The sequence below is a fragment of the Microcebus murinus genome, chromosome 1 (assembly GCF_040939455.1).
Source record: "Microcebus murinus isolate Inina chromosome 1, M.murinus_Inina_mat1.0, whole genome shotgun sequence".
Lineage (NCBI taxonomy): Eukaryota > Metazoa > Chordata > Mammalia > Primates > Cheirogaleidae > Microcebus > Microcebus murinus.
This window is the reverse complement of record NC_134104.1, coordinates 154401198-154640230: the sequence shown is the minus strand read 5'-3', so window position 1 is coordinate 154640230 and position 239033 is coordinate 154401198. Positions and strand designations below refer to the sequence as shown.

At 46.7% G+C, this 239033-nt stretch overlaps 11 protein-coding genes and 2 pseudogenes across 32 annotated transcripts; 9 read left to right on the top strand and 4 right to left on the bottom strand.

Annotated features, from left to right (window-relative positions):
- The first annotated feature begins 4171 nt into the window (after positions 1–4171).
- LAMB2 (laminin subunit beta 2) lies at positions 4172–16192 on the top strand. 2 transcript variants are annotated; one of them, XM_012771241.2, is made up of 32 exons: positions 4172–4422; positions 4551–4723; positions 4808–4943; positions 5025–5098; positions 5507–5695; positions 5788–5851; positions 6084–6286; positions 6376–6496; positions 6828–7016; positions 7229–7408; positions 7535–7647; positions 7895–7974; positions 8406–8538; positions 8744–8902; positions 8980–9107; positions 10873–11005; positions 11201–11393; positions 11468–11611; positions 11836–12067; positions 12151–12314; positions 12396–12620; positions 12703–12920; positions 13030–13126; positions 13216–13588; positions 13686–13870; positions 13944–14185; positions 14265–14613; positions 14931–15138; positions 15216–15357; positions 15441–15617; positions 15709–15868; positions 15948–16192. In XM_012771241.2, the coding sequence occupies exons 1-32, from the start codon at positions 4362–4364 to the stop codon at positions 16082–16084; spliced, it is 5382 nt and encodes a 1793-aa protein (XP_012626695.2). In that variant the 5' UTR covers positions 4172–4361; the 3' UTR covers positions 16085–16192. The 2 variants fall into 2 exon arrangements, with proteins under 2 accessions (XP_012626695.2, XP_075863665.1); XM_076007550.1 differs by having other exon boundaries at positions 11818–12067.
- On the top strand, positions 6382–103358 carry IMPDH2 (inosine monophosphate dehydrogenase 2). Of its 2 annotated transcripts, XM_076007639.1 has the most exons (16): positions 6382–6385; positions 98479–98689; positions 99144–99192; positions 99386–99487; positions 99600–99674; positions 100006–100212; positions 100712–100799; positions 100874–101073; positions 101156–101246; positions 101344–101439; positions 101702–101773; positions 102430–102573; positions 102651–102795; positions 102889–103032; positions 103112–103195; positions 103284–103358. In XM_076007639.1, the coding sequence occupies exons 2-16, from the start codon at positions 98592–98594 to the stop codon at positions 103303–103305; spliced, it is 1617 nt and encodes a 538-aa protein (XP_075863754.1). In that variant the 5' UTR covers positions 6382–6385; positions 98479–98591; the 3' UTR covers positions 103306–103358. The 2 variants fall into 2 exon arrangements, with proteins under 2 accessions (XP_075863754.1, XP_012626686.2); XM_012771232.3 differs by lacking the exons at positions 6382–6385; positions 101702–101773 and having other exon boundaries at positions 98473–98689.
- On the top strand, positions 16422–28235 carry USP19 (ubiquitin specific peptidase 19). Of its 8 annotated transcripts, none has more exons than XM_012771240.2 (27): positions 16422–16554; positions 18066–18325; positions 18592–18630; positions 18782–18910; positions 18996–19129; positions 19203–19505; positions 19617–19833; positions 19964–20120; positions 20229–20300; positions 20416–20531; positions 20640–20854; positions 20939–21134; positions 21221–21354; positions 21465–21623; positions 21709–21819; positions 22263–22373; positions 22457–22558; positions 23655–23795; positions 23883–24001; positions 24247–24384; positions 24479–24789; positions 24902–25012; positions 25100–25316; positions 25400–25552; positions 25654–25814; positions 25896–26074; positions 27742–28235. In XM_012771240.2, exons 2-27 carry the CDS (start codon positions 18202–18204, stop codon positions 27856–27858), a joined length of 3966 nt encoding a protein of 1321 aa, XP_012626694.1. In that variant the 5' UTR covers positions 16422–16554; positions 18066–18201; the 3' UTR covers positions 27859–28235. The 8 variants fall into 8 exon arrangements, with proteins under 8 accessions (XP_012626694.1, XP_012626693.1, XP_012626687.1 ...); XM_012771239.2 differs by having other exon boundaries at positions 20634–20854; XM_012771233.2 differs by lacking the exon at positions 27742–28235 and adding an exon at positions 27086–27597 and having other exon boundaries at positions 19617–19839; positions 20634–20854.
- On the top strand, positions 33431–40393 carry QARS1 (glutaminyl-tRNA synthetase 1). The gene is made up of 24 exons (XM_012771230.3): positions 33431–33590; positions 33736–33883; positions 34236–34345; positions 34493–34568; positions 34959–35023; positions 35576–35629; positions 35759–35819; positions 36186–36257; positions 36361–36446; positions 36622–36708; positions 37152–37251; positions 37366–37444; positions 37526–37634; positions 37732–37862; positions 37970–38062; positions 38177–38314; positions 38400–38487; positions 38577–38720; positions 38818–38922; positions 39117–39209; positions 39329–39456; positions 39551–39617; positions 39692–39817; positions 40251–40393. The coding sequence occupies exons 1-24, from the start codon at positions 33474–33476 to the stop codon at positions 40299–40301; spliced, it is 2328 nt and encodes a 775-aa protein (XP_012626684.1). The 5' UTR covers positions 33431–33473; the 3' UTR covers positions 40302–40393.
- Positions 41530–98258, top strand: QRICH1 (glutamine rich 1). 4 transcript variants are annotated; one of them, XM_020280322.2, is made up of 11 exons: positions 41530–41767; positions 43237–43296; positions 54609–54938; positions 68594–69625; positions 80913–81090; positions 81714–81868; positions 85090–85204; positions 94959–95067; positions 95423–95574; positions 95921–96011; positions 97325–98258. In XM_020280322.2, the coding sequence occupies exons 3-11, from the start codon at positions 54630–54632 to the stop codon at positions 97515–97517; spliced, it is 2334 nt and encodes a 777-aa protein (XP_020135911.1). In that variant the 5' UTR covers positions 41530–41767; positions 43237–43296; positions 54609–54629; the 3' UTR covers positions 97518–98258. The 4 variants fall into 4 exon arrangements, with proteins under 4 accessions (XP_020135911.1, XP_020135910.1, XP_020135912.1 ...); XM_020280323.2 differs by lacking the exon at positions 41530–41767 and adding an exon at positions 42105–42434; XM_020280324.2 differs by lacking the exon at positions 41530–41767 and adding an exon at positions 42106–42267.
- On the top strand, positions 53023–54602 carry LOC105875096 (small ribosomal subunit protein uS10-like; annotated as a pseudogene).
- An 899-nt stretch (positions 103359–104257) lies between the features above and the next one.
- On the bottom strand, positions 104258–105941 carry NDUFAF3 (NADH:ubiquinone oxidoreductase complex assembly factor 3). Of its 4 annotated transcripts, XM_076007651.1 has the most exons (6): positions 105775–105833; positions 105349–105557; positions 105038–105230; positions 104804–104870; positions 104592–104692; positions 104258–104508 (listed from the first exon to the last, which is right to left on the bottom strand). In XM_076007651.1, exons 2-6 carry the CDS (start codon positions 105555–105557, stop codon positions 104392–104394), a joined length of 687 nt encoding a protein of 228 aa, XP_075863766.1. In that variant the 5' UTR covers positions 105775–105833; the 3' UTR covers positions 104258–104391. The 4 variants fall into 4 exon arrangements, with proteins under 4 accessions (XP_075863766.1, XP_012626682.1, XP_075863769.1 ...); XM_012771228.3 differs by lacking the exon at positions 105349–105557 and having other exon boundaries at positions 105775–105941; XM_076007654.1 differs by lacking the exon at positions 105349–105557 and having other exon boundaries at positions 105794–105910.
- A 3100-nt stretch (positions 105942–109041) lies between these two features.
- On the top strand, positions 109042–112252 carry DALRD3 (DALR anticodon binding domain containing 3). Of its 2 annotated transcripts, XM_012771219.3 has the most exons (12): positions 109042–109250; positions 109328–109623; positions 109771–110027; positions 110122–110201; positions 110283–110396; positions 110767–110840; positions 110947–111008; positions 111117–111199; positions 111293–111475; positions 111549–111662; positions 111858–111926; positions 112021–112252. In XM_012771219.3, the coding sequence occupies exons 1-12, from the start codon at positions 109086–109088 to the stop codon at positions 112138–112140; spliced, it is 1617 nt and encodes a 538-aa protein (XP_012626673.2). In that variant the 5' UTR covers positions 109042–109085; the 3' UTR covers positions 112141–112252. The 2 variants fall into 2 exon arrangements, with proteins under 2 accessions (XP_012626673.2, XP_075863660.1); XM_076007545.1 differs by lacking the exon at positions 111858–111926.
- WDR6 (WD repeat domain 6) lies at positions 111684–119229 on the bottom strand. The gene is made up of 6 exons (XM_012771216.3): positions 118915–119229; positions 113591–116066; positions 113421–113504; positions 113200–113316; positions 112991–113109; positions 111684–112891 (listed from the first exon to the last, which is right to left on the bottom strand). Exons 1-6 carry the CDS (start codon positions 119012–119014, stop codon positions 112428–112430), a joined length of 3360 nt encoding a protein of 1119 aa, XP_012626670.1. The 5' UTR covers positions 119015–119229; the 3' UTR covers positions 111684–112427.
- LOC142875278 (uncharacterized) lies at positions 111718–111780 on the top strand (annotated as a pseudogene).
- Positions 119230–119333: 104 nt separating the features above from the next.
- P4HTM (prolyl 4-hydroxylase, transmembrane) lies at positions 119334–134881 on the bottom strand. Its single transcript, XM_012771218.3, has 9 exons — positions 134486–134881; positions 134196–134277; positions 125000–125190; positions 124123–124219; positions 122513–122675; positions 121736–121921; positions 120922–121012; positions 120602–120725; positions 119334–119763 (listed from the first exon to the last, which is right to left on the bottom strand). Exons 1-9 carry the CDS (start codon positions 134834–134836, stop codon positions 119543–119545), a joined length of 1506 nt encoding a protein of 501 aa, XP_012626672.3. The 5' UTR covers positions 134837–134881; the 3' UTR covers positions 119334–119542.
- Positions 134882–141287: 6406 nt separating this feature from the next.
- On the bottom strand, positions 141288–197237 carry ARIH2 (ariadne RBR E3 ubiquitin protein ligase 2). 5 transcript variants are annotated; one of them, XM_076007504.1, is made up of 17 exons: positions 197074–197237; positions 194272–194335; positions 192413–192458; positions 190461–190813; positions 160073–160140; positions 156414–156477; positions 154323–154473; positions 153003–153124; positions 151646–151755; positions 150189–150306; positions 149182–149232; positions 149070–149091; positions 147282–147433; positions 146546–146689; positions 145042–145110; positions 142493–142576; positions 141288–142266 (listed from the first exon to the last, which is right to left on the bottom strand). In XM_076007504.1, exons 4-17 carry the CDS (start codon positions 190713–190715, stop codon positions 142195–142197), a joined length of 1482 nt encoding a protein of 493 aa, XP_075863619.1. In that variant the 5' UTR covers positions 190716–190813; positions 192413–192458; positions 194272–194335; positions 197074–197237; the 3' UTR covers positions 141288–142194. The 5 variants fall into 5 exon arrangements, with proteins under 5 accessions (XP_075863619.1, XP_075863612.1, XP_075863625.1 ...); XM_076007497.1 differs by lacking the exon at positions 192413–192458; XM_076007510.1 differs by lacking the exons at positions 190461–190813; positions 192413–192458 and adding an exon at positions 172637–172682.
- Positions 197238–209119: 11882 nt separating this feature from the next.
- Positions 209120–234430, top strand: SLC25A20 (solute carrier family 25 member 20). Of its 2 annotated transcripts, XM_012771215.2 has the most exons (9): positions 209121–209334; positions 212590–212682; positions 219634–219761; positions 222719–222809; positions 230314–230431; positions 231127–231199; positions 231733–231842; positions 233032–233156; positions 233591–234430. In XM_012771215.2, exons 1-9 carry the CDS (start codon positions 209230–209232, stop codon positions 233651–233653), a joined length of 906 nt encoding a protein of 301 aa, XP_012626669.1. In that variant the 5' UTR covers positions 209121–209229; the 3' UTR covers positions 233654–234430. The 2 variants fall into 2 exon arrangements, with proteins under 2 accessions (XP_075863606.1, XP_012626669.1); XM_076007491.1 differs by lacking the exon at positions 212590–212682 and having other exon boundaries at positions 209120–209334.
- The last annotated feature ends 4603 nt before the right edge of the window (positions 234431–239033 follow it).

Below are 239033 nucleotides of genomic sequence, written 5' to 3'. Positions count from 1 at the left end.
CAGGAGACACATTTCACCTCTGACCCACCCTTACCAGCTGCAGCAAATCCAGGCCGCAGTAAGCTCTATGGGAATCCATGCCCAGGAGACATGGCATGATACAAGGGCGCCCTGGGGCATGCTCGTATACAAGCAACCATGCAGATCGTCCAGTGCTTCCTCATGGGAGTGGTATGTGGGTACATATTTGTTTGTTGCATATCTGTTCACAGCTGAGGACAGTGGCAGGTGGGCAGGGGCAGGTGGGCAGGAGTATCATGACAACACTGTCGTGATATTCCCTCCGGAATGAGGAATATTCATAAGGGGAGACCAGTGGTCAGGTTGTAGCACCAGTGTGCTGGTAAATGTTTAACTGGCTGGAAGTCAGGGGGAATTGATTTGTAGCATTTATCAATTTCTGTGGTATAAGTAATTCTACCATGATTGATTTCAGTCTATCATATCATTTAATAATTTATTTGTAAAATTCCTGAAAATTTAACAATTGAGTCTTGTAAGCCTTCAGAACACCACTGGACAGTTGTATCAGAAGCAGGGTCAGTGAGAGGTTAGGGTCAGGGTTCATTGGATCAGGGATCAGGGTTCAGGGTTCAGGGTTCAGGTCCAGGCCGAGCATGGTGGCTCACACCTGTAATCCTAGCACTCTGGGAGGCCAAGGCAGGAGGATCACTGAGGTCAGGAGTTTCAGACCAGCCTGAGCAAGAGCAAGACCCTGTCTCTATTAAAAATAGAAAAAATTAGCTGGACAACTAAAAATAGAAAAAAAATAGCTGGATGTGGTGGTGAATGCTGTAGTGCCAGCTATTCAGGAGGCTGAGGTAGGAGGCTCTCTTGAACCCAGGAATTTGCACTTGCTGTGAGCTAGGCTGATGCCAGGGCACTCTAGCCAAGGTAACAGAGTGAGGCTCTGTCTCAAAAAAAACAAAAAACAAAAACAGACCAGGGACGGTGGCTCAAGCCTGTAATCCTAGCACTCTGGGAGGCTGAAGCGGGAGGATCGCTCCAGACCAGGAGTTTGAAACCAGCCTGAGCAAGAGCAAGACCCGGTTTCTACTACAAATAGAAATAAATTAATTGGCTAACTAATATATAGAAAAAATTAGCCAGACATGGTGGCACATGCCTGTAGTCCCAGCTACTCAGGAGGCTGAGGCAGGAGGATCACCTGAGCCCAGGAGTTTGAGGTTGCTGTGAGCTAGGCTGACGCCATGGCACTCACTCTAGCCTGAGCAACAAAGTGAGACTCTGTCTCAAAAAAAAAAAAAAAGGGTTCAGGTCCAAGATCCCTACCCTCTTCCCCACAGACACAGGTGCTGGTGTCATGGCATAGGCTGGCGGTGCCCCTCCCCCAAGTGGGACAGCAGGCATTACCCTCCTGCTGGGGCAGACCAAAGGTGTCTTTCCTGCACCAGACACCATGAGCCAGAAGTTGCCTAAAGCTGAAGGCCTCTTCCATCAGGCACAGCAGACCAGATAAAGGGCCAGGAGGCTGGAGGTGGAGATCAGAGGGTAGGTACAAAGGGATACCCAACTGAACATCTGTGCCCTTTAGGGAGAGTACAGCCAGGGCCCAGGAACAAGCACTGGATGTTCAGGGGGTGCTGGCTAAGATGGAAACTCATGCAGGGGCTGCAGAGCAAAGGCCGGGGGCAGTGAAGTTGGCACTTGAAGGCTCGGAGTCCACTGTACAAGAAGTGATACCCTCCCATACCCTAGTGCAGTAAAAAAAAAAAAAAAAAAAAAAAAGAAGTGATACCCCACTTGTCCTCCTCAGCTCCCTTGCATCCCTTGTTTAATGACTGCTGTGATTCCCATTTTCCCTAAGATCCTTGAGCCACTATGATACCACAGTGCTGTCAAGTATCCTGATCATGTGAACAATCACCATACTTGCTACTCTGCTGTGTCCTCTCTGTGACCCCCCAACCTTTGCCCTAGGTGGCAAGGCACCTAGCCCAGGTGACACTGGTAGCTGATGTGGCCCCAGTCGTCCTGGGGCATCTGTCCAGTGCAGTGGATGTCCTCAGAACACTTTTGTCCTGAGTCAGCAGTAGGCCCAGGAGGCAGAAAAATGGGCAGCATGGCTGAGGGCATGGCTGGAAGCCTGGGAAAGTTGATATGGGGAAACAGTGGGTGTTAGGGTCTCAGGGACCCCTCTTGGACTGTGGGAAGTGGGGTTTGGACTGGGGCTGGCTACACTGGGCTGAGGCAGGGTCTTGGTTCCAAAACCCTCAGCCCCCAGGAACCTAGGGTAGTGATATATTTGGAGCAGTAGGGTCTAGGTGGAGTGGAGTTTCAGGTCCAGCCCTGCTCTAGGAGTTGCAGGTGGTCCAGTTGGGTGGGGCAGAGGTACAGGAGGGCACATATTGCCTGGTAGCCATGGTGCAGGATGCAGGAGAATGGATGCAGCAGGCATGAGCTGAGGCCCAGGAGCTCCTGAAGAAGATGCGGAGCAGCTGGCGCTGCCTGGAGGGTGTGTGGCTGGGCCCAAGTAGGGCAGCACCAGGAAGGGTTAGGATCAAAATAGTTATGTTGTGGAAGGGTCAGGACTGGGTCCAGATCAGTTCCAGACTCATGTAGAGATTAGGGCTGGGGTCAAAGTTCAGAACAGAGGGTCAACTGTTGGTTAGCATCAGGGTTTATTTAAGGTTAGGGCTAGGGTCAAGGTAGTGACAGAGATTAAGGCCAGGGTCAGAGGGTAGGGTCTGACCCCTGGGTCAGAGCCTGGCTCAAATGACCTGATCCCCAGGTCAGGGGATCACTGAAGCACTGTCTGGCACAGAATGAGCAGGCACTGGGCAAGAAGGCAGCCACCCTGTAGGACCTGGAGCAGTGGGCAGCACAGCTAGCTACTTGAGCACATGAGGTGGGGCACCAACAAGTATGCCACCTGTTGACAGCCATCTATGGATGCCAGCAAGAAGGACTCTGGGATCACCTGGGTGACTCAAAGTGACCCCAGAGTGACCCAAGAATCTCCTGACCTTGAGAGACCAGAGACCCTACTGAGTGGCCACTGACCCTGAGTGACACTCATGTGACCCCATGATATCCCCCAGTGGCCCTCTGTCCCTGAGAAAGCAGAGAGGTCATGTGCCATCTAGTGTCCCTAACCCTGATAAACCTTTATCTGAGTGATCTAAAATTCTGAGTCATCGCTAGTATCCCTGAGACCTCTACTCCAGATGACTAGAATAACTCCCAGTGATGCTGAAAGTCCAGCAGATTGACTGCCCCTGCCCCCCACGATCCTTTGTGAAGCGGGGTGATTCCACTGAGGAACTCCCAGCTTTCTCTCGTGAGCCCGCAGCTCCGGCATTCCCCGCCGGAACAGCTGTGGCGGCAAACATGACCCAGTCATGGAGACCCGCGGACTCCATGGTCCCTCCCCACTCCCTCGTCCCAGGGGCCTGGGTGGGGCGTGCACCCGCCGGCCGCGCGCATTCCAACCCCGGGCTCCGGCGCTCCTGGAAGACCGGAAAGTCCGGAGCGGATTAATAGCCACAAGATCTGGATTTGCTGGATGTTGCTCTGGTCCAGTGTCCACCCCCAGCGCCCGTTTGTGTACTGGGAAACCGAGGCAACACTTCGCGTGCCTACTTGGTGTAATGACTAGGGCAGGCAGAGACTCCTGGAGCTGTGCCTGGGGCTTCAGAGGACTTTCTCCATCTTCCCAACCCCATCCTGTCTTGTCCCTAGGACTGACTAAAAGCTCCCCACACCTCTGAATAGAAGAGTTTGGTGCCTCTGTTTGCACCCTTCTGCTTCCCTGCTGATGCTGGAGCCTTGAGGTCAAATAGTTCAGTTGACAGTGATTTCTATGGTGCCCAGGACACTGGGGAAAAAGACTATAGGCTCCTTGGCCCAGCATTGGATATCCTGAAGAACAAATCCCTCTTACTTGTTCCTGCCATGCCCGCAACTTTGTGGGCTCCCTTCCTTTGGTGGTCTATCTAAAGCACCAAACTCCCTACCTTCCCCTGGCCCCCATATAGATCTGGACTTGGGGGCACAATTATGATTTGTGGGTGAGGTGGCCAGTGGCCAGTTCCTGGGGTGAGGGCCATTTCTGGAGGGCAGGGGTAGGGTGGGGTGGGGTCTCTCTGCCTGGTGTCGCGTTCCTGCCCATATTCTGCTCCGTGCTTTCCTTCCTGCCGTGCTTCCCAACTTTGCTCTAAGTCGCTAGACTCTAAGCTGGTGGAGGGACTGCTGGACAGACCTGGGAACAGACCGAGGGCCTGGAGGGAAACTGGCCAAAGACCCACACAGCAGGGCCAGCCCGGGACCCCGAAAGTGGGCGGAAGGCTCAGGTCCCAGACCTTTCATTTTCCCTCTTCCCTGTTCCCTTCCTCTTTAGGATGGAGCGAGGGAGGAGGCAGCCTTTGCTCTGGGAACTTCGACTGGGCCTACTGCTGAGCGGTGAGGGGGCCTGGTGAGGGCTGGGGTTTGGGATGTGCTGGTAGGGCCCGGTGTAGCTGCCTCTGGGGCACATGGGGTGGGACTACCAGGTGGGAGCTCAGTAGAACGGAATGACCCACTGTCCTCAGTGCTGGCCACCACACTGGCCCAGGCCCTGGCTCCGGATGTCCCTGGCTGTTCGAGGGGAAGCTGCTACCCAGCCACAGGCGACTTGCTGGTGGGCCGTGCTGACAGACTGACTGCCTCATCCACCTGTGGCCTGCACAGCCCCCAGCCCTACTGCATCGTCAGTCACCTGCAGGTGTGGCTGGGGAGAGGGTGGGAAGCTGGGGAGGGTGGGTCTGGCACTGCCCAAGGCCCCGATTCTAATCCTCACCCAACCCAGGACGAAAAGAAGTGTTTCCTGTGTGACTCCCGGCGCCCTTTCTCTGCTCGAGACAACCCGCACAGCCATCGCATCCAGAATGTAGTCACCAGCTTTGCACCACAGCGCCGGGCAGCCTGGTGGCAGTCAGAGAACGGTGAGGCCATGGGTGGGGCATGGAGTGAGCTGGGCTGCCCACAAGTAGCCTCAAGTCTTTGACCTCTGACTCCTGTCACAGGTATCCCTGAGGTCACCATCCAACTGGACCTGGAGGCTGAGTTCCATTTCACGCACCTCATTATGACCTTCAAGGTGCCTGGATGTCTGGCAGCCTACCCAAATCACCCTGCTTGGCTCCCTATTAGCTCTGGACAGAGCCTCAGTTCATTAATCCAGCCTCCCCGAGCTCATATGTTCTGCTCTGGCTGCATGAGAGACTCCTTCATCCCTCCAACCTTCCGTTGCCTTACAATTCCAAGCCTTTACACCTGCTCTTCTGCTGCTCCAATCCCAGGCTGGGTTAGGTGCTGTCTCCTTGGGCCCCATGACCCCTAAGTCTCTTCATTAGAAATGACTTAGAAGTGACCTTGCTGGTCATTGTCTGACTTCTACCAGTCACCCTCATTTGTCTGTGAGCTGTTTGAGGGCAGTCCTGGGTTGAGCTTTTGATGGCCTTGAACTAAGCCTGGTGTCTGCTGATCAGCCATGTCCCCCGCCCAGACATTTCGTCCTGCTGCCATGCTGGTGGAGCGTTCAGCAGACTTTGGCCGCACCTGGCATGTGTACCGATATTTTTCCTATGACTGTGGGGCTGACTTCCCAGGAGTCCCACTAGCCCCCCCTCGACACTGGGATGATGTAGTCTGTGAGTCTCGCTACTCAGAGATCGAGCCATCCACTGAAGGCGAGGTGAGAGCTGGAGTCTGGGTTGGGGGCCAGAAGGAGGGGATAATGGGCCTAAGGCAAGGTCCAGTGTCTCTATGGCCTCCTTTCCCCTGCAGGTCATCTATCGTGTGCTGGATCCTGCCATCCCTATCCCAGATCCCTACAGCTCTCGGATCCAGAGTGAGTGCTCCACCCTTTGAGCTTGGCACAGTTTCAGTGTCCGGCTGGGGACTATTTGAGGCCTCAGTAACTATTTTGGGTGCATCCTAGGGCAGATGCCAAGCCCAGTTTAGCTTGGATAGCAGTAGACAGGAGATCTTTAAAGGTGACCTTGGCCACTGCAGCCCCTGGGTAGGCATGGGGTAACAAGAGCCTGCCTGGCCAGTTGGCTCCAACCCTCCCCTCAACTCAGACCTGTTGAAGATCACCAACCTACGGGTAAACCTGACTCGACTACACACGCTGGGGGACAACCTGCTCGACCCACGGCGGGAGATCCGAGAGAAGTACTATTATGCTCTCTATGAGCTGGTTGTACGTGGCAACTGCTTCTGCTATGGACATGCCTCACAGTGTGCACCTGCCCCAGGGGCACCAGCCTATGCTGAGGGCATGGTAAGGGGCTTCAGATGGCTGGGATAGGGCTAGGGGTAGTGGCAGGCAGGGCTGAGCAATGCTGACAACCTGCCTGCCCACCTTCATAGGTACATGGGGCCTGCATCTGCAAACACAACACTCATGGCCTCAACTGTGAGCAGTGTCAGGATTTCTATCATGACCTGCCTTGGCATCCAGCTGAGGACGGCCACAGTCATGCCTGTAGGAGTAAGTGAGACCTTGTCCCCCCCCCCCCCATAGCTCTAGAACTCTGCAGCCTGGCTGTGTCCTGTGTAGAACCTACAGCTGGGGGTCGAGCCCAGACTGTGTGTCCAAAGGGTTTCCAGGCCTTGATGACCCTGGGTACCCCCTCAGCCCTCCTCTACAATCTTTTCTGGGTAGGGGCCCAGGATAATGCTGAGGCCTTGAAGTCCCTGAGCCCCCACCCACAAATTATGTCCTGTGTCAGGGATCTAAGGTATCACTAGGGCCCCCATACACCTTACCCTCAGGACTTGGTCTCTCAAGTGGTCTTTGCCCTGCCCTTCCTCCCCCACAGAGTGTGAGTGCCATGGGCACACCCACAGCTGCCACTTTGACATGGCCATATACCTGGCTTCTGGGAATGTGAGTGGAGGCGTGTGTGATGGATGTCAGCACAACACAGCTGGGCGCCACTGTGAATTCTGCCGGCCCTTCTTCTACCGGGACCCAACCAAGGACCTGGGGGACCCAGCTGTGTGCCGCTGTGAGGCTGAGATAGGGCAGGGGAGAGGGAAAGCTGGGCCTAGGGCAGGAACTTGGGAGCTAGACTGCAGGAAATTGGGATGGGGGGATTGCAGGAAATTGGGATGAGGGGATTGGGTTGGAGCCAGACCAGGGATACAGGGTGGGGCTTAGGAGAGGACTGGTGCTGGGCTAGTTGGGACAGGGTGACCCTGTACCTCTTTTTGCCCTCAGCCTGTGATTGTGACCCCATGGGCTCCCAAGACGGTGGTCGCTGTGATTCCCATGATGACCCTGCACTGGGGCTGGTCTCGGGCCAGTGTCGCTGCAAAGAACATGTGGTGGGCACTCGCTGCCAGCAGTGCCGTGATGGCTTCTTTGGGCTCAGTGCCAGTGACCCTGTAGGCTGCCAGCGTATGTGCCACTTGCCCTAACTCCTGTGTTGACCTTTAACCCTTGACCTCTTACTCCTGACTCAGCTGAACCTAAGCACACAGCTGCCACAGCTCCCCAAAGTGCTGATGGACTCCTTCCTTGCAGGTTGTCAGTGTAATACACGAGGCACGGTGCCTGGGGGTACCCCTTGTGACCCCAAGAGTGGAACTTGTTTCTGCAAACGTCTAGTGACTGGACACGGCTGCAACCACTGCCTGGTGCGACTAGAGGGGGCTGGGGTTCTGGGGTCAGGACTTGTCCTTATGGCACAGGGCTGGGGGGTGATGTCCATGCCTCATTGGGTGGGTGCTGAGAGCTTAGAGAAGCCTCAGGTCTGGGAGGCCAAGGGTGTGGGGTCCATGTTTTCACCAAAGGATGGCAGAGGGTGAGATTTGTGGTTGGATTCTCTGCTGACTAGCAAGGCGATCTGCTTCTAGCCCCCAGAAACTCTTTCTTTTCCCCCAGCCTGGCCACTGGGGCCTGAGTCACGACTTGCACGGCTGCCGTCCCTGTGACTGCGATGTGGGTGGTGCTTTGGATCCCCAGTGAGTACTGTAGGGGGGACAGGAAAGGGGTGGGGAAATATCCTGGGCAGAAGAGGGCATTCTTCTTGAATAACCACAGTGTCGGGGCGTGGTGGCTCACGCCTGTAATCCTAACACTCTGGGAGGCCGAGGCGGGCAGATTGCTCGAGGTCAGGAGTTTGAAACCAGCCTGAGCAAGAGCGAGACCCCGCCTCTACTATAAATAGAAATAAATTAATTGGCCAACTAATATATATAGAAAATATTAGCCAGGCATGGTGGCGCATGCCTGTAGTCCCAGCTATTCAGGAGGCTGAGACAGCAGGATTGCTTGAGCCCAGGAGTTTGAAGTTGCTGTGAGCTAACCTGATGCAACAGCACTCACTCTAGCCTGGGCAACAAAGCGAGACTCTGTATCAAAAAAATAAAAATAACCACAGTGTCCCCCCCAGGTGCAATGAGGCCACAGGTCAGTGCCGCTGCCGTCAGCACATGGTCGGGCGACGCTGTGAGCAGGTCCAGCCTGGCTACTTCCGGCCCTTCCTGGACCACCTAACTTGGGAGGCTGAGGACACCCGAGGGCAGGTGGGGGGTACAGCAGCAGAGGGCATTTAGTGGGTGGACTATGGCTGCAGAATCAGTGTTATGGGGGTTATGGGCAGTACCTGTGGGGGCTGGGGGTATCTAGCCTTGGGTGAGGACTTGGCAGGAGAAATGGGTTTGGGGCTGGCTGTGGCAGAAGAGGCAGTGCCTCACCTGAGCCTCCATTCCTGCCTGCATTACCTCCCAGGTGCTTGATGTGGTGGAGCGCCTGGTGACCACCCAGGAGACTCCATCGTGGACTGGCTCAGGCTTTGTGCGGCTGCAGGAAGGTCAGGTGCTGGAGTTCCTGGTGGCCTCTGTGCCAAGGGCCATGGACTATGACCTGCTGCTGCGCTTAGAGCCCCAGGTTAGACCCTGTGACATCATACCTGGAGCTGAACCTTTGGATGTGGGAGCATCTCTTCCATTATCCCATTTTCCCAGGTCCCTGAGCAGTGGGCAGAGATGGAACTGACTGTGCAGCGTCCAGGGCCTGTGCCTGCCCACAGCCCATGTGGGCATGTGCTGCCCAAGGATGACCACATCCAAGGGACTCTGCAACCAGATTCCAGGTGAGGGCACTGATGGTAGAAGCCATAACAGTTAGGGGGTGTGGGGCCAGTCTTAAGCTCTCTGTGGGCACCTGGAAGACCCCACAACTCACTCATCTGTTTCTTCCTTCAAATGCCTCCTCCTGAGTGCTGTTTGCCAGGCCTTGTTGGGCATGGCCCTGGTCACAGGAAGGAAGTAGACAGACCAAGGCTTGCTCTCTCAGGGGTCTAAGGTCCCGAGGCCAAGGCAGGAATTAGTGAAAAATCATCCATTGTCACTATAGGGAGGGCCCGTGGTGGTGGTGGTGGGGGGTGGCATCAGAGCACTCTGAGCAGGGATGTGACTGTTCTGATTAATGTTTTATTACATTTTGGATAATATTTATTTTATGTATCTTTTATATCACTTCTTTTTCATTTTTGGTCATGTAAAATATTCGAACATACAGAGAAGCAGAGAGAATAGCATAACGAAACTGGCTGTATCCATTATAGACATTTTACCAACTGTGACTTGTGTTTACCAAAGATTCCTCTAGTTGCTGAGTGAAGAATAGACTTAAAGGGGCCAAGATGGAAGCTGAGAGATCTACTATAGGCTACCGAGTTGGCAGAGTGATAGTGGGTTGGACAGAAATATAGCAGTAGAGATGGTGAGAAGAGAGTATGTTCCAGAGGGCTCTAGCAGCAGAGCTGCTGGCTTAAACATATAGGCAAAGGAGGGAAGACAGGAAGGTGACTCTAGAGTTTTTGGTCTGGGCATCTGGATGAGGGTGAGTTCTTTACTAAGAAGGAGACATAGGGAGGAACAGTTCTTGGATGTTTAGACATGGGGGAGAAGGCCAGTGAGTGTTTGGATTTCTGTGTCTGAAGTTACTAGGAGGAATCAATTGGAGATATAAATTTGGGACTCATTACTTAAGAGTGACCAGAGAAAGGAAAGAGGACCAGAATAAAGTTTGGGGGTGCTCTAGTGTTAGAGGCTAGTGAAGAAGGAAGAACTAGGGTGATGGGGGAAAACTAGGAGCATTTGTGAGGCCCAGAAGCTAAGAGAAAAGAGTATCTGCAGAAGGAAGGCATATGTTTCTAATTACATGCTGCTCAACACTTGATAAGAATAGAGAAGTGGCTTCTGGGTGTAGCTGCATGGAGGTCACTGGTGACCTTGGCACGGGATGGGGCAGAAGTTTCACTGGAGTGGGAGGCTAGAGAGTGGAGGTGCTGACTAGTGGTCTCTTTTGAGAAATGTGTTGGGCAGGAAAGCAAAGATGATGCAGCAGCTAGGGGAAGACTTGAGGGATTGAAGAACAATTTTGGGGAGGGGATGAAAGAACCTGAGTATGGGTTATACCCAAGTATAGGATGATAGGAGTGACTTAGGAAATAGAGAGGGAGAAAGAGAGAGAGAGAGAGAAGTGTGATGAAGTCTTAGTGAAGAGGAGCAGGTTGTAGGTTAAAGTGTGAGTGAAGTGGTTGTTGAGGAAAAGTTGGCAAGTTCTTGTACCACGGAAATGCTGTGGGGTCACCAGGCTTTATGAGTGTTTCCAATGAGATTGGTCTGCACAATTCTATGATTCCAGCAAGCCACATTTATGGGAATCTTCTGTACAGATTCTCTGTTGGGTTTCCCAGCTGTTTGTTGGCCTAGCCCAGCCCAGCCCAGCTGTAGTCTCTGCTTTGGCCAATGGTTTGGCCACTCAGTGCTGTGAGTGAGGTAGGAGAGACCCAGGTGATGAGTACAGGGACCCTGGGTAATCCCCCTATACCTATCCTCACTTCCCCCCAGGTACATGGTGTTTCCCAGTCCTGTCTGTCTTGAGCCTGGCATCTCCTACAAGCTGCATCTGAAGCTACTACGAACAGGGGGAAGTACTCAGCCTGAGACCCCCTACTCGGGACCTGGCCTACTAATTGACTCGGTGAACAATCCCCTCTTGCCCACACCAACCAAGATGGCAGGGCCTGTGGGGTGGGGCTTGGGTGTTGGTGGGTAGGCAGGCAGGACCATTGTGGTGCTGGGGTGGGTAGGCCTGTGGCTGTGCTACGGCAAGTGCTCTGGCTGTGCCAATGTGATCCTGGGTCTGAACTGCACTCCTCTTTGCTCATCCCTTCAGCTAGTGCTGCTGCCCCGTGTCCTGGTGCTAGAGATGTTTAGTGGAGGTGATGCTGCTGCCCTGGAGCGCCATGCCACCTTTGAGCGCTACCGCTGCCACGAGGAGGGTCTAGTGCCCAGAAAGACCCCTCCCTCTGAAGCCTGTGCTCCCCTCCTCGTCAGCCTGTCCACCATGATCTACAATGGTGCCTTGCGTAAGTATCTGTGATGTGGGTTGGTGGGGCAGCGGTGGGGCACAGATTGACTTGGTCCTACTCCCCTCCCACAGCCTGTCAGTGCAACCCTCAAGGCTCACTGAGTTCTGAGTGCAACCCCCATGGTGGTCAGTGCCTATGCAAACCTGGAGTGGTTGGGCGCCGGTGTGATCTCTGTGCCCCTGGCTACTACGGCTTTGGCCCCACAGGCTGTCAAGGTACTTTCTTGTTCCTTGTTTCTTCCTATTTTCTCTCCTTTCCACTACTGTTCTCCCTCCTCCCTCTGGCCCTGCTTCTTCTTTTCTCTAACTTGGCCTTGGACCCCATCCTCTCAACCCTATGTCCCTTGCAGTTCTCTTCCATTCCCTGACCATCCCACTCTGACCTCACCCAGACTCCCTTCAGCCCCAATCCCCTGGCTCAGCCTCTGCCCTACCCCTAGCCTGCCAGTGCAGTCCTGAGGGGGCACTCAGCGGCCTCTGTGAAGGGACCAGTGGACAATGTCCTTGCCGAACTGGTGCCTTTGGGCTTCGCTGTGACCGCTGCCAACGTGGCCAGTGGGGATTTCCTAGCTGCCGGCCATGTGCCTGCAATGGGCGTGCAGATGAGTGTGATACCCACACAGGCGCTTGCCTGGGCTGCCGTGATCACACAGGGGGTGAACACTGTGAAAGGTAAGCCTGGAGCAGCTAGGAGTGGGTTGGTGGGTGGGCAGGCTTCCCAGGGATGACACATCTCTTCCTTCCCCTCCCTGCAGGTGTATTGCTGGCTTCCATGGGGACCCACGACTGCCATATGGGGGCCAATGCCGGCCCTGCCCCTGCCCTGAAGGTCCTGGGAGCCAACGGTACTTTGCTACTTCTTGCCACCGGGATGAGTACTCCCAGCAGATTGTGTGCCACTGCCGGGCAGGCTACACAGGTGAGTGGACAGGGGACAGGCATGGGATCAGGGTGAGGTGCCTAGGCTGAGCGCTCATGGCTTCCCTTTGACTGTGAGCAGGGCTTCGGTGTGAAGCTTGTGCTCCTGGGCATTTTGGAGACCCATCAAGGCCAGGTGGCCGGTGCCAACTGTGTGAGTGCAGTGGGAACATTGACCCTACGGACCCTGATGCCTGTGACCCCCACACGGGGCAATGCCTGCGCTGTTTACACCACACAGAGGGGCCACACTGTGCCCACTGCAAGCCTGGCTTCCATGGGCAGGCTGCCCGACAGAGCTGTCACCGTGAGTGTGGGAAGGGATGGCTAGGGTTGGGGCTCTGCTGCTCGGGCCCCCTTGACTACTGTGCTTATCTTGGCTGGAACAGGCTGCACCTGCAACCTACTGGGCACAAATCCTCAGCAGTGCCCATCTGCTGACCGGTGCCACTGTGACCCAAGCAGTGGGCAGTGCCCATGCCTCCCTAATGTCCAGGGCCCTAGCTGTGACCGTTGTGCCCCCAACTTCTGGAACCTCACCAGTGGCCATGGTTGCCAGCCTTGTGCCTGCCACCTAAGCCGGGCCAGAGGCCCTACCTGCAATGAGGTATGGGACCCTACTGCAGATCCATGGGTAGATGGGGCCAGATGTCTGCCTTGTCTTGAGGGCTCAGCCTCTGATAGAAGCTCTCACTCATGCCCTGTTCCTACTCCAGTTCACAGGGCAGTGCCACTGCCGTGCCGGCTTTGGTGGGCGGACCTGTTCTGAGTGCCAAGAGCTCCACTGGGGAGACCCTGGTTTGCAGTGCCGTGGTGAGGGAGCCAGGGGTCCCAGGGTGGATGGAGGACTTCCCAGGATGCCCCACAGTAGCCCTAACTCTGTGGTCTGCCCTTTCCTGCAGCCTGTGATTGTGACCCTCGTGGAATAGACACACCTCAGTGTCACCGCTCCACAGGTCACTGTAGCTGCCGCCCAGGCGTGTCTGGTGTGCGCTGTGACCAGTGTGCCCGTGGCTTCTCAGGAGTCTTTCCTGCTTGTCACCCCTGCCATGCATGCTTTGGGGATTGGGACCGTGTGGTACAGGACTTGGCTGCCCGTACACGGCGCCTGGAGCAGCGGGCACAGGAGCTGCAGCAGACGGGTGTGCTGGGTGCCTTTGAGAGCAGCTTTCAGTACATGCAGGAGAAACTGGGCACTGTGCAGCGCATTGTGGGTGCCCACAACACCTCAGCTGCCTCCACTGCACAACTTGTGAAGGCCACAGAGGAACTGCGGTGCGGATGGGCCTGAGACTATATGGTGGGATGGGGCAGAGTCCCAATGGACCAGGGCTGAAGCCTCTCTAAACACCTCCCTCCCCCATCAGCGCAGGCGTGAAATTGGGGAGGCCACTGAGCACCTGACTCAGCTGGAGGCAGAGCTCACAGATGTGCAGGACGAGAACTTCAATGCCAACCATGCACTAAGTGGTCTGGAGCGAGATGGGCTTGCACTTAATCTCACACTGCGGCAGCTTGACCAGCATCTTGACCTGCTCAAACATTCAAACTTCCTGGGTGAGTTGTTGGCCAAGTAGGCAGGTAGACGAGGGTCAACATTCAGCTGACTGCCTGCCTCTGCCCAACTTAGGTGCCTATGACAGCATCCGCCATGCTCACAGCCAGTCTGCAGAGGCAGAACGTCGTGCCAACACCTCAGCCCTGGCAGTGCCTAGCCCTGTGAGCAACTCAGCAGGTATCCGGCATCAGACAGAGGTGCTGATGGATGCCCAGAGGGAGGATTTCAACAGCAAACACATGGCCAACCAGCGGGCACTGGGCGAGCTCTCTGCCCGTACCCACACCCTGAGCCTGACAGGCATAAATGAACTGGTGAGGTGCAAGTATGGGGTGGGATGGGTGGGTGTGTATGTTCCTCCTATAGGGGCCTGAATTGTTCTGTGCCTGGCAGGTGTGTGGGGCCCCAGGGGATGCACCCTGTGCTACAAGCCCTTGTGGGGGTGCCGGCTGTCGAGATGAGGATGGGCAGCCTCGCTGTGGGGGCCTCAGCTGCAATGGGGCGGCAGCCACAGCAGACCTAGCACTGGGCCGGGCCCGGCACACACAGGCAGAGCTGCAGCGGGCACTGGCAGAAGGTGGTGGCATCCTCAGCCGAGTGGCTGAGACTCGTCGGCAGGCAGGCGAGGCACAACAGCGGGCCCAGGCAGCCCTGGACAAGGCTAATGCTTCCAGGGGACAGGTGGAGCAGACCAACCAGGAACTTCGAGAACTTATCCAGAGTGTGAAGGACTTCCTCAACCGTGAGCCTCCTACATGGCCAGGCCATGTGGTTGTTTCCCTCGTGTCTGTGTTTCTCTAGGTTCATATTTGAGCCTCAGGGCCTGCACTGGACCTGTGTTTATGACCCCATGTCTGGCCTCTGAGTCCATGCCCATATGTGGTTCCCAGATCCATGTCCCTGAGTCTGAGCCATTTATGTAGTCCCTGCGGTTACATCAATATGCCTATTAGCAAATCTCTATCCCATGTACAGACCCTGAGTCCATATCCCAAGATTGTATCCCCATGCCTATGCTGAAGAATCTATGTCCTTAAGCCCTTGCCTTTGTCCCCATAGAGGAGGGAGCTGATCCTGATAGCATTGAGATGGTAGCCACACGGGTGCTAGAGCTCTCCATCCCAGCCTCACCTGAGCAGATCCAGCACCTGGCAGGTGCAATTGCAGAGCGAGTTCGGAGCCTGGCGGATGTGGACACGATCCTGGCTCGTACTGTGGGAGATGTGCGTCGGGCTGAGCAGCTACTGCAGGATGCACAGCGGGCACGGTCTGACCCCATCCCTGGCCCCTGACCCTAATGCTTGGTCCTGATATCTGCAAGCCCTGATTCACCATTTTCCTCAGGAACTGGGCTGAGGGTGAGAAACAGAAGGCAGCGACAGTACAGGCAGCACTGGAGGAGGCCCAGCGGGCACAGAGTGCTGCCCAGGGTGCCATCCGGGGTGCAGTGGCTGACACACAGGACACAGAGCAGACCCTGCACCAGGTGTGGTCTCCCTAGGACATCAATGGGGCAAGGGTATGGGCATGCACCGTAGATCTGTTTAACCTCTCGTCTACCCATGGCAGGTACAGGAGAGGATGGCGGGTGCAGAGCAGGCACTGAGTTCTGCAGGTGAGCGGGCTCGGCAATTGGATGCTCTCCTGGAGGCTCTCAAACTGAAACGAGCGGGAAATAGCCTGGCAGCCTCTACAGCTGAAGAAACGGCAGGCAGTGCCCAAGGTCGTGCCCGGGAGGCTGAGCAGGTGGACTGAGCCATAGACAGTTGGAGGAGGTAGGGGCGAAGGTTGGCCCTCCACTTGGCTACCATGCCGACCCTGCCTTCTGTATCTGCAGCTGCTGCAGGGCCCACTGGGTGACCAGTACCAGACAGTGAAGGCCCTGGCTGAGCGCAAGGCCCAGGGTGTGCTGGCTGCACAGGCAAGGGCAGAGCAGCTGCGGGATGAGGCTCGGGACCTGTTGCGGGCAGCCCAAGACAAACTGCAGCGGCTACAGGGTGAGGAGTGGGGCAGGTGGGCACCAGACACGTGGGACTGTGGGAGTGGGACCCCTAAGCTGAGACCTTCACATTCTAGAACTGGAGGGCACCTATGAGGAGAATGAACGGGCCCTGGAGGGCAAGGCAGCTCAGCTGGACGGGCTGGAGGCCAGGATGCGCAGTGTGCTTCAAGCTATCAACCTGCAGGTCCAGATCTACAATACTTGCCAGTAACCTCTGCCCATGGCCTATCCTGTTCGCAGCCCGGCCCCACACACGTCTGCTATACATTAAAGAGCTCTTGGCTTGGCAGGGCCCCTAATAAACTAGTGTGAACCCCCACTATGTTGTCTGGACTCTGATTTGGGCGGCAGGGTGTCTGTATAAACATCCAGGCTGCTACCAGCAGGGCCCCGCTAGGCCAAGGCACCGGAGCCCCGCCTTCCTCGGCTTAGGCCCGCCCCGGAGCTGCCCGGAGCTGTGAGCCCGCTCCCGCCGGAAATGCATCACCAGCTCGGCGCTCCGCCTCCCGCGGCTGTAACTAAAAGTCGAAACAAAACAAGCGGCTAAGGCGGTGGCGGTGGCGGTGGCGGCGCCGGGACGGGGGAGGGGCGCGCCGGAACCGGAACCGACCTGACGCCGGAACCGGAACCGAGAACGGGTTGCCAGGGCCCGAAGAGGGCTGGCGGCGGCGGTCTAGCTGGGTGAGTGGGGCGGGCCGTAACTCGCCGCTTTGGCCAGAGCGGTGGAGCTGCGACGCGGGCCCGAAGCGGCCTGTTCAAGGTCACGGGCCGTGCCAGCCCTGACTCCTCGAGTCCTGTGGCGTGTCAGGCCCACCGATGCCGGCGGGGCCGTTACGCTTTGCCTGTGGCCGGCCTCCTGCCTCAGAGAGAGGACTGGCAGGCAGTAAAGGCGGCTTCCTGGAGAAGGTGGTGGCGGGCTCAGGGTTCGGAGGCTGGAGCTGGGTCGCAGCCCGGCCAGGGTGCTGGTCTGTGGTCAGTTAACCCCGCGCAGTCATATCAGGCCGGCTCAGATTCCTAGACAGCCCCTTTCTTGCCTCGACGTCCCCAAAGCATGAGGGACGGGCGAAACCTTAAGCTGGGGCCTGGGTGCAAGGAGGAGGCGGCGGTGGCAGTTGTCCACCCTTTAGCTCTGGATTTGCCGTCGTTAAAGATCCAGCCCACAAGTACCACATCTGACCTGTAGAAGGGTATCCTACCACTCCTTCCCCCTCCCCCATACAGTCAGCAGAACACAGACTAGTCACTCTCGCTACTTACTGGCTCTGGCTGGGCTTGAGGCTGTCAGGGATCCTGATCCTGATTGTTAAGTTCCATGGTTCATCGCCACCCTTGTCTCAGTATTTGGTTTTGAGAACTTCACTTTGGATGGACAAACGGCGCAGAATCTGCTGGCAGGAGTCCGTGGGAACCTGGGTAGCAAGTCCTTGTGGCTCAGAGCTGTTGACTGAAGGAACCTGGGAAGGAAGGTTGTGATGTCTGTTCCAGTCTCAAACTGGGTGCCCATCCTGTCTTAGCACTGGAGCAAGGTTGCTACTGAAGAAGTAGTGTGACATCTAGATACCCTTTGCAGCCCTTCTCTGCTTGGGACAGCAGCTGGGGAGAGGAATCTCTCTTGGGATGAAGAAAGACCAAGCAGTACACAGGAGCAGGTTCATGATGAGAGTAGGAGTTGGCAGGAGGCTGGTGAGGCACTTTTGCTGGGACCTTTTCTGGGCAGTGGCAGCACCTGGGCTAGGCCTGTATCTCCTGCTGCTTGATTGTCTCCTCCTTTCCTACCTTCATTCTCCACCTCCTACTTCTCTAATGGTGACTAAGCAGCCAGTGAGAGTGAAGGAAAAATGAGCACCTTGCTTAGAGTGCCAGCCTTGTGGGCTGAAGCCATGGCTCTTCTCCAGATTAGTGGAGGAGCCTGGTCCCAGGCCATGACTGCCTTGACCTGATACCTCCTTAGTGAGGCTTCCAGCTTTGTGGGTCTGTTTGGTAGGTGTCTAGGAGGTTTTGCCAGAAGTAGTTGCTGCTACTTATAATATTTATTCCCTCTTTAGAATAACCTGACAGTGTCCAGGGTTACTTCTGGCGATGAGGAGATTTTGCTCTATAGCATTAGGAGTGTCCTGGGTTCCCAAGCCCTGGCCGTTGCCAAGGAGCAAGTTGTTGGGCCTTGGCAGTGATCACTGGTTCTTTTTTATCAGGCTGTCGGTTCCTTGCTGGAGAATTTGGCCACAAAGAGTTGCCAAGATAGCTGGGTCAGGAAGAAAGCGCCGCAGCCCTGACCCAGACACTGTTGCCGACCCTGGGGCACTCTGGCTGTCAACCAAGCGGCTCAAGATGTCTGGTGGGGCCAGTGCTACAGGCCCAAGGAGAGGGCCTCCAGGACTGGAGGAGGCCACTTGTAAAAAGAAGCAGAAGGATCGAGCAAACCAGGAGAGCAAGGATGGAGATCCTAGGAAAGGTGGGAGTAGCATTCCCAGAGTGCTCATGGCCTTCTCTTCTTGCCCTCTCACTGGGCATACAGATTGGGGGTTGGAGAGATGACTTTTTTTGCTATTCCTTCTGTTCTGGTCTGATGCAGAGAGAAGGACTCATGGCAGGCTAGGGAGAGCCTCAGCTTTGAAGTCTGGGTAATTGGCTGAGATCCAGAGGATGGTACTTTGTGGGGTGGTAGGGTCCTGGAGGTTGCCTCAATTGTTGTCTCCTCATTCTTTCCTTTGTCATCAGGATCAATGTCTACTCCTCGAGAGGAGCAGACCAAAGAGGGTGAGTAATGAATGGGCCTTTTGGGTGCTAGAGGAGGGCAAGGGTACTGGGAATTTAGCTCCCATCTGGAGTAGTTCCATTAGAACTGGGTCTCTTATTCCCTGCTTATCTCCATCAGGAGCTTTTGATTTCTTTGCCACTTCCTCTACAGAGTTGTTGCTCGACTGGAGGCAGAGTGCAGATGAAGTGATTGTTAAGCTTCGTGTGGGAGCAGGTCCCCTGCGGCTGGAAGAGGTGGATGCTGCTTTTACAGACACAGACTGTGTGGTGCGGCTTCCAGGTGCGTCCATCAGCCCTGCCCACAGTAGTATATTTGAATCCTCTAATGCTTCCCCACCAGCTCACTGACCCCACTCTGTCTCCAGGTGGTCGGCAGTGGGGTGGTGTGTTCTATGCTGAGATTGAAAGTTCTTGCACCAAAGTGCAGGCCCGCAAGGGTGGCCTCCTGCAACTGGCACTGCCCAAGAAGGTGCCTTTGCTCACGTGGCCCTCTCTCCTGGTGAGTTCCAGTACAGGGTAGGGTGGGGATACCCAGTATGGTCAACAGGGCCTGACTGCTGTATCTTTGACAGAAAAAACCTCTAGGGCCCCAGGAGTTGGTGCCAGGACTGCGGTGCCAGGAGAATGGGCAGGAGTTGTCTCACATTGCCCTGGAGCCAGGCCCTGAGCCCCGCCGGGCTAAGCAAGAGGCCCGGAACCAGAAGCGGGCCCAGGGCCGTGGTGAGGTAGGCTCGGGGGCTGGCCCCGGGTCCCAGGCAGGGCCCAGCGCCAAGAGGGCTGTGCATCTCTGCAGAGGGCCAGAGGGGGAAGGGTCCAGGGATGGCCCTGGACCCCAGGGTGATGCTCCACCCTTCCTGGATGACCCGGCCACCCAGGTGAGAGCTAGGTATCTTTTTGGGTGGTAGGAGGTGGGAAGGGTATGGACTAGAGTGGGGGCCACCTGTCAGACTCAGGGCTGATCCTGCCCACAATCTTGCCATGAACAGATTGAGGCTGAGGAACAGCTTCTTGTACCACCGTTGAACGCCCAAACCTGCCTCCTGGGCTCAGAGGAGAATTTAGCCCTTTTGGCAGGAGAGAAGGCAGTGTCCCCCAGGAATGATCCAGTCTCTCCAGTCTTGGTCCGGAGCAAAGACCTTGGGAAAGATGATCGTGGCAAGGAGGAGATGGCAGTGGCAGCAGATGCTGCAACCCTGGTGGATGGTAAAGGTGGGGTTGGGGGTGGGCGGGCAGAGCCCTAGGTTGGGTTGCAAGTTTGGTGGGCAGGTAGGGAGTAGACTAGCTACAGACTGGAACCTGTTCTGGGTGGTGCTGAGCCATGGTCTCAATATAGAGCCTGAGTCTATGGTGAACCTGGCATTTGTCAAGAATGACTCATATGAGAAGGGGCCAGACTCTGTGGTGGTGCACGTGTATGTGAAGGAGATCTGCAGGGACACCTCTCGAGTACTTTTCCGTGAGCAGGACTTCACGCTCATCTTCCAGACAAGGTGAGTGAGTGGGCCGGAAATGTTGGGGCAGATAGTGTGCCTCTGGTGGGACAGCATGTCTCATATTCTTTCTCTTGTCTTTTCTCTTGCCCTGCTCTGCCTCTGCAGGGATGGAAACTTCCTGAGGCTACACCCGGGCTGTGGGCCCCACACCATCTTCCGTTGGCAGGTGAAGCTCAGGTGGGTGGTGCCCGGCTCCACCACTGTACCTGTCCCACCCTGGGCTCCATCTCCCTGGCCCATCTAGCTTGATGCCCACTGCACCTGAGTCCCTGAGTTCAGCCTTTTCCCACAGGAACCTGATTGAGCCAGAGCAGTGCACCTTCTGTTTCACGGCCTCTCGAATCGACATCTGCCTCCGTAAGCGGCAGAGTCAGCGCTGGGGGGGCCTGGAGGCTCCAGCTGCACGAGGTCTGCACACGAGCTCCTTTCATTCCCCAGCCCTACATCAACAGGACCCTATCCCCTGCCACATGCTGCTAACCACCAGCCCTCTCATTCCCCCTTTTTAAGGTGCAGTGGGTGGTGCAAAGGTTGCGGTGCCGACAGGTCCAACCCCTCTGGATCCAACCCCACCAGGAGGTGCCCCCCACGCCCTGACAGGCCAGGAGGAAGCCCGGGCTGTGGAGAAGGACAAACCCAAGGCTCGATCTGAGGACACTGGGCTAGACAGTGTGACAGCTCGCACCCCCATGGAACATGTAGCCCCAAAGCCAGAGCCACACCTGGCTTCAGTGAGAATTTTGGGGTGGGAAGGGCCAAGAATGGAGGCTTGAGAGCCTTGAGGCTGTTTTCTCATGTTCCCTTTGTTTCCATAGCCCAAGCCTACATGTATGGTACCACCCATGCCACACAGCCCAGTGAGTGGAGATAGTGTGGAGGAAGAGGAAGAGGAAGAGAAGAAGGTGTGTCTGCCAGGCTTCACTGGCCTTGTCAATTTAGGCAATACCTGCTTCATGAACAGCGTCATTCAGTCTCTGTCCAACACTCGGGAACTCCGGGACTTCTTCCATGGTGAGGGCAGGGCCTGAAGCCTGGGTGGGGTATGGGCAGAGGTGGTGTCTTTGCTCCTCATACTTCTGCTTGGCTGCTTTTCCTAGATCGTTCCTTTGAGGCTGAGATCAACTACAACAATCCGCTGGGGACTGGCGGGCGTCTGGCTATCGGCTTTGCTGTACTGCTTCGGGCACTATGGAAGGGCACCCACCATGCCTTTCAACCTTCCAAGTTGAAGGTGATCTGTGGCCACTACCACCCTTGGCTGGAGAGGGTAGGGAGGGCCAGCTAGCTGGGTGTGCAGTGGGCGGTAGGGCTTCATGCTCACACCTTGGCTCCTGCATCCAGGCCATTGTAGCAAGCAAGGCCAGCCAGTTCACAGGCTATGCTCAGCACGATGCCCAGGAATTCATGGCTTTCCTGCTGGATGGGCTGCACGAGGACCTGAATCGCATCCAGAACAAGCCCTACACAGAGACCGTGGACTCAGATGGGCGACCTGATGAGGTTAGGGTCAGAGGTAGAGGATGGGCATGTCTCATGTGCATCCCAGCCCCCAGGTCTTCTTGGTTCTCATCACTCTGCTTCTCAGGTGGTAGCTGAAGAAGCATGGCAGCGGCACAAGATGAGGAATGACTCTTTTATCGTGGACCTGTTTCAGGGCCAGTACAAGTCGAAGCTGGTGTGCCCTGTGTGTGCCAAGGTATGATGGACTCCCTACTTTGGCTTAGATAGCCTGGTCAGATTAGTTCAGAGGCATGTGCTGCGGGGCAAGGTTTGGGCAAGGAAGCTGGCAGGTAGGCCTTAGGGTAGGGTTCCTGACTAAGGTAAAAGTGACATTTGGGCTCAGAGATGTGTGGCAAAGGAAGGTGTGACATGGTTATCGGTAAGATTGGAAAGACATGTGAGGTGCAAGTGAGGGACAAATTGGTGGCTAAGCTGACCAGAACCTCAAGTGTCAGAAAGAGGGATTGTTCTCTTCTTGAGGGCCCTCCTGCTCCATCTAGTGTTCTCAAGCCTGAGAGTTTGCTGGTTGGCTGTGAGGGCCCTGAGAGTCATCAGAGGGTCTTGAATGAGCTCTTTGGGAACAAGCATTTTGTCTCCTCCTCTTTGTGCGGCCACCCAGTGCCACCTATGCATCCACAGGTCTCCATCACTTTTGACCCATTTCTTTATCTGCCGGTGCCCTTGCCACAAAAGCAAAAGGTTCTTCCCATCTTTTATTTTGCCCGAGAGCCCCACAGCAAGCCCATCAAGGTGAGGAGTAAGCCCCTACCCCTCTGGGCTGTCCCAGAGAACCTGGCCCACTTCCCTCACTGACTCTACCCTTTTTGCTGTAGTTCCTGGTGAGTGTCAGCAAGGAGAACTCCAGTGCTAGTGAAGTATTGGACTCCCTTTCTCAGAGTGTCCATGTGAAGCCTGAGAACCTGCGTCTGGCTGAGGTATGTTTGTTCTTCCCTGTGCCCTTACATATGCGGACGTGTGTATACTCACAGCACAGACACGTGTACAATCACAGTCATTGGCATCTGCACACATACATGTGAATGTGTACGTTACTGCACAGAAATAGGTGGTATGCTGTTACTCAAGGTGTGGTTGAAATGAGGTATTTAAACTGTGCAACAGGCCGGGCGTGGTGGCTCATGCTTGTAATCCTAGCACTCTGGGAGGCCGAGGTGGGCGGATTACTCAAGGTCAGGAGTTCAAAACCAACATGAGCAAGAGCGAGACCCCATCTCTAGTATAAATAGAAATTAATTGGCTAACTAATATATATAGAAAAAATTAGCCGGGCATGGTGGTGCATGCCTGTAGTCCCAGCTACTTGGGAGGCTGAGGCAGGAGGATTGCTTGAGCCCAGGAGATTGAGGTTGCTGTGAGCTAGGCTGACGCCATGGCACTCACTCTAGCCTGGGCAACAAAGTGAGACCCTGTCTCAAAAAAAAAAAACAAAAAACCCTGTGCAACAGAGTTCAGTTCTAGCCATCATCAGGGTTTACATCTGATGTCCCTTTTTGTTTGTGGACCTCAACTGCTTTTTCCTCTTTAGATAAGGAGTTTGAACTGCAGGACTATCCCTTCATTTGCTATGGTTCTCCATCCTGCTGCTTTTCTTTTTTCCCAGATCTGTGTGGAGGCTCTCCCCAAAGGTTACAGCCTTTACTTTAACAGTGCTGTTTTTCTTAGGGGCTAAGAGTAGGGAGGAGGCTCCTCCAGTGTGAACCGTTCATAATAATATATTGCAGTCTTAGCAGGGCCCTGCTAGTTAGAGCAGGGTAGAGGCCCTCAGTGTGGAGAGCTGTGTGGTTGATACCTGCTCCAGGCCTGGTCTTTCAGGCTCTCTGATGCACCAGGCTCCTTATGGCCTTGGGCACTGAGACTGGTGTTAGCAGAGGCATATACCTCTTTTGGCCTACAAAGCCCACCCTTGTCCACATAGATGCAAGGCAGAGCCAGGCCTTCTCTTTACATCCTGGGATAGGACTAGGAAAAGGGCTTACCCTTATATGGGATCTGTGTGTTCTCTGTCCCCAGGTAATTAAGAATCGCTTCCACCGTGTATTCTTGCCCTCCCACTCTCTGGACACTGTGTCCTCATCAGATATGCTCCTCTGCTTTGAGCTGCTATCCCCAGAGCTGGCTAAGGAGCGGGTAGTGGTGCTAGAGGTGCAGCAGGTGAGTGGGGACCAACTAGATGGCAGAGGGCTCTGGTGGGAGAGTATGTTCCTTCCTAACCTTGCTGAGCCACACAACCCACCCTAGCGCCCCCAGGTTCCCAGCATCCCCATCTCCAAGTGTGCAGCCTGTCAGCGGAAGCAACAGTCGGAGGATGAAAAACTGAAGCGCTGTACCCGGTGCTACCGTGTGGGCTACTGCAACCAGTGAGGAACCCCGTAGTTTCCCCCAACCTTTCCTGTCCACCATCTACTTGCCACCTTGCCTCTCCCCTCCAGACAAAGGCACATATGTTTTAAGCCCTCCACCTGCCACCCTCTACTTTACCATGCCTTGGGGGTAGGGGGGGTAGGGCTGGCATACTTAGTTTCCAGGGCCTAAGACTAGCCCCCGTTATAGAGTCATAGGAGGTGAGGCTAAGTCTCTATCCTTATCTTCACCTTCCTTCCAGGCTCTGCCAGAAAACCCACTGGCCTGACCACAAGGGCCTCTGCCGCCCTGAGAACATCGGCTACCCCTTTCTGGTCAGTGTACCTGCCTCACGCCTCACTTATGCCCGTCTTGCTCAGCTGCTAGAGGGCTATGCCCGGTAAGGACCCAGTGTTTGGACTAGGGTGGGGTGGGGGTGGGAGCAGAGGTGCCAGATGGTCAGGATTCTTACTTGCTTTGCTGTCTGTTGGCAGGTACTCTGTGAGTGTATTCCAACCACCCTTCCAGCCTGGCCGCATGGCCTTGGAGTCCCAGGGCCCTGGCTGTACCACGCTGCTCTCCACTAATTCCCTGGAGGCTGGGGACAGTGAGAGAGACTCCATTCAGCCACCTGAGCTCCAGTTGGTAACCCCTGTGGCTGAGGGGGACACAGGTCCTCGGGTATGGGGAGCCCCTGATCGGGGTCCTGTGCCCAGCACCAGTGGAATTTCTTCTGAAATGCTGGCCAGTGGGCCCATTGAGGTTGGCTCCTTGCCTGCTTGTGAGAGAGTGTCCCGGCCTGAAGGTAAGATCTAATAAAAGGCTCTGAGAGCTGGGGTGGAAGGTATGGGAGTCTGGAGAAAGCTTGTTTAGGCCCTAGTGGGCAGGGAAGCTTTGATTATCATGTTCTCTCACAGCTGCTGTGCCCGGGTACCAACATCCAAGTGAAGCCATGAATGCTCATACACCCCAGTTTTTCATCTATAAAATTGATGCATCCAACCGAGAGCAGCGGCTAGAGGATAAAGGTGTCTGAGGCCATGGGTAGGACCGAGGGGGTAGGTTGAGCTGGCTATTCTCCACAGCTGCATGACCTATCTCCCTCCAATCTCCAGGAGAGACCCCACTGGAGCTGGGTGATGACTGTAGCCTTGCTTTGGTCTGGCGGAACAATGAGCGCCTACAGGAGTTTGTGTTGGTAGCCTCCAAGGAGCTGGAATGTGCTGAGGATCCAGGTTCTGCTGGTGAAGCTGCCCGTGCTGGCCACTTCACCTTGGACCAGTGCCTCAACCTCTTCACACGGCCTGAGGTGCTGGCACCAGAGGAGGCCTGGTGAGAACAGGGCAGCAGACAGGTAATGAGGCAGGGTGGAAGAGAGACTTGCTGGTCCTGACCCCACCTCTGTCCCCTACCAGGTACTGCCCACAGTGCAAACAGCACCGTGAGGCCTCCAAGCAGCTGTTGCTGTGGCGCCTGCCAAATGTGCTCATTGTGCAGCTCAAGCGCTTCTCCTTTCGTAGTTTCATCTGGCGGGACAAGATCAACGACTTGGTGGAATTCCCTGTTCGGTGAGTGATGGATCCGTGGTGACTATGGGCAGGTGTTGGGACTAGGTTAGGCATCCTGAGGATCTGCTGACTCTCACCCCTATCCCTGATTGTGACTGCAGGAACCTGGACCTGAGCAAGTTCTGTATTGGTCAGAAAGAGGAGCAGCTGCCCAGCTATGATCTGTATGCTGTCATCAACCACTATGGAGGCATGATTGGTGGCCACTACACTGCTTGTGCACGCCTGCCCAATGATCGAAGCAGTCAGCGCAGTGACGTGGGTGAGGGCACACACAGCTAGCAAGATAGGTAGTAGGGGTGGTGGTATAGGCTATGTTCACACTCTTCCCACCCTGCTATAGGCTGGCGCTTGTTTGATGACAGCACGGTGACAACGGTAGACGAGAGCCAGGTCGTGACGCGTTATGCCTATGTACTCTTCTATCGCCGGCGGAACTCTCCTGTGGAGAGGCCCCCCAGGGCAGGTCACTCTGAGCACCACCCAGACCTAGGCCCTGCAGCCGAGGCTGTTGTCAGCCAGGTGAGGCATCGGGGAGGCTTTATAAGCTAGTGGGGGATAAATCACAGATTGGGAATAGGCTTGGGGGATACAGCTTCCTATCCTTCAGCCACAGGCCTCCTAACCCTTGGGATTCATTAGAGTTGCAGATAGGATTTCCTTACATCAAAGCTTTATCCAGAGGCATCCTCATGCCCTAGGGACACTCAGAAGGGTGCATGTACATCAACATGCTGCCTCTGGCGTTCACATAGGCACCCACATGACACAGGTCAGACAACTACTCTGATCCTCCCTGGGCCCTGTGCTGTGACCAGACTATACCTGACACTCCCAGATTTCTTCTGCACATTCCCCACATGCCAGCCCACAGACCCTCACTTGTGACCATCACTGTGTTCTGGTGCACACTCAGGACAAGGCCTATCTGGGCTGGCCACATCCTCTGGTGGCTGTCATACTCTCTGAAGTGATCATCTGTCCTGCTGAGCTTTCAGGGTCTCTTTTACCAACATGGTGTGCCACAGGTCCAGTTGGTGGGGCATAGTCACATCTCTTTTCTGAACTGGCTGCCTCCTTTCTGTACCCTCTCTTCCCTTGAGCCCTCTCTGTCAGCCTTAGATAAATCCCTGCAGAAGACTGGTCAGAATCTGGACATGGGGGGGAGGGAACAAGGAGATTGCCCTGGGATTGCCAGCCCTGTTGTCCATGAGCCAGTCCCCTCTGTGGAAGGCCTGAACTAAAAACTGGCCAGATAACTCAAACCAACTCCCTTGGAACTGCGTGTGGATTGGGAAGCTGTCTTGAGGAGGCCCAAGTGCTGTCAAGATTCTCCCACTCTGTAGCTCTCAATGTCAACAACCCTGAGATTGGCTATTTGCCTGCCTCCCTGCTGCTTGATCTGGAACGCAGGGGGTTAGCCTCAGTCACCCCAAGTAGGACTGTCATGGCCAAGGGTCTCAGGGACACTGGGTCCTCCCCACCCCACCCCACCCGACCCCGGGTGCTGATGGCTGTTTCCACATGCCGTAGGCTTCCCGGATTTGGCAGGAGCTGGAGGCTGAGGAGGAACCGGTGCCCGAGGGGCCTGAGCCCCTGGGTCCCTGGGGGCCCCAAGACTGGGTGGGCCCCCCACCACGTGGCCCTACCACACCAGATGAGGGCTGCCTCCGGTACTTTGTCCTGGGCACCGTGGCAGCTTTGGTGGCCCTCGTGCTCAACGTGTTCTATCCTCTGGTATCCCAGACTCGCTGGAGATGAGCTCGCCTGCAGGCAGCTGCTGTGAGCTGGCCTATCTGCCTGCCTGCCAGGCAATGCCTGCCTTTGTCTTGGGGAACACCTCTGGGCTTTGGTCCGAAGTATGTGCAGCTGGTGGGAGAGGGTGGGGACTATGGCCCCTGTAGGGGCAGAGCATCCGAGGGTGGGTATCCATCCAGCTGTCTGTCCATTCCTCTTGCTGCTTTGATCCTTGGCCTGGGGCTTGGCCCTGCCCAAGGTACTTCCTGTATTTAAAACATTAATAAAGCGAGACTATTCAGGCCCGATCTCGTCTCTCTGTCTCAACGCCGCTGCTGTCTGCGCCTGCCTTGGGGCCCTCCCTTGGGTGCCGGGGCTCCAAGCCAGCACCCCCGGGATGCCAGGCAGCATGCTGGGCAGCCCCCAACCCCTGTCCTCATATTCTGTTGCAGGGACTAGGCCCTGGCCAGGCCCCCGAGGTGGCCCCCACGCGGACAGCCCCTGAACGCTTCGCCCCCCCTGTGGATCGCCCAGCCCCCACCTACAGCAACATGGAGGAGGTCGATTAGCAGGTCCCTGACTGATGGGGGGACTGGGTTTGGGGGATCCCTCACAAAGGGCCAGCTCTTTGCTGCTTCTCCTTCTCTAACCCAGAGGATACTGGTTCTGTCAATGGGAAGCTGGGGGGTATGTTTTGGGGGTGGGGACCTCACAGGTTGGGACCTCTTATTGGCTTAGCCCCCTGACCAGTGGACCTTGGCTTCTTCAGCCGCCTCCAGTGCTGCGTGATTTGATTCCCAGTTGTACCAGTTGTACCTTCAATTCTTTCTGACCCGCATATAAAGGTTATAATTTTATTCTAAAAATTGTAATTTTTTTTTTTTTTTGCATTTTGGAAGTGATTGCTGATGTTTAAATATATTTTAAAAATAAATAAGTAGACTTAGTGACTGTGATCTACCACATGCTGGGGCCAACTCCCCTCCCTCCCCATCATTTGGCACGTGTGTGTGAGAGACACTGAAATGCTCTGATATGAGGGTAGATGTTGGGGTCTCTGTGCATGTCCTGTGGGTCATGAAGCCCCTAATGCCAGCAGCTCTCAGGAGCCCCCCTGCTGCTCTTTGACCCCACTGGCTCTGGGTCCCACAGAGAGGCGGCTGTGGTTGATATCATTGTTAAGATCTCAGTACACCACCATGTCAAGATCTCAGTACACCATGAGGTGCTAGAGCTGACAGCACGGGGTAAAAAGTGCAGGTACTGGCCGGGCGCTGTGGCTCACGCCTGTAATCCTAGCTCTTGGGAGGCCGAGGCGGGCGGATTACTCAAGGTCAGGAGTTCAAAACCAGCCTGAGCAAGAGCGAGACCCCGTCTCTACTATAAATAGAAAGAAATTAATTGGCCAACTGATATATATATAAAAAAAAAATTAGCCGGGCATGGTGGCGCATGCCTGTAGTCCCAGCTACTCGGGAGGCTGAGGCAGAAGGATCACTCAAGCCCAGGAGTTTGAGGTTGCTGTGAGCTAGACTGATGCCACGGCACTCACTCTAGCCTGGACAACAAAGTGAGACTCTGTCTCAAAAAAAAAAAAAAAAAAAGTGCAGGTACTGGAGCAGCCTCGAGTTGACAGCCAGGCAGCAGGCAGGGAGGACTTAGTAAGGGACAGAGGAGGTACTAGGGGGATCTTCCTCCTCCTCTCCTGTTCTCAGGTTTTTATTTGCTGTAGTTTGAACACCATATTCATCCCTCAGGGGGGAACAGAGCAGGAGGAAAACTGCTGTGGAATCTGTGGGGAAGATCCTGCTCTGAAGAGGACAGGCAGAGAGGACCAGAGCTAATCCTGCATGACTTCCTACTGGAGGGAACGTGTTGGGACCTGCCAGTTTCTTTCTTTTTTTTTGTTTTTGAGACAGAGTCTCACTTTGTTGCCCAGGCTAGAGTGAGTGCCATGGCGTCAGCCTAGCTCACAGCAACCTCAAACTCCTGGGCTCAAGCAATCCTTCTGCCTCAGCCTCCCGAGTAGCTGGGACTACAGGCATGTGCCACCATGCCCAGCTAATTTTTATATATATATTAGTTAGCCAATTAATTTCTTTCTATTTATAGTAGAGACGGGGGTCGCGTTCTTGCTCAGGCTGGTTTCGAACTCCTGACCTCGAGCAATCTGCCTGCCTCGGCCTCCCAGAGTGCTAGGATTACAATTTCTTCCTTTAAGAGTCCCTGAGAGGCCAGGCGTGGTGGTTCACGCCTGTAATCCTAGCACTCTGGGAGACCAAGGCGGGCAGATTGTTTGAGCTCAGGAGTTTGAGACCAGCCTGAGCAGAGTGAGACCCCGAGTCTACTAAAAAAAAATAGAAATTAGCTGGATAACTAAAAATATATAGAAAAAATTAGCTAGGCATGGTGGCCTAGTCCCAGCTACTCGGGAGGCTGAGGCAGAAGGATTGCTTGAGCCCACGAGTTTGAGGTTGCTGTGAACTAGGCTGACGCCACAGCACTTTAGCTTGGGCAACAGAATGAGACTGTCTCCAAAAAAAAAAAGAGTCCCTGAGACCTTGGTTCCTGGCAACTGCCCTATGCTCTTCCCCCACAGTGGGTCTGCAGGCCTGTCCCAGCTTCAGAAGTTCTGCAACCTTGTACACACATAGCAAGGGCAAATCTTGTGAGAAGCCTTGCCTCCCTTTGTGGATAATGTTGCCCCTTCCTCTCTCCAGTTGCTTGGGGGAGGGTGGGCATCTCTAGCTGGAGGGAGATGGGGATAAAAGGTACTCCTGAAGCAAGTGTTTAAAGAAGCCAGAGAGGGATTCAGAAAGGAAGAGGTAGGCAGGGTCCTGGCAGCCCTGTAGTCCATCTGTGTCCCCAAGCCCATGGGGCCAGTCTCATGATGCTCAGCATTCAGGCCCTTCTAGTAGTCCTCAGCCTGAGTTGGAGGTAGTGAGCTCCTAGAGAAAGCTAGCCCCATGACCAATGCTGGCTTTTTCTGGTGGGCTTCCTGGCTGTGGAGAGGGGTCTGAAGAGCTGGTTGTAGGACCCTGCAGAAATGGTGGAATTGCTGAGCTGTGTGCTGGTGCTGACAGCTCTGATAGTGTTGGAGGGCCTGTTAGGCATGGGCTGCAAACAGTTGTGCTGGGCCTTTACTTTGCAACCCCAAGTACATGGGAGGCTGGTCAGCATTGGGATGTGCTGAATGCACTGATCAAGGAGCTCTATCCACTTTTTTTTTTTTTTTTTAGAGATAGGGTCTTAGCTGGCTGAAGTACAGTGGTGCTATCATAGCTCACAGCAGCCTCAAACTCCTGGACTCAGGTGATCTTCCTGCCTCAGCCTCCTGAGTAGGACTATAAGTGTGTGTACCACCTATAAAAAATAAATTTTTAAAAATTTTTTGTAGATAGGATCTCGCTATGTTGCCCAGGCTGGTCTTGAACTCTTGACCTCAAACGATCCTCCCACCTTGGCCTCCTCAAGTGTTGGGATTATAGGTGTGAGCCACCACACGCAGCCCTTTGTCCATCTCTGACTGCAGCCTTACTGCTGCTGAGCCCACAACACTGTACCCTTCTGTGGCATCTGCATGATGTTGCTGTGGTCACCAGCACTGAGGTCTCTATTATCTCTATGCTCTCAGCTTGTGCCACAAGGGCCTCTTTGTGGGCTTGGCTGCAAGACCCTACCTCTCCCCATTCTGCAGCTGGGTGCTGCCTGGCTTTTCTGCTTGGTCATATTTCTCTTGACTTTCTTGGAAGCAGTGCCAAGGGTACATGCAGGCAGGCTAATCCCCAGACTGGGCGTATACAATTTTACGTCTCCTCTGTGCAAGTCATAGGGCTCCAGAGGACTGGCTCTATATCCACTGGTACCTGGCGTTACCACTTGTGGCATTCTTGTAGCAATGGTGGGACAACTGCTTCATCCTATGACATGGAGCCATAGGGTCCACAGGATGCCATGGACCAGGGAAGGGAGTGCTGGCCTTGATCCCATTGAGAGGGCCATAACCAGACCTGCAGGACTTGGTGATGATGGTGCTGCTGCTGCAATGAATCCTTTGGTGGCCATTGGGTACTGAGGAAATACTTGCAGTGGCAGGCCCCCTGCAGGGCTCTGCTTATCATGGGTACCTTTGTGGTGGGCTGGGCACTTATAGCTGCAGACTTGGCCACAGGGCTGGTGTGGCTGTGGTTCTTTCTTGGTGCCTGTCTATGGCACCACTATGCTGCACCCCCTGGTCATTTCCAGCACCTGGCCTTCCTGGTACAGTGCACTCCAAAGTTGGGCATCAGGCTGTGGCCAAGGGGCCATGAAGAGGTAAGAAGCCCCAGAGGGACCCCAGAGGTAGGAAGCAAAGGATTGGACCAGGATACCGATGCATGTGGCATGGCCCTGGGCAGAATCTGGCATGTGGTCATCATGTGGGACCCAGACCTGGAGCTTGGTCATGAGTGGGATGTAGGCATGAAGATCACAGGACATGGATACAAATTAGTCAGGATCTTGCCCAGTTTTGAAGGTCCTCAAGTATGAGCCACACACCAAGGCTTCCAAGAGCCTGAACTCCAATCCCAAATTTGGGGATTTCCACCATCCTACTATCAATAGCTGGTTCCCCTATATCCCGTAACACACAAAGAACACAGTCTGTATGTTCTGTCTTAGCCAGCAGGTCCTGGAAGTCCAGTGAGACTGTGGGGAGATCCCCAAGCACAACATCCATTATCACGAAGATTTTCATCTCATCTGTCCCAACTTCAATAAAAAATCTTCTCAAAGTTCTGCAGAGGGATTTTAAGGTCTTGCTTGTGGTTTTTCATGACATTTGCATGCTTTGGCAAGGGACTAAGTATGGCACGAAATTTTTTTTTTTTGAGACAGAATCTCACTCTCTTGCCTAGAGTGCCCTGGCGTCAGCTTAGCTCACAGCAACCTCACACTCCTGGGCTCAAGCAATCCTCCTGCCTCAGCCTTCCGGGTAGCTGGGACTACAGGAATGCGCCAACATGCCCAGCTAATTTTTTCTATTTTTAGTTGTTTGGCTAATTTATTTCTATTTATAGTAGAAACGGGGTCTTGCTCTTGCTCAGGCTTGTCTCGAACTCCTGAGCTCAAACAATCCGCCCGCCTAGGTCTCCCGGAGTGCTATGATTACAGGCGTGAGCAAGCCACTGCGCCCAGCCTGGCAACAGATTTTAAACCAAATCTTTTTTTTTTTGAGACAGAGTCTCGCTTTGTTGTCCAGGCTAGAGTGAGTGCCATGGCGTCAGCCTAGCTCACAGCAACCTCAATCTCCTGGGCTCGAGCGATCCTTCTGCCTCAGCCTCCCGAGTAGCTGGGACTACAGGCATGCGCCACCATGCCCGGCTAATTTTTTATATATATATATATCAGTTGGCCAATTAATTTCTTTCTATTTATAGTAGAGACGGGGTCTCGCTCTTGCTCAGGCTGGTTTTGAACTCCTGACCTTGAGCAATCCGCCCGCCTCGGCCTCCCAGAGAGCTAGGATTACAGGCGTGAGCCACCGCGCCCGGCCTTAAACCAAATCTTTACAGAACTTCTACGAGGTTCCTCTTGGCCCAAACCCTTGTCCCTCCCTCTCTTGGCCTGATGTGTCCTGAGTAGATACCTGAAAAGTGCCAGATTTACGGGGACCCTCTACCGGCCATTCTTCATATTCTCAGCCATGGACTCTGGCCCAGGGATTTCCAGGCTTCATTTTGCTCAATTGTTTTCACAACTACAAAGCTCTGGCCTCAGAAACGCGACAGGGACTCACATTTGCGTCCTAAAAATAGTTTCTGTATTGAGATGGAGTTCTCAGGGATGAAGGAGAAAAGTCAAAGAGCAAAAGTCCACATCCAGTATTTCTGCCTCTGTGCTCAAGACCTTCTCTCTAATGCTGCGGCTAACCTCTTCTAAAGCCCCACTGTCCTCCCCACCCCTTCCAGTGGAAGAACCAGTGAGACGGAAGTCCGAGACGGAAGTCAACCGCCTTGAAAGGGCTGCGCGGTTGCTCTCTGTCCCTTAAATGGCGTCAACGACCCTGGAAAGCCCCGCCCCCTCCCTACCAAAGAAGGACACCATTGGATCTCTCCGGAGGCTTCGCTCTCCTATTGGTCACTGGACAAATGCAGACGTGCGGTTAGACCCAAAGTTTCTTTTGGTTTCCGGCGTTCCTGCGATGGCGACTCTGGACTCCCTGACGCTCTTCACCGGCCTCGGCCTGAGCGAGCACAAGGCCCGCGAGACGCTCAAGAACACGGCTCTGAGCGCTCAGCTGCGCGAGGCGGCAACCCAGGTGCGAACCCTTCTGGCCCTAGCCTGGGCTGCCGACTGTTCCGCGAGGCCGCGCGGTCGGGTCCTTTTATCAACATATCCCGCTGGTCCTGCTCTTGCCTCCCTCACTGGGCCTGGGGCTTTTCTCCTGGCATCTCTGATCCCAGGCGCAGCAGACTTTGGGCTCCACCATCGATAAGGCTACTGGGACTCTGCTATATGGCTTGGCCTCCCGACTTAGGGATACCCGGCGTCTCTCTTTCCTTGTGAGCTACATAGCCAGTAAGAAGATCCACACTGATTCCCAGCTGAGTGGTGAGACCCCTATCTGTCTGTCCTGCCAGTTCCACCTCCAATCCCTCCCTTCAGCCAAGACCCCTATCTACCCTTTTTGCCAAGTCCTCTTTCCAGACATCTAGGTCTGCACGGGCACTGAGGTGCGAAGCAGGTGACCTGTGGTGGGACTGACAGGAACTCTCAGGGTCTAAGGGAGAGCCATTCTCAGAACACATGCTTCTTCCTTGTGGCCTCAAAGCTTCTCTAGGGTGGTGCCAGGGCTTAACCTTTCAGGAGGCCAAACTGTACTTGAAATTTCATGGGATTAGAGTTCTGTCTATCCACATCTTGGAGCTGAGATGCCACAAACTTATTGGCTCTTCTTTCTCAGCTGCTCTTGAATATGTGCGGAGTCACCCCCTGGATCCCATCAACACTGTGGACTTTGAGCAGGAATGTGGTGTGGGTGTCATGGTGACCCCAGAACAGATTGAAGAGGCTGTGAGTCTTTCCCTGGGCATTATGTGCCTCCCCAGTCCCGGCTATGGAAAGGAATGGCACCGTTTCTATACCCATGAAGACCCAAAGTGAGAGTGTCAACATCTCTTAAGAGGGCTTTCTTGAACCACATGGTTTGGCTTTCTGCAGGTGGAGGCCACCATAAATAGGCACCGGCCCCAGCTCTTGGTGGAGCGTTACCATTTCAACATGGGGTTGCTGATGGGTGAGCAGGGCCTGGGGCGAGGGCTATGTTCTCTTTGGTTCTACCTTTTGCTTCTGGGCATGAGTTAGAGGAAGGTGGGGGAAGGAGCAGGAGCACCTTAAAAGTGGTCTGGCTGGGCCAGGAGGGGTGGCTCACGCCTGTAATCCTAGCACTCTGGGAGGCTGAGACGGGAGGATCCCTTAGCTCAGGAGTTTAAGGTTGCAGTGAGCTACAATGATACAACTGCATTCTAGCTGGGGCAACAGGGCAAGACTCTCAAAAAAAAAAAAAAAAGTGGCCTTGCTGGGCCCAGGCTCTGGTTCCTGTGGTCAGCCAGGACCCTTCCTTGGGAAGGAGGGTGGGGAGTGCCCTCTTTTGCCTTTCTTTAGCTCCCTGTGCCCATGCTTCTAGGAGAGGCTCGGGCTGTGCTTAAGTGGGCAGATGGCAAAATGATCAAGCACGAAGTGGACATGCAGGTGGGTGTGCCTTCCAGAGTTGAAGCTATTAAAGACCCTGGCATGGACAGGGCCAGGAATCCACTGAGGGATAAAAGGGGGAGGAGACCCCTTTTCTGGTGGTGGATAGTAGAGCCCTATCTGGCAGAAGCAGCTCTTGACTGGATAGTGAAAGACTTGAGCCTCTGGGCTGTACCTAATTTGAGGTGAATCACTTTACTGTGAACCTGTTTCCTTATCCCATAAATAGGGGTGATGTGGCCTTCATTTCAGGATACTGGCATGGAATCACAGAGAGTGATGGCTGAGATAGAATGCTTGCCTTGATGCTGGGCCCATAGTTACTCTCTGTATATGACAGCCCTTGTTACCTGGGCCCAGTATGGACCTTCAGGAGGGAGAGAGCATTTGAGGCAGAAGCACATGAGGAGAAGAGATGGAATGGGGTAGGTAGGTTCTTCCAGGCAGTACTGGTAGACAGGCCAGGAAGCCCTTCGATGGGTGGGTAGAGTCAGTCATGGGCTTCTTGAAAGAAGACACTCCTGTCCCTGCCTGACTCTGGTGTCTGCTCAGGTCCTCCACCTTCTGGGTCCCAAGATGGAGTCTGATCTGGAGAAGAAGCCCAAGGTGAGACTGGGCATGGCCCTGGGTCTCTTAGGGTGAAGTGGGGTAGGGTGAGAATTCAGGCTGGGGAATCCAGTGCTTTCAAGACCCTACCCAGGAGGAACTCTAATGCAGTGTCGGGGCTTTTCTCAGGTGGCAAAGGCTCGGCTACAAGAAACAGACCGGAGGACAGCAAAAGATGTGATGGAGAATGGTGAGAGGCTTGAGGCTCCTGTCACAGCATTCAGCTCCCTGACTTCCAGGCATTTCCCCTGAATGGTCCTTACAACCCAGGCTCCTTGAGCCTTACTCAACACCCTGCCTTCTGCTTGAAGACTGGGATTCCTGGTGTTTCCTTTGTTCTCTTTCCCCAGAGACTGGTCTGAGTGACCTCAGATGTCTGGCTCTATATTTTTTATCTCTGGAATTAGAGGAAGAGGGGCCTGCTCAGTTCTGTTCTGTTTGTAGGATATGGGTAGTAGTGATAGGTACAACCCTGAGCTGGGTATGGTAACTATAACAGAGCTATGGTATGATAACAGAGGACAATTGTTTGTTGATTTCCACCTGCCTCCCATAGGTGAGGCTGCTGGCCAGACACTGTCTCTGATGGAGCAGCTCCGGGGAGAGGCCCTTAAGTTCCACAAGCCTGGTGAGTGGGAATGTTGAAACCCTGGGGAGGGCTGGATTGTGGTAGCAACTCCTGTTGCTAGGCCCCAGGGGTCTGATCCTTAGGCTTATTCTGGTCCTGGCAGGTGAGAACTATAAGACCCCAGGCTATGTGACCACTCCACACACTATGGATCTACTGAAGCAGCACATGGAGATCACTGGAGGGCAGGTGTGTGGGAATATGGCGAGGTGAGCTAGTGCCATCAAACACCTGCCTGAGTCCCTGGGCTGCCCCCAGGCTGCCCTGTCTCATCTATCACCATGGCCTCCCTGATGGTGGGAATCTGTTTTAGGGTAGTCTGAACTGTGACCTCATTCCTCTGTTCCCATCCCCCTTATCTCAGGTTCGTACCCGGTTCCCACCAGAACCCAACGGAATCCTGCACATTGGACATGCCAAAGCCATCAATTTCAACTTTGGCTATGCCAAGGTGAGAATGCATTTAGCGATTTGACAAGCAAGATGATCATTTGTTGGTCCCATGATGGGATACCAGAAAGGTGTCATTGCCTTGCCTTCTGCTCCCAATAATGCACCCAGGTGGGCAGAGGCTACAGAAAGGAACCACATGTGACAGATACCTAGGAATCCATTGGGCTTATTGGGAAAAAAACTATAAGATGAGTCAGTGAGTCCATATTTGGGGGAATTGTCAGGGCAGCCCTTCAGTTTAGGAAGAGGCTATTGCTGTCAGTCTCAGGTTGGTGTAAGAGATGCCTTATCTAGGGCATTTAGATACAGGAAGATGAGAGAAGCTCTTAAAGGCATTTTTAATTCTGACATGGGAGAGCTCTGAGAATGTCCTAGTTTGATGAGCTGGACTGTGGGGCTGGTGGATGATGTGAGAGCTCACAGAAGTTGCAACTTTCCTAGGCTAACAGTGGTATCTGTTTTCTGCGTTTTGATGACACCAACCCTGAGAAGGAGGAAGCAAAGTTCTTCACTTCCATCTATGACATGGTGACCTGGCTGGGTATGGACTGGGCAAGGCCTGGGCAGGTCTGGTAGTCAGTGGGTTTCTCCTTAGGCCATGGCCTGCCATTGGATGTTGCTGGTTGGCTGCTCACACTGTCTAATTCTGTCCCAGGTTACACACCTTACAAGGTGACATATGCCTCTGACTATTTTGACCAGCTTTATGCGTGGGCTGTGGAGCTCATCCGCAGGTAAAGCCAGGGCCATGATGTAGAACCAAGCAGGCTGATCAGGTCATAGCTATGCTGGTCATTCATCCTCCTTCTTCATAGGGGTCAGGCTTATGTATGCCACCAGCGAGGAGAGGAGCTCAAAGGCCACAACGCTATGCCCTCACCCTGGAGGGACCGTCCCATGGAGGAGTCGTTGCTGCTCTTTGAGGTGTGGTCCTGTAGGAGTAGCTGGTTTTGGGTGGGCCAAGATGGTGAGGATGAGATGCCATGTGCTTAGAGGCAACCTGAGCCCTTGCTCCCCCCAGGCAATGCGCAAGGGCAAATTTTCAGAGGGTGAGGCCACGCTTCGGATGAAGCTGGTGATGGAGGATGGCAAGATGGATCCTGTGGCCTATCGAGTCAAGTATACACCACACCACCGTACTGGGGACAGCTGGTGAGTGTGGGCATGGGGTGGGGTAGTAGTGCTGTAGAGCAGGGCAGTGGGGCATGGGGTTGGGCAGAATGTTGCTGAATGGTAAGGCCCCTGCTTATGCTTTGCAGGTGCATTTACCCCACCTATGACTACACACACTGCCTCTGTGACTCCATCGAGCACATCACCCACTCACTCTGCACCAAGGAATTCCAGGCTCGGTGAGGGGGCTAGGCCCACAGGGTGGTAGCATCAGTGGAATTCTAATAGACCCTTCCTGTGGTCTCTCCCTGGTCCCAGAGTTGGCCAGTCCTAACCCTACTCTCCCACCCCAGACGCTCTTCCTACTTCTGGCTGTGCAATGCGCTGGATGTCTATTGCCCTGTGCAGTGGGAATATGGCCGCCTCAACCTGCACTATGCTGTTGTCTCTAAGAGGAAGATCCTCCAGCTTGTGGCAGCTGGTGCTGTGCGGTAGGTGTGGCTGTTTGGCTTGTCACAGGCTAGTGGTACTAGTAACGTGCTGCCAAACACCTTTTCAGCACCTTCTCATCCACAGTGACTGGGACGACCCACGGCTCTTTACACTCACAGCCCTGCGACGGAGGGGCTTCCCCCCTGAGGCCATCAATAACTTCTGTGCTCGGGTATAGGCCAGTGGGTTAGGTGGGCAGATAGGGGCTGAGTACAGCAGATTGTGGTTATGGCTATGACTGATGTTGAACTTTCCTGCCAGGTGGGAGTGACAGTGGCACAGACCACAATGGAGCCACATCTTCTAGAAGCCTGTGTACGTGATGTACTGAATGACACAGCCCCACGGGCCATGGCTGTGCTGGAGTCACTACAGGTCATCATCACCAACTTTCCTGCTGCTAAGGTGGGCCTGCCTCAATGTGTGTGGGGTTGGGGGGTGTCTGCCTGGGCATGGGCATCCTAGTGCCTGGTATGACATAGATATGTGTCTCCTGCTACAGTCCTTAGACATCCAGGTACCAAACTTCCCAGCTGATGAGACCAAGGGCTTCCATCAGGTTCCCTTTGCACCTATTGTCTTCATTGAGAGGACTGACTTCAAGGAGGTAAATGGGGTGTGGGGGGTCTTGTTTGCTGTTGAGTCTGGTCCTAGGATCCTTTGATCTCATTTCCTCTGTCAGTCCATTTACTTCCTGCTTCAGATGAACCAACCCCTGCCAGACATGGAATTGGGGGAGAAGCTTTTCATACTTGTTTGACCCTTGCAACCTCTTGTATCTACCTCATTTCCTACGTCTAGGAGCCAGAGCCAGGCTTTAAGCGCCTGGCTTGGGGCCAGCCTGTGGGCCTGAGGCATACAGGCTACGTCATTGAGCTGCAGCATGTTGTCAAGGTGAGAACCAGCTGCAGCCTTCCTACTGCAGTGCCTGCTAGGGCCAAGATTTGAATGTAGCCTGTGGTCCTGGTAGTGGTTCCCAGGTCTGATTGCTGACCCCTTCCCTCTACTTCCAGGGCCCCAGTGGCTGTGTAAAGAGTCTGGAGGTGACCTGTAGACGAGCAGACGCTGGAGAGAAGCCCAAGGCCTTTATTCACTGGGTGTCACAGCCTCTGACATGCGAAATTCGCCTCTATGAGCGACTGTGAGTGAATAGAGCTGGGGTGAGGAAGGTATAAGATGGGCATTACCTGCGGTGGCTACCCAGCTGGGGGGTCTGACCCTCACTCTGGCTGCAGATTCCAGCACAAGAACCCTGAAGATCCTGTTGAGGTACCTGGTGGATTCTTAAGTGACCTGAACCCGGTAGGTTCATGGAGTTTGGGGTAAGGGTGGTAGGCTTCCCTGGCTGGATGGTTGCCTAAGTTCCCTGCCTATAGGCATCACTACAAGTGGTGGAAGCAGCGTTAGTGGATCGTTCTGTGGCTCTGGCACAACCCTTTGACAAGTTCCAGTTTGAGCGTCTTGGGTACTTCTCCGTGGATCCAGACAGCCGTCAGGAACAGGTGCTTGATTTTACCCAGCTGCCCCTTTCTGCAACAGTGATGGTGGCTACCATTTGCTGTGCCAATTGCTCTACCTACAGTTTTTTAGTTAATCATTACCACCTGAGGGGGGTGGCATTCATGTTCTACTGACAAGGAGACTGACTCTGAGGTTAAGTCCATGTATAAAATCTTGTATGGACCCTGCCTTTCTTACTCCTCAGAGTAGGGGGCAGGCACAGAGGTTGTTATAATCCATATGAAACCCTGGCCTGGAGCCATCCAATCCCTTACTCAGAGTCACAAAGTTATTGAGAACCTGGGTCTCCTGATCCTTGGTGGTCCCTCAGCTCCTCTGGGATGAGGAAGGAGTTAGGGGGAAGTGTCTGGTGAAACCTACCCAGGCCTCCTGGCCTGGTTCTGGGTTAGTGGTCATTCTCCTTCTGCCCTCCAGCTTGTCTTCAACCGAACTGTCACACTTAAGGAAGACCCAGGAAAGGTGTGAAGCATTGTGGACCTACCTCATCCTCCTGGAGGTGGGGGTACCCTCACCTCTCCAAATTCCATGTCAATAAAGAACACCTAAATTCCCCTGGAGTCTGTCTTATATGTCTGCCCTTCTAGCATCTGAGGGCCCTGGAGACATGCTTGTGTGTGTGTGGAGGGGAGTGAAGGCATGTGCTTGTGCATATTTTGTCTGAGAATGGGCTTCTCCAGAATAGAGTGACACTGGCAACTTTAAAACCACTGGTGCACTTCTTGGTGCTCAAGGGCTGGAGCCTGGGTGGATTAACATCCTCCGCACCTGGTCTAAGGGATGTTGCTCCCTAGTTAGGAGCCCTGTGCCAGAGGGATCTAGAAGGTTCATGTCCTCCTGTGTGAAGATGAAGAGAGGCTTGGCTCCCAGTCCGATCACCCAGCAAATAATTATTGAGTGTTTACTATGTGTTGGGCACAGTGAGATGAGGCACACATGCTGTGCTGGCCTTCCAAGTTCACTATCTAAGGGAGGGAATGGGAGACCAAGCACTGTGGGGGAGAGGTCTCCCTGGGGGCTATGCAAGGCTGGAAGAGGTTACTCACCCCGCCTGGGCCTCAGAAAAGACTGCTCTTAGGGAGTGACTTAGAAGAATCCGAAAGACGAGTCTGCCAAAACAAGTGCAAAAGAAGGGAGGTAGTAAGTGTCTACAGCAGGCTGGTCACCCTCTGGAGTAGTGCGGGCTGCTTGTGAGGCCTGCCTGTGTCTGCAGCTTTAATGCCTTCCACATTTTCCCTGTATACAAACACCAGGCTGCCCGAAGCCCGGTTTAAGGTGGACCTGACTGCGGAAGGCTGAACTCAAATGGCAGCAGATGGTGGGGGGGGGGTCCCAGATGCTGTGCCCTCCAGAAGATAAGCGACCAAGGGGCTTCTCAGGCGGGACACCGCTGGGAACGCCAGGCCCAGGTCAGAGATTTGTGGGTGCCACCTTAAGCGGGAGGCCGGGCCGGGCCGGGCCCCGCCCCGCGGAGGGCTGCTCGACCAAAGGAGGTTCAGGCGGGCGACGGAAGGTGGGTCCAGGGAGTGAGCCTGCAGCACCAGCCTACGAAGGCTCCACCGCTAGGCCGAGCCCGGGTCCTGGCTCCGCCCCTCAAAGAGGGGCGTCCGTGGGCGGGGCGCCTGCCCTATACCCTGGTTCTCCACCCGGCTCTAGCAATTCAAGGCGCAGTCTCCCTCCGTGGCTGGCTGAAGCGTTCACTTTAAGTCTGGCCAGGAGGCAGCTCCAGATCTCGCGGGATCCCACGCTCCGATTCTCGCGAGAGGGGCATTCGGCACCCATTGGCTGTGAGGGTTGAATGTAAGATGGCGCCCAGGGAGCTGTGAGGAGAAAATCCTGTCGGTCTTAGAGAGGCGACGGCAGAACCGGGGTCCCAGGTGGTGCGGCGGGGCCAGCGGGTAGAGCGGAGGCGGCGGCGGCGGTGACGTCGCCAGGTGAGGGCTCCGGTAGGGGCGGGGATGCGGCGAGGCTGTGCGCCTGGGACAGCAGGCCCACCCCACACAACGACGGGCGGGGGCGGGTGAGCCGCTGTCGCTGGGCCCAAGGGACCTCGGGGCGGCTCCGGAGCCGAGCATATCCCTGGGCTCGCGTGCCCCCGCCTTGTGGGTGGGGGAGGGGTTGGCCAAGGATTTGGGTGGGCGCGGCGCGCGAGCGCGCGCTAGTGCGGGCGCGCGACCGAACCTGTTTTTACGCGCGGGGGCGCGCGCGCTTTGCTGCCCTCCCGGTGCGCGTGGCCGCTGACGTGCGCGTTCCCGGCCCGGATATCTGGGCTTTTGGAACTGTGGCCCTAGGCAAGAGCGGCTCTCCGGGGCGCGCGCCCGCCACAACCCCCAGTTTTGGGGCGCGCGCCCTGCTGTTGGGTGGTGGTGCCACCTCGAGAGCGCGCAGGACGTCTCTGTTGAGCCGAGGGCTGGCGGCTTGCTGCGCTGAGAAGGTTGCGGGCTGGGCCTTTCCTGCTCTGGTGACGTTCCTGGGCATCTGTGGCCTAGGCTTGGGGAGAAACCAACTTGCTTTGCTATCTGGCTCGTGGCTCCACTGCTCTCGAGGCGGGCGAGATTGCCTGTTCTCGAAGAATGCGGTTACTCGAGGCCCAAGTGTGGGGTGGGTGCTTGGGGAGGGTGCTCTACCCTGCTTCGGAATCCGAGCCCTGTTGGCTTGAGAGGGCCGTGAGCCCCCTCAGGTTTCTTCACCTTGTATTAGTGCTTTGTGCTGAGGAGGGAAGGTTAACATCAGAAGGCCCTTAAGTAGTAGTCTGCTTTCTTTTCATTAAAAACTCATTCTTCCATAAGCGCAGTTCATACACGTCACTTCTGTGCGCTCCGGAAGGGGCTCCTTTGTGGACGTTGTGCAGCTCTCTGAGGTTTAAAATGCCACTTTAAATCCTTAAATGCAGGCTTTTCTTCTGCGTGAGTGGGAGGGGCTTGCTTTAGTCTGTAATATTACTAAGGGCCTGCTGTTTCCTCAGCCAGAAAGTTGCCTAGAACAAAATTGAGCAACCTGAGAGTCAGTGCTTTACTTATTTTTAAATTCCAAAATTCTCCGGCAGAAATTTCTACAATCTGATCCTGTATCACTGTAAAGGTCACTTTTGATTTAGGATTTCAGACCTTTTCAGCTCTTTTTCACCCCAGCACTGTGTTCTGGTGCTAAGAGAATTCTAGGTTTGTCCTAGAGAAGAAATACGCACCTCTTTTTTTTCTAAGACAAAACATCTGCTAGTTTATGTTTTACGGTCTTGCTTCACTAAGTATAAGGAAAAGGAAGCTAAGAGGAAGAAAATTAGCAGTCACATTTAATAATCATGGGTAGTACTATCTAATGTACTGTATTTTTTTTAAGAACAAAGTTAAAACTTAAAAAGGGGCTGAGGATGGAAGGAACTTTTTTGTTCTATCTTCTTCAGAATGTTAGAAGTCTTAAGAACTCAGGACAAGCAGCAGAAATACATGCAGCATGGTGACTGGTGAGTCAAAATCGTTCATATGCTGGAAGTATGTGTGCACAGTTTTTTCTGGTAATATTGAAACCTCACAAATCTTGTCAATCATTCTGGGTCCTGTCTGCCAGAAACTTTTAGGTGGTATAAAACTGAAGATGTGAGAAAACTGTATCTTTGAATCCAGCGACAGTTTGCTGCTTGGACCATTTTCTCCTCTTAAAGTATAAGTCGGTGCAACTTGCATGATAAGGCATCAGCTTTTCAAAGGACCTAAATAATTCAAAGAAAAGAAGTTAAGTTTATCTAGGATACACTTATGATTGTAATATACCTTTTAGGTCTACTCATTCTGATTATCTTTGTTTTTAACTGTTAAGTTTGAGATCTTCCTTTTAAATTAGTGTTTATAAATAATATTTCCCTGTTTATCAACTAAGATTTACCTATTCGATGTCTGAATCCTCTGTCATGAATTGTTTGTGTACCTCTCCATGAACCTCTGCACTTCCACATCCCCTTTCCAGCTTATCTTTTCAAACAAAAGACCAAACAGTGGTTGAATTTTCTTGTAAATTCCAATTGTTCCAGAAAAGTAACCAAAGTCAGGGGCTCTGGGTGTGGCTGACCTTTAGGGCAGCTTCAGAATCATGGATATCTTTCTTTAAGCTTGCATGCTTGCTTTTAATCAGTTGTGATTTGTACTTGATGTGTGTTTGCATCTTTCTTGTCTACTTTTTAAATGGCCACCTTTATATCTGTGAGGATCTTTTATTTCTGAGTTAGCCTCAGGACCAGGTATTATGTGAATACCTGTTTTTTTCTGTTAGTTTGTTTCCCTGAATTTTGTTCCACATGTTTTAAGTGCTCTCCAAGCTTCACTTAAATGCTTCCTTTTTTCCTCTAATTATCACATTGGATTGTAGTTTCTATTATTAAACTCAAGTAGCTGCATGAAGAAATGATTAATCTCTTGCTTTGCTGAAAGGGGGAAAGGAATGCTCCTTTGGTCTCACTCCTTAGGCCAGGGCAAAACTGTGGGTAGAGCTGGTGGACTCTGTCAGAAAGCCGATTTTTTTTTCTTTTTTTTAAATTTGTGAAACATCTGTTTATATAAATATAGGTGATCTTTATACAATTTAATGAAAAGTTATAAAGTGAACTCCAGTGTAACTTCTACTTCTAAAAGAAATAAAACAGTGCCAGCATCCCTGAACCCTGTATAGCTCCCTTCCTACTTACAGCTTCTCAATCCCTAGAGATGACTACTACTGTGACTTCTGTGATAATCACATTCTTTGTTTTTTCTTTTTACGTTAACCACCTTTGTATCCTTCAACAACATAGGTTAGTATTGTTTTGGTTTTTTTAAATTTTATATAAATGGAATTCTGCTATATTATTATTATTATTATTTTTTGAGACAGTGTCTCACTTTGTTGCCTGTGCTAGAGTGCTGTGGTGTCAGCCTAGCTTACAGGAACCTCAAACTCCTAGGCTCAGGTAATCCTTCTGCCTCAGCCTCCCGAATAGCTGGTAAAACACAGGCACGGGCCACCATGTCTGGCTAATTTGTTCTATATATTTTTAGTTGGCCAATTAATTTCTTTCTATTTTTTAAGTAGAGACGTGGTCTCGCTCTTGCTCAGGCTGGTTTCCAGTGAACTCCTGACCTTGAGCGATCCGCCCACCTCGGCCTCCCAGTGTGCTAAGATTACAGGGGTGAGCCACCGTGCCCTCACGCCCGTCCTGGCTTCATGTTTTTTGGAAGTGTTTTAATTAATTTCTTTACTGTTCCTCACTAGGTCTTTGACTTGTAGCTAATTAAGGAGAATCTTTTGTTTATTTTGGGGTTGTGGAGGATAGAATAGTTTCATTAAGTTCCTCTATTTCTCTTTATTACCAAGGCTCAGCCTTTGTGTCTTGTGAGCAGCATCTCAAGTTAACAATCCTCATTATTATGCAGGTTTTTGGTGCTTTATAGTTTAAGTTGTCTTTAAGAGTTTCAGATTTTTTTTTTTTTTTTTTTTTTTTTTGAGACAGAGTCTCGCCTTGTTGTCCAGGCTAGAGTGAGTGCCATGGCGTCAGCCTAGCTCACAGCAACCTCAAACTCCTGGGCTCGAGCGATCCTTCTGCTTCAGCCTCCCGAGTAGCTGGGACTACAGGCATGCGCCACCATGCCCGGCTAATTTTTTGTATATATATATCAGTTGGCCAATTAATTTCTTTCCATTTATAGTAGAGACGGGGTCTCGCTCTTGCTCAGGCTGGTTTTGAACTCCTGACCTTGAGCAATCCGCCCGCCTCGGCCTCCCAGAGAGCTAGGATTACAGGCGTGAGCCACCGCGCCCGGCCAGAGTTTCAGATTTTTAGGGAAAAGCCTACTACCATCAACCATAATCGTCTATTACTACCGTCACTGCAGTATAACTGCTGTGCAGAAAAAGATGACTTTCTAAATATCTTTTTGGTTTAATACGACTTGTGGAAAATACAGGAGAGTTTTATACAGGAAGAAACTTAAATCCTCTGTAATTCCATTATTCAGGCATAACTACTGTTAGCATTCTGGTGCATTTTTGGACTTTTCTTTCCTACTATATATAATTAAACAGTACTGGGACATATAAACACAACTGGGTTGTCTGCCTTTTTACACATAACATGTGTTTGTGTCACTAAATGTTTTTTAAAAACCCAAAACTATGTGTAGGGGTAAGGTAATCTTCTATATGTTAACGTGCTTTTTTAAAGCTACTGTGTTATAGGAAGATAAGTGGAATCACACACAAAAAGCTTAGAAGTAGTCCTTATTTATACGAATTTGGTATATAACAGTGGCATTTCAAGTTGATGAGCAGAGGAATTTCAGTAATTCAATAAGTGATACAGAGACAACTTGTTTGGTTTTAGGAAAAAAGTAAAATCAGACTTTACCTCACACCATGCAAAATAAATTATAAGTGGATCAAAGCATGATATAAAAAATTATACTGAGAACTAAAATATTATAGATGATCTGATCTTATGATAGGGAAGACTTAAATATATTTCTTTTTTAAATCTGCAGGTGAATTAAATATATTTCTGGAGCCTCTTTTTTTCCTTCTAAGCAGCACTATGTATTAGGTCAAATGGTGAACTTTCATTATTGGGATGTGTCAGTCCAGTGGAAACTGCCAGTTAGACAGGTTAAAAGGACAAGAATTGAAGCCATGTGTGTTTTAGTCTGTATAAACAGGCAGATTGTAATGTTCTTTCAAATTGGTCTTTTCTACTAATAATTTTTAAGTTCTGCATTGAATTCATTATTTGTTAATATTTCTTAGCTTTCTCCGATTCAGTGGTTCTCAGATCATTCTGTGGACTTGTATAGAGAAGAACCCTGGGAGCTTATTGAAAGAAAACAGAATTTAAGAAACAGTGGCTTCTGGCCAGGCGCGGTGGCTCACGCCTGTAATCCTAGCACTCTGGGAGGCCGAGGCGGGCAGATTGCTCAAGGTCAGGAGTTCGAAACCACCCTGAACAAGAGCGAGACCCGTCTCTACTATAAATAGAAACAAATTAATTGGCCAACTAATATATAGAGAAAAAATTAGCCAGGCATGGTGGCGCATGCCTGTAGTCCCAGCTACTCGGGAGGCTGAGGCAGGAAGATTGCTTGAGCCCAGGAGTTTGAGGTTGTGAGCTAGGCTGACGCCATGGCACTCACTCTAGCCTGGGCAACAAAGCGAGACTCTGTCTCAAAAAAAAAAAAAAAAAAAAAGGCCGAGCCTGTAATCCTAGCTCTTAGGAGGCCGAGGCGGGCGGATTGCTCAAGGTCAGGAGTTCAAAACCAGCCTGAGCAAGAGCGAGACCCCGTCTCTACTATAAATAGAAAGAAATCAATTGGCCAACTGATATATATATAAAAAATTAGCCGGGCATGGTGGCACATGCCTGTAGTCCCAGCTACCAGGGAGGCTGAGGCAGAAGGATCGCTCGAGCCCAGGAGTTTGAGGTTGCTGTGAGCTAGGCTGACGCCACGGCACTCACTCTAGCCTGGGCAACAAAGCGAGACTCTGTCTCAAAAAAAAAAAAAAAAAAAAAAGAAACAGTGGCTTCTGCTTGAAGCCCCACCTGGCTGGCTCTAAGCTTAGAACACTACAGAGAAGAGTATTATACCCTGGAGTCTAAAACACTTTAAATGCATGGCTAGTGATTAACAAAAAGGTGAAATATTATAAATTATTTCAAATATGTTTACAACAATAGAGAATGTGAAGAACACCTGTGTGTGTACCTTTGTCAATATTTTCTAACAGTTTTATAGAATTTTTCCTACTTCAAGCTTGTTAGCTTTTTCTTTCTTTTTTTTTTTGAGACAGAGTCCCGCTTTGTTGCCCAGGCTAGAGTGAGTGCCCTGGCGTCAGCCTAGCTCACAGCAACCTCAAACTCCTGGCTCAAGCAATCCTCCTGCCTCAGCCTCCCAAGTAGCTGGGACTACAGGCATTCGCCACCATGCCCGGCTAATTTTTTGTATATATTAGTTGGCCAATTAATTTCTTTCTATTTATAGTAGAGACGGGGTCTCGCTCTTGCTCAGGCTGGTTTTGAACTCCTGACCTCGAGCAATCCGCCCGCCTCGGCCTCCCAGAGAGCTAGGATTACAGGCGTGAGCCACCGCGCCCGGCCAGCTTTTTCTTTTTTGATGAAAGCTTAAAGAATAGGAAGTATAGAATGTCCAATTTCCTTAAGTAGTTAGTTTGACAGGTGATATCTCTGAAATTTCACTTTGAAACTTCTGGGGTTTTTTTGTTTGTTCTTTTTTTTTTCTTAATATTCTTTTATTTTTTTTGAGACAGAGTCTCACTTTGTTGCCCAGGCTAGAGTGAGTGCCATGGCGTCAGCCTAGCTCACAGCAACCTCAAACTGCTGGGCTCAAGCAATCCTACTGCCTCAGCCTCCCGAGTAGCTTGGACTAGGGCACCATCATGCCCGGCTAATTTTTTCTATATCTATTAGTTGGCCAATTAATTTCTTTCTATTTATAGTAGAGACGGGGTCTCAGTCTTGCTCAGGCTGGTTTCGAACTTCTGACTTTGAGCAATCTGCCCGCCTCAGCCTCCCAGAGTGCTAGGATTACAGGCGTGAGCCACCGCGCCTGGCCTGTTTTTTGTTTTTAATTGTGAAGGTACATCTTCATTCTTTCAGACACACATTTTGGTTGTGGTTATCTTTCAAACTTATTTTTTAGAGCAATTTTTGTGAAACCACGAATAAGTCAAAAATTTGTGTTATTTTTGAATATGAGTTCTGTCATGGAACCAATGCAGGGCAGACAACTTGAAATAACCAGGTCTTTGGGAAGGATGTGGCTAATGAACGCACAGTACATTGATGGTTTGAGAAGTTCTATTCTGGTGATTTTAATCTTGAAAATGAGCCACATGGGTGACCTGAGACCAAGGTGGATAATGATGAGCTGGAAGCTGTAGTGGAAGCAAATCCATATCAACCTACACATAAATTAGCAGCAAGGTTTGACATTACTATTCCAATAATATTGGACCATTTGAAACAAATCAGCAAGATAAAGCAGTTGGATAGATTGGTAGGTACCGCATGAATTAAACAAGCATCAGAAGAGAAATTGTCTCAAAGCTTGCCTTTCTTTGCTGTCATGACATAAAGGCAAACCATTTCTGTACCATATTGTTATGTGTGATGAAAAATGGGTTCTTTTTGATAATCATAACCATTCAGCATAATGGTTGGATAAAGACGAAGTGCTGAAACACAGTCCAAAACTGAATATTCATCAAAAACAAGCTAATGGTGTGTGTTTGGTGGTCCATTGCTGATATTATCCACTATTGCTTCATGAAACCTGGTCAATAGATTCCAGCAGATGTTTGTTGCAACCATTTGGACAAAATGATGAGGATGCTTGTGATTAAGAAATTAAGATTGGTCACTAGAGACAGGACAATCCTCTTGCAAGACCATATGTCCCATAAAACAATGCTGCTCAAACTACAGAAGCTAGACTTGGAAACTCTGTCATCCACCATATTTGCTAGACCTTTCACCGACTGACTAGCACTTCTTCCAGGCTTTGGACTACTTCTTGCAAGGAAAAATATTCAGTTCTCAACAAGCTGTGGAAAACGCTGTTTGCAATTTCATCGCCATTCACTCTCCAGGTTTCTTCACTGCTGCCATAAACAAGCTACCATTAAGATGGCAAAACTGTTGGCCGGGCATGGTGGCTCATGTCTGTAATCCTAGCACTCTGGGAGGTTGAGGTGGGTGGATTGTTTGAGCTCAGGAGTTCCAGACCAACGTGAGCAAGAGCGAGACCCCGTCTCTACTAAAAAAATAGAAAAGAAGTTAGATAGACAACTAAAAATATATAGAAAAAATTAGCTATCCATGGTGGCCTAGTCCCAGCTACTCTGGAGGCTGAGGCAGAAGGATTGCTTGAGCCCAGGAGTTTGAGGTTGCTATGAGCTAGGCTGAAGCCAGGGTACTCTAGCCCGGACAACAGAGTGAGACTCTGTCTCAAAAAAAAAAAAAAAAAAAGATGGCAAAACTATGGCTAGTTTAGGCGTATACTTTGATTAATTGCACTGCTTTTTGTTTGAGCTATAATAAACTACACTTTTGATTTGAAATTGGACATTTCATAATGACAATATATTTGGACTAGAGTTTCTTGTAGTAACTTTTCATGAAGGTACTGTTCTAGAAAACTGACAGATAGGATTTATTTGAAAATGACTTGGACGGCAGAATGGTTTTTTAATATCTTTGTTCTCATTCTTTTTTTTTTTTTTTTTTTTTTTTTTTTTTTTGAGACAGAGTCTCGCTTTGTTGTCCAGGCTAGAGTGAGTGCCGTGGCGTCAGCCTAGCTCACAGCAACCTCAAACTCCTGGGCTCGAGTGATCCTTCTGCCTCAGCCTCCCGAGTAGCTGGGACTACAGGCATGCGCCACCATGCCCGGCTAATTTTTTTTTTTATATATATATATCAGTTGGCCAATTAATTTCTTTCTATTTATAGTAGAGACGGGGTCTCGCTCTTGCTCAGGCTGGTTTTGAACTCCTGACCTTGAGCAATCCGCCCGCCTCGGCCTCCCAAGAGCTAGGATTACAGGCGTGAGCCACAGCGCCCGGCCTGGTTTTTTAATGTCTTTGGAACCTTGATTTACCAAAAAAAAATGTTGTAGAGTTTGATTTGGTGTGGAATGCTGCATTCTTTTTTTGTTTGCTTGTTTGTTTTTTGGGACAAGGTCTTGCTTTATTGCCTGGGATAGAATGCAGTGGTGTCATCATAGCTGACTGCATCTCAAACTCCTGGGCTCAAGCCATCCTTCGACCTCAGCCTCCCAAGTAGGTGGGACTACAGGTGTGTGCCACCACTCCCTGCTAATTTTATTAAATTTTTTGTAGAGGTGGGGTCGTGCTATGTTGCTCAGGCTGGTCTTGAACTCCTGACCTCCAGCCATCCTCCCCCCTCCGTCTCCCAAAATCCTAGGATTACAGGCATGAGGTACTGCACTGGGCCAGAACTGCTGTATTCTAAAACTAAAATATTAATCGAACAGAAGTTATACACACTTAGCTAAACGCTTGTCAAAAATAGAGTGTATGGGCCAGGTGCAGTGCCTCACGCCTCTAATCCTGGCACTCTGGGAGGCTGAGACGGGCAGACAGTTTGAGCTCAGGAGTTAGAAACCAGCCTGAGCAAGGGCAAGACCCCGTCTCTACCAGAAATAGAAAAAATTAGCCGGGCATGGTGGTGCATGCCTGTAGTCCCAGCTACTTGGGAAGCTGAGGCAGAAGGATCACTTGAGCCCAGGAGTTTGAGGTTGCTTTGAGCTAGGCTGACACCACTACACTGTAGCCTGGGCAACAGAGTGAGACTCTGTCTCCAAAAAAAAAGGGAAGCTTTGATACTTTCTGTGCAAATGGTGCTCCGTGGGTCAGCCACAGCAAGTAACCTCCTCTGAATCTGTAATGAAGGACAGTGTGCTTGGCCTTGATGCTCTCCTTGTATGTGCCATGGTTGTCATTAGTAACATAATTTTTTTATTATATTTATTTTTTTAGAGATAGGGGTCTTGCTTTGTTGTCCAGGCTGTCCTCTTGACTCTTGGGCTTAAGCCATTCTCTAGGCTCAGTCTCTGGAGTATCTGGGACTACAGGTGCATACCACTGCACTCAGGTGATAAATTTTTTTTTTTTGGAGACAGTCTCACTCTGTTGCCCAGTCTAGAGTGCCGTGGTGTCAGCGCAGCTCACAGCAACCTCAAACTCCTGGGCTCAGGTGATCCTCCTGTCTCAGCCTCACGAGTAGCTGGGACTATAGGCATGCACCACCATGCCTGGCTAATTTTTTCTATATATTTTTAGTTGGCCAATTAATTTCTTTCTATTTTTAGTAGAGATGGGTCTTGGTCTTTCTCAGGCTGGTCTCGAACTCCTGACTTTGAGCAATCTGCCCGCCTCCTTCCAGAGTACTAGGATTACAGGCGTGACCCACCACGCCTAGCCTTGATAACTTAATTTTTAAAGTCTTGTAGTAGACCTTCCAGTTTTCTACTCTAAAAGAAGATAACTGAAAGCTCCTGCAGCAGCTAGAAAGGGAGATGAGATGCTTAAGAATGTGGAAAGACGCAAGAATATTAAGTTTCAGAAGACAAGAGGCCAGCAGCAGTAGCTTCACTTGTACACCCTCCACCACCACCCCTTTGACTTGCACTAGCTGTTCACTGCACTCCATTGTGCTTAGGATTTCCTCAGAAGCGGCTCTCCTAAGGGTAGTGGTCTGGAAATTCTTATTTCAGACAAGATAAGGTATATATGGTGTTCTTTCTTTATCGAGAAATACATTCACAATATATCATATGCATTGTTATAATTATGAGATTCATTGTTGGATCTATTCATTTTGAAAGCACCTGAGTATAATTTTACACTATATTTACACAGTGCCCTACAGAAATAGTGCCAATGTCAATAAATTAATAATAGCAATAAGGGCTATATTTTTTTCTTTGGTTTGACTTTTGCCATGGATATGTACATTTTTTCCCCAAAGTGTGTTATTTACCGTTTACTAAGGAAAAGTCATATATATCTGTACTACTAGGTTGTACAATTTATTGTTGTAACAATTTATGGTTGTAAGTTATAGATGTTATAGGAACAGTCAAATTCTTCCTGTTCCACATTGAATTTCAAATGGAACAGATATATAGGAATCCCTTACCATGTGTGAGCTATTTAGAGAAGGCCAGGACACAGTCTTATCTGCCAGTAGTTTAGAGCCAGGTGTGAGAAAAGAGATGGTTACCCACATAGCTTATATCTGTTGCATAAGGCAGAGCATCTAGGCAGTGAAAGAAAGACTAGTATTTCTAACCTGATGGCTCAAGGAAACAAATCACTTTTCTAGACCTTTGAGATTGACTGAGAATCCTTTTTGGCAAAAAGGTTCACTTGATTTGTGATACTCTTTCATCCTGCTGCTGCTTTTATTCTGGAGGAGATGCTGATCGAGGGAGGATGATACAAAGGTAGCAACAGTAGGGCACTCAACAGTCCAGAGATTATACAATTGTTGTCCAGGTAATTGAGAGTTACTGTCCACTTTTGCAGGTTAATTCTTAAGATAAATAGTCTTTTTTTGAGGAAGACGCGGTCACAGCTGCAGCATAGCCGTGTTGTGCCTGCTTCTGCTCCTGACTCACCACTCTTTGCTCTTTAAGATGTGGGAAAAACACCTGTGGAGCCAGAGGTGGCGATTTTCCGAATTAGAATTACCCTAACCAGCCGCAACATAAAGTCCCTGTAGGTGTGTGCTGACTTGATCAGAGCCGCAAAGGAAAAGAACCACAAAGTGAAAGGACCAGTTTGGATACCTACCATGACTTTGAGAATCACTACAAGAAAAACTTGTGGTGAAGGTTCTAAAACTTGGGACTGCTTCCAGATGAGAATCTATAGGCGACTCATTGACTTACATAGTCCTTATGAGATAGTTAAGCAGATTACTTCTATCAGTACTGCGCTTCTGAGTTGAGGTTGAAGTAACCATTGCAGATGCTTAAGTCAGCTGTTTTAGTAAGTTGATTACCAGTTAAAAAAGATAAATACCAGATGAAAAACTTGCAGAATTTGATTTCTGAAGTTTGGTAGTGACCTAGTTATTTAAGGCACTATTCAGTTTTTTCCTCCCAGTTATTTGAATATTTGTTACATTTATTTAGTGCTGTCTACATGTCAGGTACTTTTCTAAATGCTTTACATATATTTAATCCTCTGTGAATTCTGAGGTAAGTACTACTACATCCCAATTTTATAGATAGGAAGACAGGTTAATTGACTTGTCCAGAGTTATATAGCTAAAAAGAGATGGAGTTGGGATTTGAACTCAGGTAGTCTGGCTCCATATTTCATGCTCTTAACCAGTAGGCTATGCTACAAAAGAATGTGAGCAGTACACAACAAAGGGGGATTTAGGGTATTTCTGATGGGAGATGAAGAACATGTCCCCTATCTCTCGAGTTTTGCCACAGGTAGATGGCATACCTGTCTCCACTGTTGCAAATGCTTGGCAGTGGAAATAAAACATGACAATAGGAATCCCTGCTCTCAGCTTCCTCCTCCTTGCTTGGTAGCACTCTCTGTGATGGTCACAGGGCAGTTTTGCATGTGACATTGAATGTCCAATGTTTGGCTCTGCAAAGAAAGTGGGATTGGCCTAGTGCTGGGTGAGAAGTGTGTTTTTAGCCTGTTTCATCTAATGCTGTAAAGCATGCTTTTGGTTTTTGTTTTCAGTGTGGTACAGTTTGATTTAAGAATCATTAATGGGTTGGGCACAGTGGCTCATGCCTGTAATCCTAGCACTCTGGGAGGCTGAGGTCAGGGGGATCGCTTAGCTCAGGAGTTCAAGACCAGCCTGAGGAAGAGCAAGACCCTGTTTCTACTAAAAATAGAAAAATTATTTGGGTGTTGGCACATGCCTGTAGTCCCCGCTACTCAGGAGGCTGAGGCAAGAAGATCGGTTGAGCCCAGGACTTTGAGGTTGCAGTGAGCTACGATGACACCACTGTACTCTAACCCAGGGTAACAGAGCAAGACTCTGTCTCAAAAAAAAAAAAAAGAAGTGTTAATGGAAATAATTTTCAAGCACCATTAACTGAAAAATTAAGGTAGTATAATAAAACCTTTAGATTCTGGATATATACAGCTGCCGTGAATATTTCAATCTAATGCAAGGATGATTGCTTTTATGCATTTCATGATGTAAAAATAATAGTATAATTTTGACTTCTGTGCTTTTATTTCTAGGTACCCTAAGGACTCTGCAATATGAATAATTCTCTGGAGAACACCATCTCCTTTGAAGAGTACATCCGAGTGAAGGCACGATCTGTCCCACAACACAGGATGAAGGAATTTCTGGACTCACTGGCCTCCAAAGGGCCAGAAGCCCTTCAGGAGTTTCAGCAGACAGCCACCACTACCATGGTGTACCAGCAGGGTGGGAACTGCATTTACACAGACAGCACTGAAGTGGCTGGCTCTTTGCTTGAACTTGCCTGTCCAGTCACCACCAGTGTTCAGCCACAAACTCAGCAAGAACAGCAGATCCAGGTTCAGCAGCCACAGCAGGTTCAGGTAAAAGGGAAATATTGAGGTTCAGTCTATCTAATATACTTTATTTGCTGTCAGGGTTTTGGTTAGTAGGAATGTCACACCTATACAGCTACTAGAAGTTATTTTCACTAAGGGGAGTCCTTGAAATTTCTTATTTAACATAAAGGCATTCATCATTAACGTGGACTAATTGGGATTGCATTTAGATGTGACAGCTTCATGTGACTGAGGCTTTCCTTCTATGTTACCTTGCACAGAACATAGGAGGGCCAATCTTTGCTCATTACTGTTAGCAGGACATTTGGAATTTACTTTAAAATGGAAAGGCTAATGTATGTTAGTGATTTTCATTTAGTTGTGTGATTCCATAACTCAGAACACCTGTAGATTTCTCGGTCTACATTTGTTATTTATAAGCCACAAGAAATAGTGCTCATTGATAATAAACTTACTGAAAGAGGAAAAATTAGTGCATTTGCTGAAAAGGTAAAGGTTTTCCTCCTTAGAAATCCTTATGTGAAACAACAGTCTCTCCAGTTACAAATGCAGTTTTCTTGCCACTTGTCTATTATGGTTGAGTTTCATTTTACTCTGGATGCTTTTTACACCAAGAGGACAGGAAAAGGAGTAGAACATGTTGGAGAGGCAAGAATGTGGAGAAATGTATCTAGTGAGGTAGAAAGTTTGGCTGTGGCCCCTTTGCACCTCAGAAATTCAGGTGGATATATTGGAAGGACATGGGCTCTGAAGCTGTATTCCTGGGTTTAAATTTGACTTGACCACTTAGTTGTTGACATGATTAATCTTTTTAGCCCTAGTTTCTTCATCTGTCAAATAGAAATAATACCATTTAGTAAGATTAAATGAAATAATAGACAGGAAAGCATTTGGCACATACAGGGATATATTCATTGTTTATTCTAGTCATTGTAAAGAAGTTAAGATGCAGGAAAGGTAGATACAAGAAAGCTGACTTTTTCGCTCAAATTATTCTGCTGTTTACAGCTTGGACTTCCTCTTTCATAAGATTAATGAGTTTGGGAATTTGGTTTAAGGTGTTCTTTGAGATTTTATGTTCAAGGTAACTGATCGAGGTCACCCATTATCACCTTCTTCCCCTAAACCCCATGTAAATGAAAGAAGAAATGTAAATATAATAATAAATCCATGAGATAGGTTGAATATAGCGGACTTATAAGAACACATTTCCCCCATTCCAAGGGACTGAAAAGATAGTTTAAAAAAGAAAATTCCGGCCAGGCACTGTGGCTCACGCCTGTAATCCTAGCACTCTGGGAGGCCGAGGCGGGCGGATTTCTCGAGGTCAGGAGTTCGAAACCAGCCTGAGCAAGAGCGAGACCCCGTCTCTACTATAAATACAAAGAAATTAATTGGCCAACTAATATATATAGAAAAAATTAGCCGGGCATGGTGGCACATGCCTGTAGTCCCAGCTACTCGGGAGGCTGAGGCAGCAGGATTGCTTGAGCCCAGGAGTTTGAGGTTGCTGTGAGCTAGGCTGATGCCACGGCACTCACTCTAGCCTGGGCAACAAAGTGAGACTCTGTCTCAAAAAAAAAAAAAATTCCTAACAATGCTGGAAAAAGAATATACCATCAAGGAAACACTAAATCTGAGAAATTGCTAAAAGAGAGTAAAAAGCAGGCAGAATTAGGTGGCAGGTACATGTAGGGGAGAACTTTGGGGAAAGTTCTCAGGATAGGAACTTTCCCCAAAGAAAGTTCCTAGAAAGCTAGGAAGTGGAGGATACACAGAATCAAGGGGTGCCTGGGGGCATCCTCAGACCTAAAGGTTGGAAGTTGACCAAAGACTTTTTTCTTTTTTTTGAGACAGACTCTCGCTTTGTTGCCTAGGCTAGAGTGAGTGCCATGGCGTCAGCCTAGCTCATAGTAACCTCAAACTCCTGGCCTCGAGCAATCCTGCCTCAGCCTCCCAAGTAGCTGGGACTACAGGCATGCACCACCATGCCCGGCTAATTTTTTCTATATATATTAGTTGGCCGATTAATTTCTTTCTATTTATAGTAGAGATGGGGGTCTCACTCTTGCTCAGGCTGGTTTTGAACTCCTGACCTCAAGCAGTCCACCCGCCTCGGTCTCCCAGAGAGCTAGGATTACAGGCGTGAGCCACTGTGTCCGGCCGACGAAAGACTTTAAAACACACATGATCATATGATGTGTACTTAGAGCTAATGGAATATTAGTTTGATCAGCAAGTTATATATTAATTCAATAATAATTGTCAGTGTTCTTTTGTGTAAGAATTATATATTTTTTATGGATCTATATTTTGTCCAACTTAATTAATAGGCTGCTCTTTTTGTTTGTTCCCATCCCCACACAGGGTATTAACTCCTAATGCAAGTCATTAGGTAGAGGAAACTTAATTTTTTCCTTTAAAAAAATATTTTCTACTTGAACCTTTTTTGTCTTAATCCTTGATCCCTTCTATATGCCTAAATATACTTACATTAAAAGTATAGAAACTAAAAATAGGAAATGAAGCACAGAGAGTTTTAAGTCATATTCTAAAAGGGGCATTTGCACTCAAGCTGTTTTGACTTGAGCCTTAACTAGTGCTCCTAACTAGTATTTCTAATACACAAATTCTTATAAACTGGAAAAAAACAAAATAGTGGAAAAAAGGACAAAGGATATAAGCAAACAGTTCATGGAAGAAGAAATATATATTGTACTGATAAGCATACCGAATGATGCTTCATACTACTGGTGTACAAAAACAAACTTAAAATGAGATATCATATTTATTAGATGGAAAAACATTTGTAAAGATTTCACCCAGGTAGGCCAGAGTATGAAAGGACAAATTAGTGTAATTCTATTGGAAGTGAATTTGGCAATATTTGTCACTCGTTAAGTGTGTATACCTTTGGCCTTTCATTTGTGTTCACAGATATATGTATATATAGGGATAGTCACTGCTGCATTGCTTGTAGTAGTAACATTGGAAACAAGCCTCTCTTTCAGTAAGAGAAATGGCATATAATGGTACAACTGTAGTGTATTGTCCTGTAGCACCTGAAGAATGAGATAGATCTATGCATATGGACAGAGGAGGATGTTTAACAGATTGTTGAGTGTCAAAACCAATTTAGTATCACACTAATTTTTAACATACGTAGAATGGTAGTGGTCCTTGAACAGTAATAATAAGGCCCAAAATAATAATTGGGCTGGAGAAATGGGGTGCTAAGGGGGAGAGTTTGGATTTTTTTATTAAGTGAACTACATTTGTTTCATTTTATTTTTTAATCAATCTAAGTGTCCATCAATATTTTATTTTATATATTTATTTTTATTTATTTATTTTATTATTATTATTATTTTTTTTTTGAGACAGAGTCTCGCTTTGTTGCCCAGGCTAGAGTGAGTGCCATGGCGTCAGCCTAGCTCACAGCAACCTCAAACTCCTGGGCTCAAGCAATCCTGCCTCAGCCTCCCGAGTAGCTGGGACTACAGACATGCACCACCATGCCCGGCTAATTTTTTCTATATATATTAGTTGGCCAATTAATTTCTTTGTATTTATAGTAGAGATGGGGTCTCGCTCTTGCTCAGGCTGGTTTCGAACTCCTGACCTCAAGCAATCTATCCACCTCAGCCTCCCAGAGTGCTAGGATTACAGGCATGAGCCACCACGCCCGGCCTATTTTATTTTTTTAGAGACAGAGTCTTGCTCTGTTGCCCAGGCTGGAGTACAGTGACCTAGTCATAGCTCACTACAGCCTTGAATTCCTGGGCTCGGGCGATGCTCCCACCTCAGCCTCCCAAGTAGTTGGGACTACAGGCATGTGCTGCCATGCCTGGCTAATTTTTTTAGGTTTTGTAGAGACCGGGGTCTTAATATCTCAGGTGTGGTTTTTTTCTCTATCCATTTATTAGTTACAAATATCGGATACTCTCTCCCCTTTGTTTACTCAGGAAAAATTGACTAAATGATAGTAACTAGTTCAGGGGATTTATGGGAGGGCTAGAGAATAAGCCTGGAAGCCTGCACAGCCAAGAACAGGACTGAGGTCACATTGCTAGGCTGCTTTGGTAGAAATCCTACCTCTAGGCATAGGTCCTCACAGGCATAGGTGCTACAGTCTATCATTGGGATTTATGCCATTGTCTTCCATTTCTGCCACATTCTCCACCAGAAAATGGAGGCTATGGTTCTTGCTGCTTCATGTTGCTCCCTTCTGAGTCCAAATTTCATACAGTGTGTCTAATTTAGGAAGCCTTGGTCACATGCCTGCACTGGAGCTGCAGGAGATGTTGGGAAAAAGTGATTCTGGCTTTCGCCTTTGGGAGGCAGTATTCATAAGAGGGTGTGTTATGCAAACATGGGTTTGAGCTAAAAATAGGGCTTATATCAACTACTTTCTTATTGGCACTTTGTGAACTGATTGGGATCCTTCTGATCATCACTTAGCATTGGTGGACCATTTATTCCTGCCTTTTCTGGCCTTTTGTGTCTAGTCTTTTACCCACGTTTAAATCTCTTCCCTTACCGCGTTTCTAAGTTCATTCGTGTAGTAGGAGTTCAGTAAATGTCTAATATTTCGATAAAGATTTTATCACTTTACGAAGAGCATGGTTTTAGCAATAAAATTTTATCAAGATCCATAAGGCTTTGCTGACTAGTTAAAAGGTACCAGGTGGATTTGGATCCCAGGGGCTATATGATTCCTTACCTTACATTGAGCACTGTTCTCAGCAGTTCCTTGTGAGTGGGACTCAGAATATAAAATAGATGTGTGAGCCACATATATTGTTCCAAATTTTCTGGGAGCCTCTTTTTTAAAAAAGGGAAGAGAAACAGGTGAAATTAATTTTTAAAAACACTTTAGGCCGGGCGCCATGGCTCACACCTGTAATCCTAGCACTCTGGGAGGCCGAGGTGGGCGGATTGCTCGAGGTCAGGAGTTCGAGACCAGCCTAAGCAAGAGCGAGACCCTGTCTCTACCATAAATAGAAAGAAATTAATTGGCCAACTAATATATATAGAAAAAATTAGCTGGGCATGGTGGCGCATGCCTGTAGTCCCAGCTACTTGGGAGGCTGAGGCAGCAGGATTGCTTGAGCCCAGGAGCTTGAGGTTGCTGTGAGCCAGGCTGACGCCACCGCACTCACTCTAACCTGGGCAACAAAGCAAGACTGTGTCTAAAAAAAAAAAACACCACATTTAACGCATTATTTCAACATGTAATCAATATAATATTTATTAATGAGCTGTTTATCGTTTTTTGCACAAATCTTTGAAATCTTAGTGTGTCTTTTGCACTTTCATATTACAATTTGGGCTAGCCACATTTTGAGTATTCGCTAACTATTATACATGTAATTGGTGGGCATCAGACAAGTATAGCTTTAGAGAAATGTGAGAAAAGAGTTGTTCCATTCTTCTCTTGTGGAAATAAGAAGGTAATTTCAAAAAGTCTTGTTTGTTAGGGGGATTTTGGAAATCCAACATACTGAGCCAGCATATTCTTTAAATAAAATACTGGTTTTACACTTAGCCAAAAAAGTAAAACGAAAGAAACAAAAAAATCAAGAAATGGCATTAGGTACACATTATTTTCAGCTTCCAGTGATTATTTGGTAGAAAAGATTCCTGGTAGGGTTAATGCATGTGGTGCTGCGTGGTTTCTCATTGATTGCCTAGTTGGAGTACTTCGTCTTCATGTTGAGCTCTAGATTACTTAGGTTCTTAATGACACTGAGGGAAAAGAAATATAATAGATTATTTGCTACAAACTAGTTAGTTAAGATGCTAGATAAGTAGGGTCCAATAAAAATCTAGACTGATGGTTATCAAACTTAAGGGTGTAGTCTCACCTTGAGGGCTTCTTTTTTTTTTTGAGACAGAGTCTCACTTTGTTGCCCAGGCTAGAGTGAGTGCCGTGGCGTCAGCCTGGCTCACAACAACCTCAATCTCCGTGGCTCACTGATCCTACTGCCTCAGCCTCCCGAGTAGCTGGGACTACAGGCATGCGTGGCATGCCCGGCTAATTTTTTTTTGCATATATATTTTTAGTTGGTCAATTAGTTTATTTCTATTTTTGGTAGAGACGGGGTCTCACTCAGGCTGGTTTCGAACTCCTGATCTTGAGCAATCCGTCCGCCTCGGCCTCCCAAAGTGCTAGGATTACAGGCGTGAGCCACCACGCCCGGCCCCTTGAGGGCTTCTTAACACAGATGGCCAAGCCCTACCGCCAGACTTCTGATTCAGTTAGTAGGTCTGGGGTGGGGTCTGATGGTTTGTGTTTCTGACAAGTTCCCAGGTCAATGCTAATCTGTGGACCACATTCAGGCATAATTTCTCAAGGAGTTACTAAAATATAGTGTGATTTATGAGGGATTGATAGAGGAAAACAAACAGTGCTTTTTGAAGCAGTAAAACCAAACTTGTTCCCCCAGAAATGTCCCCCTTCCCCACTGATGTTTAACTTTCTGTGATACACTAGGCTTAGGGATGATCTTTTCTTTTTTTTTTTTTTTTTTTTTTTTTTTTTTTTGAGACAAAGTCTCACTTTGTTGCCCAGGCTAGAGTGAGTGCCGTGGCGTCAGCCTCGCTCACAGCAACCTCAAACTCCTGGCTCAAGCAATCCTCCTGCCTCAGCCTCCCAAGTAGCTGGGACTACAGGCATGCGCCACCATGCCCGGCTAATTTTTTCTATATATATTAGTTGGCCAATTAATTTGTTTCTATTTATAGTAGAGACGGGGTCTTGCTCTTGCTCAGGCTGGTTTCGAACTCCTGACCTCGAGCAATCCGCCCGCCTCGGCCTCCCAGAGAGCTAGGATTACAGGCGTGAGCCACCGCGCCCGGCCTATCTTTTCTTTTTTATATCTCTTGAGAATCACCTTGAATCTAGACTTAAGTTTCAAACTGTGTTTTAAAATATATATATACATATATATTTATATATACATATTTGTTTAGATATCAGTGTGTCAGTTGGTTTTCTGAGACAATTAACTCAAGTATTATAGCCTGGAAAAATACACTTAAACCCATTAAGAAAAATGGAGTTAATAAAGCATAATATACTAATCTTGGAATGCCTTTCTTAAATTTGTTCTTTTTTTATTTTTAAAGAGGAATCTTTTAGGAGCTTATTGGGAAGAAATATCCACAATTTAACAATTCTTTGGTTTTTTAATCTTTTACAAGCACTGGAAAAAAGCAATTCTTTGTTTACTTCAGTTTTGTTTCCTTTTAAGTTCAAGTAAAACTTAATACTTTTACTTAGTTGTGTTTCCAAATTCTTATTGTGGCCGTGTAATTATCTAACCAGAGAAAAAGTTACGTTTTTATATAAATAATAAAATCTGAAGGATGGTAATGCAAATAACATATTTGATTTCTTACTGACTTCAGCTTCCTGAGGTGTAAAGGTTATAAACATATAACCTTTCTAATCCACTATGTTGACATTAGTAAAGAGATGTCAGAACATACCTTAGCTTTTACTCTTTTTTTTTTTTCTTTTTTTTTTTTTTGTTTGTTTACTTTTCAATTTTCAAAGAGTAGGCTTTTACTCTTAATTCTTTCTTCCCTAACTTTAAATTCTAACTACTTTGGATATAAAATCACATGAAATTATTTGTACTCATTTGTTGTTCAATTGTGGAGTGAGGGACAGAGGCTTCCAGTTCAAACTTGGATTGGAAAGTTCTGACTTTCTAGTATTGCTGCTAACACTAATTAATAGTTATTTGTTTCATTTGGAACCTTGAGTGTTGATAAATGGTTTCTAAGAAAAATCAATTAGAGACACAGTAAACCAACCATGCATGGTGGCTCACGCCTATAATCGCAGCACCTTGGGAGGGTGAGGTGGGAAAGATCACTTGAGGCCAAGAGTTTGAGACCAGCCTGGGCAACATAGCAACACTCCCCCTCACCCCCTGCCAAAAATAAACAAATTAGCCTGGTGTCATGGTGCACACCTGTAGTACCAGTTACTCAGAAGGCTGAAAGAGAAGAATCACTTGAGCCCAGGAGCTTGATGCTGCAGTAAGCTATGATTGTGCCACTGTGCTCTAGCCTGGATGACAGAATGAGATGTTGTCTATAAAAAAAAAAAAAAAGGACAAAAGGAAAAGAGAGATACAGTAAATCATGGAGGATATGAGCTATGATTCAAGGATAATAATCAGATTTTTGAAATTTTGTTTTTAAGCAAGCAGCATTATTGTTGTAAAACATACTGTGTTTAACACAACAGCAGTGGTTCTTAAGTGGTGATGCAGACACTTCTGGTAATCGCCAGGAACTTTCAAGGTTCTTCGAGGTCAAAGCTGTTTTTATCATGATACTAAGATATTATTTGCCTTTTTACTTTAATTCTCTGAAGACTGTATGCTAGAGTTTTGTGGGGGCCATATGTCAGGTGTTACAGCACAACCAATTGAATGTAGAAGCAGATATGAGAATACAGCTATCTTGATCAAGTCAGCTATTAAAGAGATTTGCAAAAATGTAAAACAGTGCAGTTTTATTGTAATTTTTGCTTTGGCTAACAGTTCTTTTTCATAAGAACATGTTACTTATGTTAATATGTGATTGCCTTACATATTTTTTTAAATGAATTAATATTTTAAAATTTCCTGGTTTTAATTTCTAATACAGGTAAATATTAATAGACCCATGTAAACAAAAGTTGTTCGGAATCCTCAATTTTTATTTATTTATTTATTTATTTATTTATTTATTTATTTATTTTTTTGAGACAAAGTCTCGCTTTGTTGTCCAGGCTAGAGTGAGTGCCGTGGCGTCAGTCTAGCTCACAGCAACCTCAAACTCCTGGGCTCGAGCGATCCTTCTGCCTCAGCCTCCCGAGTAGCTGGGACTACAGGCATGAGCCACCATGCCCGGCTAATTTTTTTTTTTATATAAATATATCAGTTGGCCAATTAATTTCTTTCTATTTATAGTAGAGACGGGGTCTCGCTCTTGCTCAGGCTGGTTTTGAACTCCTGACCTTGAGCAATCCGCCCGCCTCGGCCTCCCAAGAGCTAGGATTACAGGCGTGAGCCACCGCGCCCGGCCTATTTATTTGTTTATTTATTTTTTTTGATTGAGACAGCGTCGGTCCAGGTAGAGTGCAGTGGCATTATTATAGCTCACTGCAACCACAAACTCCTGGGCTTAAGCCATCGCAAGTAGCTGAGACTACACGTGAGCACCAGGTTAATTTTTCTATTTTTTTGTAGAGACGGGGTCTCACTCTTGCTCAGGCTAGTTTCCAACTCCTGAGCTCAAGTGATCCTCCTGCCTTGGCCTCCCAGAGTGTTAGCATTAAAAGTGTGAGCCACCACATCTGGCCCTCAGCAATTTTTGACCAAATTCAAGCTTTAACCAAAAAGTTTGAAAACTGCTGTACAAGTATTAATAGTTGGCTTACATAATTTCCTTTACATTATCATTGTAAAGCACTGGTTCTCAAACTTGAGTATGCATTTACACTGGAAGACTTGTTAAAACACAAATTACTGGGCCCACTTCTAGAGTTTCTGATTCAAATGGAGGTGGGACTAGAGAATTATATTTGTTTCGGAGACAGAATCTTGCTCTGTTGCCTAGGCTAGATTGCAGTGGCATCATTATAGCTCACCGCAACACTCATGGGCTCAAGTGATCCTCCTGCCTCAGCTTCTGAAGTAGCTGGAACTTACAGGCGCATGCTACCATGCATGGCACAGGGGTCCCACTATTGGCAAGGCTGGTCTTGAACTCCTGGCCTCAAGCAATCCTTCTGCCTTGGCCTCCCAAGCTGCTAGGATTATAGGTATGAACTACTACACCCGGCCAGAATTTATATTTCTAACAAGTGCCTGGGTAATGCTGATGCTGTGGCCTGGTAACTACATTTTAAGAACCACTAGTGTAAAGAAATACTGTTTTACTCCATGGAAAAAAATGAGGAAGAAAACCTGCCTTTTTGAGCACCTAATACGTGTCATTAAATAATACTTTATGCTCACAACAATTCCGTAGGGAACTAGGTATTCTCCTCCATCTTAGTATACTGAAAAAACTGAAGCTTAGAGGTTAGATAATTTGCTCATGGACTCACAGCCAGGTAGGCACAGTATCAGTTCAAGATCAAGTCTGTGGGCCAGGCATAGTGGTTCATGTGTATAATCCTAACACTCTAGGAGGCTGAGGCAGGAGGATTACTTGAGTTCAGGAGTTCAAGACCAATCTGATAGAGAGTGATACCCTGTCTCTACTAAAAAATAGAAAAATTAGCTGGGCGTCATGCCACTCACCTGTAGTCCCAGCTACTTGGGAAGCTGAGGCAGGAGGATCACTTGAACCCAGGAGTTGGAGGTTGCTGTGAGCCAGGCTGACGCCACTGCACTCTACACAGGGCAACACAGTGAGACTGTCTCAAAAAAAAGATCAACTCTGTGATCTCAAAGCCTGTGCTCTTTACACAACCTCCTTTCTTATCTCTTTTTTTTTTTTTAACTTAGCAAAGACTTTATTGAGATATAGTTCACATATATAATTCACCCATTTAAAGTATGCAATTAAATATGTTTTAATATAGTCAGAGTTGTACAACCGTCATCATATCAGTTTTAGAACATTTTCATCACCCCAAAAAGAAACCCTATATTCATTAGTAGTCACTCCATATTTTCCCCAACCTTCCTCCCCACATCCCTATCTGTAGATAACTACTTTTTTTTCCTTTTTCTTTTAAGTCACATGCAGTACTGAATGAGAAGTGGGGAAAGAGTTGAACAAGGAATTCTATCTGTAACTGACTGTGAACAGTCACTACCTTTGGAGCAACCCCCTAGGCAACTATTAATCTACTTTCTGTTTCTATAGAAAATAGACCTATTTTGGACATTTCATATATATGGAATCATATAATATGTGGTCTTTTGTAACTGATTTCATACCAGTACTTTGCATAATGTTTTCAAAGTTCATCTGTGGGTTTTTTTGTTTTGTTTTGAGACAGGGTGTCACGTTATTACCCAGGCTGGAGTGCAGTGGTATGATCATAGCTCAGTGCATCCTCAAACGTCTAGGCTCAAGTGATCCTCCTGCTTCAACCTCCCGAATAGCTGGGACCACACGCATGCACCATAGTCCCTAGCTAATTTTTTTTTTTTTTAAATTTTTTTTCTAGAGACGAAGTCTTGCTGTGTTTTCCAGGCTGGTCCTGTCTTGACCTCCCAAGGTGCTGGGATTACAGGCATGAGCCTCTGCGCCCCGCTTTGAGGTTCATTTATGTTGTAGCATGTATCAGCAGTTTATTCCTTTTGTTGCCAAATAATAATTCCATTGTATTGATACACCACATTTTATTTATCCATTCATCAATTGATGGGCATTTGGGTTTTTACTATTTACACTTGATGTTATCCCAAAGATTGAGAATTGATAGGGTTTCTACTTTTTAGCAGTTGTGAATAATGATGATTGTATACAAGTTTTTGTGTGGACGTGTTTTCATTTCTCTTGGGTATATACCTAGTAGTGATATTGTTGGGTCATATGGTTTATCATGTTTGTTATATGGTATATTTAACCTTTCCAGGAACTGCCAGGCTATGTTCCAAGGTGACTATACCAATGTTATATTCCTACCAGCAGTGTATTAGTCTTCCAGTTTGTCCACATCCTCACCAATGCTTGTTATTATCTTTTTTATTATATCCATTCTTTTAGGTATGAAGTGGTATCTCATTGTAGTTTTCATTTGCATTTCCTTGATAGCTAGTAATATTGAGCAACTTTTCATATGTTCTTTGAGGAAATGTCTGTTCACATCCTTTTCTATTTTTTGTGTGTAATAAAAGGAAGAGTTCCAAGCTTCATTCTGTTGCATGTGGATATCCAGTTGTCCCAGCACCATCCTTGGTTATCTTTTGTCATGTGTCTTCTGTTGTTAGATAGATACAGACTCATGTCTACCTTATTATCTGTCTTCATGTTTTCTACCTCCCTAATTCCTACCTATGGTTAAGGATAATTTACATATGTGTCTGATGGAAAAACTTTTCTTTTATCATATACTATGTATAGCATCTTTTCATGCTGTTTTGCATGCTGAAATACCAGTAATAAGACAAGAGCTACATTGTTATCATAAATGTGTGATCCAGCTGAGCATAGTGGCTTGCACCTATAGTCCCAGCTCCTTGGGAGGCTGAGGCATGAAGATCTCTTCACGCTGGGAGTTGAAGACAAGCCTGGGCAACATAGTGAGACTCCGTCTCTTAAAAATAAATAAAGGTGTTATCTAGGATATAGTAACATTGCTCAGATTAAATTATTGGGGTTCTGCGTTTTTGTAATGCCTTATTAAAACAAAGATATCCTGGCCAGGCATGGTGGCTCATGCCTGTAATCCTAGCACCCTGGGAGGCCGAGGTGGGCGGATCTGTCAAGGTCAGGAGTTCGAAACCAGCCTGAGCAAGAGCGAGACCTCATCTCTACTATAAATAGAAAGAAATTAATTGGCTAACTAAAATATATATAGAAAAAATTAGCCGGGCATGGTGGTGCATGCCTGTAGTCCCAGCTACCTGGGAGGCTGAGGCAGAAGGATTGCTTAAGCCCAGGAGTTTCAGGTTGCTGTGAGCTAGACTGACGCCACGCAACAAAGTGAGACCCTGTCTCAAAAAAAAAAAAAGATACCTTAAATAAGCACTCTAAAGAATCATGCATCAATGCCTGCATTTTAAGCAGAGTAGTTTGAAGTGACTCCAGACATTTAATGAGATTTGTCTCTACCATGTTTTCTATTCATTCTTCTTCTTCTTCTTTTTTTTTTTTTTTTTTTTGAGACAGTCTTTTGCTTTGTTGCCCAGGCTAGAGTGAGTGCTGTGGCATTAGCCTAGCTCACAGCAACCTCAAACTCCTGGGCTCAAGCAATCCTGCTGCCTCAGCCTCCCAAGTAGCTGGGACTACAGGCACACGCCACCATGCCTGGCTAAATTTTTCTATATATATTAATTGGCCAATTAATTTCTTTCTATTTACAGTAGAGACGGGGTCTTGCTCTTGCTCAAGCTGGTTTCAAACTCCTGACCTGGAGCAATCCGCCTGCCTCGGCCTCCCAGAGTGCTAGGATTATAGGCATGAGCCACCGCGCCTGGCCTGTGTTTTCTATTCATTCTTCATAGTGGGAGATAGTTTTGATCCTCAGTTGGGCAGTTGAAAATTGAATGCCTGTGGAATATACTTGTTTCTCTGATGTTTTGTAACAGTGGTCCCAACACTTTTTATCTCTCACCCTATGGATAAAATAATTCTTTAACATATGCCTTAATATATAAATTGTGTAATTGCACTGGTATATCAGTGTGAAAAAATCAAAGAGTGCCTTTTCAAAGAAGAGTTAAAAATGAACAAAAGTTGTGATATTTTCTTCTTAGACCCTGGTTGGTTGTCTTGCTTGCTTTTTGGGGTAGATATATATCACTGAGAGTGCCGCATGTTGCTGGAGAATTCTGCATTTGGTTTTAGGGTTTGTGGCCTTCTCAGAAACCTTGAATATGGCAGCCCTTCTTCCTCATATTACACAGGGCCCCTGCCTGAGATCTCTTCTTCCCTTGGGGGCTGGATTCTTAATGCTGCCTGGCTTACTTACTGGTGAATCTTGTCCCTTGCAGGTACAGGTGCAGGTACAGCAGTCTCCGCAGCAAGTCTCAGCTCAGCAGCTCTCACCGCAACTCACCGTTCACCAGCCTGCTGAGCAGCCCATCCAGGTCCAGGTGCAGATCCAGGGCCAGGCACCGCAGTCAGCAGCCCCCTCCATCCAGACCCCGTCTCTGCAAAGCCCCAGTCCCTCGCAGCTACAAGCAGCCCAGATCCAGATGCAGCATGTGCAGGCAGCCCAGCAGATCCAGGCTGCAGAAATCCCGGAGGAGCATATCCCACATCAGCAAATCCAGGCTCAGCTGGTGGCTGGCCAGTCTCTTGCTGGGGGTCAGCAGATTCAAATCCAGACCGTGGGTGCCCTTTCCCCACCACCATCCCAACAGGGCTCACCTCGGGAAGGGGAGCGGCGGGTTGGCACGGCAAGTGTCCTCCAGCCAGTGAAGAAGCGCAAAGTGGACATGCCTATCACTGTGTCCTACGCCATCTCAGGGCAGCCAGTGGCCACCGTGCTGGCCATTCCACAGGGCCAACAGCAGAGTTATGTGTCTTTGAGGCCAGACTTATTGACAGTAGACAGTGCCCACCTGTACAGTGCCACTGGGACCATTACTAGCCCTACAGGAGAAACCTGGACCATCCCTGTTTATTCTGCCCAGCCCCGGGGGGACCCTCAGCAGCAGAGCATTACCCACATTGCCATCCCCCAGGAAGCCTACAACGCAGTTCACGTCAGTGGCTCACCCACAGCCCTGGCGGCTGTAAAGCTGGAGGATGACAAGGAGAAGATGGTGGGCACCACGTCTGTAGTGAAAAACTCCCATGAAGAGGTAGTGCAGACCCTTGCAAACTCTCTCTTTCCAGCACAGTTCATGAATGGCAACATCCACATTCCAGTGGCTGTGCAGGCTGTAGCAGGCACATACCAGAATACGGCTCAGACTGTCCATATATGGGACCCACAGCAGCAGCCGCAGCAGCAAACTCCCCAGGAACAGACACCACCACAGCAACAGCAACAGCAGCAGCTCCAGGTTACTTGTTCAGTAAGTGAGACTTATCTGTGGGGCAGCCTGCTCCCTCAGGGCCCAGTGCAACACAGAACTTGCCTGGCAACCTCTGGCTTGTTTACTGCTATGATGTTAGTCTTACAGTGATAAATAAAGCATTTTAGTATTGGGGGGAAGGAGAGAAGCAGCAGGTGAGGCTACTCAACAGTAGAAGGTTTATCCTGGGACCAGGAGATGAATGAAATGACCAGCTTTGGGGTTTTGGAGAGAGTCTTTGAGTTTAACTGCCTGGGGTACTTCTTTGTAATCTTTTCTTAGGAAGAGTAATAAAATTATAGATGAAGACTAATGGAATACCTCAAGTGTTATCCATATCCCAGAAGTTACTCCTGGTATCACAAGTGAATGCATCTATTGGAAACCTGGTAGACTAGCACACAGGTCGTAAACTCATCAAGGTTGAGAAGCTATGAGATTGTTCCTTTTCTATTTTTCATCTTTAGACACATAATAGGTGAATTAGAAGATCTAAAAATATCTCTTAGTAGTAGGCCTGTTAAAAATGATCACCTTTGGGTGCCTTGAATAAGTCACCTATGGAGTGGGACGACCACTGGGGTTTTCGTGTCCCTTTGACAATAGGATAAACTTTGGTCAATTGGGTTTTCTGACATGGCATTGTATGTTGAAAAATTGTTTAACTTTTTGTTTTGAAATATTTTAGATTTGCAGAAAATTTATAAAAATAGAAATATGCCGAAATTTTAATTTTAAAAGTACTTGGATCTTTCTAGTTATTAATCTTAAGAATATTACAGAGGTGTTGGCAGATTAATTTATTAAAAATATTAGTGGCCAGGCACGGTCGCTTACGCCTGTAATCCTAGCATTCTGGGAGGCCGAGGCGGACGGATTGCTCGAGGTCAGGAGTTCGAAACCAGACTGAGCAAGAGCAAGACCCCGTCTCTACTATAAATAGAAAGAAATTAATTGGCCAACTAATATATATAGAAAAAATTAGCCGGGCATGGTGGTGTGTGCCTGTAGTCTCAGCTACTTGGGAGGCTGAGGCAGTAGGATTGCTTGAGCCCAGGAGTTTGAGGTTGCTATGAGCTAGGCTGACACCATGGCACTCACTCTAGCCTGAGCAACAAAGCGAGACTCTGTCTCAAAAAAAAAAAAAAAAAACTATTAGCGACCAGGCATGGAGGCTTCACCTGTAATCCTAGCATTTTGGGAGGCTCAGATGGGAGCATCGCTAAGGCCAGGAGTTCTAGACTAGCCTGAGCAAGAGCAAGACCCTGTCTCTACAAAAAAAGGAAACTTTGCTGGGCATGGTGGTACATGCCTGTAGTCCCAGCTACTTGGGAGGCTGAGACAGGAGGATTGCTTGAGCCCAGGAGTTTAAGGTTACAGTGAACTATGATGATGCCACTGCATTCTAGCCCGGGCAACAGAGCCAGACACTGTCTCAATAAAAAAAGAAAAAAGAACTATTGGTAAAGTTTCCAGTCCCTTTAGAGTGGCATCTAAGCCCTATGGTTTAATGGGACTGATGAAGATGATCTGCCTCAGTGATCATAGGCTCCTGGGAAGGCATGTGAGGGAGCTGGCATAAACAAGTTTAGGTTAAGGACTACTATACTCAGAAACATAGGCCATAAATGATACTAATTTTAATTGGTTTTTTTTTTTTTTTTTTTTTTTTTGAGACAGGAGTCTCACTCTTTTGCCCTGGCTTCAGTACCCTGGCGTCAGCCTAGCTCACAGCAACCTCAAACTCCTGGGCTCAAGCAATCCTCTGCCTCAGCTTCCTGAGTAGCTAGGATTACAGGCATACACCACCATATCCGGCTAATTTTTTCTATATATTTTTAGTTGTCCAATTAATTTCTTTCTATTTTTAGTAGAGATGAGGGTCTCGCTCTGCTCTGCCTGGCCTTTAATTTTAATTTTTAGAGAGGAGGGGTCTTGCGATGTTGCCCTGGCTGGACTTGAACTCCTAGGCTCAAGCAATCCTCCTTCAGCCTCTGGAGTAGCTGAGACTTATAGGCATGTGCCACCACAGCCAGCTTGGCCATAAATGATTAACTAAGCAAAGGCTAAGTGGTTTCACATAGGCAACAATATATTATCCTAGGTGACTTTGTTAAAGACCTACTAAATATCTAGTTATTAGGCCTAGAACTAATCATTTCTTCAGATAGCTTAGAGTCTTGTGAGAATACAAACAGGATTTCTATTCCTAGGACAGCATAATGAAGTGTGTGACATTGTGTGACACAAAGACAAACTGGGAATTTAGACATTCTAGGATAAAAAGTCAGCAGATGAGGCGGGCGGATTGCTCGAGGTCAGGAGTTCGAAACCAGCCTGAGCAAGACCGAGACCCCGTCTCTACTATAAATAGAAAGAAATTAATTGGCCAACTAATATATATAGAAAAAAATTAGCCGGGCATGGCAGTGCATGCCTGTAGTCCCAGCTACTCGGGAGGCTGAGGCAGGAGGATTGCTTGAGCCCAGGAGTTTGAGGTTGCTGTGAGCTAGGCTGACACCACGGCACTCACTCTAGCCTGTGCAACAAAGCGAGACTCTGTCTCAAAAAAAAAAGTCAGCAGATGCATCTATGCAAAAAGTGGGGTTTGAACTGTAGTTTATAGTTTAGATTGACAGAAGGGTGGAGCAGCATAAATACATAACTAGGGAAAGATAGAATGGGCAACATGAGAGGGGAACTGTGGGAGAAGATTTAGTATGAGGGTGGAAGTGCTGTCTTCCCAAAGTAAAGAGTTGTGTTTTTTTTTAGAGATTTTTTTTTTAGAGACAGAGTCTCGCTTTGTTGCCCAAACTAGAGTGAGTGCCATGGCGTCAGCCTAGCTCACAGCAACCTCAAACTCCTGGGCTCAAGCAATCCTGCTGCCTCAACCTCCCCAGTAGCTGGGACTACAGGCATGCACCACCATGCCAAGCTAATTTTTTCTATATATATTAGTTGGCCCATTAATTTCTTTCTATTTATAGTAGAGACGGGGTCTCGCTCAGGCTGGTTTCGAACTCCTGACTGTGAGCAATCCGCCCCCCTCGGCCTCCCAGAGTGCTAGGATTACAAGCGTGAGCCACCTCGCCTGGCCCAAAGTAAAGAGTTGAGTTTGATCTATCTGTGGTAGGAAATCTGTAATTTCCTAGGTATCATAAGAGTCATGGTAACAAAAGGAATCAAGTAGAGGTGTGTAGAATTGATTGCACATAGGAGAGACCAGCCAGGATATTGGTAAGGGGGCTCTGTGCTTAGCCTTTTTTCACAGAGATGGAGCCGGTTAGGCCTCCGCTTATCTCCTGCTTGCCCTGGATATTCCATTGTAATTCAGGACTTCTTTTGGTGCTTATTGATATCTGTTTGTAATCTGCTTGTCTGACCCTTCCAGCAAGAAACCATTCTGGAGTTAATTTTAGTGAGCCCATGTTTTTCAGAGTCTATGTCTCTTCTGGGATTTATGTCAAGTACTATAACCAGGAATAGAAAAATTGAGAATACTCATTGTGAGGAAAATATGAGTTTGCCCATATATACCACAAACATTGCTCTGCCTTCCTGATCAGGCTCTGTGCTAGGTTCTGGGGAACAGAGATGAATAAGATAGTCTTCTCCACCCTTGGACCACTTACAGCCCATGGAGAATACAGTTGTGCTGTGATGTGAGTGAACCTAGAAAAGAGCTGGTGACAAAGTGTTGTGTTCCTTCATTTGCCATGGGTTGAGGAGGGCTATACTCTTTATGAAAGCTCTTATATCTCCTATCTTTAAAGCCAGATTTATGGTGAAACCTCTCTTCCTTGACCTTGCATCCACCTCCATCTATTGCCACATTTCTTTGTTCTGCTTTATTTGCAGAACTCTCAAAAGCATTATCTATATAGCTGGCTTCACTTGCTATCCAATCTTCTTTTCAACTCATGAATGAATCTGTTCTTGTTAAAATCAGCAGTGACTCTCCTTATGGCCAGATCAAATAATCATGCCTATTTTCATCTCATAGCAACACACAACATAACAGACCATACCTACTTCATTGAAGCTCTTTTCTTTGGAATTCCAAGTGTTACTACATACTCCTGGCTTTCCTCCTACCAGTCTGATTCTTCTTCCTTCCTAGGAGCCTTTGCTGGTACCTTCTCCTCCTCTTTCTGAACTGTACATGTTGATATTCTTAAGGATTCAGTACTGGCCCTTTTTTCTCCCTAAGGGATTTCTGTCCATTGCCATCATTTTCAGCATCCTCTAGATGACTCATGCTGATGCTGAAGATGATAATAACTGATACTTTCTGCTAGACACTATTTTTTTTTTTTTTTTTTTTTTTTGAGACAAAGTCTCATTTTGTTGCCCAGGCTAGAGTGAGTGCCGTGGAGTCAGCCTAGCTCACAGCAACCTCAAACTCCTGGGCTCAAGCAATCCTCCTGCCTCAGCCTCCCGAGTAGCTGAGACTACAGGCATGTGCCACCATGCCCGGCTAATTTTTTGTATATATATATTTTTAGTTGGTCGATTCATTTCTTTCTATTTTCGGTAGAGACGGGGTCTCGCTCAGGCTGGTTTCGAACTCCTGACCTGGAGCGATCCGCCCACTTTGGCCTCCCAGAGTGCTAGGATTACAGGCGTGAGCCACCACGCCCGGCTTAGGCACTGTTTTTCATGTTTTACATATATTAACTCATTTAATTTTCACATCAACCTTGGGATGTATATGTTAATAGCTCCATTTTATAGATGAAGAAACTAAGGCATAGAGAGATTCAGTGACAAGGCCAAAGCCATGGTTAATAAGTAGCAGAATTGGAATTCAACCTTGGACAGGCTGGCTCTGGAGACCATGTCTTAACCCCTGAGCTGTACCAACTCATGGGTCTAAGTCTCTGAATCATGCCTTTCCCCTTAGGACCCTTCTTCCCACACATTCAACTGCCTACTTAGCATTTATTTGGATTTATTGCTGATATCTCAGCTCTTCATTAGCACCACCTTTATCTCTGTTGAAAAATTCCGTAAGAAGATAGCACTGGCTGGGCGCAGTGGTTCACGCCTGTAATCCTAGCACTCTGGGAGGCCCAGGTGGGCAGATTGCTTGAAGTTAGGAGTTCGAAACCAGCTTGAGCAAGACCAAGACCCTGTCTCTACTATAAATAGAAAGAAATTAATTGGCCAACTAATATATATAGAAAAAATTAGCCGGGCATGGTGCTGCATGCTTGTAGTCCCAGCTACTCGGGAGGCTGAGGTAGCAGGATTGCTTGAGCCCAGGAGTTTGAGGTTGCTGTGAGCTAGGCTGACGCCACAGCACTCACTCTAGCGTGAGCAATAAAGTGAGACTCTGTCTCAAAAAAAAAAAAAAAGAAGAAGAAAATAGCACTAACATCTACCCAGTTGTTCAAGCATGAAAACTGGGAGTCATCCTTGTGTCTGCTTTTCCTTATTCCTCACAGGCAGTTCATTAATAAGCCATGTTGGTTCTGTCACCAAACTTTTCAAAATCTCTTATATCATCTTCACTGGTACTATTTTAATCTGGGTCACCAGCACTTGCTTCCACTCTTGTTCTTTAATTCATTCTCCATAGAACAGCAAGAATAATCTTAAAATGTAAGGTATGTCACTTCCTAGTTTAAAACTCTTCACAGGCTCCCATTACATGTAGGAACAACTTTACACCACAGTGTACAATACCCTACATCAGTAGATTTCAGTCTGAGTTGTATCACTGCCACCCCCACCTACTGATAGACATTTGGACACATGTAGAGGAATTTTTGGTTGTCAAAATGTTGGAGATGTTACTGACATTTAGTGAGTGGAAGCCCATAGTGAAGACGGCCCAATAAAAAGCCAGTAGAGAAGCACTGGCCCACATGCTCTGGCCTCTGCCTACTTGTCCATTCAGCCTCCTAGATTTCCAGCTTGGGTAGATGATATTGCTATTGAATAGGTAGGAGGGGAACTCTGGAAAGAATAGGTCCAGGCTAGGAAAGTGATGAGTTCTCTCTGTAGATGTTAATTTGAGGTGGCTATGAGATGTTCAGTTGGAGATGCACATTAGCCACTGGGTGTATTAAGGGGAGGTCTAGGCTGGATGTGCTGGATCACACCTGTAATCCAAGTACTTTGGGAGGCCAAGGTGGGAGGATTGCTTGAGCCCAGGAGTTTGAGACCAGCCCAGGCAACATGGCAAGACACCATCTCTACAAAACAAAAAAATAGCCAGGCATGGTGGCGTGTGCCTGTAGTCTTAGCTACTTCAGAGGCTTAGGTGGGGGAAGCCCAGTAGTTCAAGATTACAGGGAACCATGATCATGTCACTGCACTCCAGCCTGGGTGATAGAGTGATACCCTGTCTCACTTGGAGGGAGTCTCACTTGGAGGCACACAGTTGGCAGTCACTTCTACAAGCATGGAAACCCAAACTGGGAAAGTGGGTGAAACTCACCAGGGAGAATGTGTAGTTAAAATGAGAAATGGGTCTAGAGCGGAGCTCCAGAGTTGACAAATGTTTCAGGGTCTGACAGAGACAAATGCAAGGTAGATAGAGAAAGATGCTGGCTATCCTAGGCAGATCCAGGAGAGTGTGGTGTCAGGAAACTGAGCAGACTGCAAAGGAGAAAGTTGTGGTTGACATTGGATGTGTCAGAAAGGTCCAGTAGGTTGGGGCCATGTATGCATTGCATATGACCCTTTCATTTCAGGTGTTTTTGACTGGGGGGTTTGAGGAGTGGTGGTAGTGGTGGTGGCTACCAACAGGGTAACCAAGAAGAGATCATTTATTTCTGGAGTAGTCAGAATAGTGATTGGAGCTCTCAGTGAAACATGGGGATCAAAGGTCTACTGAACTCAGAGAATGAATCCTCAAGTCAAATAGAAGTCAAGTAGAAGAAAAAGCAACACCAAAACCTGGTTATAGTAGACTTGGGTTTCACCAGGACAGGAACTGGCAGCAAACTTTTCAGTATATAATAAAATGTGGGAAAGAAAGATGTGCTGCTGGAATAGCTGAGTAAGTGCTTATTGATTGGGTAAAGGAAGGCTTTTGCCTGTGTGCAGGGGGACAAGGGGACTTCTGTATAACTCACTCTGAGAGGGTTGTGGGACTATCTGTTCCTCTAACCCTGAGCTCAGCTGCCTTCCTGGCCTTTGCTAGGTAGGTATCAGAGGGCATGATGGTTGGTTGGCAGTTAATGGAACTATTTCAGAGACATGGTTCAATTAGTGTTTTTCTTTTGGTGACTACTGGATTAGCCAGTGGAGTTAAGGGGAAAAATAGATGCCACAGATTTTCTTTACCTCACTCCCAATTGAATCAGCTCTTTGCCCTAGCCAGCAGTTTAATGCATTTCTATATTCCTGGGCCTAACACAAAGCTTTGCACACACATTTGTCGAATCAATGAATAAGAAAAAGTAGGATTTTGCACTGATTTCTTGCTGGTTTTCTTCACTTTTGGGAGTCCAAGCACATTCTTTTTTTTTTTTTTGAGACAGAGTCTCGCTTTGTTGTCCAGGCTAGAGTGAGTGCCGTGGCGTCAGCCTAGCTCACAGCAACCTCAAACTCCTGGGCTCGAGCGATCCTTCTGCCTCAGCCTCCCGAGTAGCTGGGACTACAGGCATGTGCCACCATGCCCGGCTAATTTTTTATATATATATCAGTTGGCCAATTAATTTCTTTCTATTTATAGTAGAGACGGGGTCTTGCTCTTGCTCAGGCTGGTTTTGAACTCCTGACCTTGAGCAATCCGCCCGCCTTGGCCTCCCAAGAGCTAGGATTACAGGCGTGAGCCACCGCGCCCGGCCCAAGCACATTCTTGGAAGACATGTGGTGACTCAGTTCACTCCCTTTAAAATCAGAGAAAGGAAATTGAAAGTCTTAACCTTAGAGTTTTAATATTTTAGGGTATAAAGATCTCTTAGAATCTTTAAGATTAGGTAGTAACTAACCTATTTATGTAAATACTCATTATAAGTTTGTATTAATCTTATATGTCTGTAGCCAAGTAGCCATGAAGTCTGGGGTAGACTTTACAAGGAGGAAGGGCTGCTCTTGTCTGGTGCAGAGAACAAAAGCTGGTTTACTAAGCATCAGTTGTAGACTTTGGTTAGAACCCCATGTGATCAAAATAAGTTGTGGACCTAATTTTATGTAAAGGTGGGATTTATTTCTTCCTCTTTCTGCCTATTCAGATTTTGTAACACTTTTGTTTCCTGTTTATATAAAAACCATACCAGTGTACTTGTTAAAAAAAAAAAAAGGAGAATTTGAGTTATTCTTCCATTATAGAAATGTTAGAAAACATAGAAAAGTAAGAAGTATTTTAACATTATTCATATATTCACCACTCTATTATAGTTTGATAGACAAGAAATCAGGTTTATATACATGGTTGTCTTTATGCTTACTGTACATTTTTGTGTCCTGTTTCTTTTTACTTACTCATGTTAGTAACATATGAAAATGTTATTTCTAGTCTTGGTTTTGCAGTTCATTTGGATGGACATAGTATAATTTGCTGAACCAGTCCCAGTCCCCTTTTATTGGACATTTATATTATTTTAGATTTTTTTCTAATGTCAATGACTTTACAGGATATCTGGATTATAAAGTATATGCTCTTTTTTGATGGTTTCCCTAGGATAGAGTCCCAGGTCAAAACATGTAAACATTTTCTTGAGTCTTGATACATAATGCCAAAAACACTGTGTTGCTTTATCTCACTGTTTAATTGTTTAATAATAGATCTTTTTTTTTTTTGGAGGCAGAGTCTCACTCTGTTGACTGGGCTAGAGGGTCATGACATCAGCCTCGCTCACAGCAACCTCCAACTCCTGGGCTCAAGCCATCCTCCTGCCTCAGCCTTCCGAGTAGCTAGGACTACAGGCATGCGCCACCATGCCCAGCTAATTTTTTCTATATATATTAGTTGGCCAATTTCTATTTATAGTAGAGATGGGGTCTCGCTCTTGCTCAGGCTGGTTTCGCACTCCTGACCTCAAGCAATCTGCCTGCCTCGGCCTCCCAGAGTGCTAGAATTACAGGCGTGAGCCACCGCGCCCGGCCAATATATCTTATCAAAGATAATAGTATTGTTTTTATTTGTTGGTGAACAAACTTGTGTTTTATGTATAAATTATTTTGCCTTCAATTTGAATGACTTTTGACATTCCTCAGCCCTTTGGGTAAAGGAGGTATAGGTTCTGGCATGGGGGATTGCTCAAGGGGATTTGTTCAGAGAATGTAGACAGGTGTGTGAGACCCAAGAACCTGTACTTAGTATCTGTGTTGGTGTCTGTCCAAACCTTTGGGGTTTGTGATTGAGACAGATACTCTCTGCCCCTTGTCTGCATGGCTTGCCTGTCAGACCCATCCATCCATCCATCCATCCATCCATCCATCCATCCATCCATCCATCCATCCATTCCATCAGACCCTTGATGATAGACCACTCTTCCTTTGGAGGCAGGTGTAGTACCTCCTGTCTTCAGAAAATGGATTATGTTCTTACAAACCAGAGAGTGTTATTTCAGAAAGAAAATGAAAAAATTAGAGTGTTACAACTGGAGAAATGATAAAGATCTTCAGATCTTCTCATTTTACAGTGGGTGGGGAGAGGACACCACTTATTTGTTTTGCTTTTTTTCCTTCTAAATGATGGTTCTCAATTTTGGCTGGACATTAGAATCACCTGGTAGAAACACTGATGCCAGGCCTTCACCTTAGTCCAATTTAATCACAATCTGGGAATAAGGCCCAGGGTAATTTTTTTTTTTTTTTCTTTTTTAGAAAATGGAAAATGCTGAAGAACCCAGGGTAATTTTTAAAAGCAGTCCATATGATTTTAAGGTGCAGTAAAGTTTAAGAATCACTGTTCTGGCTGGGCACAGTGGCTCATGCCTGTAATCCTACCACTCTGGGAGGCCGAGGTGGGAGAATTGTTTGAGCTCAGGAGTTCAAGAGCAGCTTGAGCAAAAGTGAGACCCCTTCTCTACTAAAAATAGAAAAAAATTGCAGGGTGTTGTGATGTGTACCTGTAGTCCCAGCTACTCAGTAGGCTGTGGCAGGAGGATTGCTTGAGCCTAGGAGTTTGAGGTTGCTGTGAGCTAGGCTGATGCCACGGCACTCTAGCCTGGGCAACAGAGTGAGACTCTGTCTAAAAAAAAAAAAAAAAATCACTGCTCTGGACATTTGGTATTCAAAATGTAACCTGCACACTGTCAACCTTGGTGTTACTTAGGAGCTTGTTAGAAATGCAGAGTCTCAGGTCCTACCCCAGACCTTTTTAATTAGCATATGCTGATTTGCTTGCACATTAAATATTAAGGGAGGCTTTGAGCCAGTAGTTCTCAGTGGTGACTAAACATTAGAATTACCTTTTTGCTTGGAGAGTTTTTAAAAGACTAATACTTAGGCTCCACCCCAGAAAGATTCTGGAGTAAGCCCTGGGTATTGGTGTTTTTAAATAAGAGATTAAAAAGGGCAGCCAGGGCTAAAAACCCCAGTTGCAGTGCTGCTTTTGCTCTCCCTGGGGAAAGAAGTAGAACTCTAAAGCTTATTGAATGCCGGGGGCGATGGCTCACGCCTGTAATCCTAGCACTTTGGGAGGCCAAGGCAGGCGGATTGCTTGAGGTCAGGAGTTCAAAACCAGCCTGAGAAAGAGTGAGACCTGTCTCTACTATAAATGGAAAGAAATTAATTGGCCAACTAATATATATAGAAAAAACTAGCTAGGCATGGTGGCGCATGCTTGTAGTCCCAGCTCCTTGGGAGGCTGAGGCAGCAGGATTGCTTGAGCCCAGGAGTTTGAGGTTGCTGTGAGCTAGGCTGATGCCAGGGCACTGGCTCTAGCCTGGGCAACAAAGTGAGACGATAGATAGATAGGTAGAAGGAAGATAGATAGATAGATAGATAGATAGATAGATAGATAGATAGATAGATAGATAGATAGATAGATAGATAGGGCGAGCGAATAGGACAGCAAGGAGAAGAGATTTTCCTCCTGCCTCAGTCTCTCGAGTAGCTGGGACTACAAGTGTGTGTCACAATGCCCAGCTAATTTTTCTATTTTTAGTAAAGATGGGGTCTTACTCTTACTTAGGCTGGTCTCAAACTCCTGAGCTCAAGCGATCCTCCCACCTCAGCCTCCCAGATGCTAGGATTATAGGTGTGAGCCACCAGGCCTGGCCAGAGATTTTTTTAAATTATTAAGTGAACTAAAGTAACATTTTTCTGGCAGTTTTTCAGGACCAAATGTAAATAGTACTGACACATGGTTTCTCTCTCATAGGCTCAAACTGTCCAGGTTGCTGAAGTTGAACCACAGTCACAGCCACAGCCTTCCCCAGAGCTTCTGCTTCCAAATTCTTTGAAGCCAGAGGAAGGGCTTGAAGTATGGAAAAACTGGGCCCAAACCAAGAACGCTGAACTAGAAAAGGATGCTCAGAACCGATTGGCACCCATTGGGAGTGAGTGTTGGGGCAGGGGAAGTGTGGGTTCTGTCTAAAGTACAGTGGTACTAAAGTAACAAGAGGAAAAGAATAGCAGAAATGGGGTGTTTCCTGGCCCTGGGGACTAGAGGGTACCATCTGAAATAGTATGTTCAATTCAAGACAAGCAACAAGCATGCCTGACCCTGTGCAGATGAGAAGGATGTGTGGGGTTTGCCAAGATTAGGCATTTTTGGACACATAGGTTTCTGGAATTGAACTGGCAAACCTGGGTACAATGGCTTCTGTGAGGAAATAGAGACCAGTGATTGTGCTCTCAGTGTCCTTCCTTGGCAGTAGGCTCGTATATTTGTTCACATTACAGAAGGTGGATTCTGTTTTTCTGCTTTTATTTCTTTTATTTCCTGGTCCTAGTAATACTTGGGGGATATGTAAGCTGGGAGGATTGTGGAAAGGAAACCCTTAGTAGTATAATAGAGCATTTGTGATTACTGCCTTAGTAGACCAATTAAGTGACTATTTCTATCCCGACACTCTGATGGGCAGTGTCTGCTCTGAGCCCTCCTTTCAGGAATATGGGTAACCAGTAAAGAGATAATCATTGCCAGGACCTCCATTCACTTTTGGGGCTTCTGTTTCAGGGCGCCAACTGCTACGCTTCCAGGAGGATCTAATCTCCTCTGCTGTGGCAGAGTTGAATTATGGGCTCTGTCTAATGACACGGGAAGCTCGAAATGGGGAAGGTGAACCCTATGATCCCGACGTGCTCTACTATATTTTCCTGTGTATTCAAAAGGTAGGAAATATCTTCACAGGAACATGTTTGGGCTGTTTTCCCATTGGATGATTGCTGGTTAGTTAAATGAGTAAAATGATGAGCAAAGGGTTAAATTAAGAAACCTTTTCTTTTAGCTATATAGTGAGTTTTAAAATACACACTTTTTAAAAATTGCAGAGATCTACATGTTTCACCTTATAAAATAAGAAAACAAATGTCATTCATAACCCTGTCATGTAGAGAAACTTCTGGTACAATATTTGGTAATTATCTTACAGCCATTTATTTATATTTTATTTTATTTTATTTTATTATTTTTTGAGAGTCTCCTGTCACCGTAAGTGGAGTGGAATACGTCATCTGTAGCTCTTTGCAGCCTCAAACTTTCTGGGCTCAAGCAATCCTCCTTCTTCAGTATCCCAGAATGCTAGGATTACAGATGTGAGCCACCATGACTACTCCCATTTTTTTAATCACAAAGTATTTATGTTAACACTTTTCTTTTTGTTAAAGTAAACATATGATGGTTTTCATAAAAGTAATTTATCCAGCCAGGCACAGTGGCTCCTGCCTGCCTATATTCGCAGCTATTTAGGAGGCTGAGGTGGGAGGATCGCTTGAGGCCAGGGGTTTGAGGCCAACCTGAGCAACAGAGCAAGATCCTCTCTCTGAAAAAATAAAAGTAATTTGTCCAAAACAAAGTCTGGTGCTAACATATAGTTTTCTTTTTCTTCTCCCCTGCATTAACACAAAATAATTATATGAAGAAGTCTAACTAGAATAATATACAAATGTGGTTAGGTTTTCAAGACATCTAAGATGAAGCATGACAGAGAACCTCATAGACTAGCAGTTTGGGGGAGCACAGATTGATTTCTTAGTGTTTAAAGGCTCCTGATGAGGCCGGGCGCGGTGGCTCACGCCTGTAATCCTAGCTCTTGGGAGGCCGAGACGGGCGGATTGCTCAAGGTCAGGAGTTCAAAACCAGCCTGAGCAAGAGCAAGACCCCGTCTCTACTATAAATAGAAAGAAATTAATTGGCCAACTGATATATATATAAAAAAATTAGCCGGGCATGGTGGCGCATGCCTGTAGTCCCAGCTACTCGGGAGGCTGAGGCAGAAGGATCGCTCGAGCCCGGGAGTTTGAGGTTGCTGTGAGCTAGGCTGACGCCACGGCACTCACTCTAGCCTGGGCAACAAAGTGAGACTCTGTCTCAAAAAAAATAAATAAATAAAAAAAAATAAAAAATAAAAAATAAAAATAAAGGCTCCTGATGAGAAACCCACAGTATGATAGAAAAGGGCTTGCTGGTTGGTACTCACTGTGTTGTTGCCAGGTCTTAAGAAAAGTCTGTCTTCCAGTTTGTTCCTCTTTCTTGCTGGCCCTAACCTCACTAGGCACCATGTGAATTGCTTTACATGCTCTGTCTCATTCCATGCTACATGTCTCATTCCATGTACAGGCATATCTATTTATGGACAAGGAGACTGAGCCCTAGAAGTTAAAAAACTTGCATGTGTTATTTAACTTAAACACTATCTAACTTACAGAGTACCTAAGAAGAGGAGAACCCCAGAGGCTGTGATCTTTGCTACCAGTAGACAGTTGCTTGAGTGAAATAGTAATTATAAAATCTGCCTTGTTGGCCGGGCGCGGTGGCTCAAGCCTGTAATCCTAGCACTCTGGGAGGCTGAGGCGGGCGGATTGCTCGAGGTCAGGAGTTCGAAACCAGCCTGAGCAAGAGCAAGACCCCGTCTCTACTATAAATAGAAAGAAATTAATTGGCCAACTAATATATATATATAAAATTAGCCGGGCATGGTGGTGCATGCCTGTAGTCCCAGCTACTCGGGAGGCTGAGGCAGAAGGATTGCTTGAGCCCAGGATTTTGAGGTTCCTGTGAGCTAGGCTGACACCATGGCACTTACTCTAGCCTGGGCAACAAGCGAGATTCTGTCTTTAAAAAAAAAAAAAAAAAAAGGCCGGGCGCGGTGGCTCACGCCTGTAATCCTAGCTCTCTGGGAGGCCGAGGCGGGCGGATTGCTCGAGGTCGGGAGTTCGAAACCAGTCTGAGCAAGAGCGAGACCCCGTCTCTACTATAAATAGAAAGAAACTAATTGGCCAACTAATATATATAGAAAAAATTAGCCAGGCATGGTGGCTCATGCCTGTAGTCCCAGCTACTTGGGAGGCTGAGACAGAAGGATCGCTTGAGCCAAGGAGTTTGAGGTTGCTGTGAGCTACGCTGACTCCACGGCACTCACTCTAGCCTAGGCAACAAAGCGAGACTCTGTCTCAAAAAAAAAAAAAAAAAAATCTGCCTTGTTGACCCAACTCTCAAAAATGTCATGAGGACTGGTCACGGTGGCTCATACCTATATAATCCTAGCACTCTGGGAGGCTGAGACGGTAGGATTGCTTGAGAGGTCAGGAGTTCGAGACAAGCCTGAGTAACAGCGAGACGCTGTCTCTACTAAAAATTAGCTGGGTTACTAAAAACAGAAAAAAAGAAATCAGCCGTGTATGGTGGTGCACACCTGTAGTCCCAGCTATTCGGGGGGTCTGAGGTAGGAGGATTGCTTGAGCCCAGGGGTGTGAGGTTGTTGTGAGCTATGCTGATACCACGGTACTCTAGCATGGGCAACAGCAAGAGTCTTGTCTTTTTTTTTTTTTTTTTTTTTTTTTTTTGAGACAGAGTCTCACTTTGTTGCCCTGGCTTGAGTGCTACAGCATCAGCCCAGCTCACAGCAACCTCAAATTCCTGGCCTCAAGCAATCCTTCTGCTTCAGCCTCCCAAGTAGCTGGGACTACAGGCGTGCGCCACCATGCCTGGCTAATTTTTTTCTATGTATTTTTAGCTGTTCAAATAATTTCTTTCTATTTTTAGTAGAGACGGTGGCTCGCTCTTGCTGAGGCTGGTCTCAAACTCCTGAGCTCAAACAATCAACCTACCCGGGCCTCCCAGAGTGCTATGATTATAGACATGAGCCACTGCAACTGGCCAAGACTCTGTCTTAAAAATTAAAAAAAAAGAGAATGTTGTGAGAATTAGTTCATATAGTCTGAAGCATTCTGTGGAAGTATCACATGCTGAACAGTTTTGACTTGGTTCCTTGGCTTGCTGACAGTGGAATGGGTAGGGAGCTATGTTGATGCTGATAGAAAATATATTTATTTCCCCTGAAAGCTTTACTCAGGAGATTACCAATAACTTTTATTGATTGTTTTTCTTTTAGTATCTTTTTGAAAATGGACGGGTAGATGACATTTTCTCCGATCTTTATTATGTTCGATTCACGGAATGGCTGCATGAAGTTCTAAAGGATATTCAGCCCCGAGTTACTCCACTTGGTAAGAGTCTCCCTTGTCCTTGGGTTTCTTTCCCATCTGGGTTTTTTAAAAGATTGGCAGTGGCCGGGCATGGTGGCTCACATCTATAATCCTAGCACTCTGGGAGGCCGAGGCGGGCGGATTGTTTGAGGTCAGGAGTTCGAAACCAGCCTGAGAAAGAGCGAGACCCCGTCTCTACTATAAACAGAAAGAAATTAATTGGCCAACTAATATATATATAGAAAAAAATAGCTGGGCATGGTGGCACATGCCTGTAGTCCCAGCTACTCAGGAGGCTGAAGCAGCAGGGTTACTTGAGCCTCAACAGGAGTTTGAGGTTGCTGTGAGCTAGGCCGATGCCATGGCACTAGCTCTAACCTGGGCAACAAAGCGAGACTCTGTCTCAAAAAAAAATAAGCCAGGATTGTGGCTCACACCTATAATCCTAGCACTCTGGGAGGCCAAGGCGGGTGGATTGCTTGAGGTCAAGAGTTCAAAACCAGCCTGAGCAAGAGTGATACCCCATCTCTACCATAAATAGAAAAAAATTAATTGGCCAACTGATATATATATAGAAAAAATTAGCTGGGCTTGGTGGCACATGCCTGTAGTCCCAGCTACTCAGGAGGTTGAAGCAGCAGAATTGCTTGAGCCCAGGAGTTTGAGGTTGCTGTGAACTAGGCTGATGCCATGGCACTCACTCTAGCCTGGGCAACAAAGGGAGACTGTCTCAAAAAAACAATATATATATATATATTTATTTATTTATATATACACACACACACACACACACACACACACACACACACATATAAAAAACAAATTCGCCAGGCATGGTGGCGTATGCCTGTAGTCCCTGCTACTCGGGAGGCTGAGGCAGAAGGATTGCTTGAGCCCAGGAGTTTGAGGTTGCTGTGAGCTAGGCTGATGCAAGGGCATTGTAGCCAGGGCATCAAAGTGAGACTGTGTCTCAAAAAAAAAAAAGATTGGCAGCTTCTGTGGCTGGCTGTGCTATGGGTGCTATATAATCCATTTGGCAGCGGCGGTGGCCGTAGCAGCAGCACTGGCCTCTGTGATCGAGGCACTGCTCACCAGAGAACCCTACTAGTCCTACTGTGGCAAGGACACAGGGGCATGCAGAAGTAGTAGGCTAGTTACTATCTTTTTTTTCCTATTAAAATTTATTGATTAATATGAGAATTATTGCAACAAATAAGAATTTTGTACAGTTTGTAGAATGTAATTTTTGCTTTACCCACAGGCAGCCTCCTGGGCAGCATATTGTATTGGAAAGAACATAGGCTTTTCAGTGGTAGTTTGTTTTTGTTCAGTAAAAGAAATGCGGTCTTGCTATGTTGCCCCAGGTTGGTCTTGAACTCCAGGCCTCAAGTGATCCTCCTACCTCAGCCTCCTGAGTAGCTGGGAACAAACATGCATGCTACAATGCCTGGCATTGTTTGTTTTGTTTTGCTGATTGAACTTTATATAAATAAAGTCATAGAGTATACTGTTAATGTCAGTCTAACTTAGTTATATTTGCAAGTTACATATTTGTAATATTTATAGAACTGTTATATTTGTTTTTTTGTTTTTACTAGATTTTATTTTTGGGTCCAATTTTATATTTCCAGCGAAATTTAGCATGAAGTGCAGATAATTCCCATATACCTCTTCCAAAGATGCCCTCACACAGGGTTTCCGCTACCATTAACATGTTGCATTAATGTGGTAAACTGGTTATAATCGATGAACTAATATACAGTATTATTAGCTATAGTTCATAGTTCGCATTAGAGTTCACTCACTGTGTTATACACATTCTGTGGGTTTTGATAAATGTGTGATGACATGTATCAGTATTATGTTAACGTACAGAATGTTTCACTGCCCTAAAAACCCCTGTTCTCCACCTACTTAATTCCTCTTGCTCTTCCTCTTCCTGACCCCTGTCTACCACTGATCTTTTTATTATCTCCATAGTTTTGCCTTTTCCAGAATGTCATATAGTTGGAACAATTCAGTATGTAGCCTTTTCAGATTGGATTCTTTTTTTTTATTCTTCTATGAAATAGTTTTTATTAGCTTATTTATTTTTTTCAGCATATTATGGGGGTACAAATGTTAAAGTTACGTATAGTGCCCTTGCCCCCCCCTCGAGTCAGAGCTTCAAGCATGTCCATCCCCCAGATGTTTCACATCGAACTTATTATGTATGTATATACCCATTCCCTCCCACCCCATCTGCCTAACACACGATAAATGTTATTCCTATATGTCCACTTGGGTGTTGATCAGTTAATACCAATTTGTTGGTAAGTATATATGGTGCTTATTTTTCCACTCTTGGGATAATTCACTTAATAGAATGGGTTCCAGCTCTATCTGGGAAAATACAAGAGTTGCTAGATCACCATTGTTTCTTACAGCTGAATAGTACTCCATGGTATACATATATCACATTTTATTAAGCCACTAATGTATTGCTGGGCACTTGGGTTGTTTCCACATCTTTGCAATTGTGAATTGTGCTGCTATAAACATTGGAGTGCAGGTGTATTTTTTATAGAGTGTCTTTTGTTCTTTTGGGTAGATGCCCTACAAATGGTAGATCCACTTGTATAGCTTTAAGGTATTTCCATATTGTTTTCCACAGAGGTTGCACTAGTTTGCAGTCCCATCAGATTGGATTCTTTCACTTAGCAATATGCATCCAAGATTCCTGTTTCTCTTTTTGTGGCTTGATAGCTTATTTCTTTTTTTCTTTTTTGAGACAGTCTCACTTTGTTTCCCAGGCTACAGTGCCATGGCGTCAGCCTAGCTCACAGCAACCTCAAACTCCTGGGCTCAAACAATCCTCCTGCCTCAGCGTCCCAAGTAGCTGGGATTACAGGCATGCACCACCATGCCCGGCTATTTTTTCTATGTATATTAGTAGGCCAATTAGTTTTCTTTCTATTTATAGTAGAGACGGGGTCTTGCTCTTGCTCAGGCTGTTTTCAAACTCCTGACCTCGAGGAATCCACCTCGCCCGGCCTCTAGCTAATTTTTTTTCTATATATTTTTAGCTGTCCAAGTAATTTGTTTCTATTTTTAGTAGAGACGGGATCTCACTCTTTCTCAGGCTGGTCTCGAACTCCTGAGCTCAAACGATCCACCCGCCTGGGCCTCCCAGAGTGCTAGGATTACAGTCGTGAGCCACCACGCCCGGCCTGATAGCTTATTTCTTTTTATCACTAAATAATAATCCATTGTATGGATGTATCACAGCTTGTTTATTCATTTACCTATTGAAGGACATCTGGCCAGGCTCGGTGGCTCATGCCTGTAATCCTAGCACCCCAGGAGGCTGAGGCAGGAGGATCGCTTGAGGTCAGGAATTCAAGACAAGCCTAAGCAAGATGGAGATCCTGTCTCTACTAAAAGTAGAAAAATTAGCTGGGTGTGGTGGCACACACCTGTAATCCCAGCTACTTGGGAGGCTGAGGCAGGAAAATTGGTTGAGCCCAGAAATTTGAAGTTGCTGTGAGTTAGGTTGATTCCACAGCACTCTAACCTGGGTGATACAGTGAGACTCTGTCTCAAAAAGAAAAAAGGACATCTTACCTTGGTTCCTTCTAAGTTTTGGCAATTATGAATAAAGCTGCTATAAACATTTGTGAGTAGCTTTTTGGTAAAGCAATAGATAGATAGATGAATGTAACAGTAGAGAACCCAGAAGGAGAGACATACAAATATAGTAAACTTACTTTGACAAAGTAGAAGGGTAATTCAATGGAAAACAGATGGTGCTGAACAACTGGATTTACACGTACCAAAAAATGAATTTAGACACAGACTTTATACCGTCTACAAAAATTAACTGAAAACGGATCATAGACCTAAATGTAAAATGCAAAGCTATAAAACTCTCTAGCCTGAGCAAGAGTGAGACCCAGTCTACCAACAATAGAAAAAAGTAGCCAGGCATGGTGGCTTGCACCTATAATTTTAGCTATTTGGGAGGCTGAGGCAGGATTGCTTGAACCCAGGAGTTTGAGGTTGCTGTGAGCTTAGATGACTGCACTCTACCTGAGGCAACAGAGTGAGACTCTTGTCTCAAAAAAAAAAAAAAAAAACAAAACCATAAAACTCTTAGAAGATAACAGGAAAAAATTTAGGTAACCTTGAGTTTACTTACTGATGACTTTTTAGACATAACCCCAAAAGCATAATCTATGAAAGAAAAAATTGGTAAGTTGACCTTTATTAAAATGTATGCTCTGTAAAAGATGCTCTTAATAGAATGAAGACTAGCCACAGACTGGGAAAAGATCTTTACAAAACACATATGTGGCCGGGCGAGGTGGCTCACGCTTGTAATCCTAGCACTCTGGGAGGCCGAGGCGGGCTGATTGCTTAAGGTCAGGAGTTCAAAACCAGCCTGAGCGAGACCCCATCTCTACTATAAAAATAGAAACAAATTAATTGGCCAACTAATATATAGAGAAAAAATTAGCCGGGCATGGTGGTGCATGCCTGTAGTCCCAGCTACTCGGGAGGCTGAGGCAGCAGGATCGCTTGAGCCCAGGAGTTTGAGGTTGCTGTGAGCTAGGCTGACGCCACGGCACTCACTCTAGCCTGGGCAACAAAGTGAGACTCTGTCTCAAAAAAAAAAAAAAAAAAAAAAAAACCCACATATGTGATAAAGGACTGGTATCTAAGGTATACAAAGGATTTTTAAAACTCAGTAAGAAAAACAACCTGATTAAAATATGGACAAAAGTTCTGAAAAAGTACCTCACCAGAGAGGAAATACAGATGACACATAAGTATATGAAAAGCATTCATCTTCAGAAGTCATCAGGGAGTTGCAAATTAAAACAGCAATGAAATATCACTATACATTTTTTTAGAATGGCTCAAATGCAAAACACTGACAGCACCAAATGCTAACAATGAATAGGGAGCAACAGGAGCTATTATTCATTGCTGGTGGGAACGTAAAATGGCACAACTACTTTTGAAAAGAGTTTAGTATTTTCTTTTCTTTTTTTTTTTTATTTTAGCCTATTTTGGGGGTATAAGTGTTAACGTTATGCATATTGCCCATGCCCCTCCTCCCACCTCAAATCAGAGCCTCAAGTGTGACCATCCCCCAAGATTTTGGTATTGTCTAACAAAACTAAATATAGTCTTACATTATGATACAGCAGTTGTACTCTTGGTATTTACCCAAGCATGTTGAAAACTTATGTTCACATGAATATCTGAGTTTTAATCCTGGCTCTGCCATTTTATCAAAATGTATGCAGTATAACCATGTTTTTTTGTTTTTTGTTTTAAAACAAATTAAGAGTTTGTTTTTTTTTAAAAACAAATTAAGAGTCCCTGCTGTGTTCCAGGCAGTATTCCAGGTGCCAAGGAATATAATAAAGCACTAAAGAAAAGAGTTTGCAGTCTAATAAGGAGAGAAAATGTATCAACAAGCAAGTTAATTTAAGTACTTTGAAGAACAGAATACAAGGAAATGGAACATGTTATAAGGGCTTCAAGATGGAGGTCCGTCTGAGGGGCTATCATTAGAACAGAGACATAAATGAGTGAATCATTCTTTACATGATTTGTGAATTTTCAAGCCAAATATGGGGGATATGCAGGGTTGACTTCTTTAGTCTTCTATTATGGAAATTTCAAGCATACATAAAAGTAACAATAGATTAATGAACCCCTGGGTACCCTTTGTCCAATGTAATCTTGATTTCATGTATACCACCACCTGCTTCTCTCATGTACTATTTTGAAGTAAATCCTACTTTATCTATAAATATATTGACATATATTATTGACATACCACAATTCTATTGTCATACTTTATTTTTTGTTTTGTTTTTTTGAGACAGAGTCTCACTTCGTTGCCCAGGCTAGAGTGAGTGCATTGGCCTCAGCCTAGCTCACAACAACCTCAAACTCCTGGGTTCAAGTGAACCTCCTACCCTCAGCCTCCTGAGTAGCTGGGACTACAGGCATATGCCACCATGTCCAGCTAATTTTTTTTTATATATATATTAGTTGGCCAATTAATTTCTTTCTATTTATAGTAGAAACGGTGTCTCGCTCTTCCTCAGGCTGGTTTCGACCTCCTGACCTCGAGCAATCCGGCCTCGACCTCCCAGAGTGCTAGGATTACAGACGTGAGCCACCAAGCCCGGCCTATTGTCATACTTCAAAAAAAAAAAAAGCCCAAAATGGTAATTCCATGATGTCATCACAATCTACCCTTTGTTCAAATTTCTGATGGTCTCATAAATTTCATTCTTTTCATTTATCTGAATCAAGGTGAAAATAAGGTTCACATATTGAAATTAGCTGGGTTTTAATATCTATTTGTTTTCATTTATAATTTCCCTCTCCATTTTCTTTTTTTTTTCTTTTTTTTTTTTTTTTGAGACACAGTCTCAGTCTGTTACCTGGGCTAGAGTACCGTGGTGTCAGCCTAGCTCACAGCAACCTCAAACTCCTTGGCTCAAACAATCCTTCTGTCCCAACCTTCTGAGTAGCTGGTACTACAGGCATGCACCACCATGCCTGGCTGATTTTTTTCCATATATATATATACATATGTATATATACATATATATATATATTTTTTTTTTCTTTTAGTTGTCCAGATAATTTCTCTATTTTTAGTAGAGATGGGTTCTCTTGCTCAGGCTGGTTTTGAACTCCTGACCTTGAGTGATCCGCCCGCCTGGGCTTCCCAGAGTGCTAGGATTATAGGCGTGAGCCACCGCACCTGGCCACCATTTTTTTTTCTTACAATTTATTTATGGAAGGAACTAGCCCTTTAAATTGTGAAACAATTTAGTTTTTGGTGATTGCATCCAGTGTGTTTTAACATATTCTTTTGTACCATGTGTTTATAGTTGATTAGTAATTGTATGTAAAGATTGATTCAGGATTGTTTTTTGTTTTGTTTTGTTTTGTTTTTGGCAAGGTTACCTCATTGGTAGCTTTTCCTCCATTACAGTGCCCATAATGTCTAGATCCATTAATTCTTTTAGGGTTGCAAAATGGTATTCTAATTTTACTACTACTTCATTAATTAGTTGGCACATAAGGAGAAATGTTTTCTACTCAACTCTGGTTTCATAGCAGTGCAGATTATATAGAAGAGGCAGGATGAAGGCTTGTTTCTTTTCCTTTGTTTACCAATTTCACCGTAATGGGTCAGTTTACCATCTTCTCCCAGTGATGATGAGTTAGGTTTGTTTTGTTTGTTTTCGAGAGGCATTGTAAACTCCTGAATTGAAACATTTGATGTGATTCAGTCTATTGCATTTATCTTTACTGATGTGGAAATTGTCTCAATGTTGGCCATTTAGAGCCTTTTTAAATTGGCTCCTATGTCCTTTTGACATGACCCTAGTAGTCTTTGTTAACTTTCTTGATTTCTGATTTAACAGAATGTTAGACATTTCATCTTGGACATTTCTTCTCCCAATGTTGAGTCCATCAGTTCTCCATGGAGCCTGGTTCCTTTTAGTAAGAAGTGGTATTTCAGTACCAAAGTCTGGAACTAGGAGCACTCACTGCTCCTGGGTTGGTTATTTCTAAGACCTTCAGTGGGCAGAACTAGAATTTTTTTTAAGGACAAAATACATCATTTTGATGCTTGCAGTTCAGAGTCAGAACTACAAGGCTATATATATATATATATATATATATATTTTTTTTTTTTTTTTTTTTTTTTTTTGAGACAGAGTCTCATTCTGTTGCCTGGGCTAGAGTGCCATGGCGTCAGCCTAGCTTACAGCAACCTCAAACTCCTAGGCTCAAGCAATCTTCTTGCCTCAGCCTCCAGAGTAGCTGGGACTACAGGCATGCGCCACCATGCCCAGCTAATTTTTTTGTATATATTTTTAGCTGTCCAAGTAATTTCTTTCTATTTTAGTAGAGACAGAGTCTCGCTCTTGGTCATACTGGTCTCAAACTGCTGAGCTCAAATGATCTGCCTGCCTCGGCCTCCCAGAGTGCTAGGATTATAGCCATGAGCCACCACACCCAGCCTGTTTAGCTAATTTCTTTCTATTTTTTTTAGTAGAGACAGGATCTCACTCTTGCTCAGGCTGGTCTCGAACACCTGAGCTCAAATGAGCCGCGCTCCTGCTTCCCAGAGTGCTAGGATTACAGGCATGAGCTACCAAGCCCAGCCTAAGGCTATTTTATGTAATGTGTTTATCTATATCTTCTTACTTCCATACCAATAGTCCTGGTTTTCAGGCACAAAAAGTTTGTTTTATTTTCTTATTTTAGAGACAGGGTCTTGCTCTTTCACCCAAGTTGGAATACAGTGGCATCATCATAGCTCACTGCAACCTTCAGCTCCTGGACTCAAGCCATCCTCCTGCTTTATCCTCCCAAGTAGCTACGATTACAGGCACATGCCACCACATCTGGCTAATTTTAAATTTTTTTATAGAGATGGGGTCTTGCTATGTTGCTCAGGCTGTTCTCAAACTCCTGGGCTCAAGTGATCCTCCCATCTCAGCCTCCTGAAATGTTGGGATTAAAGGCTTGAGCTACTGTGCCGTGCCTAAAGTTAATTTTAAGTTGTGGTGTTGAGAAGAGTAAATTTAGGGAAGTGACACTGGAGGGTACAGCTGGCAGAGTGAACCCAGAGAAGTAGAACATGCCAAGGTATGTCAGGAATTACTCCTAGCAGATTGCCTTTCTAAAGCAGGGTTGTCATTGGCTCTTCCTGCACCTTGGGGACTTCAGTTATGTCTGAGAACAGGAAAGCTTATCACATTGCCACTGCAACACCAAATAGCCAAAGTTTAGACAAGAATAGAGCCAGAGCTATCTTAAAGAGATAGAAGTATGCTAATGTCATCAGAGGGCCAGCTTTGACAAAAACAGAGAAGTGTATTGGGCAGAATGTTCCTTTTTCTGCTTTCAGGAAGTATCACCCTTACTGCCTGCCTGGAGAATGTTGAAACCCTTCAGGAGAATAGTAGTGTTTGCTGTGTCTCACCGTGCCCTAAGTGCACATATGAACTGAATTCAGCACATGATGGGGGCTTGGTGGTCAAACCAAGTATCTTCTTCCTTGTGTGCAAACCTTGCTGACCAAGGCTCTTGTTCAAACAATTGGTCTTTGCCTCCGCTAACTTTGTGTTCTCTTATGAACGAGGATCTTACAGTAACACCTGCCCTGTGGGGGAGACTTGTAAAAGCCAAATATCAGTCTCCCTTTTATCCAGATAAGGAATGAGAATGGCCTTGCCTTCTCTCGTGGTAGACATGAGAGAAGGTTTGCCAAAGGCAAACAGGGCAATGCATACCAGTTCTTTGGGCCCTTGGAGACCTTTGAAGATATAATGCAAGCTCTGTATCCTCTCAGAGAAGTGTACTTATATGTAGAGTTTTGGTTATTTCATTCTCCCTGAGGGCAATCCCTTTTGCCCCATATTAGCCTTGCACTAGAGAAAGACTTTGTCAGGTAACTGTTACCATGTAAGGCTGATACAGTTATCAAGTGTGATTCCCCAGAGCAGCAACGATAGCACCACCTTGGAACTTCTTAGAAATGTCATTATCAGGTCCTACCCTAGAAACTTGTGTTGGGACCGAGGCATCTGTCTTAACCAGCTTTCCAGATTATTCTGCCATACCCTAGGGAGACTTCCCTGATTAAAGTTGTATTTCTGTGTGGTCTTTGTGCCTCATACCTCCCATATTGTACCTTTGAGAAACCACCTGCCATCTTCCTGTAGCAGTACTTTCTTCCTCCTAGGCTATGTGTTGCCCAGCCATGTGACTGAGGAGATGCTGTGGGAGTGCAAACAACTTGGGGCTCATTCCCCTTCCACTCTGCTGACCACCCTCATGTTCTTTAACACCAAGTAAGTGTTCTAGAGGCTCCACGCTTAGCCACTGCTGGCATCCGTCCAGCAAAGAGGGTGGAAACTATCCAGGAGGACTTCTGAATTCCTCTGAGACATTTGAGAAACTTTGGGCTATTGAAAACCCCATTCGCCTTGGCTACATTTTGTGTGGTGACCAGTAAGGCAAACAGCCTTGCTAGATCCCTACCATCCATCTTGACGTGGCTCCTCCACTGGCTCCTGTGCTTGGGTATGGGCCTGCCAAGATCCTGGGAGTGTGGGCAGTGGCTCCTTGACGTACTGATGGGTAGAGGGTAAGTCATGGTATTCTCCTGGCACCCCTCCCTCTGCCTTGCTTTCACTTGTGGTCCAGGTACTTCCTGTTGAAGACAGTGGACCAGCACATGAAGCTGGCCTTTTCCAAGGTCTTGCGACAGACAAAGAAGAACCCCTCTAATCCCAAGGATAAAAGCACGAGTATACGGTACCTGAAGGCCCTTGGAATACACCAGACTGGCCAGAAAGGTAGGGGAAGGAGGCAGGGGACTGCACAAAGATGTGCTACTTGTCCCAGCCTCCCTTGTGCCTATGGGGCTAGTGATGAATGCGCAGATGCAGGTTGCGGTTTGCTGGATAGGATTTTTCTGCTTCCTTCTGCCCAGTCAAAAACTTCAAATTTTTCTCCTAAAAGCAGAGAAGCCCCTGAGAAGATAGCTGCCTCTTCCCTTCATAGTCCCTGCCCATGCCCCATACTTTCCCTCCTCCCACCCAATATTTTCTAGTTGGGATGGCTGAAAGCCTAAGGTTCTGGGCTGGAGCTAATGCAGTCTGATGCCACATCTGTGGTGTGTGTGTGGGGGGTGTTTTACAGTTACAGATGACATGTATGCAGAACAGACAGAAAATCCAGAGAATCCATTGAGGTGTCCCATCAAGCTCTACGATTTCTACCTCTTCAAATGGTGAGGAGGTTTTATTATGACTGGCTATCCGTGTGTGTGTTTGTGGGTGTGTGTGTGTATGTGTCTGTCTGATCACAGGAGAGAGGCTTTCCTTAGTCCCAAAGTGAGAATAAAAAACACTTCTGAAAAGCTAAATATAGAAGCAAACTTGCTGTTTTTCTAAAAGTGTGTGATGTGCCTAGCACTGATATAAAAGGGGTCCCCAATCCCTTTATAGTCAGTCGCCTTTCGAGCAAAGGGTATGAAGGTACAGAGAAGCCACCTGCACACATATTGAGCATGGCCCTGCATCCTGGCCTTGACCTTTTGTCACTGTCACCATCAATCTAGGGGGACTCCCTCTCTTGGCTTTTACTCCCTCTTGTCCCTGTAGTTTGTCAAATCATCTTGACACAGCAATGCCAGAATGATCTTTCTAGGTTGCAGACCTTAGCATGTTACTTAGATGAAAACTTTTGTGGTTTCTCATTACAGAGTAATCCTCACATAGTGGACAAAGCTTTTCATCTGCTCCCCCTTGCTAACCTGATGTCCATGGAGCTCTTGGCTCCCTAGCCACACTAGCTCTTCTCCACTCAAAGGCATCATGTTATCCCTCTTCTCAACTTCAACACAGCTTTATCAGGGAAGCAGCTCTAGATTCCCTGTTTTCTCTGGATGTAGCTCTGTAGCACTTAACCACTATTTGTCATTTTGTTTATGTTTATATAACTTTGTCTCTCCTTTTATCTGTAAGCTATGTGAGGGTAGTACAAATTATTGTTCCTGCTCATTTCTTTAACATCAGCACTTAGTGCTGACCTGGCACACAGTAGCCCTTCGATAAATCTTGAATGGATGAATAACTGTTAGAAAATGGACGGTGCTAAGTACTTTAATAGAGGTACATAGCACACTTTGGGGGGTGGCATGAGCGCAGCTAAGAACCCCAGCATTCTGGCCTTTATTACTGAGTGAATAACATGAACAAAGACTTGAAGATAGACCTCTGGATTGTGAAGTGGCCTCCAGGTGGGATATAGATGAACTCAAGTGAAATGAGCCCAGGGGAGCTGTAGGTAGGTACAGTCTGATGAATCATAGCTAGCACATGGAAAGGAGCGGCAGAAGGAAAGCAAACTATCACTGGCATTTGCAGTAGCCCCAAAGGAGGACCAGGAGGTGGTATGTTGTGGGTACATGGAATTCAGTAGCTGTGCCACAGTATCTTGGTGCCTTACCAACTTTTGCAGACAGCATCTGTCTGGGAGGTTCAAAGTGGGAGGGTTGAGGTTATAATGGTGTTACCCAATTTTTACTGACATATTTTTCAGCCCCCAGAGTGTGAAAGGCCGGAATGATACCTTTTACCTGACACCTGAGCCAGTGGTGGCCCCCAACAGCCCTATCTGGTACTCAGTCCAGCCTATCAGCAGAGAGCAGATGGGACAAATGCTAACCCGGATCCTGGTTATACGAGAAATTCAAGAGGCCATCGCAGTGGCCAACGCAAGCACCATGCACTGAGATGCCTTGGCCATGGTGCAAGAGAAACCAGCCAGGAAAAATGAGACAGACTTTCACACTAAAGAAGAGGCCTCCATTTTTTCTTTATTCTTTTTTTATTGGTGTAGTTATGAAGCCTATCAGGCTGCTTCGGTTTAAAATGTAAAAGAAAACTCTGCCCCCTTTGCATCTTTATAAACCTGCTGTGGCAGACTCCTCAGCCGATGGGAGCTCTGGGTTTCCTAAGAGCCAGGTATCCTAGAAAGTTGCTGGCTGACTCTTTGTCTGAGGCCTGTGGAAAGGACTTGGACTATTAGAAGAAATGCGGCCCCTTCCCTTCCTCAAGAGAGATGGAATTAATGATGGATGGACCCTGCAGGGAATCTCCCCAGCTGGTTTTCACCCTGGACTGGCAGACTTCGCTGACCACAGGGGAGCCATGTTCTTTTCTTCATGCTCAGACAAACTTAGCATCTTAATGGAAGAAAAATGAGGGAACTTCAATTATGATTTATTAAAGACAATTTCTATTACACCCTCCTTTACAAGTGACATTTTAGATGTTAAAGTAAAAACTTTACCATGCTTTTTTTTTTTTTTTTTTTTTTTGGCCTAACATTGAGGCCTTAAAACCTGAGGCTCCTGTGCCTGATGGAATTCTTGTAACATACACTTGTGTATCATATAAAGATACCACTCTGTTTCTCTTATGTATTCTTACTCTAGTTGTTTATTAAGAATGACAAGCACGTCTTTTCAACATGCTAGTGAACGTGGTCTCTTTATTTGGGGCGGAACAGTGGAAGCAAAGCCTTGCCTCTTAGTTGAACGGGCCAAGGTTCTGCGTCGAGGGGGTGGGACAGGAAACAGCCCAGCTCCACAATAGGTCTGTGCGTGCCGTAGGCATGCGCCGGTTCCTCTTAGCCCCGCCCCTTCCGCCGCGCCCTAGTCGTTCCACCCCCGCGCCTTACGCCATGACGTCAGTACTGCGCGCGGCGCCGTGACGAAGCCGGCTGGTTTATATTGGCGCGGCCCAGACGCCAGAGGTCTCTGCGGCGTGGTCCTCGGAGACACGCGGCGTTCCTTGCGTTGGTCATGGCCGACTACTTGATTAGCGGGGGCACGTCTTATGTGCCAGACGATGGACTCACGGCACAGCAGCTCTTCAACTGCGGGGACGGTCTCACCTACAAGTGCGGGCCTATGGGGCTCACCTGGGCGAGGAGTGGGGCGGCATGTTGGGCGAAGAGCCCAGATGGGGGCTTCCATAGAGCCCTCTCGAGCACAGGCAGCATGGGGGACAGGTTCCGGGAACTACTCACCCATCTCCGGGGCTCATTTTGACAGGCCGGGAGCGGGGGTTGGCTTTGGGGAAGTTATCTTAATAGTGCTTGGGATTTGAGGCTAGAGACTCCGTTCTTTGGACACACGAAATTGTCAGGGTGCCAGGAGCACTGATGACAGCTCAGTTGCCGTAAAGGACTTCCGTCCCTGTCTCCACCTTGTGCTCTGCCTCTCCTGTGACATACAGGCTCAGTGAGCGCCCATGTCTATTCATATGCCTTAGACGATTGATCTATAGGGATGGAGTCTTATGCTGCCATAAGCCTGAGTGCCCTACTCCCAATTTATTCCCCTTGCCCGCAGTGACTTTCTCATTCTCCCTGGCTACATCGACTTCACTGCAGACCAGGTGGTGAGTATGATCAAAACTTGGGTTTTGAACATTAAAGTAGACTAAGGTTGCCTTGTCTCTGGGCAACCTCACCAAATTGGGTTTAGGGTTGGATTCATGCAGATCATACGGAGCACCTGTTTTGGGGGGTACCTGGTACCACTCTAAACTGTAAGAGATGCTTTCCCACATTAGTGGACCTTTGTCTTCTCAGGACCTGACCTCTGCTCTGACCAAGAAAATTACTCTGAAGACCCCACTGGTTTCCTCACCCATGGACACAGTGACAGAGGCTGGAATGGCCATAGCAATGGCGGTGAGCCCCATGGGGTAGGGGAGAAGCAGGAATGCCATCTCCTTTCCCTAAGACATCCAGTCTTGCCTCTCTTATTCTGTCACTTATTCCCTCTCTTCTGCTCATTCTGTAGCTTACAGGTGGTATCGGCTTCATCCACCACAACTGTACACCTGAATTCCAGGCCAATGAAGTTCGGAAAGTGAAGGTCAGAAGGGCAAGGATCATGGCCAAGAGCTCCCGGGAAATGCACTGAGGTGGGGCGGGGTGGGAGTGGGAGTTTATTCTGCCAATTAAGGATCCTTTCTTCTCACCATGGGGATCAATTACTGAGAAGAGCCTAAGACCCCGTTTCTTAAGGCAACAGAACAGGTACAGGTGGACAGTACCTGTAGCCCAGCAATGTCTCTTAAGTGTTGGTGTGATTTGGTTCTGTGGCACTGCCAAAGGTGGAGTTAGGGACAGACTCCATGCTTCAGACCAAGAGCCTGATGAAAGTGGTTGAAAGATGCAATGCCCATTTTCACCATCCTTTCCAGAAATATGAGCAGGGATTCATCACAGACCCTGTGGTCCTCAGCCCCAAGGATCGTGTACGGGATGTTTTTGAGGCCAAGGCCCGGCATGGTTTCTGCGGTATCCCAATCACAGACACAGGCCGGATGGGGAGCCGCTTAGTGGGCATCATCTCCTCAAGGGACATTGATTTTCTCAAGGAAGAGGAGCATGACTGCTTTTTGGAAGAGGTAGGTGCCAATGGTAGAGCACAGCTAAGCTTTGGCAGCCTAGGCTGAAGACAAGAAGCTTCTGTTGCCCTTATGATAATATCTCTGAGGGCCTAGCCAAGTTTCTGACTCCTTCATTGGGTTCTTGCAGTCTTTCCCTACCAGAGGCTCTCAAACTGTCCACATGCTTGCCAGCATTTATGCTTTGTTTTTTGCGACTCCTAGGGTGGGAGCAGTGTTCAAGGATCAATGTCAGTTGTCCTCTTCTAATTCTCTTCACATTGCTCCTGTGTGGTCCTTCTACATAGTTGTTCTCTGTGCCACTTGTCCTTTCTACTCAATTCTCCCTTTTGCTGCTATACTGCTGTAGGAACTATTGCGTTCCCTTGAGGAAGGGTGGTCTAGGTGCAGGTGTGTGAACATGGTGGTCTTTAGAACCTCACTCCTGAGTAGGGCAGGATCTGTGGAGAGGTCTGGTTTCTGACTGGCTTTTCCTCACAACTCTCATTCCCTATCCTAGATCATGACAAAGAGGGAAGACCTGGTAGTAGCCCCTGCAGGCATCACATTGAAGGAAGCAAATGAAATTCTGCAGCGTAGTAAGAAAGGTAAGTCTTATAGGTGGGAAGGGGGCCTGGAACTAATGCTCAGGGTCCTAATTCATGTCCTGCCCTGATCTCAGGAAAGTTGCCCATTGTAAATGAAGACGATGAGCTAGTGGCTATCATTGCCCGGACAGACCTGAAGAAGAACCGGGATTACCCACTGGCTTCCAAAGATGCCAAGAAGCAGCTGCTGTGTGGGGCAGCCATTGGCACTCATGAGGATGACAAGTATAGGCTGGACTTGCTTGCCCAGGCTGGTGTTGATGTAGTGGTTTTGGTGAGCTGCTACACAGGCAGGGAGGGGCAGTATGGGCAGCTGCCATATCACAGCCTGACTGGGACTTACTTTCCTGTCCCAGGACTCTTCCCAGGGAAACTCCATCTTCCAGATCAATATGATCAAGTATATCAAAGAGAAATACCCCAGTCTCCAAGTCATTGGAGGCAATGGTAAGGCAAGATTGGGTACTGAAAGATGTGTGGTGGGAGTGGGGGAGCTGGGCTCCCAACGGACCTTCACAGGAGCCTTTCCTCTCCTTCACTGTAGTGGTCACCGCTGCTCAGGCCAAGAACCTTATTGATGCAGGTGTGGATGCCCTGCGGGTGGGAATGGGAAGTGGCTCCATCTGCATCACCCAGGAAGGTAAGAATATGCTTTGGCAGAACCCACAGAGACCCTGGCTTCAGGCCCCACATACCCTGAAGTCAAGCACTCTTAGTGGAACACCACTGAGTCCTCCTCCAGTAGAAGCAAACCTGGGGCCAGATTGGCCTCTTGGATGGGTGACATGGCTGGGAGCAAGACAAGTTCTTGCCATCCCTCACCTGCCACTCCCTCGCCTAGCCTGGCCTCCTTGCTCCTGCTCTGCGCCCTCTCTAAACTCTGGTCTGTTTGTTTTATTTAGTGGCTCCCAAGATCCCTCCAGACATAAAGTCCCACAGCCCCAAATGCCCTTCTACTGTCACGGGCTGCTATAGTAAGTCCAGCCCGGCCCAGCTGCCCACTGCCCGGCTGCTTGGTTGACTGTAGCTGTAGCTCCCGGGGTTTGTGGTGCTGACGGGTGGGCAGGGCAAACTGATATACAGACCATGGTTTGGGGGGCTGCTGAAGAACACAGCTCCATCCTCCTCCTGGGGCCCTGATAGGACAGGACCTCCTTAGGCAATCCCTGCCCTGTCCACATCTTCTGCCATAGGCATGGTTCAAGAACCAACTCTGAAACCTGCTCTTCCTTCCACATGACACTGCCCTGACCTTGCCTGAGCTGCCCACCATGCAGGGAGGAAGGGTGGGCCTGACTCAGTGCCTCTGGGAACTAACTGCACTGCACGGTGACTCTTGCCCCATCTGATGCCAGCTGGGCGGGGCTTTCCCGGCTGCTAAGACTGCATGTGCCTGAGGCTGCCCTGGGCACTGCACACGTGCACGCGCACACGCAGGGTTGAGTGAAGGCCACCACATTTGTTTGTACTATTCAAGGCAGATGGGGCAGCAGCCATCCCAGACACATCTCTTCCTCTTCCAAGCTGCAGTTCTGGTACAGTTGTAGCCAAGAGCTCCTGGGTGCTATGTATGGCTAGGGTGCCTGTCCCCACTAACCCTACCCACCCATCTGTTCCTCCTTCTCAATAGTGCTGGCCTGTGGGCGGCCCCAAGCAACAGCAGTGTACAAGGTGTCAGAGTATGCACGGCGCTTTGGTGTTCCTGTCATTGCTGATGGAGGAATCCAAAATGTGGGCCATATTGCCAAAGCCTTGGCCCTTGGGGCCTCCACAGGTAAGGGCCTGGAGGCTGGTGGCACCCCTTCCCCAGTGCTGTGAAGGCTCTGCCCCAAACACTCCATCTATCCACAGTCATGATGGGCTCCCTCCTGGCTGCTACAACTGAAGCCCCTGGTGAGTACTTCTTCTCCGACGGCATCCGGCTAAAGAAATATCGTGGTATGGGTTCTCTGGATGCCATGGACAAGCATCTCAGCAGCCAGAACCGATATTTCAGGTGGGACAGGCAGGCCAATTACCCCACCCCAGCCCTGGACTGACAGTCTTATCTCTGGTGTGACCTTGTCTGTGTCTCTGCATCTCCCTGCAGTGAAGCTGATAAAATCAAAGTGGCCCAGGGGGTGTCTGGAGCTGTGCAGGACAAAGGGTCCATCCATAAATTTGTCCCCTACTTGATTGCCGGCATCCAGCACTCCTGCCAGGACATTGGTGCCAAGAGCTTGACCCAAGTCAGGTGAGCTTGGGGAGCTGGGACATGGTTAAAGGGGCTGATCAGGGCCAGCTACCCACCTTTGACATCTGACCCTCTTCAGAGCCATGATGTACTCTGGGGAGCTTAAGTTTGAGAAGAGGACATCCTCAGCTCAGGTGGAAGGTGGTGTCCACAGCCTCCATTCGTAAGTGCCATTTCTGGGTGGGCGCTTCTGCCATGCTTATGCCTTTATTCTCCTATCCTCACCTCACCAGTGGTCCTTTTGATTACAGGTATGAGAAGCGGCTTTTCTAAAAAGGTATCCAGCACATCCCCTCAGTTTTTCAATAAAAGTTTAAAAAAAGAAAGTGATGGCTGATTTTTGAGGTCAGTAGGCAGGCGGGACTCTGCAGCTGCCACCACCAGAAATGCACACAAATTTAGTATCCTCATTTCCAGGGGGAGGCTCAGGTCCTGGGATAAATAAAGGTGCTCCATGAACCTGGTAAGGGATAGTTCCAGTTTCAAAAAGTTCCTTCTGAGGCTGCTACAAACCAGCTCTGATCAGCTCTGGCTCCTGTGGGTTCAGTCTCATGGAGGCTCTGACTCTGTGGCTCCCTAGAAAGGATCCCAGAACAATCCATGGGACTGGCATCCACAGGGCATCCTGCCAGCCCAAAGCTTAGCCTCCTGGGAGCAGGTCAAAACATGAATATGTACTCCACTCCCTAACTCAAATCTTTTATCAATGATCTTATGGGGAAAGCCATTGAGGTCCCTTCAAATCTGCATATGAACAGGTGAACAGATCTGGACCGGGTAAATAGACTTTCTAAATGAAAAAGTGACCCCTTAGGCCAGGCGCAGTGGCTCACACCTGTAATCCTAGCACTCTGGGAGGCCGAGGTGAGCGGATTGCTCAAGGTCAGGAGTTCAAAACCAGCCTGAGCAAGAGCCAGACCCTGTCTCTACTATAAATAGAAGGAAATTAATTGGTCAACTAATATATGTAGAAAAAATTAGCCAGACATGGTGGTACATGCCTGTAGCCCCAGCTACTTGGGAGGCTGAGGCAGCAGGATCACATGAGCCCAGGAGTTTGAGGTTGCTGTGAGCTAGGCTGACGCCACGGCACTCACTCTAGCCTGGGCAACAAAGCGAGACTCTGTCTCAAAAAAACAAAAGTGACCCCTTAGTTTCTTTATACTCCCACCAAGAGCCCACTGAGCCAGCAGCTCCTGGCCAGCAACACACCTGATACAAACAATAGAAGTACATAAGTTATTAATATGCTGGCAAACAAGTGTTACAGTGCCAAAGGAAGACAATAGTGAAAGCATTGGGAAGCCCTGCACTCTGCAAAGTGCCAGGGCCCTCCTAGACAGGTCAGTTCCTGGAGGTTCATTCTGCAACTTGACCCAGAGAGAGAAGTGAAGTCCCTCCAGGTGGGGGTATAAGAGCAGCTCCTGTCACTCGGCCTTCATGACACAGGAAGTTGAAGGTGGCACAGGCGTTGGGCTGCAAAGAATAGGCCAGCATCAGCCTACCTAGGGTGGGCTAGGCCTGAGCTGCCCACAGCATTCCCAAATCCTGGGACTTACCGTGTCCTGCACTTCCACAGCAATGCCTCGCTCCCTCATGGCTCGCAGCACCTGGAACTGCAGCCTCTCAGTCCGGTCTCCAGTGCCCACCACCACAATCTCTAGGGAAAGGAGGGTGTGGCTACTCTACAACCAGGTCTGTTGAGAGGATGGGGTGAGGGTGGCCTTCTGGGGCCCAGAGCACCTCAGGCCTTCCTTTCCCGCCTCCATACCTATCCGGGGTTCTAGCATCCAGAACAGGGAAAAGCTCTCTTCGGTGATGTCCTGGTGGCATCCCACCTACAGGGAGGAGACAGATTCAATATGACAAACAAATCCATGCAGCTTCTCCCCCCGCCCCGGCTTCATTTTGGGGATACACGGAAAGGCCAGTTGGACAGGGACACAAGCAGGGAGAGAGCCTGTGACTCAGAGCCTCAGATTCCTCATTGAGGGTTAGAGCTCACGTTCCACTGCAACACCGAGTGCGGGAGAAGCGCGCAGGGCCCGAACACTCGGTTTCCGTTGACAGTGAAGCCGCGGCTGTTGTAGCAGTCGATGTACATGGCGTGAGGGGACTCGTGTTGCAGCAGAGAGATGTGCGTCCGCTGATACAACTCGTCGTCCGCCGGCGAGAGCCGATACCCGCGCCGTGGGGCCCTGCGGATCGGTAGGGTCAGGGGCGCGTGCCCAGGCTGTGGTCTAGCGGGTCGGCAGGTGCAGGGCTGGGGTCACCGGCCCTGGGAGGGGCGGTTAGGGGCGCAGAGTCCGGGCTCACCACGGCAGCTGAACGGGCGGATAGCGCGGCGCCGGTCGCGCGCGGGACAGGCAGCGAAGCGCCAAAGCCGCGGCCATGGCTGATACGCGTGTAGCAAGACCGGCACAGGGTTGGTGGGGTCTAGCCCGGCCGGACACAGCGCGGCAACAGCGCCCTCTGCGTTCTGGAGGGCATCTCACAGTTCGGCCGGCCCAGCGAGCTAGCGCCATCTGTCTCAGGAGGGGCAGTCCCCCCGCCGGCTCCAGTGTCAGCACCTGCCGCCCGCCCCGCCCTATGTCCCCGCCGACCGTCCCGAGAGAGTGGGACACCTGGTAGCGTCACCGCCTTCAGGCATTGCCTGAGCCGCAGGCGTGGCCTGCCCCCCGCGCCCCCGGCTCTCGGCCATTAAGCAGGGTGCCTCGGGCCCGGGGTGGGGAGGCCGCCCACCTGGCGGTGTCCTGCACACCTGGACAGGGCGTGGTGCCAGCCTCCCCGCCGCTAATCCCAAGCTTTGTGGCTTCGGGCCCCGTGGGCGGGGCGGGCGCCTCGGGTTTCTCCGCTGCTGCCGTATCACGCCCCTCCTCAACCGTCAACCGCTCGACCGTTGGCTGCGCCGCCGCGCGCTGCGGGGGGCGTGGCCGAGCGGGGATTGGCTTCTCTGGAGCGCGAGGGGGCGTGGCCATGTGGTTTTGCCTTAAAATGGCTCCAAATCTGCGGGAAGCCAGAGCAAGCGGAAGGGCACGCGGTTGTGGGGCTGATATGGCTGTTCGGGTGGGATCTACAGGGCCGAACCGGACCAGACTTGAATTCAGCGGCGCCTGAAGCATCACCTTGTCCTCGTTCAGTCTGCTGGCGTCCCGAGAGTCCCCCATCCCCCATCTTGAGCCAAGTCAAGGGCCTACTGGCGCAAGAGTCGCTGGCGCCGGCGCTGGGTTTGGGTATCTGGGCACGCCGGCTCTGTTGTGGCCTCAGGGGAACATTGTCGCGTTCGCTACCCGCGGGGCCGGGCGAGTGGGAGGCTTGGCACAATCGGGGCCTGGCGGCGGATCTGCTAGGGCTGGTCGCAATGGGCTTCTGTGGGTCTCGCCACTGCTGTGTGGACCAGTTCGTCCCCTGGCGCTCCGGGCTCTGGCAGCGTCACCGGACAAAGGGCCCCGGTCGCGGGGGTGTCCCCGAGGCGGACGCATGGGTTTACTTCCTTTCTGGTCCCTCGGGCGCGCTTCCCTCTTGGCGGATTCCGAAGCCCGCCCCTCCACCGTTACCGCACCAGTGGTCCCAGCTGCGTAGGACCGGCAGAGCTAATCCTACCCTGCGGATCTAATCCGGATCAGGACCCGGTCCCAGGGGAGGCCCCTACCTCCCCTCTTATTGTTCTGGGGCCCAGGTGAGCGCCTCGTTCCCACTAGACTCGGTTTCACCGCCTACTCCCGGATCCGCCTCCTGGGACTGGGAATGGGCGGGTTCTGATCTGGCCTCAGGGCAAGTAACCTGGGGGCAGGAGCCCCCTCCAACGGCTGGAGAGCGGGCAACGGAATCCCAAAAGCAGCTGTTGTCTCCAGAGCATTCCAGCTGCGCTTGGATTTCGTTCCCTGCTCTCCTGCCTGAGCAGCGCCCTGGCCCAGATGGGGTGGCCCCAGACCCCCAGACATACTTTAACTGGGCCCATCTCGTCTCAGTTCCTCCTTCAGGTGTGCCCTCAGGCTGGAGGTGGTGGGTGTAGATGTCGCAGAGCCGGGGCTGGTGGCCATCTCTGGCACCACCTGGGAGCATTGGCGAGGGAGGGTGGACTCGGGGCCTCTGGGTAGAGCTGCTAGGATGGTGAGTCCCACAGGGCCAGCCCAGCCCACAGCTCGCTAAACATAGCCTTACACTTCCTGGGGAAAAACCACCCCAACGGTCTTTGTGGACGAGAGTAGCTGAAGTCCCCAGCTTGGCTGCGGAGCCCTGCTAGCAGCTGTTTCCGGGTCATGAGCCTACAGCATGGAAAGCGCTTTGGAATGACACGATCACTCCCGTTGAGTGGGGCACCCAAGAAGCCATCGGGAATGTCGTGTCCGCCCAGTGCTCTTTCGGAGCCTCCCAGTAGGCCTCAAAGCCCTGGTCCAGAATGGGACCTTGCCAAGCTTTTCCTGTTCTTATGTTTCTCTCCTTTCCAGAACTCTGTACACAGAGATAATAGGGCTTCCCAGTTCTCTGTACTTAGTGGGTTTCAATCTCTATTAAAATGAAAATGGGCGGGGGGGGGGGGGGTGTGTGGAAGTAAAAACATTTGGGGACCCCTGGTGAGAGGAAAAGTGCTTTCCCACTAGAGCAGGATGTTCCAACTGAGGTCTATTTAGCCGCTTCTCTTGGTCAAATTGTTTAGTTGGCCCTTAATAGCCTAAAATGGGAAGCTTGAGGATGCTGTTGAAGTACACCAGGTTAAAGGAGACAAAAGCTGGTAATTCTGGTACACCATCACCGTGGCTCTAATTCCTCAGGTATCAAAAGAAGAAAACCTATAGTTGTATCAGTGCGAATTTATTGGGAATAAAGACCACCCATGGCTTGTCGTGGTGACTCAGGCCTGTAATCCTAGCACTCTGAGAGGCCAAGGAGGGAGGATCGCTTAAACTCAGGAGTTGGAGACCAGCCTGAGCAAGAGCGAGACCCCATCTCTACTAAAAATAGAAAGAAATTATCAAGACAACTAAATATATAAAATTAGCCAGGCATGGTGGCGCATACCTGTATTCCCAGCTACCCAGGAGGCTGAGGCAGTAGGATCACTTGAGCCCAGGAGTTTGAGGTTGCTGTGAGCTAGGCTGACGCCAGGGCACTCACTCTAGCCTGGACAACAAAGTGAAACTCTGTCTCAAAAAGAAAAAAACTCACCCATATCTCAAAGGAGGAAATGCTTGTAAATAATCTGAAACCGTGGAACACAAATTCTTTGAAAAACGAGACATTTAAAGTGGGTCGTGAAAGTGGCCTTAATGTTACTGCCTTATTCTAGTGACAATCATTTAGAAATTTGACCTTTTAATCATATGTAAAATGGGAAAAATTAAACGTTATTACACAAACACATGAGACTTCCGTGATAAGAGAAGGTGCCCTGTCTGAGCCGCCACCCAGTCACAAGGATCTTTTTCTTAGTTGATTTTTTGTTTTGTCTTTTGTTTTTGAGACAGAGTCTCACTCCGTTGCCTGGGCTAGAGTGAGTGCCTTGGCGTCAGCCTAGCTCACAGCAACCTCAAACTCCTGAGCTCAAGCGATCCTACTTCCTCAACCTCCCAAGTAGCTGGGACTACAGGCATGCGCCACCGTGCCCGGCTAATTTATTCTATATATATTAGTTGGCCAATTAATCTCTTTCTATTTATAGTAAAGACGGAGTGTCGCTCTTGCTCAGGCTGGTTTCGAACTTCTGACCTTGAGCAATCCGCCCGTTTCGGCCTCCCAGAGTGCTAGGATTACAGGGGTGAGCCACCGCGCCTGGCCTTTTTCTTAGTTGTTAATGCGGGCTACGCCGAAAGAGCCCTAGGCCCTGGGGGGACCGGAGATTTCGGGCCTGGGCCCCGGCAATGCAGGTGGGTCGCGTAGAGGCAGCACTGGGACCCGCAGATGGAAAGCAGTAGACGTGACTCCCTCTGCGGCACCTGTCCGCTTTCCGGTGGCCGCTGCTGGATCCCCGCCCTCGCCAGTCGGCCTTTCTGGAAGTTCCGCCTTCCGGAAATTTGCTTCCGGTTCCGCTCACCTCACTCCTTCCGGTCGCCATGGCGACAGGGCGCCTTGGGGTCGGGGAGACTCTGGGGGCTCTCAACGCTGCCCTGGGGCCTGGCGGCCCTGTGTGGCTCAAGGAGACGCGCGCCCGCCACCTCCGTGCCCGAGACTTCCTGGCGCCGCAAGGCGCACTGCGGACGCGCTTCGAGGACGGGCAGGTGGGAGCGGGCCGGGACGTGCGGCCCAGGGTGGTAGCGACCGCTGCGGCCAGCTCACACCGCCCGTCCACCCACAGGTGCCTGAGCATGTGTTCCGTGCCGTCGCCTGCCTGCAGGGCCCCGGTGTGGCCCCAGTGCTGCGCTGCGTGCCGACCCCCGCGGGTCTGTCGCTGCAGCTGCACCGACCAGCCGTATTCGAGCGCGTCCTCCGCGCGGTGGCTGCCTATGCCGCGCCCGCTACGCCTGCCTCCCTGTGCCCGCGCGTCTTACTGCACTGCCCGGCGCTGCGCGGCTCCCCTTGTGCACTCCGCCTGAGCCAGCTGCGTGCCGTGCTCGTGGCTGATCACCTAGCACGAGCTCTTCGTGCCCATGGGTGAGCGGGGCCAAAATGGAGAAGGTGGGGGACGTCTTATTGGAGGCCTAGAGAACGGCGCCGCCCTTGGGGACAGCCGCTGGGGGTGGGAAGTATTGACAAGCCCGATTAGGTGCGCAGGCTGAGGCGGTCGCTCTCCCTTCGCAGCGTGTGCGTGCGCCTAGTGCCTGCTGTGCGGGATCTGCACATGCTGACCTTCCTGCAGCAACTGCGGGTGGACTGGCCCTGTGCCTCGGAGAAAGCCTCAACCGAAACCCTCAGGAGCCGCGCACTTGCAGAAATTACCTGTGTTCATGATGGGAGGACACTGCCCCCCGGCGTCCTGGGCAGATTGTGCCTGAAGGAGCTGGTGGAAGAACAGGGCCTAGCAGCTGGCTATGACCCCAACCTGGACAACTGTCTGGGTAGGACCTGGAGCCTAACAGGGCCAGAAAAGGGGTATGGGGATTTCTGCATTACTGGCCAGCCAGCCTCAGCACCTATATGTTCTCTTTGCAGTGACAGAGGATCTGCTCTCTGTGCTGGCCGAGCTACAGGAGGCTCTGCGGTATTGGCCGGAGGACAGCTACCCAGGCCTGGTTAGTAACTCCCAGCCCTGTAGGCTTCTAGCAAACCAAGTATCCTGCATCTCTGTAGTGACTACCTTCCTTCCTTATAAGGCTGGGGCCAACAGCTGCACAGTTATACACGTGGTGAGCTGTGAGGAGGAGTTCCAGCAACAAAAGTTGGACCTGCTTTGGTGGAAGTTGGATGACCAGGCTCCACTCAGACAGGTAGGTTAGTGATGTTGGAGCTCCCCACTACCTCACCTCCCTTGAAAACCTACCAAGGGGCCTGTTACCTGACAGATCCGGAAATTGACACTTGACCTTGGGGGAGATGGTGAACTTGTTGAGAGGGCATGTGCAGCAGGTGCAAGGCTCTGGAGAAGATGGAGTCCGAAAACATCCCAAGAACACTGAAGAATAAGTTGAGGCTGGACCATGTCCTTAGGGGCTGGGCTTGAGAAGGAGACACTAAGCCTGGTGGTTACAAGTTCTGGGAGTCTGGGTGGACTGGAGGCACCAGATTTGGGTTCCTCTGAAGGACTTATTGCTGGCGAGTAGCACCAGCTGGGCTGAATCTCTGCCATCTTCCTGACAGAAGCACCTGATCTGTGGCCCAGTGAAAGTAGCTGGTGCACCCGGCACTCTGATGACTGCCCCTGAGTACTACAAGTGAGTTGAGGCTGAAAGGAAGGCCAACCTGAGCCAGGGTAGTCGAGGTGGGGGAAGTCTTTACTGGGACCCTGCCCACTGGCCCTCCTCTCACTCTTCAAAACAGATTCCGGCATGCCCAGGTGTGCAAGGCCTCAGCTCTCAAACACAGTGAAGATCTGGCACAAGGTGCGCCTGGAAGGCCCTGGCAGTGCTCTGCAGTAGGGCAGGTGGTTTGCACCCCTGCCCCTTGTTCCTTCTCTGCAGAGACTCACTGACCAACCTGTACTCCCTCAGACCCAGCCTGGATGGAGATCTTTGGAATTCTCTCTGTGGCCACCATCAAGTTTGAGATGCTGAGCACAAGCCCACAGAGTCAGGTGAGCCTGGGAGTCAGTGTCACAGGGCCAGGGCTGGGGGGACAGGGTTTAGTGGCTGCCCTCCTTCTCTGCAGCTGTGCTCCCATTTTCCAGCTCCTCCTGGCCCTATCTGACAGCAGCATCTCCACAAAGGGCACAAAGAGTGGCACCTTTGTCATGTATAATTGTGCCCGTCTTGCTACACTCTTTGAGAGCTACAAGCGTAGTAAGGAACAAGGTCTGTACCCCACTTTTCCACCTGTGAGCAGTCTGGACTTCTCACTGCTACATGATGAGGTAAGTGTCCCTTCCAATAGGTAGCACAAGCAGGAGGCTTGGACTTTCCTTGCAGCACCCTTCTCCCCCACAGGGTGAGTGGCTGCTGCTCTTCAACAGTGTTCTCCCCTTCCCAGACCTGCTGAGCCAGATAGCAGTCCTGGACTGCACAACCCCAGGGCTACACATTGCTGCACGCACAGAGACGGTGAGGCACAGAAAACAAGGCTAGACACTCAACACACTATTTATTCTGGGCTAGGGTGCTCACTTCAGCAGCACAAACACTAACACTGGAACGATACAGAGAAGATTAGCATGGCCCCAGATACATTAGAAAAAAAATTCTGGGCTGGGGCATAAGAGCAAAGAGACAGGCCAGTGACTCAGTCTCTGTCTCTAGATGTGCAAGTTCCTGGTACAGCTCAGCATGGATTTCAGCTCATACTATAACCGGGTACACGTCCTAGGGGTAAGCACACAGCACAGGGGGTGGGAAGTGCAAAGGGGTGCAGGGTAAAAGCAAGAAAGCAGAGGATGAGACTAGCAGGCCCCTTCTCCTTCAGGAACCTCGACCACACCTCTTTGGTCAGATGTTCGCCCGCCTGCAGCTTCTGAGGGCCGTGCGTGAGGTGCTCCACGCTGGCCTGGCTATGCTGGGTCTCCCTCCACTGAGTCACATCTAAGGCCACAAGGCCCGGATATATAGGAATGTTCACAAAGTCATCAACTGGAAAAAACGCAAAACCCCACACGTTTAGGAGCCTAGAGCCAAAATAAATTGTTTTGTTGTCCAAAGTTTTGTCCTATTGTGGGAAGTGGGGCATAGTCTCAGCAACACTCTACTCACCTCCAGCTCCTGCTCTGAAGTTGGGACCCCACGACTGCTGCCTCCCCTCAGGGCACAGTCAACCCCCGCTGCACTGTCTGTGAGCAGGCCCCATACCCAGCATGCCGGCCACCACGGGATACCTCAATCATACCAATTATAAACTTCAAGCCCCTGACCCCCAAGAGCACAGCGGTGGCCAAACTCAGGGCTCACAGGCCAGCAGTCCATGTCTGCTGCATCTGGCACATGATACACAGTGCTGTTCATAAAGGTGGGCTCTCCATGCCCTAGACGCCAAAAGGTCAGCCGTTGGTCAATGGAGGCTGAGACCATGAGGCTTGGGCTTAGGATCTTGAGGCCTGTCACATGGGCAGCATGTGCACAGGGGACAGAGTATTCCTCTAGCACACGCAACTGGGGTACCAACTCAGCCTCCCCCACAGCCTCTTCCAGCTCTGGCATCTCCACTGCAAGCACGAAGACGTGGAGGGAGCCATCTTCACTGCCGCTGGCCACAAGATGGTGGCCCTCACGAGTGGGCAAGGTGTGCAGGCTGTTGACACCACAGCTGTGGGCCTGGAGAGTCAGGGAGGGGGTGCCCAGCCCTGGAAGAAGAGGATGGTTATCACAGCTCTGCTCACCACACAAGAGAAGGCAAAGGGAGAGGTGGGGTGCAGCAGCCAGGCTGCACACTAGCTACTCACTATAGGGAAGTCCAGGGTCTACTGGAGGCTCGAGGGCAGTGGAGCCACGGTCTAGCACAGTGGTGATATCCCAGAAGGCCAGGTTGCCGTCAGTAGCTGCACTGCACAGGAGCAGCCTCCTGGGAGCCAGGAAAGGACAGTCAGGTCAGTGAGGGATGGAGAGCAACAGGAACCCAACCCATGAAGGATCATTGTCCAGCCCCTCTCACCGCCGCTGGTTGGGTGCCTCATGTGTAAAGGAGTGGACCTTGAGAACACACCGCTTATGGTGGAAGGTTTCAGCGAAGAGCTGCAGAAGCTGCCCAGAGTCCTGCAAGAGAAAGAGCCTGGGGGGGGGAGGGGGGAAGGAGGAGGAAGAGCCCAGCTTAGAACCCATCCTGGACAACTTCATATCCTTTATCTCCCCACCCCATGGGCCCTTTGCTCTCACCTCACTGCCCCATCACTACAAGCTGCAGCCACAAGGGGTCCAAGGCCAGGCCGGTCAAATTCACACACTGCAAGGGACATGTATCTGCAAAGACAATGCACAGCTGTCAGGTGAAGCCTGCAAGCTTGGCTGTGTAATCGCATCTTATGCTGCCTGCCAGTACACATTACCTGGTTTCTGGGTCCACCTTGATCATCCGATGCCGATTGCGCTGCCGGTGCCAGTACTCATCTAGCCGGTGGGACGCAAGGTGCATGACATGGCAGGCAAGGCGGCTTGGGGTGCTCGGATCCGGAGTGACCATGATGCTGAAGCAGTGCATCTCAGCCCGCCCCCCAGCGGACACCACACGGGCAGTGAGGCCTGGCCGAGGATCCTGAGGGCCACCGGGGCTGCCGATGCCCCACACAGCCACAGCACGCACCGAGGAGATATGGTTACAAACAGCTGTGAGTGCATGGGCTGAGCCTGTAGTCGTGGGGAGTGCCAGGACACAGACAGTAGTGTCCTCACTGCAGGTGATCACAATGTCAATCAGGCCGGGTCCCTCACTGCCAGGCTCCAGGTAGTCAGGCTCCATGAAGCTAGGTACCCCAAATTCAGGCCCCAGGGTGATGGTGCCCACACGCCTTACACAAGTGATCTCACGGCCATGCAGACCCTCCCGGAGAATCACATGTGGCCGAGTGCAGCCGCCTAGAGCCCGGTACAGCATGACATCCCCATCCTTGAGGTACGCGAAGGCCATAGCCGCCTCAGTATCTGAGAAGGCCCAGGAGCGGTGCCCACCACCACAGTTGATGATGTGCAGCTTCTCATGTGATCGGGGGCTCCACACCACAAACTCATTGGCGTGGAAACCCAGGATGACCATGCCCCCATCAGGCACCATACGGAGCCCAGCCACCCAGTTCATGCCTCGACAGGACTTCTGCCTTAGGACAGGCTGGAGCTGGCCACCTCGCACAAAGAGCTGGTAGTAGGTGCCATCACGCCCAGTGGTATACACGTAGCCACCATGACACGTGACTGAGGTCACACCCTGCTTTCCATGCAGGGAAGGAAGGGTAGACACAGGGCCCCACCCCGCCAAAGCATTCCCACCATTGCCACTACCTGCTCCAAGTGCCCCAGTACCAGCCCCAGCCTTGCCTTCCACTCCAGGATCCTTGAGCAGACCTGGTCTGGAGGGGAACAGCAGCACAGAGCCCCGGCGGTCCCCACATACCAGGAAGTCACCTGGGGGTAGGAAGGCGCTGCATGTGTGCCACCTCTGCTTACTTGGGGGCAGCAGGTACCGGCAACGTTCCTTGACAAAGATAGCTTTGCCAGAGGGCGCAGCTGAGATCTCCAGGCAAGCCACTACCCCACCAGGGCCCGATGCCAGCAACAGGAGCTCCTCGTAGCCACGCAGGGCCCAGCTCAGGCTATGCACTTTTCCAGGGAACAGGGTCTGATCTACAGCAGCACTTGGAGTATTGATAGGGACAACCTTGACACAACCCTCTCCATTGGCCATGGCACATAGCCCGAAGCCCTCAGGACCAGGAGCTGCCTCCAGTAGGCAGTAGGACTGGAAGTGCTTATCCTCTAGTAGCTGCTCCCAGCACTTGACCTCCAGGTCATAGAGGTACAGAGCCCCTGTGTCAGTCACTGCCAGCAGTCGCCAAGAGCCAGCCAGTGTCACGGCCTTGAGGGTACCTGGCCTACTACGGGACTTGAAGCAGAGAGCTGAGACCCCCGAACCTGGGTAGCCACGTCCTACCAGGTGCCACAGCCGAATACCAGAGTCATCACCCCCCGTGATCACCCAGGCCTGCCTCTCATGGGCAGCAATGGCCCGGATCCCACGGCCCTGATGTCCCCGAAAGGCCTGGAGGATCTCACCTTCGTGGCTCCACACCAAGCAGACACAGTCCTCTCCTGCACTGATAAGGTAATTCTCTAGGAGCTTGACCTGCCATACACGGGAACTATGCCCAAAGCAGTGCCCAATATTCTGCACCCGACCCCCAGGAACCCGTAGGTCGCCCACCTTCCAGATACGGACACTTCGGTCTTCTGAAGCTGTAGCCAGCAAGCCCTTGCTTTCCAGGTAGGACATGCTGAAGATGACACCCACATGCCCACTAACCCGCCGGTCAGGTGCCACGGGTTTGCTGTCTGCTAAGGCAGCTGCTGGGTACCAGACCAGGAGCTGGTTGGAAACAGCACCTGCCACTATGGTCAGCTCCTTCCAGGTGTCTCCAATCAGACAGGCTGAGGAGAGGGTGCACCTGTCCGTGCAGGGCACATCCTGCAGGAGGCACCCTACCACGGGGTCATATAACACCACTGAGTTATGGCCCAGGGCCAGGGCCACATTCCCTTCGAGCCAGCGTGCATCCCAGATCCAGTCAGACATGTTCCACAGGCCTGAGCGCCAAAGCTCCCGGAAGTGGCCCTGTCCCCAACTAACTTTCACAATTCGGAGTCCCTTGCTCCCAAACACAGCCACCATGGCCTCTGTGTCAAGGTCTCCATTAGGCTCCGGCCGCACCCGGAACCCATGGATAAGATAGTGGCCAAGCAGGTTCTGCACTCGCTTCATCATGCGCAGATGTCCACCAAAGTCCAAGCTGTATACCAGGACATCGGGCCCCTCACCTAGGCAGAAGCAAAGAATCATGTCAGAACCATGAACCTAATTCTGATGACCCCAGGGGAAGAGATGGGGGGAAGGAGCATGTAGCATATAGATGCATAAGGACACACAATCCTGTGGCTTGAACCTTGGAAAATCCTTGGTCTCAGTTTCAGCTGGACTTTCAGTACTGACTTTCTGCCCCCAGTAGTCATTCTTTTTTTTTAGAGACAGAGTCTCACTCTGTCGCCTGGGCTAGAGGGCCGTGGCATCAACCTAGCTCACAGCAACCTCAAACTCCTGGGCTCAAGCAATCCTTCTGCCTCAGCCTCCCAAGTAGCTGGGACTACAGGCATGTGCCACCATGCCCGGCTAATTTTTTCTATATATTTTTAGTTAGCCAATTAATTTCTCTCTATTTTTAGTAGAGACAGGGTCTCGCTTTTGCTCAGGCTGGTTTTGAACTCCTGAACTTGAGCGATCCTCCCACCTCGGCCTCCCAGACCAGCAGTCACTCTTGACGTTCAGTTCAACCACGAATTTCTCAAACTCACGTCCTTCTCCTCACTCCACCTCACTCTTTAGACAGGTTAGTCCCTAAATTCTCAGCCTCAGATATCTCTACACGCATCCTTCCTGATCCCCCTCTATCAGGGTAAAGGCTGTCCTTACTGAAGCAACCTTTTCACTCTTGAAGCCACTGCATCCCCTCCTGATTTCGAAGAGCTTCTTCTATCTAAGGAGATATGAGCACACTTGGTATCGATGAGAACTTGGAGAGGCAGCCCCCACTTCAGCACAAGAGGTTGGGCTTGGATCCTGGCCCCGCTACTGGTCAGCTATGTGAGCCCTATTCTGTGTATGAAGCCCCAGCATAGCAGCAACACAAAGAACCTCAGAAGGAACAAATGAGATATAGTCACAAAGTCTGACACACAGCAGAAACAAAAAGAAACCTCTTTTCTTGCCTCTGTAATATACATTCTCCTTATTTAATTCCTTTCCTTTCCTAAAACTCCCCTAATTGGTGCTTTCAGAGAATTTCAGCACCTCTATCTAAACAAGTCACATGCTCTCTGGGCAGCCTCATATACCCCAACTATGTGTGTGCACACACTCAGGTCTCTCCAGAACTGGACCCTCAGCTGCCGCCTGGTTGTCCTGCAGGCATCTTCCACTCTAACTCATCCCTCAAATTCTCTCAATGTTCCTCGTCTCAACGATCATTACTACCTTCTGCCCATCCCCCAGCCAAAAACCAGGAAACCCACAGACTCCTCCTCTCTTAATTTCCCACATCTTATCTCTTCCCAAGTTCTGTGGATTTCATTTTCCAAAGAGTCTGCAAATCCTCCCCACCACAGTGACCTTGGTCCAGGTCATCACCTCTTACCTAAGATGACAACCACAGCCACTCACACCACCCCCAGACTCAGTCTCAATCTTCTGGCATTCAATAAACATTTATTCACCATCATATGCCGAAATAAAATAAATAAATAAACAAATAAAATAAACATTTATTGAGTATCAATTACAAACCAGACAATGAGGTGGTTGAAACAGGAAATGAAGGAGTTAAGAATGGGCTAGAAAGGATGCTACTGAGGGGATCAGGGAGACACTATAGCATGGCCTGGAATGATGGCACTAAAAGCAGATAAACAGTTACCACATATATGAAATCAAAGTCATCCTAGCACCCTGGGAGGCTGAGGTGAGATGACTGCTTGAGCTCAGGAGTTCCATACCAGCCTGAGCAAGAGGATACCCCCTTCTCTACTAAAAATAGAAAAAACTAGCCAGGCATGTTGGCGCAGGCCTGTAATCCCAGCTACTCCAGAGGCTGAGGCAGGAGGATCGCTTGACCCCAGGAGTTTGAGGTTGCTATGAGCTGAGTGTTGACACCACAACACTACTCAGGACAGAGCGAGACTGTGTCATTCATTCATAAATTAATAAAATAAAATAAAAACAAAGTCAATCAGACTGGCTTGGAGAGTGAGGAAGATTCTTGGGCTTGAGGTTTGGGCACCTGAGTGGCTGCTGTTACCTCTGCAGAAGGCCACGCCCCCCACCTCCACAACGCACACACACGCCTGCCTCAGGACCCTGATAAAACTCAGCAGCACCATCATCAGTCACTAGGACTCACACCTGACTTCATGTCAGGTCTTACTGCTCCCTAGGACTTTTGACACCACAGGTCCTAGGCCTTTGCAGCCAGCCACTGGGGCCTGTGTTTCCTTTCTCAGAGGAACCTCCACACCCGATTCCCTGGACTCCAACCATCTCAGGAGGGGCCTCAGCCACCGCTTCCCCTGGCACTGGCCTACTCAGAATGGGTTCATTTGCAATTTTCCGCCACCCCACCCACCTCAAGGGATCTTCAAGCCCACTTAGGAGGAGCCTCACCCTGCCACCATTCCTGCCTCTCCCGGCCCCGCCTTCCCCAAAGAAGCCCCACCCCCGTGAGGGGACCACGTTCCCTATTTTCCCCACTCTGCCACCCCTCCTCGGGAGAGGCCAAATCGCCGCCCATCTCATCCAAGGGGCCACACACTCCTCTCGCTCCCCTGCGCCCCCGCACACCGAACGACCGCGTTCCGCTGCGCCTTTCCACGGCTCCGCCCACCCTTTCCACACTGGCTGCAGTTTATAGAGGGCCGCGGCAGTCAGATCAGCTTTTTATCTCGGGCTCTGCCCTCCTCGGGTTGGCCTCGTCCCCGCCACCTCCTTGGCTCCCTTCCCACTTTCGATCGGGCCTCATCCTGCCGCCCATCCTCCTACTCCGGGCATCCCTTTGTTCCTGTGGCCCCGCCCCAGGTAGGCGCTCCTCTGCCCGCTAGCGCGCCACGAGCCAAGCCTCACCCGCCAACAGCCGGTCCCCCACGCACTCCAGGCCCGTGACCGGGAGGAGCATGAGCTCTGAGGTTGCCCGCGGCCAAACGTAGTCCTCCAGAGCGTCCATGACTGTCCCCGAGGCGCTGCGGCTGCTGCAGCCAAGAAAGGAGTTCAGCTCTCGCGAGACGAGCCTTCCCCGCGCGCCGCGCCGCCGAGCAACTGCGCCTTAGCTACAGGTAGCGGAGACCAGGGCCGCCCGCGGTGGATGTCCAATGACGACCCTTCGCCGCACGCAATCCCCCTCACGATTGGCCGGGTCTGCGGAGACGCCTCCGCCCCTCCCCCTCGTGTGACGCTGGCCGCTGGGGCCTTGGCCGCCTGCCCGCTCCGCCTGTCGCCTGTCGCGGTCTCCCTCCCGCCGACCCGGAGCTCGTGGGCCTGGCGGCTCAAAGCCGGGTGGTTTTATTTGACTGGGCAGCGTGGGGTCTGTACACAATAAATAACGTCAATATCGGAACTGCGCCGTATCGTAGCTGGAGGCGGGGGTGGGGCAAGACATTGGCCAGACCTTTAGTCTGCAGCAGGGCAGGACCGCCGGGTCCCCGACCTCGGGCGGCGGGCGACCCGCGGCCAGGGGCCGGGGCTAACCCTCCCCTCAGAGCTCCACGCGTGTATCGCGGTAGGCTCGGTCCAGAGCCCACTCGGGCTGTGAGTCGGCGCCACCTTCGCGGGCCAGGCGAGCCATCTCCTGCTGGAACAGCGCTTGCCGCGCCCGGCTGGGGTCCACGTTAATCCAGTTGTTGGCGATCCACTTGGTGCCACGTGTGACCAGGCAGCCCCCATGTAGGGAGTAGTCGTCCACGTCGCCCACCCAACCTAGAAGAGGAGAGTGGCTTGAGGAAAGGAGGGCTTAGGAGGAACCCTAAGCTGGAACTTGCCTAAGCTTGGCCTCCTACAGACCAAGGGCATAACAAGGTGGGCCCTGCAGTGCACTTTTTTTTTTTTTTTTTTTTTTTTAGACAGAGCCTCGCTTTGTTGCCCAGGCTAGAGTGAGTGCCATGGCGTCGGCCTAGCTCACAGCAACCTCAAACTCCTGGGCTCAAGCGATCCTTCTGCCTCAGCCTCCAGAGTAGCTGGGACTACAGGCATGTGCCACCATGCCCGGCTAATTTTTTCTATATATATTAGTTGGCCAATTAATTTCTTTCTATTTATAGTAGAGACGGGGTCTTGCTCTTGTTCAGGCTGGTCTCAAACTCCTGACCTCGAGCAATCCTCCCGCCTCGGCCTCCCAGAGTGCTAGGATTACAGGCGTGAGCCACCGCACCCGGCCTGTGCACTTCTTGAGTAGCAAACATGCAGACCTAAGGCTTCCTTGGGGGCTCAGCATCTCACCCCACTTGCCCTCTGAAACCAGCTTTCTTGCTGCTGGGCCTGTCCTCAGCCCTTCCCATCCTGTGTTGGGGAGAGCCATGTGTCCTGAGCCCCAGAGAGCAGGAAAGCTGGGATATCAGGAAATGATAGGGGTTGAGATAACCCAAGAGGTGGAACAGGCTCCTGAGTGGCCTGCTGAAGTCACTAAGGATGGTCTGGGAGGAACCAGGGGCAGAAAACCATTTGGAGGGCAGCCAGACACAGCCCTCCAGGGTGGCAGACAGGGGGGCTAGGTAAGGGGAAGCTGCCTTCAGGGAACCCCCTGGCCATAGGCTCTCACCTTGCCCATCAGGCAGGTAGTTGTACCAGAAGACTGCTGTGCCCTGCTGGGGCTTGACACGCAGGTTTCCCTTGTCACAGTGCCTTCGAGTGTCACGGAGGTCAACATCATCCTGAATCAGACTCTGTGGGCAGCAGGGTGGTAGCGTTTTCAGGATGCCCTCACTGTTTGGCCAGTAGCCAAGGCCAGGTGGCAAAGGGCAACCAGCCAGATGTGCCCAGGGGATCACTTGGGCCCTCATCCTAGGCCTGGAAGGGTGTGTACTACACTTGCCCAAGGCCCTGCCAGCCCACAAGAGTAGTAGCCCAGTTGGCCCTTACCATTTCATCGTAGGTTCTGTTGTCTGCTACAGGGAAGACAGTCTCGCCCCCACCGGTGACGTTGTTCAAATAAAACAGCACTGTCATGTAGCTGTAAGGCAGGGGGGCCACTGAGCAGGTCCCCAGCTGCTTACACCCAGGGGCTTACCTGTGGGCAGGATAAGCTACCCAGGTTCCCAGGAGCCAGAGGGACAGGCTGAAATGGCAATAACGGGGCAGGCCAGTGCCAAGATGTCGCTAGCCCCTCGTTCCCCCAAAACCAGTCTCTTAGTATGTCACAGTGACTTGGCCAGGATTAGAGGGGCACTTAACTAAATAACATGGCCCTGACCAAGGGCCTGGCTGGGAAAGGTAAGCTAGCTGAAGCAGCAACATCATGCAGAAGGTCTTGTTGAGGACTGGAAGAGGCTGAGCCAGAACAGCCACAAGAAAAGGAGAGAACTGGAACTTCCTCTGCAAGGGAGGGAGGAACAGCTTCAGCTTCGCTAGGTGGAGTCAAGATCAATACCTGGGGGAGGGGCAGAAAGAGCTGGGGGCCCAGTCTTGCCCCTTACTGAAGAGCTCTGGGGGCAAATTTTGGTGTCTTTGGGTACCTCAGTCTGTGATGCCTTGAGTGGACATGATAGCCAATAGCCATCCTTTTCCTACCATTTGGTGAACAATTTGGGGGGAGAGGAAAGGACATTGTTGACCAGGATGGCCCAGTGCTCCTGGCCCCCTGCCAAGTGCCATGCCCATAAGGCAGGGCTGTACCTGTGTCATGGGGGTGGCTGGTTTGGGAATTGCAGGCAGCCCCCAGGTAGGAGATACTTGCCGGCAGGAGGTCTCGAAGGGTACAGATTCATTGGCTACCAGTTTGGTATGGGAGCAGATGGTCTCTGGGTACACAGGCCCGCTATCCACATGGGCATGGTAGTGGCCTCCCTCGCCGTATCGTACAACCTGCAGCGGCTCACTGAGCTCCACGATCTCAGGCGACAGGCGAGTGAGGCGCAGCACCCTGGAGGGCAGTAGACATTTAGCTGGGCAGGCCCATCCAAGACGGTAGCCTGAACAAGCTGGCTGAGGTGGGCCCTGGCCTGCCACAGCTCTACCCCTGCCCATGTCCCCTGCAAGCCTCCTAAGCCATCTCAGACTGGCCCTGTGAAAGCAGGAAGGGTTTACTCATGATGAATCTTTCTCCCCAGGTGCCAGAGACAGAGACACCTGCTGCATAGGAGAGATGAGATTTCCACTAAACTGGGGGGATGGGAGCATAGAGTCCCACTCACCAGGGAGGAAATTATTTACCTAAAACCCCTGTCGGCTCAGGGGTAGGGATCCTGTGAGCGAAGATAAGGGGTCTTCTCTAATTAGCAGAAAACAAATGCTTGATCTCTTTCCAATCCTAATTGTCTATTGTTTGCTCACAATGAGGGCTAATATGCCTCGTTAATTGCCTGTCTTTCAGTGGATCCCAGTCCTGGTCTAACAAGTGGAAGTTAATCCCAAATTGATTAATCATTTCTGTCCTCTGGCCCCAGCCAAGGATTTCTGTGGAGGTCCTAATCCAGTCTTCTGCTCCTACCCGAGGACAGCCTCAGGTGCTCACCTCTGGCGGATGGCACGCATGACGTGGTGGGCACCTTCACCCTGGTAGAGCCAGGTGTGGTGGCTGTTCCGCACCAGCTCACTGGACTCCGCCTTGTGGCTCCTCATGTACTTGTGGAAGTCCCGAAGGTCCATGTTGGAGAACTCCTGCAGACTCAGCACTCCTGCACAGGGCACCCGCCATCAGTGCCAGCCAAACCCAGGTAGGGAGGCCACAGTGGCAGGTCACACTTTGCTACCTACCCTATAGGCAGCAGCCCTTGGCCTCAGGCACTGAAGAACCATGTACACTAGTTCCCCACCTATACTCTTGGGTCAAATGAACCTGGTTTCTGCCACATCAGGCCTTAAGGGAAGACCCAGAGAAATTCATTTTCCCAGATTAAGCCCTGATTTGGCTCCAAGAAAAAGAAGCCCAACTTCTATTAGAGTGGCCAGAACAGGGTCTCCAAAGGTGGTCTGAGCCATTTGGCCAAGGCTCTCGGCCAAGGACTAACCCTCACCCTCCAGCCTGGCTGCGTAGAGCGTGGTAGCCACTCTCTGACCTGTGGAGAGTGGGGGAGAGAGTAGCCAGCACTGGCTCTCATCCAGGACCTTTCACACCCTAGGGTACAAGCAGGGCCAGTCCCTGGGGGTTCTCTCATGACCGGTCCCATCTGCTGGGTTACCAGCGTACCTTAGCAAAAAAGCCAGGCAACTCCACCAAATGAGAACACTCTCCCCTGTTGCTGCCACAAAGTAGGGTCTCCACCGTCTTGGGGTTCTGAAAAATTAGCTGGTGTCTTTGCTTCATGTTATTCTGGCTGACCCAAGGGAGATACCTTCCATCCTTTGGCCCAGATTACTCTGAGGGTGGGGGACATTCAAGGGCTGTGAGCCTGCCACCAGCTCCGTGCAGGGGGCAATGGCAGTATTGCCCTCTAGCCACAGGTCCCAGCCAGATTCTTCACTCTGGGTTTACTAGCCACAAGGCCATTCTTCCAAGTCCTATTTGACTGCTATATCTTCTTCAGTTGGTTCAGAATGTGGGCATGAGAGTGAAGACTGCACTCCAGAAGGCTCCTGAGGGTTATTTCCAGAGGGGGAAGCACTTGCACAGCAGCTCCCCTCCCACACCACCCGAGCAGTTAGCAAAGTTAGCAACACCACCGCTTGGATGCATCAGCATGACTCCAGGTGGCAAAAAGAAGGCAAGAGAGATCTCGCTTAGACGAGGGAGGCTGTCTGCTGGGGTAGACCCCATGTCTGGCTGAAGAGGTAGATGGAGCAGGGTGAATAGCCAAGCTCAAGCTGGCCTCACTGTCCCCTTGTTCCTGCTCTACCCACTCTGCCCTCTGCCAAATAGCAGCCTCCTTCCTGTGCCCCAGACTCTAGACTCTGCCAAAAGAGGTCAAAAGGGTCTCTAAGTCTGCCCTCTAGACTGTCAGCTGCCTGCCTACTTCCCAGAGGCGAGGGGCAAGGCTGGATCCTCATCTCCCCATCTCTGGCCTCTCTAGTAGCAGAGCAGAAGGGCTGCCTGGCTGTGGGGAAGGGGCCCAAGTTTTCAAGATGAGCACCTGGGAGCAGGCAGGAGGCTCACAGGGACAGAACTGTGGAGAGGTGTGAGCTCACCGTCACCATCAGGGTCAGCCTTGATGGCAGCATACATCTCCTGAATGTTCTCCGGAGTCATCCATCGTCCATTTCCCAGGCGAGTCTGGGCCAGGACCTAAAGCACAAGAGGGTCCCTCAGTGGGGTGACCAGCATGACGCAGAGCCACCAGAGCACAGATGGCCCAGTTCTCAGGCTAAGGGTAGAGCTAAGAGTTCACATGATAGGGCATGGGTGAGGACACAGGACAGAGTCCAAGGTCCCTGAAGCCACTGGCATTCCCAACCCTGCTAAGACTGTGGCCTTTGAGGGGAGCATCGTTGGCTGGTTGGAGACAGAATGGATGGGCTTGTGTTCCACTCGGATACCCCAGGTGAGGTGGGGAGGCCAAGGCCTGGGTAGGAAGAGAGAACAGGCACCAGGGGGAGGCCTGGCTAGGACATGACCACCAGGCCCCTCGGGAAGACCAGGCTCAGTGGGGTATTCTGTGTGGCAATGGACCCTGCACCCTGCCAGACCTCTCAGAAGCCCAGGTGTGAGGGGCATGTAGAGAGAGGCAAGCTGCTGGCCTCCCAGAGCTACTATACCCATCATGAGTTCTGTTGGGGCCCCAGCCATGACAGCAAGGCATCCAGGCCAAAGATGGTATACTACTTGAAAACTGTGGTGATAAATGCCATCACCCCCAGGTGGATTCTCCCGCCATCTTCTGGGGTTCTGAGGGCAGCAGGGGACTCTTCAGAGAAGGAAGGGGGATCCCAGGGCTGGGCATGCCCAGGCAGGCCTGAGGTGGTATCTGACTCTTGGGACTAAGGCTGAGCTAGACAAGCGACCTGGCCACAAGAAAGTAATTCTGGGCACTCCCACCCTGTGCCAGTTCAAGCCCAGGATCCCAACCTCACGGAGCTGCAGGCGGCCATCATGGTTCTGGTCCAGCAGCTGGAAGAGGTCCAGCTGGCTGACCTGCATCGTGCTCATTGCCTCTTCGTACTCTTCGGTGGGCAGGATCTGGCTGCGCTGTAAGCCCTTCAGCTGTGCCAGCTGGATGATGAGTCGACACTCCTCGTCAGTCAGGAAGCCAGGGATTTCTGCCAGAGGAGGAGGTAAGTGAGGCCAAGGACTGAGCCAGTACCTTCCTCCCCACAGGGCTCCTGAGGTATTTCCCTGTCCCTTGGTGGCCACTTTACATACCCCTTTACATCTGCTCTGGACTCTGAGTTGTTGAAGCTGAGTTATCCTGCAAATGCTGACCAGCGTTTGAAATGTGGGGCCTCTCTTGTTGATGATGACAGCACATACTTTCCAGGGAGCCCTGGGAGGAAGCCAGAGCTAACCTGGATGTGGACTCACCCACCTAGGGGTAGGACTGAAGGCCAGAGAGTAGACCTCAAGGGCAGAGGGTTGACCCTCACTTTTTACTGGGAATAAGGTGTTTTTTTGTTTGTTTTTTTGAGATTGAGCCTCACTCTTTTGCCCGGGCCAGAGTGCTGTGGAGTCAGCCTAGCTCACAGCAACCTCCAACTCCTGGGCTCAAGCAATCCTCCTGCCTCAGCCTCCCCAGTAGCTGGGACTATAGACACACACCACCACACATGGCTAATTTTTTTTTATTTTTAGTTGCCCAGCTAATTTCTTTCTATTTTTTTAGTAGAAACAGGGTCTCGCTCTTGCTCAGGCTGGTCTCGAACTCCTGGGCTCAAGTGATCCTCCCCTCAGCCTCCTAGAGTGCTAGGATTACAGGCATGAGCCACCATGCCCAGCCTGGGTATAAGTTTTTAAAGTGGAGAGATGGTACCTGATTCTTGCTTTCACTTTTGCTTTTCAGCATTATTGAAATAAAAACAAAGCACAGGACAGCCAATGCTTTAGGTTGGTTGAAGGGCCTTGCCCTCCATCCTCCTGCACTAATGGGGCAGATGACCAGGGCTGAGTTGCCCAGTGCTGGAAAGTCAGAGGGCATTACTCAGGTTTTTAGTAGATGCTAGTCTCTGACAAGATGCCCCAGAGTGTCTTTTGCTTCCCCAACTCCTGGCACAAATGTACACTAAGTGCCTACTTCACGCCTCTAAGCCCCTGAGTAGAGATCAGTCAGGCCTGGGCTTGGCTGCAGTGGCTGGATGCCTGCACAAGTGGCACAGCTGGAAGATGGTTTGGTGGTGCTGGATCATGAGCCTCATACCTAGGGAGTCAACATCCCAGTGTCCCCAGGCACTTCCAGAGCAGGAGCCTGTGTCCTGCTTCCTTCCCTTGTTCTTAGAAGAGAGGACTTCCTTGGGGGACAAGAGGCGCACAAAGGAACTGATTCTCCAAGTGATCTGCCACTTCACTTGGTTATACTCCCAGCATGAAGTTCCAGTCATTGCCCAGAGGAAGGAAAATAGCCACTCAGAGCCAGGATTGGAGTGGTTTTTTAAAATTTTATTTATATTATTATTTTTAGATGGAGTCTCACACCATTGTCCTGTGTAGAGTGCCGTGGCATCAGCCTAGCTCACAGCAACCTCAAACTCCTGGGCTCAAGCGATCCTCCTGAACAGCTGGGACTATAGGCACACACCACCATGCCTGGCTAGTTTTTTCTGTTTTTAGTAGAGATGGCTAATTTTTTCTGTTTTTAGTAGAGACAAGGTCTTGCTCTTGTTCAGGCTGGTTTCAAACTCCTGAGCTCAAGCAATCCTCCAGCCTCGGCCTCCCAGAGTGCTAGGATTACAGGCGTGAGCCACTGTGCCTGGCCCTGGAGTGGCTTTTAATAGAAATCCCAGCATATCATGCGTTGGTAGCACAGACTCTGCTCAAGGCAGTGTGCTAAGCACTTCACACACATCAACTCCTTAATCTTGCCAGGCATCTGGAAAGCCAGGCCCCATTAGCTCGCCCTTCCTATCTATGAGGAACCTCAAACACAGAGAGATGGGCAGCTTGCCCAGGACAGGGCTGCCCAGGCTGCTGTGCTCCAGAATCCATGCTCACGACCAGATTCAGCCACCAGGAGTAGGTGACCCAGATATGATAACACTGAGGACAGGACAAAACTCTGAACCCACCAAGCCCAGAAAGGGTGTGAGCCAGCAACGGGGAGACATCCCTGCTGGACAATGGGTTAGACCAAACTGCTAATCAACAGAGGCGCTTCTTGATTGCATAACACATAAAATTTAAAAAGAAAGAAAAGTAAGCCAGAAGAAAAAAAAAAAGAAAAGAAAAACACAGGCCTAGGTTTCTTCAGTTTATTAGTGGAGATGCCGCCAGCCTCTACAAGCCCCCACCCCGCTGTGCACTAATCAAAAGCAAATAGTCCAGTCAGCCTGCTGGGGCCTAACCAGGTGGACCCAGGCACCTGGGAGCTGTGCAAACACCTGTAGGCCCCCCTTCTCTGTTGGCTCCTGGGGTGTGGGTAATAGACCTATAAAGCCCTTGATCCTAGCTCATTAAGGCCAGGGCAGAGAAAGCAGGTAATGGAGCGAGGAGGGCTGTGGCTGGTGGTGGTGCTGGTGGTGCTGTGTGGTGATGGCTGGGCAGGGGCTCCCTGGGGCACCACGCGGTGCGTGCCCATTCCCCCAGCCATGGCCCTGTGCCACGACATTGGCTACACAGAGATGCGGCTGCCCAACTTGCTGGACCATGACACAGAGACTGAGGCCATCCAGCAGTCAGTCAGCTGGTTGCCCCTGTTTGCTCGGGAGTGCCACCCCGATGCTCCCCTCTTCCTCTGCTCCCTCTTTGTCCCTGTGTGCCTTGACAGGTAGGGTAGGGGCTCCCAGGTGCAGGGTGGGGGGAGCCCTCCCTAGCCAGGTCCTGCTCTGGAGGCTGAGGTCTCACTAATCCTTGCTGAGCTCCTGTCAGTGCTGACTGGGACAGGGGCAGGGAAGAAAATGAAGGATCATTTTGTTGGAGTGTTCCTGGCAGAAGGTAGCAGGTGCCCATAAGTAGGGGACTGCAACAGTGAGCATGTGGGGTCATACCTGTAGTCAGGACCCACAAACCATCGTGGGGTCTTGAATGTCAAGACAGGGCAAATGGGCAAGCGCTTCAGGCTGGGAATGGAGGAGCCACTTTCCAGTGAGATGTGGAAGCTCTGTCTAAGGGGTCTTGGCAAAAGATGGGGCGAAGGCCCAACTGGTGGCCTTTTCTCCCAGAGAGTCCAGAGCTCATGAGGCTGCTTCCCCTTTCCAGCCGAACCTATCCTGCGAACAACAGTAACCTCCCAGAGCCTCTGGCTGACCATGCCGATAGAATGTGAGACTAGGCCGCTGCACTCTTTGCCAACCTCAGCCCTGGCTGCAGTGCCCTAAGGCCTTTCAGGACAAGAGGGAAGGCCCTGCTTTCTCCCTTTAAAATGGAGAGCACAAGGTCCTCGCACCCCCCAGACACTAAATGGCCCTGGGGCTGGAGGGGGAGGCATGTGGAAGGGCTGGAAAGAAGTCTGGCTGAAGAGGTCAGGGAGATAAGACAGCAGCTGTAGGATGGGGAGGGGGGGAAGGGCTGAGGGCTGAGATGTGGGGCAAGCGGGAAAGCCAGGCTGCAGGGATGTTGCTAGGTGACCAGAGTGTTGCTGCCCAGCAACCAGCTGATGTAAGTGCCCAGCCTGTAGCTGCACCACCCCAAACCCTTCCTCTGCAGGGTCATCTACCCATGCCGCAGCCTGTGCGAGGCTGTTCAGGCCAGCTGCGAGCCTGTCATGGCCTGCTACAGCTACCCCTGGCCAGCCATCCTGCACTGCGGACGGGTTCCCCATGGGCCATGGTCTCTGCATTGCAGCCTTGGCCAACGGCTCCCTCCTGGATCACCCATGTGAGTCCCTGCAAATCTTGGTCTCCACCTTGCTCAGCCCCATGGGCCGGTACCCCACCCCTTTCAAATCATTCCCCATGGGGATCAAGGTAAATAGCACTCTCAGGTGGCAAAGAAAGGGAGCTGCCTATAACAGGCATCTGTCTCAAAAGGGGTGAAAAAGAGGGAAAAGTGGGAGGGACCCTTTCTGATCATCCCCCTCTTCCCTGATGGGCTCCTCACTCCCCTCTTACTCCCAGTGCCATGTGGCAGCTGCAGGGACTGTGAGTTGCAGAATGCAGACTCACCCAAGGAGATCCTGGACACGCTCTGCACCAGCCCTGAGTGTGTAGCACCCTTTACTCAGCCCTTACAAGTGCCTCCATTTCAGCCCCTGGCTTGGTCCTAAGCCAATGTAAGAGGGAATACCCAAATGCTAGGCCTGCTTAGAGCTAAAAAATTTCCTTTAAGAGTATGGGACATTGCTACAACAACAAAAACAAATAAAAAATTCTGCTAAGGAGGGTGGCATCCCTAAGAGCCTGATTCCAAGAGCTGAGCATCAGACAAGAGGGTTTAGTCCACCAGGGGGAGGGGATGGCAGGGGCACTCCTAGAGGCCCCTCTCATCACCAACCCCTCTGATCCCATTCAGCAGTGAAGGTCCGGCTCTCCCGGTGCAATGGTACCTCCTCTGGCCCCTGGGATTGTGACCTGGACTCCAGACTAGAGGTGCTGAAGACAGGACCACTGCCCCCTGCAGAGTTGGCGCCCACCCTGCGACGCTCGCTGCAGCTGGATGTCACATGTGTGTACAACCTCCTGCGAGGAAAGCACACAGGGACCTATGTGTTGAGTGGGAAGATGCAGGGCCGCCGGCTATTGGTAACCACGGCCTATGCCTGGAGCCGGGCCCACCGAAATCTACAGCTGGTTGTGCGCAGGTGGCACCATCACCAGTGCTAACCCTGCCAGGGAAAGCCTGGGACTTTGTAGCCACACTCTGCAGTGGCCACACAAATTGTGTCTGTGCCCCTTCTTTCTTCTGCCCTCCGCCCCTGCCAAGGAGATCTGCAGACCAGAGTCCAGAGAGGCACGTGGCTCAAGCAGGATGGAAGCCCATCTTCTCGGGACACAGCTAGGGTCTGCTTCCTGAGCACATAGTTCTCCGCTCAGCCAAGAGGCCAGGCAGGCTCCCTGGCAGCTGTGTGTGCTGGGCAAACAAAACCATCTTTCTGTCCTTCCCAGGCCTGGGATGACAGCCTGGCTACTGCCCTGCCCACATGCCCCAGCACCCCAAGCTGCATCTCTGAGAGGACACACAGCCTTGGGCTGTGCTCACCTTGGGCAAGACGTTGCTTGTTTGTTAAATCCTAGACAGACTCAATTATACCTGCCTGACCTTTACTGAGTCTGCAGCTTTGTCAAGCAGCAGGCCCAAGAAACAGCATCAGGAAACAGCAGGGGTGTGTTTGTGGCAAGGGGTGGGGAGGTCCATGCAGAAAACTGCATTAAGTTGCTTAAAAACTTAAACTAATATGCACACTAAAATTCTTTCCCTACTTTTGGGCCTCCAGTGTTTGTCATGAGCAAAGTGGTCTGATGTAGCTGCCTAATTATTTTCTTAAACTGAAAAAGAATATATTTGGAAATCCTATGATAAAGTAGTCATGATTTTAACATATAAATTGTTTTGTGTACTGGTGGCAATTATTCATTTACCTTAAATAGTTAAGGAAAATGGATTAAAACTCTTGCTGGCCCGCTGGAAGTGCCCCCTGCTGCCCTTGAAGAGGGTGCCAAGTCAGGAGGTGGGGGCTGGAGGCTACACTGAGCAAACAGGCAGGCGCTGGCATGGGCTGGGAGTGTCCAGTGAACCCCTCCAGGCAGCCAATAATTTTTAGCAGTAGACACAACTCTGACCACTGGATGCACAGCCAGAACAAAGCAGGCCTCTCACACATGCAGATCACCTTTGTGGGCAGAGGCCCAAATGACACAAATAAATACAGAACAGGCCAGGTGTGGTGGCTCATGTCTGTAATCCTAGCACTCTGGGAGGCTGAGACGGGTGAATTGCTTGACCTCAGGAGTTCGAGACCAGCCTGAGTAAGAGCGAGACCCTGTTTCTAATATAAATAGAAAGAAATTAGCCAAACAACTAAAAATAGAAAAATTAGCTGGGCGCTGTGGCGCGTGCCTAATAGTCCCAGCCACTTGGGAGGCTCAGGCAGGAGGATCACTTGAGCCCAGAAGTTTGAAGTTGCTGTGAGCTAGGCTGACGCCACGGCACTCTAGCTGGGACAACAGAGTGAGACTGTGTCTCAAAAAAAAAAAAAATACAGAACATAGTTTCCAGCAGGGCTAAGCATTGAGACAAAAACCTAGTGGGCTGGTGCAACAGGGTGCCTGGGAACCTTGTAAGATGGGTTTGAGGACAAGAGGTGGGTTAGAGTATATCTGAGCAGAGGCTTCTGGAGCTGAAGTCACCATCTGGGGGCAGAACCAGGTCTAGTGAGGGAAAGGCACATACAAGGCCCCAAGGCAGCAGTGAGCTTCGTGTCTGAGCATCAGTAGGAAGGAAGTGGGAGGTTGCAGGACATGAGGTCTACGAGGTGAGAGGGCTTTGGGGCACCAAATGAGACTCAGAAGTGACATGGAAATGCTGGAGACCTTTAGGGAAGGGGGTGATGAGATCTGACCTGCTGTATAAAGACAGAATGAGTATGGGTGAGGTAGGGTGGAAGAAGTGAGCCACATGTAAGAAAGCTCCCAGAGAGGGGGCAATTACCACAAATGGGGCACTGTCTTTCTGAACTGAATAGGACAGAGTCCTCTGCTCTTCCCTAACATTCCAAATCCTTGGGAAATGCCTACCACAGTCATGCAGGCATTTGCCAGGAGCTCAGGGTGGGGCCTTTTGTGACCCAGATCTCACTTGCCAAGTGTCTCTAGGAACAAGGATAGAAAACAGGAAATATTTTTCAAAGAGAGAGACTGAAGGTTGCATGGGGTCTTCCCTGTGAAGTGCTGGGGTTCCCTTCGCAGAGATAGAGGCACCTTGGGGTAGAACCTCAGTCCACCCACCCTGGAGCCCAGGCCAAGCTCACATCTTGAACACCCACCCTGGAGCCCAGGCCATCTTGGGTCCCTGAGGCTGGCAGGTCACTGGTTTGGAGCCAAAAGCAGCACAGCAGAGGGAGCAGAGCCAACAGCAGGCCCACTCTCCTCAGGCCCTGCCTGCCGCTTTAGGATGATGTAGACAGCAGGCCAATGGATGGATGGACAGGCAGGCACAGAAGTGAGACACACACTGCTCTTTCTGGGAATGAGGCATCCTTCTTTGGATTCATCTAATGCCACAGCACTCAGGAACTGCCCACTGTGGACACCCTCTCCCCTGTGGTTTCCCTCTCTCACAATGGGACTTGCAATCACTAATATCTTCTGCATTTGTCCCACCTTGTTTCGACAAGTAGCAAGCCCCAGGGCTTTCAGGGGAAAACCTGGGCCATCTTCCACCAACAGACAGGAGAGCAATGTTAATGTTTTGGTGGATATGAGGACCACAAACAGGAAGGTCTTGCCACAGCTGCCCAAATCTCCTAATTATGCTGTTTGATCTCTTCTGCTTCATGTAATTTACTCTTGGTGATTTAGTGTCTGGGTTTCTCATTCCCTGCTTTATAGGACAAGCTGTACGTTAGTGGGACTTTGGCCTCTTGGCTCACTTAAGCTAATGTGCACTTGAATTAAATATACACAGGTCTCAGGAAGGCTGAGAGAAAAGACAATCTCCTCAGATGTGTCTGGTCACAGTATTGCAGTAACGAGGTGAGTGTTGTTCCCTTTCCCTGGATCCCCTACCCTGACAGCCATCTGGCTTGGTCCTACACCTCCAGTGGGTCTTTGCTCAAGTATTTTTCTCAGGGAGGCCCATCCTGGCTACCTGAGTAAGAACTTCAACCCCTGGTGAAATTCTGCCTTACTTGTCTGCAATCATGTATCACCAACCTGATACACCATGTACATTTATTAATTTATTTGTTTATTATCTGTTTCCTCCTCATTCCAATGTCAGCTTCAGGGTTTCGTTGTTGTTTTCTATTTTATTCAATGCTGTGTTTGCAGCACCTAAAATTGTGCCTGGCACAGACTTCAGCATTATTCCATAGTAATAGTAACAACCACCACCACCACCACCACCTTTTAGGGCCCCTCCCACATGACTGGCAGCAGAACCTATTTCCCCACAACAGCAAGCATCTCACAGGTCTAGGCATGATTCTCAACTAGGGCCTGCTGCCCGAGGGGTAATGGCACCTGTTCAGATGCTCTACTTTGGTTCTAGCCCCCTTCTTAAAACTCCCTGCTCACTCCAGCTCCCAGCAGCCAGGAATGGCCCTGGGTCTGCAAATATGTGTCGCTGAGGCCAGGTACCAGGGCTGGGCTGTGCAAACTTACCCTGGGCAAGGTCCATGGGGGTGTGGGCCCCTACCTCTGGACACCAGTGGTCTTTGAAGGACTTTGGGGTCTTCACAATGGCTTTAGAGGCAAGCTTCCTGGGTTCTAATCCTAGCTTCACCACCGAACTAGCTGTGCAAACCTGGCCACGCCACAGCAGCTCTCTGTGCCTCACTTTCTTACCTGCTGGCCTGAGGGTGGGATCTACATATACCTCACAGAGGGGCTGTAAGAATTAACTGAAATAATCACACAAACTAGGGCTGAGAAAACATGTGGCTCCAAGTAGAGTCACCTTAGAAGGCTTTGTCCATTATGATTGAGCAAAAGCCTCTTTCCTGAAGGAGAGTCCCAGAGTGCTGGCAGCAAACACTGGGCCTCTGACTGGTGCCCTGATGGGGCAGGTTTCGGGGCACCAGTTTATCCCCATTTGGACAGCTTCTCACCAAATCACAAGGCCTACTTTGGGAGTGGGATTTCCCCCAGAGGCCCTGAGGTCAGCTGAAACCTGGTTATCAATCTCCCACCCTCCTCCAAAGTGACAGGATTGATGGTGGCACAGAATGTCAAAAGACAGTGTCAGGGCAACGTTTAGATTCCGGCCTCAGGGTCCTCGCACAGCCCTGTCATGGAAGAATCAGCTGCAGGGAGTAGGGACCAGAGAGGAGAGTGTGAAGAGGGCACCCTGTTCGCCTATTATGGAGAGGAAGTGGGTGCTTCATCTTGGTAATCCTCTGGATGGATAAAAGAAAAGGGCTACTTTGAAGCAGCCATTTTCCAAAACAGAAGTCACGTGGTCGAAATGAGCCTCAAGGTGGCACCAGCCCCTGGCCCTTCCCAGGAGTGCCCGGCGGACTTACCGAAGAGCAGCGGCTTGAGGCTGAGGGTCCGGATGAAGTGATCCCTGTCGGTGACCAGCTGGACCTTACGCTCATGCCCCACCTAAGGGAAAGGCGCACAGCGGGCAGCTGGGGCACCAGACCGCGCTGCCCAGGAAGGGAAGCGGGGCCGAGGCGCGACAGAAGGCGACTGAGTGGGTGCGCGCAGGATCGGCACGGAGTGGCGCCGGGAGGAGCGGGGACCTGGGCCGAGCGCCGGCTCAGCCTGGCGGAGCCTGGAGCGCGGAGGGAGAGGGGGGTGGCGTCCTCACCTTGATGCCCTCGAGCCGGGCGAGGGGGCCTAAGGTTGGCGCGAGCCCAGGGCCCTGGGCGCGGCGCTGGGGCCCCGGGTCGGTGCTCTCGTCGCCGTTACTGTAGTGCACGAAGAGCAGCAGCGCCAGCACGTTGCCCAGGTACAGGTGCACGAACACCATCAGCACCAGAAAGTAGGCGCGCGAGCAGATGCCGCGGGGCTTGCACAGCGGCCGCACCGGTGCGTCCTCGCCGTCGCGCAGTCCGGCCGCTGCCCGCTCCCGGCGGTGCTCTGGCAGCGCCCACTGCGGGCTCGAGGCCTCGCCAGCCGCGGCGGTCCCAGGCCGCTGGCCCGCCGCCGCCGCCGCCATGGCGCTCAGGTCGCGCGCGCGCCCAGGGGAGGGGCCGCGGGGTGCCCGCGCTGCGCCGTCGCCCGGACAACGGCCGCCGGGCCGCGAGCGCCGCGGGCCCGGGAGACGGCGCCGGGGCTGCCGCCCGCGCCCGCGCCGAGCTCGGCCTCTCCGCTCTGCCGTGGACCCCGGCCCACGCCGGTCCCTCCTCCCGAGCGGGGTTATGGTCAGGCAGAGCTGGACGCTCTCCAGGACAGAAGCCAAGCCCCCAAATGCAGACGCAGACAAGAGCAGCAGCACCATTAAGGCAGATCCCACTGTTGGCTTCGCAGTCGCTAGGTTGAGAGGCCCTCTTCGCTCCTCCCGGAAAACTGAGGTCTGCATCTTCTCCTGGGAGCGGGGTGGGGGAGTGGCAGCAGGGAAGAGGCAGCGCTAAGACATGACTCAACACTGCGGCGGTTCGGACGCCGCAGAGGCCTATGACTGCCTACGTGAAGATATGGTAGGACCCACGACCTTCTGGTAGGCGTTCTTGGAGGTCCGTTCCGCGGTTGTCCGGATCTCTGGCAAAGTGCTGCACAGCCAGGCCTTAGGAAGAAGCTGCCTGGTGTGCGGGGTGGGGCTGGGGGTGCTGAGCGGTCAGGGGCATCCTAAAGAGTCCTGGCATCAGGCCAGCCTCCCAACAGTAACCCGCAGGATGCAGATGTGAAGAGGGGCAAGGGGATCCCCCACAATTGAGATACCGTTACCTCGGGAAAATGAAACTCAAGATTATCAGCAAAAACGGGGGTGGGCAGACATACCAGTGGCCCAGTGCCAAGGCATTTTTTGTGCTCTCTGCTCTTCTAGGGCTGGGTTATCCTCAGGCAGAGATGCATAAACCCCAGGGCAGAAGTTGACCCCTGACTCCCTCAGGTAGACCTGAAGACAATACCATTAAGGCAGGTCACACTGGTGGTTTCTGATTACCCTGTTAAAACCTCCCTTTTCCCCCTCCCACTACCCCTTGGAAAACATAGTCCCCCTTGAAAAACATTTTCTGGTCTAAGGGCAAGCCAGGGGCTCCAAAGGCAGGCCCAAAAGAGAGATTCTACACACAATGGCAGGTTTCACCAATGCAGGCACCCTCAGGGACCACTTTGTCAATCTCCTTAGGATACTGAAGAGAAACACTGCTCCATAAAAGGAGAGGTTCTTGATGTCTCAGGGATGGAGGAGTAGCAGGTAGTAAGGAGAGCTGTTGTGGCTTAGCCAAAGCTGGATTGCTAACCAGTCACCACCAGTGGCCCAGCATCTCCCTTCGGATGGTGCGGGAACCGACAGCTCTGGAGGCAACCAGGCAGCCCTATTACTCCCTCCGCAGAAGCAGAGGCAGTGAGGACCTGGCCCCTTTCTAAAATTAATTCCAAAAGAAATTTAAGTGCTGCAAAAGAAATGTTTCTAAGTCAAAAAGATGAAAATATATATATATATATATATATTTTTTTTAAAGTAACAGGGTCTCACGCTGTTGCTCAGGCTAGAGTGTGATGGCATGATCATAGCTCATTATAGCCTCGAATTTCTGGGCTCAAGGGATCCTCCTGTCTCTCAGCCTCCTGACTAGTTGGGACTATAGGTGTACACCACCGTGCCCACACATTTTTTCTTAATTTTTTTAGAGACAGGGTCTCACTATGTTTGTTGCCCAGGCTGGTCCCAGTGAGAGTAATTTTTATCAAAGTCCCAAAACAACAGATGTTGGCATGGATGCAGAGAGATAGGAACACTCATACACTGCTGGTGGGACTGCAAACTAGTACAACTTCTATGGAAAGTAGTATGGAGATACCTCAAAGAACTAAAAGTAGAACTACCATTTGATACAACAATCCCACTACTGGGTATTTACCAAAGGAAAAAGTGACATTCTATAAAAAAGACACCTGCACTCAAATGTTTATAGCAGCACATTTCACGACTGCAAAGATGTGGAAACAACCCAAGTGCCCATCAATATACAAGTAGATTAATCAAATGTGGTGTATGTCTACATACAGGAGTACTACTCAGCCATAAAAAAAACTGGTGAATTGGCTGGGTGCAGTGGCTCACGCCTGTAATCTTAGCACTCTGGGAGGCCAAGGCAGGCGGATCATTCAAGGTCAGGAGTTTGAAACCAGCCTGAGCAAGAGCGAGACCCCGTCTCTACTAAAAACAGAAAGAAATTAATTGGTCAACTAAAATATATAGAAAAATTAGCTGGGCATGGTGGCACGTGCCTGTAGTCCCAGCTACTCAGGAGGCTGAGGCAGGAAGATTGTTTGAGCCCAGGAGTTTGAGGTTGCTATGAGCTAGGCTGATGCCACAGCACTCTAGCCTGGCAAGAGTGAGACTCTGTCTAAAAAAAAATAAAACGGTGAATTCCTCTTATTAACATAGATGGAACTGGAGACTATTCCTCTAAGTGAAATATCACAAGAATGGAAAAATATGCACATGTACTCACCATTAAATTGGAACTAATAGATCAACACTTATGTGCACATATGGAAATAACACTCACTGGAAATCAGCAGGTGGGAGGGGGGCTTAGGGAATGAGTAAATTCACACCTAACGGGTACAATACAGACTATCTGGGGGATGGGCACTTTTACAACTTTGACTCAAACAGTACAAAAGCAATTTATGTAACCAAAAAGTTTGTACCCCCGTAATATTCTGAAATAAAAAAAAATAAACAAAAATATCTTGTACAATACCCAATACCCAAAAAGAAACAAAGTATCCATAATAGTGATACATTCATAAGAAATATCTAGATGTAGCCATTTTAAAATGTGGCACATGTTCATGCCTGAAGTTCTTTAAGATGTAGCCTGCATATGTATTATATGATCCTTATTGTGTAAATTTAAAAGTAAATATAAAGATATGTGGGAATATGTATAAATCATTTTTCTAGAAATAACCACAAGAACTTTAGAGAAATAAGGGAGGGGAAAAGGTAGTTTTCACTTGTTTTATCTCTTTCTGAATTTATTATTATTGTGTATGCTATATTTGTTAATAGATCCTTTTTGGTTTTCTTCTTGATACTTATAATATTAAAGACAAATAAATGACACAGTAAAGAAGAAAAACAACCTTCTGGGCTCAAGCAATCCTCCCAGCTCAGCCGAGTTGCTTGAATTACAGTCATGAGAAGGGATGAGAATTCTATTACCAGTTTAGGACTGTTCAAATTTACTGCAGCTTGTCTCTAATCCACCTTAGTTAGGTCAGAAGTCTCTCAATTTCTGAATATAGTAGTATAACAGAAATAAGTCAAAATTCTTACATATAAGAAATACTAACCAACACAAGCACACTTTTTATTTTATTTTTTTTGAGAAAAAGTCTCACTCTGTTGCCCAGACTAGAGTACCGTGGCATCAGCCTAGCTCACAGCAATCTCAAACTCCTGGGCTCAAGCAATCCTACTGCCTCAGCCTCCCGAGTTAGCTGGGACTACAAGCATGTGCCACCATGCCCGGCTAATTTATATATATATATATATATATATAATTTTTTTTTCAGTTGTCCAGTTAATTTCTTTCTTTTTTAAGTAGAGATGGGGGTCTCACTCTTGCTCAGGCTGGTCTCGAACTCCAACTGAAACAATCCGCCTGCCTCAGCCTCCCAGAGTGCTAGGATTACAGGTGTGAGCCACCGTGCCCACGCCCAGCCCACAATCACACTTTTACAAGGATCTAATGGTTTTCTGGTACCAATGAACGAATGTTGAGATTATTTCTTTCTTGCCTTTTAAAAATTTTACCACCATATAAATATAAAATCCTCACTTTCCTTAGCCTATTTTCCTGAATCCCATTCTTCTACCTTTCTGTTACCTGTATCCAACTGTGTTACACCCACTGCTATGCACAGGGGCTTCTCTGCTAGCTCATCACATCAAACAGAAGGCAAGCATGCTTCAGGGGGGTGAGCATGCCTCACCTCCATTTCTGCTCCACCTACTGTTGGCTGTGGGAATTTCACAACCACATCAAAAAGCAGAATTTCTCTGCCTTTTAAAAGGGCCATTTCTCTGGCCCTTTTGGGGTCATGGCAATCTCACCTCCATTGCTGATTATGCACTGCCAAATCTGGGCCTTCTGCTGAGCTGTTCTAATGTGTATTATAAAAATTGGACTTTCTAGTTTTTAACAGCAAACATGTTTTCTGTTGTTTTGCCATTTGCCTATAGCCTTGGGCAAATTCTCATTTTAAACAGCTATGTAATGTGGACGACTGCACCTACCTCACAGGTCTGCTGTGATAACCAAATGGGTATGTGGCTCAGTCGCTGTTAGTGTCTTACAGGGACAGGAACTGGTCTGCCTTGATTTAATCAATGGCTGGGTCCTCAGTGCCCCAGAATCCGGCATACAGGTGATGTTCAGATGCTTGTTCTGTGAAACCCTGGGGGCTACATGGAAAACCCGTCCTTTGCACTTTGCTAGAATGTATTTCCACTTGTCTCTTTCTAGGATCACCATGGGTATGGCGCCAAGGCCATGGTTTCCTGCTCACTGTCTGCAGGAGTGGCCCTGTGCATGGGTGGTCCTTCAGCCCCTGGCCTTGCTGTCCCAATAAAAAGTCACTAGTGACCAATTCCTTTTGTGTCCCCCATGGGCTAGAGGCTCCTAGAGGGTGCAGCACACCACTGTATGCCAGGTGCCAAGCATTAGGCTTGGCACACCTGAGGTCCCAAAGAACTGTGGACTTCAGAATGGCAGTGCCTAAGGTCTCTTCTAGCCTCATCTGCCCTGTGCATGCTGCTCACAGATCTGGAGCTTTCATGTTACCAAGCTACCCACCATAGAAGTTGCTGCCACTCCCGATACCACAATTAGAACTCAAACCCCATTTCCTGTTCTTTACTTTAGAGATTAGATTCCAAACACTTCCAGTTTCTGTAATGAGTTGTTTCTTCAAAACTCTCAGGGTCCCTGTGAAGCCATCACTGTCATACTCCACAGTCCTACACTCCAACATCTGCTTTGAGGGACTCAATATTCTTCTTTGCCCCAAAGGGACCACTTACAGGTGTCCTCTCCACACAGCCAGAAAGGGAAAAAAGGCAGAGCCAAATCTAGCTCAGTAGATTAGACCCTACTTAGACTCTTTGAAGAAAGACTCTACACACACTTATATAATCAGAAACTTAGTTTATTTTGAATAAACCACTCAACTTTGAGCAGATGACATTGGCTCAATTAACTTTTTCTTTGAAGAAAAACAAAGAGATATGGTGAATTCATGAAAATACTGTGTCTTCTTTTCTCTTCTATCCTTTGCAGGGAAGAAAAATTCTGCCTGACCTTTTCCACCTTCCTGATAATGTTAACAAAAGGATGGCCACTGGGGGCATAAAAGGAAGCTCTCCACAGATCAAGAGCTACAGGCTATAGGCTGGGCAGGGCCACAACTGCAGAACCTGGCAACTATGCAGTCCAAAAAATGCCCAGGGCGTGATTAGCATGCATAGCTAAAACTCAGATCCTGTGCCACAACGCTGCCACAGAAAAGACTCGATGGAGAGATGAAGGCTCAGATGCCAGGATACTGTGTGTGCCAACACAGCATTCACACCCTGCCCTGCATCCTGCAGCAGGTGCTCTCCTCATTCACTATTAGCTCCCACTGTGCCATTCTGGGTGCATTTGCTACACTCCATATTTGTTCCCCGATCCATCCCACCGTCTCTCCTTTGCTGGGGGCTACAGGAAGAGACAAAACCCTAGGGGTAGAAAGGGAGAGGGAACCCACAACCAGCCGTTTACAGCATGACCTCAAGAGTCACATCTGTCCTCTGTCAAAAATGACTCAGTTTTACCGCTTACATGGTACCTGGGACATTGCTGACTGGAGGTGAAATGTATGAAATACTAAAGAATGTCCACCACAATATTCACAGATCTCCCTATCAGCTCTCCCAGGAGATCAAGGAGGCCTGGGAGGGTATAGACAGCTCGGTCTGCCTACAGTGTAGGCACTGAACAAAGCCACAGAAACCCCAGAGATCACAGATCTAACTTTTCAAAGGCCCACAGGACCAGGTTCAGGACAGGTAGGACACCAGGCAAAGCACCTGCTCCCTTGCACTTGACTGTGCAAAAGCTGGTTCTTTCCTCTGGCCAGCTCCTCCTAGTACAGGATACAAGAGTTAGGAACACAAACCAAGGACTCTCCTGGGCTTAGACTCCCAGACCCTAGAGGTGGTCTCCTTTGACAGCTGGGACCAGGCAAGGAGGAACACACCCCAGCCCCAGGGCAGCCACTGGACATGTTACAAGTAACATGAAAACCTGGCCCCCGAGCCAGGGAGGCCATGCTGAACTCTGCTCCTGATGTTCACCACATGGGAGTACAGCAAGACACCCTCAGGTACAGCTGCATGTGACCCTGGCCAGTTACACCACTTGAATACTGGCACAAAAAAGGGATGAAGGTAAAGCAAATTTATTTGGGGGGACAATTCCCTTTGAAAGTAGATCTTTGTGTTTATGAGACAAAAGGAGAGACTATGCTCAACCTGCATCCCCTAGTCTGTGGGGTCACAGCCCACCTGTGTATGCTATAGGCTCTGTCTGGCCTCAGTAGCCAGACTCAGGTAAATCTCACTTTCAAGAATAAAGATGAGCCCAAAGACACACAGCACCACCAGAGATGACACTGGTGGCAAGACGACCCTGTTCTGTACTATCTTCTTACTTCCAAGGTAAGGCAGGAGGCATGATGTGACTCCCTGCACTCGATATGCCCACTGCACAGGCCAACTTCTTCTCCATCTGCCACCCACGCTCTTCCCTTGGGACTCCAGCTCTGGCCAAACACATGTGAATCTGGACAGCAGAGAACACTCTAGGACCCTCTTGAAGCACAGACATTGCGAGGCAGGGTAGGTGGGCAGCATATGTCACATTCTAAGTAAAATAGCTACAGGGTAAAACACTCCAATGCCAATTTATTTTTAAAAAGGGCTCTGTGTTATCCTATGTTTTGCCTTTTCTTGTATAATTGTACAACCTTTGAAAATTACATAAGTTGTAATGATCTAATACTATTAATAGCCATTCAGAAAAAACTCTCCCTCCCTCCCGATAACCATCCAGGGGGAAATTAAAAGTCCTGAAAAGAGGTCAATTCAACATGGCCTCTACCCTGGTAGAAACAAAAAGTGAAAAGATGAGAAGAAAACAGAAATTGACTAAGAGGTGTTGCCAGTGTCTCTCAGGAGTGGGGCCCTGACTGTTGACTGGGGTCATGAAAGGCAGAGCCTGCAGCATGCAGTATGGCAGCTGGGAGACCTTGCAGCCACATCTTCCTCACCCCAGCACATCCATGTCCCAGTTAGGTGTCATGGAAATCCTTCAGTAGGGTTCTCCTCCGCTGCTCCGCTATGTGCATTTGGTTCTCCAAGTCCTGTACCAGGGAAGCAAGATGGGTGCTGGCATGAACCAGTCCACGGAGGACGGATGAGCCAAAGCCATACCTACTTTGTCAGGGGCTTCAAGGAGTCAAAAGCACTGCCCTGCCCACCCTTCTCAGCAGCAGGTTCCAGTCCACATGCCTACCACACTGTCACCTATTACCATGCCACTCCTCCCTTACCTGCAATATGGAGTCCCAGAAGACAGCAGACACTTACCCCTCTGTCATAGCTGTCTGCACGTTCCACTTTCCATGAGAGGTTTTCGATCTCAGCCTCCAGCTGAGCCTGCTGGTATTCAAACTGCATGGGCAGAGTAGGAGAGTCAAAAGGTGAGGGGAATGTAACCGGGGCAGGGCCTATAGATTGGGGTGGGGGGGGCATGCATAGCACTTCAGACTTGCAGAACTACAGACACCCTGATGCTGCCCCCAGATAGTGAAATTCCCTATGCACAGAGCCAGAATCCAAACAAAAGGCTCTTCTCTCACAAAAGCAGATGGAAAAAATATAGAAAGTAGAAAAAAAAAAAAGAAGAAGAAAAGAAAAAAATGAACAAAAGGCTACCCTAAGAGTATAGCCAAATGACAAGGCCACATCCACCCTTCACTCCCACAGGAAGGGGAAGAATTTAAGCCACTGGAGAAAATGCTCCCAACATATATATAAACAGATGCTGCAAAAAACAAGTCACAATGAATATTCTCAGGGACTGTATTCACTAAACTTTTCATTTTTTTCAGCCCTTACATAAATCAAGAGCCTTGAAAATTCTCAAACTTATATTGACTTACTAATTATATATCTAAGGAGATTGGCTTTATGCACAAAAATATTCCTCAATATCAGGCTGGGCGTGGTGGTTCACTCCTGTAATAACGGGCTTGAGCTTAATCCAGGATAGCATAAACAGTGCTAGCTCACTGTCATTTCTTAGAATTGAGTAATATTCCATTGTGAGCATATACCAAATTTTAATTATCAACTCATGACGGGCACGTGGGTTGTTTCCATGACCATGCAATAGAGAATTGTGCTGCCATAATCCTAGCACTTTGGGAGGCTGAGGCGGAAGGATCGCTCAAGGTCAGGAGTTCGAGACCAGCCTGAGCAAGAGCGAGACCCCGCCTCTACTAAAATGAGAAACAAATTAATTGGCCAACTAAAAATATATAGAAAAAATTAGCTGGGCATGGTGGCACATGCCTGTAGTCCCAGCTACTCAGAAGGCTGAGGCAGAAGGATTGCTTGAGCCCAGGAGTTTGAGGTTGCTTGAGCTAGGCTGATGCCACGGCACTCTAGCCTGGGCAACAGAGTGAGACTGTCTCAAAAAAAAACAAACAAACAAACAAAAACAAAACAAAACAAAACAAAACCAAGCAAAAATATATTCCTCACTATCAAATTTAAAATATCAAAAAACAGAACTAGCAAATAATAACAGAAACAGAAACACCCATATAATGGGACATTTATGCAGTCATTTAAAAACTGGTGTTTGCGGGGCGCGGGGGCTCACGCCTGTAATCCTAGCACTCTGGGAGGCCGAGGAAGGCGGATTGCTCAAGGTCAGGAGTTCGAAACCAGCCTGAGCAAGAGCGAGACCCTGTCTCTACTATAAATAGAAAGAAATTAATTGGCTAACTAATATATATAGAAAAAATTAGCCGGGCATGGTGGCGCATGCCTGCAGTCCCAGCTACTCGGGAGGCTAAGGCAACAGGATTGCTTGAGCCCAGGAGTTTGAGGTTGCTGTGAGCTAGGCTGATGCCATGGCACTCACTCTAGCCTGGGCAACAAAGCGAGACTCTGTCTCAAAAAAAAAAAAAAAAAAAAAAAAAAAGGCCGGGCGCTGTGGCTCACGCCTGTAATCCTAGCTCTTGGGAGGCCGAGGCGGGCGGATTGCTCAAGGTCAGGAGTTCAAAACCAGCCTGAGCAAGAGCGAGACCCCGTCTCTACTATAAATAGAAAGAAATTAATTGGCCAACTGATATATATATAAAAAAAAAATTAGCCGGGCATGGTGGCGCATGCCTGTAGTCCCAGCTACTCGGGAGGCTGAGGCAGGAGGATCGCTTGAGCCCAGGAGTTTGAGGTTGCTGTGAGCTAGGCTGACGCCACGGCACTCACTCTAGCCTGGACAACAAAGTGAGACTCTGTCTCAAAAAAAAAAAAAAAAAAAAAGGTGTTTACCAGTCTGGTAAAGTGTGATAGCTACAACAATAAGCTATTGTAACAAAATGTTGTTATATGTAACCTTGAGTACATACATAATATTAATTTCACAAAGCTGGAAAATGCTAATAGTAGTCATTTCTTACTGGTGGAATTAAGGATGATGGATGTTTTCCAACATTTAAACAATAAATGTGAATTACTTTGTAATTAGCGTGAATAACACATATCTAAGATGAAGAATTAAACAAAGGTATAAAAGCCAATTACAACTCAGAGACAAGCATGATGAATTACCTTCTAAAGCATGGACATTGGTCTCCCAAGTGCCACAGACCTTTTCAGCCAATCATCCTTTAAATATGGTTGTTCAGGGCTTGGGTACATCTGCTTTACTATTACACAAAGTGACAGAACCTGAGATCTATTTTGGAGGTGCCCAGAGTAGAAATGGAATTTTGCAATTAGACAGTTTTGTTTTCATTTTGCCCTCCCAATGACCAGGACCTGCATCCTGCTCTCCTGCAAAGTGCTGGCAGACAAGGGGACCTCTGAAGTGAATAGGACAGAGTGGAGGGATGGCTTTGCCTTACCAATTTCTTCCTGGGTCCAGACTCCATGTAGTATGCATATGGGTAGGTGTATTGCAAGGTGTATCGACACTGCAGTAGGAATAAAGAAAAGAGACTTGTGTCTGTGATTCTAACCTAGCTGCACTTCAGCTAACTCTTAGAATTCTTACTCTACTATGCAAATTAGCCTGGTTCTATAGGTATGAGCCTGAAAGAAATGAGGTCAAGCCAAAGAGGGTAAGACGTGGGAAAAACTGAAATAAAGGCCAGGCTTGGTGGCTCACGCCTGTAATCCTAGCACTCTGGGAGGCTGAGGCGGGAGGATCGCTCCAGGCCAGGAGTTCGAAACCAGCCTGAGCCAAGAGCAAGACCCTGTTTCTACTAAAAATAGAAATAAATTAATTGGTCAACTAAAAATATATAGAAAAAATTAGACAGGCACGGTGGCGCATGCCTATAGTTCCAGCTATACTCGGGAGGCTGAGGCAGGACTGCTTGAGCCCAGGAGTTTGAGGTTGCTGTGAGCTAGACTGATGCCACAGCACTCTAGCCCGGGCAACAAGAGTGAGATTCTGTCTCAAAAAACAAAAAACACTGAAATAAAAAATGGTTATAAAACACCCACAGTTCCTTTTTTATTTTTATTTTCTTTATTTATTTATTTTAGTACTGATGCTCTTTCAATTTATTTTTATTTTTGAGACAGAGTCTCACTTTGTTCCCCATGCTAGAGTGAGTGCCGTGGCGTCAGCCTAGCTCACAGCAACCTCAAAGTTTTTTGTTTTTTTTTTGAGACAGAGTCTCACTTTGTTGCCCAGGCTAGAGTGAGTGCCGTGGCGTCAGCCTAGCTCACAGCAACCTCAAACTCCTGGGCTCAAGCAATCCTTCTGCCTCAGCCTCCCAAGTAGCTGGGACTACAGGCATGTGCCACCATGCCTGGCTAATTTTTTCTATATATATGTTAGTTGGCCAATTAATTTCTTTCTATTTATAATAGAGGCGGGGTCTCGCTCTTGCTCAGGCTGGTTCTGAACTCCTGAACTCGAGCAATCTGCCCGCCTCGGCCTCCCAGAGTGCTAGGATTACAGGCATGAGCCACCGCACCCAGCCTACAGTTCCTTTTTTAAATTGTAATTTATTACTAACAGCTACTTCAATGGCTTTTCCCTCTTAAGTCCTCTTTACTATCAGAGTCCACACATCTACCTCAGCACTTTTCCAAAGACAACCTCTTATTCTCCTTAGAGTGATGCACAGATGGGACAAAAGGAGAAGAAAAATGTTCTAGCTTTCTCTGCAAGCAGAGGCAGTGGAACATTCTTCTTAGAAACCTGCTGAACATCCAGCTGAGGGCTGGGCCCTTGAGGCACACATTATAGGGAAATGTGGACCTATAAGCAGAAGCATGCAGGGCTGCATAGGGTGCCAACCCAACCAGCCCCCACAGGGCATCTTACCCACAGAGGTCTGTGCCCCACATGGCCAGGCATTGGACTGGGGATTGGAAAAGTGAGGTGGTGGATACCTTGGCCAAGAGCTTGGCAGCATTCTGTAGGTATTGCCAGTCGATCCATGTCCCCAGATTGTTCATAACCCTCTCCTGAATCTTCTCATGAATCCGCTGGTATGTCTGTGCCTCTAGCTGCAAGCTTTTGTTGTGGTTTTCCCACTATAGGGTACCGAAAGAAGAGAAAACTGCAAGAGTCCCAGGAAGGTGCATAGGTCTACATAAGAGTTCAGGATAGACATCTTGCCTCAGGGTGGTTACAAACTCCTCTAACTTATGGGGACTATGTGTCCTTGAGAGTGTGAGAAAGGGTCTTTATCAGTCCATACTTTTTTTTTGGACACCACTCCCCCCAATCCATACTTCTAATCTCTCTAGAGTAGCTACCTCCCTGCCAGATCACTCCACCCCTCTGGGGCAATAGGACTCCAGCCCTGGAGACTAGGCAAAGCTAGGCGTATGATGGCCTACTGTGCTTAGAGACTAAAATGTGCTGTGCTCTTTGGGTTTCTGAAGGGTCTCCCTGAGAGGAACTGTTCTCTAAGCCTTACTACTAAGATAGCACTGGATGGAAAAGACTGTCTGATGGCCCTTCACTGTCCTTCAATCAAACATTCAACCAAGGTCAGTACCAGGGTCCATCCCTATCAGCTAGGGCTGGCTGCCCCTGGCTACCAGTCCCTGGAAATCCCACTCCAGCAGGCCAAGTGAAGAAGCACACCTTGGAAGGGCAGGTGCAGGAGAGGACACCTACCCTCTCAAAGTAGAATAAGTACTTCTTGAGGGCTTCCCTGGCCTGAGCTTGCTGGCTCTGGTTGACAATGTCAGGATTCTCCTTGTAACGGCTGCACTCGTAGTACTCGCTGCCATGAGTCTTCCAATCTCCTAGACACATCCAGCAGAAGTCTGCACAGAACAGAGGAAGAGTCATTTATACCCACAAGACAACCCCACATTCCTCCAAGGGACAGGCAAAGCAATGGGATGAATAGACCCTGCCCCAGAGGAGTGACCTGACCAAAACTTCCCAAAGGTACCTCTTTCCAAAGAGAATGTACACCTCTCATCCCTGTTATATCCTAACTGTCCCTGTGGTCTCTCCTTGTTGATATGAACAGCCTATGGATATTCTCTATTCCTTGAGCACATATGCTTTGTGCCTTATTAATTCCATACAGGTAGATGCTAACTGTGTGAAGACCACTGGTCTGCTGTGTCAATGCCACTATGAGTAGAAACTTGTCAAAGTGAGACCCACCTGGTTGTCTAGAATACACCATGTGTGTTCTAGTAATACCTTATACCTGGTCTATATTCTGTCTCTGCCAGAGACCCTGACAGTGGCAAATCCTGTTTCCCAGGATTTACTCTCATAACTTGGCTCACTGACTTCCCAAAAGGGGCTCTCATGAAGTTTTAGGGAAGCTAAAGACAGACACCCAGAGATGGTTCAGCTTCAGTTCTCTCCTCCTGGGAGCTCTCATTTAATAGTGGCAATACTGCCCTTTTCTTAATGAGGTGCCTGCCACTGTTTTAAATAATAATACACTCCCTAGGGTTGCCCATATAGGTGGTATAACTATACAGCAAAGCAAGGGATGGTAGTTAATAACTGTGTGTGTCAAGAGATACAGAGACTAGGGAGGGCACATGGGGGCTTCTTAGGCTCTAGGAACATCTGATAGTGAGGTGTTTGCCATTCTTTAAACTGTGTCTTTTGCATATTTTGCATTGTTCTAAATGTGTGATACACTTCTCTCTCACTCAAACATACATAATGGGGTACCCACGGAGAAAATGCCACTTCTAATTGGCCTGTTTTCGTTCTACACTGTAGTCACTGTTCCTAAGACCTTGCCATGTTCACTCTGATTACAGAGGTCTCCTAGGAATAGCATTTGTATGGGCACTTAAAAAGAGAAACTCTCAGGAGCTCCTGGTCAGCATCAAAGCAGTTGTGTAGACCTACTTGGACATATTTTCTACTTGAAAGGATTTTGTTTCTTCACTTGACTTGGTAGGAGAAAACCCAAAACCAACAGGTTCTAGCTATGTAAACTGTTTCTGATAGATAAAAGAGACCTGAAAGCTAAATCAAGACTCTCTTGAGAAACTTTATAAAACCTTAAGGGAAAATATTATTTTACTACTTCTGGCAAAACCATGTACAACTTGCTCTAAAAGGTCATTTATAAGGTTGCACAGATAAGCCCCATGTTACTTACCAGCCTTGGCAAAAAGAATAAAATGAACACACTAAAATCTTCTTGGATGACTGAGAATCACAAGGGTCATCTCAAACTTGACTTCTGACTACGTGTGTCAGCAATGAGGCAGTGGGATTATAAGAGGGACCAAAAGATAAAAAAATCAATAAAAATCAAGAGCTACTTCATGGCAGTGATTGTGACTGTAAGTGACTGAGGCTCCCCTCTGTTTTGTCATTTCACTACAGAAGTACTCACTAAAATGGCAATGGAGACCCAAGCACAAGAAACACAGACCATGCTACTGGGCCTTAAGCACCAAGCCCGGGACTCACCGTGTTTACATTTAGAGCATTGCTGTCAGAGGGAAACAGAAGAGAACATGTTAAGGGCATGCTGATCAAAGGCTCCATGTCACACATGCAAAGTATACAGGCTTCTGCTCACCATGTGATTGCAGCCTCCATTCTTCTCAATGCAGATGTTGCACTTGGGACACTGAGGAGACAGAAGAGTGCCATTAGGCTCACGTACCACCACGTCAGTTTTAAGACAAATTACACAAAAGCTCCTGGCACTTGTGCCCAGTAGCTCATCGTGCGAGCACTCCTGGGTTGAGTATCTCATTTAAATGCGGCAGGTCGCTGAGGCTGGAATAGCAATTCAAGGAAATGAGGTCAGCATATTTGGCTCTGAAACACTTCAAGCACCATCTGCCCCTGCCATGAAGCTGCTCAGATTAAGCACAGAGCTGAATCAGCAGAAAGTCTGCCTGCTTGAGAGGACTGCCAAAGAAGCACAAGAGCTGCCACACTGGATTAACTCCTGATCAGCTTGCCTGGGCATTTGCTTCCAGAAGAGGGCAAGAAAACCACCTCTAAATCTCTCCTCTCTTTCATATGAGAGATTCCAGCAACCTCAGGCAGCAATGCATAGACCAGTCTGATGCTGTGCCCTCTCACTGCCATGAAGTAGACTAAGTTTCATGATGTCATAGTCACAGCCGTGCTTGGGAGTGCCTGACTCAGTGAGTGACTGGCACAGGGTACAGTGGCCCCTAGACCCTATAGGCCATAATTTCCCATGGGAAGCTTCAAAATGAGAACTAGGCAGGCCTGGGCTTGCATTACAGACTTACTACTTATCAGGTGTGGCGAATAAATTTCCAGAGCTGTTAAAGTCTGGTAGGAATTCAATGAAAATTAATTTTCTTCTAATCAGTTCCCCTGTGGGTCAAACTTTTCCAGGTATTTTGGCATTTTATTAAAATAAATGCACCCAATGCATTCTATGATAAACTGCTGCAAACTCTCCCAAGTCTGGGTGAGGCCTATAGTGTCTAGCAAGGGCCGTGGGACTCTGGGTGTTGTGTTCTCAGATGGCAGATCTCCAAGGTAAGGCCCTGGACAGCACTAAGAAGGACAAATCCATGATAGGTAAGATACAGTCCTTACATCTTTAGTGTGAGCACTAATGTAGTTGGCCGTTTCAGAGTCATCTGCACACTTCGTGAGCCATTTCCGGATTGTGGCGCAGTCTGTGGGGGCGTGATACATCTGACGACACTTGAAACTTAAAATTGGAAAAGAAAAACATTCAAATACTTGTTTTAATTTTCCTTTTGTCCAAGCCAACAGATCATGAATTAGAGCTTTTCAAAGAGATAAAGTCACCTTTCGAGACCTCTGGGACCTTTACTTACCCAGGATTATAATGAAATACTGCATCAATGTCTCTTCAACCTGAGACCTTCTAAGACATGCTCTAATATCCCCAAATAAAATGTTTCTGTTTAAATATCTTGTGCGGTGTCACCCCTTCCTGAAAGGATGTCAAAGATGCTCTGAGAAGGACTTCTCAGCTCAGATCAAGGCAGGCTTGAGATCTACTTCTGGGAGTCTCACCTCACCTCCCAGCCAGACGTGCACACGAGGATGCACAAATGTCAGAACTTGCGAAATCTGTAGGGTCATGATACGTCTGATGACACTTAAAACTTAAAATAGAAAAGAAAAACACTCCAATACTCATCAGGCTAGGCTCCTGTGTTTTCAATTTCCCTTTTGTCCAAGCCAACAGTACTCTTGTGGATAGTAAAGGCCCTCAGGCAGATAGCCAAACACATGCCCCAGGAAGAGAAGTTCGTAAAGTAGGACACAGGATAAAGAGAACTTCATTACCAATTCTTAACCTTACATGGGCCACATAGTCCCTCAACAATATCTTGAAAGTCAGGCATGTGTGCCCACAAACACATTTCCCATGTAGTTTCTCTGAAGCTCCACCATGAATCTTTTCCAAGGAGGCATGATTAGGATGACAGATCTGTACCTAAATTATGGCTCTGCCATTTACCAGCAGGTTTACCTTGTACCTTGATTTCCTTACCTAGAACATAAGGGTCATACACAAATGTGATAATGCAGGGAAAATAATCAGGATAGTACCTGTCACCTGGTAAGCCTCCAGTAAACTTTAGTTATTCCCATGATATCTACTGAATGGAAGCAGATACATATTTTTGAATTAGTTTTATAGAAATTAGCCAAGAAAGACTAAGACAGAGAAAGATTAAAACATTGAAGGCTGTACCTTCAAACACAGTGAATTATATGTGCAGGTAGATATATGTACCCATACAATCTTTGGGCCATTGAGTCCTACTAGCATAAACCATAATACATTCTCCAAAAATCTGTGCCACTTCATTGTCTCCAAACTGAATACTTATCAAACAGCTTGTGGACCATGAGACGCTGGGCACAAACCTGCCCACTTGGAGCAGAGCTGCTCTTTTGGCTCAGAGACCACACCTCTCCCATCCACACCTTCATACACAGCAATAGCAGTGGGTGCTTTGGAGGAGGATGGGTCACAAGCCCAAGGCTGCTCACTACCCACTCACTCTTACCAGAAGACCTCGTTGCACCGATTGCACTGCACTCGGCGAGCTCTAGGCTCCTGTACCCGAATAACCATGGGGCAGTCTGCGCCAGGGCACAGCTGGAGCTGGTAATGACTCTGTGAACACACCAAGAGGAAACAATGAGGACATCCCTTAGTTGCTGCCTCCAAATTAGACCCCCCTGAATGCTCAAACACCTGTTCTTCCAGCTAATGACTATATCAAGGAGCTATATGAACTCAGGATAGATGTCATGAAGATCAGACATTAGTTCAATATTGAAGAGGACCTTTGAATGTTTAGCTTAAACCAGGCAGCATCTCACCAGAATGATTCAAGGTTATATTATGAAATAGAATACAGAATTGCATCTGTGAGATGAACATGCCTATGGACTAGGGCTGGAAAGGAAAAGCCTAGTTAGCTGTGTATAAGATAGCTGTGAGGGGCTCAACGACCCTCAGGAATCTACCAAAGGCAGCAAATAGCACAAATAACAAGGTCTTCTGTTTATCCTGCAGCACATGCATCAGAAGACCCAGATCACAAATTAATCTAATAAGCTTAGGCATAAAGGACAAAGATGAAAACTATGCTGCATGGAATCACCAAGCTCGGACAGGTAGCCCAACAGAGGGAAAGGACTCCAAAACTTACCACGCTGGAATCCTGGACAAGTTTTCAAATTGCTCAAAAAGCAATACGCTTTCTCTGTGCTGAATCACACAGTAAACTGAACGAAACAGAAAATACTGACGTATGCCTAACTTGTTTTCATCCCCTGACATACAATAGCTTGTTTAACACATTGACTGCCACACTAGGAAAAAAATTTTTTTTCCCTAGGGCCATGGTGTTTTATGAAAACAAAATGATCCTTTCTAATTTGCTATTTTTTATTGTTTTCTGTGCATGAATTATATGCAACACAACCCATGCTTTTAGAATTAAATTGTCGATATGAATTGTAACAATAAGAACAATCAACAAATAATATTTTCATGAACCAACTGCAGGGTTTTGCTTTACAAGGCCCCAGGGTCAAAACTAAGCCTCAGTTAAATACAACTCACATGGCAGTCAATGTGTTTAGCAACTATGTATAAGGTGGGGATGTCTGTCCATTCCACAAAAGAGAAAATCAAAACTCAGAGGGGTAAAATAATGGGTCAATAGTCACACAGTAAGGAAGGAACAGACCTAGGTTTCACACATTGGTTTGTCTGACCCCAGGGTCAGTGTTCAATACCACTCTAGTGGTTTTCAAACTTTTTTAAAGCCATGGAGCTCTTTCTTTAAAGGGTAGTACCTAATGGTAACCTAGTCTATAAAATAAGTAACTGTGGTGACCATCTGGCCATACCTCCACATAGTCCCTGAAGAGGTAGCGCCTGTATTTGTCTCTCAATTCTTCGTTGGGAAGCAACGGAAACACAAAGTCCTCTGGTGTACGGAGTGGACAGTCCTGAGCCATACAAGAGACTCCTGTTGAACAAAGACAACCTGATAGATGACCATATTACAGAAGACACAAGACAACATACTTGCCTGCTGGGTTTAACCAACAAATCCAGATTCCATATAGGAAACCCCTGAAGCAACAGAATTTATCCAAAGAGAAGAGAAAAATTAACATATTTTCAAAGTGATATAACTAAATTATTAGTCAAAATTTTATATATATATATATATATATATATATATATATATATCACCAAGAGAACCAGTAAATTACAAAATCATTTTATTTTTTTAACAAACTCATTTTAAAAATCCTTATATGGGGTTCTTGACTAATAATTTAGTTTTATTATGGTTAGTATTATGTGCATGTGATTATTACCAATTGTGGTATTTTGCAGATACCAATTAATGTGATGATAATTAGTTTCAATATCAAGTCATAGTATAATAAATACTCTGTAACTCATCATCAAATTAAATTTGTGCTACATTACCTAAATAGCAGCAAATTCTCTTGGGTGCTCCCGAGTTATGGCTGCCACGTGGGGAATCAAGATAAGGTAGGTAGCTTAAAAGCACCATGCTCCCAAAAGGTAAGAGAAGGCAGCCTTACACTCACACTAAGATTTACAATATCTTTTTTTTTTTTGAGACAGAGTCTCACTTTTGTTGCCCTGGCTAGAGTGAGTGCCGTGGCGTCAGCCTAGCTCACAGCAACCTCAAACTCCTGGGCTCAAGCGATCCTCCTGCCTCAGCCTCCCAAGTAGCTGGGACTACAGGCATGCACCACCATGCCTGGCTAATTTTTTGTATATATATTTTTAGTTGGTCAATTAATTTCTTTCTATTTTTAGTAGAGACGGGGTCTCGCTCAGGATGGTTTCGAACTCCCAACCTCGAGCAATCCGCCTGCCTCGGCCTCCCAGAGTGCTAGGATTACAGGCGTGAGCCACCACGTCCGGCCTACAATATCTTATATTCTGGTTTCTCTTCAGATCGTATAAATCTTTCACCTTTTAAAATGTCTTTATGTTTCTCATTTTGCTGGGGACTGGAGAAAACTTTTAGACTGTTTACTGATATGTTTGGAAACCACTAGTTCTGACAATAAAAGCCTCAGTCAGTCTCAGGAAAAAAACACTCAGTTTACCTGAGTACACAAAAAAGCAGAGTTGAAGATAAACACTTTATGCTGTTAAAAGTTCTATGGCAGACTTACCCACACCCACGCCATCCTTGACAAGTACTGAGCAATGCTGCTCCCAGCAGCTGCGGCAAAACTGGTGCTGACAGGCCAGAGAGAGTAGGTTTTCCTTCCGCACAAACTGCATACACACTGCGCAGTGGTGAGAAGGATGGGCTGTGGGGACCTGAAGAGAGGACAGCCACATGAACCAAAGAGGAGCCTTAGGTCCAGGAGGCCTTAAGGCCTTATACAGGTGGGTGCATGGAAGGTAACACTGACTCTGCAACAAGTGTCAGAGCTCAACTGCAATGTGTGGACTCTGAGTTCTAAGAGTGCTAAGTACAAAGTATATACCAGGAAGGCTTCCTGAAGGAGGCAGCAACTGAGCTGAGCTTGCAGAATCACTAGCATTCAGACAGAAGGCCAAAATGAGAATTTACAGTGGTTTATAATGTCAGATTAGAAAACTCAGGATCTCAGAATTGCCAAGGTCCTTAGAAGTCATTTAGTTCAACTTCTTTTAGAAGCTATCAGGTTTCTTTTGTAAACTGCCCCCATTCATATAGCACAGAGTGACCCCTCAACAATTACTACAAACTCAGTCACAAAAGTTCTTAGAGGCTGAGTCTATAAAGGTTCTACCGCGTTTCCCGGAAAATAAGACAGGGTCTTATATTTATTTTTCCTCAAGAAGACACCCTAGGGCTTATTTTCAGGGGATGTGTTATTTTCCCTTCAAAGCCTCAGCTTGCAGCACGCACAGGATGGCCGGGACCTGACAGGGGGAGTTGACCTTGGTGGGGCTGCGCGCACCTTTCCAGTCACCTCTGGGATAGTAGCTGTCATGATGGGGCAGATGAGAAGGGCTGCTCATCTTCTTTACGGCTCTGTGATGAAATACATGGGTTGTGTAGATACACTGCGTAGCCACGCACACCACAAGGTCTTATTTTCTGGGTAGGGCTTATATTGTGCAAATGCTTAGAAATCCTGCTAGGGCTTATTTTATGGGTAGGTCTTATTTTTGGGGAAACACGGTAACAGCCAACGCTTCAGTTTTACTCGTCAAGGACAGTGGTTTTTCCATTCCAATATGCCCAAACCACAAAATATTACAGCTTTTACCAAGTTACAACTCATCCATATATAATACACCAGAGATGTCACATGTAATTAATTTAGAAGGATGGGGAAGACACCTACTAAGGAAGGAATTCTTCTAGGAAGTGGGGAAATAACTGTAAAGCATGAACTCCAGAATCCACACCACACCATGCTACACAAACTGGCAGACAATTTGGGGACCCTAAGCCAAAAACCACAAACCAATGAAAAAGTCCAATTACAAGTTTATATATCAGGTTCTTTTTAGTTCACTGGTAATATAAAAGGCAAGTTGAGGAAAAGAACTGGATTGTCATGTTTATCCAGTATGCTTTTGAAAACCTTATTTCTAAGAGGTTGCCGAAATTATATGGTGATCTGAACCCCAATTCTCCCTCCTAAGAGCTTTTTTTTAACATGGCCTTCATTCAAAAAACATTAAACAAATGTTTGTGGAGCTCCTAGATACACAGAAAATCACTATACATTGTTAAGTTACTGTTCCTATGGGAAGGGAGGTAAAATGATACGAGTTAATCACTACATCACATGTAAGAGCCTAAGATATAATTATGTGAGTTTGGAGGGGAGTGATCAGAGGAGACAGGCTTTGTGAAAGAGTCAGTTTGGATTTGGGTCTTTAAGGTAAATTCCATTCCCACAAATAAGATGGGGATAGAGTCTGAACATTCCAGGCCAGGGAAAGCACAAACAGAATCAAAGAGGTATGCAGTGATTTCAGGAAAAGCAAAGCACTCAGAGGAATCAAGTCCAGGCTGTGTGTAAGCACAGAGAGGAAGGGGAGGCTGGACAGGGCCCAAGCACAGGCTATGATTTACACCCTATCTACAAGGAATCTTTTCAAACCATAAAAGAAATAGAAGACTTAGGTCAATATTGGAATAAATATTTTGGGCGTGTTATGCTATAACAAAGCAAAGATGGTTCTCAATGTCACTGTAAGCCAAAGCAAGAGCCATGTGCATCAGGAAAAGGCCTACTCAAGTAGGAGACACTCACATGTTTTGATGGATTAGGCTGAACTCGAGCCTCAACTAGCAGTTGGGCAGAATTGGACTTGTATCTACAAAACAAAAAGCAGAAATAAAGGGAATCAGAAACTAAAGACATTTTTATCTTTGAGCAATAACAGACAGACCACTATGTGTTGTAGTCATACTGAAGTAGTCTTTGTCTCTAATTATCTCCTCACAGAACCAAGCTTCTTTTCACCTAAGTACAAAGACTTTTTTCTCTTTCAATTTTTAGCTCTCAATTGGTATAAGAAAAGTAACTCTGCCTCAAAGGCACTGAATTGTAAGAAAAATACTTATGACGGGCCAGATCTGTTTTAAATCCCTTTCTGGAAATACAGGCAAATATCTCTATATCTTCAGAATAGGAAAGAATTTTTTTTTTTTGAGACAGAGTCTCAACTGTTGCCCAGGCTAGAGTGCTGTGGCATTAACCTAGCTCACAGCAACCTCAAACTCCTGTGCACAAGCAATCTTTCTGCCTCAGCCTGCCGAGTAGCTGGGACTACAGGCATGCGCTACCATGCCCAGCTAATTTTCTATATATATTTAGTTGTCCCATTAATTTCTTTATATTTATTTTATTTATTTTTTAATTTCTTTTTATGTATAGTAGAGAAGAGGTCTGTCTCGCTCTTGCTTAGGCTGGTATCGAATTCCTGAGCTCAAATGATCCGCCTGCCTCAGCACCCCCAGAGTGCTAGGATTACAGGCGTGAACCACCAAGCCCAGCCCAAGAAGTTCTTAAGATACGGAAAATGAAAAATATAAATAAAAAGTCTGATAATTCATGTTTAAGGACTTCAGTTCATCAGAAGACACCATAAAGTGAAAAGTCAAGCCACAAACTGGAAGACACATATATAATTTATATATTATTTATGCAAAATTGGCAAAGGATTAGTATTCAGAATAAACAAAAACTCCTAAGAATCCATTTGGAAAGGCAATACAGTAAAAAATACGGTAAAAAAAATTGGCAAAAAACTTAGGAATATCACGGAAGAGGCAGCACAAATGGCCATTAAACATATGAAAAGATACTCAACCTCCTCAATAATCTGGGATATTGAAATTAAAAACAGTTAAGATACAATTTACACCCACCAGCTTACAAAACTTTTATGAGAACATTGAAATACCACTGTTGGGAATGTAAAGTGGTACAATCACTTTGGAAAACAATCTGGCATTATCTAGTAAAGCTAAAGATACACATATGCCATAGCCCAGTAATTCCACTTTCTATATTTAACCTGAAAAAAATTATGTGACACTAGGAGTCACCTACAAGAATTTTCAGAGCTGCATTATTTTAACAGCTAAAGACTAAAAACTCACAAACGTTTTTTGACAGGCAGATGAATAAATGTCCTTTGACAGAAGGATGGCATAAAATGCAACCATGTTAATTTTAAAAGTTGGAAGACACAACATAATTCTGTATCTATAAAGTCCCCAAAACATACAAATAAAAGACTTAAGAGTGTAAACAAGAAAATGATCAACAGTGAATTCAAGACACTTGTTGCCTTAAAAAGGGAGGAAGGAAAAGGAAGAAGGGAAGGAAGGGGGTACAGCCAGGCAGGGATTGCCACAAGAGGCCTGAGTAAAGTCAGAGGGTTTCTTATTTGTATGGACACTAAAGCACTTACTTCAGTATTCTTTAACACTTACGAACATCACATACACAGTTTAAAAAAATAAATATCTTTCCTAATAAAAATTTAGTTCCATTCTGGAATGAAGGATGGCACATTAAAAAACATAATGTCCACTGTGACTGAAAAATAAACAAATAAATAAATACAGAATTATCACAAGTGCTACAAAAAGCCCAGCTAAACACATTTCCAAGACATCTGGAAATGGAGCAGGAAAGCATTATTTTTTATCTATGTGATTTCCCTATCTAGTCAGAATGTTTTCCTTCATTATACTTAATAATGGACCCATTTTATTATTAGTTTCCATACTAGTGTTCTAAGTATCTTTAGCCACCCAAATCTATACTCCTGAGTTATGCTGGAAGAATTTGGTTAGTGAGAGATACACCATAACCAGAACTTATGTGGATCTAGAGTTTGGGACAATAGTAACAATACTGAGCAGTTCATCTGCAATTCTACCTAAATGTGTTCAGCTCCCGAGTATAAAGCATGAGTGTAGTTAGTGAATCAGGAACTCATTTGCCCTTCTCTGATTGTGCTGAGATGTTCCAGCTGACATGGCCATTTCACTTGTGTTTAGCCTGGAGAAGGGAAGGCTTGATCTTCCTCTGTAGACAAATAAAATCACATCATACAGAGAAAGGAAGACTCACTGCTATGTGAAAGGGTATGGGTAGTAACCAGTTTTTCTCACCACAGAAAATTTTGTTACCCAGGGGTTATTTGACATTTCTAATTGTCAAGGACACAGAGGTGTTGCTACTATTGACTTCTAGTAAGTAGTGGTGTCGAGGGATGCTGCCAAACATCTATAATTCAGAGAATGGTCCCCCATAATAACAAAGAATTATCTAGGGCCGGGTGCAGTGGCTCACACCTGTAATCCTAGCTCTCTGGGAGGCCGAGGCGGGCGGATTGCTCCAGGTCAGGAGTCTGAAACCAGACTGAGCAAGATCGAGACCCCCATCTCTACTATAAATAGAAAGAAATTAATTGGCCAACTAATATATATAGAAAAAATTAGCCAGGCATGGTGGCGCATGCCTGTAGTCCCAGATACTCAGGAGGCTGAGGCAGCAGGATTGCTTGAGCCCAGGAGATTGAGGTTGCTGTGAGCTAGGTTGACACCACGGCACTCACTCTAGCCTGAGCAACAAAGCGAAACTCTGTCTCAAAAAAAAAAAAAGGAATTATCTAGCCCCAAATGTCAATAGTGCTGAGGATGAGAAACACTGAGCTAGACAAAGGCATAGGACTCTGAGGATGGGGAACAGGAGATCTCTACAGAGAATGTGGAAGAGGGGAAGGAACCCCTCTTCCCGACAACTTCTAAGACATCTTGAGACTTCAAGGTCTGTGCCTCAAAAGCTCTGGTTCTGGAGGAGCTGGAAAGAATACTCAAAATAGCCTGCTGGCAGAGGTGATGGGTGGCAAATTGGCCCATTTTTTCTAAAGGAAATATGTCATGTATTATGATGCATTCCTCACTTGATGTATCTAAAAAAGAAGTAACTGGAGATGCTGGCAAGTGTTATCTAGAAGGGCACTGATTAAAAATTAAGAATGGCGGCCAAGCAAGGTGGCTCATATCTGTAAAGCTCAGCACTTTGGGAGGCCAGAAGCAGGAAGATCACTTGAGGCCAGAAGTTTAAGACCAGCCTGGCAACATAGTGAAACTCTGTCTCTATTTTTTTTTTTTTAAATTAGCAGGGCATGGTGGTGAGCACCTATAGTCCCAGCTAATCGGGAGGCTGAAGCAGGAGGATCACTTGAGCCCAGGATTTAAGATTACAATAAGCTATGATCACACCTCTTCACTCCAGCCAGAGTAACAGAGCAAGACCCTGTCTCTAAATCAATCAATCAGGCACACTGGAAGAATATGCTCCAAAATGTAAACAATAATCACCACCAGGTGGGTGGACAAAGAGGGGTGCTATAGGTAATGTTATCTCCCCTCCCCCAAATATCTTACCTGTCCAATATCTCTGAGACTTGCCAGTGGAAATTAACTAATATAAGTTTAGCAACTGAATGAGATACCTAAAAAGAAAAAAGAGAAAAATCAAATTATAACCATAATTTCTTTTAGAGTGCTCCACATTTTGAGAAATGTATACATTCATGTCTATGCCAAGTCCAGGCTTGATTACCAAATTCCTCCTCTGGTTCTCTGCTTTGTCTTTTAAGTTCAGACTCTTATAATCTTAGTGATTTCATAGATCTCTTGATTTTCTATCTTTGTTTTCATTAATGACTCTTCCAAGAAAATTAATTTCATTTGTAACTTAGCAAAACCACCCCTTCTACAGTAAATAACAACATAGCATCCACTATAAGCAAGAGAGCTATGGGTTCCCTGATGTGACAGAAGTTCCCTCAAGCTACTATAGGCAGTCCACCTCCAGTTAGGCCTATTACTTGCAGAAAATCTTGAGATCTGGACTTCTTGTATTAATATAAATCCCACACAAAAACACCCCAAAACCAAAAGACAAAAAAATAGTAATCCTGTTTAAAATGCCTGAATTCCCAGCAGCCATTGAGCCCTAATTGCAAGGACAGTTCAAAAGCTTGTAAGTAGCCTTTCTAGTCCCTAGATTCAATTAGGGGACAATTAAAGCACATAGTTATGGCCATCAAAGAACCTCAGAAGGTGCTCTGAGCTAGCCATTCTACTTCTGTAGATTCCTCTAGAGGAAATGATAGAGGATATGCACTGTAGTATTATTTACAATAGTAAAAAATTAGAAATAACCTAAGTGTACAACAAAAATGAGCATGATAATATATGACAAATCCATACAATGGACTACCATGTATTAATAGTTATTGAAAAGGATGCTATGTTTCTACTGACATAGAAAGAAGTTTGCTTTTTTTTTTTTTTGAGACTGTGTCTCACTATTTTGCCTAGGCTGGAGTGCAGTGGCTATTCACAGGTGCGATCACAGCACACTGCAGCCTAGAACTCCTGGGCTCAAGTGATCCTCCTACCTCAGCCTCCTGAGTAGCTGGGACTACAGGTGCTTGCCACCATGCCTGGCTTAGAACGTCACATTTTAACGTTAGGTTAAAGAAGCAAGTATTTATAATCCTACCACTCTGGAAGGCTGAAGCAGGAAGATTACCTGAGCTCAGGAGTTCAAAACCAGCCTGAGCAAGACTGAGACCCTGACTCTACTAAAAATAGAAAAATTAGCCAGATGTTGTGGTGTACCCCTGTAGTCCCAGCTACTTGGGAGGCTGAGGCAGGAAGATCACTTGAGCCCAGAGTTTGAGGTTGCAGTGAGCTATGATGACGCCACTACACTCTACCCACAGTGACAAAGTAAGATTCTGTCTCAAAAAAAAAAAAAAAAAAGAAGCAAGTATGAAGAAAGTTTCTACATGTTATACCATAATATCTTGCTAATTGGGAAATAAAGCAGTTACAAAACAAAACCACCTGAGCATCAAGACTCAGGTGAGATCACAGAAGATTAGGATGTGTTTGGAGCCCTGTATCAGGCTTCCCAGTGAAAGCACTACAAAGAATGAGGGTGCTACTAAAGCAAGGAGAAACTGGAGCAGACTTAAAGCTAGGGAGCCAAGAAAACAAAGAACCCTAGTCCTCTGCTCAGTGGACTGAGTCCTTAAATAGAAGCTACCAAGGAACTATAAGGTAGTATGTACCTGATCCAAAGATAAGAACTGCAGAGGGGAAGATACACAGTGACCAACATGTGATTCCCCACTCCTAGAGCTCAAGTCACTCCTGAAAGTAGGTGCAAGGGCACATCCCAGAGCACGACTGCCTAAGGCTGTGCAATCAGTGAATGCCTTCCTGTCCTTACAGTCCAGGTAAATCTGGGGAAAACCAAGGGCTCACGAGAGCTTGCTTCACTCAGGACAGGAGTCCCCATTTCCCTTCCACAAAAGGTAAGAGGCATCTGACTCAAACATCCCGCCATGGTATATTCTTGTTGAGGCCCATGGAGACTTTAGGCCTAGGTTTCCTGAATTATAGCTAATATTTTTCCTGTGTCTATAATGAACTATACATCCCCAACAGACCACTATCACAAAATGAAAACAAAGATAAGACATCTTTTTAAACTTTTTTAAACAACTCCTTGAATGTAGCTTCTGTCTATAAATTCATTCATTCTTTTTTTTGAGACAGAGTCTCACTTTGTTGCCCAGGCTAGAGTGAGTGCTGTGGCGTCAGCCTAGCTCGAGTAATCCTCCTGCCTCAGCCTCCCGAGTAGCTGGGACTACAGGCATGTGCCACCATGCCCGGCTAATTTTTTCTCTATATATTAGTTGGCCAATTAATTTCTTTCTATTTATAGTAGAGACAGGGGTCTCGCTCTTGCTCAAGGTGGTTTCAAACCCCTGACCTTGATCAATCCACCTGCCTCGGCCTCCCAGAGTGCTAGGATTACAGGCATGAGCCACTGTGCCCGGCTCGCTCTCCATCCATCCATCCATCCATCCATCCATCCATCCATCCATCCATCCATCCATCCATCCATCCATCCAGAGACAGAGTCTCTGTTGCCCGGGCTAGAGTGCCGTGGCATCAGCCTAGCTCACAGCAACCTCAAACTCCTGTGCACAAGCAATCCTTCTGCCTCAGCCTCCCGAGTAGCTGGTACAACAGGCATGCACCACCATGCCTGGCTAATTTTTTCTATATATTTTTAGTTGTCCAGCTAATTTCTTTCTATTTTTAGTAGAGACGAGGTCTCACTCTTGCTCAGGCTGGTCTCCAACTCTTGACCTTGAGCAATCCTCCCACCTCGGCCTCCCAGTGTGCTAGGCTTACAGGGATGAGCCACCGTGCCAGGCCTACAAATACTTTTTAAAAACATGATAGTGCGGCCGGGTGCAGTGGCTCACACCTGTAATCCTAGCACTCTGGGAGGCCAAGGCGGGTGGATTGCTTGAGGTCAGGAGTTCAAAACCAGCCTGGGAAAGAGCGAGACCCTGTCTCTACTATAAATAGAAATAAATTAATTGGTCAACTAATATATATATATAGAAAAAGTTAGCCGGGCATGGTGGCGTATACCTGTAGTCCCAGCTACTAGGGAAGTTGAGGCAGTAGGATCGCTTGAGCCCAGGAGTCTGGGATTGCAGTGAGCCAGGCTGACGCCATGGCAATCACTCTAGCATTGACAACAAAGTGAGACTCTGTCTAAAAAAACAAACAAACAAACAAACAAAAACCATCATATTGATACTGTTTTGGATGAACTCTTTGCTGGAACCTTTTTTGTTTTCTCTTACCCAGTGGGGCCCATTCAGCCCTATACTCACTGTTTTCAGTCCTGACTTCTAAATGTCTCATTATGCTGTGGCAACCAAAGGCACTGAGCTACCAAGGAAACTCAGAGGAGTTCTGGCCATGTCCAGCAGCCTCCTCTCTTTATCACCAAAGATTGCTCAGGTGAGTTCTTTAAGAACAGAGATCAAGCTGCCTCTCACAGATCCATAGAGCCCAAAACTGGATCAGACACAGGGTGGCCACTCACTATACGCCGATTATTAAATGATATGATGTCTTTAACCTGTGGATTTTCAAAATAAAATTCTGTTTCATCAGGAAGGTCAAGAAATTTTAACACTGTACACCTGGCCTAATCCCTTGATCTCAACAGCACTAACAGCCACAATGAAACCAAAAATTTCCTGATGACATGTCTGTTAACAACCAACTCAATAGCCCAGCTGAGATGAATTCTGGTTGGAATCATGTGAAGAGAGGATACACCTATCACTTTATAAAAGTGACAGTGAAGTGAATCTATTCTTTTAGTACCAACAGCTGAGAATACATCAATATCTACAATATTGTAGGCACACACAAGCATTAGTTGCATGGATCTCCCAGTAGCCCTCTGCAGGAATTCTGAGACCATTAATTAAGGCAAAATGCAGTGTGACTGCACTTCACCCAGTAATCCTGATCAGGGACGATCTATAGGAAAGCCAGGTTCCAAAGTGCCCTCTAAGCAAAAGCAGCAGGAGGATGTAGGAAGACAATAAGAGAACAGTACATTAGAAGAATTTATTCTAAAAGGCAGTCTCAGCAGGGAGTCCACTTTCTCCCTTATTTGGGCCACAAGAGAGAATTGACTGCACCTCTCCTTTACCCAGCAGTTTTCCAGAGGAAGTGCTGGCCACCTTAACCTCCTGGTAGGTAGGCCAGAATAAACTTTGTGGATAATGTCAAGCCACATTCAAGGTTAAAAAAAAATCTATCTAAGGTGCAAAACAGCTGAGCTTTCTAAGGAAAGAATGCATATTCACACCATTACTGTTTAATGCTCAAAAGGCTCAACAATCCACTATGAATCTATTAGAGTCAACAATTTTACACCTGGGAAGAGTCTGCTACCCTTGTTACTCATTAGTATGTGTTCAATTGTGGAGAGAAAACATCTCAGCAGAATCAAGAGAACTCTTGCTGGGCTGTTTTGATCAAGGAACTAACAACTTATGGTGTTAAGGATTAAGTATTATCAAGACAACTTATAAAAAATGGCCAAACCTTTTCTTAAAAGAAAAATGGGTCCAAGGTAGTAATCAACCACTGAAAGCCAAAAAAGACTAATGACTTATGAAGAAACAAATAATGACCAACCTTGTTTCAGAATAAACTTGCAGTTCTGTTAGATCAACATGTAAACAATGGATTAAAAGTCATATTTATTGGTTGGGCACAGTGGATCACACCTGTACTCCAAGCACTCTGGGAGGATTGCTCAAAGTCAGGAGTTTGAGACCAGCCTGAGCAAGAGCGAGACGCCGTCTCTACTAAAAATAGAAATAAATTAGCTGGACAACTAAAAATATATAGAAAATATTGCCAGGCATGGTGGCTCATGCCTGTAGTCCCAGCTACTCTGGAGGCTGAGGCAGTAGGATGGCTTGAGCCCAGGTTGCTGTGAGCGAGGCTGATGCCATAGCACTCTAGCCCGGGCAACAGAGATTCTGTCTCAAAAAAAAAAAAAAAAGTCATATATATTTATTTATGAAGGCTTGTTCTATTTCTAGAAACACTAAGGAAGACTAGAAACTAAGAACTAAGTTTCCTGTACAAAAGCCAGGAGTCTCAAGGTAATTACAGAGTAATCTGTGTCTCTAATCACAGAGACAAAACAGGCATCTACAGCTCACAGCAACCTCAAACTCCTGGGCTCAAGCTATTCTCCTGCCTCAGCCCCCCGAGCAGGAGGGACTACAGGTGCACATCACCACATCCAGCTAATTTTTTCCAGCAAACCCATTCCCCCAATCCACTATTCTCCAGAGCAAATCTCACCTTAGTCTAAACAGCAAATCTAACTGGTAGAATCTCTTTGATGGCTACTTTGGACATCCACACAACTATAAGTCAAAAACAAAGTATTTAAATATTTCATGTAGGGGCCTGGCGTGGTAACTCACACCTGTAATCCTAGCACTCTGGGAGGCCAACGCGGGTGGATTGCTCGAGGTCAGGAGTTTGAAACCAGCCTGAGCAAGAGCGAGACCCTGTCTCTACTATAAATAGAAAGAAATTAATTGGCCAACTAATATATATAAAAAAAATTAGCCGGGCATGGTGGCGCATGCCTGTGGTCCCAGCTACTTGGGAGGCTGAGGCAGGAGGATTGCCAGAGCCCAGGAGTTTGAGGTTGCTGTGAGCTAGGCTGACACCATGGCACTCACTCTAGCCTGGGCAACAAAGTGAGACACCATCTCAAAAAAAACAACAAAAAAAAAAGAATTTAAATAATGACTCTCAATAGCAAAGATAAGATGTTTTCCTATCCCACTCACCCTCCACATCATGATAAACTACATAATAAAAGTATTTTTAGGAATCATGTTTAACAATTTACATATAATACTTTAGAAAGTTTAGTGGGTCTAACTGCCAAAATCAGAAATAAAAAATCCATAGATTATTCCTGATTTTAATTCAATTTGGTTCATAATTTGAAAAGATATTGATTTCAACTGCTGAATTTCAATTTACTCAGAATTGCTAACAGTGGATATACTAAGATATTCTTTATAAAAATACACAAGGCAATATAAATTCCCTTGTTGCTAAATTCAACAAACATTTCTCATGCTTTATCTTGTTGATAGAATCTGATGCTTAAATTTCCTCTGGCTTAACTACCTGCTCTTGATCTCTGTGATGAGTCTTTTGCAGCACCTGTTCAGGTATTCTGTGTTCTGCCTCTGGTATCCCTGTCTTGGGGGGGGGGGCGGTGCACCACATTCCCACTCCTCCCAAGGCAGGACGCCTTCGACTTTTCCTCCATGTCTGACTCTTCCTTACCACTCCCACCCTCTCTTATCACCACCACTCCACTATCCAATTTCTAGTTCCTCCTTTCCCCAGTAATCCTATCAGAAGATGGGATTACTGTCACTTAGATGATGGAAAGTATCTTAATTGATAGCCTGTCTATTGTCTGGACCCCTCCACTCCACTATCCTCAGGATGAGCTTCCTGGTGCCCCTATGTAACAGTAACAATAACATAATTCTTACAGAAACCTTACACCTTGCCAGGATCTGTTCCTACTCTGCTCAAAACCCATCACTGCTCTCTGGTACATCACAGGACAAACTTTAAGCCTTTGTAGAAAAAAGTCCCCACCATTGAACAACCCCTCCACAAATACAATGAATGATTCCAGTACCCCCATATGTTTCTCTTAACTCTTTGTAGCAGATATTTATAAATTAAAGAACATAATACTGTAGAATCCATGTGTCAAAGTAGAAATCACAAGAGAAGTTAGAAAATGTTTTGAACTGAATGATAATGAAAATACAACATAATCAAATTTGTGAGATGCAGCTAATACAATGGCTAGAGGAAAATTTAGAACTGTAAATGACAAAAGGGTCCACCTTAAGAAGTCTGAAAAATATGACTAAACTCAAACTAAGTATAAAGAACAAAATAATAAAAAGAGAAATAGGCTCGCGCCTGTAATCCTAACACTCTCGGAGGCCAAGGCGTGAGGACTGCTCAAGGTCAGGAGTTCCAAACCAGCCTGAGCAAGAGCAAGACCCGACTCTACTAAAAATAGAAAGAAATTAATTGGCCAATTAAAAATATTCAGAAAAAATTAGCCAGGTATTGTGGTGCATGCCTGTAGTTCCAGCTACTCGGGAGGCTGAGGCAGTAGGATTGCTTGAGCCTGGGAGTTTGAGGTTGCTGTGAGCTAGGCTAACGCCAGGACACTCTAGCCAGTGAATAGAGCGAAACTGTGTCTCAAAAAAAAAAAAAAGAGAGAGAAATAAAATCCAAAACTAATAGCAGAAAATTAACAAAGCCTAAAAGTTTATTCTTTAAAAAGATTGACAAATTCATAAAATCTTAGCTAGAACAATTAAGAAAAAAGAACAATTAAGCCAGGCATGGTGGCTCACACCTGTAATCCTAGCACTCTGGGAGGCCGAGGCGGGCGGATTACTCGAGGTCAGGAGTTTGAAACCAGCCTGAGCAAGAGCGAGACCCCATCTCTACTATAAATAGAAAAAAATTAATTGGACAACTAATACATATAGAAAAAATTAGCCGGGCATGGTGGCACATGCCTGTAGTCTCAGCTACTTGGGAGGCTGAGGCAGCAGGATCGTTTGAGCCCAGGAGTTTGAGGTTGCTGTGAGCTAGGCTGATGCCACAGCACTCACTCTAGCCTGGGCAACAAAGGGAGACACTGTCTCAAAAAAAAAAAAAACCTCCTTAATGCAATTCACTGAATTAACAAAATAAAGGGAAAAACCCAAATGATCATTTCAACAGATGCAGAAAACCCACTTAAACAAAATTCAATACCCATTCAAGATAGTAATTCTCAGCAAATTAGGAAGAAAAGTGAACTGCCTGAATCTCATATAGGGCATCAATGAAAAACATACTCAACGATGAAACAGTCAATGCGAAGATAAGGAAATGTCGAGGGTGTACATTCTCACCATTTCATTCAACATTATACTGAGGCCCTTGCCAGTGTAATAAGACAAGAAAAACAAATAAGACATAAAGATTGGAAAAGAAGGAAATCTGTACATATTCCTAGATAAATGACTCTTTATGTAGAAAATCCTAAAGGAATCTAACAAAATTACTACTAGAATAAATGAACTTATTAGTAAGGTAGCAAAATAAAAGTCAATGTACAAAAATCAAAGGTATTTCTACGCAGCAGTGAACAAAAGGAAAATTTTTTAACAAAACACTTAAACAGGTAAAATTTATTTTAATATACTTTACTTAACCCAATATATCCAAAATATTATTTCAACATGTAACCCATAGAAAGTATTAATAAACTATTTTCATTCCTTTTTATTCCAAGTCTAGTGTATATCTTGAGGCTTACAGCACATCTCAATGCAAACTGACCATATTTCAAAGAATCATGGCCACAGTTACCATATTAGGCAGCACAGCCACAGACTGAACAAAGCAATCAAAACTGATCAAAATCAAAATCCCAGCAAGTTTTTTTGATAAAATTAATAGCTGATCTTACAACTTGTGGAAATGTAAAGGATCCAGAATATCCAAAGGAATCTTGAAAAAGAAGAGCCAAGTTGGAAGACATACCATCTAATTTCAAGAATTATGGCGGGGCACGGAGGCTCACGCCTGTAATCCTAGCACTCTGGGAGGCCAAGGTGGGCGGACTGCTTGAGGTCAGGAGTTTGAAACCAGTCTGAGCAAGAGCGAGACCCCGTCTCTACTATAAATAGAAAGAAATTAATTGGACAACTAATATATATAGAAAAAATTAGCTGGGCATGGTGGCGCATTGCCTGTAGTCCCAGGTACTCGGGAGGCTGAGGCAGAAGGATCGCTTGAGCCCAGGAGTTTGAGGTTGCTGTGAGCTAGGCTGATGCCAATAGCACTCACTCTAGCCTAGGCAACAAAGCGAGACTCTATCTCAAAAAAAAAAAGAAAAAAAAAAAGAATTACTATAAAGCTACAGTAATCAAGACAATAGAGACAATGGCTTAAGTACAGACATACAGATCACTGGAACTTCAAAGTCCAGAAGTAAACTCACATTTATGGTCAATTTTCAGCAAAGGTGCCAATATAATTCAATGGAAGAAAAAACAAGTCTTTTCAACAAATGTTTCCACAGAATAATTGAATTGTTTATACAAAACAAACAAAACATAGAATGTAGACCCTTACTTTGTACCACACAAAATTAACCCAAAATTGTTCATATATCTAAATGTAAAACCTAAAACTATAAAACTTTAGAAGTAAAGATAGAAGAAAATCTTTGAGACCTCGGTTTAGGCAGATTTCTTAGATATGACACTGGAAGCATAATCCTTAAAAGAAAAAAAAAGATAAACTGGACTTCATTAAAATTAAACTTTTACTCTTCAAAAGACATAATTAAGAAAATGAAGACAGGCCACAGGCTGGGAGAAATCATATATCTGATAAAGATATTAGATACATAAAGAATTCTTGCAACTCAATAAGGGATACAACCCAATTTTTAAAAATAAACAAATGATTTGAACAGTTATTTTACCACAAAAAGTATGAATAGCAAATAAGCATAAGGAAAGATCAATAATTATAGTAATGACTAATGACATTAGTCATTATGCAACGTATATCGAAACCACAAAATACCACTTCACACTCACTAGAATGATTATAATCAAAAGACCAAAAATATCAAGGGTTACCAAGGATGTAGAGAGACTGGAACCTTTATATAATGCTGGTGGGAATGTAAAATAGTAGAGCCACCTTAGAAAACAGTTGGCATTTTCTTAAAATGTTAAACATACACTTACATGTGACCCAGCAATCTTAGTTATCCATACAAGAGAAATGAAAACATGTCTAGATTAAGCCCTGAACATGGTCAAAGCAGCAGATTTTGTAATAGCCAAAAACTGGAAACAACCCAAATGTCCACCAATTGATGAATGAATGGATTAAAAAAAGTGATATATCCAATGAAAAATCATTATTGAACAATAAAAAGGAGCACACTACTGACATGTGATACCATATGGATGAACCTCAAAAACATTACGTCAAGAGAAAGAACCAGGCAACAAGAGAGTGCATATGGTATGATTCCATTTATATAAAATTTCTAGAAAAGGCAAAACCAGAAGATCAGTAGTTGCTTGGGGCTGGGAGTAGGAACTGACCACAAACGGACACAAGGGAACTTTTTCGGTTACAAAAATGTTCTAAAACTCGGATGGTGGTAATGGTTTCATAGTTGTATAAATTTACTAAAACTCATATAATGGTATACTTTAAAATGGATGAGTTTAATGGTATGTAGATACTTCAATAAGGCTGTTTAAAAAATAAAGTTGATTGATGGATAAATGAAGCAAATGTAACAACAGATTAGCAACTGCATAATATAGATGGTAGGTATATGGATGCCCACTGTACAAGTCTTTAAATTTCTTTTGTATGTTTTACATTTTTCATAATAAAAGTTGGGGGGTAAGGTTTGCCAGATTTAATTCAATGGCAATCACTTACATAATCAAATGTCACAATATACAAAGGGTTGACTTATATACTACTGTGTCAAATACCTCACTTTGACTTTTTACATATAATTCTCAAAAGAACAAATTTCCCTTTACAGTTTTAACATAGTTTTGAGCAAAGGTCAACTTTGATACATTGTGAAAAATATATAACGACCCATGTCATAAAATTTCCACATGGGTCTATAATGCTGATAACTTCACAACATTCTCTCTGGCTTTTTCTCCAACTCCCTGAGCAAGGATTTAGTATTCCATTGTATGCTCTGCTCCCAGTCTGCCAGCTCCATAAATGTCACTTCTCCACAGGCACAGCTCTCAGGCCTGCCTTCTTCTCATTCCCTGGCCTTTTTTTGAGCAATCACATTTGTGCCTACACCAGAGTATATGAACATAAACCATAGACTCCTCTCTTTTTACTGGGAGCTGGGAAAGGGACTACAACTGAGCAAGTTGGGGAGTGGGGCATGCACAAAGTTCATCAGAGTGAAGAGTGCCCTCAAGTTTAACAAAGAGTGAAAGATGCCCTCAAGTTTTTATGGGGTCAGAGCAGAAGCCAGGCGCAGCACATCTTCCCTGCTTTTCTTCCCTCTTTCCCTATACCTTCCAAACCTGCATCACAATGGGTCAGAAGCTGCTGAGAAGCTTTCTCTCTTCAGTTGCCATTTACCCTAGACATTGCTCTGCATTACCTACAGGCTTCAATCCAATATGGCTTTGTTTTGCCATTGCATTTACAATCTCAACATCCTCAGATAGTTTCCAGATCTTTATTTCAAGAAGTATTTAGCTACATGCATGTCAAAAAGGACTTAGCTTCTGGTCATGAGTATTTTCCAAAGGTCATAGGCAAACATCTGTCATCCTCCATAGTCTGTGTTTGATAGAAGCTTGAAGGACATCTCTCTAACACAGGCCCTAAAACATGTTCAGTAGTTTCCGTTTGGTTACACTGTGCATAGATATCTAAAGGAGTAGATAACTGCTTGGGAGTAAAGTTCTGACTTTACCCACTACTACCATTAAGCAGTTCCTGACATGGTTAGCAGCACATAAATCTACAACCTCAGCATTTCATAAAATGTTCTGAAGCCATTTCCTTCTACAATCTTAGGCTTTACAGACTAGGGAAATGAAATCAAACTGTCAGCTTAGAATGGAGACTACCTTAATAAGATAAAACTTCTGAATCTCTGTGCCCTCTGACTCACTCACTGCAAGGAGACAGCTACAGGGTTTTGGAATCTTAGATAAGGTGACTGCAATAGCAATTTGGTTGTGGGCTTACACAAACAATTCTGTGACTTGCTACCTGCCTCTGTTTCAACTTTATTCAGTGTATATTTTCTCCACTAGGTCCCTATGCAGAAAGCAGATTAATGTGAAATCATTTTTCCAATCACAAGTCCCAAGTCCACCTGAAGTTTGTTAGTAAATGACAGCTACAAATTTATTTCCCTCCTCCCCTCCAAATTCAAGTAAGTCTCTAACAAAATTTTAAATTAATCACTGGAACAAACATTTGAATCCCCTGACCACAAAGAACTTAAAATAGCAGAGCAAGATAAATCGTGCTACTGAAGGAACACTAAGCAAGTATAACATTCAGGACCCTTTCTAGTACACAGCCAATATCTTATTTTTGGGAAAAACGTTTTAAGAGTTTCAAGAAATTTAACAGTTATCACTCCACACCCCAAAGCACTTGGATAGTTTAATATTCAAAATAATACATAGAAAATACTAATTTTATGTAAGGATCAAGGCACACACTGAATAGCCTCTGCTCCTGACAATAGTTCCCCAAGGAAATCCATGAAAATGATTAATTGCTTCTTTATCTTTTTAGTATCCTATAGATGGCTTAAGATGTCCAGCCCTCAGGGACAAGTCAACAACATAGCTTGCAAATAGATTTTTCCCCCAGAAAAAAGAAATCCAGCAGCCCACCAAAACTGTCACCAGCCCTTCCCACACTTACCAGTGCCATAGGGAGGATGCAGCTGATGGCAGTGAGCATCAACGGCCTGAAAAAATACAGGTGGTAGTTTCAATTTTTATTTAGAATTCTTACTTGCCAACTGCCTGAAATCTTTTAAGCCTACATGAATGGTTCTTCATGCCTCAGCCTGTGTTAAGCCACTTCATGGTCCAATCACATTTGTTAACAAATGCTAGTGGTCACTCACTAAAAAGCAGAAATGAAGAAAAGGAGTGAACTGTGGGCCAGCTTCTGGGCCTGGGATAGAAAGGGACATGATATAGGAAAACCACCTTAAAGAGATCAAGATGGATGGATTTAGGTCTTGGGGGTCAGGGATAGTAGGCAGGAAGGCAAGACGGTACTAGAGGGATAAGAGGAAGAAAGAAGGTTAAAGCACAGAGACAAAGGAGTAGGTGAACAGCAGCTTAGAATGGGGCAATATCAGCATTGGTAATGGTGGTGGTAGTGGGGTCCCAAAGGGCTTCTGATCTTAGATAAGGCTCACCCCTAATTTAAATGGTGGGATTTCACTTCTCCCATACTCTACACCTACATCTACTCTCAGCCTCTAAAAGGTCAGCTCTCCAACACCTGATCATAACTTTGCCCCCTTTCATTTTTCTTCACAGGTCCATGGAGGGAAGGCTGACTTGTAGTCAAGGCAACCACATGTGATACATGCTTTTAAATCTGATTAGTAACACAAATTTGAAGGTTTCTCATCAGTCTAACTTTAATTTAGTCTTAATTGCCATGGTCTCCAATCATTAAAAATCAATACCAAAAAAAAGGGCCTTACTCAATGGAAGGTTATTTATGCAAAACATGATAATATAAAAAAATATGAAAGTCATCACTCGACCATGAGGGTAGATTTTTTTTATTATGAAAAATTTCAAATATCTACAAAAGTGAAGAGTATAATGAAACCCATGTACTCATCACCCTGCTCCAACACCAACCGACTTGTAGCCAGGCCCAATGTATCTCCATTCCAACCCTCCCCTCTCCCTTCAGATTACTGTGAAGCAAATCCCAACCAACTCTTCTGGGGTGCATTTAATTGAAAATCTTCTATGAAGTACTTAGTAGTGAAGGCTGGTTCTAGACCCTTCTAGAATTCTAACAGATTTCCAGGCATCTAATAGATGCCACATAGGCAGGATGACTATCATTTCAGCAAATGAAGGTAACGTCCAGCAACCACAATCCAAAGAAATGCAGATGAGAGATGATAGCAAATGAACTGCGCATAGAACTAAAAGTTGAGATTCCATTCCTGCAGCCACAACCCATCTTGTCCAAAAATGATTTCAAAAAAATGCTCTTGTCTTGTGAGGAGACAAAGAGAGGGAATAGCAGCTAGGCAGTACCATCCAGATCCTCCCTCTTCTCTAGAGGGAGGACAGAGACCAGCACATATCTTAATGACAAAGACACAGATTCCAACAGCATGTTTCAATGACAGATCTACCCAACTGACTGCAATCCTTAGCTACCCCTTTAACTATGTTTAAAACATATAATCCTATTTTTATAACCCTTCTGTTTATGTAAAACTCCATAAACAAAAAGGAACAGAATGAAAACTCCTTGAGGGAAGAGATTTGTTGACTGTCTCCTTCTCTGCCATAATTAAGAATCTGGAACAATGCCTGTGGCAGCACTAGACCCCATATGCAAACACCACCCTCTGCCCATCTCTAGGGTTCAATCTCAAATCATCACACACCTACAGCCTCCTCCAGAGCACATAAAAGCATCAAGGCCTTCCAAGCCACAAGAATGCACAATCTAGCAGGAGAGGCCAGATACAGCTCCTCTGAGGAAGCTAAAAAAGGACAGAGGGCTGAGCTGACTCCTGGGGATTACAAGAAGAATAGTGATGCTGACAGGAGGTTTAAAGGGCAAAAATCAACTATACAGGTTAGGGAGAGGAGCGATAGAAAGGAGCTCAGACTGGAGCCTAAAGAATGTACTCTAAGTTTTTCAGCAGAGCAAAATAATCAAAGAGGTGTATTCAGTGTATAAATCAGAAAAATATGAATTGGAAGTAGAAAAGGTTTCATTATTTATGCCTCCTCTCTCACCATTCTAAAAAAGGAGGGGAAGAAATTAAAGACAAAGAGACTTTTAAGTTCTTTTAAGGCAGAAGTCAAACTATTTTTCCCATTTCTTCCAGCATCTACCTGAAAGTTAAAACAGAAGAAATTCAGGAGGCATTTGTCTATTGGGAAACAATTCTTTTTTTTTTTTTTTTTTTCTTTTTTTTTAGATCACCTCCCTGTTTGGAGGGAAACAATTCTTAACCTACCCCAATCACCAATAAACAAATAAAATCAAATGGTTCAAAACAGCACTTTGAGCAGAGTGCAGTGGCTTATACATATAACCCTAACACTTTGGGAGGCTGAGGCAGGAGGATTGCTTAAGGCCAGGAGTTTGAAACCAGACTGAGCAACAAGAGAGACTACCATCCCTACAAAAAATAGAAAAATTAGCTGGAATGATGGCATACACCTGTAGCCCCAGCAACTCAGGAGGCTGAGGCAGGAGGATAGCTTGAGCCCAGGAGTCTGAGGTTGTAGTGAGCTATGACAACACTATTTCTCTCTGGCCTAAGCAATAGAGTGAGACACTGTCTCCCCTTCCTCCCAACAAAAAGCACTTTAATGAAAAGGAAAAACAACAATGCCACCCCATTCCTCTCTACAATCACCAATCTTCCTATCCAGAAGAAAGCTATTCCTGTCATTTGTCTAAGTTCTTCTGGTTGTTACCAACGTCACTGAGAGTACTCCCATAACTCTCAACTTACACTGTTCTCTACCTCTCCCTTTAGACCCCATCACTATTTTTAGGTCCTCTATCTGTTACCTTTGTAACTTTACAATACTGTTCACAGGACCAGAATTGTATTTCTTTCCCTGTGGTGCCAAGGTCACTACCCTTGGAACACTCAAAGGAGAATGTTCAAACATTAGTCACAACTACATTATTTACTCAACACCAACTACTCACATTTGTGCCACGTATGTGGCTTTGTATTTAGATCATGATGTTTTGTGTAGTTCTGCTTTGCATGGATATCCTAACCCTCTTGCACCTTATAAAAAGTTCTATGGTTTCTTCACCATAACCCTATTATTTTCCAGCTTCTTCATTCTATCTACTGCTTGGAATCTACTCCATTCCTATCCTTGAAGAAGTTTTTCTTGGATCTCACTAAAATTCTGTTCAAATTTGGGCTGAATCTTTTCCAGGCCCATTCTAAAGCTGACTATCATGGACTACTATTAGTCCAATAAAATGGATAGTTCAACCATTTTCATTTCTTATATTCTTTATCTTTCTCTTTTTTGGTTTTCATTTTCAAGTAACTACTTCATAAAAGGTACAAGGAAAACACATTTTGGGAGTCCTTGTATCTCTGAAAACAAGTTTATTTTACAATGACAGAATTCTAGGTTCAAAATCATTTTTTTCTCAAGATTATAAAGACTGTTGCTCCACTGTCTACTGGTTGGTTGGCTGTCACCTCTGCTGATGAGTTGTCTGATTTCCATTTCTTGTTGAAGAGCTGGTCTTCTTTTTTTTTGAGACAGAGTCTCGCTTTCTTGCCTCGGCTAGAGTGAGTGCCGTGGCGTCAGCCTAGCTCACAGCAACCTCAAACTCCTGGGCTCAAGCGATCCTCCTGCCCCAGCCTCCCAAGTAGCTGGGACTACAGGCACGAGCCACCATGCCCGGCTGATTTTTATATTATATATATTAGTTGGCCAATTAATTTCTTTCTATTTTTATGGTAGAGACGGGGTCTCGCTCAGGCTGGTTTTGAACTCCTGACCTTGAGCAATCCGCCTACCTCGGCCTCCCAGAGTGCTAGGATTACAGGCGTGAGCCACCGCGCCCGGCCCAAGAGCTGGTCTTCTTTATGAAAACTTTTAAAAAGGTTTTCTCTCTCTCTCTCTCTTTTTATTTTTGAGACAGAGTCTCGCTTTGTTGCCCAGGCTAGAGTGAGTGCCGTGGCGTCAGCCTAGCTCACAGCAACCTCAAACTCCTGGGCTCAAGCGATCCTCCTGTCTCAGCCTCCAGAGTAGCTGGGACTACAGGCATGCACCACCATGCCCGGCTAATTTTTTCTATATATATTAGTTGGCCAATTAATTTCTTTCTATTTATAGTAGAGTGGGGGTCTCGCTCTTGCTCAGGCTGGTTTCGAACTCCTGACCTCGAGCAATCCGCCCGCCTCAGCCTCCCAGAATGCTAGGATTACAGGCGTGAGCCACCGCGCCCGGCCTCTCTCTCTCCTTGCTCTTCTGAAATTTCAGTGACAATTCTTATAGTGGATCTTTATCCTTCTGGGCAATGGGTAGGCCCTTTCAATACGAAAATTATAGACTGTTCCTCTCTTTGGCTCCTAGAAATTTTCTTTTAATTATGTTTTTAATATTATCCTCCCTTCAATTTTTTAAAAACACTTTTTGTAGAGATGGGGTCTCTCTCTGTTGCTCAGGCTGGTCTTGAACTCCTGGCCTCAAGTGATTCTCCCACCTTGGCCTCCCAAAGTGCTAGGGATACAGGCATAAGCCAGAGTGCCTGGCTCTCCCTTCAATTTTTTTTTGTTCTCAATTCCCAGAAAGTCTAGTGATGTCAGATCCCATGGATTGATCTATGCCTTGTTTTTTTCACATATAGTTCTTTGCCTGTTTTTTGGCCTTATATTAAGAGATTCTTGAATTTATCTTCTGATCTATGGAATAGTTTTTAATTTGGCAAATGTATAATTAAGTCCATGAGCTCTTTTTATTTTCTGTTTCTTCCTGATGGCATCTGTTTGTTTTATGGATGCCACATCTTCAATATTCTAGAGGATACTAAGTAGTGTGCTTTTAAAACTAAGCAAAATTATCTATTAGTCTGTTTCAATTTTTCTGTGTTTCTTTCATTTTGAATGTTTTCCTCAAATGTCTGGTGATTCTTGGTTAGCCATTCACATTACGAGACAAAGAGTCACCATAAAAAGGAATGAAGTACTGATACATGCTACAACTTGGATAAACTTCAAAAATTTTATGCTAAGTAAAAGCAGCCATACACAAAAGCCCATATATTACATGATTCCATTTATATGACATAGAGTATAGGTAAATTCACAGAGACAGAGAGCAGATCAATGATTGCTAGGGGAGTGGGAGTAATTGCTTAATGAGTACTGAGTTTCTTCCTAAGGTAATGGGAACATTCTAGAACTAGATGGAGATAATTGTACATTATGAATGTACTAAATGCAACTGAACTATATACTTTAAATGGTTAATTTTATGTTCTGTGAATATACCTCAATGTTTTTAGAAGGAGGGATCAGGAAAATGAATTCTAAGCTCTGTGAGTATGAACAGAATCTGTCAACTGATAAGCTTTCTTTTAGAGTGAACAAGCAGCAGCAGCTATTGCTCAAAAATCAAGGGCCCCCAAGATGATAAATAAGTCCAGTCGAATCTCACACTCTAAGGGCTCTATTTCTCCCCAGTTTATTCTATTTTTTTCACATAAGCAGATTTTTTGGCCTAGAAACCAAGTGGGGTCAGGGTTAACTGTTCTGTATACAGACCTTTAATTAATCTCCCCATTTGTAGCACACTTACCTATTCCAGCCTTTGTCTGTCCAATCAGAGCCCAGAGCCTCTTCAAAATTTGCTGGACAGACTTTCTCCCATTTGCAATGATGTCCCTACGTGACACCCCACTTGAACCATTCTCTCTTTTTTTTTGAGACAGAGTCTCACTCTGTTGCCTGGACTAGAGTACCATGGCGTCAGCCTAGCTCACAGCAACCTCAAACTCCTGGGCTCAAGCAATCCTTCTGCCTCAGCCTCCCGAGTAGCTGGGACTACAGGCATGCGCCACCATGCCCAGCTAATTTTTTTCTATATATTTTTAGTTGGCCAATTAATTTCTATTAATAGTAGAGATAGGCTCTCGCTCTTGCTCACACTGGTTTCGAACTCCTGACCTTGAGCAATCTGCCCGCCTTGGCCTCCCAGAGTGCTAGGATTACAGGAGTGAGCGACTACGCCCGACCCCATTCTCTTTGATAATATGAGTTCATAACATGTTAAGAGCCTTCACTTTCATTTTCATGCTATTTAAAAATGGAGGGACACCCCCATTTTTACCTCATCCTCTTTAATATTCTCTCTCTCCCTGCCCTCTCCAGTCTTCTATACAACTGCTGACTTACTTTCCTTTATTATAGATTAGTCTGCATTTTCTAGAACTTTATATGATTGACAACACAAAGGTTTTACTCTTTTTTTCCCCTTGGGTTCCCTCATGTGGCATATTTATTTTAAGGTTTACCAATGATGCTAAAGGAGTAGTTCATTCTTTTTATATTGCTGAGAAGTATGTTATTCTATAGATATGTCATTATTTGTTTATCTGTCTATGGATATTTGGGCTGTTTCCAGTTTTGGCTATGTCAAATAAAACTGCTACAGACATGTGACTATCAAAACAAACAAATAAAAACAAACAGAGAGGTCCCAAAGCTGAGTGCAGCCAACCATCTGGAAGCAGAAGCCAGTGTTAATAAGCTTGCAAAAAAAAAGATTTGGTGTGTTCTACTACAGTATCATAAAATTCAAAATTTTTCAGGACCATGGCCATAGAAGTTGGAATCCGCTAAGGAGTGTGTAATAACTCACCTGCCAAATCAACTAGCCCTGAAAAGTGGATGGTATAAAAATTTTAATTTAAAAACATATTGTATTTATGGTTGTAGATACCATTAGCCATCTTTACAGCTACTCATTATCAGTAAGGACCTAGAACCCTCTTTAATCTTTTCTTCACTAAATACTCATTTATTTATAACTATTGATAAGTAAATTTTTAAACAAGAATATAAAAACACAGTATGACTTTGCACAGTGGAACCTCTAAACAGTTTGTACGCATGTCAAAATAAGTTAGAATGAAATTCATCCAGGAGTTTCCAAGTCAGCCAAGAAGCTGCACACCTCTTTTGAGAAGGTTGGAGAGGAGTGAGGTCAGGAGCATTGTCAAGACCACCCTCCAGCTCAAATTGTGAGTTTTATTGTTTCCTCTTCTTAGTTTTGCTGATGTCAAAGGCACAAGGTAGGGGGTGGTTCAAGTATAAAACTTTTCAGAGAGTCAGTGCTGATGGCTACACTGGGGAAGGAGAGCCCCTACCTTGAGGGTTAAATCTTCTCCTTTAGGTTTCCAGTACCACTTTTATCCTGATAATCAATGAACTATGAAGTTACATTTAGACATTAAAAATACTACAGGAAGTCTACCCAACTTGTGAGTATAGCTAGGTTTATATTCTACTTCCACCCTGGTTACAAAACCAGTACACTCCAAACTCTGGACATGTTCTTTTAGCAACCAAAGCAAGCAAGCAATCCTCCCTTTTCATTTGAATAACCGGAATCACTTCACATTTTGTACTTCCACATGAATATAAAAGGCCGTGGCCTCATCCCTGAAAATTGTTTCATTACAACTGTATGAAGTTCAAGTTTGTGTGTCAAAATTGCCAAAACTAATTCTGATATGCACCACAAGCTAGGAACCACACATCTGTTAGGTTTACACCATCACTACTTAGAGGTCAGCTGACTTCATAAAAAAGCCCTTTGACAAGAATATCTTCTGTTTACAAATGGGAGCATACAGTAGTAGAGTTTGGGATTAAATTCTCAACTTTTGCATTTATTGACATGGGCTCAAACAGATCAACAACAAGCAACACTTACTGAAAACAAAACATAATCAGCATTTCTGCTAGGTGCTAATATGCAAAGAAAAAATGTGGACCTCTATTTCAAAGAGTTTACATCCTGGCTTACAAACAACTAATTGACAATCATTGTAAGTACATACCAAAAAACATGCACAATGTGGTACAGTCAAGGGTGACAGACTCTTTCTGAGGGTCAGGGAGGGATTCATGGGAGCAGAGAATCAAGGGTAAATCCTCTCTTTCCAGCTTGGTAGATGGTGGTACCAACAATTAAGATAGACAATCCAAGAAGCCAAGCTTAACAGCATTGGATATATTTCTTATAAAAGAAGGCAATGCTATCTACAGACTGGGAAATGATGATGAGAACTTTGAAGAGACTGTTAAAGGCCTAAAATAAGAGATAAAAGAAATGAAATCAGGTAGAGCTGACCAGGAAAGAAACTGCTAATCAAAGAGAACAACTTTTCTAGATAAACATCACACTTTGTTCACAATTATAGGAATAGCTCTGTTCTGTTAAAATCTCCAAACAAATCTCTTGCTCGTCCTGCCTCTATTTTTCTCTACTTATGGTTGACAATTTAGTTATCATTGTGAAACCATTCTTGTTTATAAAGATTTGTGATAGTTCAAGGAAAAGGAACACAATATAAGCTTCACGTTCTGACAGTTAATGTCAGTTTATGTAATAAAGCCACACAGCAGATACATTTCAGTAAGAACAAGATGTTCCTCACTCTGTACCTTTCTCAAATCTTTGCTACAATTTTTCCGTTTTGTGTAGACAAATCTAATCTTTCAAATTTTTCCTAGAGTAGCAGGGGCAAAGACAAAGTTAAAAAAAAAAAAGAGGATTAGATTGGGAACAGACCAAAAGCTAAAGAAAATTAAGGGGGTGCCTCAATAACAAGGACTCCAAAATCAAATAAGTACTTCATTAAGCAGTGCTGTTAACACAGATACAAGACCAAACACTGCAGTCAACCAGAAATAGAAGAACAAATAGGCTATCGATAATCCCCTGTATCGTTTGTCTGTCTGGCCCCATTCAAAATTCATTTTGTGTTATTTTTACTTTTCTTATTGGTGGGCCCCAGGAGAAGGGCACCAGAGACTCTAGGTGAAGACAAAATAATCCAAAGTACACGATTCTATATCACATGCACACTCAGAGGCACCAATCAGCAATATGTTGCCCAGAACTTTCCTCAATGTGGCCCCTACCCTACAACAAAATTCTGAGAATGTGTTTTAAGGAACCAAAGCAAACACCATCCCCATTGCTCCGCTCTTGCCCCACCTCTACCATGACCAAGTAATGTTTGTTTCAACACTCACGTGCCAGGCACTTTACAGGTCTTATTATCATGTTTAATCCTGTGAAGGGGCATTATTATTTTATAGACGAGGAAACTAAAGCTTAGAGATGTTGAGGTACTTATCCGAGGTCACGTTATATTAAATGGCAGAAATGGGACTGAAATATAATCATCTGACCACTAGCCCAAGCTCTGGACAAAGCCCAACAGACACAAAAGTCACATCCAGGCAGACACTCACAGAAATATAACCAGTCCTCCAACAAATGTAATATGTAAGTACTCACTTAATTGTCCAACAAGAAAAGCTCAAATAAATAATGGTTCAAGAACAAGATGGTATATACAGAATTTAAAGTAATTTATGAGGACAAAGTAATAACAGAAATAACAAGAAAAATGCAGAATATATAAATGCATGTATACAATGATTACTAGACTGTAATGTCCACCAGAGCTAGCTCGCTCTCTCGCTCGCTCGCGCTCTCTCTCTCTCAGAGATGGGGTCTTGCTCTGGCATCCAGACTGGAGCACAGTAGTACAATCATGGCTCACTGCAGCCTCAATTTCCTGAGTTCAAGCAATCCTCCTGCCTCAGCCTCCCAAGTACCTGGGACTAAAGGCGCGTGCCACCACGCCCAGCTTGTAGTAACATCTTGAAAATAAAATTTATGTATAAATTCAAGACTAGAATACATGGGGTAGAGAGGAGGGGATGGGTAAATTCACACACTAATGGGTACGGTGTGCGATGTCTGGGGGTTGGGCACACTTGTAGCTCCGACTCAGGCTGTGCAAAGGCAATATATGTAACCAAAGCATTTATACCACTGTAATATTCTGAAATTTAAAAGACCAGAACACGAATACCAAATCCCCCTTGATTACACATGGTTTACATGGTTTCTAAGGTAGAGAGAAAGCATAATAGGAAGACTAGAATGAAAGCTGGCCTTGAATCTCACGAAGACCTTCTTTTCTGGAAGGTAGTAAGCATGTTGGGTGTGGTGCCAGATACACAGTGATGACAATAACCTTTTTAAGCTGGCAAGACAGCAACAACTTTGCAATAGTTGTACTTATGCAATCAATTCTCAATGTCACTCTAGACATTTCTCATCTCCCTTTTAAAAATGAATTTATACATCAGTAAAACACACATCAGACTTCCAGACTAAAGCACTGTGAAATAATGTCAACACACTCATTAGCACCCAACTATCTAAAACACAAGAATTTAATCTAGATTCTACATAGATACAAGCATGTAAAGAAACCTGACGTCAAATCACAAAATAGTAATCTATGGCTGCTCAGCACACAACACTCAGTGTTCCTAGGTCAATTCTGAAGATACTTTCCCATGAGTAGTAACAGTAACAATAACAAATTACTTGGTTAATTAATGACTATGTAAATAAATAAAAAAGAAATGGTCTTAAAATTCAGCTATACTAGGATAAAAAGTCAATTTAATAATAGAAATTAAAGTCTTTACCAGATATTATACACATACCTGGTGCCACTTAAAAGAAAGGCTAAAGATGAGGTATTTTGTTAAAAACATCAATTGATCATGTTACAAGTAAAAAAAGCAAAGAAACCAGGTAGTTTTGAACACATAAAGACTTTTGCATTTAGAAGCCCTGAAAACTTATAATTAATCTACAAAGGAAAAAAAAAATCCACAGAAGAATCTTAAAGAGATTTTCTAGCCACATTTTTCTGAAGAGCAAACACTAGATTTTAAAATAAATTCAAGCAAGAGGGTGGTAGAACACTGTTCTAGGAAACATGTTCCCAGCTTTACTGAAGTTAATGCAACAATTCATAAAGCAAGAACTGCAGTAAAAACACACATAACAATTGGTTTATTTCTCCAATCCTATCTGGAGAACACCAAGCTTGAAAAGTGAGCAATGTAGTTCACTATGCCACCCATATGTTGAAGAAGTTTTAAAAATCTAGTCCTTTCCTCTAATAGTAAAAACACTTTGGGCTGCATTTATGATTCTCCATATCTTATTCCCTTTTACCAATATATCTTAAGTCTCTCATTGCAGCTCAGAAGGTAACCTTCCCACTCTCATGCTCACTGCCCCCCCGCGGGCCCCCCCCCACCCGCCAAATCTGAACTCCTATAACCTGTACTACCCCTTCTACCCCACCTTCAAGGTCCTCTTGCCTCGACACAAAGCTCAGATAGTTCACTATAGTTCCTGGACTAGATCTAGCCCAAAATGGCCCATTTCTTCTTCCTCCTGAAGCAACTGGATGGGGCACTGAACATTATCTTCTCCTGTCCACACCCCTAACATGATGCTGAGAAGAGCACAAAAGGAGAGAGACACTTCTGACCCATCATCATCACAAGTCTAAATAAAGGGCTTAACTATAGCCAAGTCATGACCCTGCCTGGGCTATCTGGGGTTCGACCAAGGCTAAGCCTCTTCCTGAGCAGCTTCAACCTGTCAGCAAATGCCTCAAGAGTTCCAGGAACTATATTAATAGGATTCATTCAGTAATCGACAAAATTCTTAGCTAACTACTGCCCATTTTGCAATACAAATATCAATTACGGACCGGGCATGGTGGCTCACACCTGTAATCCTAGCACTCTGGGAGGCTGAGGCAGGCAGATCACTCAAGGTCAGGAGTTTGAAACTAGCCTGAGCAAGAGCAAGACCCCATCTCTACTAAAAATAGAAAGAAATTAATTGGCCAACTAAAAATATAGGAAAAATTAGCCAGGCATGGTGGCGCATGCCTTAGTCCTAGCTACTCAGGAGGCTGAGGCAGGAGGATCTCTTGAGCCCAGGAATTTGAGGTTGCTGTGAACTAGACTGATGCCACGGCACCCTAGCCCAGGCAACAGAGTGAGACTCTGTCCCAATAAATCAATAAACCGAGTACCAATTATTACAAGAAAGGACCTCTTTCATCTGTAACAATAAAATAATCTTTGCATAAGTTTCATATAAAAAATATTGTGTAAAAAAGGTAACTTTGTTTTCTTTAAAGACGCATACATGGATCTCTAAAAATACTCATCAGAGATTTTCCCCCCTCCTACAACACAACACCTCACTGGGCAGTCTTCATCTCCCTTGACTATCCCATTTGTGTAGGATGATGGTTCATTTTTTTTTTTTTTTTGAGACAGAGTCTGGCTTTATTGCCCAGGCTAGAGTGAGTGCCGTGGCATCAGCCTAGCTCACAGCAACCTCACACTCCTAGGCTCAAGCAATCCTGCTGCCTCAGCCTCCCCAGTAGCTGGGACTACAGTCATGCACTACCATGCCTGGCTAATTTTTTCTATATATATTAGTTGGCCAATCAATTTCTTTCTATTTATAGTAGAGATGGGGTCTCACTCTTGCTCAGGCTGGTTTTGAACTCCTGAACTCGAGCAATCCGCCCGCCTTGGGCTCCCAGAGTGCTAGGATTACAGGCGTGAGCCACCGCGCCCAGTCGGATAATGGTTCATTTTTAAACAGTTTCTGCCGTTTGCCACTATCTGAACGCTAGCAGTTTCTCCCCAATAACAGATAAGCATTTTCTCTGCTCTCTATCTTTCAAACCTTGATCTCGTTTTCTGGGCACCCACCTTTTTCGACAATGACCTTACTTATGGACTGATTCCCAGGTAATTGGGATTTTTCTATTTAAGAGACCTAAAATCCCAAAAGGTAATAAAAGGCTAAACTTTATGTCTGGACACAAAAAAACAGGTAACACAGACATTAGCATCAGTGAAACATTTAAGCCACTCCTTAACTTACATAGTTTTATTCATAGACAGCTATTCATAAAGTTATAATTTTAAATTATGTAAATATATAATATTTTCTATGAGCCAAACTGCACCTATATCATACAAAAGAATTAAATATCTCAATATGCCACAAAATTGTGCAAACAGCACTATGACTGATGGAGACATCAGTGGTGATATGGCTGACCATCACTACTGATCCCACTTCCAGAGACATGTGCAACAGGAGGGCTAGAGCAGCTAAAGCACCAGTCAATAATACTAGGTAACTAAGCACTTGTATCATTCATTCCCATCCTCAAAAACTATTAATTACGTACTTCACCACTTTTATGCTGTAGGTCAATAAGAAAAAGAGAAGAGGGAAGGGTTTTGGGGGGAGGGGGGGAAATGGGCATTTATTGAAACCTTAAAATCTGTACCCCCATAATATGCCAAAATAAAAAAAAAATTAAAAAATAAAAAAAAATTTAAAAAAAAGAGGGGAGGGGAGGGGAGGGGAGGGGAGGGAAGTGGAGGGGAGGGGAGGGGAGGGGAGGGGAGGGGAGGGAGGGAGGGAGGGGGGAAGGAAGGAAGGGAAGGAAGGGAAGGAAGGGAAGGAAGGGAAGGAAGGGAAGGAAGGGAAGGAAGGGAAGGAAGGGAAGGAAGGGAAGGAAGCAAGGAAGGAAGGAAGGAAGGAAGGAAGGAAGGAAGGAAGGAAGGAAGGAAGGAAGGAAGGAAGGAAGGAAGGAAATGAAATTCTATTAATTACAAAAATAAAAACAATGTCAGCTTTTACCAAGCCTGGAAGAGAAACATTATATAGGATTCCTTCTTCTTTACTCTCCTTCTGTGGTCAAGTTCCTGAACCATTTAAAACATGGACACCACCAAGTCCATTTATGTATGGCCAAGGCACCAAAAGAGCCACGATCTTTGCTGCCTAGCCCCAAGGGGAAAAAAAGAAGGGTGTTAACATGCTCCTCAGAGAAGTCTAGGAAAAGAAAAAAATTAATCTGTCCTCTACTACCATCTAAATTTTTGTTGACTATTTTCCTCTTTGCCCTATTTTTTTAATCCTTTCCTTCTGTTTTAACTTTCTTCGATCTCTTTTTATTCCCTCATCTCTGTTCTAAGTTCTTTTTGCTCTTCTCTTCTTGGTCTTGAAAGCCAGAATAATGCCCTTGCACAACAACAGAAAAGGATGTATAGCAAGGACTAGGAAATCTAGCTCACACCAAAAGCAGCAGCTACTGTCACCAAGAATCAACAAAATCCCCAAGTATCTAAGATATGATTCAATACCTACAGTGGATGAAATACTGTGACTGTAATGATGGAGAACATAAGGTACAGTTACTGCCTTCCAGTAAATATGCTCTAGGGGCTCTCAAGGAGAATTGCTCAGGGAAAGGACAAGCTAGACTCTCAAGGAGCCCTGTGGGCACCTAGAAGGTGAGGAGGTGAAGAAAGACTTTCCAGGAAACTGGCCATATGTCAGCCTAATAAGAAAGAGATGGGCACAGTGGCTAGCACCTATAATCCCAGCTACTTGGGACGCTGAGACAGGAGGACTGCTTGAGGCCAGGAGTTCGAGACCAGCCTAGGCAATATGAGGAGACCACTGTCCTAAAAAATGAAAAAAAAAAAAAAAAATTGAAAAACCAAACCAAACAAAACACACAAACAAACAAAACAGAAAAAAAGTGAAAAAAATCAGCCAGGCGTGGTGATGGCAAGTACCTGTAGTCCCAGCTACTTGGAGGGAAGGAGCTACGATGAGGATCATTCCAGCCCAGGAGTTTGAAGCTGCAGTGAACTATAATAATGCCACTGCACTCCAGCTTGGGCAACAGAGTGAGCCCTGTTCTCTTAAAAAGGAAGAAAGTGATAAATATTGTTATGCATATTTTACCAAAATTAAAAAAAAAAGGAAAAATGGGTGCTTGAGCCCCTCCGCTGTCTCTAGCCAGGCAAAAAAGCAAGCACAGAGGTCTTGATAAACTGAGGATTATTGTGCATAGACAAGAACATCCTAATGACCTTGGTCAACTGATACTGTCCAGTGTATATCCACATACCAGACAATTTCTTTTCTAATTTTAAACAACAACATTGTATATAATCTGACAGTATGATAAAGAAAAAGAAACTAGTTGACCATCAAAGGAGAGAAATGCATAGTGAGAAGGAAGAAAACTAATGACTCTTTTCTACCAGAGAAATACTCTCTGGAGGCAGAAGCTTTGCTACAGCTATGGTGCAGAAATCCTAAACCCAGAGGATTCATGGGTCCCCATTCTTCAGAGTTTTCTGCTGAGCACAAAAGACGAAGTCTACAATCACTTCCAGGAATAAGTAAAAAAAGCAAAAACCCCAAAACTTGAGCTTTTAGCTTCCAACCAGGTGCTAATAAACCAATTGCTAACACTCAGGTATCTAAAACCAAAGTATTAGCCTCTGCTGACCATGTGGGGGGAAAAATACCTAAACTAGTAGACAAAGCAACTTTAATAGAAATCATAAATAACATACATTTCAGGTACACACCTAGGGAAAAAAAAATCATACATGACAGACCTTAGTTATTTCCATTTAAATACTGACAAGAAAATTTATTCAATTGAGGCCAGGCGTGGTGACTCACAACTGTAATCCTAGCACTCTGGGAGGCTGAGGTGGGAGGATTGTTTGAGCTCAGGAGTTAAGACCTGCCTGAGCAAAAGCGAGACCCCCATCTCTACTAAAAATAGAAAAAATTAGCCGTGTGCAGTGGGGTGTACCTGTAGTCCCAGCTACTTGGAAGGCTGAGGCAAGAGGATCACTTGAGGCCTGCAGAAGTTTGAGGTTGCTGTGAGCTAGGCTGACACCACAGCACTCTAGCCCGGTCAACAGAGCTAAACTCTGTCTCAAAAAAAAAAAAAAAAAAAAAGAAAAGAAAAATTAGCCAGATGTTGTGGCGTGCCTGTAGTCCCAGCTACTCGAGAGGCTGAGGCAAGAGGATCACTTGAGCCCAGGAGTTTGAGGTTGCAGTGAGCTATGATGACATCAGTGCACTCTACCTGGGGTGACAGACCAAACCTCTGTCTAAAAAAAAAAATTTATTTGATTGAAATCATGCCAATGTGTCCTTTTAACCTTCATTTTGATCACACAGGGAAACCCATGTAACAGTTCATTGAAGGAAGATCAGCAGTAACAGTAAAGTAAGAGAAATGTTTCCACTTTCACATAATGGCCAATGTTAGAGAAGGAAACATGCTGGGATACTGTCTGACCATAAAAATATAAACAGTGAGGAAAATAATTGGTCTGAAGTACAAGACATTCAAAGGTATGCTTTAGTTTAAGTGTCAAAAAATAAGATCCTAGGCTGGGTACGGTGACTCATGCACTTTGGGAGGCTGAGACGGGAGGATCACATGAGCCTAGGAGTTTGAGAGCAGCCTAGGCAACATAGTGAGACCCTATCTCTACAAAAAAATAACATTAAAAAATTAGCCATGTGTGAGGCAGGAGGACTGCTTGAGCCCAGGAGTTTGAGGCTGCAGTGAGCTATGATAACATCACTGCACTACAGCCTGGGTGACAGAACAAGACCCTATCTCTTTAAAAAAAGAGAGAGAGGCCAGGGCGCGGTAGCTCACAGCTGTAATCCTAGCACTCTGGGAGGCCAAGGCGGGTGGATCACTCGAGGTCAGGAGTTCGAAACCAGGCTGAGCAAGAGCGAGACCTGTCTCTACTATAAATAGAAAGAAATTGATTGGCCAACTAACATATAGAGAAAAAATTAGCCGGGCATGGCGGCGCATGCCTGTATTCCCAGCTACTCAGGAGGCTGAGGCAGTAGGATTGCTTGAGCACAGGAGTATGAGGTTGCTGTGAGCTAGGCTGACACCATGGCACTCACTCTAGCTTGGGCAACAAAGTGAGACTCTGTCTCAAAAACAAAAACAAAAAAAAAAAAAAAGAGAGGCCGGGCGCTGTGGCTCACGCCTGTAATCCTAGCTCTTGGGAGGCCGAGGCGGGCGGATTGCTCAAGGTCAGGAGTTCAAAACCAGCCTGAGCAAGAGCCAGACCCCGTCTCTACTATAAATAGAAAGAAATTAATTGGCCAACTGATATATATATAAAAAATTAGCCGGGCATGGTGGCGCATGCCTGTAGTCCCAGCTACCCGGGAGGCTGAGGCAGAAGGATCACTCGAGCCCAGGAGTTTGAGGTTGCTGTGAGCTAGGCTGACGCCACGGCACTCACTCTAGCCTGGGCAACAAAGTGAGACTCTGTCTCAAAAAAAAAAAAAAAAAAAAAAAAAGAGAGAGAGATTCTTGCAGAAATAATCAACTTTTTCATTCTTTAAAATTTTTCATGCTATCATTATACTAAACATTTATGTTTCCAAAATTTTTTTCATAAGTTACTAACACCCTCAAATCCATGAAATTCAAGCCATGAGAACTTCATTTATTCTTCGAGTTATTACTAAAATCTCTTTCAACATTAGGCATTAGCCATCAATATATGAAGCACAGGAGTTCATTAGCTCTAATGCACTGATTATTCAGGGCAAACCAGGGGAATCTGGATACTCTCAAGAAATTTATCAGGCACTCAAACACAGTTGTGTACAATATGTGATTCTGATGCTTATTGTATCTACTTCATCAAATTTCTTACTCACTTTCTGAAACAGTGCAAAGCTGTACAATGCTACTACTACGTACTTCTGGTTTGTCTTTCTTGAATCCACCCCACTTCTCCTTTATAATTCTTAGTAACTTGGGAATCTGAGGACTTTATATATATACATATTGGAAAACAAAGTAAATGTAATAAAATGTTCAAATGATGTAATATACACTTAAATATGGCTTCAAGGTACAAGATCATTCAGTCTGGAGAAGACAATAATTAATAACAGCTCATCCTTAGATTTAACTGGGGGATTACAATGGCATTTACAATACTGCTCACCTTTAGGACAGAGGCTAAGCTGGTCATGTGCTCGTTGAGGGCACTCTCGGACTCCTTGTAAGTCAAGCAGGTGAACTGGTACTCCTCGGGATCAAAGGCATCCGCCCCTTGCTGCTCCACATCGCTGGCTACTCCCACATAATAGTCCTCTATGTCCCCAGGGTCCTCGTCCTCTTCCTCCTCCTCTTCCTCACAATTTGGGTCATAGTCCTCTTCATTGCTGTCAGACCCCTGGCTATTCATGTCCACGGACATCTTAGCATCCAGCCAAGTTGCAGATCAGGAAAGCAGTTGCTTTTTCCCCCTCCCCCCAAACTTTACCGCTTTCTCAAATGCATTAGTATTTTTGTCTTCTAAAGAAGGAAAAAAAAAAGTGTTACTTTTTCCCCCATGAGAAATTGTAACAGAAACTATTCAATAATCAAAATAGCACAGGCCTGGCCCTACCCTCACTATGACCTATTCCAACTCTGTTCTTATACTGGGAATCTCAACACTATTGCCATGGCCCAGGTTTATCAAAGAGAAACACTTCCCTGGAGAGGCAGAAGCAGCTGATGATGGCAACTTCACATTAAGTGTCTAGAAGGAAAGGGCAAGGCCAGTTGCTCCATGTCAGGGAGTAAAATTCCAATGGATTTGTCCTTCCTGCCAGAGTCCTTAAGCCAGAAGCACATCCCCACAGCCAGCTGCTCATTGGGGAGGCAACCTAGAGCTTTAACTGTCAAAGTTTAAAATTTTACTAATCATGCCTCCTAGTGACACAGACAACAGATAAATAGGAACACAGCTCCTTCCCTCCATAATATGTAGGAAAAAAAAAAACACTGTTTTACAGACATCACTCTTAGATGTCAGGAAAGTAAGTGCATAGTTAGTAAAAAAAAAATAAAAAAATAAAAACCACATAGCCCTTCAACATACTCCTCTTGTCTGCAAAGTTAACTGATTTTGCAGTTTTTTTGTTTTTTTTTAGTCTTTCCAACCTGTATTTGTATGATTTATCTTGGGGTCATAAATACATTTGTATCTACTTAACTAAATTCTTAGTCTGGGATCTTTATTCCAGTTTATTGCAACACATTTTGTATTCTAGTTGTTTTTTTTTTTTTTTTTAGCGTTATTTACTTATTTATTTTATTTTGGCATATTATGGGGGTACAGATTTTAAGGTTTCAATAAATGCCCTTTCTCCCCCTCCCCCCACAACTCTGAGTCTCCAGCATGACCATCCCCCAGATGGTGCACATCTCACTCATTATGTATGTATATACTCACCCCCCTCCCCCCTCCCACCTGCCCAGTACCCTATTACTGTAGTACCTATGTGTCCACTTAGGTGCTGCTCAGTTAATACCAGTTTGCTGGTGAGTATATGTGGTGCTTGTTTTTCCATTCTTGGGATACTTCACTTAGTAGTATGGGTTCCAGCTCTAACCAGGAAAATATAAGATGTGCTATATCACCGTTGTTTCTTAGAGCTGAATATGATTTTGCAGTTTTAAAGAATTCTACTGGGCTGGGCACGGTGGCTCAATGCCTATAATCCTAGCACTCTGGGAGGCAGAGGCAAGTGGATTGTTTGAGCTCAGGAGTTCGAGATCAGCCTGAGCAAGAGTGAGACCCCATCTCTACTAAATATAGAAAGAAATTAGCTGGACAACTAAAAATACACATAGAAAAAATTAGCCGGGCATGGTGGCACATGCTGTAGTCCTAGCTACTCAGGAGGCTGAGGCAGTAGGATCACTTGAGCCCAGGAGGTGGAGGTTGCTGTGAGCTAGGCTGATGCCACTGCACTCTAGCCTGGGCAACAAAGTGAGACTCTGTCTCAAAAAAAACAAAACAAACAAAAAAAAACCAAGAATTCTACTAAACCTTTAAAAAGGGTACTTAGAGGCAAAGAAACCAACCCAAGAATGAAGGAAAACTACAGACCAGAATCTACTTACGGTGAAGAAACAAGAATTTAAATTGATCTAAAGACATGGACACAGCCTGATGCAAAAAAAAAAAAAAAAAAGAAAAAAAAGAAAGAAAATAAATGTTAAATATTAAAATTTAAAAAATTAAAGTGAAAAAATATTTATATAAAAGAAAAAAGATGAAAAAAAATAAAAAAACACAATTGAATCAGCTATTAAAAAATCCTTACAGAGCCAAATATTAGTTACATATACATGAAAAAAGAACAACATTAGCTGAAAAAAACAAAAGTCACAAATTACAATTTCAGCTCAAAAAAGATTTGGCAAATACCCATTAACTTTTATACACAAGTACTATAATAAAGTGATGATTTTCAAGGAATAGTATCAATTAGCAATTTAAATCTAAAAATTAATAGGTCCTTAAAATGCAAGAGCATTTGGATTCAACAGTATATAAACAATTTACATAAACATCTGGATTAAATACAAAAGTAAATATAAAGTATATATTAAAAAATCTCTCTAAAAACAAAGAAAAAAACATATTCTAAATCAAAGAATGAATGTGTACTAGCCAGGCATAGTGGTGTGCACCTATAATCCCCACTACTGCGAAGGCTGATAGAGGAGGATCCCTTGAGGCCAAAGTTTAAGACCAGCCTGGGCAACATAGTGACACCCCATCTCAATAAAAAACAAAAAAAAAGAAAAAGAATGAAGGAAGGAAGGAATGTGTACTGAATATGTAACCAGTCTAAAGGACTAGAGTCACTTTTTGGCCAGGTATGGTAGCATATGCCTGTAATCCCAGCACTTTGGGAGGCCGAGGCAGGAGGATCACTTAGGCCAGGAGTCAGACACAAGCCTAAGCGACATAGCAAGATCCACTTCCACAAAAAAACCAACCAACCAAAAAACTTTAAAAATTAGCCAAGCCTGGGCCAGATGTAGTGGCTTACACCTGTAATCCTAGCACTCTAGGAGGACAAGGGGGTAGGATTGCTTGAGCTCAGGAGTTTAAGACCATCCTAGCAAGAGCAAGACTCCCATCTCTACTAAAAAATAGAAAAATTATTCAGCATCATGTATGCACCTATAGTCCCAGCTACTCAGGAGGCTGAGGCAGGAGGATCACTTGAGCCCAGGAGTTTGAGGTTGCAGTGAGCTATGATCACACCACTGCGCTCTAGCAAGTGTTACCAAGATTTTGTCGCAAAAAAAAAGCCAAGACTGGTGGTATATGCCTGCATTCCTAGCTACTCAGAAGACTGGGGCAAGAGGATTGTCTGAGCCCAGGAATTTAAGGTTATAGTGAACTATGATCACTGCACTCCAGCCTGGGCAACAGAGCTAGACCTTGTCTCAAAAGTCACTTTTTGGCCAGGCGCAGTGGCTCATGCCTATAATCCTAGCACTCTGGGAGGCCAAGGTAGGTGGATCGCTCAAGGTCAGGAGTTCGAAACCAACCTGAACAAGAACGAGACCCTGTCTCTACTAAAAATAGAAAGAAATTAACATGCCTGTAGTCCCAGCTACTAGGGAGGCTGAGGCAGAAGGACTGCTTGAGCCCAGGAGTTTGAGGTTGTTATGAGGTAGGCTGACGCCACGGCACTCTACCCCGGGGAACAGAGTAAGACTCTGTCTCAAAAAAAAAAAAAAAGTCACTTTTTAATGATATTATAAAAATAATCAATAAATCTGAGTTAATACATAACTCTACTCAAATTTTTTAAAAAAATCATATTATAGGGCAGCAAAATAATGTCTGCAGTTTGACTTTCAACAAATTGTTTTGTATGGTAGAACTACCTAATCACAACTAAACTTAACTACAGTATTTTTTCTTTAGGAGAAAAAATTAGTCTTGAAATTAAAAATACCTGTACTTCCTGAAGATCTTTCAGCCAGATGTCACCCAAATATTCTATGTCATATGATTTCCATCTAAAATGAAAAGAGAGAATTATATTTTTAAAACTGGTAACCTGCTTTTGCAAATCTATGTTTTAAAAAGCTAAGAAATTTAAAAAGAAAAGAGACCAGAGTAATTATTAAAAGAAGGTATTCAAAGTAAATAGCAATAATTTAATCCGGAGTACTAATGATGGAAACGGATGCCAAATTTCCCTCCCCCAGTATGAAATCCCACCTCCTTACTCCAATGCTCCTTTCAGATTCCCTATATTAATTATCTACCACAATTTCAATCCTAAATGTTATATAGAGGTTGACAAAGCAGTTGTAACCAACTTAAAACTGAACTTTTACTATAAGTCACATCTAACACAGAATATTGCTAATATTTCAGATCTGACTTTACTCATGAAAAAGTTATTTTCAAATAAAAATGTCCCCAAAAGCATGCAGACCAGGCAGTATTAACATCCATCTCTCACCTCTTTTCTGACATACTCCAGGGCCATCTGGCTTTCCCAAAGAAACAGATCCCACTATCCAAGACTAATAAGTACTACCTGCTTACTCAATTAGAAATTTTATTGTCTACTTTAGGATTTCTTGGACAACCAGAGCTTATAATTTCCAAAGAAATACTTCAAACACAGACAGGCAAATAGAAATTAAATGAGAAACAAAGTCCGAACAATGACTGTGGAAGACTATTTACAAAATAATGAAAGAATAATTGATTTGTTTTAAACCTTTCTCTTTCATCTGTATTTTTACATAAGATACTGCTTATTGGGCAAATAGAATCTATGAATATTGCTCTCATTTACAAAAAATCACTACGAATAATCTCTCTAATTTCAGGTCAGACTCATTCTTATTTAATTCACAACCCTATAAAGTGGGGCTGTTACCGCCTTATAACAATGAAGAAACTACAATTCATAAAGGTTAAGTAACTTGCCCAGGATCATACAACTGGCAACCGCTGGAACTTGGCATCAGCCTTGCACTGGACTCATGGTCTATACTCATAATCATCCAACACCTTCCCAGAGAGTCTGATACTGTCAACAAAACTACCAAAAGACCCTCCAAATTTACACCAACAAAAGAGCATGCTTTCCAAATTCTCTGATTTCTCCTCAGGATCTGGGCTTAGAAGTTAGCCATAGGATTTTCACCAACCAAATATTCAAGAAGTATGGAAACTCCAGCCCCCCCCCCAAAAAAAGAGAACTTCATTTCATTCATACTAACTGTTCTAGGACCAGATTTAAATAAAAACTTAAATTTTAATCTTTTCAAAGTTAAATATCTATATTCTTCTTGAAAAAGTACCGATCTCATTCAAAAGAGCCAGTATGCTACTTCCTTAATAACAGAATTGCCCACGCCTGTAATTCTAGCACTCTGGGAGGCTAAGGCGGGTGGATTGTTTGAGCTCAGGAGTTCAAATCCAGCCTGAGCAAGAGTGAGACACCATCTCTACTAAAAATAGAAAGAAATTAGCTGAACAACTAAAAATATATAGAAAACATTAGCCGGGCATGGTGGCACATGCCTGCAGTCCCAGCTACTTAGGAGGCTGAGGAAAGAGGATCGCTTGAGCCCAGGAGTTGGAGGTTGCTGTGAGCTAGGCTGACGCCACGAGACACTCTAGCCCGGCTGACAAAGTGAGACTCTGCCTAAAAAGAAAACAGAATTGATGGCAACACTTTGATTTCCTCTGAGACATTAAATATTATCTCTAAATCCCAGACCGAAATGGAGTAACAGAAATTATTTTTCCCCACAGCCAAAGTCACGTGTTCAAAAGACCTGACACCCAATCCTGGGCTTGCTCACCAGGCCTGACCACACAAGGAACACATATTTTGGAGAGTTTGACTAAATTCACTCCAGATATGATATTTAGCAGTGAATGGTTATTTACTAACTACATCTCCAAAGAACACTACCTGGCACAAAAATATGGATCAGCAACTTAGTTTCAAAATCCTACAATCTACATTTGTCTTGTTTAATACGGTAACCACTAAACACATGCGGTTATTTAAATTTAATTAAGCTTAAAAATAAAGTGAAACTTAAAATTTGGTTCCTCAATAGGAGTAGCCACATGTCAAATGGTTAATGGCCACATGTGATACCATAATGAACAGCAAAGGTACAGAACATGTCGCTATGACAGAAAGTTCTACGGGACAGAGTAACAATACTACAGCAAAGTTATCCAAGAACAAGGTTGCCTGTCCATTGCGTCGGTCGAGGCGGCAGCGCAGTGCCTTGGGCCGCATGTCCCTTCAAAGCGCCGCGGTCGCTGGGATACCCGCGCGGACGTGAAGTCCACGAGCTGAAGACACCCTTCACAGGCGGGCGTTAACAAATCGCGCGGGTGGCGCTGCGAGAGCCTCAAAAATGACTCGAGTGGGGATCCCAGAAGCGCCGCGTTTCCCCGGCGCGCCGGGCGGGGAGGGCCCAGATGTTCGGCGCCGGTCAGTCAGAGGCGCTGGCCTCCGACCTCTCTTCAAGCTGAGAAGACAGTGGCAGAAAAGGCAGAGACACACCGGGCGCCCGCCTGCCCGGGCTGTAGCCTCCGGCCGCCTCTCCGCCAACGGTGGGGAACACTAGGCCGTGTACGGGCGGCGGGGAGCGCCCGGCCTCGAAGGCGACGCGAAGGCGGAGCCCCAGCCCGGCCGGGGAAGCGCGCGGGGAGGCCCCCCCACTGGCCCGCCAGGGTAAACAAGGCCGAACTCGCGCGACACACTTACCGGGAGTCGCGGCCCAGCGGCCGCTGAGCCCGGGCGGGCCAGAGTAGGTCAAGCCGGGCCAGAGGGGTCAGATTGGAACGCGGCGGCGGCGGAGGCGGCGGGCGACGCCGGTGGAGCCCGCGCTGCTTCCTCCGGCGGAGTAGTCCCCGCACCTCCGGAAGTGTTTGGCTCAGTGGCGTCACTTCCGCCCCGGGGTCGACCCGCGGTCGTCCGGTTGGAACAGGCTACTGGTTACAATGCCCAGTTGGCACCGCCTCTTTGCAATCTGACGCTGAGAGCATGAGTCTAACCCGAGTACCGCCGCTTCCGAAGGCAGCGGAAAGGGTGGTCTAGGGGGTCGACTTGTGAAGGGGTGGTCAAGGCATCTTCTCCCGAATCCGCCTATCAGCGTCACCCGCGAGGTTTTTCTGTTTTGTTTTGTTTGTTTTAAGAGACCATATCTCACTGTGTTGCCCAGGCTGGAGTGCAGTGGGTATTCACAGTCACGATCATTTCGCAATACAGTCTCAGACTCCTGGGCTCAAGCCATCCGCCTGCGTCGCCTCCCGAGTAGCTAGGACTACAGGCGCTTCCGCCTGGGCGCCCCAGTGGCCCTGATATTTTTAACCATCGCATTTCTTACCCTTTTCTCTATTCACTGTTTGTACTCCAACGCCTGCTTGGAGAAGACATCCTGGCGTAGTCGGTGGAGTGGCTAAAGGACCATTATTTCCCAGTTCCGATCTGGTCTGAGGGGAGCTGGGGCGGAAATTTCTGCCTACGCTCCGAGGCGGTCGCTGGGTGCCCCCCCGGAGCTGCCACTATACCAGGCTTTCGCTTCCTGCTGCTGCCTCTTTCACTGACTGCCCAGTTCTCCAGTTTACACTCAAGATCGCATCGTTCTCGGCTGGGCGCAGTGGCTCACGCCTGTAATCCTAGCACTCTTGGGAGGCCGAGGTGGAGAATCCCTTGAGGTCAGGAGTTCGAGACCAGCCTGAGCGAGAGTGAGACCCACCCCCCTTCTCTACTAAAAATAGAAAAAATGACCCAGGCGTAGTGGCGCATCCCTGTAGTCTCAAGCTACTCGTGAGGCTGAAGTGGGAGGATCACTTGAGCCCAGGAGTTTGAAGTTGCTATGAACTGGGCTGATCCCATGGCACCCTATCCTGAGCAACAGTGCGAGACTGTCTCAAAAATAATAATAGTGGCCGGGCGCTGTGGCTCACGCCTGTAATCCTAGCTCTTGGGAGGCCGAGGCGGGCGGATTGCTCAAGGTCAGGAGTACAAAACCAGCCTGAGCAAGAGTGAGACCCCCGTCTCTACTATAAATACAAAGAAATTAATTGGCCAACTGATATATATATAAAAAATTAGCCGGGCATGGTGGCGCATGCCTGTAGTCCCAGCTACCCGGGAGGCTGAGGCAGAAGGATCACTCGAGCCCAGGAGTTTGAGGTTGCTGTGAGCTAGGCTGACGCCACGGCACTCACTCTAGCCTGGGCAACAAAGTGAGACTCTGTCTCAAAAAAAAAAAAAAAAAATAATAATAATAATAATAGTAATAATAAGCTTGCATCATTCTATTTTGTTTTGTTTTGGGGGGACAGAGTCTCGCTCTATTGCCCAGTCTAGAGAGTCTGCCATGGCGTCAGCCTAGCTCACAGCAACCTCAAAGTCCTTGGCTCAAGCGATCCTCCCGCCTCAGCCTCCTTAGTAGCTGAGACTACAGGCTTGAGCCACCATGCCAGGCCAAGCTTGCATCTTAACTTTCTTGCTGCAGTTTCTTTTTTACAACATAAGAATTGTCATCATGACTTCCAGTTACCTTCTAGGTATTGTGAATAGAGTTCCTATAGGTTGCTGCCACCGCAGTGGAAACACCAGTGTGAAGTCAGTTACCGTAAGGGAGCCTCCAGGACTGTGCAAGTCTATAGATTACAAACCAAATCGTGGCTGGGCACGGTGGCTCACGCCTGTAATCCTAGCACTCTGTGAGGCCGAGGCGGCGGATTGCCCGAGGTCAGGAGTTCGAAACCAGCCTGAGCAAGAGCGAGACCTGTCTGTCTCTACTATAAATAGAAAGAAATTAATTGGCCAACTAATATATATAGAAAAAATGAGCCGGGCATGGTGGCACATGCCTGTATTCCCAGCTACTCAGGAGGCTAAGGCAGGAGGATTGCTTGAGCCCATGAGTTTGAGGTTGCTGTGAGCTAGGCTGACACCACGGCACTCACTCTAGCCTGGGCAACAGAGCGAGACTCTGTCTCAAAAAACAAAAACAAACAAACAAAAAACACCAAACCAAATCGTTTCAGCGCAGACTCAAGTTGTATATATACTGACATTTATGATACCTATCCATGGCCAGGGGCGGTGAGTCACGCCTGTAATCCTAGCTTTCTGGGAGGCCCAGGCAGGAGGATTGCTTGAGCTGAGGAGTTGGAGATTAGCCTGAGCATGAGACCCCATCACTACCAAAAAGAAAGGGGTGGGGGACCTGGCCAGGTGTTGTGGTGTGCACCTGTAATCCCAGCTATCCGGTCCCGAGGCTGAGGCACAAGGATCCCTTAGAGCTCAGGATTTTGAGGTTACGGTGAGCTGCAATGACCCCCCCCAACTCTACCCAGAGCCACAGAGTGACACTGCTTCAACAAAAGCAAACAAGGCAACTGAGCACCTCTGAGCAACTGAGCAACTGAGCTCTCTTTTGTTCTTGCAAGAAATAGATGATTTTCAGCTTTCAATTTAACTCAGATCATGTATTTAAATCAGGTGCAACCAATGCTTAAAAAAAATTAATTTGAAGTGAAAATTAACAGTATTGAGTGAATAACATATTGTAGGGTTATGAATATTGTATATTAGCTATGTAAAAGTCTATTAATACTATAATCCAGTGTACTTGTTTCATTTCTTTTTTTTTTTTTGAGACAGAGTCTCACTCTGTTGCCTGAGCTAGAGTGCTGTGGCTTCAGCCTAGCTCACAGCAACCTCAAACTCCTGGGCTCAGGCAATCCTGCCTCAGCCTCCCAAGTATCTGGGACTACAGCATGCACCACCATGCCCAGCTAATTTTTTCTACATATTTTAAGTTGTCCAGCTAATTTCTTTTGATTTTTTGGTAGAGACAGGGTCTCACTCTTGCTCAGGCTGATCTCCATATCCTGAGCTCAAACGATCCGCACTCCCAGAGTGCTAGGATTACAGGCTGTTTCATTTCTTTTGACAGACCATATACCTTCAAATTATGATGATATTAGCAAAGGACCCAAAATATATTTTATGCAAATGAAATCATCTCAATTAGAAGTTTCTCACTTTGGGTTACTGGTAACAAATCCACTCCGGTGAATAGAATGGAAACATTCAGTCTTTTTATAGAATTCTTGCATTTGTAAAATACAGAATCACACATCAAGCACATGAATGCATGTACAGTTTATTGAAATCCTATGTATTATCCTTTTCTTTGTTCACTTGTCTGTCTTTTCTCCACTAAAGTTGGGTTTTTTAAGGGCACAGATCCACCTTGTTTTCAGTATTACACTTAAATATTTGGGCTGATGATAACAGTATTATTTTTAGCTACTGGCAATTTCTCCCTAGGAAATAAATATTTAAGTATTGGTTGGGCGCGGTGGCTCATGCCTGTAATCCTAGCACTTTGGGAGGCCTAGGCAGGTGGATTGCTCGAGGTCAGGAGTTCAAAACCAGCCTGAGCAAGAGTGAGACCCCGTCTCTACTATAAATAGGAATAAATTAATTAGCCAACTAATATATATAGAAAAAATTAGCCGGGCATGGTGGCGCATGCCTGTAGTCCCAGCTACTCAGGAGGCTGAGGCAGAAGGATTGCTTGAGCCCAGGAGTTTGAGGTTGCTGTGAGCTAGGCTGATGCCATGGCACTCACTCTAGCCTGGGCAACAAAGCGAGACTCTGTCTCAAAAAAAAAAAAAAAAAAAAGTATTAATCTGGCTGGGTGTGGTGGCTCATGCCTGTAATTAGCACTTTGGAAGGCCGAGGCAGGAGGATGGTCTGAGCAAGAGTGAGACTCTGTCTCTACAAAAAATAGAAAAACTAGCTGGGTATGGTGGCATGCCCTGTAGTCCCAGCTACTTGGGAGGGTGAGGCAGGAGGATGGCTTGAGCCCAGGAGTTTGAGGTTGCAGTGAGATATGATGATGCTACCGCACTTTAGCTGGGGCAACAGAGGAAGATTCTGTCTCTAAATTAATCAATTAATTAAATAAGCCAAAAAATTAAGACTATGCATAAAAATATGTGCACATATATGTGCTTTAGAACACTGGTTCTAATAGGAAAAAGTTTGCAGCATCCCAAATGTCCAAAAGTAAGGGCTCTGTTAAATTATGATAAAACATACAATGAAGGAAACCATTAAAAATCAGGCTGAACTAGGCATCTATTGACAAGGGAAAGGTATTTGTGATATAGTCAAGTGATAAGAATAGGATATGGGCTGGGTACAGTTGCTAACAGCTATAATCCTAGGACTTTGGAAGGCCAAGCCAGGAGGATCATTTGAGGCCGGGAGTTTGAGACCAACCTGGGCAACATAGCAAGACCCGATCTCTATATAAAAAAAAATAGGGGCCGGGCGCGGTGGCTCACGCCTGTAATCCTAGCACTTTGGGAGGCCGAGGCGGCGGATCGCTCAAGGTCAGGAGTTCGAAACCAGCCTGAGCGAGACCCCGTCTCTACCAAAAATAGAAAGAAATTAATTGACCAACTAAAAATATATATACAAAAAATTAGCCGGGCATGGTGGCTCGTGCCTGTAGTCCCAGCTACTCGGGAGGCTGAGGCAGTAGGATCGCTGAGCCCAGGAGATTGAGGTTGCTGTGAGCCAGGCTGACGCCATGGCACTCACTCTAGCCTGGGCAATAAAGTGAGACTCTGTCTCAAAAAAAAAAAAAAAAATAGGAAAAAAAGTAGGTGTGCATGGTATCACACACCTGTAGTCAGTCTCAGCTACTCAGGAGACTGAGGCAGGAAGATCACTTGAGCATGAGAGTTTGAGGTTGCAGTGAGCTATGATGATTCCACTGCACTGTAGCCCAGGTGAAAGAGCAAGACTCTATCTTGCAAAAAAAAAAAAAAAAAGGAAAAAGAAAGAATATGAAACCATATATGTACATTTCATTTTCAAAATACAAAAGCATAAAATATAAATAAATATAAAATCTCTCATGGTTTCCTTGCTACAGGAATCCAGACAGGTCACAGTAGGAATGGTTTATTTCAGCTCTACAATGTCTGGGACCTAGCTAGAGTACTCAAAGCCTGGGGACTGGAATCATAGTAAAGGGTATTTACTCACATGTGTGATAGTTGATGGTAGCTGGGGGCCTAGCAGGGGCTGTTTGCCAGAACACAAGCATAACCCCTCCATGTGCCCTGTACTTCCTGGTAACACTGTGGCTGGGTTCCAAGGGAAAATGTCTTATGAGGGAGACAGCCAGTTAGAAGCCATATTTCCCTTTATGACCTAGCCTTCAAAGTCACACAATATTACTGCTACCACATTTTACTGATTGAAGCAGTTATAAAGGTCCCCTGAGGTTCAAGGGGAAGGATTGCAACTCCATACTCAATGGAGTTGTTTCTTACAACATCTCATTGTAAGAAAAGCATGTGACATGAGATATATGTTGGCATGGCCATCTTTGGAAAATGTCTGTCATATAGCACATATTACATATATCTATATGTATCTTACCTTATTCATATTTGCCTTTGTCAATTTTAATTACAAAACTAATATACTGATAACATAAAACTTATAAAAAATTAATACACCTTGGGAGGCTGAGGCAGGAGAATCACTTGAGCCTAGGAGTTCAAGACCAGCCTGAGCAACATAGTGAGCCCTTATCTCTACAAAAAATAAAATAATTAGCTGGGCATGTAGTCCCAGCTTCTTGGAAGACTGAGGCAGGAGTATCACTTGAGCCAAGGAGTCTGAGGTTGCAGTGAGCTAAGATGATGGTACTGCACTCTAGCTGGCAACAGAATGAAACCCTGACTCAAAAAATTAAAATTAAAAAAAAATTAAAACTACTGATAGCAGCCTGTGAATATTCCCATTAACTCCCTGCAATTCTCTTTTCTCCTATCTAGGGTTGTTGCTGACGTCCAGAGTTTGGGACACATCCTTCCAGGACCCTTTCTATGCATCCATATGCAGTACATACCTATATTTACAGCTATGCACTCACACATTTACAAAAATCTTTTTTCATTAATAATATTGGTTGGGGCCAGGCGCGGTGGCTCACACCTATAATCCTAACTCTCTGGGAGGCCGAGGTGGGCGGATTGCTCGAGGTCAGGAGTTCGAAACTAGCCTGAGCAAGAGGGAGACCCTGTCTCTACTATATATAGAAAGAAATTAATTGGCCAACTAATATATATACAGGAAAAATTAATAATAAAATTAGCCAGGCATGGTGGCCCATGCCTGTAGTCCCAGCTACTCGGGAGGCTGAGGCAGCAGGATTGCTTGAGCCCAGGAGTTTGAGGTTGCTGTGAGCTAGGCTGACGCCATGGCACTCACTCTAGCCTGGGCAACAAAGCGAGACTCTGTCTCAAAAAAATAAATAAATAAATAAAAATAATGAGTGCAATGAGCATCATCTGGGGGATGGACACGCTTGAAGCTCTGACTCTGGGGGAAAAGGGGGAGAAAGGCAACACATACAACCTAAACATTTGTACCCCCATAATATGCTGAAATAAAAAAAACCAAAATTATATTTAGAATAGGTTTTTACTAATGAAAATAAGGTTTAAGATTTTGTGTGTGTGTGTGTGTGTGTAGCTGTAGATATAGATATGAATGTTGATGCATTGAAAGGGTCCTGAAGAGACATGTATAAAATGCTAATATTTTATATTCTTATCTTTTAGGTTGGGCTCTTTAATCCATTCAGATTCTGTGTTTGAGGCACGCATGGTGGCATATGCCTGTAGTCCCAGCTACTCAGGAGGCTGAGGCAGGAGGAATACTTGAGGCTAGGAGTTCAAGACCAGCCTGGGCAACATAGCAAGACCCAGTCTCTAAAAAAGCAAAAAAAACCCCAAAACACTGAGGAGCACTGATTTTTTAAGATTAGCTTAAGGGTAGTACTAATAGGCTCAATATTAAGTCTTTGCATCCAAAGAATATATCTTTTTTTTTTTTTTTTTTTTTTTTTTTTTTTTTTTTTTTTGAGACAGAGTCTCACTTTGTTGTCCAGGCTAGAGTGAGTGCCATGGCGTCAGCCTAGCTCACAGCAACCTCAAACTCCTGGGCTCAAGCGATCCTCCTGCCTCAGCCTCCCGAGTAGCTGGGACTACAGGCATGCGCCACCATGCCCGGCTAATTTTTATATATATATATCAGTTGGCCAATTAATTTGTTTCTATTTATAGTAGAGACGGGGTCTCGCTCTTGCTCAGGCTGGTTTTGAACTCCTGACCTTGAGCAATCCGCCCGCCTCGGCCTCCCAAGAGCTAGGATTACAGGCGTGAGCCACAGCGCCCGGCCTCAAAGAATATATCTTTATATTTATTTTGTGGTTTTTTAAAATGCATTTGAGGCCAGGTGTGGTGGCTCACGCCTACAATCCTAGCACTCTGGGAGGCCAAGGTGGGCGGATCACTCAAGGTCTAGAGTTCGAAACCAGCCTGAGCAAGAGTTAGACCCCATCTCTACTAAAAATAGAAAGAAATTAATTGGCCAACTAAAAATATATATAGAAAAAAATTATCCAGGCATGGTGGCACATGCCTGTAGTCCCAGCCACTCGGGAGGCTGAGGCAGGAGGATTGCTTGAGCCCAGGAGTTTGAGGTTGCTGTGAGCTAGGCTGACGCCATGGCACTCTAGTCCAGGCAATGGAGTGAGACTCTGTCTCAAAAAAATAAATAAGTAAATAAAATAAAATGCATTTGAAATTTTATTTTTATTTATTTATTTATTTAAAGACAAGAGTCTTGCTCTGTTGCCCTGGGTAGAGTACAGTGGTGTCATCATAGATCACTGCAACCTCAAACTCTTGGGCTCAAGTGATCCTCTTTTTTTTTTTTTTTTTTGAGACAGTCTCACTCTGTTGTCTGGGCCAGAGTGCCGTGGTGTCAGCCTAGCTCACAGCAACCTCAAACTCCTGGGCTCAATCAATACTTCTGCCTCAGCCTCCTGAGTAGCTGGGACTACAGGCATGTGCCACCATGCCTGGCTAAATTTATATATATTTATATATATATATATATATTTTTTAGTTGTCCAGCTAATTTCTTTATATTTTTTTAGTAGAAACTGGATGTCACTCTTTTTTTAATTTAATTATTATTATTATTTTTTTTAAGACTAGTCAAGTGCAGTAGTGAGGAGGGGGAAAGTAGTAGAACAAGGAGTTCAATCTGTAACTGACTGTGAACAATCACATGAGATAACTCACTACCTTCAGACCAGCCTAGGTGTCACTCTTGCTCAGGCTGGTTTCGAACTCCTGACCTCGAGCGATCCTCCCATCTCGGCCTCCCAGAGTGCTAGGATTACAGACGTGAATCACCAAGCCTGGCTCCTCTGAACTTTTTAACTTGAAAAATTTCAAATATACAGAAAAGATGAAAGAATAATAATACTGGATACTATCCACCTAGAGTCAATGGGTTTTTAATGGTTTGTCATATACGTTTTATTACTCTCCTCAGGGAAGGGATACAAGTACCAGCTATAATCCAATCTCTCTCCTTTCCTTTATATACTAACTCCTTAAAAGAGTTGTTATTAGTTTTCTCCAGTTTTTCTCTGCCTAGTCTCTCTAGAGCCTGCTTTAGTCTAGCTTTCACCCCCACCTCTCCACAGGAACTGTTTCTGTTTACGTCACCAATGAATCCCTCATTGCTATATACAATGGCCATGTCTCAGTTATGATCTTACTTGACCCATCAGCCACACTTTATGCCCTTTCCTCAGTAGTTACAGGACACCACACTCTTTGGGTCTTCCTTCTACTTCCTAGGTCACATCTTTGCTTTTTCCCTCCGTTCCCTCATTTTTGTAACACTGGTGGGAAAAGGGCTCCATCTCTGAACCTCTTTTTTTTTTTTAATTCACCATTCACTCCCTTGGTAATCTAAATTGGCTGAAGACTGTCAAATTCCATCTCTATCCTGGGGTTCTCCTCTAAATGCCAGACTGAAACATCTACTTGTCTAATAGAAGTCTCAGACTTAACATGTCCAAAACTGGCCTCTCCTCTCCTGTAATTTGCTTCTGCCCAGTCTCCTCTGATGTTTTGGTAAGGTCAAAAACATTAGCATCATCCTTAACTCCTGTCTCACACACCTTATATTCTATTCATTAACAATTCCTTTAGGTTTTTCCTTTAGGATATATCCAGAATCTGGCCACTTCTCACTACCTCCTTTTCTACACCCTGGTCCAAGCCAACATCTGTGGCCCCATCTCCTTCAGAGGAAAGGTTGATGTTTTCATAGTGACACATAAACTTCCTTTTTTTTTTTTTTTCTGAGACAGGGTGTCGCTTTGTGGCCTAGGCTGGAGTGTAGTGGTGTGATCATAGCTCACTTGCTCACTGCAGCCTCGTACTCCTGGGGTTAAGCAATCCACCAGCCTCAGCCTCTCCAAGTAGCTGGGACTAACAGGGCATGCTACCTCATCCAGCCATAAAACCCCTCCTGATGTGCCTCCATAACCTCCTTATCCTCATCAGCTACTCTTCTTCCTGTCCCTGACTCTGTGGGTTTCTCAAACAGGGCAGCCAGAGACCATCTCAAGGCATTTGCATTTTTTTAACTGCTCCTCCTCCCTGTTATGGTCCAGAGTGTGAGAAAAGACTACCTTAGAAACTGAATTGGAGCTGGAGGCGGTGGCTCACGCCTGTAATCCTAGCACTCTGGGAGGCTGAGGTGGGTGGATTGCTCGAGGTCAGGAGTTCGAAACCAGCCTGAGCAAGAGCGAGACCCCGTCTCTACTATAAATAGAAAGAAATTAATTGGCCAACTAATATATACAGAAAAAATTAGCCAGGCATGGTGACGCATGCCTGTAGTCCCAGGTACTCAGGATGCTAAGGCAGCAGGATTGCTTGAGCCCAGGAGTTTGAGGTTGCTGTGAGCTAGTCTGATGCCACGGCACTCACTCTAGCCTGGGCAACAAAGCGAGACTCTGTCTCAAAAAAAGAAACCAAATTGGGTCAAATTGTAAGTCTTTATTAGCTGGCCAGGACTACTTCTGCCCTGCAGAGTGGCAGGCACAGAGAGTAGTGATGAGCTAGGAAAAACGGCCCCCTTTTAAAGGGAAAAACCACACTGTAAGAATCTAATTAGCAGGTGGGACTGCAAACTAGTTCAACCTCTGTGGAAAGCAATATGGAGATACCTTAAAGTTATACAAGTGAATCTACCATTTGATCCAGCAATCCCATTGCTGGGCATCTACCCAAATGATCCAATGACACTTTACAAAAAAGACACCTGCACTCGAATGTTTATAGCAGCACAATTCATAATTGCAAGGCTATGGAAACAGCCCAAGTGCCCATCAATCCAAGAATGGATTAATAAAATGTGGTATATGTATACCATGGAGTACTATTCAGCTCTAAGAAACAACGGTGATATAGCACATCTTGTATTTTCCTGGTTAGAGCTGGAACCCATACTACTAAGTGAAGGATCCCAAGAATGGAAAAACAAGCACCACATATATTCACCAGCAAACTAGTATTAACTGAGCAGCACCTAAGTGGACACATAGGTACTACAGTAATAGTGTACGGGGGCAGGGGGGAGGGGGACGGGTATATACATACATAATGAGTGAGATGTGCACCATTTGGGGGATGGTCATGCTGGAAACTCAGTTGTGGGGGGAGAGGGGGAAAGGGCATTTATTGAAATCTTAAAATCTGTACCCCCATAATATGCCGAAAAAAAAAAGAATCTAATTAGCAAGCACTTTTACAGAAGTGAGAGAAAGCATTAATCTTACATCTTTATCTTGTTTTAGCACAATGAGGGGGGGTTCAGAGTGCTGAGATGGGTTTTGTAGCACTCACTGGCTGCAGCTAAGATTCAGCCAAGAGGAAGCCTCTGAAACAGCCTAATTACGGACATTAATCTTAGTTAAAATACATTCTGCATTCTGAGATCTAAGCCAGAGCGCATTTCACTACGGACATGAAGCATGTCAGGCGCCTCAGGGGCCCAGGGTGTTTCGACCCTAGACTAGCGGCTATATCTTGTGGGCTGTTGTGTGCCATACACCACCGCCCTTCCCCTTATTTTCTAAATGTAATCAGACTAGCAGAGGCGAGATGGCAGTTGAGGAGTCAGATAAGGGTCAACTAAAATTTTTCCACTCTACTAAGCAAGCAAGCATAATACAGAAGCTAATGGAGGGTTATTTGCTACCTATGGTCCCTAGGCCCTAACACTTCCAATCCCTCCCTTCCCTTCCCCACCACTTTTGCAATTTTTTTCCCCTGCTGGGAGGTTCCTCACCCTCTACCCAATACCTATGAACAGGACTCACTTCCTCACCTTTTCAGGTCTTCAATCTAGTCACCTCAGTGAAACCCTAATTCAATTAATTAAAGTTGCAAATTACTTTCCCCACACATCCTCTAAAACTCTTCCTGGGTTCCTGGGCTTATTTAGCAGTTATTGCCACTTGATATACTGCATTTTTCATTTATCTTTGTTATGGTAAGACCCACGAGGATACGGACCTGGGTGTTGTGCTACTGGCTGTGCTTCCAGCACCTACCGGTAGTAAGGGCGCCTGGCATACAGCAGGGCCCACTAGAACTCTATGGAGTGAGAGGATGAACGAGAGTCCACAGGAAAAGAGGAAACTCTTCAGTCTGAAGAGACTTCCTGGAGAATTAAGTTCAGTCGCCCCCACTCCCAAGCCCGCCCATGCGGCGGTGCGGCAAGCCACGCCCATCGAGGCGGGGCCGAGGCCGGAAGCAGCCTCTGGGCGGAAGCACAGCGGGGCCGACTGGGCCCTCCTCCCGACCTGCCCTGGGCTTGTCCCCGCCCACCCGAAAGTGGGTGAAAGGTCGGCGGCGCCGGCGCTGCTGCTGGGGCTGCTGAGCCAGGACGGCCAGGGAACCGACAAACTGACTGACAGACAGACTGACCATGGCAGACCAGCCGAAGCCTATCAGCCCGCTGAAGAACCTGCTGGCCGGCGGCTTTGGCGGCGTGTGCCTGGTGTTCGTGGGGCACCCTCTGGACACGGTCAAGGTGTGAGGAGGCTGGGGAGCGGGCTTTGGCAGGGAGGCCCCGGTGGGGGGTGCGGAAAGCAGGATCCCCCTGGAGGCGCGGCCCAAGGACAGAAGTGGGGTCTATGTGAGCTTCCGTGACACGTCTAGGGAATCTCTCTTTCAAGGGTCGGGGGCAAGTTGTATCATGTGCCCCAAAGAGCCAGATAGGACAAATTGGGCAGCCACTAACCGCTTATGAAGAGCTCTGATTTAAAGTCCTTCATCCTGCAATCTCTCCTGACCCTGCGCCACTTCTTTGGGAATGGGAAAGAAAAAGCGTCTCCCCAGAGCTCTGATTTCAGCCTACTCTAACATTCTCATCAAGGTTGAAAGAGATCCCCTGTAAAGCTCACCCCAGGAAGACAACTAAAGACAGACGTAGGTTATTTGGGAGATGCCATTAGACACACTCCACAGAGTGCCCCATCACCATCTCTTTCTCACCTTTCTGGGCCGGGAGAGAGATTTGGCCACCTTCAGCCTGTCACATGGCAGCCTGCATAGCCTCTTGGGCAGAAGCATCCCTGTGGGAAGCAATGGTGTCATCAGTGATTGAACCCCTTTAAAGGAAAGCAGGTGACCAGCTTTGCCCAAGGCCAGGTAGATTCTTACAACTCCTGTGGTCAAACTGAGGTCTGAGAGAAATGAAAGCGCTGTCATCAGCGCTTGTGCCCTGGGCTTCCTTACATCATACCATAACTCTTTCCCTTGCAACACCTTCAGCAAGGCCTTGCTTGGAGACCAAAGTCCATGGCCTGTGGCTTAGCATTGGAAGCTTCATCCTAGTTTTCTAACCTTATTTCTGGGCACACGTTTGAAGGAAATTGACAAGTCATGACCAGGGTGGGCCTGTGGGGAGCAGATGTGAGTCTTAAAGGATTGGAAGCCCATGGGGAGAGGATGAGGGGCACCTTATTAGGATGTTGGATCAGGTTTCCTCCACAGGGAAATAGTTTCGAGGGCACTTCCTCTTGCAGGCTTGGGCAGCAGGCTCTTTGCTGCGTTTCATTCAACAGAGGAGCTTTCCTAAAGTAGAGCTCATGCTGAGGTCATTCTATAGCAAGACTAGGATTAAAGTAGCTGGGCTGGTTAGGTCATTGTGAAATCATGCAATCAGATGTTTATTTAGCTAATGGTTAATGTTGGGTGTGTTAGTGCTTCCCAGATGATGGTCATTCCAAGCAGCACTGTCTAATAAGGGACAATAGTCTGGTATCTCTTCTTACTCTTGGTCCATACAGGCAGAGATCTTGTTAGTTCTAGGTATCTGGTTTAAATAAAACCAAAACCGTTATTTGCTTCCTTATGATTGCTCCAAATATTGCTCCAACCTCCATATCCTTTTATCCTTAGTATCACTCCTAAGAAGGGCCAGATGACCTCTGTATAAGTGACTGAAATGCTCACTGGCATATTCAGCAACCAAAAAGCCACTTTTAAGTTAATCCAAAACCACAAATTGCTGACAGTTGTCTTTTTGGTCTTAGAGAGCTAGGTGAACTCTAATCAAAGCCTGACCTTGAGGTAATTTCAGAGGTCCAAGGTGACTGAGCTGTGGCCATAAGCTGTAACACTTTAGAGCTGGGACTTGGAAAAGCTCTATGGAAGGTGATATTAGGGCAGGCATTGAAGTGCTGGCTGAGTTCTCACTGGAGGAGTAGGGAGAATCAGATAATTTGGCATGGGGAAGGCAGAAATGAGGTGGGTATGGGCTTGCAAATCGGGGTCAGGTTGTAAAATAAGATAAACTGTGGAGGACTTTAGTGTTTTGGCTGGTTTGGATGGCTGATGTCATGATGAGACAGGTATAAATTCTAAAAAAGGTCTTAGAAATTTTGATCCATTTCTCTCTCCCTACTAACTAGAGGAGGTTGTGCCTGACCATGGAGGATCTGAAGGCCAACATAAGGGATTTTGGATGTAAAGCATTGGTAGCCTTTGGGCATTTCTATTGTTGTGTCCCATAAACCCTTTAAACTTGCATGTCACCTCTGTCACCAAAGACTGACTTCCTGGCCCGGTATGGTGCCTCACGCCTGTAATACTAGCACTCTGGGAGGCTGAGGCAGGCAGATTGCTCGAGGTCAGGAGTTCAAAACCAGCCTGAGCAAGAGCGACACCCCGTCTTTACTATAAATAGAAAGAAATTAATTGGCCAACTAATATATATAGAAAAAATTAGCTGGGCATGGTGGGGCATGCCTGTAGTCCCAGCTACTCGGGAGGCTGAGGCAGCAGGATCACTTGAGCCCAGGAGTTTGAGGTTGCTATGAGCTAGGCTGATGCCATGGCACTCACTCTAGCCTGGGTAACAAAGCAAGACTCTGTCTCAAAAAAAAAAAAAAAAACAATAAAGACTGACTTCCTTGGCATGGCCCTAACAAATACAAGAAAGAAAAATTCTGGCCAGGCGCATGGGTGCGTTGGCTCACGCCTGTAATCCTAGCACTCTGTGAGGCTGAGGCGGGCGGATCCTTTGAGCTCAGGAGTTTGAGACTGGCCTGAGCAAGAGTGAGACCCTGTCTCTACTAAAAAAATAGAAAGAAATTAGCTGGACAACTAAAAGTATATATATAAAAAATTAGCTGGGCATGGTGGCACATGCCTGTAGTCCCAGCTACTCAGAAGGCTGAGGCAGGAGGATTGCTTGAGCCTAGGAGTTTGAGGTTGCTGTGAGCTAGGCTGATGCCACGGCACTCTAGCCTGGGCAACAGAGTGAGACTCTGTCTAAAAAAAAAAATAAAAATTAGCCGAGCATTATGGTATGTTAGTGTGCGCCTGTAGTCCCAGCTACGTGGAGGCTGAGGCAGGAAGATTGCTTGAGCCCAGGAGTTTGAGGCTGCAATGAACTCTGATGATGCTACTGCACTCTAGCCAGGGTGACAGAGTGAGACTATATTTCAAATTAAAAGAAAAGGAAAAAACACAAATGTCCATCAATTGATGAATGGATATATAAAACGTAGTATATTCATGTAATGGAATATTATTTGCCAATAAAAAGAATGAAGCAGTAATGAGGTGGAAGAGAAGTCTGAATCCAGCAAGTTTAAGTGAATGCCAAAGATAAATATGTACACAGGTGCAGATTTCCCTGTTCAGTTTGGCAGACAATTGATGCTGGTAGGCAGGTGTTTTGTTTTGGCATTTTGGTGTTTTTGCCTGGGTTTGAGCCAGGGATGACAGGCAGTTTTGATTCTTGAAGGTGACTGTATTTTTTAACTTCTGGTTTTAGGTCCGACTGCAGACTCAGCCACCGAGTTTGTCTGGACAGCCTCCCATGTACTCTGGGACCTTTGACTGTTTCCGGAAGACTGTTATTAGAGAGGTATGGTATCTGGTGCTGGGCATTCCTTTTACTCAGAAAACACATTCACGGGCTTGGTTTAGTACCCTCCCAGGAGTATAGGCTAACTTTGTGTGGTTCTGCTGGAGGTGCAACCCTGTGCCCTCCTATTGTCATCTGCTCTGGAGCCTTTCGTAGTTCCAGCTACTGTTTTATACAGATGACTGAAGCTAATAAAATGTCTTTTAGAAGGTAGAGGAATTTAGACCACAGAGAATTATTGAGAAATAATTGAAGACATGAAGTAGAAGAAAGTGTACATCTGGATGAATCAGTTTGATAGGGATCCATCTCAGAAGTACATGTGAAGTCTGCAGAAAAAGTCAGCGAGTTTTAGAAAACTGAGAGAGGCTGTCAGAGTCTCCAAACACCTAGACAGGGACATTAAATTGGTTTGAAGTTATTTGATGACATACCTTTTTAGATTTTTTTAAATAGTAAAAACACAAGTTTTTAAAAACATTAAGTATTAGTGATATTTATTACTCATTTCATTAACACATGTCTAAAAAGACCTTATGAACATTTTTTTTTAGACAGAGTCTCACTCTGTTTCTCTGAATAGAGTGCCGTGCATCAGTCTTACTCACAGCAACCTCAAACTCAAACCCCTGGGCTCGAGAGATCCTCCTGCCTCAGCCTCCCAAGTAGCTGGGACTACAAGCGTGTGCCAAGATGCCCGGCTAATTTTCTATTTTTAGTAGAGCTGGGGTGTTGCTCTTGCTCAGGCTGGTTTCGAATTCCTGAGCTCAAGTGATCCTCCCACCTCAGTTTCCCAGAGTGCTAAGATTATAACCATGAGCCACCATGCCTGGCCTCCCTTAAGAATATTTTCTTCCTTTGCTTCCTAAAATATAACTCTCATACAAATAAGCACTCTATTAATATGTAGACTTTAAAAAATATATAGAAACTGAGAAGTAGGTATTACCTAGGTAAAAAGGGGGTGATGGTAAGTGTTGGACTCAGCCTTGGAGAATTTATTCTCAGGATTCTGGCAGGACTCAGATGTGGGAGGAAGATCTTTAGGTGGAGCCCACCCAACCCACCTTGAGTCAGGTGGTGCTGCCGTTTCTTCTTTAATACCCTTCTCCTTACATCTCTGATGCCCAGGGTGGAATCTGATCAGGGTCTAATGGAGGCTGTAGGCTTCAGGTCTGCTCAAAGTTCCCTGCCCTATGGAAGAAGGCAAGTTTACCTGCCTCTTGGTCAACAAATGTTATTTATTTATTTATTTATTGAGACAGAGTATCACTCTGTTGCTCTGGCTAGAGTGCCGTGGCATCAGCCTAGCTAACAGCAACATCAAACTCCTAGGCTCAAACAATCCTTCTGCCTCAGCCTCCCAAGTAGCTGGGACTACGGGCACGCACCACCATGCCCGGCTAATTTTTTCTGTATATTTTTAGTTGGCCAATTAATTTCTTTCTATTTTTAGTAGAGACGGGGTCTCGCTCTTGCTCAGGCTGGTTTTGAACTCCTGACCTTGACCGATCCTCACACCTCGGCCTCCCAGAGTGCTAGGATTACAGGCGTGAGCCACCGTGCCCAGCCAACAAATGTTATTAAGCACCAGTCTAGGGGTAGGCAATGTGTTGGGTACTGGGAACTTGATAATAGTGGTTTGTATAAACCCAACTCCTTGAAGAGTTGGATAGGCATCCTTACTGGTATTTGTGCATGTCCCTGGTTTTTGCTGTGCAGGCTTAGCTTTCTGCTTTCTGAAGCTACTGGGCAGGGGTCTAGGTTGTGCTGCTTAGAGCTGGATGGGCCATTCTAGTGGAAGGAAGATTAGGCTTGGTCTCTGAGGACCTGGGCATCTTTTTCAGCCCACATGGGGATCTGTGGGAGGGATGTTGAAAGGACTTTGTCACATGCTGCTCTTCAGACTTTGTCCTTTTCCTATTTATTACCTTTGTACTTTGTGCTTGGAATCCACCTATAGCCTGTAGCAGTGTTAGGCCTTTGCAGGAATCAGGAGTAATGCTGACAGGTACAATCGTACCCCTTTGGTTATGAATAGATGTGGATAGCTGTGGTCTGGAGCAAGGCAGGTTCTTCAGCCTATGTCTGTGGAGCCCTCCCAGCATGCAGCACCTTGATTCTCCTGCAACTCTGTAAAGAGCAACTTTAATTTTTTTTTTTTTCCTGGAGACAGGGTCTCACTCTCTTGCCCAGGATAGAGTACAATGGCATCATCATAGCTCATTGCAACCTCACAATCCTGGGCTGAAGTGATCCTCCTGCCTCAGCCACCCAAGTAGTTAGGATTACAGGTGTGTGCCACTGCACTTGACTAATTTTTCTATTTTTTGTAGAGATGGGGTCTCGCTCTTGTTCAGATTGGTCTTAAACTCCCAACCTCAAGTGATCTTCCTGCCTCAGTCTCCTAAGTGCTAGGATTACAGGCATGAGCCACTGTGCTAAGCCCCAATATTTTTTTTTTTTTGAGACAGAGTCTCACTCTGTTGCCCAGGCTAGAGTGAGTGCCATGGTGTCAGCCTAGCTCACAGCAACCTCAAACTCCTGGACTCAAGCAATCATCCTGCCTCAGCCTCCTGAGTAGCTGGGATTACAGGCGAGCACCACCATGCCTGGCTAAATTTTTCTATTTTTTTAAATTTATTTATTTTATTTTATTTTACTTTACTTTATTTTATTTTATTTTATTTTATTTTATTTTATTTATTTTTTTAAGACAGAGTCTCAGTTTGTTGCCCAGGCTAGAGTGAGTGCTATGGTATCAACCTAGCTCACAACAACCTCAATCTCCTGGGCTCAAGTGATCCTTCTGCCTCAGCCTCCCGAGTAGCTGGGACTACAGGCATGTGCCACCATGCCCGGCTAATTTTTTCTATATATATATTAGTTGACCAATTCATTTCTTTCTATTTATAGTAGAGACGGGGTCTCACTCTTGCTCAGGCTGGTTTTGAACTCCTGACCTTGAGCAATCCACCCGCCTTGGCCTCCCAGAGAGCTACGCCTGGCTGTAATTTTTTCTATTTTTAGTAGAGACGGGGTCTTACTCTTGCTTAGGCTGGTCTCCAAGTCCTAAACTCAGTGATCCTCCCGCCTTGGCTTCCCAGAGTGTTAGGATTACAGGTGTGAGCCACTGCATCTGGCCTTAAAAACTCTTTGTCCATACTACCCAAAGCAATCTACAGATTCAATGATTTGATGCAATCTTCATCAGAATACCAATGACATTCTTCACAGAAATAGAAAAAATAATCCTAAAATTTATATGGGGAAAAAAAATTTAGATGGAAACATAAAAGATCCAGAATAGCCAAAGCTGTCCTAAGCAAAAAGAACAAAATTGGAGGAATCACATTACCTGACTTCAAAGTATGCTACACAGGTATAGTAATCAAAACAGCATGGCACTGGCATAAAAACAGACACATAGGCCAGGTGCAGTAGCTTATGCCTATAATTGTAGCATCCTGGGAAACCAAGGTAGGAGTGTTGCTTGAGGCCAGGAGTTCAAGACCAGCCTGAGCAAGAGTGAAACCTGGGCCGGGCGAGGTGGCTCACGCCTGTAATACTAGCACTCTGGGAGGCCGAGGCACGTAGATTGCTTGAGGTCAGGAGTTTGAAACCAGCCTGAGCAAGAGTGAGACCCCGTCTCTAGTATAAATAGAAAAAAATTAATTGGCCAACTAATATATATATATATATATAATTGGCCGGGCATGGCGATGCCTGTAGTCCCAGCTACTCAGGAGGCTGAGGCAGAAGGATTGCTTGAGCCCAGGAGTTTGAGGTTGCTGTGAGCTAGGCTGATGCCATCGCACTGACGCTAGCCTGGGCAACAAAGCAAGACTCTGTCTCAAAAAAAAAAAAAAGAGTGAAACCCCCTAGTCTATTAAAAATAGAGACTTGGTCTCTACTAAAAATAGAAAAATTAGCAAGGTGTGGTGGCATGTTCCTGTAGTCTCAGCTACTCTGGAGGCTGAGGCAGGAGGATCACTTGAGCCCAGGAGTTTGAGGTTGCAGTGAGCCATGATGATGCCAATTCACTGTAGCTGAGGCAACAGAGCTAGACAACAACATAAAAACCAAAAGAAAAAAAAAAGAAAAGAAAAAGAAAACCAGATACACAGACAATGGAACAGAATAGAGAACCCCAAAATGAATCCACACATCTAAAGTGAACTTATCTTCGACAAAGGTACCAGGAACATACAGTGAGAAAAGGACATCTCTTTAATAAATGGTGTTGGGAAAACTGGATATCCATATGCAGAAGAATGAAACTAGACCCTTATCTTTTCCTATATACAAAAATCAAATAAAAATGGATTGAAGACTTAAATCTAAGACATAAAACCACTAAAAGAAAACATTGGGAAAACACTTCAGGACATTGGTTTGGGCAAGGACTTCTTGAGTAATATCCCCATAGCACAGGCTACCAAAGCAAAATTGGACACATGGAATCACATCAAGCTAAAAAGCTTCTGTATAGCAAAGGCAATGATCAACAAAGTAAAGATACAACCCACAGAATAGGAGAAAATATTTGCAAACCACCTATCTGACAAGGGATTAATAACTAGAATATATAAGGAACTCCAGCAACTCTATAGGAAAAAAATCAAATAATCTGATTTTAAAAAGGGGCAAAAGATCTGAATAGACATTTATCCAAAGACATATAAATGGCCAACAGATATATGAAAAAATGTTCAACATTATTAGTCATCAGAGAAATGCAAGTCAAAACTTCAATGAGAGGCCGGGTGCAGTGGCTCACGCCTATAATCATAGCACTCTGGGAGGCAGAGGCGGATGGGTTGCTTGAGGTCAGGAGTTTGAAACCAGCCTGAGCAAGAGCGAGAACCCGTCTCTACTATAAATAGAAAGAAATTAATTGGCCAACTAATATATATAGAAAAAATCAGCTGGGCATGGTGGCGCATGCCTGTAGTCCCAGCTACTTGGGAGGCTGAGGCAGTAGGATTGTTTGAGCCCAGGAGATTGAGGTTTCTGTGAGCTAGTCTGATGCCACAACACTCACTCTATCCTGGGCAACAAAGCATGACACTGTCTCAAAAAACAAAACAAAAAAAAACTTCAATGAGAAATCATCTCACCCCAGTTAAAATGGCTTTTAACAAAAAAGCAATAATGAATGCTTGTAAGGATATAGAGAAAGGGGAACCCTCATACACAGTTGGTGGGAATGTAAATTAGTGCAACCACTGTGGTAAACAGTATAGAGGTTCCTTATAAAACAGAGAGTAGAAAAAAGACACAGACACAGAGCCCATGTGAAGATGGAGGCAGAGAGTAATGTTGCCACAAAGCCAAGAAACACCTGGAGTCCCTAGGAGACAGAAAAGGCTGGTATCACCTTTTGACAGACAAACTTACAGACTGATGGACCTGACTCTAATGAGTGAAGAAAGTCCTGGTGAGCTGGTGGCATATATGTTCTCATTTCTTTAGGAACTCAGCAGCAGATTTTAAAGGAACAAGAGAACCATGAGAAGCAGCTGCTATTTCCACCAATAGAGAAACCAGGAAGAATCCTTTACTGCAGTTCCCACCAGGAAACAAGAACAAAATGTCCATGTTCCTAAGAAAATCCATCAAGGAAGGCAAGAAAGGTCACAAAAATTACGAGCTTCTTTTACAGAACTGAGCAGACAGAAAAGGGATGTGTAGCCCTCCACATCTGCCAGATCACATTCCAAGAAGTCAGATAAAGCCAGTCTAGCAGAGAAGAAAAAAACATAAACCACCTTCCATTATCATTTCACAACAACTGCTTTGTTCTCTATAACCCCATTAAAAAGCTCAAGGTAGGCCGAGCAAGGTGACTCACACCTATAATCCTAGCACTTTGGGAGGCCGAGGGTGGGAGGATTGCATAAACTCAGGAGTTCAAGATCAACCTGAGCAAGAGTGAGACCCTGTCTCTATATTAAAAAAATAAACCGATAAAATAAAAATAAATAAAAAAAAACAGTAAAAACCTCAAGCTACTCATATTAGAGGTTGGCATTCCTTCTTTCTTTCATGCTGTGTGCTTTCCTCCCTTGGAAAGTAAAATAAACTTCTTGCTTCAATACCTAAAAAACAAACAAAACAACCTGAAAATAGAACTACCATATGACCCAGCAATCCTACTGCTAGGTATATATACGAAGGATGGAAATTCAGTATATCAAAAAGGTATCTGCACTCCCATGTTTATTGGAGCATTATTCACAATAGCCAAGATATGGAATCAGCCTAAGTGTCTATCATGGATGAATGGTTAAAAAAAATTGTGGTACTTATATACAGTAGAATATTATATAGCCACAAAAAGAATGAAATTCTGCCATTTGAAACAACATGGGTGGAACTGGAGAACATTATGTTAAGTGAAATACGCCAAGCACAGAAAGGCAAATCTCACATATTCTCACTCATATGTGGGAGCTAAATATTAAAAACAATTGATCTCATGGAGACAGAATAGAATGATGTTTAACTAGAGTCTGGGAATCGTAGTGAGCGGGGGATAAAGAGGGGACAGTTAGTGGGTGTAAAAATATAGTTAGATAGTTAGATATAATGAACAATATTTGATAGTACAACAAAGTGACTAAGTTGGGGTATACTTTAAAATAATTACAAGAGTGGAATTGAAATGTTCCTAACACAAAGAAATGTTAAATGCCCGAGGTGATTGATACCCCAATTACCCTGATTTGATTAATTTACATGGTATGCTTGTATAAAAATATTACATGTACCCTATAAATATATATTAATACAACTCTTATATACCCATAATAATTTAAAATTAAAAATTAAAAAAAATTCTCCTTGCTTTGAGAGGAGGTGAAGGAAGTCACACATTGCTTCCCCGTTTCAGTGATTTAAAGGGTGATGGTGTCTGTAAACAGCTTCTGCTTCTGTGATTCCTTGCAGGGCATCACGGGGCTATATCGGGGCATGGCCGCCCCTATCATTGGGGTCACCCCCATGTTTGCTGTGTGCTTCTTTGGGTTTGGTTTGGGGAAGAGACTACAACAGAAACACCCAGAGGATGAGCTCAGGTGAGTACTTATAGGACTCCAGCACTTGATGCTCTTCTGCCTGGTATTGTGTCATTTGTTAAAGAAAGAACCTTGCCAAACAGGAAATGGCTGCCATCCTTGGCCCCCAAGGTTGACTCTTGGGAGTCCCATATGAAGGAAATAAGTGAGTTTCCTTTGCTCTGTGAAATGAAAGGGAAAAAGAAGAAACAAACAAACAAAAGCCCCCACCCCATCCCCTTACCAGGTTGTCATAATTTCTTTTATGAGATAGTATTGATTACTGGGAAGATTAGTAATACCAGCCCCATAGGGCTGTTGAGAGGTCTGAATACTAAAATGTGGGTAAAATGTCACGGACAGTACCTGGTGCCGCAGTAACAACAGCAGGAGCCTTGTTTTCCATTACCGGGTTGAGAGAAGAGAAGCTTCCAACTTTCATTTTACTTCATTTTTATGACATGATTATAATGATTTCAGATATTGGTTCCTCTGGTAAAGTTAAATTAGTGTGGGTTTTTTTTTTTTTTTTTTAGTAAGCCTTAACAAGTTGGATTTGAGTATGAAGAGGCAGCTGAGTCAGAATTATAGCTCAAAATTAACAAAGTAGTTAATAGTTCATAGTTTAAGGTGACAACCCCTGGGAGGGGCTATAGGCAGCACAGGACCCAGAGAGGCTGGCCAGCTTTGGGATCCAGGAGCTCACAGCAGGAAACCCAGGATGTCATACGGTTGTATTCTGTTACCACTTCAGGCGATAGCAGGCTGAATGAGGGTCTGGGATGTAGACAGAAGTGCTTGTGATATGCAATCCCATTTTTGGAGTTCTTGTGACCCTCTGAATGTGCCGAGCTTCTGTAAACTGCCACATGTGGCCCCAAATGTGGCTGGTAAGGGGTTGTTTTGAAGCTGCATTTGACTATTGGTAGTTCATGTATCCTGTAGACACATGTATTCTGCTAGCGGCCTGGTCTTTTAGCATATGTTCCAGCTCACAGCTGTACAAGAACCATGCATGACCCCAGTGGAGTCATATCTTGGTACTTTGGTTCCTGTAGTTACATTAGCACTCAGAGAAACACCCTACCTGCCTGAACAAAGATTGAGACACTCAGGACCCTGCTCCAATAATCCTATCAGCCCTGCTGCATTTATCTCCCTGTAGCGGTGTTTGGGGATGATATGGAAAGGAGCATTACCCAAGGCTTTGGGGTGGAAGCCCAGAAAGGCCCAGCTCTCATAGGTACCTTCCTAGATGTGAGTGCGGAGTGGAAGAATAGGCCAGACAATTATAGAGTGTCCACCTGGTGCTTTGTGCACACACAGAAATCTCATTTGGAGGAAAGTCCCCAGTCCTGAGAAATAAGGTATGCCCAGCCAAGGGTTGGATATTCTGGGGAAAATGAAGCATGTTGTTCTCATAGAGAGAATTTAGTTGCTGAGAAGACTCCTCAGGGACATCAGTGTGAACTGGGACTATGAAGCTGGATAGTAAGAAAGCAAGTCTCTTTTTTTTTGAGACAGTCTGTCTTTGTTGCCCGTGCTAGAGTGCCGTGGCGTCAGCCTAGCTCACAGCAACCTCAAACTCCTGGGCTCAAGCGGTCCTCTTGCTTCAGCCTTCCAAGTAGCTGGGATTACAGGCATGTGCCACTATACCTGGCTAATTTTTACTTTTAGTAGAGACAGGGGTCTCACTCTTGCTCAGGCTGGTCTCAAACTCCTGAACTCAAGCGATCCTTCTGCCTTGGCCTCCCAGAGTGCTAGGATTACAGGTGTGAGCCACTGTGCCTGGCCATGAAAGCAAGTCTCTTTACTGTTAAACAGTCAGTCTGTATGCCTGGCTGTGCATCTGAGGTAGACTAATAAGCCCTGCCTGGGGTGAGTGCATGGAAAAGTAGGGCTATTGAAACTGGTGCCCTGCCTGAGGGGAAAGGATTTATAGCAGGTGTCCCCTACTCCCATTTGGCATCTGTTCCTCACTTGTTGAGCTCCTTGTTGGGTGGGACTGGCTTGAAGGCTCAGTTATCAGAGGCTTGGGGTCAAGCGGGGCCTTTGGCTCAGACCAGTATGTGAAGTTTTTCAGCAACATTTACTAAGTCATGGGGACTCTGTTGAAATGTTGACTGTGACTTTATGCTCCATTGCTCCAGACTATGCTGGTATTGCTAATCCCAGAAAGAAAAGGAGATGCCAGAGGTGGCACAGACAGCTTTGGGTAATACACAGTAGGAGCCTCAGATTGCTCCTCATACTCAGTGTTGTTCATTCTTTGGGGGTCAGAGTGAGGATCCATACATCTGGCCACTGGGGGACCATTTCCTGCACAGGGGCCACAAGACCTGTCATGCTTGCCTGGGTATCATCCCTGTCTGAGCCTTTCTCAGTATCTTACAGCACATTCATTGCAGCTGGCCTAGCTATCCCTCAGCCTATGGAGATGGCCACAGCCATTCTCCCTGGCCTTGAAGATTGACTCTTGGCTTAGAGTGTTCTCAGACCCTTGGTGATCCAGGGGAAGTGAGATTAAAGGGGAACTAGGGGTGACTGAGGTCCAGATCTTGGGTTAGAGGCTTTCCCTCCAACAACCCAGCATTTTACCCAGCCTTGATATGGGGAATCAAGGCTCAAAAAGACCTAGAAACTTGTCCATAGTCACTGTGCATGGCAGGCTCAGAGATGGAAACCATGTTTTGCTATAAAGGTTCTCCCATGGGTAAGGGATTCTGAGTGCCCACCTCATGTGGGTGGGCCTTGTGACCAGGCTCACATTGCCTTGGAACTAAGACCCTTGCTCTGGGAAATTTGACATCAGAATATACCTAGAACTTGGCTTTTATGCGAAATCTGATTTGTGGATGGGGCTTCTGCCTAGTCCAAGTGCTTATTTTTTCTTACAAAACCATCTTCTTTGCTGGGATTGACTCTGTCCTCAGCAGTTAGTCATAAGTGCTTGCTTCTGGTTTTTGTTTTCAATGCAGCTATCCCCAACTGTTTGCAGCTGGGATGTTATCTGGTGTATTCACTACAGGAATCATGACCCCTGGAGAACGGATCAAGTGCTTGTTACAGGTAAGGGTATGGTCTGGGGAGAGATGGCTAGCTTTTTCCATTCAGTGTACAATTTTGTGTGCATGTTTATCCTTTCATCCTTTATAAAGGCTTCATGTCAGGTGTGCAAAACAGTTTCAAGGTTTTCAGGAACATGGAAGCAATCATAATAGAATCAGGAACAAGGACAGTATAACAAACCAACCAAAATGTCACACCCATGACACATCAGCCCAGACCTACCCACCTTTATTAGCAGCCACTTCAGGAACCCTCAAAGGTAAGTCATGCCTCATCAGAGGTAGAAGGGAGGCTGTTCCTGCCCAAGATGTCATGTGTCTTTATCAACTGCCCAAAAGCTCAGAGCCTGTAGAGTATACTCCATTTTTATAATTTTCTAATTTTAAGAATGTTATATTACACAGCAATGATAACTAATGCAATGAAAAAAAAAGATTAAGAAATAAAATAATATAATTAAAAAAAAAGAATGTTATAGCCAGATGTGGTGGCTTATACCCGTTATCCCAGCTACTTGGGAGGATTGCTTGAGTCCACTATAGTAAGGCACTATAGTAAGACCCCATCTCTAAAATAAATAAATATATTAAAAATTAATAAAAAATAATGTTATATAAATTAAATCATATATCATATACAATGTAAACTTTTCAGACTGGCTTTTCTTTTTTTTGAGACAGAGTTTTGCTCTGTCAGCCCAGTTAAAGTACAGTGCATCATAGCTCCCTGTAATCCTCCTGCCTCAGCCTCCTGAGTAGCTGGGACTACAGGCACATGCCACTGCACCTAGCCAATTTTTCTATTTTTAGTAGAGCTGGGGTCTTGCTCTTGCTCAGGCTCGTCTCAAACTGTAGACCTCAAGCAATCCTCCCACCTTGGCCTCCCAGAATGCTAGGATTATAGGCATGAACCACCGTGCCCAGCCTTGGATTGGTTTTTTAATTCAACATAATTTTCTGAAGATTCATTCCGATTGTTGCATATATGAGCAATTCATTCATTTTATTATTATTGAAATGATATCTCATGGTATTACTCAGGCTGGTCTTGAATTTCAGGTTCAAGTGATCCTCCAGCCTCAGCTTCCTGTGTAATCGGGATTACAGGTGCACGTCACTTTGCCCAGCTATTTTTATTGCTGAATAGTATTCATGGTGTGGATGTACTACTGTTTAACCATTCCTCTATTGAAGGGCATCCATGTTGTTTCTAGCTTGGGGCTATTATGAATAAAGCTGCTATAAATATTTGCATACAGAGATTTTTGTGAGAAAATAAGTGTTCGTTTCTCTGGGATAAATGCTCGGGAGTGCAATTGCTAGGCTGTATAGTAGTTGCATATTTAGTTTTTAAAGAAACTACCAAACTGTTTTTTAAGGTGGCTACACTATTTTACTTTTCAACCAGCAATGTAGGGATGATCTAGTTTCACTGCATCCTCACCAACATTTGGTATTTTTTTTTAATTTTTTTTTATTCCTTTATTGTTTTTTTTCCATTTTCAGTTGGCCAATTAACTTTTTTTTTAGTAGAGACGGGGTCTCGCTCTTGCTCAGGCTGGTCTTGAACTTCTGAGCTCAAACGATCCACCCGCCTCGGCCTCCCAGAGAGCTAGGATTACAGGCGTGAGCCACTGCGCCCGGCCCAACATTTGGTATTGTCTTTAATTTTAGCCATTCTGACAGGTGTTCCTCCTCTTCTATTTTGACAGATATTGGGTAGAATTGGTGTTAATTCTTCTTTAAACGTTTGGTAGACTTCTCCAGTGAAAACATCTAGGCTTAGAGATTTTGGGGGAGGAGGTTTTTTTTTTTTTTTTTTTTTTGAGACAGAGTCTCACTTGTTGCTCAGGCTAGAGTGAGTGCCGTGGCATCAGCCTGGCTCACAGCAACCTCAATCTCCTGGGCTCAGCGATCCTACTGCCTCAGCCTCCCGAGTAGCTAGGACTACAGGCATGCGCCACCATGCCCGGCTAATTTTTTGTATATATATATTTTTTTAGTTGGTCAATTAATTTCTTTCTATTTTTGGTAGAGACGGGGTCTCACTCAGGCTGGTTTCGAACTCCTGACCTTGAGCAATCCGCCCGCCTCGGCCTCCCAAAGTGCTAGGATTACAGGCGTGAGCCACCACGCCCGGCCTGGGGGGGGGGAGTTTTTAAATTATTAATTCAATTATCTTAAATGATTTATTTCCTATTAGGTGCATTGTAGCTGTTTGTGTTTTTTGTTTTTTCATCTTAGTTGTTAAATTTGTATGTGTAGAGTTGTTTGTAGCATTCCCTTTTTATCCTTTTGATATCTGCAGGGGGTCTGTGATGATATCTCCTGTTTTATTCCTGGTATTGATCATTTGTGACTTCTCTCTTTTCTTTCAGCTCACTAAAGGTTTCTCAGTTTTATTGATCTTTTCAAAGAAACAGCCTTTTTTTTTGATTTATTGATTTCTCGTATTGTTTTTAATTTCATTGGTTGTGCTCTTTTTTTTTTTTGAGACAGTCTCATTTTGTCACCCCAGCTAGAGTGCAGTGGCGTCATCATAGCTCACTGCAACCTCCAACTCCTGGGCTCAAGTGATAGATAATCTTGCCTCAGTTTCCCAAGTACCTGGAACTATAGGCAAGTGCCATGACAGTCGGCTGATTTTTTTCTATTTTCAGTAGAGACAGGCTGTCACTCTTGCTTAGTCTGGTCTTAAACTCCTGAGCTCAGGCAGTGTTCCTGCCTAGGCCTCCCAGGCATTAGGCAGGTGCTAGGATTACAGGCTAGGATTAGGTGCTAGGATTACAGGCATGAGCCATGGTGCTGGACTTGGCATAAATTTCTTTAGGTTTATTCCGTTTGGTGTTCACTTGGCTTCTTGAATCTATAGGTTTACATTTTTCCAGTTTTGGGAAGTTTTTAGCAATCATGTCTTCTTTTTCTTCTTCTCCTCTTCTTCCTCCTCCTTTTTTTTCCTAAAGAGAGAGTTTCCTTCTGTTGCCTAGGTTAGAGTTCAGTGGTGCAATTACAGCTCACTGAAGCCTCAAACACTTTAGCTCAAGTGATCTTCCCACTTCAGCCTCCCAAGTAGTTGAGACTACAGATGTGTGCCACCATGGCTGGGTAATTTTTTTTATTTTTGGTAGAGATGGGGTATTGCTATGTTCCTCAGGCTGATCTGGAACTCCTGGCCTCAAGCAATCCTCCTGCCTTAGCCTCCCAAAGTGCTAGGATTCCAGCCTTGAGCTACTACTCCCAGTCAGCAATTATTTCTTCAAGTACTTTTTCAGTCCTGCTCTATTTTCTCCTCTCCTTCTGATATTCTGAGGATAGAAATGTTAGATTTTTGTTATAGTCCCACAGGTCCTTGAGGCTCTGTTCATTTCATTGCAGATTGTTTTTTCTTTGTTGTTCAGATTGACTAATTTCCATTATTCTATCTTCCAGTTCACTTATTTTTCCCCCCTCATTCCTATATTCTGCTGTTGAGTGAGCCATCTGCTGAGCTTTTTATCTTGATTGTATTTTTTTTTTTTTTTTTTGAGACAGAGCCTCACTCTGTTGCCCGGGCTAGAGTGCCGTGGCGTCAGCCTAGCTCACAGTAACCTCAGACTCCTGGGCTTGAGGAATCCTCCCGCCTCAGCCTTCCGAGTAGCTGGGACTACAGGCATGCCCCACCATTCCCGGCTAATTTTTTTATATATATTTTTAGTTGGCTAATTAACTTCTTTCTATTTTTAGTAGAGATGGGGTTTCGCACTTGCTCAGGGTGGTCTCGAACTCCTGAGCTCAAATGATCTGCCCACCTCGGCCTCCCAGCGTGCTACTAGGATTACAGGCGTGAGCCACTGCGCCTGGCCTCTTATTGTAGTTTTTACTTCTGCAATTTCCATATGGTTCTTCGTCATACCTTGTATTTCTTTGCTGAGACTATTTCTTTGCTGTGTCTTTTGATTTTTTTTATCTGTTTCAAGCATGTTCGTAATTTCCAAATGAAGGATTTTTATAATGGCTGCTTTTAAATCTTTGTCAGATAATTCTAATAGCTCTGACATCTTGTTGTTGGCATCTGTTGCTAGTCTTTTTTCTTTCAGTTTGAAATCTTCCTTGATTTGAGTATGAAGAGTGATTTTTCAGTTGAAACCTGGATGTGTATGTATTATGTTAAAATTCTGGAACTTATTTAAATTTGTTTTAGCTGGCTTTCTCTGACACCACTCCAGCAGGGAAGGGAAGGATGCAGCCTCATTACTGCTAGGTGGTGGTAGAAGTCAAGGTTTCCAATTGGCTTCTGTTGACACCTGAGGGTGGTGGTGCTCTTTTTTACTGCTGGCTGGGTGTGGCAGTTCCAGTGTTTCTACTGAAACTACAGGGTGGGATGGTGCTGGTTAATGGCTTTCAGGGATGAAAGTCCTAGTTCCTTACTTGGCCTTCACTGACTCTACCCTGTAGCATCTTGGGTGCTTCATTACAACCTCAAAAGTGTGGAACTCTAGGCTCTTCACTTAGTCTTTGCTGGTGGAGGTGGGAGTGGGGTCACAGTTCTTTTCATGGTGTTTAGCTGGAATAGAGTGCTTTATGTCTAAAAGTTTTCCCCCAAAGGCTGTCTCTTTCCTGGTCCTTTGTGTAGAGAATGAAGGATTTTCTTGGGGCTTCTTTTTGGTCTGTGCCTGTTGGTGTTTCTGGATTGTCAACTTCTCCAAGTCTGAGATATATTAGGCAAAAAGAAAACCCCAGGAACTCATCACCATGTCATTCCTCAAGTCCCAAGGTCCCTAACCGGGACTTCTCTCCAAACTTTCAGCGTCATCTTATGCTTGTTTTAAAAATAATGTCCTGAGGGTTTTTTAAATTACATTTAACGGGAGGAATAGGGAAAAGTATATCTCCTCCATTTTTTCAGAAGGAGTCTGTATGTTGATTTGACCTAGGGAATGTTTGCGTTCAGTAGCCTTTTCCATCATTCTTTTTCCTTACAGCTTCTTCCTTTTCATTTATGCCTGTACCCTTTTTCTGCTCCTAAATCAGACATTGACCTATCCATACTCTCTTCTTGTACTCCTCTTTGCTGGGTGACTACTTCATACCTCTCCTCTTCTCACCTTCCTACCTTCTCAGTGGATGACTTGGCTTCCTACTTCACTGAGAAAACTGAAAGCATCTGAAGAGGACTTCACAAGATGCCTTCTGCCATCTCCATCCTGCTGCTGCATCCATGGCTGCCCTGTTTGTTTCTTTTTTATTTGAGACAAAGTTTCGCTCTGTCACCTGGGCTAGAATGCGGTGGCATCAGCCTAGCTCACAGCAACCTCAGATTCCTGGGCTCAAGCGATTCTCCTGCCTTAGCCTCCCAAGTAGCTGAGATTACAGGCACACACCACCATGCCCAGCTAATTTTCCTATTTTTAGTAGAGATGGGGTCTCACTCTTGCTCAGGTTGGTCTCGAACTCCTGATCTCAAGTGATCCTCCCGCCTCGGCCACACAGAGTGCTAGGATTTGCCCTGTTTGTTTCTACACAGGATGGCCTATGCTTCTGCTTGATCCCAGGCCCCTTTGTGTACTGGATCTCATCCCCTCTTGCCCAGCTACAAATATCACTTCAATAATTCCTTTTTTCTCTCTTTCAACATTAATTTTTTCTCTCCATTGGATCATTCTCATCAGCATTTTTCATCTTAAAAAAACAAACTTCTCCTTACTCTGTTTCCTACATCAGTTTCTACGCTTCATGACTTTGCTCCTCCTTGCATCAGAACCCTTTGAAAAAGTTTTTTTGTTTTTTTCTACTATCCCCAGTTCTTCTTCTCTAATTGTTAAATCAACCCTAATCTGGCTTTGGCTTCACAACTCCAACAAAAGTGCTTTTTGTCAAGGTTACCAGCGATTTTTACTCTGAAGTCCAGTGGTCAGTTCTTGGTCCTCATCTTTCTTTTTAGAGACAGGGTCTCACTCTTGTTGCCCAGGCTGGAGAGCAGTGGTGCATTCATAGCTCATTGCAGCCTCAAACTCCTGAGCTTGAGTGATCAGGAGTAGGCTGCTTCCCTTCTTATTTTCCTCCTACCTACTTGGCTGTTCCTTCTCTGTCTCCTTTGTTGATTCGTCATCTTTTGTATCCTTTAATATTCATGTATGCAAGGCTCAGTCTTGTTACACTCATTTCCTTGATGATTTTGTCTTGTCTCATGACGTTTAGATACCAGTTATATGCTGATGACTCTCAAATTTGTATCTCCAACTCAGACTTTTCCTGAACTCCGACCTAGTTTATCAGACTATTTTTTTTAAGGACAAGGTTTCATTCACTCTGTTGCCCAGGCTGGAGTGCAGTGGCACAGTCATAAGCTCACTGTAACCTCAAACTCATGGGCTCAAGTAATCCTCTCACCTTAGCCTCTTAAAGTACTGGGATTATAGGCATGAGCCATTCATTGCACTCAGCCGTGGGAAAGTTTTTGATAATAAATTCAGCTTCTTTAATAGATATAGAGTAATTAATATTTATATTTTCTGCTTCACCTTTTGATCATTTTGATAAGTTGTATTTTTTTTTTAAGAAATAGAGTCTTGCTTTGTCACCTAGGCTGGAGCACAGTGTTACTATCATAGTTCACTGCAACCTCCAACTCCGGGGTTCAAGCAATCCTCCTGCCTCAGCCTCCCTAGTAGCTGGGACTACAGGTGCATGCCACCACATCCAGATAATTTATCTGTTTTTTTGTGTTTTGTTTTGTTTTTGAGACAGTCTCGCTCTGTTGCCCCGGCTAGAGTGCTGTGGCGTCATCATAGCTCACAGCAGCCTCAAACTCCTGGGCTCAAGCGATCCTCCTGCCTCAGCCTCCTGAGTAGCTGGGACTACAGGCATGCACCACTATGCCCGGCTAATTTTTTCTATGTTTTTTTTTTTTTGTAGAGACAGGATTTCTCTCTTGCTCAGGCTGGTCTTGAACTCCTGAGCTCAAACGATCCGCCCACCTCAGCCTCCCAGAGTGCTAGGATTACAGATGTGAGCCACCCCGCCCGGCCTAATTTTTGTAGAGACAGGGTCTCACTATCTTGAATTTCTAGCTTCAAGCAATCCTCCCATCTTGGCCTCCCAAAGGGCTAGGATCACAGGCATGAGCCACTGCACCCAGCCTGTTCACCTCTTAACCAAACCTCATGACCAGCTAGATTTGGAATGCAGTTGACGCTCAATAGGTATTTGTTGAAGGAATAAGTATTAATATTTGTCTCTTTTTTTTATTAGACCTTCCAAATAGCTTTATTGTATTTGGGAGATTTCCTCAACTTATTTTTCAACTTATTTTATTTCTAATCAGTATGTGAATATTTTGTGATTATTTTACCTACCCTTTTCATAGTGCCTTCTGCAATAGCACACATTCCGAATACTTATCCATTTTATCAGTGAAATCTTTCATTGCTCTAACACAATGGCCATTTTGGAGTATCCATAACCCGCTGGGTCTGTTGACTTTGATGTTGCTATTCTGACCTGATGACTGCCCCCCTCCCTCCCAGATTCAGGCTTCTTCAGGGGAAACTAAGTACACTGGTACCTTGGACTGTGCAAAGAAGCTGTACCAAGAGTCTGGGATCCGAGGCATCTACAAAGGGACTCTGCTCACCCTCATGCGAGGTAACCTTTGAGTCCCTCCACCTGAGGTCATCTGGGGATGGTCTTGCCCGTATTACCAGATTAGCCTTGGCACCATACATGTCACAGTTCTGATAATACTGGAAGTGAGTGTCTGGTTTTAGGCAGTCTCACCCTGGCTAGCATGGACACAGATGATGATTGGGGGTCCTTCTGTCCCTCCTGAGTGGAAGTCCCTCCTTCCATAGATGGAGGTGGAATTCATGACAGTAGTAGTTGGAGAGGAGTGGCAAGTAGATAGAAATCATGGCTCAAGGGATAAGTATGAAGAAAGAGTGACTTAGAGACAGTGGGACCCTTGCTGGTTTTGAGAGGCATGTCTTGCTGGAGTGACAGTAGGAGAGGTGGAGACATTCTCATTCTTGTCCTGAGATGGCAGCTTGGAGGAAGCCCAGATGCACTAGCTGTGGTTGTAACTGTTTGGAGTGGGCATGTAGGTGGTGACCACTCAGAGGGGACTTTAAAGATGAAATGAGGTCATGTGTGTGGCACTCACACCAGTGCTTGGTCCACAGCAGCATCTCATAGGTACAAAAGGAATATTGCAAATAGGATGTGGCTACTGAGGAACTTCTCAGGAAACATTGAAGGGTCCAGTGCCAAACTTGGCTCTTCTAAGTTCAAGAAATCTGTGGGGATTTTATATACTTATGTCACCTTGTTCTTGCTACTAACAGATGTTCCAGCCAGTGGGATGTATTTCATGACATACGAATGGCTGAAAAATATCTTTACTCCAGAAGGAAAGAGGTGAGGAGAACAGAAGAACTTAGAAGCCACTTTCCACGGTCATGGATGGTTTGCCCTCTCCTTGGGTGGGTCTGAAAGCAGAATTGGGACTTGTTCCTGGCTCCATGTCTACTTTCCTATTGTGGCTGCTGAGGTCAGCTAGCTCCTCTTACTCTGTGCTTCACCCAGTGGAGCAAGTATTTAAAACAGGTGCATGAAAGCTCCTCCAAGGAGTGGCAGCTGCACTATCATGGGAGCCTCGCACCTCTTCCCTCTAGCCCTGCAGTCCCTGGTACAGGTCCATGGCCTGTTAGGAAACAGGCTGAGCTGAAACTGCCTGAGCTCTGCCCGCCACCCCCTGGATCTCCCCGCATCCCCCATCCGTGGAAAAATTGTCTTCCATGAAACTGGTACCTGATGCCAAAAAGCTTGGGGACTGCTACTCTAGTCAGTTTCTCCCTCTCTGTAACTGCCCTATCTGCCACAGGAAGGATGGTCTAAACAACAGTCTCAAGAGCCTTTGTCTGACTCGGGCTATGTTTGGTATTATGCAGGGTGAGTGAGCTAAGTGCACCTCGGATCCTGGTAGCTGGGGGCATTGCAGGGATCTTCAACTGGGCTGTGGCAATTCCCCCAGATGTGCTCAAGTCCCGCTTCCAGACTGGTGAGTGGAGGATAGTGGGGTGGATGGTGACAGAGTGGGGTCCCAGCACTGGCTACCCCTGGGGTACAGAGCTCTTTTTTTTTTTTTTGAGACAGAGTCTCACTTTGTTGCCCAGGCTAGAGTGAGTGCCATGGCATCAGCCTGACTCACAGGAACCTCAAACTCCTGGGCTCAAGCGATCCTTCTGCCTCAGCCTCCTGAGTAGCTGGGACTATAGGCATGTACCACCATGCCCGGCTAATTTTTTCTATATATATATTAGTTGGCCAATTAATTTCTTTCTATTTATAGTAGAGATGGGGTCTCGCTCTTGCTCAGGTTGCTTTTGAACTCCTGAACTCAAAGGATCTGCCCGCCTCGGCCTCCCAGAGAGCTAGGATTACAGGCATGAGCCACCGCGTCCGGCCTACAGAGCTCTTAAAGGCCCTAGGGACACTGACTCTCCATGGCATCACCCAGCATCTGTCAGACCAGCAGCATTCTCCTTCATAGTCTTTTGTGTTCTAGGAACCTTAGATTCATTTTGATGTCATCCTAAACAAACAAAATGAGATAAGAAGTCAGATCCACTCTCCCTCCCCCACATGAACAGAAGGGCTGTTTCATTCTTTTCCCTTTTTTCCATTCTCTTGGCACCAGTAATTCAGCATTTGTGCATTTGTCTCAAGGTGAACTGTGTTGTCTATTTTTTCTTTTCTTTTTTTTTTTTTTTTTTGAGACAGAGTCTCACTTTGTTGCCCAGGCTAGTGTGAGTGCTATGGTATCAGCCTGGTTCAGAGCAACCTCAAACTCCCGGGCTCAAGCGATCCTCCTGCCTTAGCCTCCCGAGTAGCTGGGACTACAGGCATGTGCCACCATGCCCGGCTAATTTTTTCTATATATATTAGTTGGCCAATTCATTTCTTTCTATTTATAGTAGAGACAGAGTCTCGCTCTTGCTTAGGTTGGTTTCGAACTCCTGAGCTCAAACGATCCACCCGCCTTGGCCTCCCAGAAAGCTAGGATTACAGGCATGAGCCACCGCGCCCGGCCTGTGTTGTCTATATACTGGCCCCAGATGACCTGCAAGGTGTCCTCTCCCTGGTGCCGGACCTGACCCTGCAGAAAGACTTTACTTCTCCCCACGTGTGTTGCCATGGTCAGGTCAGGAAGCTTCCTGAACCCTTAAACATTGAATTCTGCCCCACAGCACCTGCTGGGAAATATCCTAATGGTTTCAGAGATGTGCTAAGGGAGCTCATCCGGGATGAAGGAATCACATCATTGTACAAAGGATTCAATGCAGTGATGATCCGAGCCTTCCCAGCCAATGCAGTGAGTAGCTTGCAGGGATTGTGCTTTCTCTTCGGGGCTCAGAGGAGAGTCCAGGTGGGCTGACTTTTGCTTGCTCTTGGGATTGGATTGGGGACTCGGTTTTCCCAAAACCCTACCCTCAGCCAGAGCCTCCTTATTTGCTCCCTTTTCTGAAGCTATCTAGGAGGATTTCCCTTTGGGGATCTCTGAGGTAAGGGGCTTCGATTTCCTGACCTGGCCATCAGAACAGGGCAGTGTGGGATATGCATTTTCTTCTCTTAGGAATGCAAGAGCACAGCTTGCTTCCTTGACCTGGGGCGGGAGTGGGGTTAGGGAGAGGTTTTGGTCCTAACAGGTCCAACTAAACATGGTGCTGGGGCAGGGGTAGGATGGGGTGGGATTTCTGAATAGTCACATTCCTGCTGGCTTTTCTCTTTATCCCAACCCTTTCTCAGGCTTGTTTCCTTGGCTTTGAAGTTGCCATGAAGTTCCTTAACTGGGCCACCCCAAACTTGTGAGGCTGAAGGCTGTTCAAGGCTTCTGGATGCTCGAAGCTGTTGCTGAGGAAGAGTAGTGGGCAGGACTCAGCAGTCCTGAAGGGTGAGGGGAGGGGGATGGTGGGATCAGAGCTCTGCTCATGGACTTGGTGAGACCATTGCCTTAATGACATCCTTTACCTGTGTAACTTGGTATGCCATTTTGAAACTTGAATTTACTCTTGTCAATCTAAAGGATCTCTAGAGCATTTGGAGATGGAACAAGTAGCTTCTAGACCAAATAGTATCTGTGGCCAGAACGCTGTCTACTGGTTGACTGCTGGCCTTACTACACCCAAAATATTCCTGGCTAAAGAGGTAATCTCAGCTTCTCACTGGAGGCACTATGCATGTTTTCAACCAGCTGACCAGGAGCTGGGGCCGCCTTTAATCCCTAGCCAGGAACATCTACCTGATTTCCAGGGTGCCATCTAATCCTGGGCTATATATGGGGATGTGGACTTGGGGCCCACATCTGTCTGTCCAAGTGGGCTGGGCATATATGCCTAGAACAGATAGCCTCGTAACTGTTGGATTTTTATTTTATTTTTTTACACATGCAAATATTCAAAATTAAAACTATAGTAGCCCAATTTCCTAGGAGTAGGTGGAAAACTTTCCCTCCTACACAGTGAAGATAATTCCAGCCTGCTGGGATAAGTGAGAAAGCTCAGGGTGTAGGAAGGCCCTTTTTGCATACTCTTTTCTCGTAAGAGCACCCTATTTTAACAGGAAACAATAAATATTGTTTCTAATTTTTGCATTGTGTGATTGTTTTTTTTACTTTGATTCTGGGACATTTTAGTAGGCAGCCATTGGTCTTGGTGGAGGCTGTCAGGGAGCCAGTATCCTTCCCTGAGAATCTTAGGCAGGGGTTCCAGCAGGAGGAGGAGAAGGAGGAAGTTTTGGCTGGCTCAGCCTTTTCTGTTTGCCCTAACTTAGCTGCTCTAGAGAGGGTGGGTGGGGTGGTATCGCATGATCGGTGACTGTTCATGCAGCCCTCAGTGCAAGCCTGGTGGTATATAGGCCCCCACAAGACCCAGCCTGCAATCCATCGTCTGTTCATTCTTCTCTCTACCCTGAGCCACATGGGTGTCTGAACTAACAGATGGGGAATCAATTGTTCTAAAATGGCAAAAGCAATCTTGGGTTTTCATGTGGACTTTATACTGTGTGATCTGATGTCACCAGCCCAGTTTTACTAATCAGGCAGATGATGATATCCAGGTATGACCAGAAAAAGTAAAGGAGTTGGAGTAGAGAGTCACAGCTAGACCCCCCTTGTCTGGCAGAGGGGAAAGCCTGCAGAAGCTACTGAAGCTGGGCTTTTCTGGCATTGTCCCATCTGGTGGTCAAAGTCATTGTTCTGCTGGCCCTTCCTCATTGCAGCTGCATAGAGACCCTTGGACTTCAGATTTAGAACCATCACTCTGGGAATGGTGAGAGGGGCTGGGACCCACCTCCATCTGGGAATTGGGGGTGTGGCTAACATGGAAGGAAGCTGAAGATTTGTGAGTTTAAGGGAGGAGGCTTTCTTTTTTTTTTTTTTTGAGACAGAGTCTCACTTTGTTGCCCAGGCTAGAGTAAGTGCCGTGGCAACAGCCTAGCTCACAGCAACCTCAAAGTCCTGGGCTCAAGCAATCCTCCTGCCTCAGCCTCCCAAGTAGCTGGGACTACAGGCATGCACCACCATGCCTGACTAATTTTTTCTATATATATATTAGTTGACCAATTCATTTCTTTCTATTTATAGTAGAGACAGGGTCTCGCTCTTGCTCAGGCTGGTTTTTTTTTTTTTTTCCTTTTTTTTTGAGACAGAGTCTCACTCTGTTGCCCAGGCTAGAGTGAGTGCTGTGGCGTCAGCCTAGCTCACATAAACCTTAAACTCCTGGGCTCAAGCAATTCTACTGCCTCAGCCTCCTCAGTAGCTGGGACTACAGGCATGCGCCACCATGCCTGGCTAATTTTTTCTATATATATTAGTTGGCCAATTAATTTCTTTCTATTTATAGTAGAGACCGGGGTCTCACTCAGACTGGTTTCGAACTCCTGACCTCAAGCAATCTGCCCGCCTCAGCCTCCCAGAGTTCTAGGATTACAGGCGTGAGCCACCGCGCCCGGCCAAGGGAGGAGTCTTTATTCCTGGGAAGATATTTTTAGATGACCAGATAGGAATTACAGCTAAGAAGAAAATAACACTTTTTAAAGATGAATATTGTACGTCCTCTGCCTAGGAAGGTTAATTCAGGGTTAAGCCTGCCCCCTCTCATGCTGGAGGATGTCTTTGTTTAATCTCACTGATTTGGAGATGGCCATGTGTATGTCTCCTGAGGCCCTTCTTGATATCACCCAGTCCTTGAGAGTGTCCTGAAATTTTAGCCTTTGCCTGGAAGCCCCTGTAAGTGTATTTGCATTCCAGCCAAATGCCAGCCATTCTCATGGCATAGGATCACTTGTCTGTGCTTCTGGATAATTTGCCCTTTGAAACATCTTCCATTTTAAAATGGGTATTTTGGTTCTTTGATGTTAGTGATGGTAGATTCTTGTACTCCCTTGGGTGTTCAATAGATATTAAGTTAAATAGGGAAACCCCTTGAGGCATATTTATGAAGGGAGCAGAGCAGATGGTAACTCCCTCCTGGTTGGTGCTTCCTTTTTATAATGCACTTTGAAATGCCACCTGCTCCTGATATATCTTTTCTCTTCCTGACAGGAGTAAGGGTTGGGGTGAAAATTGGGGCCCTCCCTAGCAATTTCTCTGTCACAGACAGTCGTAAGTGGAAGCCAGGGAGTGATTATTAAAACAACCAACTGGTGATAAACAGCCTCATCTAGGCACCAAGAAGGCTGTAACTAGGCTAAGGGTCAGGGACAGAATGCTGGTTGTTGCAATAGTGACCTGAAGCACAGTTGCACCATTTCTGCTAAAAAGTCATACTATCTCTAGCCCATGGTTCTTTCCCTAGAGTTTTGTTTTTGTTTTTGAAACATGGTCTGGCTCTGTTGCTGGAGCTGGAGTGCAGTGGCATCATCATAGCTCACAGCAACCTCAAACTCTTGGGCTCAAGTGATCCTCCTGCCTCAGCCTCCTGAGCAGCTGGACTATAGGCACGGACCACCATGCCTGGCTAATATTTCCATTTTTGTAGAGATAGGGTCTCCCTCCTCCTACAGCCTTTTGAGGCTGGAATCCTCTATGCTTTCTTTAACCTCCTCATAGGTTCATTCTCTCATTTCTTTATCCTCTTGTAACTCAATGTTTAAAGGGTAGGGATTTTTACCCCCATTTTTAGATGTTGAACCCAACGTGCAGACAGGGTATACTGATCTTCAAAGGTCATTGGCAAGTTGATAATAGAGTGGGGACTGTTGTCTGGGTATCCTGAAGAAAGACTTGTGATGCTATCAGAGGCTGTCCTGGGGCTGCTTGATCCAGGCTTCAGGAGGCCTGTCTGTACCACAGGGGTGGCACACAGAGTCCTAAGAGACACTGGGAACGCCCCAGAGCCAGGTGCTCCCTGAGGGCTCTGTCTGCTTTCTCTGCTATGGTAAGCATGCAAGTCTATGACCCTCCAGCCAGGTTCCCTATGCTTCCCAGCTTCTGTCCTTGCCCTGAGGTGTCTCAGTAGCAGACCATGGGTCTACTGCAGAGACTGACACTTTCCCAGGACATAGTGTACCACGGAAGGGGTGGCTAATAGATACAGAAACAGGTGTCCTGGGAATTAATTGCCCCTTGGAGCATGGATACTTATTAAAATAGATCAGATTTCCTGGGCCAAAGGCAGTGGCTTCATGAGGGAGGCACTATGGAGGCTGAAGGACAGCTTGGGTGAGGGCACAGGAAATATAGCTCTCTTCCTCAATCCCTCCTGCAAACTGGAGTTTCATGAACAGTTCTAAGGCAAAATAGAAACTGGTGCTGGTAAGTACTAAGTTAGCTGGAAGGACTAGATTAGTGAGGGGCTGGCATGCAGTAGTCAGGTGACCAGCAGGTTCCAGGAGACAGGTGGGAGACCAGACTGAGTTAGAGAAGTGGTCCCTTGGTTAGGTAAGAGGGAAATGTTCCTGCTGGGGCTGAGTGCCCCTGGTAGGCAGTGGGCATAAATTATATAAGCTGGGCGGGCGGGGGGGGGGGATAGTGGAGGCTCTGGGCCAAGAGTAGGCCTTCAGAGGAGCTCTGAGTAGTTTGGGCTTCTCCCTTCTTTCTGGAGAGAGACAGAGCAAGAGAGAGAGAGAGAGGGAAAACTTTATTATTTTATGATGGGAGAGTTGGAAGGGGGGTTCAATTTCCTTTTTTTTTGAGGCAGAGTCTCATTCTGTTGTCCTGGGTAGAGTGCAATGGCATCATCATAGCTCACTGCAACCTCAAACTCTTGGGCTCAAGCGATCCTCCTGTCTCAGCCTCCTGAGTAGCTGGGACTACAAGAGTGCGTCATGATGCCCAGCTAATTTTTCTATTTTTGTATAGACAGGGTCTCAGCCTTGCTCAGGTTGGTTTTGAACTCCTGAGCTCAAACAGTCCTCCTGCCTTGGCCTCCCAGAGTGCTAGGATTATAGGAATGAGCCACTGTGCCCAGCCAGAAAAAACCTTTTAAATAAACCCATTAAGAGTACACAAAATCCATTGCTTCATTGGAAACAGCAGTTGATACCCTATCCATGTTCATTTTTACTAAGACCAACTGCTGTTGGACTAAGCCATATGCATTCCATCTGTGCTACTCTGTATCTGTAGTTGTAAACATCTCTGAGAATTGGCCCCATTGTGTCCATGTGTGTGCCTGTGGCTGGTGGTGTGGCAGTCTATGCAAGATGTAGACTGCCTACTGGGTTATATGTAAGACTAGGTTGGAGTATAGCACCCTCAGGGTTCTGAGGCCTCCTCCTGTGTAATTCTCTTGCTTCTGAGGGTCTCTGCTCTTGGCCTTTTCCACCCACTGTCACTTGCTGTTGGCAGATGTTTCCCAGTTACTGGCTGCCTGTGGGTTTGGTTGCCATGGTAACTCCAGTGGTGCAGCTGGACAGGCTTGAAGGCAGGCAGGATGAATATGGGACAAGGATGACGGACATGGGTCTTAGGCCTCTAGTGTTCTCTCCTGTTACAGGGCCCTATTCTTTGGCCAGCTCAACTGGATATTAATGAAGGCCCTTGGGGCTTCATTTGCTCCTGAAGGGTTGTACAGAAGGGGCAGAAATGGACCCCTGCTCTGGGGACCAAATGCTGGGGGAAAGAGTGGTTGGATCTGGAGGCTGCTTGTCCATCCTAACTCTAGTTTATAGAGACAGGTGAAGAGCAGCTACAGGGCTTCCACTTTCTGTGCCCCTTACTCCTAGGTTGCCTTCTTTTTCTTTGAGACGG

Excerpts from the sequence above, each read along its gene's own strand:
- LAMB2 (XM_076007550.1), top strand. The coding sequence starts at position 4,362 with ATGGAGCGAGGGAGGAGGCAGCCTTTGCTCTGGGAACTTCGACTGGGC. Across the intron at positions 5,099-5,506 it reads ACCTCATTATGACCTTCAAG|ACATTTCGTCCTGCTGCCAT; the intron begins GTGCCTGGATGT and ends TCCCCCGCCCAG. Across the intron at positions 5,852-6,083 it reads CTACAGCTCTCGGATCCAGA|ACCTGTTGAAGATCACCAAC; the intron begins GTGAGTGCTCCA and ends CCCTCAACTCAG.
- USP19 (XM_012771233.2), top strand. The coding sequence starts at position 18,202 with ATGTCTGGTGGGGCCAGTGCTACAGGCCCAAGGAGAGGGCCTCCAGGA. Across the intron at positions 20,855-20,938 it reads CAGAGCCACACCTGGCTTCA|CCCAAGCCTACATGTATGGT; the intron begins GTGAGAATTTTG and ends TTGTTTCCATAG. Across the intron at positions 21,355-21,464 it reads TTCAACCTTCCAAGTTGAAG|GCCATTGTAGCAAGCAAGGC; the intron begins GTGATCTGTGGC and ends TCCTGCATCCAG.
- QARS1 (XM_012771230.3), top strand. The coding sequence starts at position 33,474 with ATGGCGACTCTGGACTCCCTGACGCTCTTCACCGGCCTCGGCCTGAGC. Across the intron at positions 37,252-37,365 it reads TGACATGGTGACCTGGCTGG|GTTACACACCTTACAAGGTG; the intron begins GTATGGACTGGG and ends ATTCTGTCCCAG. Across the intron at positions 38,923-39,116 it reads AGAGGACTGACTTCAAGGAG|GAGCCAGAGCCAGGCTTTAA; the intron begins GTAAATGGGGTG and ends TCCTACGTCTAG.
- QRICH1 (XM_020280322.2), top strand. The coding sequence starts at position 54,630 with ATGAATAATTCTCTGGAGAACACCATCTCCTTTGAAGAGTACATCCGA. Across the intron at positions 69,626-80,912 it reads AGCTCCAGGTTACTTGTTCA|GCTCAAACTGTCCAGGTTGC; the intron begins GTAAGTGAGACT and ends TCTCTCTCATAG. Across the intron at positions 95,068-95,422 it reads CTCATGTTCTTTAACACCAA|GTACTTCCTGTTGAAGACAG; the intron begins GTAAGTGTTCTA and ends CTTGTGGTCCAG.
- IMPDH2 (XM_076007639.1), top strand. The coding sequence starts at position 98,592 with ATGGCCGACTACTTGATTAGCGGGGGCACGTCTTATGTGCCAGACGAT. Across the intron at positions 100,213-100,711 it reads ATGACTGCTTTTTGGAAGAG|ATCATGACAAAGAGGGAAGA; the intron begins GTAGGTGCCAAT and ends TCCCTATCCTAG. Across the intron at positions 103,196-103,283 it reads GGTGTCCACAGCCTCCATTC|GTATGAGAAGCGGCTTTTCT; the intron begins GTAAGTGCCATT and ends TTTTGATTACAG.
- NDUFAF3 (XM_076007651.1), bottom strand. The coding sequence starts at position 105,557 with ATGGCGCTAGCTCGCTGGGCCGGCCGAACTGTGAGATGCCCTCCAGAA. Across the intron at positions 105,231-105,348 it reads CCGCCCGTTCAGCTGCCGTG|GGCCCCACGGCGCGGGTATC; the intron begins GTGAGCCCGGAC and ends ACCGATCCGCAG. Across the intron at positions 104,693-104,803 it reads GATGCTAGAACCCCGGATAG|AGATTGTGGTGGTGGGCACT; the intron begins GTATGGAGGCGG and ends TCCTTTCCCTAG.
- DALRD3 (XM_012771219.3), top strand. The coding sequence starts at position 109,086 with ATGGCGACAGGGCGCCTTGGGGTCGGGGAGACTCTGGGGGCTCTCAAC. Across the intron at positions 110,028-110,121 it reads CAACCTGGACAACTGTCTGG|TGACAGAGGATCTGCTCTCT; the intron begins GTAGGACCTGGA and ends TTCTCTTTGCAG. Across the intron at positions 111,927-112,020 it reads ACCGGGTACACGTCCTAGGG|GAACCTCGACCACACCTCTT; the intron begins GTAAGCACACAG and ends CTTCTCCTTCAG.
- WDR6 (XM_012771216.3), bottom strand. The coding sequence starts at position 119,014 with ATGGACGCTCTGGAGGACTACGTTTGGCCGCGGGCAACCTCAGAGCTC. Across the intron at positions 116,067-118,914 it reads GGGGGACCGGCTGTTGGCGG|GTGAGGGGCCCGATGTCCTG; the intron begins GTGAGGCTTGGC and ends GCTTCTGCCTAG. Across the intron at positions 113,505-113,590 it reads AAGGTGGACCCAGAAACCAG|ATACATGTCCCTTGCAGTGT; the intron begins GTAATGTGTACT and ends TTGTCTTTGCAG.
- P4HTM (XM_012771218.3), bottom strand. The coding sequence starts at position 134,836 with ATGGCGGCGGCGGCGGCGGGCCAGCGGCCTGGGACCGCCGCGGCTGGC. Across the intron at positions 124,220-124,999 it reads GCCGCCTGCAGCTCCGTGAG|GTCCTGGCCCAGACTCGCCT; the intron begins GTTGGGATCCTG and ends CTTGTGCTTTAG. Across the intron at positions 121,013-121,735 it reads CCCTTCGAGACCTCCTGCCG|CTACATGACAGTGCTGTTTT; the intron begins GCAAGTATCTCC and ends CCTGCCTTACAG.
- ARIH2 (XM_076007504.1), bottom strand. The coding sequence starts at position 190,715 with ATGTCCGTGGACATGAATAGCCAGGGGTCTGACAGCAATGAAGAGGAC. Across the intron at positions 156,478-160,072 it reads GTCTCAGAGATATTGGACAG|ATACAAGTCCAATTCTGCCC; the intron begins GTAAGATATTTG and ends TTTGTTTTGTAG. Across the intron at positions 145,111-146,545 it reads CTGCCAAGCTCTTGGCCAAG|TGTCGATACACCTTGCAATA; the intron begins GTATCCACCACC and ends TTCCTACTGCAG.
- SLC25A20 (XM_012771215.2), top strand. The coding sequence starts at position 209,230 with ATGGCAGACCAGCCGAAGCCTATCAGCCCGCTGAAGAACCTGCTGGCC. Across the intron at positions 209,335-212,589 it reads ACCCTCTGGACACGGTCAAG|GTCCGACTGCAGACTCAGCC; the intron begins GTGTGAGGAGGC and ends TTCTGGTTTTAG. Across the intron at positions 230,432-231,126 it reads TCTGCTCACCCTCATGCGAG|ATGTTCCAGCCAGTGGGATG; the intron begins GTAACCTTTGAG and ends TGCTACTAACAG.